At 44.0% G+C, this 243,793-nt stretch overlaps 1 protein-coding gene across 1 annotated transcript; it reads right to left on the minus strand.

The window, feature by feature from the left end:
* Window positions 1-116,716: 116,716 nt before the first annotated feature.
* On the minus strand, window positions 116,717-236,973 carry LOC147711367 (cysteine-rich motor neuron 1 protein-like). Its single transcript, XM_086922081.1, has 5 exons — window positions 236,490-236,973; window positions 185,253-185,411; window positions 178,420-178,557; window positions 176,797-177,036; window positions 116,717-118,612 (listed from the first exon to the last, which is right to left on the minus strand). The coding sequence occupies exons 1-5, from the start codon at window positions 236,911-236,913 to the stop codon at window positions 118,497-118,499; spliced, it is 1,077 nt and encodes a 358-aa protein (XP_086778207.1). The 5' UTR covers window positions 236,914-236,973; the 3' UTR covers window positions 116,717-118,496.
* Between the last annotated feature and the right edge of the window lie 6,820 nt (window positions 236,974-243,793).

A 243,793-nucleotide genomic window follows, 5' to 3' on the forward strand; every position in this document is an offset into this window, starting at 1 on the left:
CCACATATGTTCGGTAAACATTATGTGAAGAATATACTTTTTAAAGAGTAAGGGATATGAAATGTAAGGGAGCAGTGAACAGAATAATCCTGATAATCTCGAGTTTAAAAGTGCAAATCTTTTTGCAATTGTTTGTGTTTCATTTCTCCCCACAATTAAAAGAACACTAATATTTTTGGGAAAAATTGGTAATTTCTGACATTCCAAACTCAAAGTGTCAGACATAATACTTTGAAATGTCACACATAAAACCTATAAATATCACCCATAAACAAACTGGAACCTTGGCAGCTATGGCTATGATCATGCGCGATTTGGCGCGCTGGAGCCACAACCTTGAATGCACAATTGGCTCTAAATCCCACAGCACAGGAGATGTAGCGCTTGCCACCTTAGGCACAACCATACAAGCATCAGAATTGTGGTCAAGAGGATTTTTTTTATAAGATGTCTGTGCATGGCGTTATTCAAGGCATCTAAAACGAGAGCAGTGTTTTATTTTATTTTTTTTTAAATCCATTTGAAACACTTTTTTAATTTATTCAATAAGTTGAAGCAGAGCTGCACAGGCATCTTTTACTTTTAAATAATGTACCTTGCACGTTGTTCCTGGCCACAAAATGAAACCAAGAACATAATTTTGCATGTGTTTTCATTACTGTTTAATGAAATAATGTGAGAATTGTAAAATTAAGTTCCTGGCTCCGGATGGTGCCCAGAGAAAACTTCCAAGAGGTGCTTTATTTGAAAAACAAATATCTGTAAACCTATGCTTTTCTTTCTGATATCATGGGAGAAATTTCAAATGAAGTGTTCATTTTATGGTACAATGAACATAAGGCTTAACATGTCACTTATAGTGCTTACAACCCTTATGTGGTGCACTGAAGCACTTACATGGTCAGCAAGCTAATCCTGAGCGGTTGGAACGGTGTTGTTTTTTTTTTTGAGTTTCTATGTGGGAAGTCTTTCCATGGTGTGCATTATCACCACCAACGTGCAATTAAAGAGTTATGGAACATAGTAGTGTGGCGGATGAAAGGCTGTGAGACACAGATGTGCAGTTTATGGTTTTTAGTATGCTGACCAGTTTGAACAGCACTGCAGGTCTGTATGATTTGTTATGATAGTAGCCTTCTTAGCTGGTAACTACAGAGGTCAGGAGCACGCAATTTGTTGAAGAGGGAAGCCAGTACTAATACCAGGCTCTCTGGTTTTGTATTAAGCATGCAGACACCAAACGGGTATCTCTTTATCCCTGGTCAATGAAGTAGGGCTTGGGGAATAATGTGCAAGTTGTATGAAGATGCGGATGCCCAGGTATTGCTCAAAGAAGCCAGCATCCAGTTACAGAGAAAATTTAACTTCCACACCACGACAATCCAGATTCCACATTGAGAACTACTCGGAGGATATGAAAGACTGCTCTAAATGTCGAGACCCCTCTGACTGAAGACTCCCTGTTCGCCCTTAGCAAAGAGGCTCACTTGATGGACCTGTGCAACACAGCTGTGTGTGGGTACAAGTCAGATAGAGGTGCAGGAGGCCTTTTGACAAAAAAAGGTTGTTGTTACACTGATGCTAGCTTTCTGACTCCTGCCTTCACTTCAATATAACATCCAATAGTTGTCACCAACCTCCCCTGTCATGCCCCATTTAAGCTTCTACCTCTCAAGCTGGTCCATTCTGAGCCTGTGCTGACTGAACCAAAGGTGGGCTGGACCACAATGTGCCTTTTCACTGGCCTCTGTGCGATCTTCAGGGACACAGGCAGCTCTGGCTTCCCAGCTCTGGCCTCTCCATGGTGAGGCCTTGACTTTTCCATGGTGTTGTGTGGCCACTCAGGATGTTATGTATGGTTGTTTTGTGGTCTGTTTGTGTGACGATTTTATTGGTTGGTGGTCTGTGCCCATGCTTGTCTGTGGGTTTTTGGCGATTTGTGTGCCGATTTTATTGGCTGGTGGGCTGCTTTTTATTGTTAATTTTTCTGATAGTACCAAACATTGCCTGCTGCAAGCACAAATAGCCAAGTAGTCTTCCATACCTTGAAAAACACCGTCCTACAACATGTCTAAGTTTTACTTATTTTGCAAATGTGGTTCACTTTTTTTTAGCTATTTGATTTGCCTGCCCTATATTTATTAACATAGGTTCAGGGAATGGAAACTGTTATTTTGCTAATTCTTCATGTTTCTGAGCTTACTTTGAAATGTCAGTTCTAATAATAATTTCCTTAATAAAATGCTGCTAATCTATTTGCTTATGAAATAAAGATTTTTAAACATAAAATGCTTTTTCTTTATGAAATAAAATAAATAAAATTAGATTCGAAAAGACAAGCTGGTCTTGTTTATTCATTGTCTAGTTTCCATTAGTTGATCCATCAACCATTAGTGGTTTGATTTCTGGTTAATAATTAATTCAAAATCATGACAATTGAGAATAAAACTGCAGTTGTATATATTAGTGTAAATAATATGTGAATAGATTTAAAATCATATCACTTGATTTAGTTGCTCAAAAATTGTCTCATTGGTGTTATGGGCCTGTAAAAGAGTTTAAAGGTATTTGGTGAGTATTGAGGTGATAAATAGCGTTTGTGAGACAGTTTTTCAATTGGAGCACTGGATCACGTGCAAGCCCACTATGCTCACTTCTGGTTCCACACCCCCAGACACTGGCTATCTGATCCATACCGCTTGAAGGCTCCGTACTGACTGTCACTACACCGCGAATGGGGAACTCATCACCGATCACTTGCAGAGTGAAGGCATGGCAAGTCATTGTCACATGCACCCAGGTCCCTATGCTGTACTCACCACTGCTTCCTCTAGTTTATCACCCGAAAATGCCTGTTCTACAGGAGGGCGTTTTCAAAAAAAGCAAAGCTAAATACTGGATCACATCCTGGGGGGATCTGTATCTCAACAGCAAGCTTCGCACATCACAACAACTCTTTTCCAAACAACCGCCCTCTCCTATGGACATTTTTCTTTATGCCCGGCTGAGACAGGGCTTCAAGGAACACATACCCACATAACCTCTAGAGCCCCCAGAGATCACCCCATTGTGCATGATACTGCATAGAGATGCTGCACCACATCTAGTCTCCTCACTCTACCATAGCTTCTACACTGCCTTGGACCCAACACAAAGTGAAGCTCGAGATAAATGGGCCGCCGAGATGGGACATGTCAATACAGATGAACAATGGACTACTGTTGCACACAGACGGAACAGAGCTTGTCCAGTAGCCGTCCGCGCATCCTCCACTACAAATTCCTACATCGCACTTATTATACCCCAGCCAAAATGCACCAGTACGAACTACGTGATAGCGACAAGTGTGATTGCTGTGGTGTTGTGGGGGCAGATTAACTAGATCTAGCTTGGGATTGTGGTGTTGTACAAAAGTACTGGCACCAGGTCCTCACAACCCCAGAATAAATTACATCATTGCAACTCCTGCATTCCCCTCTGCTTGCCCTGTTGGGATACACTGAGAAGCTGGCTGTGTCACACAGAAAATGCGTCTCCTTCAGCCTCCTATTGGCTAAACACCGCATAGCATGCAGATGGGGACAGGGCAGGGCACCTAAATTCAAGGGGCCTTATTTATGAAGGTCTTGCGCGACTTTTACGTGACTTTTAAAATGGGAAAAAGACACGCACCGGTGGCGCAAGGCCTTCATAAATAAGGCCCTGGGAATGGATTAAGGACATGGTATTCTGGCAGGGGCAAACATATACATTTGCGTCCTAGCGATATCTGGTGTCCCCTTACGGCATACTTACTCTCTCATCCGATTGACGACGCCAACAATACCCAGAATGTCAACACCACAGATAGCTGAATCATGCTCGCCCACTCATCTTTCTTGATTGCACCTTATTAGCACCGACTGAAGTCTGCCAGTATCGCCGGGGTAATAGGGACCTGAAGTGACTGGACCTTAACACAATATTCACTGTATTGTATATTCATTCACATGCTGCTCTGTACATCTCTGTTATTGTTTCGTCCTTAAATTTCATCTTTTTTCATTTTGACCATCCGTTTCTGCCTGTAAATTGTATATGCTATACTGATTGTACCTGTACTTGGGAAATTTCAATAAATAAAATAAAAACTAAATTAAAAAAAACATTACAAGTAGTATAATAGTGTGCAGTGGTAAAAGTAAGGGAAGTAATAATAATAATAAATAATAGGACATACAGGGCTGAGCGGAGCCCTCAGCAGTGGCACTGGTGGTCAGCGCTTCCTCCCCAGCTTGTCCAAAACCTGTGTCTGCACTACCATTCTACTTGCCCTTGGGTGCTGATGTAAGAAATAAACAAGATTAAAAAAAATAGATTAGTGGTACAGTTAATCTTCACAAAATTATTATGACAGGCAAATACAGTAACATTGTACTTTTACTCTAAATCAGATCACCTAAAGTCCCTATTCCAAATTTCCTTAACAAAAACTACCTTTGGAACTAATGCATTGCAATGAATGATCTTTGATACTATTCTCATTTCCCAACCCCCTTGACGGACAAGCTCAGTCTCCCTTTTTTGCGATGCATAGATGCATACTAGTACTACACATCACTGTGGAATTGCTTTAGGCTGTATGGGCTATATAAAGAAATTCACAGAGAATGCTAACTCACTGATGTCACTAATTCATTATAGGAACAGAAGGACAGAAGAGTCTGCAATGGCTTCTTAAATATCCAGCCAAAGTGAGCGCTGACGAGTACCATTCGGTAGCACCGAGCACCTGCCTAGCACAAACTGGATCACATAATATTATTCTTAATGTAAACTAAATCTAACTTACCCCTGGGTGTGAGCAGCAAGCAATTCGGAATTGTTTTTTAGCATTGTAGAACACAAACACAACAAATATTTATTACTCACCAGGCCCTGCAATCCAGAAGCCTAGCAGTTCGAGCAGATCCTGCTGCTGGCCTAGGATACCTGCCCAGCGGTGTGTCAGCTGCTGAGTGGTGTTGTGGACTTAGAAGGTCTGCCGCACATACTGGTGCACCCTCCCCCAACACAGCTGATGCTTCCGCAGGGGATACCCACTGCCAGGACTGCCTCCTGCTACCAGTAGGGAGGGGAGGGGGTAATGCATGTAAAAAACAGTGCTGCCACGTCCACTTTACATAAGATTGCTGAGGGCTGCACCCCCTGGCAGCACAGCCATCTGCAATGTAGGCAGCTGCTTCTTGCTGTTCAAGGGGCCTTGTGCCGCCGTTCCTCTGGTTAACCTGCTCTGCCATGGTGCTAGGTGGGGTAAAGGAAAGAAAAAGGAAAGGGAAGGAAGACTGGAAGAAAGAATAAAAGAAAGTAAATGGAAAAATAAGCAAAAATACAAAAAGTAAAAAACAAAATACAAACAAGCATGACAAAAATTGCAAAGACAAAGACACAAAAACATGCCAAAACAATCAAATAAAATAAGGGGTCGATTAATTATGAGGGCGGAGGATTGAAATTATTAAGAAGGGATTAAAAATAGGCCCAGCATCATGAACACCTCTTTGAACCACATGGTGCCGTTCGTGTGCGATTTTGAACGCAAGGACGTAGTCCACATTGCTTTTGGTATAAATATGCACAGCGAACCGGCATGCTGGGAATGCCTCCCGCCTGCAGAATCCTATGTAACGCAGCAGAGTTTTTTAATCACTAATGGAAATTTTGCCTACCGAGACACTGCGAACTCTGTCCAGGCCTATTCCAAAGATCAATTACCTTTTTATAACAACTATGGGCATAGTGCTATGTAAAGTGTTTACCTAGTGCTTGTTAAGAATTAGACTCATGTAATTTATCTAATCAAAACGTGTCCTCGTGTCTTTACCCTGGAAAAAGCATATCCAACTTCAAGGTCATTTCTAGGACATCAAGACACACAGCGTACCCTAATGTTTCTCCTGAGTGCTTTGCAAGAAATTGTATTCAGTCAGCACAATTTGACTCCCCATAGTCTACAGCTCTAATTTTTACTCCACAGCACTCTTCTGCCATCTACCTCAGAGGTGTTAGGAGGGAAATAGAGGAAAATGCTATTGTTTTAGATATGAGAAGTTCCAATTCTGACACCCAGGTTCATGTACGAAGTGGTCCCACATTAGTGAATACAGGGGCATATTACCAAGGGCCATTATCGCTGCCTTAGCGGGACTTTTTTATCGCCCTATTACCTAGCTGTCACTAACACCAGTTAGCGACAGCTACTATGAGATAGCGATCATCTTGGGGCCCACTTTGCATGTCAGCGATATTTATCGCTAATGGCATGCAAAGTGGGCGTGCCAAGATGTTAGCGACTGGAAACAGTCGCTAATATCGCTATCTCCAATTCTCAACAAAGCCTTACTTTTGGAAATATTCGCGCTAAGCGCGAATATCTCCGAAAGTTAACGCCTGGCCAGAGCAGTTCTTAGCCATGTCATCCAATGGAAGGTGGATAACATGGCTAAGAGTATTGTCACGATAATGCATGAATATTGCTGAATTTTCAGCGATATTCATGCATTTCGCAGGATTTTTACCGCTTTTGAGATAAACCTTGATAATATCAAGGTATCTCAGCGGTAAAAATCGTCGGAGCGCGGCGATATAATTTTAGCCGCTAACCATGCATAGCTATGATTATCGCTATTGCTTGGTAATATGCCCCACAGTTTTAAAGTGCCAAAATGAATGAAGCTACTTGCTGATAGCATGTTCACATACATCACAGGAAAGTTTATCAAAAAATAACTAAACGTAATTGTAATGACTGTAACAAAAGATTATGGCAACTATTTCGGAAAGCTGTCAAGAGGCTTTTTGAAAGTAACATGGCAGACACCAGGGTCCAAATAAAGGTCAAACTCATTGCAGCTATAATTCCCACACAACCATTTATTGTCTAAATACACAAGTGGTATTACAGCACGAGAACAGTGGTGTAAGAATAACCCCCGCAGCCACCATGGTGCCTAAGGGCCCTGAGCTCGAGGGGGCCACACCGGCACTGTTGACAGGTGGTGGCTGAGAGATCCTGACTGGGTTTGGAACGTGAGGGGCCCTCAAGTTTCATTACACCACTGCATGTGAAGGATTAAACTGCTGGAAAAAAATGAGGAAGTATATGTCAATACATAATTAGGCTCAATACTCTTGTCACCCCTCAGATTAGTCAGAGACCACCATCTTCAGCAGCCAGTGTTTAATTTGAGATGGTGTTTGGCAGTGCCCAGCACCAGCACACATTTTATAGAGACAGATTTCTGCTGAGTCCACTTTGCAGTGTTTTGCTGCTTTGTCCTCTTGCTGGAGGTGAGAGACTAATTTATGCAGTTTTCTTTAATGTATGTTTTTAAATCTTCCCCAACACAGCAATTCTTTTGAGTGTAGAGTGCCTAGGGTGACCACCTCACTCCAAGTTCAAACTCTTCACCTTCAAATCATTGTTCTCACATCTGATTAGGCTAATGGAAGCAAAACAAGGACATAATTCCTAGAATTATTACACAACCACATATAAAACTAGGACTAGAAACGGTGTGGAAATTGAACTTAAGGGGTGTGGTCAATCTAAGGGTGAAATGTAGCTCTCCCGCCTAGGGAGAGGGCGACCCTGCGCACTACTTCAAAAGGACCAAAGGTCTAGTTCAATAAACAGTTAATCAACGATTTGTTGTCCATGTCGGAAAGTATTCAAATTTCCAATTTTATTCAAGTTCAATGATGAGGTATCATTGTTAGCAATGCATATCAGCAATTGTAATCCATATCAAATGTGCAAAAAGTTCAGGTGTGTTATCTCATCACACAACCCAATGCATTTCGGGCATGGCCCATCGTCAGGGGGATTACTCTACGAACAAAAAACAAAAAAGCCAGCTGTAATCTCAATAATAAGCTTTACCCGAAGTATCATGCAGAGACCATCTGTGGTGAGAGCGTGCTGAAAACGGAATGAAAAACGGTGCAGAAAACGTGACAATAGTAAAGAGCCCAAGTGTTGCTGTAAAAACAAAGCTGAGCGTGGTGCCCAAATACTTCTGATATAGAAAAAGAAAAAGAAAAAGACGTGGATGGTAAAAAGACGTGATAGCGAGTGACAGTCTGGATAAGGAACGGGAGGGTGAAACATACGGTGTTTGCCAAGAGTAAGACGGTTATAACCGCCGATAGTGCAAAGCATAGCGGAGTCCCTGGAGAGGGTACTTACATATGTGATGATTACGCTAGGACTCCGCGGAGTTCCGTGAGGGTGAACAACCGGTAGGCGGCAAGTAAGGAAGAAAATACAGAACCTAGACATAGACGTAGGACTAAACGACCCGGTGGCAAAAAAAAGAGAGTGAGCGCCATCTTGGAAGGTGCAAAGATCGGGAAACCGACAATGAAAACAAACAAATAAACAGTCATAACATTGAGGTATAAACAGCCAGGAAGAGGTAAACAGATCATAAATAACACAAAAATTCTATGCGGTCATTGAGTCCCGAGGGGGCCATCGTGGATAGGTAGCGGATCCAGAAATTCTCCCTTTTAAGTAGATAGTTCTTATTGTTCACTGTAATGGGAACTTGTTCAAGTACTTGAAATTTGAGCTGAACCACTGAGTGTCTATTTTCCAAAAAATGAGTAGCCACACTCGATTTCAGATTTTCAGTGCGAATGTTGCTCTTATGTTCTAAGATTCTAGTGCGAATCTTCCTCTCTGTATGTCCGACATAGCATTTACCACATGGACATTTTAAGGCGTAGATCACGTTCTTAGTGTTACATGTGGCGTTCACTTTCAATTTGATGGGGTAGCCTTTCATGGGATGGTTAATCAAATTACCCTGAATGCTATTGTTGCAATTGCTGCAGTTGTGACAAGGTTTAAAACCACTGTAAATTACTTTGGTCTTGGGGCCACTGGTGTTGCTCAGGATCTCTTTTAGGTTCTTACCCCTGGTAAATGCAAAGATGGGGGGTTCTGTAAACAAGCCTTTGAAATCAGGTTCCAATGTCAAGATGGACCAGTGTTTACGAATAATCTTTTGAAATTGTGTGGATGCTCTAGAAAACTTTGAAACTACCACCATGCGGTCGGAGGGTGTCTTCTGGCTGGGTTGTAATAGAGAGGCTCTGGTGCGTTTTTCACTTCTCTGAATCGCCATGTCTAGTATAGGGGTAGGGTATCCACGTGCTCGTAAACGTTCTAATACAGTTTTGATCTGTGATCTGCTCTCATCTGCTTTGGAAACTATTCTTTTCACCCTTAGTATCTGGGCGTATGGTAAGTTGTTCTTGAGTCCCATACGGTGGAAACTTTGATAATGCAGGGTGGAGTTCCTGTCAGTGGGCTTTCGAAAGATAGTGGTTGACCAATCTCCCAATTCTCTTAGTATTTTGACGTCCAAATAATGGACGCATGATGTACTGTAGTCCCATGTGAATTGAATCCGTTGAGTGACTTGATTCCAGGTGTTAAGGAAGGTGGTGAGTGTTTCAATGGTACCTGCCCACGCTCACATCATGAATTTCGAATCGGTCTCAGGCATGACCGACCAAAAAGCCAGTACCTTCGCTTACACTACAGATGATGCAGATAAGATCTACGGTATGATACAGGATGATATCACCGCCACTGGCAATACCCGCAGTGTAGGTATGAAAAGAACTAGATTAGCAAACAGTAAAATACATACTGCCCTAATATAATCTACATATCATTTGCACTTGAAGTGATTAACTTTCAAAATAAGCCACATAATGGATAGCAAGGAATATTGATAAAGTGTTTATTTTTATTTATAGAGTAGAAAAGTTGTTATTTAATTCATAGATTTTTTCTTCTTTTTCTTTTCTTATTTCATAAAAGATTTTTTCATAAAAAACTTTATCAACATACATAATTATTACAATGACAGAGAAAAAAATTAATACATAGAAAGACATATACAAAACGCAATTTAGGTCGATGTTTTCACAGATGCAGGCAATATGGTGTTGAACAACGCGCGTTTCGGCCTGTGGCCTTCATCAGGTAACCTGTCCTACATATATGACACAAACTTATACAGGACAAAAAATGACATAAATATCTGAAAAGAGAATACCAAAAAACAAAGAAATTATATAAGTTATTTGATAACCGTGATTTAAAGCAATAATTGCTATATCTAAATTAGTGCAAATGTAGAAAAATAGGGTCAGGACACACTCAAAATATTCATTTATAACAGCTTCTCACTTCTCATTAATCCAGATATTATTTATATAAAAAGCTTTTTAGAAAAAATGTCTACTGTGTTATTCTTATCTATAGATAGACATGTATTAATCAAAAACATTATATGTATCTTTCTCTCATTAGATTTCCATTTTATCATTCTGGACAGAATTCAGTTTAAATTTAAACATATGAAGCGACATTTATTGTGAAACCTTATATTTATAGGTTTATCATAAAAGCATACAGATTAACTTGATTAATGAGCCTATTGGTCAATGTATCACATGTAAGGGACAAAAAGTGTAAAATAACATTTCCTTCGAACAATCAAAAGTCAAAAGGATTGTGAATAATAAGAATTCAGTAAAGGAGAAAGAGCGGGGAAACGTGTGAAAATATGAAAAACGAATACAATTAAAAATCTAGCTATTAGTCTCATCTAGCTCTTGAAACAAAGATCCTACACTCATAGGGAGGAGATTCTAATAGTGAAATATCACTTACTTATAACTGTGTCTCTACGAATGAATCATACACAGGTTTTCAAATCTGTTTTAGCGCCTTCTTTGATGATATTTAAAGAGGGACTAGAGGTTCTGATTGCATTCTGTGAAAAAATAGAGGAGAGACGCCGCCTATTTTTTAATGAAATATACATACATCCTTCAATTGAAATGGCAAAAAGTTGAAACTAGGTACTATATATCCTAGATAGGTTTAGTTGGAATTGATATTATGCTCTTCTTTGAAGAAGTCTTCTTAGAAATGAGGACACAATTAAGAACAAGATTAGACTTCTATAGTTATCATAAATAGTCTCACATGTATATCAATAACTAACAGTGTTAAAATACCTTGATTGCAATTGAATGTACTCGGTCTTGGGGGGTTCTATTTTAGCCAAGTTTGTAGTGATGATTTGCAGCAACGAAAAAGCCAGAGGCTTACTGTTTCTTTTATAGTGGCAGTCCTGATTTAATTATTAATCTAGGAGAGAGGAGAGCACACGCAAAACAATGCTTTAGATAAAGAAGCGCAACCATTATAACCGAGATTAATCTCTTTAAAGCTCTGACAAACCGCTATACTCATACCTATCTTAGATGATGCATCGCCTCAATGGGGTGCTTGTGCCGGCAATCGTTGTAGTCCTGATCTAATTATTAGTCTAGGAAGGAAGAGCAAATGCAAGGCAATGCTTTAGTTAAAGGAGCGCTAGAATTATAACGGGGGTTAATCTCTTTGTGGCTCTAGCAGACCGTTATGTTCATACCTTTCTTGGATGATGCATCGCCGCAATGGGATTTCTATGTCGGCAATCGTTGCAGTCCTGGTCTAATTATTACTCTAGGGAAGGAGAGCACACGCAAAGCAATGTTTTAGTAAAAGGAGCGCTAGAATTATAACGGAGATTATTTTCTAAAAGGCTCTGACAGACCGCTGTACTCGTACCTGTCTTGGGTGATGAATCGCCGTATAGGGGTGTCTTTGCCGGCTAGTCACGACTGCCCGACGGTGTAGCAAAAATGAATGACTCGATCTTTCCTTAAATAACGATAATGTCCCGCTAAAAATCTCAAGAATGGTTTCAGCTGGACAGAAGTTCCCTGACGCTTTGGTGTATACGTCATATGAAAGGGACTGGTATGGTCAACAGAACTGAAGATGGACTAAGGCGGTCACCCGAAATAGAAACTAGCCAGTCTCTGCTTGTTTTGTTAAAAGGGACCTAACATTAAAGACGGACCAACTAATAGATACGTTAGTGTAAATGTATTATATTATAAACAAACCTTTATATCTATTTTACAGGTATTGGTTTTATATCGCGATCGTCTAATGTTAAGGTGAATTTTATACCTTCTATCCATAATGTAAATAATCAGCAGTATATAGTTGATGGATTAGGCTTATAAGTAACAATTAGAGGACAGATTATTTATAAATTATTACAGTATATTTTAGCCATGATTATCTTACCTTATTTATAAATCTGTCCATTTTGCTCAAAACGCGAAAATATTACTCTACTCTGTGTACAATGGAATGAAAGAGATCTGTGTTGGTTAATTAATACGGGGCTATATAATGGCTTGTTCCCAAGGGATTTCTAAATTAAGTTCCGATATTGTTGCCTCTAACGAAAAAATCCAAAAGACTTCTCGTTTGCGTCTGATCTTGTCGGGACATACACCTGTTTTCGGAATAATTTTTTCCAAAATTATCCACTGGATATCTTCTGGTTTGTGGTCTGCTTCAACACAATGGGCCACTATTGGTGCATGTATTTTTCTTGTTCTTATGGCCGATTTGTGCTCCGTTAATCTTGTGTACATAGATCTAGATGATTCTCCTACATATCCCTTATTGCAGGGGCATCGCAATAGGTATATGATGTTTTTAGTTTTACAGTTTGTCATGTAGCTATTCTTTATTGTGATTCCATTAAATGAGAAGTTAGCTGTTTCAATGGTTTGTGGACAGATTTTGCAATTCCCACATTTAAAGTTACCAATTACCGGAGCCCCGGTAATTGCATTTCTGTATAAGCTCTCACTAGTAGGCCTCATACGTGATCTTACTACTAAGTCTTTAACATTTTTATTTTTGCGATATGCAAATACAGGCTTAGGTATCTGTTCTTGTTTTGTTTTATTTACATTCAGTATGTGCCAGTGAGAATAGAAGATCTGTTGCACTTGGTTGTTAAGTTGAGAATGTCTGGTAACAAATACTAGACTAGCGTCTTTTTTAGGTTTGGTATTATTGATTAGATGTTGTCTATCATAATACCTGGCTCTTTTATATGACTCTCTGATCAACCTATGGGGGTAACCACGTTCTTTGAACTTGTCCTTCATTACAGCAGCTCTTTTATCAAAGTCTATAAGACGTGTACAGTTTCTTCTGAGTCTTAAAAATTGACTAAAGGGTATGCTGTTTTTTTGTGTCAAAGGGTGGAAGCTGCTGTAATGAAGGAGAGTATTACGAGCACTAGGTTTTACAAAGAGATCCGTAAACAGGATGCCTTCATCATGTTTTATAGTCAAATCGAGAAATTCTAATTCTGTTTTACTTTTTTTATCGGTAAACCTTAAGTTGGGGTCACAGACATTTAGCCATAGCATAAATTCCTGAAATAGCTCTTCTTCATCATTCCAAATAAATACGATGTCGTCAATATATCTTGACCAGTAAAATATTGACTCAAAGAATGGTGCAACCTCATTGAATATATGTTTCATTTCAAAATGAGCTACATAGATATTAGCAATCGTCGGGGCGCAAGATGCGCCCATGCTAACTCCCTTAGTTTGCCTGTACATATTACCACGGAATTCGAAAATATTGTCAAACAGAATGATCTTTAAACATTCTAGAATAAATTCCATGTTGCAGTCTATTTTATATACCCGCAGTGTAGAAAGCAATCTCCGTCAATTACTCTACCTACTTAAAAAACAATCGAACCAAAAACTTAACGCCAGTACCCTGATCCGGTACCATCGTGTCCAACGGATCCCCCGTGGCCTACGGGTCCCTCTAAAACCACTCCTTTGTAAAAACAATACCAAATTTGTGGAACGCTGGTACTCTATTTTAAATAAATGTTCCCTTGATCTTATTTTATTGATCGTGGAGGAGCTAGCCAAGACCTTGGATGAACTCACACAAGAAATCTCTAACGTTAGAAAGGAACTAGACGATGCCCTGACTGAAGAAGAACTGAAGAAAATGTTGGAGGATATCAACATACAATTAGACAAACATATACGCGAAACACAGGAGAGAAAACTGAGAAAATTTAAAAGAGACACTATAGACTATAAACTCGGCGAGGTCTATACCTGGGCTGAGGTATACGCCCGCCGACGTCCCAACAAACCGTACAACCCGTTCTCTGCCAACGAAACCTCATCCTCGGAAGATGATCAAAGAGCAAGACCTGCACAGACTAGAGCAGACACGGATGCTCAGACTCCAAGCACCTCAACTAACACTGCGGTTCCTTTTTTAGAGCCAGGTTCCAATCAACAAAAAGACCCCGGGGGGGAAAAACCCGCCGAGGAATCAGAAAAAACACCACCGGCGAAAAGCAAAAAACCGAAAGGAAGACGTTGAACACCGATGAGAATCTGGTTATTAACATTTCCTCCACCACTTTGTCTGACGAAGAAACGCACATCTTACAGAAAGGGCAATCTTTCGTACCTACCACCGGCACCAACACACTGGAACTCGAAGTGAGCACTTTCAAACTGATACGCAATATGCGTCTGAAACATTACTTCCTAAACATCTGCCCCATTAGTACCCAGGACGAAGACATGCTTAGAGGTCTAAGACCCCACAGTACATTTGTGGCACCACAAAGCCACAAAATCATTGATGCATTTGAAAACCTAGTCAGACAAGAAATTCTGAAACTTCCTTTCTTACAACCAGCTACGCGTGGGAACCTCACCCGCAAGGAAAGAAACGTACTCCAAAAAATCGCTGACAATCCCAACATCACCTGTCAGAATGCCGATAAAGGAGGTGCCCTGGTCATCATGGACACCAACCTCTACGAAGAAAAGGTCACAGCTCACATTAGGGATACTAACACCTATGACATCCTCCCTGGGGATCCCACCAGGGAATATACCAATGACTTGATCACAATAATTAATACGGCCTTTGACAACGGCACTATTAATGACAGAACAAAAAGATACCTGACACCGAACAACCCAAAACCTCCGGTACTATACATGTTACCTAAATTACATAAACACCCAACCAATCCTCCATTTAGACCAATAGTGTCGACAAGAAACAGCATCCACGAAAACGTGGGAAAATTCTTGGACAAATACCTCCAACCATTCGTCACTACAGCAGACTCCTTTGTCAAAGATACCACCGATTTTCTACTGAAACTGGAACCAGTCATGAATCTACAGAAAGATTCTAGTCTCATCATGTGTACTGTGGACGTCAGTTCCCTTTACACCTCAATCCCCCATGACGGAGGGATTGATGCCATTGAAAAAACCTTGGCACAATCAGACATTGATCATGACTTGAAAGTATTCCTTATGGAACTCACTATATTCACACTATACCACAGTTATTTCACCGTCTTTGATAAATGGTATTTACAACTCAACGGTACGGCCATGGGAAATTCGGCTGCTCCTTGCTACGCCAATATTTTCATGCGTAATTTTGAAGAAACTCACATCCTCTCTCAAGATAACTGGCAAGAACATGGTCGGTTATATCTTCGTTACATTGACGACATCTTCCTGCTATGGGCAGGTACCATTGAAACACTCACCACCTTCCTTAACACCTGGAATCAAGTCACTCAACGGATTCAATTCACATGGGACTACAGTACATCATGCGTCCATTATTTGGACGTCAAAATACTAAGAGAATTGGGAGATTGGTCAACCACTATCTTTCGAAAGCCCACTGACAGGAACTCCACCCTGCATTATCAAAGTTTCCACCGTATGGGACTCAAGAACAACTTACCATACGCCCAGATACTAAGGGTGAAAAGAATAGTTTCCAAAGCAGATGGGAGCAGATCACAGATCAAAACTGTATTAGAACGTTTACGAGCACGTGGATACCCTACCCCTATACTAGACATGGCGATTCAGAGAAGTGAAAAACGCACCAGAGCCTCTCTATTACAACCCAGCCAGAAGACACCCTCCGACCGCATGGTGGTAGTTTCAAAGTTTTCTAGAGCATCCACACAATTTCAAAAGATTATTCGTAAACACTGGTCCATCTTGACATTGGAACCTGATTTCAAAGGCTTGTTTACAGAACCCCCCATCTTTGCATTTACCAGGGGTAAGAACCTAAAGGAGATCCTGAGCAACACCAGTGGCCCCAAGACCAAAGTAATTTACAGTGGTTTTAAACCTTGTCACAACTGCAGCAATTGCAACAATAGCATTCAGGGTAGTTTGATTAACCATCCCATGAAAGGCTACCCCATCAAATTGAAAGTGAACGCCACATGTAACACTAAGAACGTGATCTACGCCTTAAAATGTCCATGTGGTAAATGCTATGTCGGACATACAGAGAGGAAGATTCGCACTAGAATCTTAGAACATAAGAGCAACATTCGCACTGAAAATCTGAAATCGAGTGTGGCTACTCATTTTTTGGAAAATAGACACTCAGTGGTTCAGCTCAAATTTCAAGTACTTGAACAAGTTCCCATTACAGTGAACAATAAGAACTATCTACTTAAAAGGGAGAATTTCTGGATCCGCTACCTATCCACGATGGCCCCCTCGGGACTCAATGACCGCATAGAATTTTTGTGTTATTTATGATCTGTTTACCTCTTCCTGGCTGTTTATACCTCAATGTTATGACTGTTTATTTGTTTGTTTTCATTGTCGGTTTCCCGATCTTTGCACCTTCCAAGATGGCGCTCACTCTCTTTTTTTTGCCACCGGGTCGTTTAGTCCTACGTCTATGTCTAGGTTCTGTATTTTCTTCCTTACTTGCCGCCTACCGGTTGTTCACCCTCACGGAACTCCGCGGAGTCCTAGCGTAATCATCACATATGTAAGTACCCTCTCCAGGGACTCCGCTATGCTTTGCACTATCGGCGGTTATAACCGTCTTACTCTTGGCAAACACCATATGTTTCACCCTCCCGTTCCTTATCCAGACTGTCACTCGCTATCACGTCTTTTTACCATCCACGTCTTTTTCTTTTTCTTTTTCTATATCAGAAGTATTTGGGCACCACGCTCAGCTTTGTTTTTACAGAAACACTTGGGCTCTTTACTATTGTCACGTTTTCTGCACCGTTTTTCATTCCGTTTTCAGCACGCTCTCACCACAGATGGTCTCTGCATGATACTTCGGGTAAAGCTTATTATTGAGATTACAGCTGGCTTTTTTGTTTTTTGTTCGTAGAGTAATCCCCCCGATGGGCCATGCCCGAAATGCATTGGGTTGTGTGATGAGATAACACACCTGAACTTTTTGCACATTTGATATGGATTACAATTGCTGATATGCATTGCTAACAATGATACCTCATCATTGAACTTGAATAAAATTGGAATTTTGAATACTTTCCGACATGGACAACAAATCGTTGATTAACTGTTTATTGAACTAGACCTTTGGTCCTTTTGAAGTAGTGCGCAGGGTCGCCCTCTCCCTAGGCGGGAGAGCTACATTTCAGTTATTAACTTCACACTGCCTGGTCAGACAGTGTTTCCTACCCTGCTGCACACGAAAATCCATTACAACTTCTACTTCTGGTTTACCATAGCTGTGCGAGCTCCACTACATTTGTACGTCAATCTAAGGGTGCCATTGTAACAGGGCCAGTCAGACACTTTAAGAGGCAGTTGGCAGATGCCTGCTCTATTTGTATTTGTCTGTCTCACTCTTAATCAGGAGTGCAGTGGTGCAGGGACAGCCCAGCACTTTCATCGGGCTCATTTTAAAAGTTTTCTTTTGGGCGATGAGTTGTCTGGTGATGTACTGCTCCTTAAGCACCATAAATCTGAAAGCAACAGAATTACTTTTAAAATCACTGACTGTTGCTACTCACATTGTTAACTGCCCCCCCCCCCTTTACTCTGAACTTGCAGGGCCGGACTGGGAACCAAAACCAGCCCTGGCAAAGTGCTCGGCTGCCCTGGGGGAGGGGGGGGGGGGGGGAGAGTGGGATGCCGCCGAGCTCTTGGCCAGGGCCGGTTTTCGGCCGATTTTGTTCCAGGGCCGACTTTGAAGCTATGCTGCAAAAACAGCCCTGTAACAAAAACGGCCCCCAAGGGCCCAAAACCATGGGGATTGCCCGGTGCCCGCTACGGCCAGTCCGGCCCTGCTCTGAAGTGAGTTAGAAAATGTGCAGGCCACTAGGCTGACTTGTAATGTCAGACTGAGCCATAAAGTAAGCATGGGCACCGAAATAATAGTGGCCTCCATTTGTGAATTAGATTGCAAAAAAGTGGTCCATGTTTGCAAATAGGGCCAGTTTTGAAAATGTATAGACTCAAATCCATGTAGGTATCGAAGACTAAAAGGGTTTGAGTTTGTTGCAGGCAATGTTTCTTTTATTATTAAGAAACCTTAACAGTAAACACTGGCTCACCAGACCATAAAACAGGCCCACAAACAGCTAAATAAAACGGCCCACACACTGACGTTTCAGCCCAGCCCATCGGGCACTGCTTGATTGCCATATAGTCGAGTCCAATCCTGCCAACATATTCTGCCGGACATCTGTGGGCAGACTCATGATGGTTAGTTGTGAAGAGAGACAGGAACAGATTTATAAGAAATATGTGCATTACAGTAACCAAATGTACGCTGCATTGGGATGGGGGTTGAGGCAGCAGCGCAGAACAATATTTACTAAATATTGGCTGCTAATGCTCTCTTCCATTCCGCAGGTGTTCATTAAAGCTGCCTAGGACCATGTGCTCTTCTTTGCACCATAGTGAAAGATTTTGTATGTGCTGTCTAGTATATGCTTTGTACTAGAAGTTTACCCTTCCAGAACAGTAACCTATCCCTGGGCAATTTTAAGACATTTCCTACATTGGATTTGTTCTGTTCAGTGCACCACATATGCAATATGGGAAATGTAAGAGGAAATTAAAACATTTCTCTTACTTTGTGCCTGCCTCATGGAGAAGTTATTTATTGACATAAAGCCAGGTCTAAAAATGTTAGTAGATAGAGCTCATTAGCAAAAATGATGAGTGGCTGCCCTTAAATGCCGAATTCCCTCTTGAGACAAAGTAGTGCAACACAGGGCAAAGCACTATTTGCACTACACAAAGGGTACTTTTCCAACGTGAAATAAGTTGTGCTCTGAAAAGTAAATACCATATCAAGACTTTGTGTCAATATGGGACAGCACATAGTCTTAGTAGATCTTCCTGTCTAATGCCATGTGTTTGAGCAGGAACACACTCAAAACCGGACGAACAGTGAAGTGTGTGATTGGCACTAAGAGTTGATCCACCCATATGTTGTTCACCATTAAACAGGTGATGCACGTTGTGTAGCAATTAAGAAAACAAGCATGGGGTATGCGTTCGGGCTTTGCATCTTTTTTTAGAAGCATTTCTCATGAAACCGTGCCCAACCGTGCAGGGTCTAGCTAGTTGGGGATGGAGACAAAGGTAGCACAGTGTCCCAGATACTTACAGAAATTTCAGAAATCAATAAAAGATCTTTCCTAGGCACTTGTTTTAACAGCAGTTTGTTTTTCTCCAGTAACTGATTCTTCATTCGCACTCACATTTCTTTCCCTCTCCCTTGTGTTCCACATTAAGTCTGGGAAAGGTAAAGATAAATAATAAATTCCAAAACATGCAGTATTAGGTTTGGAAAGCACCAATTTCACATATTATTCCTCATTTTAAGGAAAAAAGCCCAAACATCAGTTATTTGACTCACTAGGTAAATACCGCAATCTGGGGTATCAGTATTTACAGAGTGAGGTAAATACCTCACCATTTCCCCACTAACGTGTTATCAAGATCTGAATGGTGAATGGAGGGAGCCCAAAAACCCCACAGAACTTCAGTCCTATGTGTTTGCATCTCAAGTAAGAATAGAGAAGGAGTATGAGTGTGGCATACTGTACTCTAAAACATGAAGTCATAATGCTTGACAACTTCTAAGCATCAAAGGCCTGGAATATTTCACTCAAACTATAAAATTCAACAGAGGTGGAATCTTTTTCAAATGCCGATAGAATAGCAGTATGTCTCTGAATCTTTGTAGTCAGTTGCTGTGCTTTGTTCCCCATAAGAAAACCCAGGAAAAATGATCCTTGGTCCTCACCCTGAAGCTATAAAAGATATGCAGCACCGGCAAAATCTATTCCCACTACAGTTAGAAGAAAACTTTAATAAGGTACCAAAACTATGGCCAGATTAAGTACTGGCAGAATGTAGTTACTGAGCCCAAAAAATGTCAAAGGTAGAGCTAAATATAAGGAAGTCAGGAGTTTTTGCAGGGTCATGTTGTTAAATTCAAGTGGGAAACCAAATGACAAGAACCAAAAAGATAATGAAGGAAAAGAAAAAACATGGTGGGTCCAGAATCTGGCACTTTATAAGTTATGTCAGCAGTCTTGTCATTAATCAATATGGGCAGGCTGTCAGAAAGAAATAACAATCTACTGTGGATCCAATGGGAGCTATGTAATTTTCCATCACTCATTGCCTCCACACCAATGAGAGCACATGCAACGAGAATGTTAGGGATCAGTGGTAGAAATGGGAAAAGGAGAATGGGATAAGAGAGAAAACATGGACATCGGACACCACCACTCTAACTCGTTACTGCTGTTGGGCAATAATGTCTGCAGGTCCAAGTGAATATCTGAATTTAAGAGAAGGTATTTTAGTACTCTGCCATGACTGTTGAGCCTGGTTCCTGGGAAGCAATGCACTCAAGATGTTCTCCTTCTGGCAGCACTGACTTATATTTCACCTGAGTATCCATGTGGCGAAAGCCAGGGGGAAGGGAAGTTAGGGTGCATACTGCACAGAAGGAGACATGGAAGGAAAAAGATTAGTCAACAATTCTCAGTTCTATTTTCACAAAGAATTTACATTTGACACACAAAAATACTGGGTGATTCCAATAAGGGAGTAAAGTCCAGAATTACAGTTCCCTATGATAAATGAAACAACGTTCTTGATATTTCTGATTCAAAAGCTGTAACAGTTCTTTTCAAAGTTCATTTCGAGTTCCCAAAACAAGCATATATATCCAAAGACAAATATCAACAGACTGGGAGAAGACAAATATCAACTGACTGGGAGCTAGGTTTTAGTCCCTAATTTGTCTCTTGCGCTATGGTTGGTTGATCTCCCTTCACCAACCAATAGTGCCGACCTAAACAAGTCAACTAACTCGCCACATTACTGGAATGTAGTTTTTCCCACTTTGCTAGAAGAATTTTCTGCTTGAGCGCCAGATGGCGTTACCTCATCCGAATGTCTGAAGAAGGTGAGCAGGGACAGAAAGCATCCAGTTAGAGAGTGCAGAGTCAGGAAACAAGTGCAGTCTTGAGCTGTTGGAAGACAGGAACAGCTAGCTGAAATCGAGAAAACCTCTTGAGTGTATGGATCCTCGATGTGGCAAGCATAGCTGAAAGGACACAATCTCTTTAAATAAAGGTGCTGTATCAGAAGGTGGTGCCCTCAAGCATATTCCAGAACTTACACCTGCTGTCAAGGGGAAACAACCATGAAGTCATTCGAGTCAGCACAAACAGATAAGTCATCAGGGTCAGCAGGTCATTTGAGCATGTTCCAGAACGTACACCTGCTGTCAAAGGCAAACAACACTTAAGTGACCAGAGTCAGAACAAAGAAATGTGTCATCAGGGTGAACAGGTCATCTGAGCAGGTTCCAGAATTGACACCTGCTGCCAAGGGAAAACAACAAATGAGTCATCAGAGTCAGCACAAACAAATGAGTCATATAGTGAATCCCATTACAGGCATAGCTAAGGCACACAAACAATAACAATAACAAGAAAGACATTACAGTAATACAACATATCTTGGTGCTTAAACATTGGAACATTATTGGTACAAACATGAGGATGAGATTAACTTTTAACTCTTGTTTTAATACTTGAACCAGGTAGTTTGTGACATCAACAGTCCTGCATCTAACTGTAATAATAAACAGAGTCTACCTTAAACGCATCTCTGAACAAACAACTTTTTGTGATCTGACATGAAGCTTGATAATCCTGATAATGAAACATAACATAGCATGGTACAAACAAGCTAATGAGACAGACTTTTTGTACTTGTTTTAATACTTGCAGCTAGGAGTTTGTGACATCAATAGTCCTGAACACACCTACAAAAGAGAGGAACGTTTACCTTAACTGTACCTCTGTACAACCAACTTTGTGTTTTCTGACATGAGGATTGTTATTCCTGAAAATGAAAAAAACCAGTGATGAGTATTTTAATACAGGTTCACCAACACCTACCACATTTTGGCAATGTAACTACCACAAACTTTGCAACTGTGCCCTCTATGTCGAAAGAAAGCTTTATTTCGCCATGACTCGTGTGCCAGTAGAAAAGTAATGCAGCATTATTAATTCTGTGGTTACTTAACATGGCAGTTCATATGTCACTTGGTAATCATATATACATATCATGTGTAACATTCTCTTCGCGGAATAATTCTTCCTGCTCTGTCACAAGTTCAAGCAAAAAGTGTAAAGGCATCTATTTCTAAAGTATTTAGCAATGCTTAAAGTCAGATATTCACAATGAGTCATATTCATTTTCTCAACACAACTTGATTTACAGAATACTTCTCTCTATCCACAACTGTCCTCCAATAAACCTTTAATGAAGCAACTGTTCTTTGCAAAACCAAAAGCTGAATCCAGGTAGCAAAGTCCTGGTTGCAACAACATAGTAACATGACTGCTTTACAAGGACGCAGTGAAAGACAAGGAAAGTTATACCGAATAATCCAAGATGGTCACTGCTGTCTTCATAAAACTTGAGAGTTCAGGGACTGTTGGGAAATGTAGTTCTTTGTTGGAGTGCCATTTATTAGTGCATGCTTGACAAATGCGAACCTCACATCAGGCAACGATGATGCTCCATGAATGCCACTATACTTTCCTTCTCTGAAATGGATTTGGCATGAGTGGATTTGGAGTAGAGAGCCCGACAGTCATTGTGCTGTAAACAGTAAGTCATGCTCCTGTCACAAGCTGTCTTTTAAACTATAAATTTAAGTTGCAACACCATCTCGAAGCCTTGATAAAGTGTGAGGACTAGAAAATACAAGCCCCAGTGTTCCACCCACCCCCACATTCTGATGGACCTAAACAAGTGACAGTGTCCTGCATTCTGTCCATCAATTGTTGTTTTTGCATTTGTCACCCCAAGTGGGTCGGGTATGCTCAGACGTGAGTCCCGTGCTCTCCATGCCACTGGAATCAAGCTATCCTGGCTGAAGAGGGCTGAAAGACCAATAATTATAGTGTTATCTTAATTTAATATAGCTACCCCCTTATCATACTGGTCTGTCCAGAGGTAGCAACTAATGTAAAGCCCAGATCTTTTAACACCCCTCTTTTTGACCATGGGATATGTGTTTCCTGTATGCACACTATGTCAGGTTGGATATATTTCAATTCTGCGGCTATTTTCTGTCTTTTTATCGGATTATTCAGCCCAGACACATTCATTGAACAAATTCTTAATCCTTTATTCGCCATTGTAATTGTACTTGTACTTGCAAGCCCAAAGCTGCCACAATCTGTCTATCACCCTCCCATCCAAAACCGCAAGAAAAAACAATAATAAATGCTGCGCTGCCATTCTTTTCTTTTAGACATTTAACCATATATTCACCATGTATCTTGCTGTGGACTCTTTTTTTCCCACTTTTTTACACCCCCCGTGTCCCCTTACCCCACCCAACCCCCCTCTTCAGACTCACCCACCCTCTCCCACCCTGCCCTTCTCCCTTAATAGAGGCTTTAGGACTTATGGTCCTGTGATGCGAGTTTGCCCCCAAACCCCCTGCCGTCCCCCCGCAGAATTTTATCTACTTAGTTCTCACCATGCTTAATCCCCCCTATTCCGGTGAAACCTCCAGAGCAAGCTTAAACATATAGAAAAACTAACAACTTCATTGCTCTCACTAAGAGAAACTCAATTAAACTTGCCGCAATTCATATTCAATATATCAATATATCTCTGCATTTACAAAGTCATCAAAAATTCCTTAGCTGCAATGTCAGACAAAATAAATCTTGTGCGTTACTTGTGTATGACCTTAAGTTTAGCAGGAAACATTAAGTATGCCTGCGCTCCTTTTTTCTTGAAATTTCGAAATAAGCTGTCTTAGCTGACATCGTACTTCGAGAGATTGCTTGCAGAGATCTGGTCTTACAAAAAATTCACACCTGAGAGCCTTACATTTTTTATCAGGGCGAGCTCTCAAAAATAATTCCTCGCTCTCTTGGAAACTGTTAAAGGCCACCAATATAGCTCTGGGTTTCTGATCCCATGAGTTAACTCTGAAAGGAAATCTATGGGCCCTTTCCACCTCCCGATCCCAATCTCATTTGTTAACCTCTAGCTTTGCTTCTTTCAAAAGTGATACTATGAAACCTCGAGTGTCAGACCCCTCTTTCCCCTCCGCAATCTGCAAAAATCTCAAATTGTTTCTTCGGGATCGATTTTCAATGTCAACCAGTTTCCAATTAACGTCTTCCTTCGTAGCCATATGCGCTTCTATAGTTTTTTTATGTCGAGCTACCTCATCTTCTAGCGAAGAAATCTGTGATTCTGCCTCCGTAGCCCTGGTCAAAAATTCTGAATGCGATTTCACCAACCGCCTCACAGAGTTCTGCAACTTTTTGCAAGAATTCTGCACTCTCAAGCTATTCTCTTGTGTCTCCTCCCTATGCTGCATCATGGTTTGATAGATCAAACCCAGGGATATATCCTGCATTTCTAAGTCGGTTGCCACAGCATCTGTGTTTAAAGTCTCTTCTGGTTTCTCTTTGTCTCTTATATCTAATCGCAGCCTCCGAACAGTTCCAGGCTCTATCCCATCTTTCTCCATTAAATCATTCAAACTGCTGTGGCCACATTCTTCCTCCAAGCACCCATCCTCCATACTCATACGAGTAGCATAGAGCTCTGCTAAGTCCTCAGAGGATGACATAGATTGTTCTGACATGGGAAAAAAGTCCGCTGAATCAGTCTCACCCCCAATAGGTATCACTAATTCCTCGCTATTTTGGAGATCTGACCTGATATCTAATGGGGTAACCACGTCATCTCCCCTCTCCGTAGTGGTAGAGATAGTCAAAGCATTAGTATCAGAGCAAGTGCGGCTACTAGAACTAGGTGAAGCCAAAATTATAGTTTCTGGGGTGAGGGTGCTGCTCAAAGTCTCTGCGCTTGCCCTCTCAGCGATAATCGCTGCCTCCTTATTCACAGAGCGTCCTGAATCAGGAGCAGGAACAGGAGCGGGAGCAGGGGTTAATGTTATAATCACTTGAGCAGGCACTGTCTTCTGCGCTCCCTCTGCTCCTGTCCCCTCTATATGTTTTTTAGGCTTTATCTTCCCAGTATCCTTAGATTTAAAATGGGCGTTGGGCTATTGTAGAGTGTAAGAGAGGGGGCATGCTGCTAACGTTAGCTACTGTATATGGAGCCAATTTGGACGACCCCGATCCTTTGGATGAAATGAACTTGGAGCTAGTTAATTTTCCACAACCAATAGTGATATGTGGGGATATGAATATACATTTGTCGAATATTGCAATACAAGGGGGGTATGGTAATTATACAGGTCGAAAACCAAGAGTGTATAAATCCCTTGTTAATTTATTACATGATCAAGGTTTGATTGATGTATGAGGAAAGCTTCGTGGGGGGATAATGGGTTTACTTTTTATTCATATCCCCATACAAAATTAGTTAGATTAGATTATTTTTTTGCCCCAGAAATTTTGTTGGAAGGTGCTAAAATTAGAACTTACCCCAGGATCACTTCTGATCATTCTCCGATAATGATTGAAATTCAGAGTCGAGAGAAGAGACCAACATCCTCTACTTTTTCTTATGATCGAACATTGGGATTGAATGATGAATTTATTACATATTTGAAAAGTTGGATTCAATCTTTCTTTAGTAATAATCAGGGTACGGCTAATATAGGTATAGTGTGGGACACTTTCAAAGCAGGGTTCCGGGGAGAGTGCATTAGTTTCTCATCTTGGCAGCAAAAGAAATTTAAAAAAGAACTTGATAAACTATATGAATTGTTGGTAAATGCAGAGATCCTTTTAACTAGGGAAGTTGTTCAGGGTAGGAAACAGCTTTGGGAGGTTGAGAATGGGGTTGTAAAGGCTAGAGCTAATATTCTTGGTTTTTGGGATACAGAAATTGCAAGGAGATTTCTAACCTCTAAAATGCAAAGCTATGAATTTGGGGAAAAAATTGGTAAAAGACTAGCGGTAAGACGGCGAATGAAGCAGTCTGCTCGGAACATCAACTCAATGAAGGATTCTCAAGGTGTATCTCACTCAGAGCTGGAACACATTCTTAGTATATTTCAAAATTTTTATGCTGAACTTTATTCGAAGGATGAAAGCTCAGATGCAGCATCTCAATAGAGTGCCAGATTGGACACAGGGTTGAAAGTTTTAGACCCTCTAGTTGCAGATGAACTGGATTTACCAATAACGATGGTAGAGCTAGAAATGGCAGTAAAGAGCTTAGCAGTTGGTAAAGCAGCTGGCCCAGACAGAATACCTGCGGAAGTATATAAACAATTTTTTAAATATTTTAAAAGATGAATTGCTGTATGTTATGCTGGAAGCACAGCAGGGAAACCCACCCAACACGTGGTCTGACGCGACTATTGCTGTTTTTTGTAAAAAGGGTAAACCTGCAGATAATGTGGGATCCTATCGACCAATATCTTTATTGAACATTGATAATAAGATTTATTCAAAGATTTTGGCCAATCGATTATCTAAGGTTGTAACATCTCTAGTTTCTTGACAACAGCATGTTTTTATACCGAAGAGAGGAACGGTGGATCGCATAAATAAAGTTATTACGTTGTTTGATTTTGCCGCAGTAAATAATCAGAAATTAGCGCTTTTTCTGTTAGACGCAGAAAAAGCGTTCGATCGTGTGTGCTGGGATTATTTATGGGGATTAATGACCAAAATGGGATTTGGTCAGAAATACATTAAGGCAATTAAATCTTTATATTCTAAATCAACAGATAAAATCTCTGTTTTAGGGGCTCTGTCTAAGTCTTTAAACATTACCAGAGGGACTCGCCAAGGTTGTCCCTGTTCCCCGTTATTATTTGCGTTATATATTAATCCATTTATTGAACAAATAAATCAAAATACTTTAATACCCCCCTTTATAATATCTGATTTTGCTTTTTCTGTCTTCGCTTACGCGGATGATATTGCGGTGGTTACTGTCAAGCCAGATACTGCCATTTTAGAGATTGAGAGACTTGCAAAGGATTTTGGAAATACAACAGGCTATAAGCTTGATGAATCAAAAACTCAGATTCTATGTTCGGAAGCCCTAATTTGGGAAGATGAGAAGATGGTGGAGGAGGTTATGTACCTCGGGATATTGATTAAGAACAATATGACAGATCTGATTGACTCTAATTGGAACTCAGTATATGATAAAATTAAGATTTCACTTGAGAGATGGGAACGATTATTTTTAACTATTATTAGACGCACTAACATTATAAAGATGAATGTTTTACCTAAAGTGCTATATCTGTTTAGGTCAATACCTTTAGAATTTCCAAAGTTTAAAATACAGGCCTTGCAATCTTTATGTGGGAAATTTATCTGGAGCCCCGGGAAACCAAGACGGGCTATGAAGTATATGATGCTACCAACTGAAAGGGGAGGGTTAGGGTTAGGGGTACCAGATTTTTTTCTGTATTATATAGTTTGTTTAAATGAGAATTTTGATTACAGGAGAGTCAACTGAGTATATGTATAACCACCCATCAATTTTTGAAATCTTGCTGGGGTCCTATGTGAAGCAGAGTTTTTTTATTGAAATTGATGGCAGTTACTATAAGCGAACACGATTTAAGGTATTAATAGGAGCTTACAAGACGTGGAGATGGTTAACTCGAACAATTGCAATTGGGAAGCTTTCGTATTATACTCCTTTCTGTGCATCAAGATTACTGCCTAGTATATTTTTGGATGGAATGGCCTTAAAATGGCAAAAAAAGGGGTTAAAAGGCTGGGTGACATGTGCATGGTGGACAGCAAGTGCAAATCTTTTTTTGGAATTATCTGATCAGTTTGACTTACCCAGAAGCTATTTCTTTAAATTTCTACAAATTTGGGAATTTTTCAACAGACAAAAGTTAATGATACATAAGCACCAAGTTATCGAGGGGATTGGTGGACAGGTGAAAATTGGTATTTTGTATAAAATGCTTGTAAATGAGAAGGTGGATGATCTTGAGAAATTTAGGGTAAAATGGGTCAACAGTCTAGGGGATACAGAAGTGGTTGTGGAAGATCTTATTTTGTTGTCTAAAGAAGCTTTAATGTCGGCTAACTTAAAAGCACAATTCTTCAAAACTTTGTTTGATCTATATTATACACCTGAACGTATGTCCAAATGGGGGGAGGGTTTTGATGGAAAATGTTTTCGGTGTAAAACTGATCATGCAGATAGTTTACAAATTTTTTTTCCTGCCCTAGACTGGCTGGATTCTTAGAAGATATTGAAAAATGTATGTCCTTAGTGCTTAATTTTCGCCTGACGATCACCCCTTCGATGTTGGTGTTGAGGAAAATACCTAATGATAACCCTGCTGACAGATTGTATAGTTTTCGCCACTTTATTTTTTTTACTATGACTGTTGCACGATTGTGCATTGCTACAGAGTGGCTACAGGAAAAGCCACCGTTATTTCAATAATGACGAGCACGAATGTATAGCTTATATAAATTGGAGTGGGGTCTTTTTTCAGTTTCTGGGTCTAGGAGAAAGAAAAAAATGGGTGTGAAAATCTGGGTGGCCTTCTCAGATTACTATGAAGATTAAGTATGTTATGTTATGAAATTTGAAAGGTATTTATATATATTGTAATTTTTTTTCCGTGCACATGTATAACTGAGTTTATGGCCTTGTTGTTTTGGATGTATTTAGCCATTCTTCATTCATATATATTAGTTGAATTATTTTTTCTTTTGTATTTTCTGTCTTCTCTTCATTTGTATTGTGGTACTATTTCATTTAATTCTGATTTCGTATTCATGATGTGTATTTATGCTCTGAACCAATACATATAATAAAAAAAAGAAGAGGGCTGAAAGCCCAAAACCAGTCGTAGGAGGCTTGTTTCCAGTTCAGGGAGGACCTAGCGTGGCAGTTCGGGCTGGACTGTTCCCATGGGGCACAGGGCCAAGACTGATTTGCATATGGCTGGGTTCAAACTGGAATATCATGGTGAGCAAAAAAACGATGGATTTAGGCCCAGATCTCTGTACTGGGGTGAATGTATGACAGTGTTCTGCATTCTGTCCATCAATTGTTGTTTTTGCATTTGTCACAACGAGTGGGACGGGTATGCTCAGACGTGAGTCCCGTGCTCTCCATGCCACTGGAATCAAGCTATCCTGGCTGAAGAGGGCTGAAAGCCCGAAAATGGTCCTAGGATGCTTGTTTCCAGTTCAGGGAGGACCTGGCTTGGCAGTTCGGGCTGGACTGTTCCCATGGGGCACAGGGTCAAGACTGATTTGCATATGGCTGTGTTCAGACTGGAATGGCACGATGAGCAAAAAAACGATGTATTTAGGCCCAGATATCTGTACTGGGGTGAATGTATGACAGTGTTCTGCATTCTGTCCATCCTTTGTTGTTTTTGAACAAGTAAGTAAGGCAGGATGAAAGTGGTTTTATTGTTATATTATATCCTTCTTCCCTCTTTTGTTTCCCTCAAAATCAGAGCTTGTTCTGTAGATGGTTTATTCTCTTGTGTGAATAAACATCTGGTACTCTGAATTAAAAACTAAATGTATGACCTTCCACTGTACTTTGAGCTTTCCTTAAAATAAGCCCATTTGTAGGGCAGTTTGGTGCTATCAGTCCAGAACTAACGTGAGTGGGCTTTTACACCAGTGGGCATGGCTAGTATTGGAAATGTGTCATGCCAGTATTGCTGATAGGGGTGGGCCTCCTAAGAAAAACGTTGGGTTGTGGGACTTTAGCACAGCTGACAGTAATGTGTCCAGCATAGGCAACAGTGTGGGTTTGGTGTTTATTGGCATGAGGAGACCAGCGACCAGGAGCATGGATGGTTAATTTGCTGCTACTCGCTGCTACCCGGCCTCCCTGTGCCCCGTTCCACCCGGCTTGTTGGTGCCGATTGCTGTGGAGGGCCAGGTTGGGCGCCATCTTTGGTGAGTCCCGGACCCCTGCTAGACTCGAGTTAGCGGTCCAGCTGGGGGAGGGGCTTGGGCCGTAAATAGCGATGCACTTTAGAACGCGAAGCGGCCGCGCCGTCTGCGCGCCGAAGGAGCACCAAAGGAGGGCCTGTCTGTGCCCGTGCGTGCTCCGGACGTGCCCAGTGCCAGTCCCCCTGTCTGTTCACACATGAAGCCGTACTCCACCAAATTACAGTACTCCCGCGATTTCCTTACTTCATTGAATGTTAGGAACTGCGGAAGTGATAACCCTTGGAGGGTGGCCGATAATTTATCCCGGGAGTGTTCTGGGTGTAGCTTCCGCTTTCAGCCCACTTTAAGCTACCTTGCTCGAGATTATGTCAACCCCTCCACGATCAAAGCTGGCTTGATTAATGCTAGGTCACTGGTTAAACATGCCGCGGATATTTCTGATTTGTTGGAGGAGAAACAATTTGACCTATTTTTCATAACTGAAACCTGGTTGAATGACACGTGCGCCCCAGTGGTGGAGCTTGCTATTCCTCGGGGCTTTAAAATCTCGAGGGTGGACCGTCCACTTGGTAGAGGGGGCGGCGTCACCGCGGTTTATAGGGATCAATGGGCCTTTTCCTGCGAGCCCCAGGATCAGCTGGCGGACGCGGAGGTGCTCCATTTTGCCCTTGCATTTAATTCACATTTTTCTGTAGGTGGCACTTTGGTGTACTGGCCTCCGGGATACGTTGGGAACTTTGTGGGGATGCTGGAAGAAGTTATAACTCTGCAGGCTCTAAGATATTCAAGGTATCTCCTTTTGGGGGACTTTAACATTTATGTTGATGTCTTGGACTCGGCGGAGGCTATCCGCTTAGGCGAAGCCCTCTCTCTAGCCCACCTCAAACAGTGGGTTGGTGCACCCACTCATGTGGGGGGACATCTTTTAGATCTGGTATGTTCTAACTTTGACATTGTCATGGCTCTGCCTAAGAATGTAACCTGGTCGGACCACAAGCTGATCAGGCTCTCCAGGTCGTTGGAGGCCATCTCAGAGAGTGGTCCTCCACTTGCTCACTCACAGAAGATCAATCTATACACCTTGTCTGACCTTTTATCCTTAACCCGTCCACTACTACCTTTGGAGATGGAAGCGGCGGTCAGTACTTTTAACGTTTGGGTGGAACACGGGCCGCCGTGTCCATCAACAAAGGTTGTATTCGCGGGTTGCGATCTACTCCCTCTAAACCCTGGTTCTCACACACTTTTCGAGAACTGAAATTGGGATGTAAGAAACTTGAACGGGTGTGGAGACAAGCCTATAGGCCCGAGGCTAAGAGAGTTTTGAGGACGGCGCAAAAAACTATTATGCGGCCATTAGATCTGCCAAAAGCAGTTATTACGCAGTGCGAATCAACAAAGCAAATAACAACAGCAAGGAAATTTTCTCAATAGTAAAAAGCTTCCTATCACCATGTGCTGCACAACCAGTGTTGCCTTCATCTGAGCAATGGTGTGAAGAGCTCTCTACGTTCTTTGTTGACAAAATTGACAAAATTCAGGATGACCTGCTTGCAGTCTGCGACGGCTTCCGGTCCTCCCCTGCATCTCCTTCCTCTACTATGCCGAAGCCAGGCGAACAATTTGCTAATTTTGCCCTGTCTACTGATTCTGATATTCTTACTGTCCTTGCGGCCTTGAAGTCAGGGTCTCCTTCGGACCCTTGCCCTGCTAGAGTCCTTGGGGGGATAGCGGAAATAGTTGTTAAAGAGGTCACCCAGATTATTAATCTTTCTTTTCTTTCTGCCACTGTTCCACTCTGTTGGAAACAAGTTAATTGCTGCCACTTTTGAAAAAGACTGGGCTGGATCCTGCTGTGCCTTCCAACTATCGGCCAATATCATTACTGCCAGCCTTAGCAAAAGTTTGCGGGAAGATCGCTTTCAAACAGTTGGACAACTTTGTTGAAACATACCAGGCACTTCACCCAGCCCGGTCTGGATTTAGGGCTGCGTTTAGCACTGAAACAGCCCTAGTTGAAATGTCGGAGGCTATCCGGGAGTGTCTGGACGGAGGTGGCAGAGCGGTTCTGATTTTATTAGACCTCTCTGCCGCCTTCGACACGGTGCCCCACTCCCTTCTTCTTACTAGATTAGACTCCACAGGCGTTACTGGCAAGGCACTCGACTGGTTGACATCCTTTTTAGATAACAGGACGCAACAAGTCTGGATGCCCCCATTTGCTTCCTCTCCAAAGAAACTTTCCACTGGGGTGCCCCAGGGGTCGACTTTGAGCCCCCTGCTTTTTAATATCTACCTGACCCCTTTGGTCTATTTGGCAGAACAGCTAGGGGTTAAAATGATGGCCTACGCCGACAATACCCAACTTTTGTTTACTTGGCCTAAAGACAATTTGGATATGTCGGCGGTTCAACTTTGTCTCTCTTCTGTCTTTCGTTGGTTAGCATGTGCCCAACTTAAATGCAACGAAGGCAAGTCCGAGGTTCTTTTTTATGGCTCCTTCCCCGATAATTTTAGCAATCTTATATGGCCCGGTGATCTGCCCTGTCCAAAATCCATTGGTGGTCCTGCAAAAAACCTAGGAGTTTGGTTTGGGCAGGACCTCAAGTTTGAGGTCCACATTAAAAAACTTATGGGGGTCTGTTTTTCTACCCTTAAAGCCCTACGTAGGTTTTTTCCGCTTCTCCCGAGAGAGGCCAAAGAGACAGTTTCCCGTGCACTAATACTTTCCAGGTTGGATTATGCGAATGGTTTGTTCTGCGGCCTACCGGCCTATCTGATCCAACGCCTTCAGGTCATACAAAATGCAGCCGCAAGGCTTTTGTTTAACGTTCCTAAGAGATACAGTGTCCGTTCTTATCTCCGCAGCCTGCATTGGCTCCCTGTTGCCCACAGGATCATGTTCAAAAGTCTTGTCCTTTCTTTTCGTGCTGTCCATCAGACTGGCCCTACCTACTTGAGAAAAAGGTTTAATTTGTACATCCCTAATCGATCCCTCCGGTCGGCCAATTTGTGCCAAATGACCGTGCCTAAATGTAAGTACGCCCGTCTAGGTGGTCAGTCTGTCTCGGTCCGAGCTGCATGGGCCTGAAATGCTCTTCCCCTGCACTTAAAGACTGCTCCGACCATTACGGCCTTGAAGGAGGGGCTGAAAACTCACCTGTTTAACACCACTCTGTAAACTATTTCTCTTTCCCTTGTGCCCTCTGAATCGTCCTTACCTTTCTGCGCCAGGATACTATTTTAGTAATAGAGCGCGTTATAAAAGTTTTTATATCATATCATATATCATTTGTCATAATCAATACAAACAATAGGAATTACTTGAATAATGTTATTCTAGTTTTTAAGTGTCCTGGTGTTAGACCTGTCTTCACCCAAATTTTTCTGCCTTCTTACCTCTATTTTTCTGATGGAATTCATTTTCTGTAAGCCCTAGGTCTCTATGCACTTTACAGCTGTTTTACCATTGGTAAATGTAATGTGCTTAATCCCCTTAACATGGTTTTATTGGCTTTCACCTGATTGGCATAGGTAGTTTACGTGTAAGCCCCTTGTAGAGTGGTATATCATATGCCCGGGGCCTGCACATTTAATGCTACTAGTGGGCCTGCAATGCTTATTGTGCCACCCACTTAAGTAGAATTTTAAAACATGTCCCAAGCCTGTCATTGCAGCTTAAGTGCAGTAGCCTTAACCCCCCCCCCTTTTATTACATATAAATTACCCCTAAAGTAGGCCCTAGGTAGCCAATAGGGCAGAGTGCATTGTAATGAAAAGTTTGAACATGTATTTTTAAGTTTCACATCCTGGTAGTGAAAAACTCCTAAGTTCGTTTTCAAGACTGTCAGGCCTACCTGTACCATAAGATAACATTGGGTTTAATAAGTGGCAAACTTTGATTGAGACCAGGAATCCATTTCATGTTTGGTATCTATGAAAATGTAATGAAAAATCCTCTTTAGTGGTAAAGTTGAATTATTTATTACAATTACGAAAATGCCACTTTGTATAAAGTGGCCAATTTCCTGCCCTTAGCCGCTTTGTGCCTTTAGCCTGTCTTGGGTCACATGGCTGGGTGTATCTGACAGTTAAACTTTGTGAATTCCTCCCACACAGTCACACAGGGCCATCTGCTGTCAGGATGGGTGCCTGGAGCTGAGCACTGCCCTACTTGCAACTGAATAGGGTATGCTCTGCCTTAACACAAAGGACCTATAATCTCCAAATTGTCACTGCAGCCAGCTTGAAACCAGTTCAGCGGAGTCAGGAAATTCGATGTACTTAAAAAAAACTCTTCTAGAAGCTTCTCCCACCAGCCAGTGGAAGAGCACCAGGGTATAAAAATAGGACCTTCAGGCCCACTCTTCATTTCACTCCTGGACCAACAAAGGACTCTCAGAGGACTGCCTGCTGCTGTGATCTGGTGTTCACTATGCAGGACAGTTTTGCTGTAGTTAGAAGGACTGTTTTGCTGCATAGAGCCTACCTCGAACCCTCAGAGACCTGCCCTGCTGTAGATCCCTGCATGTTCGGGCTGGACTGTTCCCATGAGGCACAGAGTCAAGGCTGATTTGCATATGGCCATGTCTGAACTGGGGTGGTGTGGAGTGAAAAACACGATGGATTTAGGACAAGATCTCTGTACTGGGGTGAATGTATGACATTGTTCTGCATTCTGTCCATCAACTATTGCTTTTGCATTTGTCACCTGAGTGGGATGGGTATGCTTAGATGTGAGTCCCATGCTCTCCACACCACTGGAGTCAAGCTATCCTGGCTGAAGACGGCTGATAGACAGAAACCGGTCCTAGGATGCTTGATTCCGGTCCAGGAAAGACATGGCTTGGCAGTTTGGGCTGGACTGTTCCCATGAGGCACAGGGTCAAGGCTGATTTGCATATGGCCATGTCTGAACTGGGTTGGTGTGGAGTGCAAAAAAACGATGGATTTAGGCCCAGATCTCTGTACTGGGGTAAATGTATGACATTGTTCTGCATTCTGTCCATCAACTGTTATTTTTGCATTTGTGATCCCTGCATCTTCACCTGCACCCATGAGTACCAGAGTGACTCCAAGAGCTAGTTTGCTGCCCTCCTGTTTGGAGCCACAGGCACACACTAGGCTATCTACAGCTTGAACCCATACCTGGACCCATCCTAAGTGAGTCGTGAACTCCCAAGTGGTGTCCTACCAGTCCTGGACCCTTGTTTGTGGCGTTAAATGTTCCCAGATGCGCAAATCCCAAAACTGAAGACTTAGAAATGTTTTGGCCAAAAACAGCTCTGAAAACCTGCAAGAGACCAATACCAACCTGCTCACCTATCCGCCTAGGTGCACCACTGGTTGGATTGACTTTGTGACATCTCCCGCAATGTTCTTCTCTCCAGCAGCATATTCTTTTCAGTGGTCTTTCACCAAAGGGGTATCCACCCTCATGGAACTGTCTTCGGCTACAGCCCCCTGCCTCGTCCCACTGGAGATCTTTGACTTCCATTTCACAAGCTACATTAAAATGTAGAAATCTTCACTGCTGCTTCGATCCAAGGCTATGCAACGATGACACTCCTTCCACGCACTCCACCTTCAGCCTTCCTCTACATCAGGGGTCTTCAAACTGTGGGGCGCGACCCCCAGGGGGGCCGTGGACCGATTCAAAGGGGGTCGCGCCTTCCCAGTCATACTTCTAAAGGCCCAAGGGCTTCAGCCCTCCCTCTTTCCCCGTCCTTTGTCTCAGCCCGGGCTGTTGCACTCAGCCAAAGGTGTAACACATGCCCCCCGCAGCTCCGTGTTGCTGGGGGAGGGGCAAGTTCAAGGGGGGCCCTCAGCACAGTCCAGTGAGTGCCCGGCCACCAGAAACCCAAGGCTGCATTCTCATGCTAATGCCGGGCGCCTCGGGTGGGGGCTAATGGCTGAGTACTGGGCGAGGTGAAAGTCTGCATGTGCTGCTTCTCCATCCTGATAAACAAATGCAGCACTTGACCTCCCCCTCGACCTCCTCAGGCTGAACAGGACACCCCACCGTCCCTAAAGCCGTATTCGATGCAACAAGTCAAATCAGGATTCTTTTATTTCTCAAATCCCCTACCAGTATTACAAAGAGGAACATGCAGTAACTGAAACAAAAAAGTCAAAAAGTAAAATTCCTAATTGTAATGTTAAAACGGATCACGGACTACCCTTTAAATATAAAGAAACCCTTTTGATTAAAAATATAAAGCTTCCAGTTGTGGTAAATAAAATTTACCGGACTATTTTTCTATACATTAAATGACAATAAAGGATAGCTCAAAAAAATGAGAGGCAGAGTCCGTGGTATCTGAGTCATACGGGCTTTAATTAAGCAACTCGAGTAGCTGGACATCTAGTTCCATCACCACGAAGGTTCAGGAAGGGATATTCAACATTTTATTAACATCACACATTATATATAGTAAAACAGTATAATTGCATTGAATACAGTAGGCGTGACAAGTGAAAAGAAGAAGATAAGAACATATGGGCGTAAAAGAAGGCGTGTAATAGGCGTACACGGAGGTGTGTGCTAGAAACGTCACAAGAAGTGTCATAAGTGGGTGGATGCATAGGAGGATTCTGCAGGGTCAGCAGAAACCTTTATTCTATGTGCGCGCGCAACTGGCATGACGTGGTAAAGACGTGTAACTGGGGAGAACTGGGGGACTTGACTTTAGCTCTAGTAGAAGAGTCTTGGTGTCTGGGATGTCAGAACGACCTGCAACTATAGCCTATCTGATATCTCATGTTTGGAGGATGTGTTGTCTGAAGTAAAAGGTCTCTCGGGCAGGGGCCATACATCACTGAATGCTAGGGAGTGCATACGTGTCTTGGTACAATGCGCAGGGGCCATGGGCCTACCATAGTAACGGGTGCTGTAAATCGCTTGCAAGGAGACAGAAAGGCCGGGCCCTTTACTCTGCAGCAGGGAATATGTTTACCTATTTCACTAGACTGGAATGTGTTTTCGAGGAGGCTGAGCAGATAACTGTAGGCAAAATACTGTCTTGGCAGGCAGGCCAGGCCGAGCCAGGCACCGCTTCGCTGGGCAGGATGTAAGGCAGAGGTCAGGGATGCATACCTAAACGGCAGCTTTCAGAGACAGAAGAGACTTCGGAGCCTCAATACAGGGCCTAGCTCGGGAGAGCCAGGAAAACGTGGCTTCGCTTTAAAAGTGCACCATGTAAAGACGTTGGCAACATGGGTTTAGAAACCAAATTAATGTTGCTTTCTTGGAGGACTTGGTAGATAACATGTTAACGTTGGACGCAAATGGAGGCCATGGAGGGAAAATGCATGGAGGTCATGCACATACATGGGACGTTGGGGTACACGATAGGGGACATACCTGGTCATATAAAATTCGATTTTCCTCATTCCCTCCTTGTCCCCTACGTTCCCTTCAGGATATATCTATGTTAATGAGACCATCTATCTGTTCGTATAACATCATTTGCTAGTCCTTTCTTATTCGAGCACGGGATCGTGGGCGTGGACGGGGAATACAAGCTGTGGCGCACAAGCCGCAAATCGCTGGCCCACATTGTAAACAAAGACAACAACTGAATACTATAAGGAGTATTATTCCTAGGAATGACAGTACTTTCCGTCCCCAGGCGGATATCACACTCCAGAACCAACCGGACCAAGTCCAGGTGCCTGGATTCTGGTGCATCTGGTGAGCTATCTCATGAAGCCTTGTGATGGCTTTGTATACTGACGGTGTATTATTAGGAATGAAAATGCAACAACTAGATCCGATCACTCTACAAGCCCCGCCCCTATCGGCCAGGATGACGTCAAGGACAAGGCGATTTTGAGGAACAACAAGTCTCATAGCAGACTGCTCTTCGGTCAAGTTACCTAGGGCAAAAGTAGTCTCATTCACTACTGCTTCAAGGGTTCTGGTCAATTTGCGTATCAGTTTACTGTTTTGGACGGGACCTACAAAGAAAAAGAATCCTTTATTGAAATCTGTGTATTGCTCCCAGGTTGTCTCAGTCTGATCGACAATTGGGGTCTTGATCTCCCTTTTATGTCTTATATGTACAAGACGTGAATTTTGGTGATAATCAGGTGGGGCTAGAAAAACAGGTGGCAGTAGGAATGCAATGTAACATGTTCCATCCCAATCTAAGGGCAGACGTACATAAGCTGTTGACCCACAAATGAAATAGGAATGGCGGGAAGCTTTGAAAGTAGACTTTCCTTTATCACTGAATTCGACCACAGTACTACAATCACTGTGTCCTAGATGTACTGAACCATTCTTTCTAACGCATAATTCACCTTTCACTGGTAAAACTGTTATAGATGGCAAGTCCACATTAGTCTCGGACTGGACGGTCAGAATCATGAGATTAAGTGTAAAATTCCCTAATCCATACACTTCATTTTCTAGATCAGTTCCTGTCCTTTGGGGAAGACCTTCCTTGTCTGGGAAACATGCTCTATTCATAACTGTATTCAGATCTCCCCATATCCAATTGCCTTGGGAAACTTTGGACTCGCTGTCTAATGAGGACATTAAAGTAAACCATGCTCCGCACGAACCATTGTGTGAAAACGGATAAGGAAAGAGAGGCAGAGCTCCCTTGTATTTCTGATAGGGAGGGAGTCGGCCACTTTCCCAACAATTGGTAACATTGCTGGTCTGGTGAGAATGGTGTAACATACTGATAAAAGTGTTGTTGCGCAGTGCAAGTCGCTAGGAAAGTTCGTGTGGGGGCAGGTCACTGAAAGTGTGCTCTACGGTATCATTGAAAGAAGTATCTACATGTGAACCATGAGGAGGAAAGAAAACATGTAATGTCCAGCTTATACCAATAATCGTAAGACTCAGAAAAAACATAAAAAGTAACATGATAATGCATCTGCTGTGCAGATTCTTACAATATTTCATTTTCTTGACTTTCTGTCTATCTCTCTCACTATGTGGGTCTATCTCATACATGTCAGAAACCTGTCTAACCGCTTCACCCAGGGGGGACTTAAACAATTAAACGCTGTCTGACTTACTAGACCTCAACTTAGTTCTGTACTCCTGTTGCGGAGTTTTTTCTAACAGGGGGAGTTTAGAGTCTGTATCAGGGCAGTCTTTGAAAAAAGTTTTTGGACACAGTCCACGAAATCTCTTCACATGGCTGGAGTGGAGCCACCCCTTCCTTCCTTCGATCTTCACAGCAGTCCGCGTGGTCATCAACATCAGTTTGGGTTCCTTCCACCTGGGCTCCAGGGGGCTTGAGCGATCGAAATTGCGCACGCAGACCAGATCGCCTGGAACGATTTCATGCGGTTTCACCTGGGTGTTGTCCGGGAAGGCAGCCGCGACCTGTGAACGACAAGAGTGTAGTGCAGACATCAAGGAAGCTAGGTAATCTGTCAGCATGTTACTGTCAACATCTGTGATTTTGCGGGGCATAGGCGTATCCCACATGTTTGGGGGACGACCGAAAATGATTTCATAGGGGGGCAAACCAGTTTTAGAATGGGCTACCATACGCATGTAAAAGAGGGCAACCGGCAGGGCTACCATCCAATCTACGCCTTTTTCTGCACAGACCTTCGCTAAACGTGTTTTCAGAGTCTGATTGTGTCTCTCTACGAGGCCAGCTGCCTCGGGATGTCGTACACAGTGGAATTTCCACTGGTATCCTAACAGGAGTGATACCTGTTTCATAAGCTCGGACGAGAATGGCTGTCCATTATCTGAATACACGACACGGGGCAAACCATATCGCAGGAAAAATTCACGAACCAACTGCTTGGCAATGGTTACGGCAGTGTAATCTGGAACTGGATATGCTTCTGTCCATCTGGAAAGGGTACAAACAACTACGAGGACGTACTTGAATCCGCGACATCTGTCCATCTGGATATAATCCATCTGGAGGACTTCAAAAGGATGGTCAGGAGGATGAAATCCACCTTGTTCCACGGGAATGCCTTTGCCTGAATTGAACTGGCAACAGATCATACAGGTACGTACTTTCTGTTTCGCTGCTGCACGTAAATGCTTGTTGAACCATATATTCTGGATGCTGTCTAACATGGCTTTTTCTCCTAAGTGTGCTGGACTATGTGCTGTATTGATGATAACTTGAACCATAGAGTCGGGGAGAAACCATGTGGCCTTTCCCTTCGTCAACCATCCCTGATCTGTCTGGACCCCTCCTTGTTCAGACCATTTCTTGATTTCGTCTGGAGTGGCATGTGTCTGTATGTCAATTACATCTTGTGTGGGATCCCTAACTGTCATGCAATGTGTCAGTGATGGTACTTCTGTCTTTGTCGTGTCTGTATGAGTCTGAGCTGTAAGCTTGGCTGTTCGATCTGCCAGGTCGTTACCCTGGGAAATAAAATCAGTGACTTTCGTATGTGCTTTGCACTTCATGATGGCTATGGCTGTAGGCAAGTGTATTGCTTCTAACAGAGTTTGAATGAGGGGACCATGCTGTATCTTGGCACCGTGGGAGGTCAGAAAACCTCTCTCTTGCCAGAGGATGCCGAAGTCGTGTACGACTCCGAATGCGTATTGTGAATTCGTGTATATGTTTACTTTCAGGTTCTTGGCTCGTATGCAGGCTTGGGTCAGAGCGATGAGCTCTGCTGCTTGAGCAGACAGTGTGTCAATACGATGTGTTTCTATGACTTCAGTTTCAGTGGTCACTGCATATGCGGCTACTAGCTCTCCTGTACTTGTTCTCATGCATGAACCATCCACGTAAAGTGTCAGGTCGGGGTCAGTCAATGCAATGTCAGTCAAGTCTTGTCTGGGCTTTGTTACGGTATTAATGACTTCCACACAGTCATGTGGTACGGGATCTGCTGTAACTGAGGGTAACAGTGTAGCTGGGTTCAGTATGTTGCAACGTCTAATTTCTATGTGTGGCTGAAACAGTGTCAGTTCATATCCTGTCAGTCGTGCTATGGTCAAGTGTTGAGTCTGTGTTCTGTTTAAAAGAACTTCCACGGAGTGTGGAACCTGTACTGTCAGGGGATGTCCTAATACTATGGAATCGCTTTGTCTGATAGCTAGAGCTGTTGCTGCAACTGATTTCAAGCACGCAGGCAGAGCCTGGGCTACTGGATCCAATGTACTAGAAAAATAAGCACAGGGCTTGTGTTTTCCTGCTTGATCTTGTGTGAGGACAGACAATGCTGTGCCGTCGCGTTCAGTGACAAAAAGTGTAAAAGGTTTGCTGTAACATGGTGTCGCTAAAACAGGTGCTTGACATAGGGCTTTCTTCAATTCGTCAAAAGCAAGTGTATGTTCCTGAGTCCAAGGGAGGACAGTCGATGTCGCTGCCTCCTGTGTTGTCAACTGTATGAGTGGCTTGGCTAGATATGCATACTGGGGAATCCATTGTCTACAGTAAGAAGTGAGGCCAATAAAGGCCCGTACTTCCTTTTGTGTCTTGGGTTGTGGCAAATGTGCAATTAACTGGATGCGTTCAGGTGTCAGCTGTCTCCCCCTCTTGGACAGCAAGTGTCCTAAGTAAACCACTTGCTGGGCACAGAATTGGAGCTTCGAAGGGGATACTTTATGCCCCTTTTCGGCTAGAAAATACAAGACTGTCAGTGATGCACGTTCACAGTCACGTTCTGTACGGGCCGTGATCAATAGATCATCGACGTACTGGAGCAGGGCAGTGTCAGTTGGCATGTGATTACTGTCTAGTTGTCGTTTCAGTGCTTGACTGTAAATACTAGGACTTTCTGTGAACCCTTGAGGTGCATGTGCAAATTTGAAGCTACGGCCCTTTAAACAGAATCCGAAAAGGTACTGGCTTTCCGGATGAATGGGGACACTAAAGAAGGCGTTCTTGAGGTCAATTACAGTAAAGAACGCTGCTTCGGAATCAATGGCGGTCAATAGGGAAGAGATGTCTGGGACTACCGGATACTGGGGTATGATGCATTTATTTAATTCTCGAAGGTCGATCACCAGTCTGTAGACTGGAGGTGCCTTTGGGTCAGTTCGTTTAAGAATCGGGATGATTGGAGAATTACATACATTGGAGTCAGTTTCTACAACCACTCCTTGAGCAATGAGCTCGTCAATAATTTTCAATAAGGCTGCTACAGCCTCAGGTGGCAACTTGTATTGTCGGATTAGGGGTAGTACAACACCTTGCTTGAGAGTAACACGATATGGTGTAATATGCATGCAACCTACATCAGTCGGACCTTGTGCCCATAAATGTTGTGGTACATTCTGCAATCGTGGATCAAAATCTCTTAACACATAATGACCTTTAAAATCACGTAAAAACAATCTCACTCCTTCAGGAGAACAACAAATCACTGCTCCCAGTGCTTTCAATGTTTTAATACCAAGCAAGTTTTCTGGACATGATTTCGTAAGTAACAAGTCTGTAGTACGGGATAACGGACCAACTTCTAGGGAAACTGGCTTTGACACTTCGTTAACAATAGGCTTTCCTGAAAATCCCAGGGAAACATTCTGTGAGCCTGAGAGGGGTACCCCTGGAACCTCGCCATGACTGATGGTAGTTCTGCTCGCCCCTGTGTCAATCAAAAATTTTCTGTCTTTCCCTAATACCTGACTATGTACATAGGGACCCTCTTGATCTACAGGAACCTCGATAAGAGGCAAGCCAACCTCCCTCTCTAGGCTATTTCATGAGTACTGTTGATGTTCTGGATAGTCTGACTGTGCGTACTGGTACATTTGTTGCGTGACATGTTGTTTCATGAGTACTGCTGATAATCGGGATAATCTGACTGAGCATACTGGTACATTTGCTGTGTAACATGTTGAGTGGCAGCTATGGGCTGGGTTTGGGGTACCGCTACTGTCTGTTGTGTGTTCTGAGGAGATCGCGTATTCTGTGGAATATTTTGCGGAACTTGTTCTTGTCTAGGAGGACGCGGTCTTTCTTTCGTCCTACCTGTAGCAATATTGTATTTCAAAACGGTACATTCATTTATATAGTGACCTGGCTGCTTACAATAGTTGCAATTCCCTTTAACGGGAGCTGCAGAATGACTGGTCTGTGTAGTACCCCTCTTCTGGCTGTCACTTGGAACGGACTGGGCAACTAGTACTTTCATTTTCGTATCTTTAATACGTCTCTGTTCATGTTCGGGTTCTTCTCTGATTCGATTCTGGTGATACTGTAACATTTGTAACATTTGGGAAGGAGTATTAGCTTGCCATGTACTCTCGACTTTCAGAACTCTATTTTTAACTTGTGGTAAGGAATTCTTTACTAATTTGGTCACGAAAGATGTGGATAGGATTCACTACTTGTTTTCAGGCCGCTATTAATAATGAAACATTTATTTATTTATTTATTTATTTATGTAGTTTGTAGAGCGCACAGCTACCCCCGAGGGGGTGTCCCGGCGCTAGAACCTGAACCTCCAGGTGAGAAGAGAGGAGCATGGAGGGAAAACAGCAGAATAAAAATCAGAGTCCAGAAAAGAGCCAAGTTTTGAGTCTGGCCCGGAAGATGGATTCAGAAGGACAGAATCTAAGATCGATTGGCAGAGCGTTCCACAATTTTGCCGCGATAACACTGAACCCTCTGCCACCCATTCTAGAGAGTCTGAAACGGGGAGAGATCAGAAGGCGGAGGTCATTGGATCTCAAGGATCTGATGGAACGGGATATTGAGACACGTTTTTTCAAGTAGTTGGGTCCGAGGTCGTTGATGGCTCGGTAGGCAAGGGTAAGGATCTTGAACTGGATACGGCTGGCCACCGGTAGCCAGTGAAGTTCCTTACGATAAGCGGAGACTGATTGACGGTAGGGAATATTACCAATCAATCTGGCCGCCGCATTCTGGACAATCTGAAGCCGGTCTATCAGATATTGGGGAGCACCAGCATAAAGGCTGTTAGCATAGTCCAGGTGAGACGTGATGAGGGCATGGGTAACTGTACGGCGGGAATCCAGAGGGAGATAGGGAAGTATCTTTTTGATCATGCGCAACTTCAGGAAGCAGGCAGAGGTCACTTTATTGACCTGAGTTTTGCATGAGAGGGAGTCGTCAAACTGAAATCCCAGGTTACGAGCAGAGTGAACGGGAGAGGGAGCGGGATCAAGTGCCGTGGGCCACCACCAAGAGGAAGGGATGGGATTTTTCTGGTTAAAAAACAGCACCTCTGTCTTGTCTGCATTGAGTCTAAGGTGGTTATCAGTCATCCAGACACTGATGTTGTTGAGACACTGGCGGAAGTTGGTGAACGCGGAGTCCGAGTGGTCTCTGAAGGAAAACATCAGCTGAGTATCGTCAGCATAGGAGACCACCCTGACTCCGTAGGACTCCACAACGTCGGCCAGTGGGGCAAGATAGATGTTAAAAAATAGAGGGCTGAGGGCAGAGCCCTGTGGCACACCGCATGACAAGGGTTTATCCTCCGATTTAAAAGGCCGCACCAGCACCCTCTGACTTCTTCCTGAAAGGAAGGACTCGATCCAGCTAAAGGCAGTGCCGCCAATGCTTATCTGTTTGAGTCGGTCAAGGAGGATGAGGTGGGAGACCGTATCAAATGCAGCGGACAGGTCGAGGAGGACCAGCATAGCCTTCTCGCCCCTGTCCACGCATTCCCGAATTGTTTCCGATACTTCCAGCAATGCCGCCTCTGTGCTGAATCCCGCCCGAAATCCGGATTGTGAGTCGTGCAGTAGAGAGTTGCTTTCCAAATACTCCATGAGTTGCAGCTGCACGGCTTTTTCCAGGACCTTTGCAGGTTTGGGGAGAAGGGAAATGGGGCGGTAGTTGGCGAAGACAGTGGGATCAGCATCAGCCTTTTTTAGGATGGGAATCACCAAGGCCTCCTTCCAAGTGGTAGGGAAAAAGCCATGGTGAAGGGAGGCGTTCCAGATGGAGAGGAAGGAGCAGGCTAACGAGGGAGCCAGCTCTCCCATAAGTTTAGCAGGGACAGGGTCAGAGGGAGCGCCAGATTTGCATTGGGTGAGTAACCTAATAGCACCGTCCCGGGTGAGTTTATTGAAGGAGAGGAAGGACGGAGAAGCTGGGGGACTAGTGGAGGGAGGCAGGGAGACTAGCCCTTTAGGGAAGGAGATACAGAGTTTGTTTATTTTTTCAAGGAAGTAATCAGAGAGTCCTTCGCACAGGGCCTGACTCGCAGAGTTCTGAGTGGCCCTAGCCGGAGGATTAATGAAGTCTTTGACAATGGTGAAGAGGGTTTTTGACGAGTTTTTGGCATTAGCAATTTGAAGAGAGAAATGGTCTTTCATAGTGATTTTGTTTTGTTTGAGGAATTTTTTCAAAGCAGATTTGTAAGTAAGTTTAGCTTCAGGGTCATAGTTTAGTCTCCACTTACGTTCGAGTGCTTTGCATCTGCTTTTTTCCTCACGGAGGGAGGTGGAGAACCAGGGGGCGGAGGGGCGAGATCTAGTGGAGGCAATGATTTTCTGGGGAGCAATGGTGTCAATAGCATTGATATGGGCAGTATTTAGCCTAGAGACATTTCCGTCAATATCAGAGGAGAGGTATTCCGTCTGGAAGTGGAATACCGGGTCCAAGGTGGCACATGTGACCTTATGCCACTTTCTTCCCAACTCCTTCCTGGGGGCCAGGGGGACAGATTTCCGGCCTAGGGCAAGAGAGAAGGGGATAAGATAGTGGTCGGACCAAGTAAGGGGGAGGGGGGGGAGGACAGTGATAGTCGAAAAATTGGCGAAAATAAGGTCCAAGGTGTGACCAGCCACATGAGTGGGACCGGTGACTAATTGTGTGAGGTTCAGACTATCCATGGTTTCCAACAGATTGTTCGCCTTCACGCAGAGAGGGTTGTCTACGTGGAGGTTAAAGTCACCTAGGACTAGAAAATATTGGTGTTTAAGGGATAGATCAGCCAGCTGGTGGGTAAGTGCAGTAAGAGAAGGGGAGGCGGCGGTTGGGGGTTGTAAACTAAGGTGCCAGCCAGTATAACTGCCGCGGAGTCAGATACAGAGAAGTACATGGCTTCAATTATACCGATATTGGTAAGTTTGGTAATGGTCAGCTGAAGATGGGATTTGAGGATGACGGCTAGTCCGCCTCCAGATTTTCCTCCAGCCCGGTTGATGCATTTTATGTCGTAGCCTGGGGGGGATGGCCAGATAGATATCCGGAGAGGAGGAATCAGTGATCCAGGACTCAGTGAGAAATAAAATATCCCACTCGTCAGAGGAAATTGACATCCAGATATCGTTGGCATGACGGGGGAGTGACCGGCAGTTGACCAAGCCTGCTTTCTGCAACATTTCTCGAATCTGGAATAAAAATCACTAGTGTCTTCGTCTTGTTTCTGTTTGCAGGCTGAGATTGCATCCCAGTCTTCCTTTTTAGTTGCTAGTAATCTTGGCAAAACCTGTACTAATAACTCGGGCAATGCTTTGGCAAGGGTACCGAGACCAGTACCAGGGACTCGTGTATTTTCTTCGTTTTCTAATGCTGCCCAATCAATCTTTTTCTCTCCCACCTCCCATTCTTTCTCTTTCAGTTTCTCGTAAATGCCAGCAGGCAACAGTACTTTTAACATTTTAAGTATATTGGGATACGTATACTCTCCCATGCGGAGCATGTCTTTTAATTCGCGGTGAAACCCTGCAGGGTCTTTATCATGGCACGGTACTAATTTTTTCATTTCCAATAATTCCATTTTCGTTATGGGGGTGTAAACAAATAGTCGTTGAAGCGTACCCCCCGTTGTCTGAACAGGATGAACTTCTCGTAAAGGATTCTGTCTGTCTATGTAAAATGTTTTCCTTACTGGGGGTGGAACGGGAACGAAATGTGGAGTCAGGAAAGTTCTATACTTGTGTCTCTGTTCTAGAATGACATTAATTAAATCGGTACCTAGGCCTCTCCATCTTTTTAGGAGTAACTCTTCCAATACATTATGTAGGGGACCTGGATCAGAATGCTGACTTTCATACAGTGTAATGAGGTGCTGGATCATGTACATACCAGCTAGTCGCTGTTCGTCTGGGGAAAGATTCAAAAATGTTTGGGCTACTACGTCATCTTGATATACACTAGAATTGCCGGCCCATTGTGCTGCTGACCGGGCTAGTTCTTGTTCACGCATGGTACTAAGTTCACTGTAACCTATTCGATGTTTCAAAACTTTATCGGTGGCTTGGAATAAATGCTCAAGAGAACATTGTTCTGGTATGGGAGGAAGAAAACGTTTCTTGCATTCTGGACGTATGGGTCTGTCAAAGGGGTTCGCCCTACCTACATATGCTATTCTGTCTGGATCCTCAGCTTCTATATCACTGTCTTCTGAGACTTCACCATCGGCTTTCTCGGCTTCTCTTGCTTCTTTTTCCCTTGCGTGTATTTCTATAATTTCTTTACGGATTTTTCTGTACATAGATTCTATACAACCTTGTTTACTATGTTTACCATCGGCTATGTTATCACTCCATTTTATCAGAGTTTTCATCTCGTTTTTATCTTTACCTGGCTGGTCTTGTTCCCTTATCAAGCAATTTATCAAAAACTGTAAGATCATAGTTAGAATCTCCACTTTCCTGTGCGCCATGGCTTCGTGAATACTTTCTGGTTTCTCTCCTGTTCTAATAAAAGGATATATGTTGTCTAGATGTTGCTTCATGTCTGGAAAAAGAGTCAAATAATTCGTAACACGTCGCATACGTATTGAATGTAATATCATCTGGTCTTCGCCTGGTATCGGATCATATATGCAATCAGTAAGGAACTGTTTAAGGGCTGCGTATGTAGTTACTTTCGGTATACGTTGTAATGCTGCTTCTCTGAGTGTGGTCGTTTAACTTGAGGCGGGGTGGTAGGGAGACCTCCTACTGCCCCTCCTGATGCTTGATCGTCGACTAATACTGGGTGTACTGGTGGTAACGTAACTGGTGGTGGGACTGGAAAAATAGGTGTAGGTAATGTCGGTTGGCCCTGGGTTGCAGGTGCGTTAAAAGGATTGACAGGACCAATGGCAGGACCAGTGACAGGAGAAACAGTGGGCGCAACCGTGTCTTGAACAGGGATGTGAGGATTAACATTCGGGGTTCTGATTGCATAGTCTGGGACATTATCATCTAAGTAAGATGAAAGGAAGATATCAGCTGCGGTCTGTTTATGACGGAGTTTAGTTGGAACCAGTGGTGGCGGTAAATTACTCGGCACTTCCGGGGTCGCCTTGGGCAGGCCCTCGGCGAGAAGAGGATACATGCCTTGAATAAGGGCATTTCTTTGTCGGTCTAATTGTTCTGCTCTAACTCATTCACCTTCTTCTAGTAGTTCCTTTTCTCCGGCCTTTTCTGATTCTTCTCTACTTTTCTCTGCTTTCCTAATTTCTTTCTCTGTTCTTCTATGCGCTTCTTTACGCCATAATTCTATAGCATCTTTCTGGGATTGTCTGGCTTTCTTTTTCCATAGTGCTTCCTCTACTCTCATGATGCATTCAGCATCCCATGTCCCTGAAACAGGCCATCTATATTTCTCTTCCAGATCTTTAGTATATTCGACCCATAAGTCTAAGTACAGTATGGCATCTAAGCCATGCTTATGGTACATAAAATGTCCGGGAGTGTCCCTAGGCAGGACGGGAACTGCTTCTTCGAGTATCCCTTTCCTAGTTCCTATCAGACGTAATTTCGAGAACAGTGGCATCTTGGCACTTACTTGAATGTAAACACAATAAACACAGTATGGAATTGCAAACAATCATTCATACCACGACATAAAACCACATTAAAACATTTCGAACAGATACTACCTGGTACATAAAATACAATACTGAAAATCTCGAGAAAAACAACACTAGAATTCTGGATCACTAGATGCACTGCTAAAACAGTACAGACATACCGGTCCCATAAAGAGACACGGCATACCGCATCCACCTAAGTGGACATGTCTGGACCGAGTCTGTGTACCCAGACCCGTCTTGACCGGGCACAAATTAATGAACCCGTCTAGATGCGTTCCCAACAACGGTACTCACCGGGAAGCAAAACTGAAGGCCTCGGAAACTTGATACTGGACTGGACTGGACTGCTACGACATCTGGCTGCTACTATGCACTACCACGCATGCGCTTCGGAACAGGTGGGCCTCTGGATACCTCGGACCTTGCTCTCTCGGCTCGGGCTCTGGTCGGGACTCTCCGCATTCCTCACCGCCTCGTCTGGATGCTGGACCGCAGTCTCCGTCTCCTCCGTGGGCCTGAGGGAGTTTGCAGGAAAACCCGCAGGTGTGCACAGGATCCGTCACAGCTGTAGAAGGGGTCAGGCCTGCGTTACATCGCCAGCGCGTGGGGAAGGGGAGGGGTCCCTGTTCGGGCGCCAGATTATGTGGTAAATAAAATTTACCGGACTATTTTTCTATACATTAAATGACAATAAAGGATAGCTCAATAAAATGAGAGGCAGAGTCCGTGGTATCTGAGTCATACGGGCTTTAATTAAGCAACTCGAGTAGCTGGACATCTAGTTCCATCCCCACGAAGGTTCAGGAAGGGATATTCAACATTTTATTAACATCACGCTTTATATATAGTAAAACAGTATAATTGCATTGAATACAGTAGGCGTGACAAATGAAAAGAAGAAGATAAGAACATATGGACGTAAAAGAAGGCGTGTAATAGGCGTACACGGAGGTGTGTGCTAGAAACGTCACAAAAAGTGTCATAAGTGGGTGGATGCATAGGAGGATTCTGCAGGGTCAGCAGAAACCTTTATTCTATATGCGCGCGCAACTGGCATGACGTGGTAAAGACGTGTAACTGGGGAGAACTGGGGGACTTGACTTTAGCTCTAGTAGAAGAGTCTTGGTGTCTGGGATGTCAGAACGACCTGCACCTATAGCCTATCTGATATCTCATGTTTGGAGGATGTGTTGTCTGAAGTAAAAGGTCTCTCGGGCAGGGGCCATACATCACTGAATGCTAGGGAGTGCATACGTGTCTTGGTACAATGCGCGGGGGCCATGGGCCTACCATAGTAACGGGTGCTGTAAATCGCTTGCAAGGAGACAGAAAGGCCGGGCCCTTTACTTTGCAGCCGGGAATATGTTTACCTATTTCACTAGACTGGAATGTGTTTTCGAGGAGGCTGAGCAGATAACTGTAGGCAAAATACTGTCTTGGCAGGCAGGCCAGGCCGAGCCGGGCACCGCTTCGCTGGGCAGGATGTAAGGCAGAGGTCAGGGATGCATACCTAAACGGCAGCTTTCAGAGACAGAAGAGACTTCGGAGCCTCAATTCAGGGCCTAGCTCGGCAGAGCCAGGAAAACGTGGCTTCGCTTTAAAAGTGCACCATGTAAAAACGTTGGCAACATGGTTTAGAAACCAAATTAATGTTGCTTTCTTGGAGGACTTGGTAGATAACATGTTAACGTTGGACGCAAATGCATTTGCGTCTTCATTTTCGACCATGGAGGGAAAATGCATGGAGGTCATGCACATACATGGGACGTTGGGGTACACGATAGGGGACTTACCTGGTCATATAAAATTCGATTTTCCTCACAGTGCGTAATTTGAACTTAAAAATGTGCTTCTTTGAAGGCAAAATGCACATTTTCAAAGCCGTGAATTGTATTTTGAAACAATGCGTGTGCATTCCCCAATGGAAAAGGCGCATTTTCAAGAGAAACTGGCATTTCTACAGTAGAAAGGTGTGTTTTTGTGCGTGGCTTGCTTGCGCAAGGACGAAAGGTGTGTTTTGAGGCGATGTTGCAGTGCAAGGATGAAAGGTGTGTTTTGGGCAGTGCTTGCAGTGCAAGGATCATGGGAGTGTTTTATGCGATGCTTGCAGTGCAAGGATGAAAGGTGTGTTTTGGGTGATGCTTGCAGTGCAAGGATGAAAGGTGTGTTTTGGGCGGTGCTTGCAGTACAAGGATCAAGGGTGTGTTTTGTGCGATGCTTGCAGTGCAAGGATGAAAGGTGTGTTTTGGGTGCTGCTTGCAGTGCAAGGATGAAAGGTGTGTTTTGGGTGATGCTTGCAGTGCAAGGATGAAAGGTGTGTTTTGGGCGGTGCTTGCAGTTCAAGGATGAAAGGTGTGTTTTGTGCGATGCTTGCAGTGCAAGGATGAAAGGTGTGTTTTGGGTGCTGCTTGCAGTGCAAGGATGAAAGGTGTGTTTTAGGCGGTGCTTGCAGTGCAAGGATCACGGGAGTGTTTTGTGTGATGCTTGCAGTGCAAGGATGAAAGGTGTGTTTTGGGTGATGCTTGCAGTGCAAAGATGAAAGGTGTGTTTTGGGCGGTGCTTGCAGTGCAAGGATCAAGGGTGTGTTTTGTGCGATGCTTGCAGTGCAAGGATGAAAGGTGTGTTTTGGGTGCTGCTTGCAGTGCAAGGATGAAAGGTGTGTTTTTGGTGATGCTTGCAGTGCAAGGATGAAAGGTGTGTTTTGGGGTGGTGCTTGCAGTTCAAGGATGAAAGGTGTGTTTTCAAAGTTGAAACTTGTCATTTCAAGGCAGAAGTGCCTTCTTTGTAAGGAGAAGTGCGCATTTCTTTTGCACAATAAACATCAATAAATAGATAAAATGTGGATTTATGTCACTTCCTAGGTTTGCTTTCCTACGGAGCGTCTGCCTTCAGAGGCGCTCAGAGACACAGGGTGACCCTGTGGATCTGGTCTCGCGGCCTGCTGCCAGAGAGATCCTCTGGTCCGGACAGGGAGGAGCTTGCAAGAGAGTGCTTACAAACTCCTTCTCTAGGGCAGGGGAGCTAGGCCAGGGAGGGTAGCTGGTCGCCCCTCCCTATCACCCCCATACACCTTACAGACCAGGGCAGCTTTAAGATTAAACCTAAGGTGCGTGCGGTGATGCTGGTGGATACGGGGGCAGTGGACCCTGGAGAGTGTGTGGAATCTTATTTTCAGCTGGTATTCCAGCGACTAAATGTGTTTGTTCCATGCATGGGGAGTAACTATGCGGACCAACGAGTCCCAGACAAAAAAACAATATGTTTTCCTTGATTTGGGGGACTGCTACACTGACATTTCCAACTGCTCTCAGTAGTGAGAGGTTGAATGGGGAGATTTCAGAAGTTGTAAAAAGGGTGAAAGTAAATGGCCTGCAAAGTGAGAGAGCGATCCGGGGTTGGGAGAGGAGAGAGGGATGGAAGGGAGGGGGTGAGAGGAAAGCTGCTTGGGTAAACTGCTTAACTTTGCACAAAACCGGCAAGGTTTCAAGAGACCCCTGCTTCTCCCGGCCATGGCCAGGCGAGCTTCTAATGTGGCAGCACGTATTCCTGCGGAGTGGAAGGCCCTGCACAAAGGTTGACTAGAAATCTTTTTGATGTTAATTTCTGTGTTTTGGTTATAAACTGGTACTGATGGGGTGAAATCTTTCCTCCGTGTTACTGTGTGTAAAAATTTTCAAAATAATGAAGCAATGCTATCCTAAAATATGATACAGAAAAGGGGGTGGTGATGAACAGAGTGTCTGAATTAAGCAGACCACTCTTACCCAGTCCAAAGATCAGGGCTTGATCCATCACCGTTATTTATCTAACTGCACCATCCCAGCTCAGAACCTGGCTATATGCAAATCAGTCTGTCCCTGGCCCAGTGCATCATGGGAACAGGGCAGACTAAACTACCAAGCCAATTCTTCACCAGAAAGGAGACAAGCTACCGGGGACCGGTTTCTGGCATTTCAGCCGTCTTCGGCCCGGCTTGCTTGAATCCTGATGGTGCAGTGAGAAAGGGACTCATGTCTGAGTATACCCTGCCACACCTATAGTGGCCAAAAACGATACAGAAAAGGGGGTGGTGGAAGGGTATTCTCAGATGTGAGACCCTTGCTCATTGCACCATCAGGATTCAAGCAAACCGGGCCGAAGACGGCTGTAATGCCAGAAACCGGTCCCCGGGAGCTTGTTTCCTTCCCAGTGTAAGAATTGGCTTTTGTAGTTTGGTTTGCCCTGTTCCCATCATGCACTGGGACAGGAACAGACTAATTTGCATACAGCCAGGTTCTGAAACTGGGATGGTGCAGTGAGCTAAAAAACGGTGTTGGATCTAGCCCTGATCTCTTGACTGGGTGAGAGCTTTCTGCTTAATTCAGAGACTCTGTCCCTCACCACCCCTTGTTGTAAATATCCTAAAATATGTGGCATCACATAACATCTTTTACATTTTCTACCCACACAATTTAGTCAAGCCTGTTGCGTAATTTGGTCCTACCCGCCTCAATTCCAGCAGCCCTGCCTACAGGTTTAGACATTTTTGTCAGGAGGGGGTCCTTACATCTCAAAATGTTGACAGGGGGGTCTCGGCATCCAAAGGTTTGAAGACCTCTGCTCTACATAATCTTGTGTTTTCAGCCATTTTTCTCAAAATTTCTTCCAAGTCCGAAGGTAAGCGCTGGCCATGCTACATCAGGGACTGCACTATTTTCAGACTTTGATCTGGTCTCTCGCAACTAGATGTCGGCAGTTGGCGCTTTGAATTTTTAGCACTAGTTTTTACTAGCAACTTTTAAAAATCATGACTCCAGTTCTACTGATTGGATTTTTTGTCATTTTGGTGTCCAATATTTATTCAAATATACTCTAGTTTTCTAAATTGGTGTAAGATTTTTCTTGTGTTGTGTTTTCACTTACATACTGTTTGTGTTCTGCATTAGGCCTGGGCGGTGAACTTCGCTCCGTTCACAGAGTTTGCGGAGTTTTCTGCACTCCGCATTCTGCGTAGCTCGCGCAGTGCAGAAAACAGTGGAGTTCTTTCCTGCTCACGATCGCGAACGTTAAGTTTGTGAGCGCGAGCTTCCGCTCTGGTAGAATTTCTACCCGAGCTGCAGGAATACCAGCACAAACTGTAGTTCGCGCTGCACTCTGCCACTCGAGGAGCTTCGCTGAGTTTTTTTGTAACTTCGCAGAGTTTTGTGTAGCAAAACTCAGCGAACTACGCCCAGGCCTAATCTACATAAATACTTTAATTAGCTAAGCGTGACTTTTTTTTGTGCTAAGCTACCAGTGTCAAATGCAGGTTAATTTAATGACTTTCTGTGGTGCACCCTGCAAGGGATTGTGGCTGTTGCTTGAACAGGGCTCACAACCCAGTCAACCAACAACCCAATTTCTTATACCTGACACATGTTAAGGTTAGGTGATCTGATAGTGGAATAGTAGGGCTAATGGACCACAGTAGTTACTGTGTTTTGGTATGTCCACTCTGAGAAAAAACAGAGATAACGTTTTTGACAAGAACCGGCCATTTTATCTGCCTAATTCTATATATTGATGCATCACTTACTTCAGAGTAAACTTGAAGTACTCAATTTCCACCATTTCACTTTCAATTTCTATGGCCTCATACTAGCTATGTGCTGGAGGCTGCATACCTTTTTCTTTCTCACCTCAGTGTTCCACGATAAAATGTTGTTCCTTTTTATTACAATCTTATGTAACATGGCACATATTGTAACTTTTTAACAACAAGAACCTGGTTACCAATGCAAGGCTCCACCAGATTTGTGGGGACATAGGAATTCTGTTTTTAATATGAAGGCTGTGTACTCCACCATCCGCTTTTCCTGTTTTGTGTTGTGTTTTAGTTCTGCTCTATTTATTCTGATTTCAGTAAGTATTTGAGATTCCACATTGGAATGCCATGTGCACTGTCATCAGATCACACACTGAACTGACAGCCAGATTGCTCTAGAGGCCAGTCAAGCCTGCATGGATGGCCATAGTTTGGTGCACTAGAACTTCTAAAGGTTTCTTCATCATTCATGAGTTTTCATAAATATCATTACCCTCTTCGTCCTATACTAGCCCAGGGAATTCTGTGCTATCACAATTTACATTTGCCTCACTGATCTACTCAATTCGGATATTTTGTCAGTATTGGGCATCTTGACCTTCTTTTATGCTTGGCCACCTAAGCCTATGAAGGGTTTTGCATGTTTGTGTATATCATTATTGATAATGCTGTACCTGCACTCTCTGCACGGTCACCCCCAAACCTTTTCCCTTCACCCCTCCTGGTTCTGATCCCATCGGTGTTGGCTTTTTTGACTATGTGCACTTTATGACTGCTAACCAGTGCTAATGTGCCTATGCTTTATCTTTTAAACATGGTAAAATTGGCTTACACCTAATTGACAGATGTCCCCCCCTAGGCTATGCCCTAACCAGCTCCTAGGTTAGTGTGCAGTTTATTTAAAAAGCTGGAGAAGTATTTTTTTTAATTAGTTTACATGTGCTGGTAATTTTTTACTATTGCAAGACCTATCACTCCCATAGGATAACATTGGGTTACCTTATTACATATAATAAGGGCTGAATTTTGTTTGGAGCAGGTAGGAATGCTGCGTTTGGTGTCTGAGGAATTGTAATTTAAAGGTCTCTTTAATGGTAAAGTTGAATTTGAAGTGACATATCTGAAAATACAGTTTTTAAAAAGTTACTAAAAACACAACAACTTGCTAGTACTGGCGTATGATCACAAGCCATACAAATATTCGCAAGACCACTCTTTTCAATACTAGTGACCTCTATTTGTTTCTTTCTAATTAAATTTACCTAACATTTTTTTTAGAATTGACACACACAGAAGGAACAATATTAAAATCAAACTTCAATAATACACATTGTACCACCCACCCTATATACAAAACATCATTACATTCAAATTAGACTGATCACATGAAGGACATTTGTACAATTCACATATATGCATAAGACAATAATCAACATAAATATTAAACAGATCTGAATTAACCAATCCCAAGATGAGGATCAACAATAATTTGCAGCAACTCAATCTAGATTCCATCGATCCTGTAACCAATGGGCACAGCAACCTAACAATGCTCTACTAGTGCCACCACAAGAGTCCATCAAAACTTTACCTATTTGACCGTGGTGGCATTGTAGTCCAATAATGTTTCAAACCCGTATTTCTCTTTGTGAGTTCTCATCAGGACTCAGCACTGAAAAGGAAACGAAAATCACAATGGATACCTGTGCATCACAAGATGCAGTAGTGGTTGTATATTGTGCGGCTCCATCACATCAATTAAAAATGATTGTACCTTAATACAACTCAGCATATCATAAGGGGACAATGAATAACATGGGACAGAATCCATAGTCATCTTTCCTTCTTATGCCTAAAGAATATATATACAGAGTCTGCTATATTTATTCTGGAGACTGAACTCCTGTCAGTTATATACTTCTAGCCATAATCCAAACTCACACTGATTCCTTGGAACACCTCCACTGACCTCAATGCAAACCGCCCATCAAGACATTTCCTAGGGACTGGTGCCTGGAACTTGTTACCAAAAATACAGAGTTATGGTATTGTATTGACCTATAAACCTCACAATCTTACCCCCTTGAACAACTTGACACATATAAGTAACTTAATGCCGCGGATGAAACACCCTTATATGCGTGTCCCCCTTGTAACGTGCAAGAAGCATATATTCAGTGCAGTCCGAAATGACTATATTGAGGTAGCCATGCATCACGTCATATTTCAATTATAAATGGAATGCGGTGCTGGGTAATGTTTGAGTATCCTCATGATGGTCAGGAGAGCCACCTTACTAAGTACTTGCGCACAATACCCAAGTAAGCCTAAACAATCCTTTCTAGCAGTATCTAGTGCTCATGCCTGGTCAAACAATTGGCTTTGAATTGATTTACTTATTTTCGTGAGAATGATTCCCACCGATGTAGCTGGGCCGGGGCTTTGGCCGTGTTCTCAGGCTCCAAAATGCAACCAATGCATAGTGCGGGTTTGTCGAGGGCATGTTCCATATAGATGGTAATGCGCAGAGTGTGGTTACGTCCTTCCTGTTTCCAGTTGTGAGGACAAGGGGATGGTGGGAATTGTGGTTCCAAGGCCTAAGGTAGGATGAATAGCACAGGAATATATTCTGATTATACCCCTACAAGGCAATGAACTGTGCAACTATCCAGTACTCATATGGTACATTTCGGTCATTTCATTCAGATCATCAGTCATGACATTAAAATACAAAATTAAATACACCTTTTTCTTAATCTTGCCTAAGCATCTCCTCCTCGAGAATCAGTTGTAATTGGAGCTAAGACTGTCCAGTGTAACTCAGCTTCTGTATGCTTTTTTTCCAATCCAATGGATGCTGTGGCTACCCTTTTTATATTCTGGACTTATGTTGCATGTTCCTTAAATGAATCTTCCGATTCATTTAAAAAATGTAGAGTTGTTCACAAGGGCATTTAACTTTGTTTTTTTATGTTGGAACAATGAGTCCTTTGTGGTTTTCTCGCAACACACACATGTGCCACACTTGAACTGTTGAACTGTTGGTGAAGTAGTGTGGCTCACTAGTTAGAGGCGGCAGACCCGAGAGCAGAGGACGGCCCGGGACCAGGGTTTGAATCCCGGCGCGGCAGGTTTCTGGACCAGGGTCAGCGGACTCGATAATTCTCTCGCCTTGGTGCCCACTCTGATCAGCGATCACACTCGGCAACTCTGGGCATTAGCTTGCCTCATCATCACTAACGGCCCCACCAGACCGCCGGGGATGCCTGGTCTCACCCTGGAGATACCCATTAAGGGACCATCTCTCAGGGAAGCCAGGAAGGGTTTCGCAGCGGTCGAAGCGCCTTGGGACCCTCCGGGTAAGTAGTGCGCTATATAAATGCCTATACATTTACATTTACATTTACATTTGCACTGGAGCTGCCTAGAACTGCAACTGGACCTGCCTGAGCCCGGCTTTTCTCTGCTGGTGTGAGTTCCCGATCCCCAAGAGGTGCCTCCCAGGCCAGTGACTCTTGGTGAGGCATCAGTGCAGCTACACCTAGAAGTAAAGGAGCAATATTGACATTTTGGGCTCTTCTGGTCTGTGAACGGGTCTGTTTGTACCAAGATCCTGGCACCTTGCACTTGCCTCTAATGCAGAGCTCTGGTGAACTCAACTCTTGCCACTACAGAGACCGCCAGCGAGGACTGATAACGCAGGATCTGCACTTCGCGCTACAGCATCGACATCCAATTCCAGCAATGACCATCCCTGACACCATACAGAACTTTCACCCCATTGCGACGCCCATCTGCGACGCTCACCCTGCTACTCACAGCATCCCCCACCATGAATAGAGCTCTTTGAGCTTGACTTCAGAAGTTAACTCTTTCAGAAGGACTAACATGGTCCCTGTATCCATCACAGGCTCCATTGCGATCAGCATGAACCTGTGACTTGGTGAGGGATTATTCTTGTGCTGTGTTTTCAAATTTCAAAATTCAAATTCAAAAAGCTTTATTTCGATATTCAAAGTAATATAATAAAAGCAGCATTGTTAAGAAAAATATAAATCACAAAGTGCCAATTGCGTTTCCATCATGGGTACACCATGTTTTTTAAAACAGGGATATAATCACAAAGTGCCAAGTGCAATAAAAAACTAAAGAAAAAAATAACAATAAAACTACAGACAAAAGAAGTCATGTACATTAAAATCTAATTGGTTAAAAAAGTCTAAGATACATAAATACTTATCATATATTACATCAAGTTCCTAAACTTTACCAAAAGTTTCAAAAATTTAGCTAGGGTGTGGACCACATCCATATTTTCTAGCCTTTGCAGTCTAAGAAAAGCGTTTCTACAAGACCGAAGGCCCCACTCCTTAAAAATTGGTTTAAGTAGGACCTTTCTTGGAACCTCATAAAATTTACAAAATAAAATACAGTGCATATTAGTTTGGGGGGCGAGATCATCACAGGGGCAGGGCAGTAAATCTCTCGACCAGTCATTACAGGCTGGGAAAGTAATTAAGCGATAAAAAGATCCCAGTCTAAACCTTGAGAGAAGCATTCTAATATAACAATTAAGATCACTTGCAAGGTACAATTGGAGTCCCGGTTCTATGGTAATTTGCTGATAAGCTAATACAGATTTTTTAAGTTTTTCCGTGGACAATCTTTTATTCGCTAGATGGTCCATTGCCAATTTACGCAGGGCTTTCCTAGGCATCGTTTCCATATTAGATGGGTTCTTAAAAAACTCGGGATGACCAATCTCGGTGAAAATTGTTTCCACATAAGACAGCCATTTGATTTGCCTTATACCATCAAGTTTTGAACAGTCAGAAATGATGTTGCGATTAAAAGCTGTCTCGGGAGTAACCCACAACTTATGCCACAGCAGGATAGGCTCAGTCATTATAGTATCGGAAATATAAGGGAGACCCAATTTTAAATGTGCAAAATAACTAGGTAAGGATTTAGGGACCTCCAGGAGATATCTGAGAAAACAATTTTCAGATTGCTGAATTGAAATTGAAGTTCAATCTCCCAGATACCAGAGCCATAAATGGCTGTGGATACACATTTAGCCTTATATATTAAAATCAACTCCTTGACGGGTCTACCACCAATTTTTGCTGCAAAATTCTGCAAAGCTCCAATTGCCCTAGAGAATGCTAATTTTCTAGCTTTAATTGCTGTATGCCCGGAACACTTCTTGTCAAAAGAAATCCCAAGGTAGGGGAATTGGTCTGTTGTCTCTACCCTTCTACCCTCGAGGAAAATGGGACAAGGTGCTTTCTTGGTTCCACGGCCACAGGACATGGAAAAGGTTTTTGATATGTTAACCTTAAGTCCCTTTTCCCTCATAAAAAGTGTAAACTTTGATACAGCCCTCTGTAAGCCCAGCCTGGTCTGCGACATGATGGCAGCGTCGTCCGCATACAAAAGGATGGGGACGGAGTGACCCCGGACTGAGGGGTAATCTTACTGAGAACCCTTAAGGTGGTCGCCAATAGAGTTAATATAGAGGGAGAAGAGTAGGGGCGCTAAGATGCACCCCTGTCTCACCCCCCTCTTGATGGAAAATCTTGACGAGCACTCCCCTCGTTGTCCAAAGCGCACCCTCGCCCCAGCATCCCTGTATAGTTCCTTAATGAAGTTAAGAATTGGAGGTTCCATACCCAGGTCCTCAAGTGTGGACCATAACTGATTATGATCAACACAGTCGAAGGCTGAACTCAAATCAATAAAAGTAATAAAAAGGTTCCCTTTCTTAGCTTGAGTATACTTGGAAATTAAAAAGTACAAATTTATACTCTGCTCAACCGTTCCCATACCAGAGCGAAAGCCATACTGAAAGATGGATAAAAAGTTGCCTTCCGCAGTCCATTGTTGCACACACTTTAAAATAATGTGGCCAGCTACCTTCATTAAGGCGTCAAGGAGGGAAATCGGGCGATAGCAAGATGGATCATGCCTGTCCCCCTTTTTAAATATAGGGACAACTATCGCTTCTGACCACGTTGCGATAAGTCCATGGGTGTTGGCACAGTTCATCACAATGGTTAATAATGGGGCCCAGAGATCAATTTCAACTTTAAAAACATCAATAGATATCGCATCCGGGCCCGGAGCCTTGCCTGGTGGGCTGTCCCTTATAGCTAAAGAGACCTCCTCACAAGTAAAAACAATGTCCAAGGGGAGGGTTCCCATGTAAGATCTACTATTATCGCAAGGCGTGATAAGAGCCGGGGAAGATAAATGGGTGGAGAGTGGATTGTCATACAGATTTTGGAAATTAGCCACCCAAGTATCCCCATTTATAGCTATATCTATCGGCTCAGAATTTTTATTCCGGGCAGAGGGGGCATTTACAGCCTTCCAAAAGGCAGTTGGATCCCTATTTTCAGAGGCAGATATTAGTGCTTGCCAGGCCTCATGCTTCAGGGTTTTCTCCCTAGTCTTAATTGCACAGCGATATAAGTGTCTGGCCTGTCGGACCTCGCGTGGGGATCTAGGTGTGGCGTGTAAGACCTTTTTTAGGGATTTTAGCGCAGATGTGCAGTTCTTATCAAACCACCCTTTAGGTTTGATAGGGCCTGACCTGAACTGACGGCAGAGTAGCTGTTTTAAAGATGCTTGTATCCTTGAAAAAGAATCCAAAATGTTTAAGGGATCTTCCAAGGGGGATAAACAGGTGTCAATCTCTTCCTTTCTTGACATAAATAATTTATCAAGAAGCCCAACGGGGTTAACCTTATCCAATTTAAGGGTGTAACCGAGGGAAATAGGTTGTTGATAGGTGGGGCAGTTGTCCCTAGCTACCTGCTTATGTAGAGGCTTGTTAATAGTAAATGAGATTGCATAATGGTCGCCATAGATATCATCTAAAGTTTTCCACGATGACAGTAAATAGGCGTGTGTATTGGTGAAGACTGTAAAATCTATCACAGAGTTGCAACCCCTCCCATGAAACGTTGGCTGAAATGGTACGGGTGGTGAGCATAAGTTGTTAATAAATGACAAATTAAAATAAAAAAGAAAATTGTTTAAAATGTCCCCCGTTTTAGAGTGAGTGAAATGATTCTGAGTATAATCCAAGAGGGACCCAAGGCCACAAATTCCCTTCAGGCCATGCTGGAAGATATTGCAATTAAAATCACCCAACCAAACAGGATGCAATCGCCATATCTCAAATTCTTTTAAAGTGATAATCGTGTGGCTCAAGTCATCTATAATTCGTGATAATTTTCTAAGGGCACATTGTTATAAAAATGTATTAGAATCAAATTAACTGAGTTGCCCCATCTGATCATGACAATCTGATAGAATTCAGTGGGAATATGTTTCAACACAGTGAGTCCACTAGAGATACTAACATATACACATAAACCACCCCTATTTCTTCCCTGGTTACTTGCTAAGGCTGGTGAGTGGAAGGTCTGAAACCTAAGGAGATGGACATGATTTAATGCCCATGTTTCCTGGAAACAAAGGATGGTGTAGTTACTCACTAATTCAAACCATGGTTGAAAGCCAGTTTTAATAGCAAGGCCTGCCACGTTCCAATTAAGAACTAAGTGGGGGGAGGATTCAGGTATTTGTGTAGTTTTCATGGAAACAACCCCTTTTTTTTCTCCCTTACTGATAGAACATGATTTTGCAAGGAAGAGAGTATGGTGTTTCCTAACCTTCTCTGCTAAATTAATTTCTACTTTCTGTGAAAACCGGGTAGGGGATTTTCCAAGGGTAGGCTCACCAAATGTAGTCGAGATAACAGATCTGTTAGGTGCTAAGTTACACCTTACGGCACAATGATTTTTTGCATAATAGGAACATAAATTCAACACAGTATTTCCCATTTTAGCAGGCTTCACGGGCTCAGGGGGGGCCCCTAAACTAGAAGACAAATCTGGTTGTAATAGAACATTATCCCCCGATGTAACTTGTAAGGGCTCACATGCTCTAATAGTGGGAATTAGTGTAGGAGTAGTGTACTTCATTGATTATTTTACAATTACTCGGTTGATCATGGATACATCTTAGTTGGTAATCAGGTAGCGTCAGTCATTCATTTTCATCTAGGCCAGAGAGGGGGGATCAAATGGGTTATATAATGGAATATTCCAATGCCCGTTAGAATTTGTGTAGTGGTATGTGCTAACAGAAGGAAGAAAGGACCCATTAGAACGTTGGGGTGGGAAAAAAGAGGGAACATTGTTGGCTCCGTATCTTAACGCTGTGAAATGAGAATTACAATAGGGAATTTGCGGAGGATTGAATCTACTCCGGGTTGGTGGAAAGTTTAGAGGGGTCATCAGAGCTTTGGGATAGAAGTAGCTCAGATTACGAGATGAGACACTGCCATCAGCTCTTCCTGGGAACCAATCACTAATGTGCGTTGTAACTCTATGATCCCTAAAATTAATTATCACAACATCCCCCTCAATATCTTTTGGTCGTGGACCCACCCAGTTACATCGTCTCTATTTAAGTGTGGGGGAAGAGGTCTGTTATTACGTAGCCAATAAATGACTTTGTTTTTAAGGCTGGCGTAGGTTTCTATACTTCCTTCTACCACTACCGGGACTCCGGTCAGAATGATGATGTAGTTGGATGCCTCTGGGGGTAGGTTTACATAGTTTCTGCTATTAGGTTTTGCCCTATACATTTTTGGTGCCTTAGTTGGAGCTGTACTTTTTGCAGTGGCGGGTTTCGAGGAGCCTAATTTAGTTTTCTCTATGTATTGCTGTTGAGACGGCTCCTATCTAGAAGGAGCGGTCTGAGGAATCACTGGTTTGGGTATGGGGTGGTCCACTTGGGGCCTGGTTGTTCTCTGTATTGGACATTTAGTTAATGGGCGATTTGCCAGGGAGTTAATTTGCTTTGAGACCTCTTCGTTGGAATTGGAGACTTAAATAAACGATTCATTTGTTCACCCAGCCTTTTAACTCTCTCTATGAGCGGTAGCAAGAGGGATTTTAAGAGGCATTCCATAGCCTCCATTATCCCTTTTAAGGACAGGCCTTCTGAGAGTAAACTTGTTATGGGGCCTGATAATACGTCCCTCACTGGATCTATTGGTACCTCTCTCGTTAAATCCGCTGATGGTAAAGGTTTTTTTAATCATTTACCCACTTTTCTATCCCCTCCCTTCTACCTTCTTTTTTTTGGAGGTGATCGTTGGGCTCCTTGTTGCCTTTTACTATGTATGTTTTCTTTCTGGACATTAGCTACTACCGGGGAATGCGTCTCTGAGACTACTTCCACCTCTACTAGTGAGGTAGATAAGGGAGGTGAAATATTTATATTGGACTCTGAAGCTGCTTCCAACTCTATTAATGAGTTAGATAAGGAAGGTGGGTAATTTATATTGGTATCGTTGATTATATCGTTGGTAGATGTTGTGAGGGATCTATCTTGGAAAATTAGAGGGATGCTCTCAGTGCTAGGTAGCTCTCAGTTCACGTTTACTGGTGGATTATTGTTTTGTGGTGAGGTAGCTACGTACGTTTGACCCAGGGATGAGGACTTGTGTTTGAGAAGTTCGATGGATAACCGACGCTCTGCACGTCGCTCAGCCAGCGCGATTTCTCTATCTATCTCTAGGGTAGCCCTGGAGAAATATTTATCTAGGGGTCCTAATATTGAAACCCCTACAGTGGAGGGTAAAACTTTTGGTGTGCACGTGGTCATACTGAAGCCAGGTATCACTAGAAATTAAAACTAAGTCACAGTAGTCTACTACGTGAAGGTAAAAAAGGTATAATGGTCAATTAGGATCAGCTGTCAATAAAGTCAGTAATGAAGTTAAGTTGACAGGAAACGGCTTACTGTGACAAAGTCAGAAAAGGTCCAGGCCAAAAATGTAAGAGGGCAGGCCCAGCCCAGTCTCCTGCAGTCCCTGACGGCCACAAAAGCTGGTAGTACGCGCTTTTAGTAGCGCCTCCGGGGCCGGGAGATGACGTTGGCAGCTCCTGCCGCTATGCCCCCAGGGAAATGTAGTCCTCCACTCGGCGGCCGCTGGTGTGGGGAGCGGCGGCGGGAGGACTACAGGTGGAAATCGGTGTTTGGCTGGTGGTGGCTTGCACGACGATCTCCAGGTTTTTAGGCAGGATCTGTCCCAAAGGGTCTAAGGCGATTACGCCCGCTCCGCCGGTAGTATGCGCTTTTAGTAGCGCCTCCGGGGCCCGGAGATGACGTTGGCGGCTCCTGCAGCTATGCCCCCAGGGAAATGTAGTCCTCCACTCGGCGGCCGCTGGTGTGGGGAGCAGCGGCGGGAGGACTACAGATGGAAATCTGTGTTTGCCTGGTGGCGGCTTGCACGACGATCTCCAGGTTTTTAGGCAGGGTCTGTCCCAAAGTGTCTAAGGCGATTACGCCCGCTCCGCCGGTAGTACGTGCTTTTAGTAGCGCCTCCGGGGCCGGGAGAGGACATTGGCTGCTCCTGCTGCTATGCCCCCAGGGAAATGTAGTCCTCCACTCGGCGGCCGCTGGTGTGGGGAGCGGCGGCGGCGGGAGGACTACAGGTGGAAATCGGTGTTTGGCGGGTGGCGGCTTGCACGACGATCTCCAGGTTTTTAGGCAGGGTCTGTCCCAAAGTGTCTAAGGCGATTACCAAGAGGTATTAAAGAAAGGGACCTTCAGTACACGCCTGAACCTGTGGGTACTGCAGAAGAAGGACTGTCCTGATGTCTGAGAAGGAAGACTGGACCTGCCCCCTTCATCCCAGGCTCAAGTGACTACAAGGGCCATCCGACTTACCTCCTATTCTGAGCTACAGGAACATAGGCTACACAGGCTTCTATGCAACTGCCCAGCTGACCTGCTGCACTGGAGCTGCCTAGAACTGCAACTGGACCTGCCTGAGCCCTGCTTTTCTCTGCTGACGTGAGTTCCCAATCCCCAAGAGGTGCCTCTCAGGCCAGAGACTTTTGGTGAGGCATCAGTGCAGCTACACCTAGAAGAAAAGGAGCAATATTGACATGTTGGGCTCTTCTGGTCTGTGAACGGGTCTGTTTGTGCCAAGATCCTGGCACCTTGCACTTGCCTCTAATGCAGAGCTCTGGTGAACCCAACTCTTGCCACTACAGAGACCGCCAGTGAGGGCTGATAACGCAGGATCTGCACTTCGCGCTACAGTATCGACATCCAATTCCAGCAATGACCATCCCTGACACCATACAGAACTTTCACCCCATTGTGACGACCATCTGCGACGCTCACCCTGCTTCTCACAGCATCCCCCACCATGAATAGAGCTCGTTGAGCTTGACTTCAGAAGTTAACTCTTTCAGCAGGACTAACATGGTCCCTTTATCCATCACAGGCTCCATTGCGATCAGCATGAACCTGTGACTTGGTGAGGGATTATTCTTGTGTTGTGTTTTCACTTTATTGCTGTTTGTGAACTGAATGAACACCTTACACCTTGACTCTAATTCAAACCTGACTACTTTTGTGCCACCCTACCAGAGTATTAAGCACAGGTTAATGTAGTGGCTCCTAGTATAACACCCTGACCAGGATTGTGCTGTTGCTTGAGAAGGGCTCATACCCCCCCTAAACCAACAACCCAGTTTTTCACAATTCACAAACTCAATAAACACATTTTGAATAATTGAATCACAACTTTGCATTCTCACGTTCGCTAAATAACTTTGTCAGGTGCCAAGGTTTTCACTTCACAAAAAATGCTATAATATCTTTGGTCTGCAAATAGCTCTTTTCACTGCAGTTGAACGTTGGAAAATGGTTTCAATTAATATGCTCCTCTTAGATATTACTGTTCGCAGCGAGTAGACACGTATAGCTCGCAGTTTGAATACGTCAACGCACTTGACCGTCCATATTATAAGAAGCCCCTTGCATTTTGAAAAGGTAAGAACATTAGGGCCCACATGCATCAAGCATTTTTGTAGTCGCAAACGGTGCGATTTCTTAAAATCGGCCGTTTGCGCATGCAAAAGTGCTTTTTGGGATGCATGAAGCAATTTTAGAATTCGTAACATGTTTGCGAATTCTAAAATTGCGGGTGCTTTTAAGAAGTCGCAGATGTGCGATTTCTTAAAAGCAATGCATCATTATTTTAAAAAGTGAAAATTCGCAAATAGGGTGCCAAATTTACCGAGTGGTTGAACCACTCGGTAAATTTGGAAAAAGTGTTTAAAATGTTGAAAATGCTTTTTTTTCAACATTCATGTTACGGACACACATGTCCTTAGGACATGTGTGTGTGCAACATGATGCGAATAATACATTTCAGGAGTGCATGGGGGGGTCCTTTGGACCCCCCCTGCACCCATGAAATTTTCTAAGTGCTACTCGCAATTTGCATTGACTCCTATGGGCCTTTTGGCCCATAGGAATCAATGGGAATTGCGAAAATTAACTTAAGAATTCGGTATTTCTTTGGGATTCGGTAAAAATTGCGATTTTTACCGAATCACAAAGAAATACCGAAAAAAATGATGCATAGCATTTTGCACTTCTTAATTTGCGATTCCTTATTTTTCGCAAATTAAGAAATGCAAAATGACACAATGATGCATGTGGGCCAATGTGAATGATTGCAGCAAGAATGTTGTTTTGTAAAATACGTGGCAAAGTTTAAAAATGTCAGAGAAAATACTTGTATCTCTTAAAACAGTGTAAGTGATCCATATGGAGTGGCCCATTTTATGAACAGGCCTCTTTCTTTCTATGCTGAGGAACACCCGAGACTTTATGATGTAATGTTTACACTGATGAAAAAATGGTGCTAATGCTTTTTTCATCACTTAGGCAGCTTGAGTATTAGAGTGTGGCGTAAACAGGGATTGGTCCTGTCGCTTCAGCGGGAAGATATTTACAATATGGTAAAAACTGAGGAAATAGAACTTGCTCTATGCTTGATGTCTTAACATAATAATAACGAAAGTAATATTTGTATCCACGTATGCAGTTCGAATCTAAGAGATAAAATGCTCTTGCTCTTTCTTTTTACGAAAGCTGCATAAATGATGACAAATCAGTTTGCTATGAAAATCTTACAAAGTTCGCACGTGAATGTGTTTTTTTGTCAAAATCTGTATTGCACTAGAAAGATCATTTACACGCATTAAATGTTTCCGATATGTGTAATAGTTTCTCTGTCCTTATTTTTCAACTCTTTGTGCAATAGAAGTGAGCCCTGTCTCTTTAATTCCTTCCTACACAAGTAGCAAATTTGCCAAAAAGTTCATTTGCTCAAGTTTTTGCACACTTAAAAACGTTTTCCTAAACTTATTCCCTACTTGCCAAAACCATGGCAGAATCGTGTAGTCGGATTTTTCTAATTTAAAAACACCCTTGCATAATCATGTTGTAACTGGCAATATATCACACAGCCTTTGGACCAATAACCATCACAGGAAACTACATCATCTAAGCTATTTCATACTGATTTAAAAGTGTGACCAGAAAATGACATTTGCATCTCTATGGCAAGTGCTATTACCACAAGACCTATCTTAATAGTGTTATATCCAGAGACTGGAAGGAGATACATAAATCTCAGCAGGCGGTGCCATAACTCCCTAAATTATCTTAAACTGAAATATTTCACATTTCACAGTAGCTGTGCTATATTATATCTCCCTGTCAATTTCTTTAAGAGCATACTTCATAAAAAATGAATACAGTGTTCTGGCATAAAAATTTTATTATCTCCCGTTTTACTTTGCCATTCATATCCACTATAGGTTTCAGGCAAGGGAGTAGCAAGAAAAATAAAATACCCCCCACTTAGAACGGTATCTCGAATGGCTCTGGGAGAGGGAGAAAAGCAGGCATGCAAAGCAAGTTATTCCAACATTTCCTATGATAACATCTTACATTGCTTCTGCCTTCCTTCTTTGTCTCACATTCTGCTTCTTATTTGCCCCCATTTCATTTTTGTTTCAATCGTTCTTTCATTTTTTCACTTTACTTAACTCTTTCAATGTTTGTTACCATCTTTATTTCTCTATGTATTTAATTCTTTCTTTCCATTTGTGTTGTTTATTTCTTGGTTTCTTTTTTCCCACTTTTTACTTCCTTTCATATTTATTTCTCTCTTTCATCTGTCCATTTTTTCTTTCCCCATTTTCCCTTCATTCTTAGTTTTTATCTTTCTTTGTAGAGCTCTTTTATTCTCTCTGCACTTTCCCTTTCTCCTTCTATGTCCCTCCTTTTTCAGTGTTACATTTCATCATTCTGTCCTCCTTTGTTAACTTCTGTGTTTCCTTCACTTTCTCTCTTTCACTCACGGTCTTTTTTTCTTTTCTGCACCTCTCGTTTCTCTTTTCCCTCCAATCTTTATTATTTCATTGTCTTTCTCGCTTTGACATTGTCTGTCTGTATGGAACACATAGGCCTCCGCCATTCAGCACTGCAGTGCTTTTTCTCCAGCACAATCTTTATAGGCTTCTAAACTTGTAGTCTCGGATCAAAGTTGAGGAGGCACAAAAAGAACAATTAAATACTTTACTATGACAGGGCGGAATACCTGGCAAGTGGTCTGCCTGACCACTCAACTCTATGCAGTGCTTAATTTGTAAAATATTAAGTGCAGGTGCTCACATTTTGTAGGAGGCCACACTCACTTCCCCCAGCTCCACCCACTTCCTCACTGGCTACACCCACTTACTCTATTGGCTCCACCCACATCCTCAACTGGCACTGCTGAAAGCCAGATGTAATACCTGGTCTGAATTCCTACCTTGGTAATATAATGGTTGACTTGAAACGTGTTGGTTTTCCACGCTCCTTGTGAAGGAAATCTTTAATAAAATCAAGGCAAAACCGCAAAAGAGACTGGATGTTATGACTTTTGGAACCGAAGATAATGAACTTTTTTTGACCGTGAAAGCCCCGACTCTAAAGTAACACTGAAATGACTACTTCTACTTCTGTTGCATTTTGTGTCTCCCGAGGCTTGATTTTCGAATAACATTCTAAACTGCTAAACTATTTGTAAAAGACAGTGCACACCTCACACACTTCTCAATTATTTGTTCTCAGAACTTGGGGAATTCGACCACTGATATATGTACATTTTGTTGCCAAAGGATATATGACACTGTAGAGCTCAGTGGTACAAGGCCACTATGAAGACATCTATCACATTTAGAATATATTGGACTCTGCTAGATGCACAATATGCACCTCTCTGGCATATGCACAACCTGTAACTGATTTATGCACATCATTCAGACATGTAATATGCCCAATGTGGACATCTGAAACCTCTTAATATATTCATATATAAGACCTCCAAAATGTGCATATATAATAGGCTCTTGTAAAATGCAGTGTCACAGGTATGCCTATAGTATACAATGCAAACCCTTTGTATATGCACTGTATGTAATATTGTTGTAACTGAAAATTACACTGTTCAAATGTGCAGATGACTTCAGCTTTACAGGGAATATAATGTAGGTTTGCAAACTTTACAGACCCAAGTTAGAAATGTCCACCCGTGCAGATTTCTGTTTGGACCACTCAACCTGCCCTCATACAGGCATATATCTCTCCCTGCACTCATTCAGTCATGCTGCTCACCCTGCACTCATGCAGGCACACTTCTCACCCTGCATTCATACAGACACACTGCTCACCCTGCACTCATATAGGAACACTGCTCACCCCACACTCATACAGGAACACCGCTCACCCTGCACTCATACAGGAACACTTCTCACCCTACATTTATACAGGCACACCGCTCACCCTGCACTTATACAGGCAAAGTGCTCACCCTGCTGTCATACAGGCGCACCGCTCACCTTGCACTCGTACAGGCACATTGCTCACCCTGCAGTCATACAGGCACACCGCTCACCCTGCACTCATACAGGCACACTGCTCACCGTGCACTTGTACAGGCACAGTGCTCACCCTGCAGTCATACAGGCACACCGCTCACCCTGCAGTCAAATAGGCACACTGCTCACCCTGCACTCACACAGGAACACTGCTCACCCTACACTCATACAGGTACACCGCTCAGCCTCCTCATGTATAGGGATGGAGAAGAAGATGGAACCATGGACAACTATTCTAAACCATTGGGCATTTGCGGGGATACCTGAAAGGATGGCGGCAGGATTTGGGACCACAGGGAAGCATTGGATAAGCACCCTATTAATAGCCTTCAGGTCCTATACGAATTTGTAGAATTTGGCTTTCCCCATCTTGTATAGTGCAAGAAACAGAGGATTGCATCTACTAACAACATGTACTAAAACCCTTGCCTAATAACATGTTGCAGGGCAGATTCCTTCCTCTACTTCAGGGTTTTATTGGGCATTGGAGTATTCTGAGTAGCTTTAGCTGTGGGATGGCTGTCACCTTTACAGGTTTACTGCCCTGCATCAAAAGGATATGGCAGGAATGCATCCGATTTATGATATACAACACATCCTGTCCTTTCCCACTGCAGTGGCGCCCTTTTGGCTGCCTTGCCCCATCACAGTCACCCTTGTACTATGGTGCAAGGGTGTCTGTGTTGCAAGAATGATTGTTTTTGTGCCGGAAGGGACACCTTCCTTCACGAAAACAATCAAGGGAGGCGTTTTCCTCTATGTGTGCTGCGGAATGTAGCACACATAGAAAGAGGAAAAAATGAGGAGAAATGAAGACGTTTCTCCTCGTTACGCATGCTCTGGGGAGGCGTAAGGGTTTGGGCCTGCCCCAGGTTTAGGTGATTTTGTAAAAAGCATCAAAATCTATGGGTGCCCATGAAACACCTCTTTGATGCAGAGTAAGGTAAGGTAGCGCATTGCGCTGCCTTGCCTTACTCCATAGCTATGAGACCATGCAAAACCACGCAGAGTGGCTTGGCGTCACTTCATAGATATGACTGACAGGCATGCACTACCGGAACATCAAAGACAACTATGCTCCTGTGGCTCAGGCCTCTTGTAAATAAGGCCCTGGGTTCGGAAAGATGCCGGTATTCAGCCAAGAGTTTCTTAAAGACAGTGTAGTCCTCTTTAAGTTGAGATATCTAAAATCTCATCCCCTGTATTCCATGGCACTCTTTTCCCTAGCTTGTTTTGTTTGTCAAATGTATAGGGGCTTCGCTTTTAAATTTTCTATATACAGGAGTAGGGCTATGACTGAGATGGTCCCTAACATCTCTGTTCAGCACAACTCACTCTGACTAATTTTCTACTTTCAAACACATTTGCAGTTTGCGGCAGAATGACAAGGTTAGGTTTGCTACTATAGTGATCCACGAATTTAGGTAAATTTTTTCTCTGATTGCTTGTACCATCTGGGATGTAGGACGGGCTATTAGGTGTTTAAGACTATTACCCTCCACTTTGTCTAGTCTTGCCTCGAACCTAGACTCATGATCGCTGTGCCATATAGCAGCTGTGGTAGGACCTTAACGTTTTCACCAGAGTTATGGAGGGGCCACCAAAATCCTTTAAAAACTTTTTTAGGCCCCCCAAGGATGTTAGTTCTCTGGTATTTATAAGACTGGGCTTCTTCTATAACCATATCCCTGAAAGAACATTTGAAGGCTTGCTTTTTCCTTGCACCAATATATTTGTTTTTCTTCTAATAATTGTTAAATCATTTGCTTTAAAAGAACTGTTAATAGCATGCAATAACAAGATCCTCTGCATATACCCATTATTAAGGGAAAAAGAGTTCTTATTCTGTAACAATTTTGGGAAGTCAGCTAGATAAAGCACAAAAAGAATGAGAGCAAGTACACATCATTGTTCCAAACCATTTTTAATTGGGATTTTCCTTGAAAGAGCACCATTTATATCTAACTCAACAATGACCCAATTCCCTTGATGAAGTTCCTTTCAAACAGCCACTAAGCTGCCTGGGATTATTATACCATTTACATATTCCTATAAAACCCTCCTGTTAATGAGATCGAGCATCAATTAAAAATAGCCAAACCAACATAAGAAGTTCCCTTGCGTTTCTATTGCGTAACATCCCACCTCTTCACATCCTAAAGCAATGATCAATCATTGAGCGCTACTCTTTAAAACCCCCTCTCTCCAGTGGATATTCACAAACTCATCTTGATCCAGTCCTTCAAATACTGGATGATGCATTTTGACAATAGTTTAGCCTACACATCAATTGAACTAATCTAGCAATAGTTTTTAGGATCCGATGGATCATATTTTAAATATATTGGATCGGATAATTGGTGCTTTCCAACTTACGGAAAAGTTTTCAGAGTTCATAAATGCATTAAAAGCTAAATAAAAGAAACTGGCCCACCAATCTATCTTAGTTTTAACAATAAACGTGGGTAAATTATCAGGCCTGCCGTCTTTGGTTAATTGATGCTATAGTCTTTCTTATTGCTGGTTTGGACAAGTAGGATAAGAGTTCCTCATCAGAACATGTCCAATCGCCAGGATATAATGGGTTTTTGATTGTATATAATTCTAATAGGAATCTAACCCATATGTCTTCTGAGATCATAAAGCTTGGGGCCCTTCCATCCCTATTTGGCCCTTTCTAACCCTGTTTCCAAACTTTGTTGGTGTCCTTAGAAGCTAACACCATTATCATTTCTTCCAAATTCACTTTATATCATGCTATCTTTTCTTCCCCAATTAGGGCAATATATTCTTGTTAGACCCGTCATCCTTGGTGTGGTTTTCCCTCTTAATTCTTTTCCTTCAACACCCCTGTTTGCTGACTTTCGTAGTTGCTGGCTTTAGGACTCCTTACACTTTATCACTGCTAACCAGTTCTAACGTGTTTGTGCTCTATATTTAACACCATCATTGCTGCAGCAATTCCCCTGCTGTGCTGAAGAACTCAGAAAACAATGCAATCATGACGAGCTCATCTCGTCATGAGCGTACGAGAGGTGTACCTCATGACGAGCTGAGCTCATCATGAGCATCGAAGGTGTTAAAACATATTAGAATAGGCTTATACCCAACTGGCAATTTTAATTTAATAGTCCCTAGTAAATGGGCACTAACTGTGCACAGGGCATGTCAATTAAATGCTACTAGTTGTGCCACCTACTTAATTAGCACTTCAAACCTGTCTCAGGTCTGCCATTGCAGCCTGTGTGTGCAGTTTCTAAATTGCTATGTCGACCTGGCAAAATAATCCTTGTGCCAGGCCCAAACCTTCCTTTTTGAGACACGCAAGTCACCCGCAGGGTAGGCAGCGGACAGTTGCTCGAGCAGGGTATAGTGTATTTAAAAGAGGGACATGTACTTTTTAGTTTTACCTGTCTTGGTGAAAAACTCTACTGAAAGACTCACCTCTCCCATTGGCTAATATAGAAGTTACCTTATTACATCCAATAAGTGATTATTTCCATATGGGAGCAGGTAACCAATTTATGTTTGGTGTCTTTGGAATTGTGGTGGAAAATCCTATCTTTTGGTGAAGTCCGATTTTAAATTACATTTTTGAAAATGCCACTTTACAAAGTTGCACAAAGACCAATTGATGAACAGAATGCTGAACAATTTCATACAGTCATACTTGATTCCGGTCCAGAGAAGACCTTCCTTGGCAGGTAGGGCTGGACTGTTCCCATGAGAAACCGGGTCAAGACTGATTTGCATATGGCTGGGTCTGAAATGGGATGGGGAATTGAGCTAAAGAACGATGATAGACTCAACCCAGATCTGTGACTAGGGGTGAGTGTCTGAAAAGTTTCAGCACTCTGTCCATCATCTCCTTGTGTTTACTTTTAGAAAGTTGGCATTTTCCTGCATTAGCCATTTAGTGCATGCAGTCTGTCTCTCAGCCACATAAATGGGTGTAGCTGATAGCTTTGTGCGTTTCTCCTAGACATCCACACACAGTAGAGAACTTCTATGTACCTTGATCGCTCATCACTGGCAGGATGGGAGGGTAGATCTAGGCAAAACCCTACTTACACTAGAATTAGCTATGTCCTGCCTCCAAACAAAGGGATTCATACTCCTTGTTGTTAATCTAGCGCCAGGACAGGGAAGGCAGGATGCCTAGGGACCTCTATGGGAAAAGAAGGAAAAGTCTATAAAGATGGCAATTTTGGTCGTTGTGAGGCCTTAAAAAGTGGTTATTCAACATGAGGCATGATACAATTGACATTTTGAATAATTTTTTGTACAGTCCAAACAATCAATTTTCGATGAACTTTATCCGAATGGTCAGTAGTGGTGATTTTTTGAATGTTTAATATTTTGACTATAAATGACTATTGGATGTAAATCATCACTTTTGGAACTAAAATACGTGTTTTTAGAGTCATTTTCATGCTCAAATTTAGGCAAAATACAAGCTTCTGAGTAAGCCTTAAAAGTGGTGATTAAAAATGAGGTGTGATACAATTGACATTTTGGGTCAATTTTTGTACAGTTCAAAAAATCAATTTTCTGATGAAAAACAATGACCCCAAACCTGAGGAACCTTCTTCAAATGGTCAGGAATAGTGATGTTTTTAATGTTTAATCTTTTGACTGTAAATGATAGTTGGATTTGAATTTTCACTTTTGGATCAAAAATAAGTGTGTTTAGACTTATTTTCATGCTCAAAATTGGGCAAAATACAGGCTTCTGAGTGGGAGGAAAAGTCTTTAGAAATGGACATTTTGGTCACTGTGAGACCTTAAAAAGTGGTTATTTAACATGAGGCATGGTACAATTGACATTTTGAATCATTTTTTGTGCAGTGCATAAAATCAATTTCCTGATGAAAAATGATGATCCTGGACCTGAAGAATTTACTCTGAATGGTTAGTAATGATGATTTTTTAAATGCATAATCTTTTGACTGTAAATGACTGTCGGATGTGAATCATCACTATTGGAACTGAAATAAGTGTGTTTACAGTCATGTTCATGCTCGAAATAGGGAAAAATACAAGATTCTTAGTAGGATGAAAAGTCTATAAAAATTTCAATTTTGGTCACTAGGGCCTTAAAAAGTTGTTATTCAACATGAGGCTGGATACATTTGACATTTTGAATCAGTCCAAAAAATCAATTTTCTCATGAAAAATTATGACCTCAGACCGGAGGACCTTTCTCCTAATGGTCAGTAATAGTGATTTTTTGACTGTTTAATCCTTTGACTGTAAATGAGTTTTGGATCTGATTCATCACTTTTGGAACTAAAATAAGTGTGTTTAGAGTCATTTTCATGCTCGAAATTGAGCAAAAGACAAGCTTCTGAGTAGGAGGTAAAGTCTAGAAAAATAGCAATTTTGGTCACTGTGAAAGTGGTTGTTCAACATGAGGTATGATACAATTGAGATTTTCAATCATTTTTTGTACGTTCCCAAAAATCTATTTTCTGATGAAAAAAAGTGACCCTGAAATTGAGAAACTTTCTCCAAATGGTCAGTAATGGTGATTTATTTGAATTTGTAATCTTTTGGCAATAAATGACTGATAGGTGTAAATCATCACTTATGGAACTAAAATAAGTGTTTAGACTCATTTTCATGCTCAAAATTGGGCAAAACAAAGCTTCAGTGTAGCAGGAAAAGCCTATAAAAATGGCAATTCTGGTCACTTTGAGGCCTTATCAAGTGGTTATTCAACATAAGGCGTGATACAATTGAAATTTTGAATAATTTATTGTACTGTCCCAAAAATGTGTTTTCTGATGAAAAATGATGACCTGTGGAATCTTCTCCAAATGGCCTGTAATAGTTATTATTCAAATGTGTAATCGTTTGACTGTAAATGACCGTTGGATGTGAATCATCACTTTTAGAACTAAAATAAGTGCGTTTAGAATAATTTTCATGTTAGAAATCGGGCAAAATTCAATCTTCTGAGTTGGAGGAAAAGTCTATAAAAATGGCAATGTTGATCACCGTAAGGCCGTAAAAAGTGATTCTTCAACTTGAGGCGTGTTATAAATGCCATTTTGAATAATTTTTCGCATAGTACAAAATATCAATATTCTGATGAAAAACAACAACGTGAGGAACCTTCTCCGAATGCTCAGTAATGGTGATTTTTGGAATGTTTAATCTTTTTGCTGTCAATGACTGTCGGATGTGAATCATGACTTTTGGAACTAAAATAAGTGTGTTTACAGACATTTTCATGCTTGAAATCAGGCAAAATACAAGCTTCTGAGTAGGAGGAAAAGTCTAGAAAAATTTTAATTTTGGTCGCTGGAAGGCCTTAAAAAGTGGTTAATTCAACATGAGGCGCAATACAATTGACATTTAGAATAATTTTTAGTACAGTTAAAAAAATAAATTTTCTGATGAAAAACGATGACGACTAAGTATGGGCGAATTTTGCAAATTCGCGGTACGCAAATTCACGTGAAAGTGTACTCGTGCCCTGCAAAATCTGCGAACTTTCGTTCGATTGCGCATTTTTACATTTTTGCAAGTTCGCAGGATTTTTTTCACTGTGGCTACCGTGAACTTACCCATGCAGTCTTCTAGGGGCGCAGCCATCTTGTTCGCGTTGTGTATTACCATTTCCAGTCGCCAGTTACATGCTCGCGTTGTGCATTTCCAGTTCGGGGGCAAAAATACGTGTTCGCGTCCGTTTTTGCGTGCTCACGAGGGAAATATTGCGCAAACTTACCCAAGTGGTTGCAATGGGGGCGGCCATCTTGTTTTTCATTCATTGCTATGTTTCTGGGCATGCCTTTTCTATCCTGTTTCAATCTTTGTAATCCTTTGTTTCTTTGAACTTTTTTTTCTTTTTACCCATTATCTATCTCTCTATTTTTCTACATCTATATTTTGTGTTTTTTTCTACTTTTGTTACTTTAATAACTACTTTTTTTTAGCTCTCTCTTTTCTTTTATTTACTTTTTTTCCCTATTCTTTCCTATTTTTCCTTTCTTTCACCCAGGACCATGGCAAAGGGAGCCGGCAAGTCCAAGGGGAAGAGTCCCGCACCCCGAAGTTTAAGGGGGGAGTCTGTAAGTCCTAGGGAGATCTTTAGCATGGTGGAGGTGGCCGCATTGGTCTTCTTTGTGCAGCGCCACCTCCCCCAGACCGTCGCAGCAGGTGACAGGCGGCAGGTGGCAGGTGGTAGGCCCGGTACCGGGTACAGCCTCAGTGAGCGTTGCCAACTATGGGGTAAGGTGTGCCAGGCCATGTATCAGGAGTCAGGGGTCCGGTGCACCTACAACCAGGTGATGCACCATGGTCCAACATACTGGACCGGGAACAAGACCTGCTCAACCTGCTTGGCGTCGAGATCCCTGGGCTTGATGAGTACTAGTAGCTATTTAATAACTACTTTGTTTTCTTCTGCTATGTGTTATATTGCAAATATATGTTTTTTCCAAAGAGCAAGAATGCTGCCGATTACATTGCAGGTAAATTATGTTTCAAAAGCTTCTGTGATTGCAGGTGCTCGCCTGCTCAGTGGTGGTGCTACTATGCTTACTTGGGTTCAATTTTGTGCTCATTTGGCCTGAGTGATTATGTATGAGTGTACTTTACAGAACTGCGTAATGCTAGAGAGACTAGAGACTCAAATCCAGTCCTACCGTTGAACTCCTGCCAGTAAGAAGAGATAGTGCTGGTAGATTGATAGGTTGAGTATATTATGACTTGTTATTTAGTAGGAAATTTTTTAGTGGTCTGCAATCATGACGGACTGTGTCTGTCACTTCGCGTGCTGCTGAGTGCTGCCAGTCCTAGTAGAACCTTTTTGTAGTTGGTTTAGTGAGTTACATAACTTTCCAAGTAGACGGTCCGCGAATCCAGCAATACTATGATATCCTAGTAGACCACATCAGATAGGTCAATACATTTAGTGCAATTGTTGTTTATTTCCCCGAAATAATTTGTTATTGTTTTTTTGAAATGTTTGATTTCGTTGACAACAATCATCCATGTTTGTATCTTTCTTTCATGTACATCAGCTCCTCCCAGGGGCAAGAGGACAGAGGTGGCGGTGGCGGCGCTGGCGGAGCAGGAAGGCCAGGATTGGTCCACAGAGGGCTCTTCTGCTGGCCCTAGTAAGTTTTCCTGTTAATATTGATAATTATATTTCCCTAACTTTTACAGCACCTATTTATTCCAAACGTTCATCATAATTCGATTTTTTTCCTAAATCGTCTTTGATCTTCTTGTAGACTGTTTCTAAATTCTTATCCTGCCTCTACTATGACTCTCTGCGCTACTACTATTTTATTAGTCTGCCTGTATAGCTAGCTAAGCTTGCACAGTTGGCAAAAGGTGTTAAACAAAACTCCTACTCAGCAATAGCTCTAGGCACTGAGTGCAGTCCTCTGGGTTGTCCAAAATTTCTATTGAAGTTTTCTTAATGTTTATGCTTTGACAAATCCCAACAATAAAATGTCAATGGCTACCAAGAATAATATACTAGTTTACTTTATTGATTGGAAATGAGGACATACTACTACTGTTGCAGGGACTATTCTGCACCCAGAGAACTATGGACAAGAATTAGGGCATTGGTGATAATAGGTGCAGTTAGACTTTCCATATACCTCAGTCAGAACGGAAGTTGAACACACAATATCCTTACTGACTAGCTAGTGTGTCAGAGTCATTATTTAGCTCCCAAATACAGCAATGATCCCCAATGATTATACAACCCAGAACATAAGACTACGGATTCAGAGTCCCGACCTCTCAGAGTCACAGAATCATGCTTGCAAATGGCAAACCCTTTCGCTCACTCACTCATGACCAAAAACCACAGAGTCTATGTAAGTTTTAAAGCTTTATTAAAAGTAAAACAACTAGCTCTGTGTGTACTCTGTATATTAAATTTCAATTGTGCATTATATAAAAACATTTATTAAAATCAACTTCATATAAGATCAACGGTGAACTCTTGAAAACTGAACTGTGGCTGATTTTACACATTATTTAATTGTGGGAGAGCCCTCCCCTAGTTGGAACTTAAAGTCTTGGTGGTGATTATGACGACTCCAAGTAACATATTGCTCTTGTTCGTAGAAGGGAAGCTTCTGTCTGTTATGAGAAAAATAAGTGAGAAGTGTGGCTCAATGATTAGAGCGGCAGACCCTGATGCAGAGATCTAGCCCGGGACCAGGGTTCAATTCCCCGCCTCGGCGGGTCTTGGGCTCAACAATTCCACGGACCTGATAATTCTCGCCTCAGTACCTATTCCTATCATGGAGTCCCACTCTGCAACTCTGGGCAATAGCTTGCTTAATCTCCACAACGGCCCCCACAACGCTAAGGATGCCTGGCCTCCACCTTGAGGGTGCCCAGGAGTGGATGCCTCACAGGGAAAGCCAGGATCGGTTCCACAGCGGTATTCATACAAGCGCCTGGAGACCCTTGCGGGTGAGTAGTGCGCTATACAAGTATCAATTTACAAAAATGGTGCGTGTTAAAAAGCAAGCATTTATCAGTTGTGCTAAAAAGTGTAGCATGTTATGGCTAAGCATAAATAAAAACACCCTCCCCTTTCCGAAAGGGGAATTTTTAGTTTAGACTAGAGTGTCACAAATAATTACATTTGTTTATGTAGTACCATTTTTTCATTCCTAGACAAACTAGGGAGTGGTGCATATGGCATCTAAAAATATGAAATGTATTTTCTAGGCGGAACACCATCGGCACAGCCTACCACCAGTGCAGGGGCCAGCGCGGAGGTGGTCACTCCAGGGGCGGATGCGGTGCCAGCAGGAACTGCTGTGGGGGATGCCACGGTAGTGGCGGGCAGTGGTAAGCTCTTATATTCCTTTCTTTTTGAGAATGCAGAGTAGGCTCGCTGCCAGGGTCAATATGTTGTACAGTACAAGTACACTCTGCTGTTAAGAAGACTTACAAATTTAGAACTAAGTTTTTGCCAACCAGGTAGAAGACAGTCACCCTTGACTTTGCATTAGCATTAGCGGCAGGAGTTGACGAGTAACCAATGCCTCCTCTAAATTTGACTTCAACTCAGCTATGAAATTTTTATCGAGAAGCCAAGTCAGATCAGAGATGAACTTGATGGATGGGATGAACGAAAAGGGAAAGAAGGGTGTAAGGAACGACGAGCAAGTTAAATTAATGACTGGCAAAGAATGATACGTGCTTTTGAATGCAGACACAGGTGGCTGGGAATCTGATGCAAGGCCGGTTGAAGGCTGAAGCAAGGATGGGTGGAAGGAGAAAGAAAAGAGGACTGCCTGGGTGGGTGAAACTGAAACTGTATGTGTGCGTAATATATCCTTTGGGTCAAATTCAAATGCAAGTCAAGCACGGGTGCATGGCTGGCGGTTTACAAAATAAAATAAAAAGGGTGTTTTTTGGTAAGAAAAAGTAAGGTTTGTCCAGTTGAGACATTAAGAATGATTGGCATTTACTTTGAATGGATGGATGCCTGGATGGTATCTTCCTCGTAGATAGCATAGGTGTATGTAGAGTAGACAGAGTAGACGGTCACTGGATGAAGAGTGTTACTTTGAAGAGCATGTAACACCGCACGTCCGTGCCAGAGTAGCAAAGCCGAGGAAAGTAGAAGTTGTAATTTTTCAGAATACTCCCTTGACTAACAGTAGTTTGCAAGCACAGCATATATTGTGTATCTATATTGTATAGATCACATTATCGAGTCAAGTCACAAGTGCCTTCCTCCGGCGATTAAGGGGACCACTCCCTACCTCTGGTATTCATTTTTTTTAACTCTGTCATTCATGTGTGGCCTATCGGTGTTCACTCAATGAATAAAAACAAAGCACCTAAAGTCATCCCTTATATAAGCAAATATTCTGTGAAGGGATAGATGATCATATTATCTTCTTAATTTTCCTTTTGTAGTAGTCAGGGGCAGGGTGAAAGTTAAATTAATTGAGCAGTAGCCCTTGTAACAGAGTATGGCCAGTGCCACCCATAATAGAAAAGTAAGAGCTTCCCCACCTGCATGTACTGGACTGGTAACAGTAACGCGAGTCTGCGTCATCATGGCTTGCGTCTGTTTTTCTGGGGTGCAAGCTGACTGCGCTGGCATTATGCCGGCTTCCACAAGTTTACATACTAATTTTGCTACACAAGAGAGAAGAAGAAGACTGGTGTACTGTCTGAATCTAATGTAGTGAGTCCATATAGTGCCAGTAGAATTTCTGAAACTCCCACTAATGTTAGAGCAGAGGCCGATGGAGTGGGAGGTTAGATAGATACATGCCACAAATGTTTTGTACTGTGCTTGCAAGTTGCTAGTGCTACACAACTTTCTGTTGAGTTATTTTGTGTTAATCTTAAAGAGTATTGGTTACAGAGTATAGATACTCCTAAACTATCAAGGAAGGAGTTGGCTATTTGGGCCAGGCAAAGGAAGCTGGAGGCAATTGTCGCCGAATATCAGTGGCTGGTGGCTCAAGAGGATGAGGATGATGAACAGTCAACCTCAACAACAGCTACATCCTCCTCCGCTGCCCCTGGGTCATACAGCCAGCGCAATCCTCCAGCGGTACGGTGCCGTGGTCCGGAAGCCACCCGCCACCGCCGAGCAGCGAAACCAACAGCTGCCCCCCACAGTACCTGCAAGGCTCGTATGCATCGACTAACCCTGCGAGTGGCCTACCTTGAGCAGGAGGTGGAGAGAAAGAAAGCCCTGCTCAAGGCCCTCCGGAGAGAGCTGCGTGACCACCTGGCCACAGGACACCACCGGCCAAAGTAGAGAGACTGTCCTTTGCCCCTTTTTTAAAGACTTTTGGGGGGATGGGAATAGGGCGTTGGGGTTTTGGAACTTTTCGGGACATTTTATGGGCATTGGTTGGGGTTAGGGAGGGGCTGGGTCCGGTCTTGTGGGATAGTTTATTTTTGTTAGGGTCAAAATAATGATTTATTTTCCACTTAAACATAGCATACGCATATTTACTGTTTTGTGGGGGAGGCAGGGGGGGTTAACTGTAGGTTTGTTTTCCTGAAACTTAACTGGCTGGTTGATTCAAATTGTCTAAGTAATCGCCCAAATTTGTACAAAACTACCACTGACAAAGTTAATGAATTCAATTGTCCTACTACTTTCCTAGTACTACCGTCAGTCTCTCCTCAGTCCTCTCCTCCTACTCCATTATTCTTCCTCCCCCAAAATGCTTATCTTACCTGTGATTCGTGTTTGAGAATAGGGCTAGGCACAGGTCTGGCTGCATAGCAAATGGCGATTAAATTTGGCTATGGAATCCGGTACGGGGAAATGGCAACGTTGTGGTGGTAGTAGTAGTGGTACACACTGGCAGTAGCAGCATATGAAAAAAAAGGAAATGAGACATTGAGTGGCCTGAGGAGCATTAGAACAGTACAACAGTACATAGTACAGTACACAAGAACAGTGCCATAAATTGTAGACTAAGCAATGCTAAAGTATTCAATCAAAAGTTAACTACTAGTTGCGTGGATTATGGCTACTACAAGAACTAGTACTGAAGGACACAGCAGCATAAGCTGTCGTCACGTGTAGGAGGATGTTGTTGATGAATCCACTCAATGGCAGACATGAAACTCTGAATTAATTTGCAAATACTCTTGGGTGTGTGTCAAACAGAATAAGAATATATATCCTCGGATTCCTTGACCTGCCTTGAAATTGATTTTCTGTTGCTTTTGACCTTATCCTCCCCAGAGAGTGTGTGGATTATTGGTGTAATTTAGTCACACCTCAATGAAAACCACACAGCCTGGGGGAAAAGGGTTAGGGTTTGAAAAATAGATGGGAATGGGGGGTTTTGGGAACATTTTTTGGAGAGAGAAAAAAAACACAGCATGCACAAACAACAAATGAAGAAAAACAAATCTTTGGATACGAACATATCCATAAATCGTTTAAGGGTCATAAAGGAAGTGCATGCATGAAGTTGTTTGCTAAATGGATGGTTAGGTTACTGAAAAGTAGTACTTATACTACAACTTACTAACTAGTACTAAACAATTAGACAGTACAGGGCTGCAGTAATTACGCAATTTCACTTGCCTATCTGCCCTCAGAGAGAATAAACACTTAGTAGTAAATTACATTAGTTTTCAAAATAGCAAAGAAACTTATCAAATAGCTGTAGGGAGGAATTTGAAGCAGAGAGCAAATGCACAGAGTCGCACTCATAGAAGTTCACAACAATAACATCATTTAAAAGATATGGACAAGTGAAGTGGATACTGTAACTGTACGTTGTAGTTGTCCTGGTCAATTTGGGAAGTTGCATGCATCCAGCCATTCCTCTTATTCACGGTACTCCTCCATTCCATTGGGCGCTCCGTCGATCAATCTTGCTGACCACACTGTCCACTGCCTGCCTGGCGGATGCGAAATTGTGGATTGCTATGGTAAGCCTGAGTTAATGTTTTTCCCATCGCACAGGGTAAGTGACGGCCTGTAATTGTCGATATAAAAACAGAAAGGGATATTAAAACACCCCGGAGAAAAAATATAAGGTACGGTGTGTAGTGCAAAAATAAGACTTTCACTTTCAGAGGCGACAGTATTACATACATGCATCATTTCTAAAGTGCCAACTCTGAGTCTCTGTTTCCAGGATAATAATTAGCACACAGCAGCCCAGGGCCATGCAGACGGTTAAGGCAGGCACCACTGAGTGAACCAACCTCCATGTAGCATACCTCTTTGACACAGACAGACAAAGCAGATCTAATTTAATACAGCAAGCCACATAGCCGCAATTTTACATGAACCGCTGTTTGGACTGAGTCTGGCATATTACTACACTGGATCGACCACTTCATACCACGACTAGACAGATGTGTAGTTCTGCTGTGGTTGTTGTTGACTTGTTTACCTGTTTGCCACTCACGAAATGGCCATAGTTCTTCTGTAAATCGACGATGATGATCCATCCATCCGTGTGAGTGACTGTGAAGATATTATGTAACTTTGGTTATCATGACTCATCATCATCATGGTGTTGGCAAACTCAATGTTGTTCATGCAGTCAAAGTCTACAGTACACACAGTGAGTCCAAGGACATTTTCCATATTAAAAAATGCAACGTAGTTGCCCCTGCAGTAGAAGTACAATTTGCATTAAACAAAGTAAACAGAGTAGACTTGAGTTACATTTAGTGTGTAAAAGATTAAATAATAACATAACACATAGGATTCATTTAATGCACAACAAACAAACAGCAATTGCTTTCATCAGAGCCAGACAGCCAGTGTTGTCCACTGCATGCCATCTCATCATTCATTATCTGTTCCACTTTTTGTCAGCATCTTATTCTTAAGTGAAGGGCCACGGGGCATCCTCTCGTGTCAATTTCAGAAGTAACAGTCAGCCATTCCAGTCCCACTTCTTTTGAGGGAACTCGTCTACGAAGCAACCGTTTCTTGATTCTTTGTAATCTGGCCATCTGCCTTGAGGGAAATGGATAGGGGGAGTCTGGAGGAGGAGGAAGAGGAGCATGACTGAGCTGTGATTGTGAACTTGTGAACTTCAGGAATGCAGACAGCGGCACCTTCAATATGGAAATAAGACAAAGATAGTGCTGCTGATGGATTTGTTGTGATTTGTGATTAAAGTTTTGTTGTGCTAAAAGTTGCAAATCAAAGAAAGACACACAGAAATAAAAGTGAATAAGGACGGAAAAAAAGTAACTGTTTCAAGCCTAGGTGTCAGGGAAGTAGAGCTCATCCTCAAACTCTGTGAATTGAACCGGGAGTAGGTCAGCTAACAGAGAAGAACTTCCATCACCTAAGTCGGTGTCCTCTTCTTCCTGCGTGGATTCACGTATTTTGTAATCTGGTGGTATGAAATGCTGATTCAACTTGATCATTGTTAACCTCTCCACATTTTTGGGCGAGAGGCGGGTCCTTTTTGAAGTTATAATGGCACCAGCAGCACTGAAAACATGTTCAGAAGACAAGCTTGCGAGTGGGCAAGCCAAATAATTTATAGCCAGCTTGGTGATCAGTGGCCACTGAGGCCTTTTCCCGTACCAATACTCCAATGGGTTATGATCAAAGAAGACCTCTGTTGGGCCATCCAGATAGGCCTACACCATCCAGTCAAGGTCCTCTAGGGGTGCTCCACTTTGCGTACCATCTGTTGCCTTTGCATCAACACTGGAATAAGCAAACACTTGATGAGTTATCCAATCCGCTTCCGACAATATTATGGCTGAGGGAAAGTGACTGCCTTCGGCCACAGAGGTGGACCTTGACGCCGGATGGCCTGCTGCTTCAGTAGTACTTGTGGTGGTTCCTTCAATTTCCTGCCGCTCTTTTTCTAACCGAGTGGCTGACAGAGCTAGCCAATGTTTGTACTTGGAAACATCTTCTTCATAAAAAGGAATGAATGTATTGCTTGCCAGTGAATTTTTGTACCGTGGATCCAGAATAGTGGCACAAATGTAATGTTGTTCTGAATGTATTACTTTAAGCCTTGCATTATCAACTAGGTGGCTTAATAAGCTCTCCGCCAACCGATATGCGTCTTGTTTTTCAGCATCAACTCGGAACGTTGAAGACACCGCCTTCAGTTGGTGCTCTAGCATGCACAACAATGGGATAGCTTTGCCCAAAGTGCAGTCCTCCCTGCTGACTTCACGGGTGAAGACCTCAAAAGGATAAAGCATGTCTGTCAGGCTTTTAACTAGTTCCCATTCCTCCACCTCTAGCCTCATGTCTTTCATAGAAGCAGCCCATGCGTGAAAGACATACTCATTGCTTACCAAGTACTGGTCAAACAGACGCTCAAGCATGTAGAAGGTTGAGTTCCAACGTGTTGCCACCTCCTGGATGAGTCCTCTGACTGGTACTCTATGGTCACGTTGAATGATCCTCAGCTGCTTCCGGGCCTTAAAAGAATGGCTGAAATGTGTGCAGATTCTTCGGCAGGTGGACAGTAACTTGCTGACTGTTTTCTTTTTTCAAGAAATCTTGAACAATAATGTTAATGCTGTGCGCCAAACACGGCACTCTGAAATAGCCACCATCAGCCATGACCTTAACTATATTATTGCCATTATCGTTGGAAACATAACCAATCATGCGCTTTCTTGGATGCAGCCATTGAAAAACCTTACTGTTAAACTCCTCCAAAATGTTAACTGCAGTATGAGATTTCTCCATGGCAAACATGGCTACTGTCGCATGTTTCCGAGTAGCTTGAAAAATTGTGACACTGTCAACACCTGCAGCTATCTTCTCTCTAACCCCCACAAAATAGACCCAGTGTGCTGTGATGCACATGTAATCAACGGCTTGGCAACTGGTCCACATGTCTGTTGTCAGGTGAATAGTGTGAATAGCACTCTTCTGCAAAGCTGCCCCAATCACGTCCAGCACATCTTCATGTAGTGCTGGAACCGCAACTCTGGCAAAATAGGACCGGCTAGGAACCTTTCATTTAGGGCAGACTGTTGCTACAATTTCTAGAAAATCCACCCCTTCCACGAAGGAAAAAGGGAGACGGTCCAGCGCTAACATTTTAGCCATCATTGCATTACACAGACGTGCCGTTGGGTAGTTGCGTTCAAATGGCGCCTCCAACCTAAACATGCTTTTAATGGTGGTCTGGACCGTTTTTATATGTGATGATGATCCAGACTTCTTCAACCCAGTTAGGCTCATTGATGTAATTTTTCGCATTGGTGTCTCTAGCAGACTCTTACTGTGCCTCTTAGATGTTGCTGGGGTAGAGGGTGTGGGCGCTACCACTGCAGTGCTGCTGCCAGGGGTACTGTGTGTACCAGAAAAAATGTCTTTCGCTTCTTTACCTTCCCCTGCACGATCAGCTCCTCGTCATCACATGCAATATCAATGGCTACATTTGGATTTGGATTTTTGGCTTTCCGGATGTTACTTAGGTGCGCCTCCCACTGGATAATGTGGTGTTTTTGGAGATGACCTCTCTGGCCTCCGGTACCATAGTTTGTACCAAGCTTACCCCTACTAACTACTAGTTTACAAACCGAACAAATAACTAGGTTTTCCGCCTTTTTGCTAATACTAAAGAAGTCCCAAACTGGGGAGTTGAGATTTCTGGTGGTGGTGGAGGTGCCACTTTCAATGCCAGATGAAGTGAAGGATGGCGTGGCGGAATTCGACTCTGTTATGCACTTACAGCACCACTACTTGAGGTAATGGAGGTCGAGCTGGATGGGGGTCCCCGTCGGCCCTTCTGAAGAGAAAATATGGAAGCTGTAGGTCGTGTTGGTGCAGTAGTTACCTGTGTTTGTTGTGGTACCAGTGCCACGCCGCCCACATTCCGCGCAGCATTTCGGGATAGGGTAAAAATGTCTGTCTGCTGCATGCCCTGCTGGGGCTGGAGTGACGACTGTGATGACTGGGTCGTCGTCAGACTCTTCATCAGCAGCAGAATACACCACTTCTACTTCTTCATCGTCATCACCCATAAGTGAAAGCCTTGCGGGAACCTTCCTTTTACCTAGCTTTGTCGGCTCATGGCGTGCCTCCCTCTCAGACTGAATCAGTGGGTGCCAATCAAGATCTAGATCATCAGATGGAAGGGGGCTTGAAGAAGAACTTGTACTAGCCCTCCTTTTCCTTTGCTGGGGATCTGGAAGATAATGGATCATTAGGAGTGGCTTGCTCGGCTGATACCTCCGCATGAATCTTGATTTCCTGATGTGCCGCTACTTCTGGAGGACCAAGCATTGTAGGCAGTTGTGCCTCTCCTTGCGCCTCCCCTTGTTGCACCTATGGTTGTCATTGCAGCTGTGGTTGAACACTCGTCAGATGAGTTACACCCTGCGTTGATTGGATGCTACTTTGCGATGAGTCAACGCCAACATCACTGGTCGATGGTGAAAGAGCAATTAAAGTGGCTGCCTCTGCGGCACTCATGGGCTTGGGCCTAACTTGGGGTGGTGGCACTGAGACCAATGAAGGAGAGGTGCTGCTCCCAGCTTGGTCCCTGGCAGACACCGCTGCTGCAGGCATAGTTTATTTTTCTAAATAAGTGTGGGTCGGCACACCAGTCTCCTTGGTAAGTGGCGCCACTTGCTTCTTCTTCTCCTTCTTACTGGCAGTGGCACTGGCAACTTTCTTGGTAGAGGAGCTATGACCACCTTTCTTTGGGCCCATCTTCTTCAGATGTCAGAACAGCAGGACGCAGTGTCGCGAGTTGCAGAGTTGTCTGTGGCCACACGTGACGTCACGTGACGTTGAGCACACACCGCAGCAGGACTTCTTCCTGGCACTACAACAAGTGATGATGATGAGGATGATTCCTGGTTCTCAGTCTTTGTGCACCTAAAAGCAAAGAAGCCAGAGGAACATCAGTTAAATAAATGTTGCATATGATGTGCTTCAATTAATACTAATGCAACTAGGAATACAACACACCCACAAACGGAAAGACCCAAATTAAAAATTGCAATTCTAATCAAAAATGGATGTTTAAATTAATAGAAGAGAGACCACACAGAGAGTTGTTTCATGCATCCATTCATAACCCTGGGCCTACTGTCCAGCAAGCTTGCCAGCCTATGGAAAAAACTGCCTGGCTTCAATATGCCCCCCACCCAAATGGCCAGGCCCTGGACCAGGCAACAACAATAACACCCAAAAAATCAGAATACACACAAAAATCACCTCAATCCAATGCCATCCATGTCCTAAATGATGTTTAAATTCAAGAGACCCCACAGAAAGACTTGGTTCATGCACCACTGACTACCCCTGGGCCTACTGGCTAGTGTGGCTTTAACATGCACCCCAAAATTAAAAAAAAACTTCCACATATAACAGTGAGCTACTCAATAACATGCCATTAATGCTGTAAATGATATTTAAGTTCAACAAAACTCACAGAAACAGTTTATCATGAACCCATGACTAACCCTGGGCCTACTGGATACTGTGGCTACCCACAATATATTTTTTTTAAAGTTGTGAAAAAGTTTATAAATTGCAGTTGCAGCAACGGCAATGCCCCCAAACAAACAACACCAACTTTCTTGTAAAATCTCAAATCCAAAAGTGATCCAAAAAAAGTCCTCAAATACAAATATCCAGCTGCAGCCACAAAGAGTAATCCTTCCAGCTCCAGATCCAAATGAAAAGTGACCAGGACATGGACAAAGCACTGGGAGGAGCCTGCTGGACAGGAACAGGAAGTTGGAGACTGTGGGGCACTTCCTTCCTCCCACCCCCCCAAAAATTGACTCCTTGCACAAAAAAGTGCAGCCAAATGTCAATCTGAGGAGTTATCCAGATCCAAATATTCATTTTCAGAAGGTTTGCTGCCAGCAATAGATTTCTTGTGCAGATTTGCAATTTTTGCAATTTCGGGAAAGCGAGCTGTTCAAATCTCCCGCCGGATGTCAGCTGCTCGTCGCATCTACGTATTCGCTATTGTTTACTCTTGCGATGCGTGATCGCGGGCACTTATGACGTATTCGCGTTCTCAAAGTCTCGCAGTGCAAGATGGCGGGACGCTATGACGTACTCGCGGTCGAAAAGTCTCGCGCGATCACGCAGCCAGATCCAAAATGGCGCAGCACACGCAATCTGGGAGGAAAACAACTCGGCAAACTCAGATTCACGGTTAGTCAACCCCGCGCGCACAAGATTGTATTTTTGAAGCGCGACCAAGCAAAAAAAAATCAACAACTCGCAAATTGTTTGGCAATTTTGCGTGATTCGCTGATCGCGAAATTGACAAAAATCCACGAGCAGAACAAATTTTACACCCATGCTTACCTTGGACCTGAGGAATTCTCTCTCAATGGTCAGTTATGGTGATTTTTTGAATGTTTAATCTTTTGACTGTAAACGACTATCGGACGTGACTCATCACTTTTGGAAATAAAATAAGTGTATTTAGAGTCATTTTCATGCTCGAAATCAGACAAAACAAAAGCTTGTGAGTAGCAGGAAAAGGTTTTAAAAATGGACATTTTGGTTTCTGGAAGGACTTTTAAAGTGGTTATTTAGCATGAGGCACGACACAATTTAGATTTTGAATCATTTTTTGTACAGACAAAAAATCCATTTTCTATGGAAAAACGTTGACCCTGTCCGAAGGAACCTACACCAAATAATTAGTAATGGTTACTTTTTGAATGCCTAATCTTTTGACTGTAAATGGCTGTCGGATGTGAATCATCACTTTTGGAGCTAAAATAAGTGTGTTTAGAGTCATTTTCATGCTCGAATTTGGGCAAAATACAAGCTTCTGACTAGGCCTTAAAATTTGGTTATTCAACATGAGGGGCGATACAATTGACATTTGAATCATTTTTTGTACAGACCAAGAAATCCATTTATGATGGAAAACGATGAACTTGGATCTGAGGAACATTCTCAAAATGGTCAGTAATGGAGATTTTTTTGAATGCTTAATCTTTTGACTGTAAATGACTAGTGGATGTGAATCCTCACTTTTGGAATACAAATACGTGTGTTTAGACATATTTTCATGCTCGAAATTGGGCAAATACAAGCTTCTGAGTGGGAGGAAAATTCTATATAAATGGCAATTTTGGTCATTGTGAGGCCTTAAAAAGTGGTTCTTCAACATGAGGCATGATACAATTGACATTTTGAATCATTATTTGTACAGTTAAAAAAATCAACTTTCTGATGAAAAATGATGCCCCTGGACCAAAGGAATTTTCTCTGAATGGTCAGTAATGATGATTTCATAAATGTTTAATCTTTTGACTGTCGGATTTAAATCATCTTTTTTGGAGCTAAAATAAGTGTGTTTAGAGTCATTTACATGCTCAAAATTGTCAAAGTACCAGCGTCTGAGCAGAATGAAAAGGCTATAAAATGGCAATTTTGGTCACTAGGAGGCCTTAAATAGTTGCTATTCAAAATGAGGCTCGAAACAATAGAATTTTTGAATCAGTGCAAAAATTCAATTATCTGATGAAAAACGTGGACCTCAGACCTGAGAGACTTTCTCCGAATGGTCAGTAATGGTGAGTTTTTTGAATGATTAATCCCTTGACTGTAAAGGACTGTTGGATGTGAATCATTACTTTTGGAAATAAAATAACTGTGTTTAGAGATGTTTTCATGTGCGAAATTCAGCAAAATACAAGCTTCTGAGTAGGAGGAAACGTCTATAAAAAGGAATATTTTGGTCGCTGAGATGTGATTATTCAACATGAGGCGGGATACAAATGGCATTTGGAATAATTTTTTGAACAGTCCGAAAAATCCAATTTCTAATGAAAAGCAATGACCCTGGTCCTGTAGAACTTTCTCCTAATGCTAAGAAATTGTGATTTTTTAATGTTTAATATTTCGATTGTAAATGACTGTCTGATGTGAATCACCACTTTTGGAACTGAAAACTGGGGTTAGATTCATTTTCATACACAAAATCAGGCTAAATGAAGTTTTTGAGTAGGAGGAAAAATGTATAACAATGGTAATTTTGTTTCTGTTGCAGGCCATAAAAAGTGGTTATTCAACATGAGGCACCATACAATTGACATTCTTAATAATTTTTTCAACAGTCCAAGAAATCAAATTTCTGATAAAAAAACGATGACCCCAGTCATGTGGAACTTTCTCAGAATGGTCAGAAATGGTAATTTTTTTATGTTTAATCTTTTGAATGTAAATGACAGTCCGATGTGAATCATCACTGTTGGATCTAAAATAAGTGTGTTTAAAGTAATTTTCGTGCTCGAAATCAGGCAAAATCAAGTTCCTGAGTTGGCAGAAAAGTTTATAAAAATTGCAATTTTGGTCACTGGCAAGCCTATTCAACATAGGCAAGATACAATTGACCTTTTGAATCATTTTTTGAACACTCCAAAAAATCCAATTAATGATTCAAAACGATGACCCTGGACCTATGAAATCTTCTCCAAATTGTTAGAAATGGTGATTTTTTATTGTTTAATCTTTCGATGGTATATGATTGTCAGATGTGAATGATCACTTTTGAAACTAAAATTAGTGTGTTTAGAGTCATTGTCATGCTCGAAATCGGGCAAAATCAAGGATCTAAGAGGAGAAGTTTATAAAAATGGCAATTTTGGTCACGGGAGGCCATTAAAAGGGGCTATTCAACATGAGGCATGGCACAATTCACATTTGTTATAATTTTTTGGACAGTCCAAAAAATCAATTTCTGATTAAAAAACGATGACCCCCAAACCTGTGTAACTTTCTCTGAATGGTCAGAAATCGTGATTTTTTAATGTGAAATCTTTCGACTGTAAATGACTGCTGGATGTAAATCATCAGTTTTGGAACTAAAATAAGTATGTTTAAAGTTATTTTCATGCTTGAAATTTAGAAAATACAAGCTTATGATTAGGAGAAAGTCTAAAATAATTACAATTTTTAAAAGTGGTTATACAACATGAGGCATGATACAATTGACATTGTAAATAATTTTTGGTACATTAAAAAAAATCCAATTTCTGATGAAAGCCAATGACACCGGACCTGTGGAACGTTCTCCGAATGGTCAGAAATGTTTATTTTTTTAACGTTTAATCCTTTGACTGTAAATGACCGTCATATGTGATTCATTACTTTTGGAACTAAAATAAGTGTGTTTAGAGTCATTTCATGCTCCAAAACGGGCAAAATACAAGCTCTAAGTAGGAGGAAAAGTCAATAAAAATAACAATTTGGTTACATGGAGGCGTTAAAAAGTGGTTATTCAACTTGAGACTTGATACAATTGGCAATTTGAATAATTATTTGTACATTCTAAAAAAAAAATGTCTGATGAAAAAAATGACCCTGTACCTGTAGGACATTCTCCGAATGGTCAGAAGTGATAATTTTTAATGTTTAATCTTTCAATTGTAAAAGACTGTTGGATGTGATTCATCATTTTTCAAACTAAAATTAGTGTTTAGATTCATTTTCATGCTCGTAATGGGGCAAAATACAAGCTTCTGAGTAGGATGAAAAGTCGAAAAAAATGGCAATTTTTGTCACTGGTATCATTTGTTGTACAATTTAAAAAAAAAAACAATTTCTGATGAAAAAGAATGACCCCGGACCAGAAAATGCAATGTTTAACACCTTGGCTGCTAAGGCAATTCCCATCCTGTGCTGGAAATTGCTGTTCTTCTCTATTCATGACGAGCTCAGCTCGTCATAAGCACAGCTCCAGTGTGCCTCATGACGAGCTGAGCTCGTCATGAGCAGGGAAGGGGTTAATATTTTGACTGTAAGTCACTGTTGGATGTGAATCATCACTTTTGGTACTAAAAAAGGTGTGTATAGAGTCATTTTCATTCTTAAAATCAGGCATAATCAAGGTTCTGAATAGGAGGAAGTCTATAAATATGGAAATTTTGGTCACTGGCTGGCCATAATAGTGATTATTCAACTTGAGACAATATACAATAGACATTTTAAATAATTTTTTGTACAGTCCAATAAATCCAATTTCTGATGAAAAACAATGACCCCGGACCTGTCAAACTTATTCTAAATGGTCAGAAATTGAGATTTTGTTAAAGTATATTCTTTTGCCAGTAAATGACAGTCATATGTGAATCATCACTTTTGGAACTAAAATAAGTATATTTAGAGTCATTTTCATGCTTGAAATCAGGCAAAATACAAGCTTCTGAGTAGGAGGAAAAGTCTATAGAAATGGCAGTATTCGCCACTGGAAGGCCTAAAAATGTTGTTATTCAACATGATGCGCAATACAATTGACATATTGAATACATTTTTTGTACAGTCCAAAAACTCCGGTTTCCTATGAAAAACAATGACCCCGGACATGTGAAACCTGTTCCGAATGGTCAGAAATGGTGATTTTGTTAAAGTTTAATCTTTTGACTGTAAATGACTGTCGGTGTGAATCATTACTTTTGGATCTAAAATAAGTATGTTTAAAGTAATTTTCATGCTCAAAATCTGGCAAAATACAAGTTTCTGAGTAGGAGCAAAAGTCCATAAAAATGGCAATTTTGGTCACTTGGAGGACTTAAAAAGTGGTATTCAACTTGAGATGTGATACAATTGGCCTTTTAAATCATTTTTTGTAAGGTCCAATAAATACAATTTCTGATGAAAAACGATGACCTCGGACATGTGGAACCTTCTCCAAATTGTTATAAATGGTGAATTTTTAATGTTTAATCTTTCGATTTTAAATGACTGTCATATGTGAATCATCACTTTGGGAACTAAAATGAGTGTGCATAGAGTCATTGTCATGCTCGAAATCAGGAAAAATCGATGTTCTGAGTAGGTAAAAAGTCTATGAAAATGGCAATTTCGGTCAGTGGGATGCCTTATAAATGGTTATTCAACATGAGGTGTGATACTATTGACATTTAGAATCATTTTTTGAACAGTCCAAAAAATCAAATTTCTGATGAAAAACTATGACCCCGTACCTGTGGAACTTTCTCCGAATGTTCAGAAATGGTGATTTTTCAATGTTTAATCTTTTGACTGTAAATGAATGTCATATGTGAATCATCACTTTTGGAACTGAACTAAGTGAGTTTAGAGTCATTTTTGTGCTCAAAATCAGACAAATTATGAGTAGGAGGAAATGTCTATAAAAATGGCAATTTTGGACACTGGGAGGCCTTAAAAAGTGGTTATTCAACATGAGGCATGAAACAATTGACTTTTTAAATATTTTTTGTAATGTCCAAAAAATCCAATTTCTGATAAAAACCTATTACCCTTATTAATCTTTCAACTGTAAATGACTGTCTGATGTGAATCGTCACTTTTGGAACATAATTTAGTGTGTTTAGAGTCATTTTCATGCTTGAAATCGGGCAAAATACAAGCTTCTGATTCGGAGTAAAAGTCTATAAAAATGACAGTTTTGTCACTAGGAAGCCTTAAAAAGTGGTTGTGCAGCATGAGGCATGATACAATTGACATTGTAAATCATTTTTTGTACCATTTAAAAAATCCAATTTCTGATGAAAAATGATGATCCCGGACATGAGAAACTTTGTTTGCATGGTCAGTAATGGTGATTTTTTTTAATGTTTAATCTTTCAACTGTAAATGACTGTTGGATGTGAATTATTGCTTTTGGAACTAAAATAAATGTGTTTAGGGGGCGTGGCTTCGAGGGCGAAGATGGCGGACGCGGCTCTGTAGAGCTCCTGCCGGCCCGATATTTATCCGCTTAATTATCCTGGCCCTGAACCCTTTACTCCATCTGCTGTTGTGGAGGTGGCTGCTGGAGACCGGGGGTGCCCGTTGGTTTGGTCGCTGGGGCCCCGGACCGCGTTTGGAACGGCATTTGGTGGCGGTGCCTGCTGGGCCTACTCGCCGCGCGGTGAGCCGGGACCTCCATTTTTGTCCCGCCCGCCGGCCGGCTCTGGACGACGGGCGGACTGCAGGCGGCTGAGCCCGTGTGGCTGAAGCTGGGTCGCCGAAAGAGAGGAGACGGTGCACCCTGCCCTGATACATCCTGCGGAGTAGCGACCTTGCGAGACGACGGCACGAATCCGGAGGTCGCCCAGTATCTACTTGTCTGCCGGGGGCGAGGTGCTTGCGGAGTCGACGGCGCCCCGCCGGCTGGAGTGGGCGGACAGGCTGGGCCGCATCGGCGGCCTTGACTCTGGCCCCGAGATTGGCAACAACTGCGCCTTGGCGGAGCGGCGCTGCCCGGGTGCCTGCTTGTAACTTGGCGTGCTGGTGGCAGGTGGGTGCCACGCGGCCTGGTGTGATCCGAACACCCCGGCCTGGGCCCGAGTGGTGGACATTCTAGCTGTGCGAACCCCTGTACGGGTGTGTGTCGCCTTACTGCCTCTGCCGGAGCCATGACTAGAGGCGGGGGTGGCACGACCGCCACCAAGCAGGGGACCATCGATAAGTTCAATGGCCCTGGAGGAGGTGCCGGGACAGCCGGAGGAGGCCAGAGCGCCGGGTCGGACAACGCAGCATTGATGGCGGCCATTACGCAGTCCCGCGACATGTTGGATGCAAAGATTGGCGCGGTCGGTGCCGATGTATGCTGCTGCGTCAAGATCTCCGCAAAGCGGTCGCCTGCATCACCGAAACAGAGACCAGGGTCAAAGAAGTGGAAGGAGATGTTGGCGCCCTTAAGAAGAAAGTTGCGGACATGGAGAGGATTCAGAAGGGCCTGGCGCTTCGCGTGGAAGATGCAGAGGGGCGGGCGCGACGGAATAATCTGCGTTTTGTCGGCTTTCCGGAGGATTGTGAGAAAGGGCCCATGGATGCATTCCTGACACGATGGTTGGAGGGCTGGCTTTCCCGAACAACCTGTCACGCTGCTTTGTAGTGGAGCGCGCACACAGAGCCCTGATGCAGAAACCACCGGCTGGGGAGCGGCCTCGCCCGATCATCGCCAAAATCCTGAACTTCCACAACAGGGACGCCATACTCCGGGAAGCGCGGCTCAAAGACACCTTGCTGTACGACAACCATAAGATTATGATCTTCCCGGTCTATACCAAGCTGGTCCAGCAGCAGCGACACTCATTCCTAGCGGCGAAGGCCAAGCTGCGTGGCCTAAAAATCCAGTGTTCGCTGCTTTACCCGGCACGCCTCCGGGTGATCTTCAATTCCAAGACTCATTTTTTCGACTCGCCAGAGGCCGTCTTCAGGTGGACCGACGAGACGGTCAGGCTCCGACCAAACGTCCAGCCGGGGTTGCATTCCGGGCCCTCGCGCAGCTCGTCTCAAGACCGGAGCGACCCGCCCGGTAAAGGAAAACGTCATCGCAAGTCCCGCTCGCGACGGAGGTCCTTGTCCCGAGACCCCCTTTTGGGGGACACACAGCCCGACACGGACCAATCTGGCAAGGAATCCTGATCATCGTACGATATGGACGTCTATTGATTGCCTTTGATCTGTGGCTGTACATTGCGGCCGCCAGAACTTGGATGGTGGAACAGACACTGACTGGTGCAGTATAGACTTATGTTTTGGCAAGTGTATGAGGCCCTCGCGGGCTAGTATATATATATATATGGTGCCTTGCTTATGGACCTGATGCTTGTGGGATGGGGGTTCGGGGCACGATTTATGGGCTGCCTCCTCATTTTGGGGTTGGGGGTGGTTCTAGGGGCGCGCCCTGTTGGTTAGTGGGGGGACTAGTTGGGATTCATTGGTATGGCTGGCTTTGGGCGCTATGTTTTGGGCCTGAAGCACCGCATGCCGCAACAGATACTTCACTGTTCTCTGAGGTATAGGGGTGGGGGGGGCCTGGGGTGTTTGGTTGTTTGGGGGTTGGGGCTGGTCGAGGGGGGTGGTAGGGGTCAGGGCTGTTTTATGTGGGGTGCACGTGGTTCGTATGATAATTGCAATTGGGGTGTTGGGGACCTGGGTCGGGTTCCGGGGGTCGCAGAGACTTGCCCATCGTGACAATGGCTGATGCCCCATGACCGGTACTTCCTAGTACCTCTATGCGGATTCTGAGCTGGAATGCCCGGGGGCTCCTGGACAAGATCAAACGGGGGGCTGTGCTTCGCTGGACAAAAAGGGATTAGGTGGATGTGCTCCTCCTTCAGGAAACACACATGTTGGGTACTAAAGCATTGAGCCTGCAGCGATTTGGCTTCCACCAAGTGTTTCATGCCGGGTTTACAAGGGGCTCGAGGGGGGTGGCCATTCTTGTCCACAGGCGGTTGTCTTATACTCATGAGCCTCACTGGCTCGATCCTCAGGGTCGGTTTGTATTTGTGCAGGGGAGGATTGGCGTGGAGCCGGTGGTGTTTGGCAGTGTTTATGCCCCTCCCCCGCTGCAGTGGTCCCTAGCGGAGAAACTGTTTGCCTTGTGGTCTGAGCTTCCCCATTCCCTGGCGGTGATTGGAGGTGACTGGAATGATGTGGTAGACATGAATTTGGACAGGCAGAGGGGGCAAAGGGTCACGGCTGTGGCCTCGCCTACATAGTTGAATGCCATGATTGATGGACTGGGATGGGTGGACGTGTGGAGGCATCTGCATGCTGGGAAGCGGGAGTACACGTATGTTTCTGCAGTGCATGGCTCCCTCTCACGCTTGGATTGTGTGTTCATGCCGGGGGCCTTCCTTGACAGGGTGAAGGGGGCAGCGATCCGGCCTCGCGGGCTGTCCGATCACTCCCCTGTAGCAGTTCAGATTGACCTATGTAAGGCACGCCAACCGTTCCGGTGGCGGATGTCCTCGTGGCATCTACAGCGACCGGCCTACTCCCAACATATGCGCAGTGCGATTGCCCACTACTGGCAGGACAACCTCACGGAGGGGGTGGATGCGGTGACGGTTTGGAAGGCTATGAAGCCCGCCTTGAGGAGTGTTGACATTGCCTGGTGCGCTTCTGCTCGCCGGACTCGGCAGGAAAATATTGTTACGGCGGCGGAGCGGGTGGAGGTGCTGGAGACGCGATACAGGGCAGTGGGTGATGACAGGACACTTTATCTGCTCCTACAAGCACAGCAGTCTTATTCCTCGACCTTGCAGGATGAGGCTCGCCAGGCGTGGTTGGCCGCGCGTAGTAGGGTGTACCAGTGGGGAGACAAGTCCTGCACCATGCTCCACAGGCTTTGTCAGCAGACTCTGCAGCCGATCACCTTGCCAGGGCTTACAGACGAAGTAGGAGCGGTGATAACAGACCCTGCGATCCTCGCGGCGAGCTTTGCGCGCTATTACGCGAAACAGTACGCCTCTCGGGAGAGCCTTTCCCCCGAAGACATTGAGGGGTTCCTCGCGGATGTCCCTCCCCATGCAGTCTCAGATGAGGTACGAGATGCCTTAGATCTCCCCCTAACGGCTGAGGAACTAGGTGACGCGCTGGGTCAACTTAATGTGGGTAAGGCACCAGGGCCGAGCGGATTCCCCAGCGAATTCTATAGGAAATTCCACTTGCAACTTGGGCCACATTACAGGCGGGCATTGGAACTGGCGCGGGAGCGTGGCAGCCTGCCCCCAGACTGGCGTCAAGCTGAAATTGTGGTCTTTCAAAAGCCGGGCAGACCCCCCGACCGTCACGAGTCCTATCGTCCCATATCCCTCATCAATTTTGAAGCCAAGCTCCTGGCCAAAGCGCTGGCGAACCGCCTACTTCCACATATCGCGGACCTTGTCCACCCGGACCAGGCGGGCTGTATGCCGCACCGGGCGACGAGACACAACATTCGGCGCGCGCAGGCCGCGATAGACGCAGTGGGGGCGACCGGGGATCGGGCTGCGCTGTTGCTTGCTGACATTGATAGTGCGTTTGATTCGGTTAGCTGGACCTATCTCTTTGCCCTTCTGCCGCTTCTCAATCTGGGGCCGGTGTTCATCTCCTATGTGAAATTGCTTTATACAGACATAACTGCATCGGTGCGTGTCTCTGGGGCGATTTCCGAGCGGTTCCCCATTGCCAGGGGCACTCGTCAGGGGTGTCCCCTCTCCCCGTACCTTTTTGCGCTGGCCATGGAGCCCCTGGCCGCCCGAGTGCGCCGGGATGCACTTTATCGGGGCTTTATATGGGGGGCGGACCACTCGGATCGCATAGCCTTGTATGCGGACGATGTCCTCTTCTTTATGTCTGATTTGCATTGCACGGGCCCTCGCATACTAGATATGATGCGGGAGTTTGGTGAAGCGTCGGGGCTTTTTCTTAATCCACGCAAGTCGAACCTGTGGGTGTTGGGGGGTGAATTGGTGAAGTGCCCGTGGGCCGCGACGCTTCAGGTGGCAGTCGATGGCATGAAATATTTGGGCGTCTTCCTCTCGGCCTCGGCTACGGTGGCGTGGGACCGAAACGTACAGCCAGTGTGGGATAGAGTTCAGATGGATGTCAAGACTTGGACGCGCATGCCCCTCAATATCTATGGCAGATCGGCCATATTCAAGATGGTTGCCCTGCCACGGCTTCTCTATCAACTGCAGAATCATCCATGTAGAATAGACCCGCAGTGGTTCCGACGTGTCAATTCAGTGCTGGGCCGGTTTTTGTGGGCAGGGGGTGCCTCCAGGGTGGCACTGCGTACATGCTTTCTCTCTACATACTGCGGCAGCTTGGCGTCCACGGATCTTCTGTCCTATTACCAGGCCTCCCACCTTCTGGTGCTCAACGAGTGGTGGTATGGAGACCGTAGCGATCCGGCTTATGCATTGGAGCACTCTCTAATGGGGGTGCCACGCTCCATACCTTACTGTACTCGACCAGACGGAGGAGGACGCTGCCGAGGGTCACCCAAGTAGTCTTCGCGATCTGGCGGCAAGCCGTATGGGTTGGAGGGGCAGGCTGACCGCTGAGACTCCGTTATGGCATAATAGTCTGCTTCCGGCGCTGGCGTCCCTGTCCGGGTTTGGCGGCTGGGACGCGATCGGGATTTCGTCCCTTGGTCATGTCCTCACTGGAACTACACTTAAGTCCTTTCAGGACCTTAGCTCTGAATTCAATGTGCCTAAGTCCCAATTCTTCCGGTACCTCCAGTTCCGCCATGCCCTCGGCCCTAGCCTGGTAGGGTTAGATCGACTCCCTGACTTTAGTCCCATTGAAGCGAAACTCTTTATGGGGGACCTCGGCGACAAGAAGGTCTCTCAGATATACCGCTCCCTGGTTACGCACTGCTCCCCTTCCCTCTTAACATTGAAGGCCTACTGGGAGACGGATGTTGGCCCCTTGGATGAGGATGACTGGTGTGAGGCCCTTGAATCCCCCCGTGGGGCTGCTATAGCCGCCCGTCTTAGATTTATTCAATTCAAATACCTCCACAGGGCATACTATACTAGGGAACGATTGTGGCGGGCGGGCCTTATAGCCGCTCCGGAGTGCCTGAGGTGTGGAACTGAAAGGGGGACGCTCTTCCACACAGTGTGGTCTTGTGGGAGATTGACCAGATTCTGGGCTGGGGTTTGGGACTGCCTATCGGAGGTGTTGGGGTGGGACCTTCCCCGTACCCCTAGACTGGGCCTCCTCCATGTCCTGGAGAATGTTGGGGGCAACATATACAAGCGACATCTTTTGCTATTGGGGCTAGTGGTGGCCAAGCGAGATCTGGCTCAGGCCTGGAAAAGTGAACGTGCCCCCCCACTTGGCGCATGGAAGGCGGGATTGGACTTTCTCATGGGGCTGGAACTGCCTGTCTTTGAAGCCAGGGGGTGTCCCCGAAAGCACTACAAAATTTGGAAACGGTGGGCGGACTACAGGGGGCTTACCCTTGACCCCCCGATTGACATTGATGATGTACTGCCTCCTGATGTGGACCCTGTACCTTAGGTTGTTGGCCGACACCTACATTGCTTTCCATCTAATGTTGCTACTCTGTGAACACGTGCACTGGGCTAGGGTGGGATAAGGGGTGGGTAGTTGGGGAAGGGTGTTGGGGGGTATTTTTGGGGATGGGTGGGGCAGGGGTGGGATGGGGTTTGTTTCCTAAAACTCTGGGTTCATTGTCATGCCATTACCTGCATACTGTTGACAGTATCCTCCTGATTGTGGAGAGCTGTATTGATACTTGCTTGAACTCTCAATAAATATGGTTTTGAAAAAAAAAATGTGTTTAAAGTCCGATTCATGAGTGAATTCGGGCAAAATCAATGTTCTGAGTAGAAGGAAGAGTCTAAAAAATGTCAATTTTGGTTACTGGGAAGCCTTAAAAATGGTTATTCAACATGAGGCATGATACAATTGACATTTTAAATCGTAATTTGTACAGTCAAATAAATACAATTTCTAATGAAAAACGATGACCCCGGACATGAGGAACTTTTTCCGGATGTTCAGTAATGGTGTTTTTTTTTATTTTTCGACTGTAAATGACTGTCGGATGTGAATCATCCCTTTTGGATCTAAAATAAGTGTGTTTGGAGTTCTTTTCTTGATCAAAATAGGGCAAAATACAAGCTTCTGAGTGGGAGGAAAGTCCATAGAAATGGCACTTAGGGTCACTTGGAGGCCTTAAAATGCGGTTATTCAACTTGATGTGCGATACAATTGACAAATGGAATAATTTTTTGTAAGGTCCAATAAATACAATTTCTGATGAAAAACGATGACCTCGGACATGTGGAACCTTCTCCAAATTGTTATAAATGGTGATTTTTTAATGTTTAATCTTTCAACTGTAAATGACTGTCAGATGTGAATCATTACTTTTGGAACTAAAATGTGTGTGCTTAGACTCATTGTCATGCTCAAAATCGAGGCTCTGAGTTGGTAAAGAGCCTATAAAAATGGCAATTTTGATCAATGGGATGCCTTAAAAGTGGTTATTCAACATGAGGTGTGCTACTATTGACATTTGGAATCATTTTTAGAACAGTCCAAAAAATCCATTTTCTGATGAAAAACTGTTACACCCGACCTATGGCACTTTCTCCGAATGTTCAGAAATGGGGATTTTTTAATGTTTAATCTTTTGACTGTAAAGGAATGTCATATGTGAATCATCACTTTTGGAACTGAACTAAGTGAGTGTAGAGTCATTTTTGTGCTCGAAATCAGGCAAATTACAAGCTTCTGAGTAGGAGGAAATGTCCACAAAAATGGCAATTTTGGTCACTGGGAGGCCTTAAAAAGTGGTTATTCAACGTAAAGCATGAAACAATTGACTTTTTAAATATTTTTTTCGTAATGTCCAAAAAATCCAATTTCTGATGAAAACATATTACCCTGGACCTGAGGAAATTTCTCTAAATGGTCAGAAATGTTGATTTTTAAATTTTTCCTCTTTCAACTGTAAATGAGTCAGATGTGAATCGTCACTTTTGGAACATAATTTAGTGTGTTTAGAGTCATTTTCATGTTTGAAATCGGCCAAAAGACAAGCTTCTGATTCTGAGTAAAAGTCTATAAAAATTACAGTTTTGTCACTAGGAAGCCTTAAAAAGTGGTTGTGCAACATGAGGCATGATACAATTGACATTGTAAATCATTTTTTGTACCATTAAAAAAATTCAATTTCTGATGAAAAATGATGACCCCGGACCTGAGAAACTTTGTTCGCATGGTCAGTAAAGGTGATTTTTTTTAATGTTTATTCTTTCGACTGTAGAGGACTGTGGGATGTTAATCGTCGCTTTTGGAACTAAAATAAATGTGTTTAGAGTCATATTCATGCGTGTATTCGGGCAAAATCAATGTTCTGAGTAGAAGGGAGAGTCTAAAAAATGTCAATTTTGGTTACTGGGAAGCCATAAAAAGTGGTTATTCAATATGAGGCATGATACAATTGACAATTTAAATCATAATTTGTACAGTCCAATAAATACAATTTCTGGTGAAAAACGATGACCCCAGACATGAGGAACTTTCTCCGGATGGTCAGTAAAGGTTTTTTTTTTAATGTTTAATTTTTCGACTGTAAATGACTGTCGGATGTGAATCATCCCTTTTGGATCTAAAATAGGTGTGTTTGGAGTTCTTTTCATGATCGAAATAGGGCAAAATACAAGCTTCTGAGTATGAGGAAAATTCCATAGAAATGGCACTTTGGGTCCTTTGGAGGCCTTAGAAATGCGGTTATTCAACTTGATGTGCGATACAATCAACAAATTGAATAATTTTTTTGTACAGTCCAAAAAATCCAATTTCCTATGAAAACCAATGACCCCAGACCTGTGAAACTTATGCTGAATGGTCAGAAATGGTGATTATGTTAAAGTTTAATATTTTGACTGTAAATGACAGTCAGGTCTGAATCATCTCTTTTGGAACTAAAATAACTGTGTTTAGAGTTATTTCATGCTCAAAATTGGGCAAAATACAATCTTTTGATTAGGAGAAAAAAAGCCTATAAAAATGTCAATTTTGATCACTGGAAAGCCGTAAGAAGTGGTTAGTCAACTTGAGGCACAATACTATTGACATTTTAAATCATCATTTGTATAGCCTAAAAAATCACTTTTCTGATTAAAAACAATGACCTCGACCTTGGGAAAGGTCAATAAAAATGGACAGTAATTGTGATTTTTTTTTTATGTTTTATCTTTTCACTGCAAATTATTGCTGGAGGTGAATCGTCACAAGTGAACAAAAATAGGTGTTTTTAAAGTAATGTTTTATGCTCGAAATCAGGCAAAATGAACGTTTCTGAGTAGGAGGAGAACTCTCTAAAACTGACTATTAGGTCTTAAAAAGTGGGTATTCAACATGAGGTGCTATACAATTGACATTTTGAAGCATTTTTGTACCGTTGGAAAATGATGACCCCAGACCATAAGAACTTTCTCCAAATATTCAGTAATTGTGAGTTTTTAAATGTTTACACTTTTGATTGTAAATGACTGTTGGATGTGAATCATCACTTTTTTAACTAAAATAAGATTTCCTAGAGTCATTATCATGCTTTAAATCTGGCAAAACAAAAGCTTTTAGCGGGAGGAAAAGTCTAAAAAAAATGGTATATTTGGACTCTGTGAGGTCTTAAAAAGAGGGTATTCAACATGAGGTGCCTTACACATGACATTTGGAAAATAAATGTGTACATTCCAAAAAATCTATTTGTTTAATGAGAAACGATGACCCTGGACCTTAAGACATTTCTTGAAATAGTCAGACATTAAGTTTTTTTAATGTTTAATCTTTTGACTATATGTGACTGTTGGATGTGAATCATTACTTTTGGAACATAAATAAGTGCCTTTGGGTAATTTTCACGCTTGGTCATTGTGAAGCCCTAAAAAGTGATAATTCAAAATGAGGAACAATACAAATAATGCTTCAAATATTTTTTTGTACATTCCAAATAATCATTTTTTGTCAGAATTCAATGACCCCGGACCTTAAGAAAATTCTCAAAAAGGCCAAAAATTGTGATTTTTCTTATGTGAAATCTTGTGGCTAGCTATGACTGTTGGATGTGAATCATATCTTTTGGAACTAAAAGAAGTGTGTGTAGAGTCATTTTCATGCTTGAAATTGGGTAGAAAAGTGGTCTAAGGCTTACAAGAATTTCTGAAATAAAAGATGGTGCTGTGAGTTGTCGTCCTGAAATATGTCTTCTCGTGTCTTTAAAATGATAGTGAAACATTTCATTTAGACCCATAGCTTTAATTGTGATCTGATGTCCTTGATAAAGACTAAATCAAGTGTTTTTTTAACTCCAATATCTTTGATTTAGCTCCGCAAAAATATTTAACAGATACAAGGGGGTCATTAGGATGACAGGCGAACTTAGTCCGCCCGCCATCCCATCGGAGGAAAGGACCGCCTGCCATAAGGGCGGGGGTCCCGCGGGGGGGTATTAGGATGCGCCCGCCATAGTGGCAGGTGCATCATGCATGTTTAACATTGCGGCGGGCGGTGTTTACACCTGCACCCGCCGCAATGTTAAAAATGCTGGTTATGCATTTGCATACACAAAGCGGCAGGCACCGCGCGGTGCCTGCCGCATTGTGTATGCAAATGCAGGAGGGTCCCCAATGGGCACCCTCCACCTAGTCTTCACCATGGGGACCTGCACTGGGCCCCCAAAGTGTAGACCGCATGCTTTTCCGTAGCGGCATTGCTGCCATTGAAAGGCATCTGACGAAGCCCATCCTGATTTGGTTGGCCGTGTCTGATAGACACCGCCACCATTTAAACCCTTTTCTTGAGACCGGGGAGGAAAAGCGGCGGACGGTCTTTCCGTCCGCCGCTGACCCCCCAGCCATGTTAATATGGCGAGTGGTCATTTCAGCAAGACCTGGCGTGGAATCCCACATAACTTTCTGTGGCCGTTACTCAGTCCGAGTTTTTCTCTGTTAAAAAAAAGTTTTGGTTGATAAATGAATTGTATGCAAGTGTATGAATGAATAGTTGGTGAGTGTGATTTAGGTGGTGGTATCAGGGTGGTTTTTATAATTCTTGTGTATAAAAATTTGAAAAAAGTGCTTAGATGATGAATTATGTTTTTATATTTGTCTATATTGTTTAAGAAAAGTAAAATGAATTTGTAAGAAAGAAATGCTATAAAAAAAGTACCCAAAAAAGTTTTTGATATACATATATCCAAAAAAAAGAAATAAAATTTGGTAAATATAAATCCAAAAAAAAGTGTTATTGGCATATCTTGAAGGACATGCAATATTGATGTGAACCAGGTCATAATGTACAAAATATGTGAGCCACAAGGGAAATCTCTTCTTGATGTGTTTATATTCTCCCCTCTTTTCCCTGGCTCTAAGTAAATTAAGAGGGGGTTCCCATTTTCATGCTATTGCATCATGCATGTCTAATATTGCTGCAGGCGGTGTTTACACCAGCACCCGCCGCTATGTTAAAAATGCTGGTTATGCATTTGCATACAAAAGCGGCAGGCACCGCCGGTGCCTGCCACATTGTGTATGCTAATTCAGGGGGGTTACCACAGGTACCCCCCATGTGCACCCTCCACCTCGTCTTCACAATGGGGGCCTGCACTGGGCCCCCAAAGTGTAGACCACATGCTTTTCCATAGCGGCATTGCTGCCACGGAAAGGCATCTGACGAAGCCCATCTTAATATGGCTGGCAGTGTCTGATAGACACCGCCACCATATAAACCCTTTTCTTGCGACCGGGGAGGAAAATCGGCGGACGGTCTTTCCGTCCGCTGCGGACCCCCCAGCCATGTTCATGTGGCGAGTGGTCATTGCAGCAAGGATCGCCCCCGACAGGCTGGCGGTGGCACATTTACAGATAAATATCGCTACTCCTTGCTAATATGCCCCCAGGTTCCTTATTAGAGAATGAATTCCTAGTGCGAGGACACTCAGACTAGATTAATCATGCACTTTATATATCATTTACTGCTACTACCATCGTGAAGCCAGGATTACAGCCTAGATCTGCAGCTTCCAAGGTGAGAATGAATATATTTGAAGATCGCAATGAAAACGCTGTTTTTCAAATTGAGCTATTAGACAAAGTACCCTGTATATTACCAGTTCCAATGCTCTACTCTCCTGCAATAGAAAAAGGGACATTCCATTATTAAGCAGAATGGATTGTAAGTTACCAAACGTACGTCTTAAAGTCACGATTGTCTTGCTAATGAATGACAGCTGAGATATATATAAATAGAAATATTGAGTGTTTCAAGTGCATTTCCTACTTCACCCAATATAAGCGTAAATGTAGGAGGAGGGAGGTACTTTAGTCCCTGTACACTAGGGCATCTATAGTGTCCATTCTCGCCTATAAAAAGCATTCCCTTATCAAGAGACAGAAGCATTGCCCATTTCTCTCTGAGTGGGACACTTATAAAATATGGAGCGCCTTTTCCATGAAGCAAGTCTAGTCAGTGTGCATCATGCAGGACAGAATATTTAGGAAGATCTTCACATTTGTGCTAGCTATGGAGATTGAGCTGTATGACCTGCCGCAATTCTCTGTGTCCTTCCCAGGCTTAAGTATGAGGGAAAGTTGAGTTTCAGCCATGGTGGGCTTAAGCCTGGCCCTAGATGTGAAAATGTATGAATTATAGCCAAAAGCTCATGTAGAGAAGGACTATAACCCCTAACGAATGTGCAAAACCATCCCGAACCCTAAAAGAGTGCAGGGACTTAATGTCCCTCATAAACGGCTACTTGGAAATTGATTCATCTAGTGGTTTTGCATTAAAATGGTCAAATGAGCTGCCCTCAACACACTCCTAAACCATTTTAATTTGAGTAGTATTGACTGTGTACAGTAGAATAACCAGAATTGTAGTATTTTATCCCTGTTCTCTCATTTTCATGGTTTTATTGTTCATTTGTCACAATTCTCTGTGATCTTTGATGGTCTCTACAAAAAGACATCTGATGGCCTTTCAGTTTTGAAGCCAAGAATTGGCCTGCTTTGTTTCCTTTCTCATAGTGGTAGCGGTCTCCACCAAGAACTTCACTTTGGAAACCTTCTGCCCTACCATGCACGGCCCACACAACAGAGCCTTAAAAACTCCTAGGCAAATGAGCTTCAGCAACAACACCTCCTGGTCCTCCTGATACCTAGTCAGTGTTGCTTTGGTTGCTCATCCCTAGCCAGCAGAACAGAGTCTTACCTATCCGGTGTCATATGGCCAAGTTTCCTGTGAAGGTAATTTGGGGGGTCAGTGACAATGGCACAACTAGCTTGTTGCTAACTTCTAGCTCAATTTTTAACAGGCTCACTGTAAAGAAGTCCGTCCTCCTAGCCAATTTAGTGTTTCAAACCACTACCTCATTCATCTGTTCCTAGAAACCCTTTTGAAATACTCAACGTATGATTTGTAGAATTCTTCCTAAGTAGGTCTTTCAGTAGCTAACAACCCCTGCAGCTCTGACAGTGACCCAGAGTCCTACATCTGGTCTGTTTCAAATGTCTCATTATCCTCTCCCTTAGAGTAGGGGCAAAGTATGCCATGGCCTGCACATTCTCAGCGTATGCAATGATCTGCTTACTATCTAGTTCTGGTCTAGGCAAATCAGTGGTGGTCCCGGTCTCTTCCCAAGACTGTAAGCAGCCTATTTTCTGATCAACATAGATGAAGTGGTTCAAGCCATGTAGGCTTATGGTCCTCATACTAAACAAGGAGCAATCAAATCATTGCCCAAAAGACATCCAGCATCTTGCTTATCTCTCATCCATCCATCCATTAACCATTGCTGAATTGCCATATTGCCATTGAATTCAACCTCAACTCAAGCAATCAGATACTCTCATCTTCCCCACTGCTGGCTACCAAATATGTGCCATTGGCACCAGGAAGAAACCCCTTTATGCCTAAGAGAAGGAACCTTCCTCCCACTGTTCTTCGTGGTATTTCAATGGATGTTCTTAGGAGCATCTGGGCCCCATATTGCCTATTGCTACTTGGGTTCCTTCATCCACAGTCAACGCACTCACTATCTTAGGCACAGAGTCTTTCACCCGACGGTCACACTTGAAAAACACCTCCTTGTGATACCTACAGCAAGTATCACTTTGGACTTGGTAGAACCTTCTGATCCTCCCTTCTCTTTATGTTCCCAACTTGGGACCCGATTCCCTTTCTGATATGTCTTCCTTTGGACCCAGGAGACTTGCCCTGTCCCTTACCCTCCAGATTGTAAACAATGTTTTAAGAGTTCCTCTCTCCCTTAGGCTTAGAGCGGCGGTACTCAAAGTACGGCCCGCGGGCCAGTTGCGGCCCGCCAGGTCACACCATGCGGCCCCCGTGGGAAATAGCAGGCACGACTCCACACCATTTTCTCACCCGGAGCCCCCGCCCTCACCTGCCTCTCTGACGTCACTTGCTCACCCTGCCTTTGATGAGTCAGCTTCCCGAGCGCACACAGCCGCACCGCACCGAGCACTTCACAGGTTTTTTAAAGACCTTTTGTTTGGTAGTGAGGCTTATGTCCCGCCCCCGCCCCCTGATTAAAGCCCCTGCAGCTTCACTTTGCCTTTTTCCTGAAGAATCAGCCCCCCCCCCGTAATATAACTCTAGTTGCGCCTCTGTGCCTGTGCATGCTGCTCACAGTGTGGCCTCTTTAATGTCTCAATTGGTGCTGCTAAATCAGCTGTCTCTGTAAGTAAAATGTATGTTTTTGTGGCCCCGAGTTAGGTTTCAGCCAAGCCCGGCCTTTCCTTGCTCAGGCTTTCAATGCCCGCATGTGGTGTGAACAAAATAAATAAAACGAGGATCAAGCAATGTCCTAATGTCGATCCCTGGGCTGTGCCTAGCCTTTTGTTTTATGGCATGGCTTTTCATGAGATACCTACAGGCTCACCGTTGACAACAGTGGTGCTAGGAAAAGTTTGCAGGTGGAATTGGGGATAGGGGGATGCAGTTCATACACAACGTTATATGCCTCAGAAGCAGCCGGATAGTTATGTATAAATCCCAGCTTCCCCACATTTCTTGCAGGCTATTCAACTTGCTTTGTGCATTACTCAAGAAAGTGTTGAGAAGCGCAGTGAGGAGGTATGGAAAGGTTAGGGTTTAACAGAAGAGAGCGAGGGAGTAGGAGCAATGTGAAATATGAGCGCAGAATAAGGGTATTGCCGGGTATGAGGAGTGTAAGGGGGCAGGAGCAGAGAAAGGACAGGCAGAATGGGCTGCTTTACACTTAAGGACTATACTGAGCGATATATGCTAAGTCAGGGACATGGGCAAGGAAATAGTGAGGGGTACAACAACAATGGAACCAACAGCTATGAGATAGAAGCAGAGTGAAGGGAAGAAGTGGAGTGAAGGTGTAGAGCAAAACTGTAGGAAGAACAAGGAACTGTCTTGTCAATAGGGTGAACCTTCAGTAGAGTGAAGGTGTACAGACACAATGAGTGGGTAGGCGCTGAGTGACGCAATAGGGCACAATGAGAGGGTAGGCGCAGAGTGGTGCATCAGCGTGCAATGCAAGGTTAGGCTTTTACTTAAGGTGTTAGGGGCAGACTTAGAGGGTAGGCAGTTTGATAGCTTATGAGAAGAGTGAGAGAAATAATGCTAAAAAAAGTAGACAAATGTGGCACCATAAGAGTGTCACCAGATAGGGGTAGACTGTGATGGAGGGAGAGCAGGAGCAGCATTAAACTTCAAGGTGACAGGCTGTGAGCATAATGAAATAGAAGGACCAGGAAATGAGTAGAAGCAGAGTGAAGAGCAGTGTAATCATGAGGTGGAGAGTCAGACAGAGGAAGCTTATGAGCTTAGCAAAGAGGTACTGGGGGCAGATTGTGATGATGGTAATGGAAAGTGGGGGTAGGGACAGTGTGAGGGGCATTTATTAGATAAGGAAATAACCATGGATAAGAGGAGAGGCATAACAAGTGGTGTACATTAAGGGTAAAACAATAGAGGTGTAAAGTTGTGACAGAGTGCCAGGCTGCAGGACGGCTCAGGAAATTATTAAGGCCAAAGTGGTGGGATGAGGATGTAGAGTAGAGGAATAAGGCAATCATGAAACAGTCATAAAGTAGGGTCAGAGTCAGAGTGCAGGGACAGAGTGAAAACCAAGGATCACAGCAGACCCTAAGAGCAGAGTAATTGAGTGTGGGGCTCAGGGAAGAATAGCAGTAGACGTGCTGCCTGATACATGCATTATTATTAAATGATATGCACCTACCTGAGATGATAGTCATTTTGTAGATGACACTACAATACCTCTGCTGTATTGTTGGACAAGCTCATTGGCTAGGAGAAGGTAGCGTGACACACGGCACGTCTCTTGCCCATTATGCTGGACATTGTGCCATTCTAAATGTGCATTACAGCCCAAGTACATGAATGCATGTATTGTGTGGGCCCAAGCATGCACATTACAGCATGGGGCCATTTATGCATGTACTTTCTCGGTCCATTAAGAATATGGCTGCCTGCTGTCACTGATGCTTGTATTGCCTGTGGTTACATTCATGTGGTAAGTTTCATGAGCTGGGGTGTGCACAGAGGGCTGGACAGAGGACAGAAAACCTACCTCTATCAATGGACTTTGCTTTTACGCTTCTGAGTTTTGCTGGATGATCTTGGGGCTTGGTACTGCAAACACTCAACAGACCCATTGAGGGTTGTTCGTAGCGACTTTAAGAGGCATAGGGGTATGAGTTGTGTCTTCTGAGAGACAAATGAAGGGTGTGTCCAAGTATCTGCGCAACTGAGAGCCAAAGAGCAGGGAACTGGGTTTTTGTCAAAACAAGGCAAAGATGGAAAACTATGGTCAGAAACACACAGACGCCAATAAAAAATAATAATATTGATAGCATTTATTCGGGTTAAATACACACATATATCGCATTTCGAAATACAGCACTGTCTAGTCATGTTTTGAAAAGGGGCTGGTTTTATTTTCACCCCAGTAGCTCTGCCCCTACTGAAACCGCCTCTCCCGCCTCCATCACGCAGGCCCATCTGTGTGGCCCTCGGCCACAAGCCAAACTGTAATTTTGGCACCCGAGAAAAAGTTTGTGAGTACCCATGGCTTAGAGTCATGATGCTTCAGTCCTTCGGTAACCCTGTGAGCCAACAGTCAGTCAGTCAACACTATACATTTCTCTGAATCCTTTTCTGGCCAGTCTGACAGGTATTGCCTAGGTAGGCAAGAACACTCCTCCTTGAGTTGCTCTTTCATCATCACCTGGTTAAGGGCATGGAAATCATTGGCCTTCATCTCATTCATTCCAATCATGCAACACTTCATGGATTGGTGAGATGACAGGAGAAAGTGATGTAAGTATTAATGATGCTAACAACTCATAATTGCTTTATCATAGGGTGTTAACATTGCCCAACATAGTGGTTCTCAATTTTGTCACCTTGTAAGGAAAAACAACTGAGTCAGCCCTGAGTGGAGTTGAACCTGTGAAATAAGCTCTGCACACTGCTTTCAGTAGGGAGTTCTTAAGCCATGGAGAAATCACAGTTGCTTGAAAGAACTGTATTCTGGGTAAAATTGAAAGTGCCACGTGGATCAGTACTATAGCCTGTCCTATTAAATTCCTTTAATTTCAGCACAATGAGGGAACTGTAATGAAATCCTTATTTGCATATGGCGCTTTGGGTCAGAGTTGGTGCATGGGGTCCTTTGTCACAAACATGGCGGAATTTCCCGTCCACCATATTATAAGTTCATTATAGCCTATGGCACTTGTAGTATGGTGGATGGGCTATCCATTGCACTTCGAGTTCTGTTTGCCAAACTCTCAGAAAGGTCTTATGATCAATGGCATAGCTGATAATGTAAGAAAAGTGGAAAAAATATATTTTAGAAAAAATGGTCAGAAAGGTGGCAGGTAGGACTCAATGCAGCTAGTACAATTTGAAGCATTTGCAACAGAGAAACCCTGGTAAACCATACAAGATTGCGAGAGGACATACTAATCCATCACAATGGAGGGGGAATTTGGGATTATTCTTTTGACTACTTTTATAGACAGTATAAAAAAATGGTGCAGTATTAAATGGAATGCTCATCGTGTTGAGAGAAACTTTCTAAGGAAAAAAAAGAATGCTATTTTACCACACTCTACGTAACTGATAATGGATTACCTGGAGTATTCCGCCCTGCTTTAGAGACAGTAGTCCCAGAAAAAGAGACAGATACTTAGTAGAAACAACCGATATACCATCAGAAACTGTGGTCATGAGTGGTGCCAGTGTGGAGGGGTGACTCGACAGAGACATTGAAGTACTTTGAGAATCACTGGCATATGCTCATCTCTAATGTATTGTTGCAAAATAGGGGCGGTGAGCATGTTTCAGCTGAGGTGGTGGGAGATTACAACTAGCTATGGAGAAGCTCAGGAGTAATAAACGGAAATCTTACATCAAAGAAGAAACAATGGTCAATGCATGGTGCCGAGTAATAGAATGTAAGCAACTTTAAATAAATGCTAAATGTTAGCAGGACTCTGCGGCTATCAATATGAGCAGCCAAGTGTTTGGATTGATATTTATAAGACTTGTGAAATCTGACTTCTCATGTCTGAAAATGATCACACAATTACACATTTGTCTTCGGTAACTGAGACTAAAAACGGATTTTCATGCTTATGTCGCAATTTATTTGGCATTTTTCACCCTGAAAATGTCAATAGATTCAGAAGTAAACTGTTAGACCCCAAACTACTAATTGTGACATGTGGTAAGAGGAATTAATGCAGATATCACAATTAACAGTCTGCTTGTAATCAGGTTAAACCCCTTGTAAAGACTGGCTTTTTGCAGGGTTCACCCTCACCTTTGCCCCACTTTTTGGTATCTTTGGACTGATGTTGCTGACAAACAGGCCACAATGCCAATGCTCTGACCTTTTGAAAAAGTATATGTCTAATTGGCTCATCCCAAATTTACATGTTAACTTACTTATATGTCCCTAGTGTATGTTACTAGGGGTACCCTGGGCCTGTAAGTTAAGTGCCCTTGCGGACTGCAGCACCGGTTGTGCCACCACAAGTGTGACATGGTACAACATGACACCCAGACATCGTCTAAACCGCTAACTCGACATTGCCATTTAAAGTAATGGCAAATTTCTTTTTAATAGTGCTGTATATTAAAAAGTAGGCATGCGTTTTTTACTATCCTGACAGGAAAAGTCCCACATTGTTTTTTTGCTGTAGAAAGGCTAGTAGCTCCGGTGAGGAGTACAGGGTTACATGCTGACAACTCGGCAGTGCTAACTTCTAAATGAGACTTCCAAATATGGATGTCAAGGTATCAAAACAATCGCTGCACTAAAACGAATTGTTGTTCAAGTCAAATTTAATGTAACATTAGCACTAATGGCAACTTGTTGTAACTTTGCTGCACAAACGTTTGCAGTGAACATTTTTGGTTGCACACAAGCTGCTACCTACTGCCTTTCTGAGAAGAAGTGTGATGGACTCTCAGGAAATAATACAAAGGGCCTGCGTGGAATGAGGGAAGAGGTGTGACCTCCTCCTGACATGATGGCCAAATAGGATGTGAGCCCAAAAGGAGAGCCTCAAAGGGGAATTGGTCTTTGAAGGGCAAGTGGTAGTGACACACAAGCGAGGCTGCTCTTTTATTTTAGCAGACAAACTGGTATCTCAGGCGGGGAGGGGAAAGTTTTACCAAAATGTGTTTTCTACGGGCATGTAGCCCCCATGTAGCCACACCTCTGGGATGGACTAGGAAGCATCACTCATCAAGAGAACTGTTCTGCCATGTTGAGAATGGGCAGAAGAGTGTACCCTGGGATGGCTAGATGCCATACTTCACAAGAAGCTGTAATCAGGTGGGAGTGACCTGGTAGCCAAATTGGCAAAGTAGCCACCCCATCCCCTTAGCTTGTAATGGGTATAAAAGTGGCACCCAGACCTCAGATCATGTCAGTACTGGAGAGAGGGCCAAAGGTCTGCCTTGCTGTTCTCTGACCCAGAAATGAGAAGCTGCAACAAAGACTGGACTACACCTGCTGCTCCTTGGGCTAGCTATAAGGAGACTGTGACTGGGGTGTCTTGCTTGAGGAAAAAGCTGTTCCTGAGCCACAGACAGAGAAGATGGCTCCAAGACTTAGTTGGCTGTCTCTCTGTTACAGCGACTAGGCCATAAAAGCTGAAGAAGCCTGCCCGGGATAGTTGAGAGTCAAGAACATCTGATCACCACTCACCGCTGATGTGCAGCCTGGGAGATTGTGTCCCTACCTTCCACAGCTGCACCCAAGTCTGCTGAACACAGTAGAGTTGGAGTGCATTTTGGTCATCTAGCACAGACAATACTGTAAATTAAAGGGAACCGCTGATTTTGCTGTAACTGGAGACCAATAAACCAATGGCAACTGATTTTTGGCTGTACTTCCTTCAGACTTAGAGGGAAATTACTCCCTGAGGCAAAGTCACCCCACCAAGTTTGTGGACCGAGCGGTGGCACCAAGAAGAACCCCAGACACCGGCTTAGCCTTTTTGAGCATCTTCAGCATCCTGCATCCCTTGCATCGGAACCACTCCATTGATTCCTAGGGTGGGTTGCCCATGGAGCCTGGAACTGCACTGGAGACTGCTTCCCTGTTCTGCTGGACCTTATTGGTCCCAGAAACGTGCTGGAGTTGCTTGCCACAAGAGTGCCCTCATAGCCATTTTCAAGTTACATGGTGTAGCTAACCATAACCTGCGAGTTACTGTGGATTACACCGATTTATTGTGCTAAGTGAAATCTGTGATTTATTGTTCCTTTCAAGATTTATATCTTGAAATCCCTCTGGTGAATTTTTATATATTGAGGTGTCCATTTAAAGATACAAATACAACCTCGTTTGCGAAATGCATGTTGGATGTTGTTTCTTTGATTAAGCTCTGAGCCCCAGCTACCCAGGACTGAGCTAAGATTTTACAAACTAACCTGACACACAATTGTGTCTTTGTCTTTATTAAATGGCAAGCTCGCACAGCCACCCTCTAAAATAAACTACTTTCCTTACACAAATCATTTCGCACATGGTGGCAAACATGTCAAGTAAATGCAGTCATATTTAAAGGCTCTGCCGTACAGATGAATAACTTATGACTTACTCAGCACTGGTCAATATTACAGCTATACAAATGTGTTTTATGTATGCTTTTAACTGGGAACGTTACTAATAATTATTAAATCCGTTCATGGTGAATACTGCCATTGCGTAAATTCAGTGGACTGAGAAAATGTCCTGTAGCCCAAGTCATTCATTTTTATCATTTTCTCTGGTTCAGATTCTGAATAAAGGTCTAACATTATATGTCACACGAGAGACTAGAATTCTTGCATCTCATCATCACTGTGAATCTTATTTCCCATCTGTACCTAGTCTTCTTGAAAATGTATAGAATATCCCCTTTAGTATTGTATCCCTGGTATTTATCCAACAGTCGAACAGCTTTAAAATGATCAACCTTTAACTTAGGGTGGAATGTTCAGATCACACCACCATTGTCCAGCTCTAAGCTTCAAAATCTGAAACCATGTAATAATTATCACAAGATATTTTCACATGCACAGCATATTTGTTTTTGAATATACATGGATATACTAGAGGAAATGTAGCATTTCTCTCTTAAGACCTGAATTTGTAAACTGTCCTCTTTTTGTATTCACTCTAGACACAATCAAAAACAAAATAGGGGCCCTGAACATACATTTATGTATGGAGACGATCCCAGGGAAGAATACTAGCAACAAAACTGAACATAAACGTCTCCAATTAACTTAATTTAGGAAAAATACGTTTACAATATTAAGGACTATAAATCAGATCAGTGTAATTCATTTTTCATCAAAACAGATATTTTTTTACATATGAAAATATTTGTTTTATATCAAAAATATATACGTAGATTTTTTGTGAGCTCCACATAAATTCAAAACATGTATAAACAAAAACAAGACAAAGAACATAACTACATAGCATACTTGGAGGAACAATCACACTCAATCACACTCTACAAAACAAATATGTCAAAACATTAGACACAAGACAAAATTATTATTTCATATTGTGATTGGACTTGTCGTACAGTTTAGAAGTTTCAAGTGTTCTAATTTATAAAACAAGAAATAAATAGATGGGGGTTGCACCAACACACGTTTCGGTAGTTAAAGGCTAGTTGAAGAAGTTAGTGCAACCTTCATCAAGGAGCGGTCTGTATTCAGTAATCAACAGCAGCTGCCATCCAGACTGAATTTATTCAAGCACTAATTCAAGCATGAGGGGCTCACAATGGATAACAAGTACTTGTTTATAAATGTATAAAATTGTTATAGCCATCTTGATTCCATAGTGGGTATCGTCTAGTGAATATTTGAACTGAAGAGTTTCCCACCAACAACAGGGGGTGATGTACCCATCTCAAAGGAGATTACGAGGAAAACCAAGGGGCGCTGCTGGAAATCTCAGATCAAAGTAGGTGATCAAAGTGAAATAGGGGTGCCCTTATTTTCATAGATTATAGCATAATCCTGGTAATAAAATATAATGCAGGAAAAACTTGCGGAGTGCAGAGTCGAGTTCCGTCGGTGACCAAGATTTATGTATTTTTTTAATTTATATGGCGCTCACAAAATCTAGGAATATATTTTTGATATAAAATAAAGATATTCTAATGCACAAAACAAATATCTATTTTGGTGAAAAATAAATTATGAATTACACTGGTCTGATTTATGGTCCTTAATATTGTAAACGTATAGTTCGTATATAAGGTTAATTGGAGACATTCATGTTCAGTTTTGTTGCTATTTCACTTCAGACACATACATGTTCAAAACGTTTGAAGCATCAAGCTGAGAAAACAGCAGGAAATTGAGGTTTTGTATTTAAGACTCCAGTAAGAACCAACGTTCCACCCTAGAATTTACACATCAATCTCATATTTAGCTTCAGAGGGAACCAAGGCTCCAGCAATACAAATTATTTACAAGGGAGCTTAATAACATTTCCCACTGCCTCATTGCCAATATACATTCACAGAGTCCTCAGGCAGGAAGCAAAAACCTCAGCATGCATCTCAGTGTGGGCATCGAGAGGCAATCCTCCCCATGCAATCCAGAAAACTGTACTAATGTAGTACACAAAACAGTTCCACAGTGGCCATTCATTGAGGAGAAATCCCTGGGATCCAACTGCAACAAATACCCTGATGCAGTTTCATGATCTCAAAACAAATCCCAACTGCTAAATCAGCAGTCAAAGTGGAAAGAATCTTTTCAAGACAACTTATGTAATAGGAAATATTACTATTCTTCAAGCATTTGTGAGTTGATGAACCATTTTCTCTTGTCATTTCAAGGGATGATTAAATAAATTACAGCATTGTGTGAAGGTCATTATGAAGAATTTGCTGTCCGAACTCTTAAGTGCATTGTCTCTTTCAATTTCCAATTGTCCTTCAGCTTCTTGACTCCTTGACTCCTGCTCGGTTGGTTTTCTCCAAGTGGGAAAAGAAAGGGTGCAGTCTTCTTCTCCGCACTATGTTGTTTTCCCTGCCTCTTCCATTCTGGACATCTTTGGAAAAAGAAAAATCAAGAGGAAAATGTTGAAAGGATAGCAATAGGTGAACATACTGCAGCAAAAGCCAGTACAAGACAATATACAAAATATTGCCACAGATCAGGTTTGCATACACTGGCTCCTCTGCATGACTTACTGAATATGGCGCGGCAGCTTTACTTAATGACACTGATCTCTGCATATTGATTGGATAGTACCTTTTAGAGGCACAGTCTCTGCTACAAAACTGACATCATATTACAGCTTATTTGTGATTCTCCATGTTTTAATCAGTTCACCCACTTCTGTTGGTACAGACAGTTCTCCGGATACAAATTTACACTGGGTAGATAGAACAAATAAAGTTTCCAGCAAATATTTCAGTCATGCACTCTCTTTAACCCTCATGTTTGAAGATTAAAAAAATTGCAACTTACCCTCCAGCTCTCCCCTCAAGTGTATACACATTACCAGATCTGACAAAGAAGAAGTGTGGCCAGACATAAGTAATCAGCATGAGAATGGATACTAGCAAGCGGCTTCCAATGTTTTGAGTATTCTCCTACCACCTCTTCTTTACTTTCTCTCTCACTTCTCTTCTCTATTATTTGCTCACTAATTTGCCATTTTTTTTCCACTCTCTTCCCTCTCCTTAATTTCTCTTTGCCCCTCTCTTTTCTTGGTCGCTTGTCTCCTTTTATCTCTGCTTTCTGTCTCTGTCACTTCACTATAATTTCTAACTTTGTCTCTCAATCTCTCTCGCCCTTCTTTCTCTCCTAATTCCCTCAATCCTGCATTTTATCGATTTTTCCTTTTCCCTATAATTTCTTTGTTTGCCACCCTTTTATCTCCTTGCAAAAGACATTCTCTTCTCCTCTCTTCTACCTCTTTTCAAGTTCTCCTTTCTAACTATTCACTGATGTTGGCTGCAGCCTGCACCCCCAGATTACATCAGTGCCCCACCCGTATATCCAGGCAGAAGGACAGTGTGCTATGACCAGCCATGTAAACGAAAGGTAACTGAGGGCTGCTTGCCACAGTCCAAGATTGGCCAGCTACTGAAGCATAAATGGCAAGAAACAGGCACTTCTGATGACAATTCACAGTCAGGCCGCCAGGCCAACAGTGCTTAATTTATGCTGGGTTGGGCACTGGCCCTCATTTTTTGTAACCAAGTCTTATTATTCATTGGGAGTCTGTAACCCAGAGCAAAGGAGAGAAAAGGCCAAAAGTGAGATAGGAGGAAGAGAAACAGAAAAAAGCAGTAACGGAAGAAAACAGGGATAAAATAGGGCCTACACAATGTATATGAAGAGACAGAAGTGCAGAGTGGTGGAAGACAGTGGTTTTAGATAGAACCAAAATTAGAAATTATTGGTATTCACCAACTCAGGCATTTGACAGCATCAGTGCTGGGTTCCTAAGTAAAATGGAAAAATAGGACTCATGTAATTGCTTTTTGGCATATTAACTACTTTAGGCCAAGCAGTGCACATGAAAGAAAATCAGACTGGTGGGTGGTGTTTGCATGGCTGTCACAGTCACTGAGCATCTGTAGTTTACCAACTGTATTGATGCACATACGGAACATCTAGGGGAGATTATATTAGAATATCATAAAAAGGACAGTCTTTCTGCCCACCCCACCCAGGGAGCCAATCGGGGTTATTACCTCGATCTGCCCACCAGGGGTGGCAGAAAGCCCATTAGACACCAGGGATTTTTTTTTATAAAAGAGAGGTAGGGGCTACCCAGAATGGGCAAATACCCCTCTCCTCCATAAAAAATGGGCACAGACGTTCTGCCCTCCAGGGGCAGATGTGGTTAATATTACAGAAAGCCCACTAAGCACCAGGTATATGTTTATGGGCATGTCAGGGAGCGGCCCCGTGATCAAAGGTCGCATTGCTTTTTTTTAGGCACATATTGAGCCATTTATGCCCCAACAGCGATATGTTTAGGCTTAACTGTCCCGAAGGACGGTAAAAAAAACTAGATATCAGGGAAAGTGTGTGTGTGTGTGTTTGTGTGTGCGTGTGAGAGAGAGAGAGAGAGAGAGAGAGAGAGAGAGAACTGGAGTTCGGTGGACGGTCTGCATTTGCTGGTATTTCACTGGCTGTGTGTGTATTGGCATTTTGCTGGTGGTGTGTGTGTGTGTGTGTGTGTGTGTGGACTAGCACTTGGTAGCGGTGTGTTGACAAGTGCTTGCCTGGCAGTGTGTGTCAACTGGTGCTTGGCTGGCGGTGTACGTTGGATGGTGCTTGGTTGACGATGTGATTCAGAAAAGGGGGTGGTGATGGACAGAGTATCTGAATTAAGCAGAACACTCCTACCCAGTCAACAGATCCGGGCTTGATCCATCACCGTTTTCTAGCTCACTGCACCATCCCAGCTCAGAACCTGGCTACATGCAAATTAGTCTGTCCCTGGCCCAGTGCATCATGGGAACAGGGCAGACCAAACTACCAAGCCAATTCTTTTACTGGAAAGGAAACTAGCTTCCGGGGACCGGTTTCTGGCATTACAGCCGTCTTCGGCCCGGCTTGCTTGAATCCTGATGGTGCAGTGAGCAAGGGACTCATGTCTGAGCATACCCTTCCACGCTTATGGTGGACAAAACGATTCAGAAAAGGGGGTGGTGATGGACAGAGTATCTGAATTTAGCAGAACACTCCTACCCAGTCAACAGATCCGGGCTTGATCCATCACCGTTTTTTAGCTCACTGCACCATCCCAGCTCAGAACCTGGCTACATGCAAATTAGCCTGTCCCTGGCCCAGTGCATCATGGGAACAGGGCAGACCAAACTACCAAGCCAATTCTTTTACTGGAAAGGAAACAAGCTTCCGGGGACCGGTTTCTGGCATTACAGCCGTCTTCGGCCCGGCTTGCTTGAATCCTGATGGTGCAGTGAGCAAGGAACTCATGTCTGAGCATACCCTTCCACCCTTATGGTGGACAAAATGATTCAGAAAAGCGGGTGGTGATGGACAGAGTATCTGAATTAAGCAGAACACTCCTACCCAGTCAACAGATCCGGGCTTGATCCATCACCGTTTTTGAGCTCACTGCAGCATTTTCTGAATCGTTTTGTCCACCATAAGCGTGGAAGGGTATGCTCAGATGTGAGTCCCTTGCTCACTGCACCATCAGGATTCAAGCAAGCCGGGCCGAAGAAGGCTATAATGCCAGAAACCGGTCCCGGGAAGCTTGTTTCCTTTCCAGTAAAAGAATTGGCTTGGTAGTTTGGTCTGCCCTGTTCCCATGATGCACTGGGCCAGGGACAGACTAATTTGCATGTAGCCAGGTTCTGAGCCGGAATGGTGCAGTGAGCTAAAAAACGGTGATGGATCAAGCCCTGATCTGTTGACTGGGTAGGAGTGTTCTGCTTAATTCAGATACTCTGTCCATCACCACCCCCCTTTTCTGAATAGTTTTGTCCACCATAAGCGTGGAAGGGTATGCTCAGATGTGAGTCCCTTGCTCACTGCACCATCAGGATTCAAGCAAGCTGGGCCGAAGACGGCTGTAATGCCAGAAACCGGTCCCCGGAAGCTTGTTTCCTTTCCAGTAAAAGAATTGGCTTGGTAGTTTGGTCTGCCCTGTTCCCATGATGCACTGGGCCAGGGACAAACTAATTTGCATGTAGCCAGGTTCTGAGCTAGGATGGTGCAGTGAGCTAAAAAACGGTGATGGATCAAGCCCTGATCTGTTGACTGGGTAGGAGTGTTCTGCTTAATTCAGATACTCTGTCCATCACCACCCCCCTTTTCTGAATCGGTTGACGATGTGGGCAAACTGCCGCTTTGTTGGCGGTGTGGCTAGCATGGATCCCCAGTATTTTATCACCCACCACTTAACGATTCCCTCGATCATCTGATAGAAAGGATACCTTACTTGTGTGGGTGCCCAAAGCAGAGTCAGCCTAGAAACGTATTAAAAAACCTGCTCTTATGGACACACTTTTGTTCCTCCTCAGTTTTTCATTTTATACATTATTAAAGCTGGCTCTGCTTTGGCCACCCACACAAGTGAGGTATCATTTTTATTGGAAAACTGAGGGGAATACTGGGTGGTAGGAAATTTGTGACTGCACGCTGACATCACACAGGAATGGAGAAAAAATGTGTTTTTAAGCAAAATTTGAGGTTTGCACAGGATTCTGGTTAACAAAACGTTGCGGGATCCATGCATGCCATATCCACCTGGACTCCCCCGTTGTCTAGTTTTCAGAAATTTCTGGGTTTTCTAGGTTTACCTAGATGGCTGCCAGGTCCCTGAACAAAACCCATGTGACTCCCTTTGTATCATTAAACAACCTGTTTTTGAAAGGAGTCTCCTCCATTTTAGGCCCAGGCTCAGCGGCCATCCAGGGAAACCTACTTAAGCCAGACATTTCTGAAAACTAGACACCCAGGGGAGTCCAGGGAGGTGTGGCTTGCGTGGATCACCCAACGTTTTCTTTTATTAAAAAAATCCCTGGTGTCTAGTGGGCTTTGTTTCCCCTGGAGAGCTGATCATGGTAATAACCCCCATCTGCTCTTTGGGGGTTAGAAATATTGTCCCTTTTTTTTGATTGGGGCTTTGGCATGCCCATTGAGGGCAACCCCCACCCCTCTTTTATAAAAAATAAAATAATCCCTGGTGCCTAGTGGGCTTTCTGCCCCCACGGGAGGGCTGATTGAGGGTAATAACCCCCATATGCTCCGGGGGGGGGGGGAGGGGCAGAAAAACTGCTAATATTAGGGTCTGGGAAGTGGGGCCATTGGCATGCCCATTGTGGGCAGCCGCCACCCCTTTTTTACAATAAAATAAACAATACTCCCTGGTACCTAGTGGGCTTTCTGCCCCCCATGCCAGATCAGGAGTAATTGGCCCACTACCCCTGGGGCAAAAAGACTAACTTTTCCCAAAAACATTAGGGAGGAGCAAAAGCCCTTGCCCAAGGGGCCAGTCCTTCCTCCCTGGTGTCTTGTGGTCAATCCCTGCTTGGCGATCGCCCTTCTGCAGCAATCCCTAAGCAAGGAACAACTAAGAATTCTCCACTTTCCAAGGATACCTCTTCCATCTGCCTAGGTGATTGGGGGCTGAGATAGCCCCGCAAGCACGTAGACCGGGAAAGAGAAATGAGCTGATTGGCTCATTTCACTGTCAGTGTAATGATGTGGCCTCCCCGGATGCTCAATTAAGCTGGGTTCAAAGGGCCATAATATTTTGGGGGAACTGAAACTGTTCGATATCCACAGCATTGTAGGTCTCTCCTAATTAAAATCGACCCAAAGTTGGGGGAACTCTCCACTTCTGTGGCGGGGCCTGTAGCAGAGGGTAATCTACTTGGTGATCCATCCTTAAAAGAATTAGTCAAATTTGTGAACACATTGAATTCTCTAGATAAAGCCCAGACTTCTATTAAACACATTTTTATACCCCATGTTTTTGCCGGAGCCGATCATGGAAGGGGGCGCTCGACTGGCCATGCTTTTCACTAATCCTTCTTCAAAGGTGCAGAATCTTGTAGAGGGGAGTGGCAAGATCGGCCAAATACAGCCATTTTAACCCCACCAGATCCTATCCCCGTTGATGGGGTGCAAGAGGAAGGGGAAACAGCTCATACAGTGCAAGGTGAGTGTACAGAGCTCCGTAGGGATCAAACTTGGGGACAAACTGTATCTTTTTTCCCCACAACAGGGCGACTCTGACCACAGACGTGTGGGTTCTTCAAATGATCAGAGGTTTCCAAATAGAGTTTTGCGACTCCCCCACCAAGCAACTTGTCCCAGACTCCTAGTTTTTCCTACTGACCAATTGGCGCTAGTGGATAGCAAGATCATCCATCTTATGGCGAAAGGTGCAATTGTGACAACAACCAACACATCAATGGATTCCTCAACATTCTCACTCAGGGAAAAAAGGGACTACGGCCATCGCCCCATCATCAATTTGAGGGAATTTAACGAGTTTCTGGTGTATCGCCACTTCAGGATGGAGGGTATCAATCTTCTCAGGTATTTGCTACAAGCTCAATACTGGATGGTCCGATTGGACCTCAACGATGCCAACCTTGTGATTCCCAATCTTCCTCCTCACAGAAGATTTCTACAATTTCAATGGAGGTCTCAGATATTTGAGTCCACCTCCCTCCCTTTTGGTCTGTCTTCCGCTCTGTGGTGCTTAACCTAAGTGATGAAACTTGTGGTCGAACACATGAGAGCCCAAGGTTTCAGGTTGATAGTCTACCTGAACGACATTCTAATCTTGAATCTATGTCCAGAGGCGTCTGTCATCTCATCTGCAGAAGATCATCAATCTGTTGGAATCTCTCTGCTTTGTAGTCAACAAGAAGAAATCATTCCTAACGCCTTCTCAGACTATTCAATTCCTGGGATTTGCAGTGGATTCAATCAAAGCTACCGTGAGCCTTCCCTCTCGCAAACTTTCCAAAACAAAACACAAACTCAAGAGAACTCTGACTGTACGAACGATTTCCCTAAGGCACTTAGCCTGGGTAGTAGACCTCCATTCATAGTCAAAACAGGCCATTTTTCCAGGCCCCTTGCGTTACGACGCACTACAGTGCCTCAGAATCTTTCACTTGCAACGGGGTCTCCCAATTCATTCCCCTTTTGGAAGAAGCAAAAACAGAACTTCACTGTTGGATCTCCCATATGGAGGCATGGAATGGTTTGTACATCTTTGGCTCCCAACCCAATCTGGTGATGGAATAAGAAGCCAGTGGTTTGGGTTGAGGAGCATGCTGCAGGGAATTCTCCAAGGGAAGAAAATTGCCATCCGCAGAGCAGGCTCTTCATAAAAACTGCTTGAAAGTAATGGCATGCTCTTTTGCGGTGAAATGTTGGACCAAATAGAGCCCAATGCTGTATGCTTCTCAAGATGGACAATGTCGAGGAAGTCTGCTACGTCAACCATCTAGGCAGGAGAAGGTTGCAGGCTCTTTCAGGTCATGCCTGTTCACTTTGGGAATAGTGTTTGATTAACCAAATTTTGATCTTGGCAGAACATCTTCTAGGAGCCTCCATTCAGGTGGCAGACTGGCATTCTCATCATTGGCAGGATGCCAGTCTCTGGAACCTGCACCCAAGGGGGTTTCAAGAACGTCAGAACAGTTGGGGCCCATTCACACTCAATCTCTTTGCCTCATGACTGGATCATCAGTTGGAGAGGTATTGCAGCTGGCGACTGGATCCCAGGGGAGCCTTCATGAGATGCTTTCCGCACTAGGCAATCCTCTAAGACATCCAGGGGAAAAAGGGACACTAGTATGATGGTGCATCTTCATTTATTTTTGACACAATGCAGAGGATTTTCTTTCTAATTAATTACTTAATTCCATAAATCATAGAGTGGTACATGCCTCAAAATAACCTAAATGTATTTTTGACCTATCTGGTCCTTCATCAGGGATTGCCCTACAAATAAATATAGCATTTATCTTACATCATGACTGGAATTAAATTAAATGAAATAAAATAAGACTAAACAGCACATCAAAAAAAGACAACTCTGGTAAATATAGTAACTGATACCAATCAATACTGAAGCCATAACACTTAATATACTTAGATATAGGGTAACAGCCATGCTAGTACCAGAGAAAATTTGTAAACAAGTGATATAGAAAACACTGCCCTAAACCCAGAAACCGGACATATCTATAAGTCAAATGATTTGTTTAACCGGGACATTGTTGACACTAAAAGGTAGTGTAACATGGATGAACACCAGGAGCAATATATTCAAAAGATTATGAACAAAAACATCACTGCACTAAAAGAGTGTCTGAATACTCCCCAGATGTAAACATACAAGATTTAGTCACTGAGCCATAACTCGCTATCTGAAAATTGGAAACACAGAGGAAGTAACCACAATTGACAGCCTAACGTCAGAACAAGGTGAAAATGGCCCTAACTGGATCCACATACATTGAGTAAATACCTTCTTTGACCCAAGCAACACATGCATGAACTTAAAGATAGTGCCCATGTAGCAAAGCAGATTATTTCCTAAATAGTCCTATCTTTTTTCAACAGTAACAACATTATCACAATTCCCTGAACAGGATGTACAAGTTCACTTTTTGCCCTTCATATAAATGTCATCTCTATCTTCATCCACGGGGCGACAGCGCTATCTACATATCCATAAAATCACTAATCTATTCACACATCGCAAGGCTGCTATCGATTATAAAACATGAGCATCCCGATAGATTAGCAGAGGAGGCACTTCCGCGGATACCAGAGGTCCTTGCATGCTGAGAATGCACCACGCAGTGGTCTGACATCTCGTGAGGGGAGTCCACCTTGTGACCAAGACGGCCCCTTCATTCTCTCCCACCAGGTAATTGGTCGGATCATCCCTTGGGGGGGGATTCTTGGCCCTACACCTACACACACTCTAGGTACACTTAGAGTAGGGTTTGCTTAGGAGGCGTACATTTGATTACTGCCTTGTTTTATATGCCTGCATATATACATTGTCTTGGCACCATGGTAGAACTTTATCTACTATCCTCGCTTTCGGTGCTTGTAATCACTTTTATCCCATTCTGTTTATTACTCATTGCAGCACATGTATTCTATACAAGAACAATGTTGGTTCAATAAATATCTTCCTCCATGCAAAGACTACTCTGACACAGAATTGAGCTTCCGGATCACGGGTGGAGCGCTTCCGGCAGGTCGCGGAGGCTGTAAACAGCAGACCGAGCCCCCTGAGAGACGGCGGAGTCCGAGAACTGAAACAGAGCGGGTTCAGTACCCAGAGAAAGAAGGACAGGAGGCGGCAGGGCAGAGAAATTTGACTACAGCAACGGCAATGGAACGGAGGTGAGGCAGGGAGATTAAGCGGGCCTCGATATTGGTCCCGGTACTGCTGCCTGCTTGCCGCTCACTCCTCACCCCTACCCTTCTGTCCCGCTTCCACCTTGTTCCCACCTTGCCTCCGGTTTTACTCCTGCCTGTCCCAGCCTGACTGGCCCAGCCACCCTGCCGCCCCCGCCATTCATACCTGATTGAGGCGAGGGCAGGGAGGTAGCAAGAGCTGAGGAGCCCAGAGGACTTAGAGGGCACTAGAAAGAGGAAGGCATAACTTAGGGGTTGGTCCTGCCCTTTCTTTCTGCCTTTACTTCATGCCCTGCTTCGCGGCGCAAGCCCCCTTCCTACCGGGCCTGGGGTCTTCTCCTGCCTTTATTTGGATTTGTCGGCAATAGGAGCAATAGGAGGCAAGAGGAATTTATTTATTTATGAGGATCACTGAGGGCCATGAATGTGAATGGCAACAACAGCAAAGAGGAGCCAACGGCCTACCACCAGCATAGCGCCTCTTTCTCCTGCGCCAACCTCATCAGCCGCCTTTTCACCAAAGAGGCCCAACTGAGAAGAAGACCCGCTTGGTGAGTGCAGCTGCCAGTAGTCGGCAGCTGCAGAGTGTGGGCCACAAACAGGTTGCAGCGACAGGGCCTGACAAGGTTGGGTGCGGTTTGTGGCCTTCTAGTGACCCCTACACGATGTGGGTTAGCCGTGCGTTTGGTGGTCATAGTGGACTACACAGAGAAGGCCGATGCTACCAAAGGAAAAGCTGATGCAGGAAATTAAAGTAGAAAAAAAAAAAGAAAACAACAAAGGGCCTTGACTCGGACCCAGTAAGACTGAGTCAAATATAACGAAGGAACAGAACAAATGCCAATACTGGACTGGACTTTCTACGTACTTACTATAAAGGCCTTCATGAATAAAACATAACGGTCTGTTTTTTGAATTACGTCACTAGATGATTTATTTTAATCATTCATTTTTTGCAAAAGCGAAACCTTTCTTGTGCATACCAAAATATTGAATACAATAATGGCAACTTTATAAACAATACAATACCATAATATACATATTCACCACACATCCACATTCATTTTTGGCTATCACATTCAAACCTCATATACCCTCATACCTCATTCACTCAACAACAACAATATCCCAAAGGGAGTAAACAAGGAGCCCCAGAGTCAAAATTAAACAAACAATGAATGTAAATAATCTTCTGATTACACTAGATTTCTTAGATTATGTATCCTCTTAAACAGAACCTAAAATTCATCACACTATTTGTGCATGTTTTCTGTCTGACAATAGGGCAAGGTCGACGAGTTTCGATGCATGTACTCTATTCAGTACCAACCGGTTGCCACTTCCCTACCTTGAAACGTCAGGAAATGGAAGCTCTTTTGTTTCCTCTTGTGTGTGGTAATTAAACACTCTAGGGAGGCTAATAAGCTATTGCTTTAAAAAATGTACAACGCAGTAGTTAGTCCCCCAGAAGTATGCAATATCGAACGGCTGGGTTTTTGTCTGGGAAACATGACTCAGAGTAAGCAGTTTTGTTTGAATGTTCTCATTGAAGGGGAATTTAATGTCCACTTATGTGGGGACCCTAGGTCTGAGGGGATCAAAGATATGGGGTGTGCATGCCATGCTGATCTGCATATGGAACACACCCATCAGGGCTCCATACCTAACGACATCCTGAATGAGTCTGCCTTGTTCTCTGCTATGAACAAGTTGCCCCCGGACAAAAAGGATGGTGTTCCCACTTTCACTGGGAGAGGTTCTAAGTCTTTAATTGATTTCATTTTTGTTTTGACACCGTTTTTTTCTAATACTTTGAATTTTATTACAAAGGAGTGTGTGTACAGTGCCCATAACCAAGTGTGTGTCTTGACTGGATGGCCCCAGGCAGAAACATTAGCCAATAATGGAGCAAGGGGGCACTGACAGCCGTGGACGGGGGAGGAGAATGAAGTGGGTACAGATTATACCAGATCAGTTTCATGTGTCCCAGCTCACACAGTGTTCCAAGGAGTTTGCCATTTGCTCAGACAGGGCGGCAAAACCTTCAGACATTCTGGAGACTTTTGGAAGTATTGCAGGAGCTGTACTCAACCTATTGAGGGCCTCAGGCATGTGCCTCTCTTATAAAGGTCCAAGATGCTTTGACTCTGAGTGCTCATGTGCCTCCAGAAGATTGAACGAAACTTTGAGCACCACACCAATAAATTCTCTGGCTGTCAAGAGGTACTGAAGACAATATAAGGCCACCTTGGCAAAGCATAAAACAGCCCTGAAAGAGGAGGCATGGTTAGACCTGGTAGAGGCCAGCACTGTGCACAATACATCTAAATTCTGGAGCATCATCAATAGCCCGTTTTAGCAGTAGATAGAGCTAATACACTGGATGCCAATATTTCCGAGGATGATTGGATAAGTCACTTTGAGGGCATGTTCCAGCCTGAATCCTCTTTGAGGGTTGTCATGGACATTGGTGAGGGTAAATCCAGGATCCTATTTAGCGCACAGGAGGTTAGAGCAGGTATAATGGATCTAACTAAAAATAAGGCCACAGGCCCTGATGGGATTCCACCAGACCTTTATGTTTCTAACCTGAACATATGGGTACCCGTACTCATTGCAACTATTAATGCTGCGGGCATAATTGGCCGCCCAGATGCTGGGGCATTATCTACCATCATCCCAGTTTTTAAAAAGGGAGATCAGGACAGCACTTACTGTTATAGGCCCATCTCCCTTTTGGATTCTGTTGTAAAGGTGGTCGGCCGCATGGTCCTTTATAGGCTCGCTAGCTGGGAAGATGACAATAATATTCTGACCAAGGTCCAATAAGGGTTGTTCAACGGTGGGCCAGAGTTTAAATTTGTATATGCTCTTGAATAAGTATACAGTCACCTGTACTGCCACCATCTACTTAGCTTTCATGGATCTGTCATCTGTATTAGATCGCGTTAAAAAATCCAAGCTCTGGCAGTTAATGCTCTCTATTGGCATCGATGAAGACACTGTCCTGTTTTTAAGGGTTCTCCATAGCAGTAGTACGCTATTCTACGGATTTTAAAGTATCCAGTGACTTTGTATACAGAGAGGGGTCTGGCAAGGGTGTATCCTGGCCCCTTTTCTTTTTAATGTGTATAATAATAACTTGGAGAAGACCGCTTTGAAATTAAAAAGGGACTCCCCTCAGGTAGGCAAGCAAAGTTTGGTGGGGGCTACACCGGTCCCAAAGACTGATGTCTTTTCATATCATGGGGTGGTGCTTGATGCACCCCTGACTTGGCGCCTCTTGATAAGTCGAAAGAAAAGGGAGTTTGCAAGGGTTATTGAGTCCATCCTTAATTTTGCTCCAGACTAGGAAGTAGACCGATCTTGGCACTTTTGCAGATTTACAAAGCTAAATGTATATCAAAGTTTACCTATGGGATTGAGATTTGGGGTCATATCGAGCTAGATGTATTGCAATCTCTTAAAAAACTTTTCTGAGAAGGATTCTCTGCTTACCCCAGTGTATTCAATTGTTTATAGCCCACAAAGAACTTGGGATGGCCTTCCTCTCAGATGTGTTGGCCTATCGTCCATTGTCATTATGGATGAAAATCTAGTTGAAGAAGGGAGCCGACCTAGGTATAGAAATTGTAAGGAATTGTCTTTCCCTTGATTATTCTAACCGTATCTGCTGGTTAAGGTATATCAGAGAAAGATTTTCCAGCATGGGAAGAGCTGATCTATTTGAGAATCCAAAAGAAATATGTAGAAAGGATATGTATTGTGTAAAGGAAAACTTCTTCAAAATGCAAACAAGGGCCAGGGAAGAAGAGGAGTTGAAGCCCAGTGTTCATAGGTATTCCCTGTTGAAGACGGTTCCATTCACTGAGCCCTATCTCTTATGGTTCAAAAGTGCCCACGACTGATTTTTACTGACTCGGTTTAGTTTGGACCTTTTGCATTATCTGTTAGTTCATCCCCGTGGTGCATATAGAGGGCAGTGTCTCTTACCCTGTGGCTGCGACAGAAAGTCTCCACAGGACAGGATTCACTTTTTAATGTTTTGTCGATTTTCTGAGGTCCCAAGAAAGTCTTATCATTCCTAACCTTAAGAAGGCCAATTTTAGACAGGTTAACCCGGCTTTTATCTTTTTACAACTGCTTTCAAGCAACTCTGTATTATACACTCTTAGCTTTTTAATTGCTGCAATTAAGCTTAGGTCCAGCTGCAATAAATTTTTATGGTTAATCCGGGTTACCTTGGTAATATGAAATTTATGGATCCATCAAAAGTGTTTTACTATTTAACTCTGTATTCTGTATTGTTTGTATTACATTATTTGATGGAGTGTTTTTTTAAGGTATTGTTTGATTTTTATGGTTTTCTTGTAAAAACTGAATAAAGTTGATGATGATGACAACAATCCATTTTAGAATTTTTTCATTTTGGCAGGACATACAATTTGGATTAAGAAGAAAGTGTGAAACCTTTCTACAACTTAATTAGACCTACTTTTTTAGTACATCATTGGACACAGGAACATACAGATATACTACATTCCGGCCAAGCTGACATGATAGCTTCCAAACATTTACACAAGTGTTAACACAATGAACCTGGTGATCCGTGTAGTCACTAGACCAATCAGGTACACCTTCATCACTTTCCTTGAAGGTGATACAGTCCCTATTGCATACAAATCACATTTGTACAGAAACCCTGAAATGTATTTTCCACCAACTGAGAAGATACTCAAAGCAGTACAGCCTGTAATTAGAGAGCGCAGGGGAAACGCATAATTGTCGTTACCCCAGTACCGGCCATGGAGGCCATTACAAAAGCAAGCATCCCAAATGCTGAAGCATTAAATCCATGATGGATTCAATCAGCTAACTCCATTACTGCAACAGATGTACATTACAGATTTGACTCTACATTACAAATGCAAACATTCTTGCAGTACGAACACGAACATCCTCTGTTGAATTTAATTATGCCTCTAGATCGATATGAATGTTTCATTTATACCAATGGTTCTGCCCAGCCAGCCGTAGGAATGAAACAGCAATATTCCATGGCATGCAAATTATAAAAGGACTCATGCATGATGGAAAGTTCTGTCCTATGAAAACACACACTCAGTCCCTATGGGACTGTACGGCACAGCTGGTAGAACTAAAAGCTTAGTTACTGGCACTACAAAATATGGATCATGAATTCCCCACACTAATTGTGTGCGATTCATTTTACGGTGGCTAGTCCTATAACAAATATTCTCATTATTGGGGACAGAATGGATTTAGGGATTCCAGAGGTTGCACAGTAAAGCACTAGTAAAGCTGAAAGAAGGCCTGCCACAGGCTCATGTCATTCATACATTGAGTCATCAATGCGTTGGTGCTCACTTTGAATGGAATTTGATGGCTGATGAAACCGCCAAGGCAACAGTTTGTACTGCTGCTGCAATAAATCACTCAAGTACGAGGATAGACAGAACAACTATGATGGCAGTTAATGCCAAATGCAACAGAACAGCATGCCAAAAGCCTTTCCACTCAAATACTCCTACAAGTTAGACGCACAAAACATTTTATAAGCTCAGTTTCCAGGAGTGGGGGATAGAGTTATACCACATACTGATCTCAGATTAGGACTAATACTAGCTGCACATGAAGGACTGGGTTCTGTTCACAGAGGGATTACTGCTACAGTTTCATTGCTGAAGCACCGCTATTAGTGGCCAGGTCTATCAAACCGGACCAAGTACTTTGACCTTAAATGCAACATCTGCCAGCAGATGAAAGGCTCCATGTAACACGTTAGCTCAGACACCTCTACTGATCTCAGACAAGCCTTTTCTTTGTGTTTGTTTGGACCACTGAAGCCCCTTACAATCAGATGGGGCTTACAAGTATATCTTGGTGGCAGAGGATTCATGCACCAGATTCCTGTGGGTTTGGCCACAGCGCTCAGCGGGTGCTCGAACTGTCATAAAATATTTGCAAGTTTTTATCGGGATATACGCAATTGGCACACTACATTACGACCAGGGTCCAGCGCTTGGGTTTCAAAGAAGCCATGGGAGGTTTGGGTGTGGCCTTGTGGTACTCCACCCCATACCACCCCAAGGGGAATTTGGTCATTGAGAGGAAAAACCGTGACTTAAAGCAAACCTTGACAGTAAGGGTATTCGGATTGGGTGGCAGTTGGGTCAATCACCCATATGGGGTTGAGAAGGCACTTAACAACATGCCACGAAAATCCCTAGGGTGCCGTACACCTTATAAACTCCTGTTTGATGTGAGAATGTGGCTACCAGACCTCGATAGTGTCAGCACAGTGGTGGCGGAAACACCATGTGACATCAATGAACGTTTAGCTGCTTTACAAAACTCAATTAATCCCGGCCTTTACAAAGCAATGTGCAAGTAAAACGCACCGCCACTAGGGAAGTGAAAGTTGTCCCGGTAAGATCTGCCTGGTTCCCGAAGATTGGGGGACTGGTCATAGAAAAGATAGTGGACAAAAATGAATTTGGCCATCATACAGAATGCCTGTACCTGTCCTGGCTATTGAAGGTACCAAAAATGTACATCTTCCGCCCCTTGCAGGCCACCGAGACAAAAGGTTTGTGCAATTGATGTGATCAAACCACACTATGAGGCCAATTCTCAACAGTAGGTGACGGGGCTCCCAGGTAGACACCACGCTCCTCTCACTACTGTGCAGGAAGTTCAGATGGAAGCTTTAATAATGAATGAAGACTCCACTCTCCAAAGAGAAGCTGTAAACGACAATGAAATGATACTTCTCCCTGTTTAAACAACTACAACTGTACAATCAACAATCACAGAAACTGCAATTTGAAAAATCGACGATGTCTATGTGAACATGCCACAGATTAATTCCTCTCCCAGTTCTACAAAACCTGCTGAGCTGCCAAGAATAGATTGGATGGCATGTGGCTACTTTGTTTATTACGATGAACCTGAACTGCCAACACCACCTCTCTCTTTCAAACTAGGAATGTATGCTTTCTTTCACTAGCTGAAAAATACTTACTTTGTTGTCCCCTGGATATATCTCTGGATTACAATTGGCTTACATTTCCTGGTACTCTGGATTGGTTAAGTGACAGTCTTTTGCCTGCTTCTAAATGGGCACTTTGTCCCAGAACATGCCATATTACAACTAGTAAATTTGTTTTTTAAACCACATGCATCATCCCAGCATGAACTGAGGGGACTGTCTCTGGTGAACATTACAACAGTTCCAGTTCCTGGAGGAATTGTTTGGGACAGGGTATAGTATGATGTATATGGTCCGACCGAATTGTTGCAAATTCCTTGTTTGTTTAAAATTTCCTTAAATTATATCATCACCTTTAGTACTTTTTCTGAAGATTGGGACATTGAAACTGTGCATAATTTGCTTGCAGATCTAGAACAATCAGGTGCATTTTCTAACGTTAAATTGTATGATGGTACAAGTAATTATGGAGACATGTTCTTTTGCCAACATTATGGTCACCATTTTTTACACAAAGCAAGTATTTCACATGCGGTTTATATTTACACACAATGGGAACACAACCCAACAATGTTGAAACGTAGTTCAAAGACCTTTGTATAAAAACTTGCTTAAGTATCAGGTTTTGAAAAATCTGACCTAGTCTCGTATTATTATAGGGTAGCACCTACAAAGAAAAATATGCTAACAAACACGAAGCTGATATACTGTGCTTCCTTTATTTTCAAACTGCCTATACATGGTTTCGACTTTAGGAAAGACACCATAGACACAAAATCTATCTGGGGACAAAATATTGGCAGCTTTAGGGAACAGAAGCCTTATTTAGAGCATGTCTCATACCACACCAAATGATTTTCATGAATAAAACAGTGCAGCAAACATCTTGGTATAGCAGAAATAAAGGAACACACCACATATCTCACGCTTTGAGAATTGGCAGCACTTTACATGCTTCAGGGAGGACACACTAGAATCCATGATATGTAAGGGTTCAGATCCCAATTGGGAGGGTAGGTTGGAATGGTCTGTGGACACAAATGGGGGTGTCAATCTGAATTCCTGGGTAACATTGAAGAGTTTAGGATCAATAGGCCTGATCAGTGATATGTACAAACAGAACATTCAGGGATGGTGACGTTATATAATGTTGGGAAGTTATGCCCAGATTGGCTTAAGACCTCAACACTTTCCCAGGTGAAGAAACACTTGTCCCTTCTTTCTGATGACATGAATCTCCGTTTCTTTTTAATTAGGTCCCCAGAACCACGTCAAAAGCCCTTTTTACGATCACCTGAGAGAACATGGAGGCCAGGAGAAGCCTAGGTCGCGAGCTCCGCGATTGAGGTGCATGTTGTGAGGTGACTCTCGGCTCCTGTGCTGATATTTTTCGTTGAAGCGGCAAGCGGCAGTGGCATATTTCCACAAAGCATAAAAGGAAAAGGGAAAGCACAAGAACAGAAGATTTCAGCAGAGAAGCAGAGAAGTGTACAGACCTTCGAGGCGGCAACGGTGCTGGCTCGATTCTTTTCGGCGTCTGCGCTTCTCTTCAGTGGCTGGGAGTGAGAGGGCTCGAAGGGCTAGAGAGGGCAGAGGGTGGAGTTTGGAGCGTGTGCAGCGAGCTGGTGCCAGTAGCAGGGGTAGAGGCTGACGGAGGCGAACGCTTTCTTTTACCAGCACGTTCCCCCCCCCCCCCCCCGGGAGTGAAAGTCACAAGAGGCGGCTTGAAAAATCGACGGAAAGACGGAAAACAGTGAGAGGAGGCGATAAGGCTGACGAGGTGACAAGGTGAGGGAGTGCTCCTTGCTTGAGGTGGAGGCGGGATTGCAGTAGCATTAAGACATTTAGGCTGCATTTAGGCTGTAAAACACAAGGCAGGAAACAAACAAACAAACAAAGGTGGCGTACGAGACAAAGCAGGAGAGGTCTCTAGACTGCCTGAACTGGGAACAGCAGCTAGGGGCCATGCAGAGACCAGACAACATAAGGAGGAATTATGTGGGAGGATTAGTAAGTCCCTGGGGAGTGGCGGTCGCTGAATTTCAGAAGCAGCAGCGAGTTGTCCAGAGGGTCCGTTTTAGAGGACCGGTCTGTGGCTTATTGATTCTTTCACCTACCCTTTGCCATCATACAGTGAATGTAGACACATACAGGGAAGATAAGAGCGCTGCTTACTCTCAAAAGGGGGTTAGTAAGGGAAACCCCAAGTTGCAAGGAGGTCTCTCTTTTAAACCTTGCAAGAATAGGGAGGTTTGGAGAGTTTGGAAAGGCAGCCTAGGCGCAACTGAATATTGTACCATTTGTATGAATTCCACTAAGAAAGAGGACAGGGGGAGGCGCAGGGATGCCCCTGCTTCAATTACAGCCTTGGGGGAGTCCTCACAAGTTGAGTTAGTTCCAACTGTTCCAACTGTTCTATAGCCCCCATTTCCTCACGCCCGCACTGACTCTGGGGCTAAGTTATGTGAGTCCAACACCGCTGAATCTAAGGAATCTAAGGAATCTGTGCATGACTTATGAAGCAGGCGCTCGAATAAGAGCTCGAACAAAGGTTCTGTTCCATCAGGCATTTTAACTAGCACTGAGCTCCCAATAGAAATCCTATCAGAGCAGGATCAAGGGGTAGCACAACCAAAAGGGGAGCATTTCCTGAAAGAGGCTGAAGCCGGTGGCAGAGGTAAACTTCTAAATAAGAAACAAAGAGGCCAGAAAAATAAAGGGAAATCTTCAGCAGTGATATCAACAAGAGCAGCTAAGACGGACAAAAAAGAGCAGTTAAAGAGAGGATTACATTTGAAAGTTACTCCTTCACTACGCTCATTCTTTAAGATCCAGGACATTTCAGCCTCTAGACACAATACAAGATATGAGGCGCCCACGCCAAAGCCCGAAAAAGAGCCACAAAGACATATGGAAAACGAAGATATCATTGAAGGAACCGTACAAGTAAGCGGGCCCTCTCAAATATATCCAACATCCGCATTACCAGCGATACCGGGAATAATGGAATCACCTAATAGATATCAGTCTGTTGCTAGTTTAGATACAGGGTTAGCTGCAAGACTCAATGAGGAAAACTACATCGGGATCACTGAAGTTGAAGAGACGCCTGAAAGACCCGGAAATCAGTTACCACTAAAGTTTACAAATTATAAGGTGCAAGAAGATCTTCCTCTTGAGACCTCATCGGAGGCAGGGGTTAGCAACCTAGTGGGCTCATTGTTCAAGGAGATGAAGCATAGCTTTGCAAAATCAGAAAGGAATCGAAGGTTAAGGCTTTAGCTGTTAGAGTTGTGGCAGTTGAGACCGCCTTGGCGTACTCGAGGGAGGAAGTGAATCACTGTCAGATCGGGGTGGACAACCTGTCACGAGCTGAAAGGGAACTAAGGGATAAAATCAAGACTTTAGAAAATAATCCCGAAGAAATAATCTGCGCCTGTTGAATATCCCGGAAGGTCAAGATATAAGGGCATTCAAAGTTAGCCTATTAAATGAGTTTACCTCCGAAATGGATGGGAAAGCACTGGACGATGACATACAACGGGTACATAGAGATCCCTTTAGACTCAATAAGGACAGGAAAAACCCACGGAGAGTCCTTGTCAATTTCAAATCTTATATCTTAAAAGAGCATATCTTGAATAAGGCTTTAAAATCGGGCACTCTCTCAAAAGATGGATTTATTTACAAGATCCGTTCAGATATTTCTAAGGTCACAGCCGATAGGCAATGGGCCCTGGGCAAGTACATCCAGGATTTAAGGACGGAGGGTGCCATTGTTCAATTAAAATTCCCAGCCCTGCTGAGAATTATGTGGAACAACAAAACATACAATATTAGAGAGCCTGCCGAAGTAGAGCCACTTCTAGAGCAAATGAGGGCATATAATAAAAAGTAGTTAAAAAAATTATACATTTTAGAGCCTTGAGTCAAGAGGGATAATGTTTAAGTAAATAATCCTCAATCACGAACCTAGAATGGGGCAATCATTCTTGCGCAAATGGTGCTAGGGAGGGTTCTCCAGGGGGGAGGGGAGGGGTTAGGCTCTGGGGTGATGGGAGGGGATCCAGGATTTTTATTTTAATTTTGTGCACATTAAACACGATTTCGGGGGGGGGGGGGGGGGGCATCAGGAAAAAAAACATTAAAAAATAATCCGATAAATAAATTAACGACAATCAGGGTCAAGGCAAATAGCGCTGTGACACATATTTGGCTTAATGAGTAATTTAAAACTACTAAAATGGAATGTGAACGGGTTAAGGTTTAAGAGCGAGGAGACAAAACATTTTTAAATGTCTAAAGCTAAAAAATGATGATATTATTATACTACAAGAAACACAACTTATTAAAGAAGAATGGTCTGAAATCATAAAAAGAGAGAAATGGGTTGGCAAGAGTGTCTGCACAAATCAAGTTTGTAATACTAAAGGAGTAGCCATTAATATAAAAAAATCTGCGAATATAACATTACTAGGGGAGAGTGTAGACCTGGGGGGTAGATGGGCCATAACCAACATAAGATTGGGCGATATCTCGCTATCGATTGTTGGGTACTATGGTTCCAACACAGATGACCCAGCACCCCTTCAATCTCTTTATGATAAATTATTAACGCTATCTCCTCCAATCATAGTAGGTGGGGATTTTAATATTCTATTAGATCTCAGAAAGGATAGGCATCCCCCTGTAAGGCCCCAAATCTTCTTAAAATGAGGAAATGCCTAAATAGACTTAAAGATGATTTGGGATTAGTGGATATTTGGAGAGCCAAAGGTGACATGATAAATAACTTCACCTATAGGAACTACAAATATGGTCACGCATCGAGAATCGATTTTTTCCTAATCGATAAGACTTTGAGTTTTAATGTTAAAAAGGTGTCTCATACCCCAGCACATCTTTCAGATCATTCACAAGTATATCTTGAATTATCTATTAAGGACGCAGTGGGTGAGAAAAGGTGGACTTTAGATCGCACCATCTTATTGGACCCAGAAACAATAGATAAGCTAAAAAACACCATACTAATTTAGTTTTTAGATAACAGAGAGAGGGAACTCTCTAAGATCTTAATTTGGTATGCATTTAAACGAGTCCTTAGAGGAGCCTTAATTAGCCTTGCAGTATTTAAGAATAAAGAGAAAAAAATAAACTAGCACAGTTAGAAACTGATATACTAGAGAAGCAAGGGCGGTTGGAAATAGTTTTTGAAAAAGATGAGCAAAATAAGGAAGATATATTAGAAAAGAAACAAGAATTAGCTTCATATCTGGAAGATAGGATGCAGGAGAGATGGCAGGTCAGCTCCCTATCAAACTATGAATTTGGAGAAAATAGTGGTAAACTGTTAGCATGGAAGTTGAAAACAGAGTCCAATAGAAATAAGATCTTGGCAGTTTATAAGCCCAATGGAAACCAAAAGGTAGAAGAAAGGATGGATATAGAAGAGGTTTTTGTTGACTTTTTTAAGCTTTTATTTGAAGAAGATCTCTCCCCTCCACCCTTCCTGATTGACACATATTTGAAGAAATCACAACTTTCGAAACTGGATGCTGATTCTAGAGAATTCATAAAGGCAGCTATTACAGCTGAAGAAGTCCTCCAGGTAATTAAGAGCTCGAAAAGAGGGAAGGCGCCCGGACCGAACGCAATTCCCATTGAAATATACTCAGCCTTGAAAGAACAGTTGGCCCCAAAATTAGTAGACCTTTTTAACTCAATTTATCTTAATGGTTCTCAGATCCCCAATACTTGGAATGAAGCAACTACTTGCTTAATATTAAAACCCGGGAAAGAACCCTATAAATGTGAGTCATATAGGCCCATCTCACTCCTCAATAATGATTATAAAATATTCACCCAAATTCTGGCACGAAGACTTGAGTCTATTTCCAATGACTTAATCCATCAAGACCAGAAGGGTTTTATGATGGGGGAGACAGCTAAGTGATCTGACTCTCCAACTGATTGGTGCCATAGATATTGCAGCTCAGGAAAAAGTCCCCCTTGCGGTGTTTACATTTGATGCAGCAAAAGCCTTTGACAGTGTTAATTGGTCATATCTTCAGAAGGTTATCCACCATTTTGATCTAGGGGGGAATTTTTCAAGGGTTATTACAAATATATATTCAGCACCGATAGGGAAAATGCTCGTAAATGAAAGAGTCTCAAGAGCCTTTCTGATCAGAAGAGGTACAAGGCAGGGTTGCCCACTTTCGCCACACCTGTTTAATCTTTACATTGAACCCTTAGCTAATACAATAAGATCTACTGAAGAAATTGTTCCTTTTTATTTTAAGGGCTGGGTTCTGAAAGTGGCGTTATGCGCTGATGATTTAATGATCTATACGAGTAGTTTGAACAATTCGCTGGCTAGCATAAATTGCTTATTATCCAATTTTGGGAAGTTATCCGATTATCAAATTAACCATAAAAAAAAACGAAATTACCCATTGGAATATAACGCTACCCCAGACTGGATCTAAAAACAGAATTAAATATTTGGGGATTGAAGTTCCAAGAAGCATTGAAGAGGTGGCACAAGTTAATCTTGATCTTAAAACTAAAGAAATGAGGCAACTGTTAAAATCATGGAGTTGTTTACAACTCACATTCTTGGGGAGATCAAACATTATTAAAATGGCCATTTTACCAAAGTTCTCATTCCTATTCAATGCAATCCCTTTGGAGTTTAATTCTCTGCATATACAAAAGATACAGAGTGAAATCAACTCTTTTATTTGGGCATCTAAAGGGGTAAGAATTGCCTGGAGAAAGATCTGCCAAAAGAGTAGGGGGGGATTGCCAGTCCAGACTTAGCCATGTATTATAAAACTTTTCATTTGAAAAACATTAGAATTTTACTTCTAGCCCGAGAGTCCTACCCCGCCTATTGGAAAGCCGTAACTGATCAAGATCATTGTCTTTATAAATTCGGTCAACCCAAATATTTTAAAAAGATTAGACTGAAGGTATTAAGATCAGCATATAAAATGTGGTCAGAGATAAGGAAAGTTTGGAGGTTTTCGTATTATAGCCCTCTGGTCCCAATATGGAACTCGCCGGGTACTCCAGAATGCCTGAAAGATGCCCTAGCATGTCCTTTGAAAAAAGCAGGATTAGAGAGGTGGGGGGATCTTCTGGAAAAAGTGATCCTTAAACACTGGGACATCTTAGTGGAAAGAACCAATAATGAACTATCAAGATTTAAATATTAGCAAATGGCCTGTTGGACCAGAGACCGAGTAATAATACCGGACTCGGGCAGTACATTAGAGGGGAACCTACATAAAAGACCAATTCGAAAGGAAGTTTCCCTCTGGTACTGGCACTTGATCGAGGGAAACATGGCCAATTTTGATACACTGGAAGACATTTGGAAGAAAATCTTTCCGGATTAAGACGTGCAACATTATTGGCAAGTATCTTGCACCTTTTTATGGCACATTATTGTTTCTGCACCTCTCAGGAGAAACCATCTTTTTACTTTGCACAGGTCGTATTGGACACCCGAAAAATTGTTCAAAGTGAACACACAGATGCTGAAAAAATGTCCTAAATGTGGAGAAATGAAGGCTAACGACATACACATGTTTTTAACATGCACTCTTCTTGACGTTTACTGGCATGCAGTCGGTAAGATTGTTGATAAAGCTCTAGATTTCAACGTCAAGGTAAGCTCTTTCACTATCATTTTTGGCATTTTAGATACTGCTGAATTTAATATTCATTTAAGTAAAAAACATAATAACGTATTATTTATGTCTATGTTATTGGCTAGAAGAGAGGTGTGCAAAAACTGGATTCTTTCATCACCTCCTCAAGTAGACGATTGGGTTAGGGTAATGAACAAATTCAGAAAGCTGGATAAAATGAGAGGGAATGGAAAATGTACGAACTATTGGGAATTATGGGACAAGGTTAGGTGGTAGCGCAGGGAGGGAAGTCCAATGATTTAAATAAACACGATCGAACAAGTTCTTTCTATGGTGGCATGTCGCTCGTACAAATTAGTTGGAACTTGCTGGTATTTATGACCTGGCTAATTTTTGCCTCTCTTGTATTCCCCCGTGCATGATACAGAGGTGACCCTATTGCCAATTGCATAAAGATCGTACAAATGAGGACAAAACAAAAAAAGCATTTTTCATATGGTATATACAACGAGCTGTGTAAAAGTTCTCAACAGGAGGCTACCTAGTGATTGCACAAAATCGATATGGTTAACTTAGAAAAGGCTTTGGCTGTGGTTGACAACGATATGATCACATTATCATACAGAATGTATTCACTGGGAAACATAGTGTCTTCGCAATTGAAATAATGCAACAAGACATGTCTATTTTACAAGATGGGCAGTCACAATTATGGTCAATGGTGATACAAAGCTGGACGTTACCAATGTTACGTCCTGGCCACATGCTGTGGTGAAAAATAAACCGTACAAGGCTGTTTTCGGCATAAGATCTAGCAGAAAGACAAAGAATAATGACACACAGAGATGTAAAATATACCATGTTGCACATTGACAAATTAGACTAATATCATTTCACCATGGGTGAGACGCTATCCACTGACTGGATAATCCATGGTTACATCACACTACCGGTCACGATGTTCCAATTCCAATACTGTCTCCAATACCAACAGGTAGGCATATATGACGCAATAAGGGAAGGTTATATGCACGAGTATTGCGAATTACCATTCAGGTTTAGATGCAGGAATGGGGACACAGATGTTTTCCTTAGCGGTTCCGATTTTGAGGATGCGTTAAGCGGTTCCTTAGTCTGCAAGGACATTTCTCTCCACGGGCATGCAATGCTTCAGTAGCAAACTTGTCTTGTTATCTGAAGGGTTCTCCAGGTGCCATGATTCATCAGGTGTTCAAGCTGCTCTCAAATGGGAGCTATTTGATGCTGAATGATCAAGGTTGCTGCGGAATGGAATGGGGCATTGCTAATCTAGTGACAGTTAATTCCAAATTGACTTGTTGCACACAAGTACTGCTTTCACCTGCCCACACTGTTAGGGAGGCAGTGCTATGGCCTTCAATAAATGTTTTCGACATACAGTTTGATTCTTTGAGCAAACTGAAAGCCATGATTTTTCAGAAGGATGTGGCCTTAACTTGAGCCAAGGAGATATTTGATCTCCAAGTTGCAAGGTCCTTGTCTGAGATTCAGACACTACTCCACACTAACTTGGAGCTGCATTTAGGTAGCTGGTCTACTGTATCATAAACATGTCTGATACGAAGGGGAAAGTGCCCTTTTTTAGATGTATTGGCCATAGTCTGGTTAGCACCTTACATGTGATTTTCAGAGTTATATCATATTTTATGCACTCTGTGTTAGGAAGTGTTTTTGGCGGGCTCTACTGGTGGTGGGAATCCTTATTTTGATTTTTCTGCTCTGCAGTGGACGTCCCTGTTTAACACAGAATGGAGACAGCAGTGCTTGTGCTGTGTCGTTGTGAGCACATGGTAAACTTATACGGCACACCTTGGCTTCAAGAACTGAACGAGCATTGTTTCTTATCCTCCTGACTTGTCTGGCTTGACTGCATACAACCTGTCTTCCGATGTCTGCTTTGCAGCCACGAATGAGTCCTGCATATATATGCCTCGGATCCAAATTGGTTGCGCCCCCAGACATTAAAGTACTGATGAACCCCTTATAGGCCCATGTGTATTGTTGTTTCCAGCATATTCCATAGATGATTAATGCATTATTAGAGCCCCCGTGGGATGCTTCAGCGCCTAGTGATGTAAGTGGGTAACAACGTCTCCCTCAGCGGCTGCGGTGGGAATTGGATGGAATCACCTTTGCTTCATAGACCTGCTTCGAGGTGTGCCTCTGGGATCATCGTCTGTGGTTGTGGGCAACACCAATGTTTCGTCTACCACTCAGAACACAGACATTTGGCTTTTTACGTATAGGAACAAATTGGTCCTGTTTTTTAAACAAAATGAACCAAAATAGCGTTTGCTTTCCTTTTCTAAGCACCATGGCTTTCTGAGTGTTTGGGATCTAAAATGGTATAAAGGCTTTTAAATGAAAGTTTTAGAGGAAAGCCTGCTATTAGATGCTGATAAGAGTAGTTTTTAAACGTTCTTAAAATTATCTACGGGCTTTTTAGATAACTTTTAGATGATGGCCCTTACTGAGGAGTGGCTGTTATAATCCCAAGTTAGGCCCATGTAGCGAAGCAGCTTATTTCGAACATTGTCCTATTTCTCAGCAGTAACCTTTTGCACATATTTACGTGCACGACAATGTTGGATTAGTTTCTCTGAAACAAACCTAGCTTGCACAACATTATCACAAAACCCTGAACATCATGTACAAGGTCTCTTTTCAGACTATGTACAAATGTTATCTCTATCTTCATCCACGGTGGGACAGGGCTTTCAACATATCCATAACATCAGTAATCTATACGCACATCGCAAGGCTGCTCTGTATTATAAAACATGAGCATCCCAATAGAATTGCAGATGAGGCACTTCTGCTGACACAAGAGGTCCCTTGCGTGCTGAGAATTCACCAAGCACCGGTCTGACATTACATGAGAGGTGTCCAGTTTGTGATCAAGACGTGGCCCTTCATTCTCTCCCATAAGGTAATGGGGTTGGAATATCCCTTGGGGGAATTCTTGGCTCTACACCTACACACACTCTAGGTATACTTAAAATAGGGTTCGCATAGTAGGACTATGTTTGATTATGCCTGCATATATACACTGTCTGGCACCATGGAAGAACTAAATCTACTATTCATGCTTTTGGTGCTTGTAATAAATGTTATCTGCTTCTGTCTATTAATCATTGAAGCACATGTGCTCTATACAAGAATAAGGTTGGTTCAATATATATATTTAAAACGTCCCACTGTGTATTCTTTGTATACTTCTCTGAGAATAAGTGAGCACGAGTGACTGAGCGAAAGGATCTGTACTGTTTCCACGATCCCCGAGTGGTCAGAGTTGTCATGTTCAGTGGTTGCTAGAAAACATTCACTTGTAGGTTAGGGAGCTTACGGTGGCACTGTGAGTTGGCTGGTCTATAGGCCAACATATCCTGCAGGGGTGTGTCGGGAATCAGTATTGGCACCGAGCCCTTAGTTTATGTTGTCCAAACAATGCACAGATCCCATGGATTAGTAGGAATTACACAGCAATAGTCATTCATCACATGAGCTCTGCAGACACGAGCACCATTTTTGAGTGGATCAAGTGAAATCAAGTGTGGTTTATTATCCCTACCAATTCACAGTAAGAGGGCCGAGGTAGACTTAACCTCTTTGATGCGTTGGACGGCGCCCCCGGCCGTCCGGCGTCACAGTGCTCGTGTGTGTCCGAACTGTGCACACGTCAAATTCCGCCGCACCGCAAGGGAATTTGCACCGCATCCAAGAGGTTAAAGACCAGCAGGGTTGGTCTCCCCAATGGGTCTGTAGTGAAAGAGATGTAAACAGCTGATGCTTCATCATCGGGAACCTCCTCAAACTGTGATGCCTAGTCACGGCATGGACTACAACCCCCTCACTGACCTTCCTTGCGGACCCAGAAGTCAGGTTTACTCCCACATTTGTGCTTGTTATTGCTCTGCTGTCCTCACTACACCATGCTCAATAGAGGGTATTTACTGCCCCTAAAAAACATCTGCAGAGCTTCTCCGTCTCAGTGATGGAGTTGTAGCCCACACTGTGACTAAGCATCATCGTGTGAGGAGGTTCCCGACAATGAAACATGCCACCTATGGCGAGTGAGGGAAATCATCCTTTAAAAGAAATATTTCACCCGAGCTAGTCTTTTTTTTCCTTCTCTTAGCATGGATTTGTTTGTTATCCCTATCTATGTGTTACGTACTCACTAAAGTCAAACTAATGTGTGAATTAAAGTCCCTGTCCTGCATGGAAACACATTCTATGTCATCATTAACAAGAGTGCCCAGGGAATTAACTTTAAGGTGTGGTTCAAACACGAGCGCCATTTTGAAGTGGAGTGATTAGAGTTAATGCATGCTTGAGTCACTGTGTTATTCACGGTTTCATTTTTGCGTTGTTCTCTCACTTGAATCAACCTATTTGCATACAATATTATTACTAAATGTTGGACTTGGCCCTTTTTGCAGGGTCATCCCTAAACTTTTTGCGTTTCTCCTAGCCTTTTTTCTAACCTGTTGTTGGTGGTTTTAGGACTCTGGGCACTTTAGCACTGCTGTCCAGTGTAAAGTGTTTGTGCTCTCTGTGTTACATATGGTAAGATTGGTCTACACCTGTTTGTCATATTTAATTTACTGTCAGTCCCTTGTAAAGTGGTATCTCATATACCCAGGGCTGGTAACTTAAATGCTACTGGTGGGCTTGCAGCGCTGATTGCGCCACCCACCAAAGTAACCACTCAAACCTATCTCAGGCCTCTGCCAATGCGGGGCCTGCGCGCGCAGTGCGACTGCCGCTGTGACGTGGCACCAAGTGTGTGCCATGTCCGTGACCCCCTTTTTAGGTCGAGCAGACCTAACCCTCAATGCGTGAGCATTGGGGTGTCTGCTTCAGACCTATTGTGGCCCGTTAGTGAGAATGCTGAAAAACGGTACACCAATCTGTTACGAGCTCGCAGTTTTCACCGCGGGAGCGCGCGTCAGATCCGCGCATGCGCTGAGTCCCCGCGCATGCGCAGAGTAACTCACAGCCCTTGCACGCAGGCAGGCAGCCCCCACCCCTCTGCATGCATGCACACACAGGCGAGCGCATACACACGCAGGCACACAGACACTCGCTCACACACACCCCCCTCCCCCACAGTCACACGCACGCACACAAAGCCCGCCCGCCCGCACTCGCGCGCGCACATGCTTTCCCCCGCCTCCCCCCTCCGCCCTTGCACGCAGGCAGGCAGCCCCCACCCCTCTGCATGCATGCACACACAGGCGAGCGCATACACACGCAGGCACACAGACACTCGCTCACACACACATACACACACCCCCCTCCCCCACAGTCACACGCACGCACACAAAGCCCGCCCGCACTCGCGCGCGCACATGCTTTCCCCCGCCTCCCCCCTCCCCCGCTCAGCAACCCACTCACCGGCTTCCTTCGTGCGGCGGCTCTCCTCAGCTGCAGGGCCCGGCAGCAGGACTCTTCTTCCCTCCTTCGGCACCGGGGCGCAGGGTAGGCTCCTGCCTGCTCCGGTGCTCCAAACACGGCGGCTCCATCCAATCGCGGCTCTTCCGTGGGAGGCGGGGTAGGCTCCCGCCCTCCTACTTCCTGTTTCCTGTTGTCGCGCCGGCCTGCCTGACTTCCTGGTCGCAGGCCGGCAGAGTGACGGAAGGCGGTGACTTGCGGTATTTATTTACCGTACTGGATGCAGGGTTGTCTGAGAAATGTTGCCTCAAAGCACGTCTTGTTTAATCTATAGGAGTGCATATATAGTAAAATGACGGCCACAGTGGACATGTATGGGGTTTGATTTTAAGCGAAGTACGTGAAGGGGAATTTACGTTGACCATGTCAATGCCTTAGTGCTAAAATAAATTGCGGCGGGAATGTTCAAATGTGCTTTATTTTTTCCTGCCTGTAATGTTTTACATCTCAGCTATGCAAACAGATAATCTTTCCATCTTTTCTCTATACTTCTCCCTTCTAGTCTTTTCTCTCCGATGTTTACCTATGCCCTCTTCACCATCCTTTGTCTACCGTGTCTCCTCACTCCTTTTTGCTGCATTTTGTGATGTTACTTGCTGGTTTGCTGCTGTTCTCCTGTTACGTGCATTTCTTGAGACGCTGTTTTTCCCTTGTTAAATGTGTTTCTCCAGACTAGGGTTTCTCGGTTTGCTTATTTAGTGCTCTGACATCCCCTTGGGTAGAGTAGCACTATAAAAATGTTTAAAAAACGTAGAAATCTAGCCACAATGTGTAGTTGGAGCGAGATGTAGTCTTTACATGGTAGTTTATGGAACCAGCAGGTGTGTTTGTGTGAACAGCATGGCTAGAGTGACAGTGAGTGCAGAGTGACAGTGAGTGCAGAGTGACAGTGAGTGCAGAGTGACAGTGAGTGCAGAGTGACAGTGAGTGCAGAGTGACAGTGAGTGCAGAGTGACAGTGAGTGCAGAGTGACAGTGAGTGCAGAGTGACAGTGAGTGCAGAGTGACAGTGAGTGCAGAGTGCGTGCAGAAACAGTGAGTGCAGAGTGACAGTGAGTGCAGAGTGAGTGCAGTGACAGTGAGTGCAGAGTGACAGTGAGTGCAGAGTGACAGTGAGTGCAGAGTGACAGTGAGTGCAGAGTGACAGTGAGTGCAGAGTGACAGTGCGTGCAGAGTGACAGTGCGTGCAGAGTGCGTGCAGAGTGACAGTAAGTGCAGAGTGCGTGCAGAGTGACAGTGAGTGCACAGTGAGTGCAGAGTGACAGTGAGTGCAGAGTGAGTGCAGTGACAGTGAGTGCAGAGTGACAGTGAGTGCAGAGTGACAGTGAGTGCAGAGTGACAGTGAGTGCAGAGTGACAGTGAGTGCAGAGTGACAGTGAGTGCAGAGTGACAGTGCGTGCAGAGTGACAGTGCGTGCAGAGTGACAGTGAGTGCAGAGTGCGTGCAGAGTGACAGTAAGTGCAGAGTGACAGTGAGTGCAGAGTGCGTGCAGAGTGACAGTGCGTGCAGAGTGACAGTGCGTGCAGAGTGACAGTGCGTGCAGAGTGACAGTGCGTGCAGAGTGACAGTGCGTGCAGAGTGACAGTGCGTGCAGAGTGACAGTGAGTGCAGAGTGCGTGCAGAAACAGTGAGTGCAGAGTCAGAGTGAGTGCAGAGTGACAGTGAGTACAGAGTGAATTCAGTGACAGTGCGTGCAGAGTGACAGTGCGTGCAGAGTGACAGTAAGTGCAGAGTGACAGTGAGTGCAGAGTGACAGTGAGTGCAGAGTGACAGTGAGTGCAGAGTGCGTGCAGAGTGACAGTGCGTGCAGAGTGACAGTGCGTGCAGAGTGACAGTGAGTGCAGAGTGACAGTGAGTGCAGAGTGACAGTGAGTGCAGAGTGCGTGCAGAGTGACAGTGAGTGCAGAGTGCGTGCAGAGTGACAGTGAGTGCAGAGTGCGTGCATAGTGACAGTGAGTGCAGAGTGCGTGCATAGTGACAGTGAGTGCAGAGTGCGTGCATAGTGACAGTGAGTGCAGAGTGAGTGCAGAGTGACAGTGAGTGCAGAATGACAGTGAGTGCAGAGTGACAGTGAGTGCAGAGTGCGTGCAGAGTGACAGTGAGTGCAGGGTGAGTGCAGAGTGAGTGCAGAGTGACAGTGAGTGCAGAGTGACAGTGAGTGCAGAGTGACAGTGAGTGCAGAGTGACAGTGAGTGCAGAGTGACAGTGAGTGCAGAGTGCGTGCAGAAACAGTGAGTGCAGAGTGCATGCAGAGTGACAGTGAGTGCAGGGTGAGTGCAGAGTGAGTGCAGTGACAGTGAGTGCAGTGACAGTGAGTGCAGAGTGACAGTGCGTGCAGAATGACAGTGAGTGCAGAGTGACAGTGCGTGCAGAGTGCGTGCAGAGTGACAGTGCGTGCAGAGTGACAGTGAGTGCAGAGTGCGTGCAGAGTGACAGTGCGTGCAGAGTGACAGTGCGTGCAGAAACAGTGAGTGCAGAGTGCGTGCAGAGTCAGAGTGCAGAGTGACAGTGAGTGCAGAGTGACAGTGAGTGCAGAGTGACAGTGAGTGCAGAGTGACAGTGAGTGCAGAGTGACAGTGAGTGCAGAGTGACAGTGAGTGCAGAGTGACAGTGCGTGCAGAGTGACAGTGCGTGCAGAGTGACAGTGAGTGCAGAGTGACAGTGAGTGCAGAGTGACAGTGAGTGCAGAGTGACAGTGAGTGCAGAGTGACAGTGAGTGCAGAGTGACAGTGCGTGCAGAGTGACAGTGCGTGCAGAGTGACAGTGAGTGCAGAGTGACAGTGTGTGCAGAGTGAGTGCAGAGTGACAGTGAGTGCAGAGTGACAGTGAGTGCAGAGTGACAGTGCGTGCAGAGTGACAGTGCGTGCAGAGTGCGTGCAGAGTGCGTGCAGAGTGACAGTGCGTGCAGAGTGCAGTGCGTGCAGAGTGACAGTGCGTGCAGAGTGACAGTGAGTGCAGAGTGACAGTGAGTGCAGAGTGACAGTGAGTGCAGAGTGACAGTGAGTGCAGAGTGACAGTGAGTGCAGAGTGACAGTGAGTACAGTCACTCAGCACCACCACATTATCACTCAGAACCACCACAGCACAAATATGTTCTCTCAATGTTTCAAGCTTTATTACAAATGTCACAAAAAGATGTTCATATTTCACTTCTGTTCTTGGATTTCGTTACAATAAAATACACTGAACATAATCTTCACAAAAGTTATTTACAAAAGTTTAAGCTATTGCCATTATAAATTACAATCACTTTTATTAAGTATTAAAAAAAATTAAAAGCCATTGTTATTTGTAATATCAATACATCTAAGTCACGTAAATACAAATGTTGCATTACAAATGCTATAGGTGTCACATTTGCGAAAGTTATAACTATTGGCATTGTAAATGACAAAGCTATTAATTTAGCTATTTTCAAAACCAACACATAAATGAACATTTGGTGAATTTCCATTAAAATATTTGACTTTTTTACTAAGATATTATTATACTTTTTTTATGCAAAGAAAATGTAGATACTGCATAAATAACTTTAATAAAAGATATTTTATATGTAGCTTTTTATGTAAAAACATAACTATAGCATAAAGCAAAAAACAATTGCCATTTACAATGCTAATAGCTCAAACTTAAATAATGCGAGACCTATTGCATTGCAAATGCTTGTTCTACATGTGAGTCACCCCTAAGGTAGGCCCTAGCTAGCCCTATGGGCAGGGTGCATTGTAGGTAAAAGATAAGACATGTACCTTAAGTGTGTGAGATGTCCTGGTAGTGACAAACAGCCATTTCGGTTTCTCACTATTGTGGGGCTGCCCTCCCATAGGAATGTATTGGGGATTCCCTGAGAAATGCTTCAGTGGTAACTTCTGATATAGGGGGCGCAGCGTGATCTAGTTTGGTATATTTGGAATGGTGATAGTAAATGCTGTGCAATGGTGTGAGCAGATTCATTGTAACTATTCTAGAAATGCCACTTTCAGAAGTTGGCATTTCTGTGTGCTATGTGTCTGCCTGTCTGGCTGTTTAGTGACAGGAGCCGGGGAGGTGTGTGTGGCTCCAGTAGGGGCAGGGTGAGTCAGCGCAGGCTGAATGGGACATCTGCGTTTGGAGTAGTGGGAGGAGAAGTCCCGGGTCCCTGAATAGACCTGTGCCTGCCTATGTGAATGCAGGCTCAACCCCCTCTGGTGTGTCTGATGCAGGGCCCCATCCCACAAAGGAAGGTGAGGGCACTGTACACAAAGTGCTCCACACCCCCCAGAACCAGTTGCAACTGGTTTGCCCAGCCCTGTGCTAGGGCAGAAAAAAAGAGGATCTTGATATAAATATAGGGGCTGTGACCCCATGAAGTGGTTGTCCCTATGCTTGGGGGGCTTGCTGCTGTTGGGCCTCAGGAGTAACCACTACAAAGGATTGCCTCCCTGCTGGAGGGCCCTGTGCGCTGGCCTGCCTGGGCCCAGCTTTGCCCCCTTTCCCTATAAGGACTTTATCTCTGGACTATAGCGCCAGGAGAGCGCTCTGGTCGTGTTCCTGCCCAAGGAGAGCGTGGGCGTCGCAGCACGGATCTTCCGCACGGAGAGGGAATCACGACATGGAGATCCCACCGCATTTGGCAAGCCGAGCGGGTGCCCACCCCGCTTTGTGAGTTATTTTTAGGGGCAGGTGCCCACCCCACATTGCGGTGCCTTTTGTCGGTGCCCACCACACATTGTGCTTTATTCTTAAGGCGGGTGCTCCCCCCCCGCACTGCGGCTCCAAGAAAGAAAATCACCGCCGGGACCCGGTTTGGCCCGACCCGGAAGTCAGGCAGCCTTGCCTGACCGGGGGCGGGGCCTGGGAGGCAGCGAGAAGAGTGGGGCCGGAAATAGGACGGGAGCCCCCCCTGCCTCTGCGAGATGCCGCCACGTTGCCCCCGCATCCAGCCTAAGACTGGAGAAGTTCCGGTCCCACAGGGGGACCAAGCGAAGAGAGGCAAGGAGCAGTCCTGAGCCCTATGAGAGGGCCCAGGTGAAGTGTGAGGAGTCCAGTGACAGAGGAGACTGCCGGAGTCCCCAGACACCAGCGGAGTCCCAGAGCAGCCCGAGCAGGGACCTTGGAAGTCACATTCCCTGTTATGGCGCCCAGCGGAGAAGAGCCTGCAGAGCCCCTGTGAGTGGGGGCTCTAGGTGGTGTATTAAGGGCCCTTTCGAGGCCCATTTCCGGTGCCTGCTGTCCTGAGCAGACCAGCAAGAGAGCGGGCCGCTCCAACGTGAGGCACCTTGATCTTAGGGCCCCAGTGGGGGTCCAGAGGGCACAGCGGTGCCCGTGCCTCTGTATTTCAAATACAACATTGGCCACATTCTTGTTGAAGAGTCCCCGAAGGGGACTCAGGCCATTTTCACAGTTGCGCCGCCGTAGAGGACAACTGCAATGTGGGGGCACCTTTGTTTTAGTTAGTCTGAGTTGGACTCCAGAGGGCACACTGGGTGCCCGTGCTAATTCCTTTTGGGAGCATTGCAGTGCGCCGGCAGTCCAAGGGCATAGTGGTGGCGATCGGGGCACATAGTCGGTGCTCATTTGCACCCATTTGTTGTGAAAAGTCCCAGTGGGGACTGCAGAGGGTACAGTGAGCCAGCGGCTACAGAATCTACACAGCTGTGTCGCAATTAGCAGCAGCTGCAACATTTAGGCCAGTCCAGTGCAAAGAGTCCCAGTGTGGCCCCACGAGGCACAGGGGTGCCAGCGCAGTTGCGCGCTTCTGATTCTGCTGCTTTGGCAGCCAGCCCTGACATTTGGGACATAGGGCATTTGAGCCCTCTGAGAAGGCCAGTTGGCCAGGGGGACAGTGTGAGGTTGGTAGGGTGCCAGGCCCTCCTGTGATTTATGTGTTTCTGCATAATGTGATTTATGTGTTTCCGCATAATGTGATTTATGTGTTTCTGCATAAGGTGATTTATGTGAGGTTATTGTCTAATGCATTTAGATTCATGAGGCTATGGCATAATGTGTTTATGCTGATGAGGTTATGGCATACTGTGGGTATGCATATTAGGTTGGCGCAGGATGGGTTTCACGACTAATGTGATGCTGATTGCAGAATAGGATTTATGTGGCAGGATATGATGCTGAGTACAGTGTTTGGCCAGTAGTTACTGGTTATGTTCTACATTTATTATTTGTGCTTGTGATGGTTCGGACGGTGGCCCAATTGGCACTGTCATGTGCATATAATCCCTGTGAATGTTGCCTGGTGCCAGTTGGCATAGTGTAAATGTGTGATTACATTTCTAATGTGTTTATGATAATACATAGGCTATTTTTGGCATAAGCTTGTGTGGAGTTTCTTTTGTGGTGTGCCTAGTTTGTTGCTGCTGTGTGTGTGTTGCGCAAACACTTTACACATTGCCTCTGGGATAAGCCTGACTGCTCGTGGCAAGCTACCAAGGGGGTGAGCAGGGGTTATCTTCAGCTTATAACTCCATTGCCCTGACTAGAGTGGGGGTTTCTGCCTGGCTTTGGCTCAAGCCTTAGCCGACCAGAAATCCCATTTCTAACACTAATCTTATAAAATTCTAATATCCATGAATCGGAAAATACAATTTACAATGACACAACTTATATAAGGTGCACATCCTATATAAGGATGTTCACCCAATGAGAGTAATCATGACAATAAACACGTGGTTTATTGGAGTTGACATCAACAATGTTCATCAAGTTAAATAAATGTATGAGTTCTTGCCAACATACCCATTGAAAACAGCTCAAAGGATGGTATACATGGATATTAACTCAAAACAACTGAAAATTTCCTGCAGTAAAAAATGAAGTTAAAAATTGAAGTCGATCTAAGAATTTTATACAGATATTTATTTTTAAAAAAGCACATTTGAAGTCTGTCTTTCAACCCCATCGGTTAGAGGTATTCACATGTTTGATCCATGATCTCTCTCTTTGTAACAGTCTTTTGTTGTGGTCAACTTCTAGAGATGCAGCACTACCTCTAAAATGTGAAATCTGAATTGTCTGATGTTTTTACACTCATGTCAGTGCATGGCCATGCTAGACTTCTTGTGATTTCCTAAGCTGCTTTTGTGTTATGAAATCCTAATTAAAAAATATATATATATTTACAATGTAGAAGAATACAGAGTGCCTCTTCACGGATTGAGTGGTTATCTGAAAAGTTACTGTGCAGGAATCAGCTTGCAGGAATGTGTGCCTAGATGGTTTGGAACCTGGGGACATCGACATCAGTTTACAAACAGGAATGTAACTGAAAGAAACTATTTCTTTAACTTCAGAAGTAATTAAAGGCAGCTCAAGGGCCCCTTTTCTGGGCTCTCACAGGACTTGATCATGCAGCTAGGTTTGAGAGAGTAAAGAGTGGACCCGGGCCTCACTTCTGGACAATGGGTGCGGGACTCAGGGAACAGAGGCCCCTCCCATGGGTCTTGGAACGCTGGACCATGGCAGGGTGACCTCAATGACAAGAATGCTCTCCTGACCCTACCATCAGCATCGGATTGGTAACGCGGGCACTCGGGCAATGCCTGAGGGGCCGGTGTCCAGTTTCAGCTGTGGGCTGCTTTTTTGAGCAGTCTGGGGAAGATTTGGCGGTTTCTGCGTTGTTGGATGCCGCCAGCAGCCTGTGGGTGCATGAGTGACCTTTCTGGAGGCAGATGGGCCTCAATTACCTCCCTTTTATCAGAGGGCAGAGGTGTCATTCCCTTTCTCTCGCTGGGGCCGGCTCATTAACATATGCATATTGAGCGGGGGCAGGGTGCCAGAGCAAAAGTGGCCTCACTTGTATTCAGGTGTGTTTCACCAGTGTAAACTAGTCCGTGCCTTTTTTTTACCTCCCACCCGTTTTTTAAATATAACTTTGCGGAAGCAGTGTTTTGCAAAGGCAATATGCAATTGTGGGCCACTTTTTTTTTTAGAGTGCCCGGGCCGATTTCTAATCCCAATCCAACCCTGCCTACCATCGATTAGTTCTAAAAGTGAAAAACAGGCTCAAACCTCATAATTATCACCCCCGGTACAGCCCCCACTTTTCAACTGTCACTTACCCGGTAATTAGCACACCTGTGTTTTTAGCAAGAAAACGCTAATATGGGATTAGCAAAAATTGTGGAGTTAATTTTTGGGGATTCCATGCCACAACAACCTATCCTAAATGAGGCCCCTAATCTCTTTAAATCAATGAAAATATGGCATTGTGGGAATGTTATTAGGTCTGAAACAAACAGTCCTGCATTGCATTCTTGGTTCTCCTACTTGACAAAATTGTATGATGTTGCCCAAATATTATTCTGCTTGGAACTTAATCCTTTATCTGCCATTAGTTGATGGGCTCACTCACCATCAATGTAAAGGTGCTACTTCATTCTTAGTTTTTACACTCCTCCTTTTCATAGTTCTACAGGTAAACATTTTAATGAAGTGGCCTGTGTGATCACGCCCAGTGCTATAAACCCTCCAGTGCAATTATCTTGTAAACAAAGGTGGTGGACCGACTTCTGCAAAGTGGTTGTTTGGATTCCTGCTCTGCTGGGAAATTTGCTGCTTCTTAGCTGACCTGGTTGTTTGACATACCTTTCTTGTTGCCTGCACCAGTTCTTTGGTGAGAAAAAGCTGGACATTTGGCATCCCCATGAGCTCACTGCAGGATGCCGGATAACATCTAAAATGTAGGACAGTTCTACAATCTGCTACCCTTCTTTGTTGAGTCAAGTAGCACAAGTCCATGGATGTGAAGCCCTGGGTACAGGCCTCCTCTCCAAGGCCTCACAGGACTGAATCATGACTGTGTTGTCCAGGGGCAAGGGAACCATCTCCTCCCCCCTCAATCTATCAATCAGAGTTTTGTATAGCACGCTAATCATTCAAAGGGGCATCCAGGCGCTATCCCCTGCAGTGCTGGACCATGGCTCCGAGGTCCAGCAATCGTGTCAGGAGCCCTGGTGAAAGCAATCTAAATTTCAGGCTAAACTGCAAAATACAGCCAGAATTTGAGTACATTTGGTAGCTACTACTTGAGTAGCGTGGTACTCCTGCACAAGCTGCACTATTGAAAGCAGCACCCTTGAGAGGTTCTGCTCACTGTAGCCATGGGAATGGGCCTCCCTCGCCTGGGTTTCGCAGAGCAAAACTATGGCTGCGAGGACCCTGGAGTGAGGCTAGTGGCATAGCAATGGTGCTTTGGCCTCAGTTTTAGCAAGCCTAATTGCCCCACCCACAGACACATCTACTGGCTAGAGAATAAAATACAGTGACAATATGGGTGCATTGGCCCCTTCTACTCCAGGGCACTCGTGCCACTGCGCCTACTGCATAACTGATGACTATGTCCCTCATAGGAACTAATTACCCTCGACCTTGCAACCCCTGTCTACTGGCTGGATAGGAAAAACAGCTATAAGTTGATGCCTTGGATCTTCAACATTCCTGGTCTCCTGTGCCATTACACCTGATACACTATTGATAGCTATGACTTCAAAAGGGCCCTCATCCCCTAGTCCCACAATCAGGGTATAGGGCTGTGAAGGCCAGGAAAGGGGTCCTTCCCTGGATACTTGCAGGGCTGAATCATGGCTAGGAGTACTTGGAAGGGGTTAGGGGGACAGTGGCATGGAATATGGCTGTAGGTCCGGGCGCAAAGTAAATTGCTCCTGGGCATGCACCGGCTGGACAGTAAAACACAACCAAAATATGGGTCCATTAGGCCCCTAAGACCACAGGGCTTGTTGTCACTGCATGTGCTGAACTAGTGATAGTTATGCCCCTGAGAGGGCCATGTCCTCTGGGCATCGCGGCCATGGTTCAGTGCTCAGTGTTGCAGGGGATGGAGACCCCTCCCTTGGGCCGCCCACTGTTGGACCATGTTTGCGAACCCCCAGAAAGGGAGACCCTTCACCTGGGTCTCACAGCGGTGGATGTTAGCTGTGATGGCAAGACGAGAGGTACTTCTGTTAGGCCTTGCAGCACTGGACAATGGATGCGAGCCCATGAGAGAGTGGAGTGACCCATCCCCTGTACTTCACAGCCCTCTCTGGAATCCTATCACACCTTTCTGAAATAGAGTGTGGGTGGGACAGGATTAGTGTAGAGGAAGGCCCAGGAGCCCCATGGTGGTAGCTAGTGCGGGGCCCTGGGCAGGTGCCCAAGTCGAACAACAGCTCTGATTGCAGCAGGCCCAGGACTGATTTGTATATGGATTCACAAAAGGGGGTGGTGATGAACAGAGTGTCTGAATTGAGCAGACCACTCTTACCCAGTCCAAAGATCAGGGCTTGATCCATCACCGTTATTTATCTCACTGCCCCATCCCAGCTCAGAACCTGGCTATATGCAAATCAGTCTGTCCCTGGCCCAGTGCATCATGGGAACAGGGCAGACTAAACTACCAAGCCAATTCTTCACCAGAAAGGAGACAAGCTACCGGGGACCGGTTTCTGGCATTTCAGCCGTCTTCGGCCCGGCTTGCTTGAATCCTGATGGAGCAGTGAGAAAGGGACTCATGTCTGAGTATACCCTGCCACACCTATAGTGGCCAAAATCGATTCACAAAAGGGGGTGGTGATGAACAGAGTGTCTGAATTGAGCAGACCACTCTTACCCAGTCCAAAGATCAGGGCTTGATCCATCACCGTTATTTATCTCACTACCCCATCCCAGCTCAGAACCTGGCTATATGCAAATCAGTCTGTCCCTGGCCCAGTGCATCATGGGAACAGGGCAGACTAAACTACCAAGCCAATTCTTCACCAGAAAGGAGACAAGCTACCGGGGACCGGTTTCTGGCATTTCAGCCGTCTTCGGCCCGGCTTGCTTGAATCCTGATGGAGCAGTGAGAAAGGGACTCATGTCTGAGTATACCCTGCCACACCTATAGTGGCCAAAATCGATTCACAAAAGGGGGTGGTGATGAACAGTGTAAGAATTGGCTTTTGTAGTTTGGTTTGCCCTGTTCCCATCATGCACTGGGACAGGAACAGACTAATTTGCATACAGCCAGGTTCTGAAACTGGGATGGTGCAGTGAGCTAAAAAACGGTGTTGGATCTAGCCCTGATCTCTTGACTGCGTGAGAGCTTTCTGCTTAATTCAGAGACTCTGTCCCTCACCACCCCTTGTTGTAAATATGATTTGTATATGGTTACTCCCTGTCTTGAGTGGCACAGAGACTGGAAAACAGTACGAGTGATTGCCATTTGTTGGGACTTTTGTAGGCATTCCCACCATCAACTTTGTTTATAACATGAATACCCTTGACTGGGGTCATATTAACAGATTTTTGTCACAGCTACATATCAACAGGATTTTGCCACTAAGCACCATTTAAAAGGAGCCTCTTTTGAAATGAACTCTCTTACATCAATAAAGCATGGTTGCTTGCTCATTGTTCGACTGATTGAATTGTTAGTGCTTGCAATATAAATGTCACTCTGCACAAAAAAGTAACTTAACTGAATATAGTTTTTGAAATGGGTGACACTTTATGCTTCTCATGAATCTGATATTGCTGAACATCTCAGCTGCCTTCGACATATCTGACCATCCTACTCTCAAATGCATCCTGGAGTTCCAAATGAGATTCACTGGCAATACCTTTTACTGGTTCGCCTCCTACATTTAGAACTGACAATAGTTTGTTCAAATGGGCATCCCCAGGTCCCAAAAACATCCCCAGCACCTGAGGAGTACCCCTGGGTTCCATACTGTCACCTGTTATCTTCAACCTTTACATGGTGCTCTTTTCATAGATAACGAAAAAACGGAGTCTGGTCCTGGGACGGGGGGCAGCTGGACCCAAATTATCAATGAACAGAAAAGATTGCTGGCCCTCCCACTTGTTTAGTCTCTCTATGCTTATGAGACAACAAACAAAAACAAGTCAATTTGTTTGTATGGGTAATTTTATTGAACCCTTTTACTCATTATTTTTGGTAGGATTTATCTTTTTCATGGGCAAGGAGAACACTTTATATACACCTATGTACAATACAAAAACATTTATACATATTTACAACTACTGTACAAATAACACATAAACAATGAATCAAACAGTTATCCACAAACTTCTTTTCTGAAAAATTTGTATAGCAATTCTATATCCACAAATAATTAATCTTTGCGAGATAATCAAACCACTATTAGACCCATAAGGTGAGAAAAAAGGGCGACAGAAATCAAATTTAATTCACAATCAATTCCAACGAAATAAATGCACCCATCAAGGGCAGATATTTTGTAGTGTCTGTCTGCCGTTTGCCGACGCGTTTCGAATCTGTTACAAATCACAGATTCTCCTCAGGGCTCTTTTATTGTGTTCAATCTTTGTAAAGAATGCGGTGGGCTCTCGTGGTCCAATTATACACGAGGGGCTGGACGCGGCAGAAAGTCAGTAAAACAGAAGATTTATTCTCTGTCGAGTGTGGCAGTGGATGCTGTGTTAGTTCCTCTAGTTTCTCAATAAAACATTTCCATGCGACCTATCGTTCTGATAAAGGGCGCGAGGCGCCGGTCGTCATGCCGTTTGCTCCTAATCTTAGTCAGAACAGACACTACAAAATATCTGCCCTTGATGGGTGCATTTATTTTGTTGGAATTGATTGTGAATTAAATTTGATTTCTGTCGCCCGTTTTTCTCACCTTATGGGTCTAATAGTGGTTTGATTATCTCGCAAAGATTAATTATTTGTGGATATAGAATTGCTATACATATTTTTCAGAAAAGAAGTTTGATTCATTGTTTATGTGTTATTTGTACAGTAGTTGTAAATATGTATAAATGTTTTTGTATTGTACATAGGTGTATATAAAGTGTTCTCCTTGCCCATGAAAAAGATAAATCCTACCAAAAATAATGAGTAAAAGGGTTAAATAAAATTACCCATACAAACAAATTGACTTGTTTTTGTTTGTTGTCTCATAAGCATAGAGAGACTAAACAAGTGGGAGGGCCAGCAATCTTTTCTGTTCATTGACTTTTCATAGATAACAGCATTAAGAACCACCAATGATGATGGTACACAACTGTACCTGCAAGTCTCGTCCAATGCCTCAAACACTGTCTGCACATCATGCAGACTTGGGTGATTAGCACTTAACTAAAGCTCAACCCATCCAAGACCGAATGTGGGTATTTTGCCAAGAACAAACCGGAATAAGTACACACCAGGTTCAATGAAATAAGCTTTGATGGTGTAAAACCCAAAATTTACTGAATGCCAGGTCACTTGGATTCACCCTGGACATCAAATTGATTCTGAAGGAACACACTGCAAAGAAGAGATGACCTAGTGCCAGATCCCTCCTAAAGAGAAAGCTAAACTGTTTCTTCCAGAAAGTGTCTTATGAACTGCTGTTCAAGCCCACATACTCTCGCATCTTGATGGTGGTAAGGCCTTGCTCTATAGCCTCCCAGGCTTTACATTGGCACGCATTAAAGACATCCTACACACTGTCCCAGCACGTCTCATATGGGGACTGAAGAAAACAAGACAGCAGGCTTTTTCCATCTTTGACCAGGATCTGGAAAATCATCCACTTATCCATTAGAAACACCCCAATGCTGCACCAATTTAGGGCAAAGATGAAGATGCACCCCTTTAAGGAATATTACATAATGAAGCATTGACTGTCCACACACTATCTGCTCTATCATTCATTGACTTTATGCTGAACATTGACCAATTAAGGCGCTCCTCTGCATTTGACTAGGTTCACGCAATAGAGGTACAACATACATTTATAAAAAAAATTTAAGCAGGGTTTCCTTTTCGGTCATATCGTTTTTTCGGATTAAGTCTTAACTTTAATTGGATGGCACTGGTTTCTACAGTACTTGCACACAGCCTGCTACACTCCAGCACACAACCGTACATTTCTAACACAACACCAGGGGTGGAGCAACCAGTGCAACAATGCCAGGATCAGAAGTACATGGGGCCCAGATTAACCTGTGCGAATTGTAATTATGTTTTTAACAGGGCAACTGCCTCAGTGCTGAGAATTTCCTTGAACGGAGCCTCACTGTAGCCTGCCTTGTGTTTACTCTTCAAACGATACCAAAGGGGATGATAGACGGAGCGCTTGAGCAAATCAAACACTCACCCCTAGTCAACTGATCTGTGTTTAATCCATCTTCATTCTTTAGCTCACTCCACCACCCCAGTTCAGACATGGCCATATGCAAATCAGTCTGACCCTGTGCCTCATGGGAATAGTCCAGCCTAAACTGCCAAGCCATGTCTTCCCTGGACCGGAAACCAGCATCCTGGGACCGGTTTCTGGTTAATCAGCCGTCATCAGCCAGGCTAGCTTGAATCCAGTGGCACAGTGAGCAAGGGACCCACGTCTGGGCATACCCTGCCAACTTAGATGAAAAAAGCAATACAAAAGGGGATGATGGATGGAGCGCTTGAGCAAATAAAACACTCACCCCCAGTCAACTAATCGGGGTTTAATCCATCATTCTTTAGCTCACTCCACCACCCCAGTTCAGACATGGCCATATGTAAATCAGTCTGACCCTGTGCCTCATGAGAACAGTCCAGCCCGAACTGCCAAGCCATGTCTTTCCTGGACCGGAAACAAGCATCCTGGAACCAGTTTCTGGCTAATCAGCCGTCATCACCAGGCTAGCTTGAATCCAGTGGCAAAGTGAGAAAGGGACATATGTCTGGGCATACCCTACCACCAGAAGGAGTGCGGGGAGAGTAATGGAGAGTGAAGAGGGGACATTGTAATACAGTGAGAGAAGAGTGGGTAGAAAGGGAGAGGGCAGCGAAAAGCAGTAAGAACATGTGATAAGGAGGAGAGATAAAAAGGGAAGAAATAACAAGGAGAATAACATAGAAGAAAGATTAAAAAGGGTAGCTAGCAAGAAGAAAAAAAGAAAAAGATGGCAAGGCGATACAGGTTAGTGGAAATGGATAAGGGGCAAAAGGAAGAGAAAAAATATGCATAAATAAGGATGTCAGGGGAAATAGGTGAAGGGAGACAGAAAAAGCGAGAGAGAGTGGAAGAAAGATATATATGGGAAAGGGAGGTAAAAAGATTGAGAGGACTGCGAAAAAGAGGGGAAGTTGGTGAAAGAGAAATGGAGGACAGAAAACAGCAGAAAAAGATGTAGACGTGGAGGTATTAGGAGGGGTTGAAGGAAAAGTATTTAGGAAAAGAACAGTTAGGAAGAGAAGGAACAGAGAAGGGTGAGCTAGAGAGTAGGAAAGAGACTGAAGTGGAAGAGGAAGGAATAGAAAGAAAGAATAAGCAAACACAGGGATGGAGATAGAGAATAAAGAACAGTGAGAAGTGGTCTAGCTATTAATGAACCAGAATCCAGGGATTAGACGAATCCTCTGCATTCCCATTAGGAATATTTTTGTGCTTGTATTTTGAGATACTTGTAAAGCGCATTATACCTGAGGGTGTCAAAGGGCTAGCTAACGGGGAGCCACTTGTAATGTCCTCCAGCGCAGGTTAGCGGTGCAGTCTACCCGCGCCGGAGAGGTCACGTTAGCTCTGGCACGTGTCGTCACACGCCAGCTACAAATAAAGGAGGCGTGGCCCGGCGAGTCAGTCAGAGCTACAGAGAAATCACAGAAAGGTGTCCCGAGTAATTATTACTGCCGCGGTGCTGTTGCCACATGCGCTAGCGGCCCAACCCCCACTACACCACTATTGGAGAGACAACCATATCTAGCATTACAGAAAAAGTGCCAGGTTTTCAGCTACTTGTGGAAGGCGGCATGGTTGGAAAAACTAGGAATATGGATGAGAAGTATGTTCCATAGCTTGGCAACAGCGACCAGAAAGGATCACACGCTTCCTTTCATGCAGCTAGTGCAGGGAGCGAATGGCCTCTCTGACTGACAAGCGTTGGTGAGTATCCAGGACAAACCGAGCAGCCGCATTTTTGATAGTCTAAAGTTTGTTTTAATATCGATCCAGGAGATAAATAGGGAAATGGTTGCCTGTTGTTCTTGCTTGCATTAGGGCCTATGCTTCGCTTGATACGAACACGCACACAAACAACACCAACCAAAGTACAGGCAGGCTATTTCAATAACACAAACAAGTATGATCAAATCACCACGCCAGCACTAAATGACTGCATCGCACTCATCACACAGGCACAAACACACACCGTGACCTAGCGCGGTCATAAACGCACAAAGGCATATTATGCCCTGTGAGTTCGTCATACACACACTCGCACACACTCATACAAAACCATATTCACACATTGAGCGTAGCGTGCATTGTAGAAGTCAGTGCTATTATTGTACTACGATTGCAAAGGCTACATATACACACTCACAATACCCGTATAGAAACTGTCCCTGCACCAGTATCATTACTGTGCCGAGGATGCGAGAAAAGTTTTGACTGCTGCTTAGCGTCCAGTATCTGAGCTTTATGCACGAAGAAGCCAAAACCAAAGTGTATATTCAAAGTATTCAAGAGCGAACACTGACCTCTAGTGGCACTTATGGGTACTGCTATTGCGGCGTGACCAATTTAAAATCATTTTTCTCCACCTTGTAAGCTTATTGTGTCCCAGTTTCACAACTTTTTCTTCACCCCTGGTAAACAAACGCTTGGTCATAGTTTTTTTTTTGCCTGTGCTCAGTTACCAACACACTATAAACAAAACGTATGATGAGTGCCTAGAAATAAACTTCACTATCTTTTAGTAATTGAGCGCGCTATAAAAGCCTTTATAATAATAATAATAATAATAATAATAATAATAATAATAATAATAATTTATTGTTTTACTGTTGTACAATAGCTGAGCTGGGTACTGGAGGATTGCAAAGGGCTGGAGTCCTAGAAACCACTATTCAGGATAGATTTTTCACAGTTAAAATAAATATTCAGTGCAGATACTTTTCAGATGGAATATGGATGGAGAAAACGTACTTTGTGGTGTTCTATTTTGGAGGTAGGTCCATACAAACTACCGGAACAGAACGCAAAGCGAAGGCAAGGAAATTGAGGTCTACTGTGCTACACGTGAGTCGTGTCAATGTCCATGCATACTAGAAAAGTATAAGACTGGAACAAGGGGCATCATATATCTCTTCCCCTGAAATCTACAGTGCTGATCTCTGCTTCTCAAAACCAAAGGGGATGATGGAGGTAGCGTTGAACATTGCAAGCATTCACCCCCAGTCAACTGATCTGGGTTTAATCCATCATCATTCTTTAGCTCACTCCGCCACCCCAGTTCAGACATGGCCATATGCAAATCCGTCTGACCCTGTGCCTCATGGGAACAGTCCAGCCCGAACTGCCAAGCCATGTCTTCCCTGGACCAGAAACAAGCATCCTGGGACCGGTTCTGGCTTATCAGCCGTCATCAGCCAGGCTAGCTTGAATCCAATGGCAAAGTGAGCAAGGGACCCACTTCTGGGCATACCCTGACAACTTCGGGCAAACAAAGCAAAACCAAAGGGGATGATGGACGGTGTATTGAACATTGCAAGCACTCACCCCCAGTCAACTGATCTGGGTTTAATCAATCATCATTATTATGCTCACTCCGCCACCCCAGTTCAGACATGGCCATATGCAAATCAGTCTGCTTGTTTCCGTTCCAGGGAGGACCTGGCTCTTCCTGGATTAGTAAATATCACTGAGCCTTTGCATTGCGTCAGCTTGTGTTATGTAAGGGCAATATAAGGGCATAATATATCTACCCCCCACTGTATTGTTATTCTTCCATTTTGCCTCACCAACTACATGCTCGTAAACTTGCATTGGGTTTTCCATCCTTTAGGACTGGAGATAATTCCCAGAAGGCAATTTTTTGTTGAAACGACTACCACGTCCAGACTCTCTACACTATGTCCCTTCAGTAAACCCCTAATTTCCTGCAACCCCAGTTTATGTGCGAGAAACTCACCTCCATCTCGCCACACCACATGGAACCAGAGGACTTATTTAGACAAATTCTGGCTAATCTCTGCGGGGTTGTGCAAGATTGTGGAACTGTGTACGTTTAAACGTACTGTTTCTAGCTACTTCCTGATCTAAGCACACACTTTCCCACTAATCTTTCAAAGGCCCAATAGTTCCTCCTAGGCACCCCTGCAAGGCTGGTTCCATTCAGTCTGTATTCACTTCCCAGCAGAGTCGTGAAACTAATGGGTCCACTACCCGACTTCACTAACTCCTCTAGGGTAGGAAAGCCTGCTAGGCCAGAAGGGAAACTCATCCACATCTCTTTTGCTGTGTTTGCGAGTTCAGCAAATTGAAAAGACAGTCCAACCCCCTACTCCAACTGTCGCTTCCTAAAATGTAATGAATGTTTCTCCCGGGAGGAGGTCTCCCAGGATCTAACACCCTCTTTCTCCATTGAGCTATATCTCTGCTGATTCACATAAGGAGCTGCATTGACCTAGTGAAGGGGAGCTTTTCAGCACCCTACGGACAGCTATTTCCCATGTAGCGCTAACTATCACATTACATCTGGGTATTCCTCCGGTAATGCTTTCCCTCTCATCAGGTACACCGATAGTTCCTCACCCCTAGTAACCCTCAGTAAATTTCCTTCTTCCAGTTGTCCTTCTCCGGACACCAGTGCTCAGCATATTGCAACTGGGATACCACATAATAAAGCTCCAAATCTGGCCGGCTCAGTGCACCTTCATAGATGTACCTCTTTAATGCGTTGAGACGAACTCTACTACTTTTACTGCTCATACTAAGAAGACCAGGGGGCAGTCGAGCTCCCTCTTCCGATTGGACAAAAGATGCTTTGTAGAGTATATAGGCAGAGCCCTAATGGAGACTGAAGCTTACTTTAAAAAGGGATTGAGGCCCTCAGTCCTTGAAGGGTCCGCCCCAAACTGAATCAATATTGTTTCTCAGGTGTAGATGCTACTTGTACTCCAAAGTATCTGAGTTTCCAGGTTTACCATTTCTAACCGATTTCGAGTAGCTTCTCTAGGCTCCTGCTGACCCCAGTTCGTTGCTCCAGATCTGTGATCCTTCATCGCCTTTTGTGTATTTTTGATATGTGATATGTGCCTGGAACATGGCAAGTTGGAAGTGTTTGGTGTATGTGTGTCTGTCTTTGTATGCATATTAGGAGTCAAGACATTGTGTGTTCTCTGACCAGACTAACAGAGGAACCAGTTAATGGGTTCCTCTTCAGGGTTTTACCATAATGGTGCATGTGACAGTCTGCATGTAGCTTCCCTCGTAAATTAGGTATCCTTTTGGAAGCTCTCTCGCTGCAGCAAAGGACTGATTAAAACCAGTGTGGTCATGTGGTCAGCTTGACCACAATACTGCCCAATAACAGCTAAACTACTCATGTGGCTTTTATAACTTCTTGTACTCTTCTCAATGTTGGAGCAGCCGGGAAACAGCATTTACAAAGCAATCATTACACTGCAGTACTATTACAACGCAATGCATTTACATCGCAAGTCATTACAACGACTTGCAGTAGGGGGCGATGAGGTTTTGGAAATAAATTCCAACACCTTCCCTATTGTCGAGCAAACTGGAGTACAAATAGTAAATAATACGATTCCTAAGTCCAGCGTGCCCCCTACTGCAAGCCGTAAATGCATTGTGTACTAACAACACAGTTGTTGTAACGACTGCGTTGTAAAAGCATGCAATGTACTACATTGCGTTGTGATGTATTATATTCGGAGCAGCCATACTGCCACTCCATTCCTCGAAGGACAGCTATGGGATGAGCAGATGAACTCATCACAAGCACAAAAACAAGGCTTAGGTGACTGAAACCTGGGTGGGAGATGACTTAAAGATAAGAGCCTTTCAGGAGCTTTTATGATCTACAGCCCAGACAACCAGGAATAAAAATGAAAAGAGATAACCACATAAATCATCTTTGGGTCGAAGACATAACAAGACATAACAAGGTATTAAAAGGCAGTTGTTTATTGGTGATTGTATTTGCTCTTCGGCCTTCACACTACAGGGGTAGCCAGTACTGCCCATTAGTGAGGTCGAGGGGGACGAATAATAATATTAATAAAATTCACTTTTTAAAAAAAATATTGCACTTCTTACTGAATAATCAAACACACAAGTGACAAGGAGGAATTATTGCAAATAGTCTAAATCCCTGTCAAAAGCTCCAACTACTATTCCATCCCACTGTTTTTCCCCCATGTGCCTCTCTAGACAGAGGCATGCCTTATGCAAATTAGTACTGACCATGCCCCTCATAGGAAAGGTCCACCTGAAACGGTTAGGGAACACAGGAACAAAATCAATCCCAGACGGAATCTGGCCTCGTCAGTCAAGTATAGCTTGGGTACAGTTGCACAGTGAGTAGAGAACCAATGAGAAGCAGGGTCAGTATTGATCTGCATCAGGTGACCCTCTGTTTAGAGTGGAATGGTGGGCACAACATGATGGACTGGAATGCAGCCCTGAGTGATTGCCAGCGGCTGAGATTAATTTAAGCATTCCATCTATCACTTTGTTATTGGTGGCAGTTAACAACCTTCTTGCTTTGGGTATGCTGGGGCTTGTGCCCCATGTTCATTGTGCGACAGGATTCACGCGGCACCCCACTGACGAAGCCCATATAGGCTGCAACGGGCAGTTCTGGTTAGGCTTCGTATGGTTGCTCAGAATGACCTTTTCTGATGAGGGGCGGGGCCAGGACTGATTTGCATGAGGAGGATCTCGGTCTAGAGTTATGTTGTAACTGAAAAAAAAGATGAAGTGTATCCTAGCAATTCCAATTGGCTGAAATTAACTAAAGTATTACATTCCCCACCGTGTTGTTTGTTGCATTTTGACTTCTTACCACATGCCTACTATTTCTAAGCCCACCACATAACAGGTGTTTATAATAGTCAAATTACCAACCTAGAACAGATGGAAAATGATATGGCCATGTGGGGTTTGAACTCATAATTGCAAGCCACAGCAATTGTCTGAAATGAGCATTCAATCCACATAGACATTGAGTTGACTTTTTCTGCTTTAAACATGACCCTGTCCTTTGAGCACACTGTAATAGAGTGTATCAAATTTTGGGGAATATTTGAATTACTCTTTGCGCAAGAAAAGCCTTGCCACTGCTCTTTTCCTTCCTCTCTTGCTATATAAGGTATGCAGCATTGAGGACCCTGAGTAAACCGATCAAGAATCTGGTAAGAGTCCCACAATGAGTGTAAGGCGGGACAGAGATAAAGGAGCGGAAGATCTATTTAAAAATGTTAATGCAGGTGTGGCCATCAACAAAGCGGTCATGCAGGGGAGTACTAAGGTTAAAGAGGGGTTGAAGCAAAAATGTATACGCCTAGAAAGATTGAAGAAATTGGAAACATCTAAGTGGTGGGACGGGGCCATGTTGAGACAATATCAGAGATTAGAGAGGGTGCCTCGTGGACTCCGCTCACAACTGTTCCCTACTTATGATGATCTGGAGCCAGATCTTCTGATGCAATGGGAAAAAGAATTAAACAGTAATTCTAATAACTTGATGAATATTCTCATAGAAAATGCCAGCAGGAAGGTGGAGAAACTGTCTGTAGAAATTGATGCATTAGAGAAAGAAATAGTTGATCTCAAATTGGATGAGGCGACTAAAAAGAATTATGAGATCCTGGAAGCAATCCTCAGTAAACACGAGGACGATATCAAACAGCGTAAAGCCTGTAAATTGAAAAGAGATGAGGCGGATTATCTGGGAGGCAGAGTCTTTACGTTTGCGAAACGTTTTGACTATTTAGTTAACCAGGACAGTGTTTCAGGTACTAGTAGAGCTTCCTCTATTAGGGGTAAGAGCGTAACATCAACGAGTAGTGTAGATGAGGACCCAGGTGAAGGAACCTCAAATCAGTCTACTTCTTTTTTAAAGGAAGTGTGGTGGATAAGAATGGGGAACAAAGAGCAAAATACAAGGCCGAAAGGAGGAGAAAGCACAAAACTAGGAGAGGGTGCAGAGGGGGGCAGTGCAATAGGAGAAAAGAAAGGCATGCAGACCAGGTCATGGAACAAACAGAAGTAGATTGTGAAGCGGATTTTGAGATGAAGGTTATCAATTTATCGGACAATGATCTATCAGAAGAAATTATTTCAATCCTGGGGAAAGGCATGAGTTTTTGTCCAGTGAAAATGTATGATATTGTTGATACCAAGATTGACCTGTATAGGTTTATTAGTCAGTTGAAATTTAGGAAATATTTTGCAAACAGAGATCGCCCGAGTATGTATGCTGCATGTGACAACCAACAGGTATCTGGTACTATAGCGGATATTAAGAACACTGCCCTTTTGTTGTCAATTACAGAGAATGAGGATGATCCTGTAACAATTTATAAATTATTGCAAGATCTAGAGTTACAATATGACCACAGCGATGACAGTGGCCTTAAGGTGAAATTGTGGTGGATTCCTCAGCTGTCCAGTGACAATAGTATTGACATATTTTATAAAGCTGTTTTGTCTGATATTGACAAGTGGAGGGATAATAAGAGCATGTATTGGGATTATCGCTTTAAAGATAACCTGACCAAACATGAAAGGGAAGCCATGTACGATCTGGCACATGACCAGAATATTATTGTTCGTGAGGCGGACAAAGGTGGATGTATGGTTGTCATGTACAGAACAGATTATGAGAAAGAGATCCTTGAACAACTGGGTGATACCAAGTGCTATATCAAACTGTCCTATAGTCCTATATTTGGAATTACACACATTAATAATGATCAGTTAAAGAACTGGCATGAGCAAGGATTGATAAATGATGATGAATATAAGTTCTTACTAGTAGAGAGACCAAGGTTCCCCTTTCCAGTACACTTTGCCAAAGGTGCACAAGCAATTGCAATTTTCCCCTGGTAGACCAATTATATCGGGGATAGGGGGGCCGACAGAGAAACTCTTCCAGTTTGTTGATGTGTATCTACGACTATATGTTTCTAATCTACCATCCTTAGTACGGGACACAAAACATCTATTGAATATGTTGTGTGACGTCAAATGGGATCCAGGTATGACCTTGATCTCTTTTGATGTTGTATCACTTTATACAAACATAGAGCACGAGAAGGGTTTGTATGCACTTGAGTATTTTTTGGATAACCGGTCAGTTGAATACATTTCTCATACCAACATGTCATTGGAAATGTCAAAGATAATACTTAACAATAACACCGTCCTTTTCAATGATGTATGGTACAAACAACAATTGTGTAGTACCGCAATGGGTTCCATATTTGCACCGTCTTTTGCCAACCTGTTCATGGGTTGGTTTGGGACGGTGTACATCTGGGGCCAGCGTGGTCAGGAATGGGTAGAAGATTTACACTACTGGGGTCGATTTATCGACGATTGTGTAATAATATGGTCGGGCTTGTCACTGAAAATTGACTCCTTTTTCGAGTTTTTAAATACTAATGACCACAATATGAGGTTCACAATGACCAAGAGTAGGACAGAGTTGCTATTCCTGGATGTTGAGCTATATATTGAGGGTGAAAAAATTCAAAGTCGTATGCACCGCAAACCAACCTCCTGTAGCTCAGTGTTACATGCAGGGAGTGCGCATCCTAAGAGCCAAATTAATTCAATTCCGTATGGCGAGATGCTACAGGCTCGCAGAAACTGCAGCCAAGAAGATACTTTTGACCGTAACCTACAAGATATTAAGAAACGTTTCTTTAAACAGAGGGTATGATAAGGATGTTGTGACTAAGGCTGAGACTAGAGCAAGGAACTTGAAGCATAGTGAGACTCTCAAAGAAAGATCTGTGGTAAATAAAAAAGATGCTACTGTACGACTGATCACCAACTATCATCCCCATTCACACAAATTGTACAACGTACTGAAGAAACACTGGCCATTGTTGAAGATGGATAGGGATCTACGTGACTGTGTTAAAGAATACCCGAGTATCACATATAAGAGAGGCACATCGATTCGAGGAATTATCAGTCCTAGCTACCCCCCAACAGTTAAGTCTGAAACTTGGCTACATACTCTGAGTAATTGTTAATTCAAATGTGGAAGGTGTAGCATATGTAAACTAGCCATAGATGGTGTCAAAGAATTTCATTACAATGGTTCAAACGTATTTAAAATCAGGAGTCACATTGATTCTATGACCAAATATGTGGTATATGTTTTGATTTGCAATTGTAAAATGATCTATGTGGGAAGTACCATCCGACCAATGTGGGAAAGGATTATTGAACACTTTAGAGCTGTGAAACAGAAAGATATGAGATACCCATTGGCTCAACACATGAGTGTCTGTAATTCTCAGAGTAAACATTTGCAATTTAAATGTCATGGTTTACAAACAACCCCTATTAGTAGAAGAGGGGGTAATAGGGAGCTGAGACTACTACAGAATGAGGCACGATGGATCATGACTTTGGACACAGTAAAACAGGGATTGAACTTGGATCATGAAATTCAATATTTCCTGGGTACTTAAAGCATGGTGGGTTACTAACATAACTGATAACCGCAATGTGGAGATTGGCATGTCTGAACCTTATATCCTTGTGCCATAACCAGATAAATATGGAACCCATTGTTTGTACTTGGTTGAGGAGAGGTTCATTTCCTGAAAAGATGCCGATTGTTACAACAGGGCATCTGAAGTAATTTGTATTGATGAGAATGTGTATTTTTCTTTTTACAAATCAATATGGTTTGTCCTGTAATTAATTTGATTTGCTGTTTTGGCATCGTGTATGGACGATATATGAGAAAAACATATACTGGGATTTTAATGTAGTGGCTTTTAACAAGCATGTTAGCTGCCTCCCCTAAGATTTGTTTTGGGTCAGATTTCACTGTTTTCTTCTAGCCATATAGAGAATTATGTTAGTCACGTGTTTTGTGACTATAAGAAATGAAATACCTGCTGATGCTCCGGGTGGACGAGTCCACAAATAGTTCTTTGTTGTTGCATGAGATTTTTGAATCATTTGGTTATTTAGATTACCTCTTGAATTAAGCAGGTCTAATTTATGTTCAAGTGGGTACTTGTGAATTGAAAATCAAGAGGTCTCTATGGGTGTGGCCTCTTATAAATTTTAAGGGACTAATGATCATCGAGGCAGTTACCTAAATGCAGTGAAGTGATTTTTCATGTATTTTACTCTTTCTTAATTATTTTAGCTGTGGAGCAAACAACAATGTCGATAGAAAGTGTTTGCTCTTAGTGGTGTGAACGAGTAATAAAGTTTCACTGTGTTGAACAAAATGACGTAGTATCCGGGAAACACGTGACATGTTAGGATATGAAGTAGTCAGCGGCCATATTGGTTAAGGCAATAAACGTGCGTTTCGCTTGAAGATGTGACTTGCTTCATGTACAAATTGTTTGCATCTATTTAGCGATACCCCTGACAGTCTTGAATGAGTATTTGTATTGATGTATGTACGGGCTTTCTGAACAATGTGGGGGATATCTTCCAAAATGATATAAAAGGGGAACGCACGATGGTGCCGGAGCACAACGCCATTTTCCTCGAGTGGTGAGCACTCTGCGATACTCGGTGAGTTTCGTTATGCTTACTACCAGACTGGATATGATTGCTAAACTGTTTGAAGGAATAAACAGATATATGTAAAGTTAGAGCGAGACAGGGCTAAGTATGAACTACGTGATATAAACGGTCTATACGGGGTACCTTTTATCCATGCCTGTCGAGGAAGGGCAATGGAGAAATTAGCTATGTAAGCAGTGTAAGAGTTAGAGCGGGTAGTGAGGGTATATTAAATATGTGGCATCGCTGATGGTTGCATGTGAGACATGTTTATAAAACACAATAAGACTGTAGCTGTTTATTGATATCGGTTTGTTAACTATGGAATGAGACTGAAGTTGCCTCCTCTTTTTATATAACACCTGCAGGTAAAAGACTATACACGCTTCTAATTTAATACCCCGGATGGGGATTGCAGAACGAATTGTCGGTGAGGATGTGATATACAATTTATGCAACCCAAGATATTAAGTGTTTTATTGGGCAGAATAGATGAGTTAGATATATTCCTCTTTTTTATTGTATTTTATTGTATTTTACTTGACTGTGACGCTTCGAAACAAGTATTCTTCAGCAACATGTCTACTGCATTTAAACTAGCTGAGATCAATGTTAACCTGTTGCTCACGTGGACTCCGTCACAACTGAAACTCTTTTTAAAATGTTTCACCCCCAGACTCAGTTATGATCTTGATTTTTCACACTGTGCCAAATTGACTCTGTACAAAAGTTTCACGGAAACAATCGCACCAATATACTTCAATCTCTCGCACAGAGCTAGGAGAACAATCATCCTGTTACGGCTCGGCATTTTACCAGTGCTAACCACAACATCAAGATGGCACCCAAATGGATCTTCATTATGTAACCTCTGCCACGGAGGGGAGCAGGATGTAGAACATCTTTTATTTATATGCCCTAACCCAAAAGTCGTGGCAGCTAGGACAAAACACCTGTATCCTATATACATTAACTGCCGTATCACCACCGTAAAGGACTTGATCACAGTATGCAAATTTCCTCCTAATGAACTAGTTTGTTATAACTTTTATACATTTTTAAAACCTTTTTTCGCTTTGTATTAATATGAAATTCTAAAAGTATATGTAACTGAATTTTATCGTATAAAATTTGTGGTCCTCAGCAGAGTACCAAAACAAATAAAATAAACTTGAACTTGTATTTTAGTGGAATATTTGTGTATTAACGAATTTTGGAACCAGAACTACTGTGAATATTAGAATTGGACAGTGGATGCATTTTTGACTAGGTGAGCTTGTCTTCTATGGAGCATCAGCACGGGGATTTTCATAATTTTAAATTGATCTTGGGATTAAAGGTCTGACACATATGTGAAGAGTACAGTGTTCACACACTGTTCACTGGTTGTTATTATTCACTTTTTCTGTTTGTTGTTTTAACTTTTGCCCCTCTGTTAAATAAAAAACTCTGGATGATGAAGTACACTAAGGTTTTTTTAGCATAATGTGTTTGAATAACTTGAGACTCACCATGTGATCACCTTTGAGCACATGGGTGTTGTGGTGAAGGTGATCCTGTGTGAATTTGCATGGCATGACTTAGAAATTTTGTGTCAATTTATTTTTTTGCCCTGATGAAGTCAGAGATGCGGAGGCATCGGAACTGACGAAACACGTGTTGGCTATATGTGATCTGAAGAGAACCAATTGTGAATAACAGAAGATGTTATTGAACAACAAGAATAAAATCATCATGGATGAAGAAGATTGACTGGACTTCTTTATAGTACATGTGGAGTTGTGCTAAGGACTGTTTGCTATCTTTTCTGTGGGACTAGGTGACTGGTCCAATACTAGGGATATGAGTGGCTGTCCATGTCCTTTGAGCACACTGTAATAGCAGATTGCATCAAATTTTGGGGAATATTTGAATTACTCTTTGCGCAAGAAAAGCCTTGCCAATGCTCTTTTCTTTCTTCTCCTGACCCTGGGCTAGATGCTATTGGCAAAATAAAGCACATTCCAGGGAATCCAGAATATCATAAGTATTTCGAGGTGAGCATTACAGACATATCTGAACCTAAACAGAGAGTTATGCAGCATTGAGAAATTAGGGAGAGCATACGCTTCATATTTGAGGGAGATGAAGCCTATTGTCAACTTTGAAACCTTATGAATTGGAACCATCTATAATGGTAGCCACAATAACAAAAGGAATGAGGCACTAAACCAAACCTGGTTAGATAGGCATGCTCATACCTCAATGAAGAGATTTGCAGGAGATATATTTTCTGAAGTAAGGTCTAAGAGGGTGCTCTGTCATCCAGTTAAAATTTTTCCTGGGGCCTTGACAGATTAAAGATATCACATTCTTTGGGAACCTTCAGAGCTTGTCACCTGTGTACTCTTGGAAGGCTACACCTAAACCGTGCAGATGTTCACCAAACAGTTCATTAAACTAAAACAACTAGGGTCTAAGAAGAAATCCTGTGGTCCTCCATGAAGTAATGGGACAGAATTCGGAATTCAATTCTGTAAACTGATTTGTAAAACGTTGTTTGTCAGGTATGATGTGAACCAGTTGAGGACCTGCCCCACAATAGCTAGGTAAAACTTTAGAGTATCAAGGAGGATCAGTGGTCTAATATGAAATGGCGGAGGGCAAATTAAGGCAGGTCAAACAGCATGAAACAGAGTTTATACTGTGGCTCTCTCTATACCCCACCCAGTCCTGAAACTAAACTGGCTGGTAGTCATCAAGTGAGTTATTCTTAGTAAGGAAGTTTGACTTGGGGAGCCACACAAGTCTGTGTGACCCTGGCAGTGGCAGTAGGGTCTGTAGAGGACTATTAATTAACTCTCAAGATTGTGCCCCATTATCAGTTTTCAAAGTAGACTTAAGCAATACCTTAGTTGTTAGATCTGTTTTAACGTTATTAACTAATTATTCATTTAACATTTTATATTTGTGCTTTGGTTTATTATCGCTTTATAATGTTTGTTTATGGAGTGGATGCCCTTTAATTTATTTTTGGCATTGTGCACTAATAAAAATAAAATCAAAGATCATCCCTGAACATAAGTTAACCAAGTTGGACCAGAAAGGGCTAATGTACTGGTTAATTCCTTTAGGGAGGATGGATGGTAATGTATCAGAAACAATATGGTCTAAGGTGAAATATGAATTGACTGACTGAGAGACTAAATCAAATGTCAACAAATTAAACATACCTTTCCTGGAGATAAAAGGGAAATGCAGAGGAGATAAGGGGAGTGCAAGTTTGGTTTTATGGTTCATCCCTTTTCTACAAAAAGGTCAGCAAACTATTTAGAGTAGGAAGCCACAAACTCAGCAAACTATTTCAGAGTAGGAATTACAAATGGGGTAGTGGGAGGTGGGATGGAGGATTTTCAGAGAATATTATACAGTTGTTCGGGTCCATTATAGCCAACTCTAGCTTTGCTCTACAAAATGAGGTTTTGTCATCACAAACATACTTCAGAGGTTCTTCTCTCAGCCCGGTGGTTCGATAGTTGAGAACCATAGGGGTTATGGTGCCACCTCCGTATTAACCATCTCTGATTTGTATGTACGTAAGTGAAGTCAAAGGAAGCTGGTGTACTCTGCGCATGCTCGAAAGCAATTCACGTATTAATTTAAAAAAACGAGACAAAATGCATTCTTACCTTTTATACACTTAAACTGATCACAGCAATTCCCGGGGATCCCTGTCCCACTTTCAATCATTTCCTTTGATGCATTTTCTGAACATCCTCTTGGACAGTCATGAAAGTTGCAGGTGCAGAAGCTAGGGATGGTGGGGCAGCAGTGCCCTGCTGGAGTGTGTGTCATGGTGGCTATAGAATCCCAGGGACAAGTTGGATGAGTGATCTCGGGACAGGTGACGTTGGCACATTTCACTTTCACTGGAACACAGAAGCATGGACAAAAGCCATAGTAAAATGAATACTAAATCCTCGGACCTTGTTTACGCTAATATTAAAATAGATTTTTTACCATTCACATACAGATTACTAATTCAGTCTCTGAAAAGGATATTTTTTTGGTTATTGGTTTTAATATGGTGACAACATCAAATAAAACTGGAAACATTTTTTACTATAGCTAGTCAACTTTTGCCAGACATTAGTTCCCTAATTTAATAGTTTATTGGAGATGGTGTAGGGCTGGAATATTGAGTATGGAACATCTTGTTACGTTAATTTTGCAGCTAAAATATCAAAGACAAAAATATTGACAGGCAAATCTGTATTGATTTTCAATACTTAACTCCACATCTATACTTGTTGGAAATACTTTAAAGTATGTAGCTGTCAAGTCAAGAATAGTAAATCTATAACCCTCTCTGTGCACTTACCAGTCGATATTTTAGTCCTTGATATTTTGGTTATGATATTAAGGTAGCAGGATATTATGTTCTCTATATTCCGTGTCTTCACCCAAGCAAACAAATTAGCAGATCACAAGAATGAAATACTGCTAAGTCATTTGACTGATTTTGTACTTTATTTTTGGGCATATTCGTCCAGCTTCATTTTCTTATTGAAGCAAGGCACAGAAAATGAGGGGAACTCTTACCCATACTCGATGGTGGCAGTAATAATAGATTCATAATTTGATATGTATGACTTAGAGACAAGGATAGAGTTCGGCCTGCAATGCGGTCATGCAGATGGAAGGTAAAATACTGAATGAGCTCGGACCAGGTAATCAATGAATAGGACTGGAGAACATGATTTGTTATAAGGAGAACAAAATTTGGCGTTAATCACCAATATCAACACAACTCTGTCCAAAGTATTTTAATGTCAGGAAAGGGAATCTATAATCAATGGAACTTTCCAATGGTATGCACTCTTTTAGAATTCCAAGTATGGAGGGAATTACAAAAGCTGTAGTGAGTTTTACTCCATTTTAGTTTCCTTGAAGGATCATGGCTCAAGATGTTCTGGGTTAGGCTGCAAGACCCTCAAACTGAATTCAGTTGTAATTAGGCAGATTGTTCTGAGCTTGCTGGCTTTCACCCACCCCCTGTCTTGGGACAACCCAAGACATTTGGTTTTAACCCCTGTTCAAGATGAGGAAAATTAACGAGTGCCTGAAATAACGATGGCGTAAGCATTGAGGCAATAGAGTGCAGTAATTGTTTTAATACAACAACTTTGCTAATATAGTAAAAGTAAAACCCCCATTGCATTAGTCTACCTTACTGAGCAAGTGTCTACAACAACACATGCCAATTATGACAAATCGTTAGTTTCTTAGGGTTTCAATCATCTTAAACTCACCGAGTGCAGCATTACATTCGAGTTGGTCCCAAAACTGATATTTTACGCCACACGTTCGACTTCTGCAAACACACTGCCCTTCGATAATATTACAGCCTCTGTCCCAGCATTCGTTGTTGGTGTCAAACCGATCCTGTTCTGGAACAGGTAGATAAAATCTTTTTTAGCAGATACAAGAAACATTGAGCCATAGCACACAACAAGCATACGGAAAGTGATAGTTTCAATTAACATACTTTTGGGGTCATCGCAGGAGGGTACCGGTCAATTACCCATTCTGCCCACCACTATAACAGCCTCCACAGAACTGCTAGTTCCATATGGCATAGGAAGAACCGGCCTTATTTATGACACCAATCGGTAATACCACCATGCTGAGCTGAACGGCATTGCACCTGTGCTTTGTATCAAGGAAGCTTGCATAGCTGCTTCTGATATGTATCTTTGTTGGTATAAACATTTACACTACTACACAAAATCCAAAATAATTGGCACGGCCAGTGCTTCTTGTAAGATGGAAGTACTGTTCATGTAACAATTAACAAGGTTACAGTTACTCATTTATATTCTTGTAAAACTTTTACCCGCATGATGATGTCCCTAATGCAAACAGGCAAGATACTGGAAGTCCTGCGGCTTTGAAGGACTCAAAAGGCATGCATTACCCTCCAAGCATTTTCAGCGAGTCTCCATTTTTTCCTCATCCTGCATTCATTTTCTCAGCATTTCTAGGAACCAATCTCTTAATACACCTCTTAATACATTGGTTTGCAATTGTTCTTAAGGCACTGTTCATCTTTACAGGGCAAGTGTAATTGGCAGCCATCTTGTCCTTCAAATCAGTGAATAATACAGTATGCTTATTTACTTGTATAATATGGTCACCTTGCAGTTATGCCTTCATTGAATTTGTAGCTTTAGTCTGAAGCCCTTGTTCTCCATTTTAAGAACTATTTCATAATAGGAGTTAGCCAGTCACATATAAAGTCCATATTAGAGAATTTCAGAGATCCTAAGACAGCAAACGCTCAGAATGCCACAAAACACATTCACCTTTATCGCACGGCAACTTGATTTCAAACATCGAGCAATCTCAAACATGAAGTGCAGAAGCGACCATCTGAAACAACTCTTTCACCAAGACTGATGCATATAGTGAAAAACAAATATAGAAGGCAACCCAACGGGAAATGTTTACAAATCTCTGTGATAGACCGTCACTTCTACTACCCAATATAGTACAATTTCACTTACAGGTGTTCCCTGAATAGAGACAAGTGTACTTGTCTCTCCTGACAGATATGTGAGAGAGTTCACTGCATACCTCAATCTGACCGTAGCAGAGGAAGACTATTTCAGCCCCCTTCTAGGGCAGCTGTAAACCTAACAGAGAGAGAGAACCTCATTGGTGGGAGAAGCAGCAGAGCAAAAATATAAATATGAACTTCCCTACAAATATCAATGTGAAAAGAAAGATTACTGCATCTGAACAAGGGCATAAGAAGAAAACTTTCAAACTAGACATCTGCTCCTGATGGAAGGAGGAGCCCACCTTAAGAAGGACCTACCTCGAGCTGCAGCCGGTCTAAAATAAATCTATCAAACAACTACCTATCAAACAACTACAAGAAAAATGTCAAAGACAGAAACATCTTAGTTAGCTCCTCAATGGACTTAATCAGATGAAGGACTATATAGGCCAGTTCAATAGCAGATCACATGTAGAAAAAAAAAATTCTATTCAGAATACAGTTTGGAGGAACCCTTGAGAAGTCATAAAACGAAGGGCTGATGTTCCCCCATTCATCGTCTTAGGATCATTATAAGCCTATTAAATTCGAATTCAGAGACAGCCAGCCCTAAATTAAATCCTGTTGAGGAAATTAAGTATAAACAAATCTATCTAGACAGTATACGAGACAAATTCCCTTTAACATTACGTCTCAAAGAAGCCCCAGTGGTCGGGGGGGGGAAGACAGAGAGAGAGTATGCAAGTGTGAGTGATTGAGTATGGGTGTGCGCATTTAGAGGATAAAACCTCTACCCCAGACTACCCTAATCTCTTAAACCGAGCATAATCAATCAAAAATCTGAGAGTTTAAGCTGAAGAACTGTTAGCAACACCAGGACCAGGTTCAGTAGAAGGATGAAGAAGATGATAGAAAAGACTCCTGGTTCAATGACAACTGATGGAGCTAGGGATTTCAGACACTTCTGTTTGAGAATATGTCGACTAAAATGAGCTTCATGTGAAGGCTGAATAGAAATCTAGGAACTAGAGGAGGATATAATAATGAATAGAGAAGACAAGATAGACATGGAGCTACAACGGTAGCTATCTTGTGAATTCCTTCCACCCACAACCAGGACAAATAATTGGAAATAGGGGTGTTATTGTGGCTGGCAAAGGGCTTTTCTCTTGAGATTCCGAATTGGTTTGATGTCCAGATTCTGGTATGGGGTAAAACCCCATTAATGATCTTCCCAATTGGTGTTTGTAGCCATGAAGCATACAGCCACAAGGCAGTAGAGATTAAATTCTGCTCAGGATCCTAACTGGTATGTTTGGATGGGCAAAAAGAACAAAAGTTGGTCCTGCTTATGGCTTTATGGTGGGTTTGGTCACAGTGCAGCTTCTCCTGACCACAACTGTGTGACCCAGAAAGTTTGGCGTAAGAGCTCTCATGATCTAGGCATGTTCCTTCGAGTTTAAACACTGAACTATTTTCAATTCTACCCAAAAAGACCAAGTCGGACGCACCCACACTACTATCATTGCAATCAGTGATAACAACCACAGTTTCCTCTGGAGGAAGCAGCCAAAACTTGAAGGCATCTTTTTATATGCTGAAGACTAGAACTAGCCTTTAAATGTCCTTTGACCTGAAATCCTAGTGCTTCAGCAGGTGGTGAACCAAGAGTCCTGTGTACAGCTTGGCCCAAGGACACTCAGTAGAGAGAAGTTCTGAAATGAGTCATCATTAGACTTGGAATAATGTTTCCACAATTGCCTGACAAGAGGCAAAATCTCTAGCTCGGACAGTGGTCAGCTGGGACTTCAAAACAGAACTCTTTTACTTTACAGAGTTCCTAGGAGTTATATGGAATCAGTCCCAAATATATTCTAGATACTACATGGCTGGAGATAGGATTTCTTGATCACCAGAAGGAAAAATTGTTTTGGATCCAGTATTGGACGGACAGTCTCTGAATCCTTTTGTGCCAGTAGTCATCTGAACTGGCAAAATCCTACAGTGAAGTATTCCTACCAAAGGTAGACCTTTGTGAACATTCTAGGATAGGTCTTGAAGGTAAAGGCACAGATTGAACTGTCAGTATGATTCCTGGATTCAAAACCTGTGAAACCTTTGAGATTGCTAAATGGGTATATGGAAGTGCACATCCTGAAAGTTAAAAGATGTTATCAAGTCACAGGGTGGGCCATCTATATGATGTATTTATTTCAAAAGGATTTTGTATCATGTTAGACATGTCACCTTGCAGCCAATTCAAAGTGTTATTTAGCATGAGATGTGAACATTGAGGGTCCCTTCCAATTCAATGATCCTCATAAATGGCAATACATTTGTTTGAGATAGGTTAGGAGCCCACTAAGGATTGACTCAAGTGACTGGGGAGCCAAACAGACCAGATTCTTCCCAAGCTCAAAATATCAAATTTATTCAGGTCCTTGTTTAGATCTGGATGGTTGGCCTATACCTAGGCCGTCTAATGGGGAGTGAAAGAATTGTATGCTAAAATCACTCTTAAAAAAAAGAATGTTTTTTGTAAACTAAAACATGGTATAGTTGATTTCTCGGAGCTGGTTCCATTTGTTCCAAGGATGATGGTCCGTCGTTTTAAGGATTCATCCTTTTTATTTTATTAATTTAAGTGTGTTTTGGATTAGTTGGACAATGTTCTTGTATCTGAGAATCCTTGTGGGCACCTAAGAAGAGCCCACATTTCACAGAGAGAGTGGAACTCCATGAAAAATGCTTCATGCATGGTACATAGCATCTTTAACTAGATACTTCGATGAGGCAGGGCTCAATGGAGTGATTTCAGAGAGGAAGTGATGTACCAACGCTTTTTGAGATTTGAACACATGCTGGCCACCTAATTTTTTAATTGTTACGATGTTTCGATCCATTACTTGGGTAAGCCAGCATTAATAATCTCCCAGTAGTCCAACTTCAATAGTATCTAGAGTCTTAGATTGAAAACATAGTTGACGTAGCAGAGGGCCAACTTGTTTCGGTATGTAAAGTTAATAGTTTAAACTTTGACTACTGAGTTTTCTATAGCATGAAAGACAACTCGTCATTGAATAAAATTCCTAGATATTTTCTTTTGTGTAGGAGTTTGGGCTTGGCACAACAGAGTAGGTCATGTAAAAGGCATTAGATACAAAACAGGGATACTATTTACAATCTAAATTAAACCAAGGTCCACCAAAGAGTAACCTCCAAGTTTAGATTATGTGACCCTGCTATTAGAACTACAATCACTAACTAGATTTACAATGTGGCTAATATCCTATTGCCCTTTGGTCACACAACCAGGATGTGCAGAAGCTAAAAATTGCAAATGGAATACAGAGACTCAACACGCCTCATATCGGATAATATCGATCGGGTACTCTCGTTTGCTTAAAACTGGCCTAACATTTGGTTGCTGATTCACACAGTCAACTATGGTACACATCACTAAAGCAAAACATTCTGCTAATTCTGAGGGGTTTGTATTATTTTGTGAGCCTGCAAGTGTTCCTACCACTACAGCATTTCAAGGAGCTCGATACTCTTCTTACACAACCTTGCTGGGGCAAACACCAAAGGAGAATAGACCTGTGTAAACCAATGAGACATTTAGATAGTGGGGAACAGGTGTCCCCGAGTTATCAAGCCGATTATTATGCCTAACCAATTGCAATGCTTGAGAAGATGGTTATCACCAGGGTTAAGTGTTGAACACTCTGAGCTTTTACTCGCATTGGAGCCTGTATCATTGTAGGAGTTGGTCCTCGGAAATGTTCCTCTCCCTCCTCACTGTCTTCAGGCCATGCACGTAGACTGACAGTATTGGTAAAGACTATGGAAGCGACTACAGTCTTGTAAGCGCTACCACTCTGGCTTGTCCGGGAATTTAAGGCGCTGGCTGGCTTGCTTGTGGTTGGAGATTTATATTCCAATTGCACATTGCATAAATGACACCCTTGTGGATCACTGGGAAATGGGAATGGGTTAATTTCTTACACTTGGCGCCCTGATAACAGCAGCTAAGAACACCTGGGGACAAGCTGATGTAGAGCCAACTACAAATACATCCTTTAGGTGATGTTGACAAACAGACATGCAAACTAGCCATATCGTGCCTCTATGACACTATTCCCATCACAATGTGTGGTGAGTTGACAGATATCAGGACAGAAAGGAAGGGGACACTAGGTAAGGAACTTTTGGATAAAGAGTGAGACAACATATTGCTGTACACCAAGGCAGTCTCTAGGAATTACAGGTCCAAATATATTGAACTGAACAACTAACATCAGACATATTTGACCCCAAAAAGAATTGCACATAGATAATCAGGTGCCATAGATAGTTGCCAGAGGTGTCAGAGAGGGAGCGCGGGGGGGGGGGGGGGGGGGAATTAATTGTGCATCAATTGGCGAAATTTGGCCAGAACTCCGTGTTACAAGAGAAATGAGGAGTCACCTATTCCACAAGCAGAATAAAACACTCCACCCACCCCCAGTGAAAATGTAATATTTTGTTCCAACAGAAGCTATCCATGGGTCTAAAACTTGTTTTTCACTATTATGTTATTTTTGTTTAAAATCATTCCGTAACACTGTAAAGATGGGGTCTATTGAGTGTAGATATCACTTGACGATTGTTGTACAACCTCACCCAAGTTAAGCTTTATCCTACTCATTTTTCACTTTTTAGAAAACTGTAAATAAGATTACTATGTATATACACACTTTACTGGGAAAAAAAGTCAATTCAATTTTTTTTAAAAACTACATTTCTTGTAGACTGCTACATATTGCTAAGGAAAATAGGATGGTATATTGGAATTTCTTCAGCAGTAATTTAAAGATTGGGAGCAGGACGAGGGTGTAATGGTCTATGGAAATACAAAAATCTAAGAATACTTACAAGCTTATATGTATGTAAAACCTGTTACATAGCATTTCCTACTACAAAAACTTAAACCGACTTAAAGGCAGAAGCAAGTGCGTCTGGGATGAAAAATATTATACACTCAGAGAAAAAAGGTTTTTGGGGGCAAATGCTCAAATGTGCTCCGCATACTTATCTGCAGATGCAGATACTCCACCCTGCAGACAGTGGTCATGAGTAAGCACATGTGAGGGGAATGAACAGGAATGTACTTTGTGTAGCTTTCTGGGCATTACTTGGGGATTTTTGTGACTATTCAGAAAGTTAGGTAATCTGCAACCTGAGGACTCATGGGAGAAATAACCTAGGAAGTGTCTATATTTGTGAATATCTCAATTAAATCTAGTCAGTTTGAAGTACTGAATCTTTGACTCTTATAAAAATGTAAGAAGAATTTGGAGACGTTTCTGATGTGGGAAGAGAAAGAATTTCATAGCCGCAAGTGGGTTTGGGGTATCAGGGATCTCAAATTTGTGGCAATCTAGTTTGTGCTTTGGAAAAGCGAATACCATTGCTGCACTCGCTGATTTGAGACATCTAGCACCCTATCGTGCCATGTGACTAGATGTTAAGATGCACCATAAACTGAGCTGACATCGGAACACAGAGTACATATCTGCAACCTCAGGTGGGTGAACTTACCATATATCGTGTGCTTTCTGCATATGCTTAGGTTAGGGTAACTGAAAACATGAAAGCAGCTTCGAAGCCGGCCGCAGACACAGACGCTCATCCTGATGTTACATCCGGTCACCTCAGGACAGTGGTCATCTTCTTCCATTCGTAGGTATGCTGGTAATCCTAATTGAAAATAGGAAACAAATACTCAATCAGAGTTAAATATGACATTTTGTTCACAGTCAGGATAGATAGATAGATGGTGTGTGTTTGATGTATCCATGCCACTGTGACACCATGTTTCCAGTACAGGGCCTTGAGGCAACACACTAATGAATGCTGGAAGTTGTAGCTATGGTTCACTTTGGACAATTGCCCTAAATCAACTGGGTATGAGCTTTAGGCCTTGTAAGCACTATGGAAAGCACTATATAAATACCAATACATCACAAACACAAAATCTTGACAGAAATAGTCCCTGTTCAGAGTAGGACGCCAGACACCAGAAACAACCCCATGTCACTGCTGATGGGACAACCTGAGATCTTTATTGAACTTGGCTTCCGCGGCCCGTGCAGGTAACAGCTGTGGACGTAGGGCCGGGTGAGGAGGGATTTCGATGGGCAATGACGAGGGGAAATTAATTAATTATTTATTTAATTTCTCCTCGTCATCGTCCTTAGAAATCCCCCCTCACCTGGCCCCACCGATCTTACCTGCACAGGCCGCGGCTGGAAATTGGACAATTTATGGACACAATAAATGTATGTCTTGCCTCTTGAGATAGGTTCCTGGTCACATTTTCACACCCTAAACAAGATGGTCACTAAATTATCATAAAACAGAAATCTGGAGTGGGTGTGTATAAGTTGCTGTAGTTAAGCTATACAATTTTTAGGTCTCAGCCTGATCCAGCGCATGTGCTGACCTGGCCGAGACATTTAGTAGCTGCTTTGAAAAGTGCTACTTTCCCAGCAACCAGCTTAGTATCACCCGCACAAGCGTGTGCATGACGTGCACAGCTGCCATCTGGCTTGCTGTGCATGCACGTCGCGTGCGCTTGTGCGCCTAATCGCAAGCTGGTGGCCCGCAACTCACATATGTAATCGTATTTACGTGCATGCCTTTTTTAAATTATGCACGGCACCCGTGTGCCACACAGCAGCGTGCAACTTGCATTTTTATTTTCAAAATCGGCTCCGTGTGCGAGGCAGCCGATGGTGCCACAGCTAACCCCTCTGCATTTCAGGAGCCCCAGCTCCAAGACCACGAGCTCTGTGTGTACGGCTCACCAACGGCTCACCAAAGGCCGGATCGGCGGTTCCCATCTCATGTACTGAGTGCTACCCACTGTGCTGAATTCTCTAGTAACACAGAAGCACGTATTTGCTAGTTGCCCGCACCACCATCCCTCCCAGGCTGCTGCTTGAACACCTCCCCCTGCATCGCTGCTCACCTCCTGCTCTCCTCTCTCTCACGCGCGCACCACTTGCGGGCTTTGTTGTATTTATAGCCAGCGCCACTCTGTTTTCCTTAACCCTCCCTGCCTTCTTCTCTCTCCCAACATTTAAGAGTCCCTCCTTCCTCCGCACAGCCTCTCTTCGCACCCCCCTCCTTTTCACCTTCTCTCTTTCGCCTCTTTTACTTTCCTTCGACAATGTGTGCTCCCCGCCCGCCTTTCCGCTCTTGTTTTCAACCCATTGCCTCTCCCCCTCTCTAGCTACTGCCTCCTTATGTCTGGTAGTTTCACGTGTTCTCTTCTTACCCCCTGTTTTTCTGATTCACTTAAAGGGAACAACACTGCGTTTGACGCACTGGATGGATACATTTAATATTTGTATTCCCGCATTTTGCTCCCACCCCCAATCCCTTGTCCCCTTCTATATTCTTTCCTTGGCACTGCCCCATCTCTCCCCCAAACCCCGCCCCTATCCCATCAATACATTCTTCCGTTTCTCCTTTTTTCTCTATCCCCAGTCATACTCTGTCACTTCATTCATTCGCTCATTCTCTCTCCTACGCTTCACCACCCTTACTTCATCCCCTGTCTCTCTCCTCATCTTTCCAATATGCCGCTCCCTCTCTCCTCGTCCGTGGCTCCTCGCACTCTTTCTGCCCTTGCTCCTTTCTCCTATCATGTTTCACTTCTGCTCTCTTGCCTTTCACTGGTATTCATATGAGAACACACCCCACAAAAAGGTGTTTGTGTGTAGTAGATCACACTGAGGTAGGAGGGGGCGAAGCCGCTCTCCAAAGTTTACAGTAAATATCGCCCTTATGAGGTGAACGCATTATGGATTGGAAAAAGCTTGGCGCCCCTCCGAGGCTCGTGAACCCGGACTGCAGTCTCCAGGAGACATTGTGCTTGGCACCGCTGCCCGCTCTTGGTTATTTATTTTCTTTTTATAGGCTTGGTCAGTCCCACATGCTGTATTGACTCTTTCTTCCTTCGACACTCACAAACACCTCTCCTTATCTCACAGCCCTTCCCTACCCCTACTTCCCCACACCTGTATCTGGCCGGTATTCCCGGGGTTAAACTCTCCTGACTCAGTAATCACCTTTGATATAATCTTCCATCAGAGAGGTGCTGTACTGCACCATGTTGCATCAGCTGGCCCCTCCCGGACCCAACCCTAAGCAGTTTGGAAAAGCAAATTGTCTTATCAATCTAATGGTTCATGGGCAGGATGCATGTGAGAGTGGTGGGGTCGCCTACTATACGACAGGTTACAAAGAGCAATGTTAGACGGCTTGCATGTGTGTGTGTCAGGCTCGTACACCCTTTGGACTTAAAGGGATTCAGCCCTCCCTGTGGTGCGTAGCAGCCCGGGATGAGACAGCTTCCCGGGCACACACACAGATGCACCCAAGCACTTCACAGGTCTTTAAAATACCATTTGCATGTTATTGAGGCATTGTTGTTGTTTCACCCTTCTAAGAGCCCCTGGTGTGTGTTGTGTAACTGTGTATTTACATCTCTGTACAGCTGTTGGTAACGTGACTAGCCTGTCTAAATCTGTAGCCTGTCTAAATGTGTGGTGTGTGGTGGCACATGTGCATGTGTTTTTACCATCGGAATTAAAGCAGTTATAATAGGATAGCTGTGTGCCCAACTGTATCTGTTGTGGCACCCATGTAGGTGCCTTTCCCTGTGCATACATATGTCTGTGTCCAACTATGTGCCCATAAGTATGTCTTCCTGTCTAACTATTTGTGTGTGCGTTTATGTATAACTTGCTATCTTCGAGAGCGTTTGTATTAAGGTATTTGTGTTTTGGTTGGTTTACCTCCGTAGATGTGTGTTTGTTGTTCGCGTTTTTGTTTAGGCTGTGATATGTGACGGTATGTGTGTTTGAGTTCTTGTGCTTTTCAACCTTTCTTCGTACCTAGCCTATTTGAGTTGTGGTGCGTGATGAAACTTTGCCTTCTCTTGCCACAAAATGTACTTAGCCCTGCTGTATAATTCCAGTGGCCCTGGTCTTAGCCTAAGTACGTTATTGTGTGAATAAGCATTGGCATAGCCAATAGGTCTCGCCTTTGGGGCCTTATAAGTGTTTGGTTATTCAGTACAATATCCTTGGTGCAACAACATCAAGTGTTGCATGGCTAAACACTTATAAGGTCCTAAAGGCAAGACCTATTGGCTATGCCAATGCTTGTTTTCTTTGCATTGTACTTAAAATTAGCAAAGGAAAACAAACATTTTAAACATCAAAATTCAAATAAAAGCGGGACTCAATAAACTACAATTCAATGGCATTTAACATTTTTTTTTTATTTTAACTTTTTGAACACGTACATAAGCCACAAGAACAATTATGCTTATCTGTTTGAAGAACACCACTTCGGCAAGCCGCATCCAGCGCCTTGAGACGCTCATGGGTGAGTAGAGCCCTTCCCAAATTCCTGATTGATTGATTGACATCAAAGACAGCCCAACTTCTATTAACTACTATCCATTATAAAGTTCCTAGGTCATAGAGTTCCTAGCTCAGAGTTAAAAAAGGATAGGTTTCCAACATTCTCTTGACCAATTCCCTTACTAATGAATGTGTAGAGTCCTTCCAAAATCAAGCCACATTAATTCACATAGAACTCAGGGGCATATTTACAATGACACTGCTGCAAGTTTACGCCGCTGGAGTGTCACTTTTGTGATGCTTTGGAGGCGCAGTGGGCCGGCCCATATTTACAAGACCACGTAAAGCCAACCTGCGTGGCTTTTCATGGCCTAGTAAATATGGGTACCTTTCATGCATTGCTCTGCATGAAAGGGTAGTTCCATGGTTGTTGCAGAGGGTGTTCCCAAGCAACACCCATGGAATCGCACACATTCCCAGATTTACAAGGTTTCGTAAACCTGGGAATGAGTCCGATTTTAATGCCTCCCCAGGGAAAGCATTAAAGTGGCACAACGAGGAGAAATACCTTTATTTCTCCTCCTTTTTTGCTCATTCTATATGTGCTGCAGAACGCAGCGCACATAGAAGGAGGATAACGCCATCAAGGATTGCTTTTCTGCAGATAGGAGTCTTTTCGTGCACAAAATCTATCAGCCCTGCAAATCAGGCACCCTTGCATCATGGTGCAAGGGTGCCTGCGTTAGAGCTAGGCAGCTAATTGTGCACCAGTGCAGAGGATAGCACATGGATACGTTGTATTGTTGTAAATACAACACATCCCTGCATTTTTCTATTGACGCAAATCAGCACAGTAAGATAGCTTGCAGCACTGCGCTGCCTCGTTTTCTAGTAATTAAGCTGTTTAGTGTAAAAAACATTTTTTTTTAAATAATAAAAAAAACAGGGTTCTAAGTTTCCGGTGTTTTTTTTAGGAACATGCAGTACTACTAAAAGTCCAGGCTGCCAAATACCAACGATGACTAGTTCTTCCTTCCACCATCCTACGCTTCCTGGGATAGATAACTGTTAGACCTGGCATCCATGGTGTGGTGTTCCGTGACTTTTTGCCTCTACCTCCTGTGTTTTTGATGCTGTGCTGGATTTCGTTTTTGCTGGCTTAGATGCTTTGGGCACTTTGCCACTGCTGATCAGTACCAAAGTGTAAGTGCTTCCTGCATACATTGGTATTGTGATTGGTTCTCCCTGATTGGCACATTTGTTTTACCAGTAGGTCCCTAGTAAAGTGCACTGAGTGTGCCAGGGCTGGTAAATCAAATGCTACCAGTGGTCCTGCAGCACTGATGGTGCAACCCACATGAGTAGCCCTGAAAATTGTCTCAGGCCTGCCACTGCAGTGCCTGTGCGCAGTTTGTTAACTGCCATATCAACTTGGCAAGTGCGCCCACTTGCAAGGCCCAACTCTTCCTTTTTAGTACACATAGCACACCCCTATGGTAGGCCCAAGGTACCTATCTGGGCAGGGTGCAGTGTATGTGAAAGGTAGGACATGCACTGCTGTGTGTAACATGACCTGAAAGTGAAATAATGCCAATTTTGTTTTTCACTATTGAAAGGCTATATTGCCCCATAGGACAGCATGGGGAATACTTTGTGACCTCTGACAAGCATATCTTCCCATAGGGGCAAAATTGAAAGTGGAGTTTGGGATCCCCGAACTCAGAATTTAATAACACATCTTTTAGTAAAGATGTTTTTTAAATTGTGTGTTTAAAAATAGCACTTTTAGAAAGTGGCTATTTTCCTGTCCAACTACCCTCTGCGCCTCTGCCTGTTTGTGGGTTGACTGTCTGGTTTCCGTGTGACAGAGACAGAGGATGTGCATTCCCTGTAGACAGCCTCTGGGGGGGTCAGGTGTGCCTGGCCCTTCCTGGATGACCTAGTCCTGAGCTGAATAGACACTGGCTGCATATAGAGTGGTGGGAGGAGATTTACCTCTCACCTGAATGGAGTCAGTCTCCCATGCACAATGCTGCAGAACTGGTTTGGACTGGATTCAGGAACCCTTGCTACAAAGACAAAGACATTTTGGGGTATAGGCATGTGCCCTAAACCCTCAGTAAAGTAGACTACTTCATGAATCAAGAGGAACCTTTGCCAAGGAGAAGAGCTGGAGAGACTGGAGGAGAAGCGCTGACTCTTTGCTACATGCTGTCTGGGGTTGTCCTGCAGTAGCGGATTCTGACAAGGAAATGAAAAGGACTTTGCTGTATGCTATGTCCACCCCCTGCTTGAGAGACATCTCCACGGGCCTGTGTGTTGGCCTCCTGTTGTCGGAAACTCAGGGACATCAAAGTTTCCAAGTCTTTTCCTTCTCTTCCAACTGCACTGTGCGTGTGTGCCCTCACACAGCTCTTCCTGCACCGCAATCTTTGTGGAGTCTACAGCACGCCTCGCTTTCCCTGTGCATTCCTGTGAGCCGCAACACGCTCCCCCCCCCCCCCCCCAGAAGAGGAAACTGCCTAAAAACCTTTTGCCCAATCACCAACTCTGGCCCGAGTCAGGGGCCAAGGTTCCTCATAATATAGAAAAGGGCAGGGCTGCAGCTTAGATGCTGTGAGGCGTTGCCTAGCAACCGGGATCTCTCAGCAAGGAGAAGCCGTTGTCGACTTAGCCCCGCCCAGCAGGACGTCAGCTCCAGCTGCCGGGTAGTGAGGATGTGCTCTCCATTCAGGAAGGAGCTGCCCCGCTTCCCCGCGCAGTGTCATCGAGGATTTCACCGCCCCAGCCCGGAAACCGAGGAAGCCTTGGGCCTGTGCTTTCCTCATCTTCTTTTGGCCGCTCAGAGCCCCTGCCGGAGTGCTGTCCATGGCCTGGGCAGTCATGAGAAGGAGTGACGCTGAGGAGTAGAGCGGCCCCCGCAGGTAGTGGTGGTGTCCCCCCTAGCCACGGCCCCCTCGCATAGCTGAGAAGCCGAGAGGTGCGCGAAGGACAGAGCATCAATCAGGTAACGCTCAGTCCTGAAGTCTGAGCCACAGTTCGCTGTATTTCCAATGAGCAGGTTAGGGGCATAAGTGAAACTGCTTTTATGATCAACAGCAACTGGGGCACCTTCCTGTTAGTATGAAGAACCTGTGCTTTCACTAAAGGGATCGGTGGCAACGGGGGCACCTATAACACTTGATGGGGGCATGTTCTCTTTGTTGAAATGATTACGGGGCATCTTTTCCTCATGCAAGTAACTACTGGAAGTAGACATCGTATGGGGGCATGATTCCTTTGTGAATGTGATTACTGGAGCCTGAAACTTTGGTGAGACACAAACTAGCTTCTCAGTGGCAGTTAAGATCTTTTTGAGGATACCAGGGCATTTGTACCCAGTGGGATTCAGGACAAAGATTGCATTCCGGCTACCTAACACCCAGCGCTTGCCCTTACTTAGGTGACCCATGAAAGTTGTTACATCTCTGGCCTTCAGTATAAGGAACATGTCCTGGCTAATGTGATTTATGGAACTACTGCATTCTTTTTTAAAGTAACATAAAGGATATATATTTTCATATACCTCAGTGTGGAGTGTCCTTTGTGGTGTGTCTAGTGTGGCATTGGTGCGTTGGTGAGTGTGTGGTGCGCAAACGCTCTACACATTGCCTCAGGGATAAGCCTGACTGCTCGTGCCAAGCTACCAAGGGGGGGAGCAGGGGTTATCTTCAGTGTGTAACTCCCTTGCCCTGACTAGAGAGGTGGTTTCTGCCTGCCTTAGGCGTATGCCCTAGTCAATCAGAAACCCCATTTCTAACAATCACCCAAAGTGTGCACTGGGAGAAGCAAGTCAAGTCACAGTCTCTGCCACAGTTTTGGGCTGAGAGGTGTCTTAAATAGTTGAAGAGCTGGAGCAGTGCTATTTTACCACCCAAGGCAGTGGTAATGCCGCTTGTAGCAGGATCTTTCAAAGCTTGTGCTTCTTTTCGCCGATAAAAATATCAGCATTTGTTGACATTTAAAGTAAACAACTGAACATAACAATACCATACACAGAGCAACATAATTAAAACATAACAGGGTACATAATAACTAAACAATCAAAAACGAATGTGACACAACAACCTCAATACAACAAAACAAAATCACAAAACAATAATGCCGCACAAATACAGAGCTGCACAAATGCACAGCAGAACACCTCACCACCATAATAACATTCCACAAGAAAAATATCCACAAACATTATTGTCACACATTACCACCTCAAGAATCCTGTTTTCAGTGTATAGTGATAAAAGGTGTTTGAAGCAAGCACCGCCTTAACTTATCACTAAGGACATGTAATAGAGCCAGTTAAAAATAGCCGACATCAAGCACTCGCCTCTATCTTGCAGGTTCTTTAGGTCTCTCGCCGCGAGGACCTATACTCACCAGCTCTGCTTACAACGAGGCAAGAGGAGACAAGAGATGTGCACGCGCAGCCTGCCGTAATCGGATCAGGACGCGCGCGCGTTCACCATCTCCCGTCTCCTTTAGCCTCCAACACACACACAGCCTCCAATGGTTACTGTGCAGGGTTTGGCGTGACAGGCTGTTGGCGCTCAAACAGGTAGCTATGAAGGGTAACTAAATACTGGAAGTAGTCAGAGGGTATGGTGCTGCCAGGAAAGGGGAAAAAACAGCCTCCAACTCCCCCTTCTTTCGCTCACGCATGCGCACACACAGAGACACACACACGAGCGCACCTACACGCACGCACACACACAAGCGCACACATACAGAGACACACACCACACCTCCCCCCCCGCCGCCGTCCCCACACACACAGGAGCGCTCACATACAGAGAAACCCCCCCGCCGCTGAACACGCACACATACAGAGACACCCCCCGCCGCCGCCCCCGCCCCCACGCACACATACAGAGACTACCCCCTACAACTAACCCCACTCACCGCATCGGCGCCACTCCGGACTCTGCAGCCTCCGCGGGGCTCTCCCTCGGGCATGGGAGCCCCGTGTCACCACTGCTCCTCTGTGGGCCAGTCACTCCGTGGGCGCGGGCTTCAGAAGACAGAAGTCCCGCCCCACAACAGGTTTCGGTTTCGCTCACATCTTGTTCTTTTTGTTAATGCTTGATGGCAGCACAAAAGGAATACTATCAGTAGAGCATCAGGATGCGAGGAAAAGAGGCGAGGGTTGTGTTTCAGGGGCGCTTCTGCATCTCCAGGAATAGGGTAAGGGTAACATGTAGAGTCGGCAGCCAGCAGTTGCTTCGTTAATTTTACTGCAGATTACTCCTATGGTTTATTTAGGTTTTAATAGCTTCGTAAAAGCGACGTGATTGGCAGTTGGGTTGTTATTGGATTGTCGCCTCGCAGTTACTTCGTTAATTTTACTGCAGATTGCTCCTATGGTTTATTTAGGTTTTAATAGCTTCGTAAAAGCGACGTGATTGGCAGTTGGGTTGTTATTGGATTGTCCCCTCGCGAGTGCGCATTGGAAGTAACTGCTTTGTCCTCCACCTCATCAACAACATTCAGATTGCGCATTTAAGGCCACTTGACATTTTCAGTTAATTGCCTTCCGTTGCTTTCCCTTTGTGTCTCCCCCGTCGGTGTGCCACTCCGTACAGATTATCCTTGACCCAGCCCTGAGGCGGAAGCCGGGAGCTGGAGGTACTCTGCAAATTGCCTATTTGTTCATTTTTAAAACTTTAGTGTGGTGTCACTCATTTGCGCACTGTGTAAACTTGCTGATTTTAATAGCAGATTTCGTCAATTGCACGCAGCCGACTTTAACGCTGTCGCGCACTTCATCTCCCTTTAGCCGCCGCCATTAGCCCTGGCCTGCACGCTAAACCACGCCCACCTCTCAGGCCACGCCCATCTGACCGCCTACAAATACGCTGAGAAACAAGCGTTCCTCATTAATCCTTGACCCAGCCCTGAGGCGGAAGCCGGGAGCTGGAGGTACTCTGCAAATTGCTTATTTGTTCATTTTTAAAACTTTAGTGTGGTGTCACTCATTTGCGCACTGTGTAAACTTGCTGATTTTAATAGCAGATTTCGTCAATTGCACGCAGCCGATTTTAACGCTGTTCCGCACTTCATCTCCCTTTAGCCGCCGCCATTAGCCCTGGCGTGCACGCTAAACCACGCCCACCTCTCAGGTCACGCCCTTTCCTCCTCGGTTAGAAATGTGTATGCACAGGAAGCGCAGCGGACGAGCGCAGCGGGAGCGCCGTTTGCGCGCCGAAGGCGCGCCTGAGGCAAGCCCGTCTGCGCCCGTCCGTGCCAAGACCGCGACAGGCGCAGGAAACTCTGCCCTAATCGCCTCACCTATCAGGTACCCCTCTGACGATCTCCATCTTCTACGAGGTAAACATGACTGCTCTTGTAAACTTGACCTATCAAAGGTATCAGGCTCGGCTTGCTGCATTCAATGCCGCTGGTCACTCACCATCGTCCCAGCCCATTCTTCCCCCCCTCCCCCTCCCCAAGGACCCCCAACCACCCTTCAAAGGTGGTTTGATAAACGCTCAGTCTATGTGTAAACATAGCCAAGATATTCACGACCTCATCATAGACTCCGATCTGGACTGTCTCCTGATTACAGAAACCTGGCTCACAGAAGACAGCAACCCAGATATAGCCATTGCCCTCCCCCAGGGTTATTCCTTTCATAGACAAGATAGACCGAAAGGAAGAGGCGGAGGCGTTGCAATTATTCTGAAAAGCACCTTCAACTGTCATACGTTCAGTTTAGACCCCCTAACTGACACAGAAGGTATGGGCTTCTCCATCAAACTCAGCCAACCCCTTTCCTTCTCAGGTGGTCTGATCTATCGCCCACCCGGTAATGCTTCCAAATTTCTTGACTCCCTTAGCGACTCTCTGGGACACTTCCTACTTTGTTATCCACATTTCACTCTTCTAGGAGACTTCAATCTGCACCTTGAGTCCTCATCTGACTCACAAACTAATAACTTTCTACAGACACTTGAAATCTTCCATCTCCAACAAAGTGTCAATTTTCCCACCCATTTACTTGGACACACTCTCGATGGTGTCTGCACTAATCTCTCTTCTCTCACCACCCTGCCCCCTCTCCCCCAGGTATGGACAGATCATAGCCTGATCCCATTCCACATCACAAATAGCCACCCTCAAACTATCATTAAAACTAATCCTCATCGTGACAACTCTGTCAACTGGAAAACTGTCCAGGAAAACTTTACTCTTAATCCAATCCTTCAATCCCAGTTCCCTGCTCTATCTGGTAACATAGAAAAGGATGCTGACCTCTTCCACAACTGGATTACACAAGAAATTAAGAACCGGAACCCCACTAACCGACCCGGCAGAACTCATAAGACAACAAAATACAACGTCCCCTGGTTCACCCCTGATTTAGCTACCGCTCACCTACTATGCAGGAAAGCGGAGCGCAAATGGCGCCGAACGTACGACAATGACGACCGTCTTGCATATATCCAACAGAGGAAAAATTACCTCTCTAACATTAAATTGGCCAAGAGAATCTTCTACGTAAAAGCCATCAATGAAGCTAGTCAGAAACAAAAAACCTTGTTCTCTATAGTAAAAACTTTTACTCAGCCCAAGGCTCTCCAACCCGAAATCCCCCCATCCCAAGATCTATGCGACAAGATCTCAGATTACTTCGACGAAAAAATCGCCTCCATCCAAAGGAATTTTCCCCCTCCGCAAACCCCTCAAGGGCCTCCTAGTCCTGACCAACTTGATTCTCCAGTTGGTAGTCTCAAAAATTTCACCCCTGTCACCCTGGCTCAAACCAGAGAAGCTATTCTATCTTGCAAATCCGGTTCCCCTTCCGACCCCTGCCCCCCCAAGATTCTCCATCAAATCATAGATGTGGTAAACCCTACCATCAATGACATAGTCAACTTGTCACTCAGCTCCGGATCTGTCCCTCGCATATGGAAAAAGGGTGTTGTCAAACCACTCATGAAGAAGATTAACAAATCCCCAGTGGACCTGACCAATCTCCACCCAATCACCCTTCTCCCTGCTTTGGGAAAAATAACTGAACAGTTAGTTTATAAACAACTCAAAATCTACCTGGAAACCCATAATATACTTCACCCTCAACAATCTGGCTTCCGCCCTAAACACTCAACTGAAACAGCTCTGATTGAACTGACTGACACCATCAAAACGCTTCAAGATCAGAGGAAGAAAGCCATTCTGATACTCCTCGACCTCACGGCAGCTTTCGACACCATATCCCACTCTATCTTGATCAACAGATTGATGGATATAGGGATCTCAGACACAGCCCTATCATGGATTAGATCATTCCTCAGCGACAGGTCTCAAACTGTCGCCCTTGGCCCTTTTCAATCTAAGTAGAAAAAGGTCTCCTCTGGAGTCCCCCAAAGGTCCATCCTGAGTCCCCTCCTTTTTAATATTTCCCTCATTCCACTCCTTGCCTTGATTGAATCATTCGGCATACCTGTCACCTCGTATGCCGATGATACTCAGTTGATCGTACCACTAGAGGACAACTCAAACAAAGCTGAGCTCAATCTTAAAAACTGCTTAACTGCGGTCTTCCAGTGGATGGACACTAACCATCTTCGCTGCAACTCCAGCAAAACAGAGATCCTCCCTATCGGAAAGAACACCTCCTTCTGCCCAGCCCTCTGGTGGCCAGATAACTCCGTTGCCCCTCCCCAGACCGTCAAAACAGCCAGAAACCTTGGTGTATTATTTGACGCAGACCTATCATTCGACCTACACGCCAGGACTGTTGCCGGCAGATGCTTCGGCATAATTAAATCTCTCAGAAAGTTCTTCGACTTTCTCCCTCTTGAGGCCAGGAAAACTGTAACAGTGGCCCTCATAATCTCGCGCGTTGACTACTGTAATGCCCTCCTGGCTGGGACTAAAAAATCCACTCTGACCAAACTACAAAGCGTCCTCCACACTGCTGCCCGCTTGGTCCTAAAATTACCCCGCAAATCCTCAATCTCTGCAGCCCTAAAAACCCTGCATTGGCTACCCCTACATAAAAGAATACTTTTCAAAATACTTACTGTTGCCTTTCGGGCTTTTAACAACACTGGTCCTAAATACTTAACCAGACGCTTCCCACACTACTACCCAAGTCGCTCCCTTCGTTCTTCCCAAGATAATCTCATGTCCGCCGCCAGGTACTACTTGAAGTCAAAAGGCGGAAAAACTTCAAGCTCCCTGGCCATCAAGGCTTGGAACAGCATGCCTAAACACCTGAGACAACAGACCTCAGAGAAGCCTTTCAGAAAACTTCTTAAAACTTGGATTTTTAACCTCCCCGACGACTGGACCAGAGCCGCCATCTAGCCTCCCTCGCGCCTCCGCTTAACCGGGCATTCAGGATTTTCAGCGCCATGATGCTCCCTCCGGAGCGAACGCTGCGCTTTAGAAATGCCCCCTCAAAATATCAAAATATCAAATTATAGGTGTGTACGTGTTTAAAAGGCATAGGCAGTATGTTTGGTAAGTTAGTATCTTGGTAAACCTCCCTCGGTAGTTTATATCCAGGTTTCTTACCTACACGCAGTTTTTAGACCACGGCTAGACAATTATCCCACGTGACCGGTTATTAGGAATTTCTGCCACCTTGGTGGAGGACATGGGAGCATTTTGGAAGTTGTTCCCATAAATTACCATTGCTGTGCTGACGCATCCCTGCCCAGGGCCACGGCCACTCGCTCGAATACCGCCTGAACATAATCTGGTTCCCTTCGCAGCTCACAGGTACAGCTCAACTCGAAGAGATGTGCTCTTCTACCAAATGCTACATCACATGCCTATTGCTATATTTATTTCATATGTGAAAATAAACCACATTGCCCTTAGCCAAGTTCGCGCCGCACTAAACAAAAAACATAAACACATCTTGCAGGGAGGAAGGTTGACGCTACAATATGGACACTTTAACCCCTTCAATGCTGATGACTGCCCCCGTCCGTCATGCACCGCGGTGGGCGTGTGCTGATGACGGCTGGGGGCCGTCATGAACCCACCCACTCATTAAAAGCGCAGCACAGGCGCAGAATCGCGGCCGCGCCCAAGTGGTTAAACATTGTCGGGAGAGTGAAGATGGGAGGGGCATGTCTGACAGTGGGAGCCTAGCGGCTATGCTTTTGTGATCTCACAGAGAGTCAGTACATGTGCTTCTTTCAGAAGAACAGATGGAGCCTTTTTTGTTAACAAAGGAGGCTGCGCGCGAGACGGGGGAAGAAAGAGCAGCGCAAACAGCACATCGCAGCACCAGACAAAGGTGTGCAGACGCGGGGACGCTACTCAGCCGCACTCATTCATTCTCAGATAAGGGCGGCTGCGCAGCGCGCGGCCTTGGCGTTGCTTGGCTTGTTTCTAATTATGTATTGTACAAACACCAGCTCTTTATTGTGCGGTTAAAGGCTGCTTTATCAGTCTCGATAGTTGAAATAATTTAATTGCATTCAGATACTCTCAGATTAGGCGAGATCCGCACACATTCCGTGCTTTCCCCTGGTCTCCCTCTGGCGAGGCAGGTTTATTGCCAGGTATCTGTGACTCCGCTGTCAGGTTTAATCGCACATTTAATGCCGTAGTCATTGCACTCTGTCAGATAAAGAGTAATTTACACTCGTGAGCTGGCGCATTTACACGTTTTTTTTTTTTTTTTATCCTAGGTTGAGGTAAACTTATTTGTTATTTTGTGTGAACGTCTGTCACCTTCTGGCGGGGGTGACAAGCTGTCAAAGAGCGGTGAACTTACAAAACGGTGTGCAATTGAAGATTAATCGGTGCACATAGCCAGGGCCCACTGTAATTATGCGATTCTGCGCATGGTACATTTTCTGCATAGTTATGGATTTGCAACAATGCCCCCCTCTCCTACTCATATAATACCCTGCTGCATAATCTTTAGATTTTAATATAAACAAAAGTTGATTCTAGCTCACTTTGATCAAGCGGTACTATACACGCGGCTACGGGGCTTTCCGCACAGTGAAAGGACCTTTCTTAAGGTTGACTGGTCATCTTTCTGTTGTTTATTGCTGTATTTTATTGTTAAACTTGTACTAATGGCAAACGGGGACAGCGTACCTGTGGTTGACACTGTGCAGGGAATCGAGGCTCTCGACCGAGGCTTGCCCTTTCCCCCTTCCTAGGGGATACCGCTGCCTACCATCACCGCTCACCGCACCCGCTTCGCGGGTGCCGCTTCGCGGGTGCCGCTTCGCGGGTGCCGCTTCGCGTGGTCAGCGAGGGGCTACTCGGGTCTTCTGTACTGCGAGGAGGTGCTGCAATCGACAATCAACGAGGAGCTCAAGGGAGGCGGAGTAAGCGGAGCAAGCGTCAGAGACTACACTGACCAGGAGGCTCCGCGCATCACCAGCAATTGACGCCGCGCACCCTGGACACCACGCCTCCCGCCCGCAACGTCCCCTTATCAAGGACTAATTGCCGCGTAGCGGGACGCGAGCGGGACGCCGAGCGAAGCCCGGGCAAAGGGCGGGCAGTCTGTGGCAGTCCGGGACTGTCAGCGGCTGGGCTGGGCCACTCCCCTATCATCTGAAACCCCAGGTCCCAAAGGTGACTAAATACTGGCTGAGGGTCCTGTTACTCCGATGTCTACTCGATCGGGAAAAATTCTGAGGGGAGGGGGTTCGTGGGAGCTCAACAATAGGTACAATGGACAAATTCATCACTAGAGTAGCTGCTGTAATAGAGAAAGAGATTGTGATGACGGAGCAACGTCTCTCACAGGATCTCCTACCAGCCAAACGCTCTTCGCTTGGTGCAATAGCACAGGTCCAGTCGCCCCCCATTATCCCCGCTCCTTCTCCTCTCCTCTCGGCCACCATTGAGGAACCACGGGTGGCTGCCATAAGAGCAAGCATTGATAGGCTGGAAAGATTGGAAGCTCAATCACCACCTCTCATTGGCAGTCCTGTGGGCTTGGGTCCATGTACCCCTGATCCCCTGTGCCTCACAATTGGTCAAGATCTGCCTCTGCCATACCAAGGCCCCCCTCAGGCTCTGCCTCTGCAGTGCTTAGTCCACGACCCCGCAGCTCGCAGAAAAAGGAAAAGGAAAAGGGTTGTGAGCTCGCGTAAGGGTACCCTTACCACACTGCACAAGCGTCCAAGGAAGCAAGTTTCAAGGGGTTTACACTCTAAGTTATTCAACGGCTCAGCCCCAACGAACCCTGAGATGGGAGGAGTGTATGTTTCTTTGGGTACCACACCAGAGGATGAGCAGTCACATTTAAACTCCCCTGATAAATTAGCAATACAGCATGACCCTGTATCTCTTGAACAAATAGAGGTCCTGGTCAATTCCCTATTAGCCCCACTCGTTGACCAGGTTAAGGGCCTAGGGGAAAGGTTGGACAGGTTTGAGCAGACTACACTAGATAACTTTTTCTCGATGAAAACCCTTATCAAACTCCAGTCAAGAGCCAGGGAGGACAGCATGGGCGGGAATATGGGTAAGCGTGTGCCCGTTGATGTAGTACAGGCTGTACCTACTACAACGACTACACCGACTGTTGCAGTCTGCAGGGACTTAACCACTGCTTCTACAGCTCCCACTGTGCCCAAATCGGGGACCAGCATCCATACTGTACAGGTTCACTCAAGCTCCCTCGAGACACCAAAAACTCTAAATACGAAATCCGGCCATGCAAAGTTGCCAGTTGGCGGGGATGTGGCCAAGTCCAAAAGATCGGTTCATGGAGCGGCTAAAAGCAGGGGTGCCGACCAAGCTCCCCAGGCTAAAAACGCTGTGAACCGTATGGGAGCACGCTCTGCAGCAACTATATCGCTGAAAGCGACTCCCAAGAGCCCACCAGTAAATCTCCCCCCAGAGTGCCATCCATATGTTGCCGTTCTTGTCAAAGTCCCTCCCCTGAAGGACGTTGATTTTGAAAGCCACCAGGCTTTAAAGAACAAAACTATGTATTGGCTAAAATCCAACAAACCGCTACCTAGGGGCATGGATGGGTTGATACTTGGAGTGCGTAGGGTAGGCTGGATAGGACAGGGTAAGAAACGTCTAGAAGGAGATTGTGTGGTAGTAAACTTTAAAGACAACAGAGTTGCACACACAATCTGTAACCATAATCAAGTAGCGGGCGGCTCAGGCATTGATGTGGTGGATCTAACTTATTTCTACCCGCGGCCTGTTATGAACCGCCCCGGCCCTCCCTATGCTGCGACACAACATGGCAATAATGGCTGTGTAGAGTACCCGGCGGCACCACAGTTCCACCCTCAGGCAGTTTGGTCAGGTCTGAATTGGGGCTCTTCAGGTCATTGACTTGATGACGTCTGTGGGGTGGCTCCGGGGGTTTATGAAGCGGGCGGGGTTGCCCATCCTACTGCACCGTTGACCAGCCCATCCACCTCTATAGCAAATCATATAGCCCCATCTGTCACCCGGGAGTCTGGCGGGGGGCAGGGTAACAATGGAGAGGGCAGTGGATCCCTTGTTCTGGTCGGAGGGGGAGTCTGCCGCAATGTCGTGCCCGGCCGCGTCCCAGCTGTAACGGATCCAGGCCTTAGGATTTTCAGCTGGAACGTGGCTGGAATTGACAGGAAGCTGGCCCTGCCGGACTGGAATGCCCTTGTGGAAGAGTACTCCATTTGTATCTTCCAGGAGACATGGAGCAGGGAGCCCACCCACAAGGCGGGCTACTCCTCCTACTCTATCCCTGCTGTCTACCCGGCATCAGGGAGGGGTCGTCCCTCGGGTGGCCTCCTCATCTGGCTGGCAACTTCTTTAAACTGTAGAGTAGAGGAACACCAGACCAATTGCCCGGACCTCCTTAACATCACTCTAAAAGATGCCCGGGGTCGTGCCATTGTGAACATCTATAACATCTACGCTCGGGACACAAAGGGAGGTAGACAGTCGCCCACCATTGCTCTCCTAGAGGGCTTGCTAAGGTCATCTCCATTTAAATCATGTACCCTGGTTGCGGGCGATTTAAACTGTACGTTCGAGCCCTTGGGCTCGGACGACACTTTGGATCTGGAGGAGGGGGATCGAAGGAGGGGGATTCCGACATTAGAGCTAACCCCGATTAAGAGGTGGACTGAAGTTGCAATCCAGATAAACACACTTAGCATGGAATTCGACGTGAGGGCCCTTAATGGGAGGTCAAGCTCTGACAAGGCGGGAGCCCACACATACAACAGGCCCAATCACACGTCAATAATTGATTACATCTTGCTTGACTTGTGCTTATGGAGTGCGGTGAGGGATATGGAAGTCATTACATCCGTTGAGAGCGACCACAACCTGCTCTCTCTCTCGCTTTGACTCCTTGGTGGCAAGAGGGTAAGGAGAGCCCTTGGTCCTGTACCATTGCCAAACAGGGGGAAACAACTGTCTCGAATTGTGGCAGGCGGCTGAAGTGGGCAAAGCTCACCCTATCTGAGGAAAAGGTTGTAGCCCTATCACTACTTCTGGCCACAGCCCAGGGCACTTTGGACTCTCCTGAGGGTGGGCCTGAGGAGGTGTTTGTGACCTTTTGTGACTTGATCACGGCCATAAGCAACCTGTTTATTGTCCCAACTAGACATACTGGGGTTAAGACACGGGTCCGCCCATTGAAAAGACAAGGCTGTTATACCCATAAATGTGGGGCAAGTAAGAAAGCGCTGGTGGAAGCAGTAAAACTAAAATCCCAAACTAGGATCAGGTCGGCTAGGAAGATTTACACCCAAACCCTAAAAATAGCGAAAAAGGAGTGGGGGGAAAAATTCTGGGCGGACCTCCTGGTTGCTAGTCAAGCAAAGGACGCTAGGGGTTTTTGGAATTTGGTGGGATCCAGGAACAGACCGGACGATACGTTGAGGACTTGCACTATCCCGGCCCAGACCTGGTTTAACCATTTTAGGGCCTTATACTCACCGGTAGAAGGGTCCCTCAATGAGCCATTTTCCCCTGCACTTTCGGGAGAGGACAGCATTCCGGATCCCTTCACTCCACGGGAGGTTGTAAATGTAATCAAGTCCTTGGTACCTCTGAAGGCAGCGGGTCCTGAGGGCCTTCCAGGGGACTTACTCCGGGCCTACCCGATTGAATGGGGTAAACTGGTAACCGCCCTTCTGAATGCCATCTTGGAGGTAGGACCTGTTCCTGAATCCTGGAAAGGGGCAGAGGTTGTCCCCATATTTAAAAAGGGCTGTCGGAAATATACGGGGAACTATAGGCCGATAAGCCTGATTGACTCGACACAAAAGGTGGCGGGGAAGGCGATCCTGGGGAGGATCCTCCAATGGGTGGACGAAAACCACATTCTGTCAGACTTTCAAGCGGGATTCCGCTCAGGAACGGGGACTATCGAACAGGTTTTCAGACTGATGTTATTGCGTTGGAAGGTGGTGGAGCTGGGCAAAGGCAGTCTTTATCTGGCCTTCATTGACTTGAAGACTGCCTTTGACCTGGTTCCTAGGGAGGAACTCTGGAGGGTTCTGCAGGGTCTTGGGCTGCCCCCTTACATTCTGTCGCTCCTGATCAAACTCCATACAGATAACTGCGCCCAGGTGCGTTGGGGCCAGAATGGGGAAAAGACTGATAGGATCCCGGTCTGCAGGGGCGTCCGACAGGGATGTGTACTAGCTCCCACACTATTTTCCTTGTACGTAAATGGTGTGGTAGAGCACCTGCTTCAAGAACCAGCAGACGCACCCTCCCTGGGGGGCGTACGGATCCCCACCCTGATGTTTGCAGAAAACACCCTCCTCATTGCCAAGACTCCCCAGGGTCTTCAGAAGCTTCTGAATCATTTCCAGGAATTTTGCTCAGTAAGGGGCTTGGTGATCAACGTGGAAAAGACAAAATACTTGATCATGCACCCACCACGGAAACTAGGACGCGCTCCAGCCCTGAACTCTGTCCCCCTTGAGAAAGTCTCCGAATTTGACTATTTGGGAATACGGATGAGCGATTCTATGAGCTGGACATCCCACATTAACAAGATGATACTTAGTCACAAAAGGGTGGGGGGTGCGCTACTAAGGGAGTATCGCGCCTCATCTAAACAGGTCGTGGCACCCGTAATTGACATCTATAGAGCAAGAGGAGTCACAGCAGCGCTGTATGGGGCAAAGCTTTGGGGCCTCTGCAATCTGGAGGCTCTATCCAAGTCAGAGAGCAAATTTTTGAAAGACCTTCTGGCTCTCCCCTTGAGCACCCCTACAGTTCCGGTGCTCTTGGATGTGGGCTGCAAATCGATTAAAGACCAGGCTCGCCTCCGGCCGTTGCTTTTATGGGCCCGCTTATGGAGGGTTCCAGAACTGAAATCATATGCCGATGTGTCGTAATTGGCCCGCTTGGATTAGCGACTAGCTGAACCTACACGTTGTCCTCCTTAACTTGGCTATATACGATAAACGCCATTTTGAATGTTGCAGCGGCCATCTTAGACCATGAGCGGCCTCGTGGCCGACGTGCCCTTTAGTCCTTTGTCCGTTCCACTGACCACTCTCTTTGCCCAGCAACAGGCTATTTTTAGTACTGGTCAAGCCACACATGCGCAGTTCTTACTGACCCGTAAACCCTTAGGAATGTGCCGCTAACTGACCAACGGGTTTGAAACCCACCAATGAGCTGGCAGTGTTCCAAAACATGACCATATATGTCTCTAAAACTGTGTCTTAACTTATGCCGCCTATCTTTTATTGCCCCAAAATTGTATATAAACGGGGTCACACCGGTGTTCGGTGTGATACCTCTTGCATTACCGAAGGGTGCTGTTTGAGTGTACCACCACCCCATGGGGTCTTAATAAACTTGTTCTTTGCATTTTACAGTTTCCGTGCCAACAGTTCTTGTGTGTAAGTGGGTAATCTCTGGAGCGTGTAGGCCTTGGGAACCCCGAAATACTTCAATTGGCGACCACGAAGGGACTCATCGGCGACTCGGATGCCCGAAGGAGAGGTCGTGACGAAGGCTTGGAAATCCGCCATGGGCGCGCGCTGCCACGAGTGATCCGAGTCTTGGCTGCCACGGTGTCTTTTCCTTTCCTTCCGATCTGACCTTCCAGGTGGCGCCGGTCTCCGACTGAGTTTTCGAAGTGTCCGCATCACTGAGAGAGTGCCGTTTGGCTGATTTGGCTTACAAGACCTTGGCAGTTGGAACCTGGACAGTTGAGTATTTGGTAAGCTTTGTGTTCGGTAAGGTAGTCTTCGGACGCTTACTGAAGTCCTACGAATTGTGTTCGGTAAGGTAGTCTTCGGACGCTTACTGAAGTCCTACGAATTGTGTTCGGTAAGGTAGTCTTCGGACGCTTACTGAAAATCTGTGCTTTGTGATCGGTGAGGACGCTTGCCGAATTCTATGAACTTTGATTTGAGTTAGCTAACATTTTGAATTTGTGATCTTTGAACTTATATGTGTAGTGCACTTCACATAGGCAGGTATGTAGAGATGTTTCTCTAACTTTGTTTTTTTCCTTTGAGCGGCACAATCGTGAGAAGAACTGTAAGTGCCATTTGGTCCGGTGTCACGCTTTCGTGATACTCTTTGAACATGCCTGTTTTTAGCACACTCCGGGGAATGTGTTGTTTAGGAGATGGTACCTCAATTAGGTTAGCGGAATCACAGCCGGCTCCCCCAGAGGGAACACCAAATAGGGAGATGTATATTAAGTTTGGCCTCCCCCCTATTATGTACGGTAAATTATGGCATAAGTACACTAAGGCCGATCCCGAATTGCAATGGCCCCTACACGGGTCGTACGATTTGAGTAAAATCCAATTTGTAGAGCAATGTATGTTTCAACGCAGGTCTAGACAAAACATGTTTGATTGTGTGCGAATGTGGGAGAAAGCGGCGCGTGAACGAATGAAGCGTGAGGTTGCCTTGGCGGACAAAGAGCAGCGCAAGGCTGCTCGGGATAAGGCTTTACAGCTGGAGGAGAAGGAGGCTCAGGAGAAGAAAGAAAGGGAGGAACGGGAGCGTAAATTGCTAATGACTGGTCAATTTCCTATTCGCCGACCACTTTATCCTGTCCTTAATAACGAAATTGATGATTTCTCTTTGTTAGATCGGTCACCGCCTCCGTACGTTACGCCGACGGCTCCAGCTGTGGATTCTGATGATGACGCAATGGATAAGTTGGGCAAGAAGGGTGTATCGGCTCTCAGGTTTACCGCGGAGAGGTCCGCTCATTTACGTAGTTGGGCTCGCAAAGTGAATAAGCATAGTGTTACTCAGGATCAATTGATATCAGAGAAAACGGGGTGGTCGGATCTTGAATTAATGTATTTTTTGTCCAGCCTAGCGGATGAAGTTGTAAGCGCATATCGTGAGTTTTCTGATACGTTAGAGCCTAAAGTTTTGTCGGTGTATCGTGAGAATTTAGCTAAAGGTGATTTTGATCTTACAGATGTTGATGACCTGTTCAAGCATTTGATCGCGCTGCGGGATGAGACAACCCATTTGCGACAGGAACGGAAACGGAGGCAAAAGGAGTCTGAGCCGGGAAATGATGAGGCGGTTAAGGAGTGTTCTCTTCGTGGTTCAGATAAGAGCTCTGCGTTGCATGTTATGCCTATGCGTGAAGCGGCGCCTTTGTATGTTCCACCAAAAGGGGAAGGTACGGATGATGATAAGTTGTCGAAGGATGCGAAAGGGTATTTTGTGTACAATTGGGTATATACGCCATGGAATAGGGCAGATGTTATGGCACTGAAAAATTCTTTACCTGATCTCCGAAAGAACCCAGCGGCATTCTATGAGGGGGTAGAGGGGGCTATATCGTCTTGTGTGATGACTCTTGTAGATATAGATTTGTTTTTTGGGCTAATTTTACCACCTGATATGTGGAGGCAAATTCGTAAAACTAATGACGAAACGATTTTGGGGGGGACCTGGAAAGAGATAAATGCTGCAGATTTAGATAGAGAACCAGCATGTAAGCCTTGTCAGCTAATTCTAGATCTTCCGGCAGCTATTTTGCATAAATTGAAAACGCTCGTTCCTGCCAAAAAGATAGATTGGACCATGTTAACGTCGTGCAAGCAGAAACCAGATGAAACAGTCTCAGATTTCTTTACACGTTTCGAGGAGGCATTTCATGATTACAGTGGTCAATCTTTAACTGACGATACGGGTCGGCATTTGTTTGTAGATAAGTATGTGGCTAATCTCCTACCAGAGATTGCTAAGCGATTAAAATTGAGTGAAAGTTCCTGGGCCACGGCGACCCCTGCGTCCTTGTTAACTATGGCTCAGTATTATGAGCGGCAGGAGGTGGAGGCTAAAGAAAGTGTAGAGAAAAAGACGAAGGAATTGAAAACGAAGGTGATGTTGGCGCAGGTTCGGGGAACACAGGGTAGAGGGAATGAGAGAGGTAGACGAGGTGGAGGTAACGCATCGTATGGTCGTACGGACATTGCGGAGGATCAGTGTGCTTATTGTAAGGAGTTTGGGCATTGGGCCGACGATTGTCCGGTACTTCGTGAACAGCGTAGCCAGCGTGGGCGAGGTAGTGGAAGGTCAAGAGGAGGTTATACTGGAATGAGAGGTGGAGGAGGTGATCGTAGACAGGTTGAGGAGAGGGGCCGTGGCCAGGACGAACGAAATACGTTTGATAGACGGAATCAATATCAGATTTTGGAAGGAGAGAATGTGGAACATCAGGATTATGTGCATGCATAGGATTGCGTAGGATGGGGTAAGGAATCAGTTGAAGTGCCAGTAGATCAGCAAGGTCCATATGTAACAGCGGGTATTTTGGGTTCTACTGATCAGTTTCTAGTCGACACAGGAGCTACTCGTAGCGCTCTGTCGAAAAACTTGGTTCCGAGGGCTCCCCTGTCTGGCGAAATGATTACGTGTGTAGGGTTTGATGGCACACCCTCCCCCAGCCCATTGTCCAAGCCCCTTGCACTATGCATTGACAAGTACTTTAGTTTTGGCCAATTTTTGTTATCGCCCCATACCCCAGATAATATCTTGGGCATTGACTTGCTTAAATATTTTCGAGCAACAATACGCTGCGCTCCAGAGGGAGTGCGGGTTATTCTGAATGATAACTACCCTGACCCTGATGATTGCCCTGAACATGACAGATTTTGTGTCATTTTAGATGCTCCCGCTTTGGCCTCTCTGCCGCACACGTTGTGGGCGACATCAGATACGGATGTGGGAGAGATGCGTATTCCACCAATACACATTACCGTTACGGAGGGGGCCCCCCTACCACGAGTGCCACAGTATAAGATCTCGAAGGAAGGCGAAATTGCACTAACACACATTGTCCAGGATTTGATTTCTGCAGGGGTAGTGGAGGAGGTCCCTTATAATGTCTGTAACAGCCCTATTCTACCAATTCTTAAGAGAGACTCAGATGGCAAGATCTATCGATTTATTATTGATTTGCGTGAAATAAATAAAATTGTCATTCCCCAATACCCAGTGGTGTCCGATATTACGACCTTGCTTACATTGGTTCCTCCGACGGCCACCATTTTCACTGTTATCGACCTAAAGAATGCGTTCTTTTCTATCCCTGTCCATCCAGATAGTAGATATCTGTTTGGTTTTACGCTCAATAATAAATCATATAGATTTTGTCGAGTTCCCCAAGGATATACTGAGAGCCCTAGCATCTACAGCCAGGCTTTGAAACGACAACTCGATTCCTTCGAATTGCAGTCTGGCGTTGCGCTCATCCAGTACGTGGATGACCTTCTGCTTGCCGCCGACTCCTATGCACAATGTGAACAGAGTACGCTTGCGTTGCTTTCCTTTTTGGCACAAAACAATCACAAGGTCTCCAAGAAAAAGCTTCAATACTGTAGACCCCAGGTGACCTACCTCGGTCATCTGTTGTCTAAGGAGGGGAGGGCATTAACATCTGATCGAATTCAAGCAATTTTAGACACACCAGTCCCCCGCACGCAGAGAGATGTGCGTGCTTTTATAGGGTTGACATCTTTTTGTAGACAATGGATTATGGGTTTCTCACATATCATAAAACCTCTGCTAGCATTATTGTCCAAAACTACACCGATGCCTCTTGAGTGGACAGACGAATGTCAGAAAGCCTTTGAACAGTTGAGACAGGCCCTTTGTTCTGCACCCGTGTTAGGAACACCAGACTACACGAAACTTTTCACATTGTACGTGCATGAGAATGATGGGTGCGCGTTGTCAGTGTTAGTGCAGTTACACGGGGATAAGCAGAGACCATGTGCATACTTCTCTGCCATTTTGGATCCTGTAGCACGAGGGTTGCCTGGGTGTTTTCGAGCGGTAGCGGCAACAGCAGTAGCCATACGACAGAGTGAGGGCATAGTGTTATCGCACAAACTGTTGGTGTTAGTTCCTCACGCAGTAGATGCCCTGTTAAACCAAACAAAGACCCAATACCTCACGAGTGCACGACTCACAGGATATGAGCTGACACTTTTAGCGCCACACATAACATTGAAAAGATGCGCTACTTTGAACCCCGCGACTTTATTGCCCTATCCGGCCGAGGAGGGTCAGGAAGAAAAACATCATGATTGTGTTTTCCTGACTGAGGAACAGACAAAGGGTCGTGTTGACTTACAGGATGTGCCACTTCCAGATGTGGATGGGGAACTGTGGGTTGATGGATCGTGTTTGAGGCTGCCAGATGGTACGACTTCCGCAGCATGTGCGATCACGACTCTTAAGACGGTGGTTGAAACAGCTAGAATACCACAAAAATCGGCTCAGGCAGCAGAGCTGATAGCTTTAACAAGAGCCTGCGAATTGAGTGCTGGCCTATGTGTGAACATATACACAGACAGCCGGTATGCCTTTGGAGTGGCCCATGACTTCGGACTTCTCTGGAGGGAACGAGGGTTTCTGACATCACACGGAGAGCACATTATGCACGGAGAGTTAGTGCGTGATCTCCTAAACGCGTTGCTCTGCCCCAAGAAAGTAGCGATAGTGAAGTGCAGTGCCCATAAAAAGATCACGGATAAAGTGGGTCAAGGAAATGCCTTTGCAGACAGCATAGCAAGGCAGACGGCTATGTCCCGAACTAGCTCCCCTATGTACGTGGTACAATCACAGGCCGAGAGATGGAGTGATGCTAGAGCAGAGATACGGGATATTCAAAAATCAGCTACAGAATCTGAGCTTGCGGCTTGGGCAGCAGAGGGGGTGCTAGATGATGAAGGTTGTTGGAGAAGCAAAGACATGGAGAAGTGGAAATTGCCTGCGGCTTATTTACAGGCGATGGTCCAGATGACTCATGGACTGGTCCATGTCGGAGCTCTTGCAATCACCCGGCTTTTAACACGAGTTTGGGAACATTCTGAGATTGCGAATACTGCAAAGAGAGTAGTGCAGACCTGCCTGGTATGCTTGCAACACAATCCTGGGAAGGGGACCCATACTCCGAAAGGAGGGTTCGTTCCACCTTCAGCACCGTTTGAAGTGCTTCAAATGGATTACATCCAACTCGAGCGCTGCAACAACCTGAAGTACGTCCTAGTGGTGGTGTGTGCTTTTAGCAAATGGGTTGAGGCCTACCCCACGAAAGACAATACAGCTTTGACAACAGCTAAGGTGTTGCTTAAGGAGTTCTTTCCTCGCTTTGGAGTTTGCAAATTTCTGTGGAGCGATAATGGGCCCCATTTTGTTGGAAAGATTGTGGAATATGTACTGAAGGGGTTAGGGATTCAGCAAAAGTTCCACGCTGTATTCCACCCTCAGTCAGCGGGTTTGGTCGAGCGGTACAATGCCACCTTGAAGCTTAAGCTGGCCAAAATCGTGGCGTCTACATCGTTGAAGTGGCCAGATGCATTGCCGCTAGCACTGCTCTCTCTTAGATCAGTACCCCACTCACGAACTGGCCTTACGCCCTATGAGGTGGTGTTTGGCCGCCCCATGAATATCTGGGGGGTGCCCAAGCCGCGATTAATACATGATATGCCTTGTGTTATGATGAATGATTATTTGGCACGATTAACAAATGATTTGCTCTCTATTCACCAACAGGTTCGAGAAGCGCTCCCTGACAACTCTGCTGGAGAGGGCCACGATCTTCGTCCTGGGGATCATGTGATGATCCGTTCGTTTGAAAGAGCAAGCAGTCTGGAGCCCAGGTGGAAGGGCCCCGAGCAGGTCCTTCTGGTGACCCGCACCGCCGTACGAGTGACCAACAGGAAGCGGTGGGTGCATTCGACACATTGTCGCCGAGTCTCTCCGGATCTGGTGACTCCTGTTGTGCTGACTGATTATAAGGAGATCTTGGAGAAAGAAAAGAGCCCAGCTGTGACGTCGGCCGAAGTGGAGGGAGCCTTCCCGGACCAATCTGCTACCGGAAGAGAGCGCTACAATCTACGTCCGCGATAAGAAGTTTTTTTTGTCCTTTTTTATGACTGGTTGGTAACCGCTCCAGGTTTGTGAAACGGAAACCGGGAATTCCAAGGGGGGGGGATCAGTTCTGCCAGAGTAGCGACACCCGTCTTGGCCCGGAGAAGAAAACAACGGCTACCTCGGAGTTCAGCACCGCATTTTTCTTTTTTAGGTATACACGTACGTGTATCTGAGACTATTTGTGAAAACTTGTGAACAATTTGTGTCATTTGAGACTTTGCACAGACTTTCTTGAACTATGGCATCAACTGCATCTCGTGACAAGAAACTGTTGGGTGCCTTTCTTTTTCTTCTAACCATTGTGGTGATAGCTGTTATAGCCTGGGTAGTCGAACTTGTGGTGCCTGTGCGTGAACATTTGCTGCCGACTACCCCGGCACCGTCTGAACATTTCCATTTTACATTGCCCTTCCATGAAGAACGCCATCGCCAAACGTATTTAAATAACAGCTTCATTCAGATTCTTCACCACACGCATAACATGACCAATACCTCTAACTGCTGGGTGTGTGGAATGTTGCCTGGGCACCAGAAGAGAGGGGGCACCCCACTTATTCCACTCCCGTTTTCGCACAATGGGTCTTGCAATGCCTGGTACACTCTCCTCTTTACTTTGAGATGGCCAACAAAAGGGGGGGTGCTTTTTCGCCTAAATAAAGAATGTCCCCATGACAAGGATGGGTTTCCACGGGCAGAGGGTACACGTTTTGAATGGGAAGAATACAGGCCTGATAATGTGTCTGCCCCACGAATATATAGCAATCAGCGAAACGTGAATGTATCCAGTGCTCATGTTATAAATGTCATTGCCACCAAAGCCGATTTATGCATCAGAAACAAGGGCACGATTGCAGTGGGGAAAAGTGAATGTAATATTACTCTCACGTTTGATAGCCCGAATGGCATTTCATTTGTTGCATCTCGAAACACCTACTTCATCTGTGGAACGAAGGGGTACCATCAGCTTCCGGTGGGATGGTTGGGCACATGCTATGTATCGTTTGTGCTACCTCCTGTATTCATTGCCCCTCCGATGTATCATAACGACTATACTCTGTACCACGATTTTGTTTTGAACAGAGTTAAGCGAACTGTTGCTTTAGAGGACATTGATCAAACGGACACTGCATTACAACAGTATGTGGATTTCAATCTGGGACTATTCTCCTTTGTGGGGGCTGCATTGAACAGCCGGAAAATCAGACGGCTGACTCGCGTTGTCGAGGCTGTTGCGAATGACACTGCTATTGCCCTGGGGAATATTACTGAAGAAATGCAGATTTCCAGAATTGTCACCCTCCAAAACAGGATGGTGCTGGATGTTGTTTTGGCTGATCGTGGGGGGGCATGTAGAATCATCGGAAGCAGCTGTTGTGTTTACGTGCCTGATAATTCTCCATCTGTGTATGATGCGATTTCCAAGCTGCATAAGATAGCTGCCGAAATACACCCGGACAATGGAACTTGGACACTTTCTGGATGGTTCTGGTCCATGATTGCAACTTGGGGCTGGAAACTGTTGACAATTCTCTGCATACTTGTGGGAGCAATGTTCTTTATATGCTTGTGTATCCAATGTGGCCCTACCTTATGTTCAATGTGTCTATCAGCTTGCTTACCATCGAGGCGAGCTCTTGCCCATGACAAAATAATGCTACACAAAGAGGTGACACAAATTATGTTAATAGACATCGAGGACGAACATCCAGAGTATGTTCATTATGAGGTAGATTCAGCTAAACGCTAAAAGGGTCGTCTGTCGTAATTGGCCCGCTTGGATTAGCGACTAGCTGAACCTACACGTTGTCCTCCTTAACTTGGCTATATACGATAAACGCCATTTTGAATGTTGCAGCGGCCATCTTAGACCATGAGCGGCCTCGTGGCCGACGTGCCCTTTAGTCCTTTGTCCGTTCCACTGACCACTCTCTTTGCCCAGCAACAGGCTATTTTTAGTACTGGTCAAGCCACACATGCGCAGTTCTTACTGACCCGTAAACCCTTAGGAATGTGCCGCTAACTGACCAACGGGTTTGAAACCCACCAATGAGCTGGCAGTGTTCCAAAACATGACCATATATGTCTCTAAAACTGTGTCTTAACTTATGCCGCCTATCTTTTATTGCCCCAAAATTGTATATAAACGGGGTCACACCGGTGTTCGGTGTGATACCTCTTGCATTACCGAAGGGTGCTGTTTGAGTGTACCACCACCCCATGGGGTCTTAATAAACTTGTTCTTTGCATTTTACAGTTTCCGTGCCAACAGTTCTTGTGTGTAAGTGGGTAATCTCTGGAGCGTGTAGGCCTTGGGAACCCCGAAATACTTCAGATGGGCTGTCTGAGGTGATGGGAATGGGGGGCTGGTATAAGATCCAATGGCTAAGGGACGTTAAAAACCTTTTGGGGGAATTGGGTTCGGGGGCCTATTGGGCAAGTAAATCTGCACCACCTAAAGCTATCTTGAAAAAACTTTACTGGGAATGGGTCTCCTCTAAACTGTTCGGTAATCCCCATCACTGTAACTCCACCGCAGCCTTTTTAAGAATCAAGGACATGGTGGCCTACGAACCCTATCTGGATTTGATCACCATGCCAATCGATAGGGCTCTGTATTTTAAGTTCAGATTGGGCACTCTTCCGACAGGGGATCTTCTTTCCAGATGGAACATGCCTATGCAGTTGTCGCCTTTCTGTGCCCTTTGCCCCACAAGGCCCGAGACGGTGGCGCATATTCTTTTCGAGTGCCCTGATTATTCCCAACCAAGGAGGTGCTGGCTTAAACCTGTATTCAGACTATTAGGGACACGCCAGCATATGGAGGCAATACGCATTCTACAAACTGACACCTCCCCCCCTATAGTTTGTGGTGTCTCAAAATTTTTAAAATGGCCATGGTTGATTCGCTCCAAAAGACTGACTATATCAATTTAATTCATTTTTAACTAATTTATTGTATCCATTGATGGTATTTCTTTACTGTTTTAATCCTTGAATGTATTTTTAAATTGATGATCTGCAGTTTTATATTTGTATGTAATGCTTTTAAGATACATCTGCATATCGAAATAAAGCTATCAACCAACTAATGGCAAACTAACAAAACTATCATATCACAAAATGTGCTTCATTGCAATTTCTTTCCACATAATTTAGTCAATCCTGCCACATAATTTGGTCTTACCCTGCCGCATAATTACAGTGGCTGTGAACATAGCCTATTCCCATCACATATGTACCCTGATCCAATTCATTTTTCTGTATCGCCATCACTCGAACTATCTATCTCTCTATTGCCCTCACTCTATCTGTCTATCTATCGCCCTCACTGTATCTATCGCCCTCCCTCTATCTATCGCCCTCCCTCTATCTATCGCCCTCCCTCCATCTATCGCCCTCCCTCCATCTATCGCCCTCCCTCCATCTATCGCCCTCCCTCCATCTATCGCCCTCCCTCCATCTATCGCCCTCCCTCCCTCTATCACCCTTCCTCCCTCTATCGCCCTCCCTCCCTCTATCACCCTCCCTCCCTCTATCGCCCTTACTGTAATAAAGCACATACTAGTAATTGTATGGTATAAGTAGGAAGTCTTTATTAATCAACCTCATCCAGCATCTAACAGGAGTAACTGACAAAGCTGGAACCTTCCCAAGATTCACATAGACGACATTCCACTGACTTGGTTCCAAACAGGAACACTCCCATGGAACCAAGTCACGTCATCACACTCCTTCCTCTCTACATTTCACAAGATCAAACTTAAAGATGATGAAGAAGTACAGAGATCATAACTAAATAGAATAATGACACAAAACTACACATAGTTCTAGCTGACATACAACACACACTTCCCTTACAATAAATTTTAAAACCTTTGAGAATTTCCTGCACAAAGAGAGTTGTTATACATAGTCATTCAAATAAGCAGGAGCTCTAGTAACTCTGCTAGAGCTGCGAGAGTCATTAACTCTTGTGACAGATTCAGAGTATTTTTTTTTATGAGAAGCAGATGGTAACAAAACATCACTTGAATCACTAATAGGCACATGTGCAACCCTATTAAGGTTCCAAATACTCCCATCATCTGTTTTCACTGCATTTTTTAACAATTTTACAATTTTCTTTGCATCAGTAAACTTAGACCAGCTCTTACAACCCACAGGAACTCTAATTTTTACCATGTCACCAAGTTTGAAATTGGGAACCAAAACATTTTTATTCTCATCATAGTATATTTTCCTTTTCCTCTGTTGCTGGACTTCTCTGTCTCTCCATTGTCCAATAATGTTATCTTTCAAACCTTTGTCCAGATCCATCCAACCTGGACACAAATTTGTATTAGATGATCTACCCCTAAACAACTCGAAAGGAGTCTTGCCAGTTGTGAAGTGAGGAGTGAAACGATAAGCAGAAACTCTATTCTGCAATTCGACCCTCCAATCTATTGAATTAACTCTAGCTAACTGAATTCCTTCTTTCAAAGTTTTGTTTACCCTTTGCAGGGAACCATTGGATTCTGGATGATATTACGAAATCCATTTGTGAACAATACCACATTTTGTCAAATAATCCTCAAACTCAACTGAACAAAATTGAGGCCCATTATCCGAAAGTAAGGACTTAGGAAAAATTTCTCTTTTAAATAATGTTTCTAGAAAATTTATCACACAGACATCACGTACAGCACTAACTTCCACCCAGCGAGAGAATAAGTCCATCAACACCAACAAATAAGGAGTATTCTGCTCTGCATGTAATAGACCGACAATGTCTATTGCAACTTCATAATCGGGGCACAACGGCAAAACTCTGCACACCATAGGTGTACACCTTGGTTTGAGTACTTTGTCACTTACACAGCACGCCACACAGTCGCGAACAGCCCTTTCCACCATCAAATCAAGACCAGGCCACCAAAAATTCTGTCTAATACGCTCCTTTGTCTTGGAAATTCCCAAAAGACCAACATGGGCCATATTGATAATGTTGTTTCTCAAAGTTACAGGAGGAATTAATCTAGTCCCCCTTGCTAGAACCCCATTCACCACAGCTAATTCATGAGAAACTAACGACCAAGGTTTTGACAATTTCCCATTAAGATTTTTAGATACACAATTCATGACTTCAACCAGTTCACCATCCTTAGATAATTCTTCCTTCCATTCGTCCTCTTTTATGGCACCAGACATAATTTCACAAACCCTGACTTCACTTTCCTCCTCTCCTTCATCATGCACGTCCTTCTCCAAGTCGTCTACACAATCCACTAAACGTGACAAACAATCAGCGGAGAGATATCAATATAGGACTAGCTATGTTGTGTTAGAGGAAACTCAGAAGGTATATCTGTGGGCAAACCCTTAGGTTTGGTCATGAAGCCCTCACACACCAACCTAGTTGGTGTCATGCTTCATCATCGGGCCCACCACAGTGACACCGAATGTGTCCCGGGTGTGCTGCGACTCCAGATTACTGAGGAGCTGGTATTCTTACTGAGTGTGCAGTGTTGGTGAGAATGAAGGTGAAAGGTTTTAAAAGCTATACAGGTGGTCCCAGTTCCCGAGGGTAAGAGGTAAATTTAATACCTGGGCCCCTGTTAGCAAGATAAAAAGGCTGTGGACGATGTGGAGTATATTAGGGCTCCTACGTCCTTGTGGTCTACATGTTTCAGCCAGGCCTTTTGATTAAAACTGGCTTTCCTCAGGACCAAATGAGTATGTGTGGGTGAAAATAAACTATATTAAGTGAAAGTGTGTGGTAAAAAAGTGTTGCACTCGCTCCAGCTCCGAATGACTCATTCGGGACACTGGAGCAGGACGATAGGTCGCAGGAACCGCTGATCGGAAATACCGATCTTCTTTCCCTCCCTGCCAAGTGACCCATGAGGCTTTAACAGCAAGTAGCAAGTTAAAGCAGAGGGAATCCCCCTCTTACACGTACGGCACCTTAGCGAGTGCAACACTTTTTTACCACACACTTTCACTTAATATAGTTTATTTTCACCCACACATACTCATTTGGTCCTGAGGAAAGCCAGTTTTAATCAAAAGGCCTGGCTGAAACATGTAGACCACAAGGACGTAGGAGCCCTAATATACTCCACATCGTCCACAGCCTTTTTATCTTGCTAACAGGGGCCCAGGTATTAAATTTACCTCTTACCCTCGGGAACTGGGACCACCTGTATAGCTTTTAAAACCTTTCACCTTCATTCTCACCAACACTGCACACTCAGTAAGAATACCAGCTCCTCAGTAATCTGGAGTCGCAGCACACCCGGGACACATTCGGTGTCACTGTGGTGGGCCCGATGATGAAGCATGACACCAACTAGGTTGGTGTGTGAGGGCTTCATGACCAAACCTAAGGGTTTGCCCACAGATATACCTTCTGAGTTTCCTCTAACACAACATAGCTAGTCCTATATTGATATCTCTACATATAACCAGGGGACCCGGACTGGCTTACCTAGTCCTCTCTCTCCCTTTTGATTTGCCAAACAATCAGCGGAAACATTAGTGCTACCAGGAATATATTCAAATTTAAAATCAAATTCCTGAAGAGCGATTACCCATCTCCTAATCCTTGCAGAAACAGCATCAAGACCCTTTTTCCCCAAAATCTCTCTTAAAGGTTTGTGATCTGACCTCACAACAAAAGGACAACCCCAAACAAATTTCCTGAACTTATTAATAGCCCAAAAAAGAGCAAGAGCCTCTTTCTCTATCACAGAGTAATTTAACTCTGCACCTTTCAAACACCTAGATGCACAAGCGATGAGATTTTCTCCCCCATTCCTAACCTGAAACAACAAAGCTCTGAGTCCTTTACAACTTGCATCTGTAACAATGAAAGTAGGCTCACCTGGTCTAAATGTTTGTAGATTCGGTGCACATTTGAGCTCCTTCTTAATTTGTATAAATTCCTTATTGCACTCATCACTCCAGACAAACTCACATTTTCTACACATCATACTTCTTAGATTCACTGTTTTGTCTGCAAAATTCTTAATGAATTTATTGTAAAATTCCGCCATTCCCAAGAACGACGAAAGTTCTTCCTTTGAACAAGGTTCCTTAAGCTCTTCAATCGTTTTTACCAAATCTTCTTTTGGCCTCACACCAAATCCAGAAATATGATGACCTAAATAATCTAGTTCAGTCACACCAATCTTACATTTGTCACGTCTAAGAGAAAGACCAGCTTTTAACATCTTCCCAAGTACACACCTTAATCTACAATCATGTTCTTCCTTAGTACTTCCACATATCAACACATCATCCTGATAACATTTCACGCCACCAACATCCTATCATAAATCATTCATTATCCGCTGAAACACTGACGCCGCAGAAATTAGACCAAACAGCATTCTTTTAAATTTGTAGGATCCGAAAGGGGTTATGAAAGCCGTCAACTCTTGTGATTCAGAGGACAGAGGAACTTGATGATAAGCCGAAGCCATATCTAAGGTCGTAAAATAGCACACACCATCCAATGTTGCAACAAGTTCTTCAATGTTGGGAAGAGGAAATGTATCTACTATCACCTCTTTGTTCAAAGCACGATGATCTACACAGACGAATCTCATTATTGGGTTTTCTCGCAACGACAATGGGGGCCAACCATTCTGTCGCTTCCACAGCTTCAATCACACCAGTTTTTAATAACCTCTCAATTTCTTCCTTCACAGCATCCTGCATACAGATTGGAACACGTCTAACTTTTGCAGCAACAGGCATGGCACCAGTTTTCAACTTGATTTTGTGTTTGTAATCTTTCAGACATCCAAGTTTCTCAATGAACAATTCTTTAAAATTTCCTATTACCGCTTCACTATCATCATTTACAGACTGTACTTGAATTGAAGGATTTGCATTCGGATTGAGCACCACACCCAAATTAGCTTGATGTGACCAGCTTATTAAGCAACATAAATTTTCCCAACAACATATCTCTCATTATATTCTATCATTTCTGTGAAGAACCCTAACATATTGATTGTGTTTTTTCCATAACCAGTTGGTCTCACATCAGATCTTTTTAATACAAACTTCCCTTTAAAATGTTTTAAATAATCTTCTTTTGAAATAAAAGTTAAATGTGAGCAAGAATCAAACTTCATCTTAATCTTAACTCCTCCTACATTAACCCAATCAGAAGGATGTTCTAAGATGCCGTCATTCATTTCGAAGGTTACTTCTTTAGTTTCAACTCTAGTGTCTCTTCTAAATCTTAGTCGACAATTTTTACCCAAATGGCCTTTCTTCCCACACACATTGCATACAACTTTCAAAATTGGGCAGTTTTTATCATTGGCCATATGTCCCAATCTTCCACATCTGTAGCAATTTCCTTGAAAATGATTCCCAGTTCTCTTTTCTACTGTTGCCTTGCTAGCCTGGCCATCACTAATGCCACTTTTAACATCAACTGGATCTTTTTTCTTTTTCTCTTCTTGACACTTCACCTCCTGAACTTGTACTTCCTCAATCTTTTCATTGAAGCACGTATTCTTCCCAGTTTTGCTCAACTCACCCACACACTTAACCATGTGTTCTACCCGCTTGGCAATAACCATCACTTCATCTAAAGGTGGTTCATCCTTCATCCACAGTTCCTCCCTTATTTTGTCATTTGTACATCTTAATACAAATTGAGCTCGTATTCTTTCTTCAGTTAACTCACCAAATTTGCAGCTTGAAGCTAATTTTCTTAACATCTTAACAAACTGTTCTACCGTTTCATCCTTTCCTTGTTCTCTATAAACCAAAGTAATATCTCTCCATTATGGTACTTACTTTAGGCAGATAATGTAAGTCCAATTGTTTTATACAAATTTCATATTCATTAAGTCCCCTTTGTTCTGCTTGACTTAAAACAGGTAAATTCTCTAAAAGATCCTGTCCTTCCCCACCAATGCAATGCATCAAGAGAGCATATTTCCTTTCTGTGCTTAAATTTGCGCCACAGACCCTAGCGTAATTTTCAAAAAAAAAATCCACTTTTTCCATCTAATAGGTGGATCGCCTGGATCAGAAAGAAAAAATGGTGGCGAAGTTACATTCTGCATTTTCACACACGCTTCTTTTTACTTTTCTAGAAGTCTAAGTACATTTTCCCTTTTTTTTTAAACTTAGGTAAACTACCAAGAGTATGTTCTTTCTGGTTTCACTTATCACTGTTGCTAACAATGTATCGCTTTACTTTACTTTTCCCACAAGAAACAGATTGTCATAGATTAAACACGTTAAAAACAAAAATTAACATTTTTTTTAAATTAAAAAAAAAAAATTGGTGTGCTCATCACCGTAAGCACAAACTCTGCTTCTTTTCTTTAACTTCCAACTGTTTTCTTTCTAAATATTGATCCAAGGATAATTCACGATCAATAAACTCGTTTCTACTTGCTTCCAAATCAGCGTTACATTTCCCAAAAAACTGTTTCTTCTTTTTGTTCTTCTTCCACTTTCAAAACGCTCTCCTCTCACAACGAATTGCCTTTAACAGACATTTTCTTTGTATTGTTTCACTCTTCTGATGTTCAAAACAGAAAAGATACCAAACACGATGAAATCCTGTTATCTCGACTAATTTTATACACTTAAGATGGCCGCCGCGTGACGTCACTAACAAACAATCGGTTTTGTTTCTTTAGTCAATTGGGCACATCTTCTAGTAATCCATTACAGTACGGACTTCCCACACCTAAGATGGCCGCCACGTGACGTCACAAACAATTAGTTCTTTTTCTTTTGGCAATTGAGCTTGTTTCCCATCATTTCCAAAATTTTCTACAGCAAGTGTAGCTTGTTTTCTTTTACTCACGGCAGTGAAACGCAGTCGAGGATTATGTGTGTCACCTCGGAGTAGAGCCGACCGATCACTCCAGATGTCGTTTCTCTTCCTCACCGATCTGCCAATCAGCTCGCCAGTGCCACGCTTCTTCCTCCGCTCTTCGCCGTGTTTGTTACACTCGAACTCGGTTTTCTCCTCGAGGTAACTTTTCTTATCCTTTTCTTTTTCTTGTTGTTGAGGTTGATGACTTTAACGTGGATACTTTACACCACCTAACGTCGCCAGTGTAATAAAGCACATACTAGTAATTGTATGGTATAAGTAGGAAGTCTTTATTAATCAACCTCATCCAGCATCTAACAGGAGTAACTGACAAAGCTGGAACCTTCCCAAGATTCACATAGACGACATTCCACTGACTTGGTTCCAAACAGGAACACTCCCATGGAACCAAGTCACGTCATCACACTTACTCTATCTATCTATCGCCCTCCCTCCCTCTATCTATCGCCCTCCCTCCCTCTATCTATCCCCCTCCCTCCCTCTATCGCCCTCACTCTATCTATCGCACTCGCTCGATCGCACTAACTCTATCTATCTATTGCATCACCACAGCATCACTCAGCACCACCACAACATCAGTATGCGTTACCACAGCATCACTGAACGCCACAGCATCACTCGTCGCCACCAGAACATCACTCAGCGCCACCACAGCATCAATCTGTGCAACCATTTAACAACAACTGATTCAAATATGTTCTCTCAATGTTTCAAGCTTTATTACAAATGTCACAAAAAGATGTTATTATTTCACTTCTGTTCTTGGATTTTCTTCACAATAAAATACACTGAACATAATCTTCACAAAAGTTATTTACAAAAGTTTAAGCTATTGCCATTATAAATTACAATTACTTTTATTTAAGTATTAATTATTTTAAAAAATTAAAAGCCATTGTTATTTGTAATATCAGTACATCTAAGTCACGTAGATACAACACATATTGTATTACAAAGGCTATAGGTGTCACATTTGCAAAAGTTATAACTATTGACATTGTAAATGACAAAGCTATTCATTTCGCCATCTTCAAAACCAACACATAAATAAAAAAAGTGTCATTTACAATACCAATAGCTCAAACTTTCCTAATGCGAGACCTATTGCATTGCAAATGCATGTTTTCATAATGTCCTCGCTTTTTCCCTATTGGTCCTCCTTTTCTCTCACTTTCTTTTTGTCTTACGAAACGAAAGAAAATCTTAGAATAAAGACACCATAAGAACTAGTCCCCCAAAAAAGAACGACGGTGTCCATCACCTGCACAAATTAAGCACTGTCACTAGCCTATGAACACTTCATGATCAACCAAAAAGAAATTGCACGACCAACTGCTTCTAATGACAACCCCATCCATCTATCGTCATTTTTTGTGCAGTTTTATATGCAACGAACTTTGCCCAAAGACACCAGGGCGCTTAACACGAGGACCACATTACACAAGATCAGATGACTTACCTGGCCACGGGTCGTTTCAGTGATGAGCCCAGAATGTCAGGGTGTCGAGCCGACGCCGAGACTCCAACAACCTGGTTCCCCAGATGGCAGCTCAGGCCTATCGGCCACACTTCATTACAATTAAGAGAGCAGTGCGAATTCTTAAAAAGCGGTAAGTCACATCGTAGGTAAAAGTCTACCTATGCACATTCTGTGTGGCTTTAGTTTACTTGTGTGCCCCGCTCGCACTCTCATGTTCGACGAATGCCTGTAAATAAGAAAACAAGCATTGCTAAAAGCAATGCTTTAGGCCGAGACCTAAACAGGGGGGGGGACAAAGCCTCTCGCAGCCCGAGCACCCCCAGACCTTTGAAGCCGTGTGTACAAAGAACGCCTGGAGGGGTGGCGTCGTGGAGGGGTCATTTGAAGCTCTATTTTCCCCACTTGGCCCTGCTCTTTGAAGAGTAGAAAGAAGAATGGTGTGAGGGGCACGAGGGCCTCATGGCGAGGGTTGATTGTAACATCTGAACCCGGAGCGCATTCATTATCTTTGCTGGTCTCTTTCATTTGGCAGCTGGAGCTTTGTGCACCCGCGGTTTTTGTTGCTCATTTGCACTTTAAGTCCACCCAATGCAATACGTCGACTCGGCTTTGTAATGGCAAAACCCAGGGCATGGGTGTACGCTTTGAGGCTACATCAATGCAATGACGCAGATGATGCAAAAAAGTGCTTCCGGGTATATTTAAACGGCTGCTCGAGGGCCGGGTGCAATACGGCTGTAGTTTTGTTTAATAAACAGGGGACCCAGGGACAGAAAACGTGCTAGCTGTGTCCTTAGTCTCCAACACGGACATTTATCAGCTCCTACAACCAGATGAACTGGGTGATCCTCGGCAAACCCCCCAATTCGGCTGCAAAGTGAGGCTGGTTAAAAGGTTTGGTGAACTGCATAGAAATTAGCGCAGGGGATGGCAGAAAGAAAGCTGCATATTTTCTGTTGACAAAAGATTTTATCACGTAACCAGGATTCTGTCATACTTGTCCGCTCTAAAAGAGAAGTTTGGTTTAACAATAGATTTTTTTTAATACATGTTATTTGTAGCTAACTAAATGGTACACATTCATCAATCACGAACGGGTGAGACGGCAGGGGGGAGTCCCACTGGCATTTAAACATGTGACCTTCAGTTTACATATAGACAGTTATCAGCACGTTTCTAGGATGGTCTTTATGGATAGACACATAACCCATGTTAATTGCTGAATATTCCATAATAACCCATTCATTTAAAGAAGCCTCTTTAGCAGCTATGTGCAATAGCCAAGAAACGCTCTTAAGACTGCACAGTACTCTAGAGGTACAAAGCTCGGGAGGGACTTTGTCCTAAACACTTACAAATACTATTTCACATCAACAGACCTAATTTTAGGGTAGTGTGATGGTTATAGATGTTATGATAGACAGATAGTCCCACACTGGACGTTCCCAGTCATAACTTGAGATCAGGCAGAATTAAAAAACAGAAAACAAGAATGTGATGGGTTGAATGCTTGAAGTAAGACCGCATTCCAGTCCATATTTTTTCCCCACTATATCCCGATCCACGAAGGCACCAGTCATATGATTCAGCTTTGGTCCTGCTCCTGGTTCATTTTTGTTAGGCGCACAAGTAACTTTAAACTCGTTTTCCCTTTGTTGGCCCTCATTAGTGAAATGTAACTTGAATCCTATGGAAAAATGGGTACATCACGTAAGAGCAAGCTAAGATGGCTGGACAGGCCAAATGCAATCACAAGAAATGTGAGGGATGATCGATCTGGGTGTTGGTTGGGTGGTGAACCCCAGAGCACACTGGGTACAGACTTGACAACTCTTCTTAACCTGATTGTGTCCAAGAAGAAAAAAAACGTAAAACCTGTCCACTCAAAGAGGTGTTCTCATCCCTTCTTAAAGCTTCCAGAACCACCCATCTTCTCTCCCCAAAATTTGGGTTATTAATTTCTCAGAGGTGTGACCAAGGGGGCTGATCGTTGCCAACTTAATAAACACAATATGGTTGGGTCAAAATACAGTTCTGGGAGAAGTTTCGCTCAAACCCTTATAGTTGTGATAGAAGGCAATCCTCAGAGAGGTGTATGTTATGTTCAGGCAGCACCCATAATTTTACAGTAAAGAACACAACAAAATAAAAGTTACGAACCATTTTAGAAAAATGGAGAAAAAGTTAGACAAAAAGAAACAGATTAAAATAGGATCATTGGTACTGGGAATATGACATGTTATAGCTTTAAGACAAAAAGCACCTAGAAAAGGTAAAGCGCTGTTGAAATTGAATAGTTTGCTACAGACCAGGGCCCTGGGCATTATTTCAGACTGACTGTGATGGAGCAGAGGTTAGATACACAAGGGAGATCATCCTAGTCAAAGTGTTTTGCTTCAGACCAGTCTCTGAAATGAAAGTCAAAATCTCCCAGAGGGACAAAGTTCAAGGCTGCGGCTGTCGAGGGTTCTTCAACGACAGATATGTCATCATCAAGATCCTGTGGAAGCCATTGGTTTTGGTGCCAAAAGGGTCCTTTGACTGAATAAGAGAAACACTCCCTGGCATCTCTTAGACAAAAGAGCAGGCGCTAGGGATATTCTTTGTTCTGTTAGCTCTTCCTGTCCCCTCCTAGTTTGCGAAACTGTGCCAAGTGTTCAGCAGTTAACATCACCTTGCCATCCTGGGCTTAGTGGCTTAGTGGCAGGCCGATGTCTTTCAAACCAGGGCTATTAACACTAAGTGCCAATGATGTACATCCCAGCTCTCAATGTGTGAAGAGTGGCAGAAGTCGTTTTAGGCCAGTTCTGTTTCAGGCAGCATAAAGTACAACTTTATAAAGTTCCCTTTTCACTCAAATTAACAAAAATCTGACTTTAAATTAATCAGATTTTGAATGTTGAACAGAAATAACTTTGAGGGACTTTTCTAGCAGTGTCCAGAAGGATATACAGAAGTAAATGTTGTCCGTCAATGTGTCCAGAAGGATATACAGAAGTAAATGTTGTCCGTGAATGTGTGCTCGCGGCTGTGTGAGTGAATGTGCACAAGAGAATATGAGTATTGGGCCCAAAGCAAATAAATAATAATCAAGTTCACTGGAATTATACGGCAGGAGAGGGGCAAATTATGGGGCATGGTTGATTAAGTTATGCAGCAAGAAAAGGCAACTTATGCAGTGTAATGTAGAACACTTTCTGATGGTATTACTTCATTATTTTGTTATTTTTACACTTGTTAACATTGTCTGGGCACAGGTTGAACTTCAGTTTAACAATTAAATATAGTAATAAGCAACAGAAAGGTGAGAAGTTAGCCTTTGCAAAGGACCATCCACTGCGCAACAGCACGTGTTGCTATGATTTTACTAACTTTTGAACTGTCTGAGGTAGAAACACATATTTTTGGTAAAAACTGCAGCTTATGCAGCCGATGAAGGAATATGTAGCAAATGCAGAAGATCCGTAATGTATGTAAAATGGAATCGCATAACGTAATTTCCCTGATAATAAAAGTGTGGCATCAAGAAACTACACTGGAAAAACAAGTATTGGCAAAGCCATTAGGTGTGACATTGGTCAAGCAGGTGCATCGTTAATTCAAAAAAAGAATATTGCATTAATAATCCACAAAAAGAGAAAACTTGCCTCCTATGTGATACTAAGCATGCAGAAATAAATTGAAATAAAAAAAGATTTTCAGTTGAATATATATTAAACAGTATTGGTGCACCCTATCAGACAGGTGACTTAGAATTGGCTTAAAGCCACGTTTTAGTTTTAATACACATCAAATGAAAGTATGATTCTTATTGATGCAAGGAAAATCTACTATTGGCCCTTAACCCCTTCGATGCTGATGACGAGCTGAGCTCGTCATCAGCCATGGGGGGCGTGTGCGGATGATGAGCTGAGCTCGTCATCTTACGCGGCTTTTAGAAAAAAGCCGCGTAGGGGAAAAATAACCGCCGCAGCTATGCGGTTAATTACTGTGACCTGAAGACCTATTTAAAAAAAAAACACTGACTAAAATAAAATGGATAAAAAGTGGAAAGAATAAAAGCATTGCTAAAGTAATGGCCCACCAGTCTGGCACTGAAATGCTCTTTTTAAGGCAAATTTGCCCATGTGATCAAGAAAAATGCAATCACTCTCAGTGCAAGCTGGCCAGTGGTCTTCATGGGCTGGCCCTTTACCCCATGTTATTTCTTGTGGTAAGCAGAACGTGAATGACAGCTGAGCAGACCCGTGGATGAAGAGGGTGGAGTACAATCCCCTCTACATATTTATGTATTTTTTTTATTTATGGATGTATCCAAGCGTAAAAATAACAAGCATTTGCAATGCAATAGGTCTCGTATTTACGTGAGTTTAAGCTATTGGCATTGTAAATGACAATGCCTTCTATTTATGTTTTTAAAACGAAAACAAAAATAAAAGGCATTGTTATTTGCAATGTCAATAGCTCAAATTTGCGTGAAAGTGAGACCTATTGCATTGCAAATGCTTGTTCTGCTGGGCACTGACATCTGCAGGTCGAAGTGGCTCTCTAAAGAAAATATGAGATAGTTCAATTTATCTGTCCGTAAAGTGTTGCACCCAACCTTAGGAGTGGGAAGGATACAATTTAGCTACTTACTCTAAATTTAGAGCCTGTGGGTCTGTGTAACCTGTGGGTTAGTTTGGATCTAAGAGACTTAGTGAATTGGAGGGTGGGGACGATAAGGTGTGAAGAGGGTTTCATTGGTAAGGGAGTCTACTGGCATTTACTGTAACAAACAACACGTCTTAAAGGAGATGGGTAGGCCTCTAGCTCATCGTGATACAGGACTCAGGCTGTACCTCACTGACGAAACTGGTTTTGGGTTGCTTGTATTCCAATTCAGAAAGGATCTTAATTAGCTGTTCAGGCTGAACTGTTATTGCTGGAGCAGGAACAAGGTTGTATTGCAGATGTCTAATCTCAATCTAAAATAGCATAATGTGCGAAAAACGATGAACTGAAATCCTGTGCGATTAAATGTCTTAAATCTATCTCTAGTATTGCAGACGTGTGTCCTGTAGGACATGACTCCCTATCTTATGTGTAGATTGCTAGCACAACATCTATTCTTATTCTGGTACTAGTATCTTTCTCGCAGACTAGGTACACTCTTTAGCCAATTCGAAGTCTCATATAAGATATTTGGATTGCTTTTCTTTTTGAAAGGCCCCAAAACATCCTCTTGTATCACATGCAGCTGTGTGACTGTACTTGGCTGAAGCAGTTTCTAAATTCCTGTCAAGAAGGACAAGTAGAACCAATACAAATAAATTAATTCTGAGAAGGAATAGATCGGATGAATTGTAACTGCTCGCACAATGACTCAACAGGTTAACCGTTAAGCGTCACATGACACCTTTACAAATTGCATAAAGTGCATTTGTAAAAGAATTCGCAAATTACCACCAACTACAAGTTGGTGGTAATTTGCGATTTCTTAGCCAAAATTCACTAAAATGTAATGTTTCATACATAGCATTTAAGAAATCGCAATTTGCGATTTCTTAAATGCTTGCGCAATGTTAAGGAATCGCAAAATTTGTGATTACTTAATATTGCTAACTTTTTGCATAATAAATCTCATTTCCTGTTTTTCTTGTCACAAACGCTGCTATTTTGTGAATCGCAGCGTTTGCGACAAGAAAAAAGCTTGATACATCTACCCCTTTATGACTCGTTTATGTACGATTTGGGAAAGAGGTGCACCAAACAAGCCATTGTTCCACCTAATTTTCTGACTGCAGTTGTGAACAATTAAAATGGTGGCACAACCATAAGAGAGCCACAGGGTCACCATGGCGAAGCCCCTCCGTGTTTAAAGTGTGGATGTAGAACCTGTGTTTTATTATGATGGGCCCCCATGCAAGATACCCTGCAGGGAAGACAAATAGTTGACAATACACAGAAAGAAATCTTCTGGTGTGTCAAGTCAAATCAAATCAAATCAAATCAAATCAAAAACATTTATATAGCGCACTACTCACCCGGAGGGTCTCAAGGCGCTTGGGGAGGGGGGTCCGCTACTGCTCGAACAGCCAGGTCTTGAGCTGCTTCCTGAAGGCGAGGTGGTCTTGGGTCAGGTGGAGGTGGGTCGGTAGGGAGTTCCAAGACTTGGCGGCCAGGTAGGAGAAGGACCTTCCTCCTGTTGTGGCTCTTCAGATGCGGGGGACGGCGGCGAGGGCGTGGCTGGTCGGTCGAAGCTGGCGTGTGGGAGTGTAGAAGTTGAGGCGGCTGTTGAGGTATCTTGGGCCTTGGTTGTGTAGGGCTTTGTGTGCGTGGGTGAGAAGACGGAAGGTGATTCTCTTGTTGACCGGGAGCCAGTGCAGGTCTCTCAGGTGTCCGGAGATGTGGCTGTGTTGGGGGATGTCGAGGATGAGTCTCGCTGAGGCGTTCTGGATCCGCTGGAGTCTCTTCTGTAGTAGAGGGCGTTGCCGTAGTCCAGTCGGCTGGTGACGAGGGACTGGGTGACCGTCTTCCTGGTCTCGTTGGGGATCTACCGGAAGATCTTATGTAGCATGCGCAGGATATTGAAGCAAGACGAGGAGACGGCGTTGACTTGTCTGGTCATGGAGAGGGAGGAGTCCAGGATGAAGCCCAGGTTGCGTGCGTGGTCTGTCGGTTTGGGTGCGCTGCCCAGGGCGGGGGGCCACCAGGAGTCGTCCCAGGCGGAGGGCGAGGAGCCCAGGATGAGAACTTCCGTCTTGTCTGAGTTCAGTTTCAGGCGGCTGGTCATCATCCACTCGGAAACGTCTGTCATCCCTTCGTGTAGGTTGGCTCTGGCGGTGGTGGGGTCGTTGGTGAGGGAGAGGATCAGCTGGGTGTCGTAGGCGTAGGAGATGATGTTGAGGTTGTGTTTGCGTGCGATGGCCGCAAGGGGGCTCATGTAGACATTGAAGAGGGTGGGACTGAGAGAGGAGCCCTGAGGCACGCCGCAGATGACTTCAGTGGCTTCTGATCTGAACGGGGGTAGGCGGACTCTCTGTGTCCTTCCGGCGAGGAAGGAGATGATCCACTCCAGAGCCTTCTCTTGGATTCCAACGTTGCTGAGGCGCTGCACTAGGGTGCGGTGGCAGACAGTGTCGAACGCCGCGGAGAGGTCCAGGAGGATGAGGGCCGCTGTTTCTCCGTTGTCGAGCAGGGCTCGGATGTCATCGGTGGCTGCGATGAGGGCGGTCTCGGTGCTGTGGTTGGCCCGGAAGCCAGACTGTGAGAGGTTGAGGGATCCATTAGTCTCGAGGAAGGCGGCCAGCTGTTTGTTGACGGTCTTCTCGATGACTTTGGCTGGAAACGGGAGGAGCAAGATGGGACGGTAGTTTTTGAGTTTGGTGGGGTCCGCTGATGGTTTCTTCAGTAGGGTGCTGAGTTTGACGTGCTTCCAGCTCTCCGGGAAGGTAGTGGTGTCGAAGGAGGTGTTGATGATGTCCCGCAGATGGGGTGTGATGACAGCGTCGGCCTTGTTGAAGACGTGGTGAGGGCAGGGGTCGGTTGGAGATCCGGAGTGGATGGAGTTCATCGTGCGGATGGTGTCTTCGGTGCTGATCGGGGTCCAGGCGCGGAGGGTGGTGGTGGGGGGCATTGGTGCGGTCGTGGGGAGCGTTGGTTGTGTGCTGAAGCTGTTGTGTGTGTCAGCGATCTTGTTGTGGAAGTAGGAGGCGAGGGAGTTGCAGAGGTCTTGAGATGGAGTAATGTCGTTGTTTCCGGCGTTGGGGTTGGAGAGCTCTTTCACGATGTTGAAGAGTTCCTTGCTCTTGTGTGCGTTGTTGTCCAGTCATTCCTTGAATGCGGTTTTCTTGGTGGCGTGGATCAGTTGATGGTGTTTTCGGGTGGCGAGCTTGAGGGTGGTCATGTTGTCTGGTGTTGGGTCTCTACGCCAGGCTCTCTCGAGGGCTCAGCAGTTCTTCTTGGAGCTCTTGAGTTCGTTGGTGAACCAAGGTGCTTTCTTACTGCCGGGTGTGCTGGGCGGGGTCCTCAGTGGGGCGAGGTCGTCTGCGCAGTTGTTGATCCACTTCATGAGGTTGTCGGTGGCCTGGCTGGGGTTTGCTGAGCTGGTGGGAGGGCGCTGGCTCAGGGATGCGGCAAGCAGGTCGGCTGTGATCTTGTTCCAGCTTCTTCGTGCAGCCTGTTGCTGGTGGTGGTGAATTGTTGTTCTTCTGAAGCTGAAGTGGACGCAGCTGTGGTCCGTCCAGTGGAGTCCGGTGGCGTGGCTGAAGACGATGTCCTTGCTGGATGAGAAGACGGGGTCGAGTGTGTGTCCAGCGAGGTGGGTGGGTGTGGTCACCAGCTGCTTGAGACCGAGGTTGGCGAGGTTGTCCAGCAGGGTCGTGGTGTTGCGGTCGTTGTTGTTCTCCAGGTGGAAGTTGAGGTCCCCGAGGAGGATGTAGTCAGCGGAGGGGAGGGCGTGCGGGCTGATGAAGTCGGCGATATCTTCGCTGAATTGTGTGCCTGGTCCCGGGGGTCTGTAGATGAGGGTTCCTCTGAGGGTGGTCTTGGGGTCGGTGTGGATCTGGAAGTGCAGGTGTTCGGCGGTTGTCAGGGTGTCGTCGGTGTTGGTCGTGATGTGGATGGTGTTCCTGTGGATGAAGGACATTCATTTTAAGTTTAAGAGAAACAAATCTCCAATTATGAGGGTGTTGTTTCTGAGTGAGAAGCAAATCTCCATTTTTGAGGGTGTTGTTTCTGCGTGAGAAGCAAATCTCCATTTTTGAGGGTGTTGTTTCTGAGAAACCAAAAAATGACAACACGCTAGGCATTCATTTAGCCGAAAGTGCATATGCCACACTGGCATCACTAATTGCGGCAAAATTATCCTCACTAACATAACTGAGATCTCTAATGTCACTCTTAAGTCAGCAGGGTTATACATAGGCAGGTGGGAGGAGGAATAAGTTTTCCAAACCTGAATATTTTTCATCAATGCCTGTCAGAAAATCTCTCTTCAACTTTCTTTTCTTTGTCTTAGCTCTGTGCCAAGAGTTTTTGTTGTCTCTCTTTACTTACTTTAAATATTTTTATCTTCCTCATAGCACAATTGTTATCTTTCATATATTTTGGTAAATATGTTGCTCTGGTCTAGACCGCAATGTTTTCTCTGGCAAATTACTCGTAAATCTTATGAATACTATGGCTACTACCGGTAGTTTGCAAAGCTTTCTGTATGGGGTTTTGGGAATTTTTCCCCCTCTCAAAGTTAAATCGCAAACCCATTTTCAGCACCTACTTGTACTCACAAGGACATATATCATGTTGCATGGAATGGGAGCCTACCCCATCTTGCAGCCACCGTATTAAGGAAATCACCGCCGCAGCCCGGCTCCGACAGGAAGCCAGGCAACCTGTGTGTAAAGAAGGGCGGGGCAGCAAGAAGACAGGAAGCAGACGGGAGCCTACCCCGCACTCCTGTGCCCATGAAGCCAGACGGAAAAAGAAAGCGTGTGAGCCAGCGGGGCTCCCGTGCTCGTGGAGAGCCCCGCCTGCTGCTGAGCCTGCCCCGCCGACGAGAGAAAGAACCCAGTGAGCACGGACTCCTCGAGAGCAGAGGGGGAGTCCTGAGTCAGCCCAGTGAGTGTGTGCCGCCCCGCCTTAAGAGAGAAAGGAGATTGGCATAGTGCGTAACTGCACGTGGTGAACGCACGCGTTCACATTTCCAGTCCGGCCTGCGCATGCCCATCTCTTGCCTCGCAAGAGAGGGAAGTCAGCAACAATAGGTATCGCTGGCGACAGGGCTTCGCGCTGCGTCGCCAGGCGAGAACTAAAAAGAGGTCAGCTGGGCTTCATTTTCATGCAGGAGCTGAAGATGGAGAGCTCTGTGATTTTTTTTTGCTACTATTATTGTCTTCTATTGCTTCAAGTTAAAGTGAGAGAGGACTGAGAGTTCTGTGTGTGTGTGTCTGTGTGTGTGTGTTGGGGGGTAGGGAGGGGAAGGGGACGGCCTTTAATAGAATCTGGCATGGCTGTATAAAATGCATTAAAGGTGTTCAGAAGTTTGTAAGGTAAGGATCCTCTGCTCTACATTATCATTGTACAGATGTATAAGATGGGGAATGGAGGAATAGGGTATACTTTTCCAAGACATGTCCAGCAAGCAGAGAGACTTGCAAAATGTGGCCGTTGTACTCAGTGAGTTCTTTTCTTAGGCTGTCTTTCACTGTCCGCAACACACCCCTGTTCAGTCGCTAACTGGAAAAAAATGGATTGCATTTTGGGGGGTTGTGTGCTGCGATTCCTTCTGTGCCAGAAGACATCACAAGACAGTCAGCCTTGGTTATTTGAGGCCTCAAACATATTTCCATCTGTGTGTAGGATAGCTGGACCCAGGACCCTAGAAGATCGCTGGCTTCAAGCAGAGAGTGGCAGATGGTAAGTATTCTATAGTGTTGTGGCAGGAATGCATGACTAGTAATACTGTTCAAATAATGTGATGTCATCTTTAGGGATAACTGAAATAAGATATTGAGACGTGCATGGTGTTACAAAGAATCTACCCTAGAATATTTTCCTACTCGCCTCCTGATACCAACTAACGATGATGTAAGAAGACCAGGTGGGATGGAAGACACGACTACACATCTGCCTTCATGCTTGACTCTGCCACGCCAGGGCTGGTGTATTGATGGCTCATAAAGAGGGACATTTGAGATGTTTGACATCCTCTCCAAGATCCTAAAAATGTTTGTCATTGACTAGTTTCCATAGTGCTTAAAACCATGAACTAACACAGGTCACACCCATCACTGCCTCTCCTCTGCTCCACCCACCCGTTTCAGACCCAATAGGACAGTGCTTGCCTTGTGTACAGCAATGACCCAAATGTACATACTAAACTACCAATACCCAATACCCCACAGCGCTCAGATCACATAATGCTGGCCTACAACACTATGCAGGCCTAACTTAACCCACAGTGATGACCAATGTGTACGGTTTTTAATTTGTCAAAGTTGTTTTGAAGATTCTTTCGCATGGTCTGATCTGGCCAGTCCAAATAAATAGAATAAGATGCTTAAATATGTCCATTGCGTATAAGGGAAAATTAGGATTAACCCTTTAAATGAGGATCTCTTGAAAACTATGTTGCTGAAGGAGGGAGCAGTGCCCAAGAGTGTACAAATACTTTTTGGTGTTACCTGGTTAAAAAGAAAAAAATGGTAAAGCAATAGTCTATGATGTGCCACAGCTTTTCCCTGCCATCTTTATTCATGTAGTAAATATAGGTGGACAGACCATGAGCACTTACATTACACACCCCATTGTATACATGGCAACATATTGGAAATATCCAAGAGTTAATATTAACGAAATGCATTTCAATTTTATTTTCTGTTAGCTTTCTTGAATATCCATGCCATTATGAACTAAGTGTTACTTTTTGTGAGCTCATCCAGATATTTTGTTTGTTTTCTCTGTGGGGGAACAACGCATCGTGCAAAGATCTGAAATTCCAGAGGCAGGGCCTGGTAGGGCTGAACAAGGACCCCACATCACAGGCACAAGATAGAACATTGGTGGCACACCGTTTTCAGATGGTGTGCACACATTTCTGACCAAAAACCACACAGCATAGGTCAAGATCCCTTTAAGTGCAATGGGCTGCATACATATTTTAGTGGGTCATAACAGCAAAGTGGATATTAATTTCTATGTATGTGTTATGTCACATGTGCTGAGGGAATCTGTACATATGGGAAATTTGAGATCACTAACAGGGACAATGCAAGTGCAAAACGAATACTCAGATGGAAGAAGTGTCATTGTATCATGTCCCACCTCAAGCCCTGCCCACTAACCACACCGGTAAGTCAATTAGAGAAGTACCTGCACTTATTTATTCCCATTTTAATTATTGATCTGATACAACAATAGCTACAGCTGCCAGAATACATGTGTTTGTTATATGAAATCCCACAACCAGAATCATAAACTAAAAACAGCAAGGAAAGAAACAATCCTGACTTTTCATTCAAGAACAATTTGCATGTTGGTACCTGAATGCCCATGTTTATCACGGGGAACGCAAATTTATAAAACAGAGAGCGGAAATCATTGCTGGAGAAAAACATTTGACTGGCAGAAAGTCTTTCACGTGCCTCCGGGCCACTCGGTGGGGAAAACCTGCTTACGTTTAACCAGCTACACACACGCACACACGTTTTGCATAAAAGACAGCTATCAAAACTCAATGGTTAGTAAATATGTGCAGGCGGCGACAGTGGAAATTATTTTGGGGACATCTAAGATGGGTCCCCAAAGTAGGTTCCACTGTCCACCGCCTGCACATTTTTCTGCTTATTTTTCTTTCGCTCCGAGTCAAAGTCTTATGATGCAAAATAAGATGGGCCATCTTATTTTGCATCATTACAACTTTTGACTCGGAGCGAATGAAAAAAAGCAGAAAGGGAGGAAGGAGAAAATCAATACCAGAGTGAGGAGCAGGGATAAAAAATAACCTTTAAGCATGAGATAAAAAAATATAGGAAAATTAGGACGGAGGAGAAAAGAGGCATGGCACGGTATGCAACCTTGGTATTCGACAGACCGAGATTTGGCAGTTCTACTCCTATGAACCGAAGGGACCCGCAGTTAAGTTTTCCAAACTAAGCACTGGCCCGAGCTAAAGTAAGTAAACGATAACTTACGCTTGCAGACGCCGACGTCCGGTATCTGCACCAGCTGTGTTCCATTCAGAGCCGCACACCTGAGCCGGTGGTCGCAGTAGCCCAGCTCCCAGTTCTCCCCGCCGCACGGTTGCCACTCGTCCTTAGCGCAGTGCCTGCAGCAGCCGCACGGGTCGGTCGCGTACTTCCCGCTGCAGGAGAGAGGGTTTGGGGGGCACTTCTTCCTGTCACAGGCAGTGCAGTTGGAAGCCATGGCATCTTGAAAGAGGCAGGGTAGAAAGAAACAGAGAAACACTCGGGGATTCATTGTGAACCAGAGCAATGGTCCGAGGTATCTGGGTGGGTTTGTCCCTGGCTCTGTTCCGTGTTTCAATGATGAACGCGTGCTGCTGAGCCGCACTGCCTCCCCTCTGCCAGTATTTAAGGAGGGAAGCTGAGAAAACATTGACCCTTTGTTCCAAGAAGGAAGTCCTTCGGCTCAGGCTTGAAAGGAGAGAGGTTCTCATGTTACCTCTTCTTCCATTTAGGAATGAGAAACGGCTCAACAGCGCCACCTTCTGATGCTTTGAACAAACCGTCGTATGTTAACGACAATGGGCCTAATCGTTGGTTATTATAAGTGACCCGGGAAACGTCCTGGAGTGAAGAGCAGACCGGATCACTCATTTCCACACGTGGTGTAGGGAAATTAGATACATTTCATTGAAATAATTTTCACCAAAGGAAAAAAAAACAATACGAATATATATTTTTAAAATATCTACTTTCCCAGAGGTACCGTAGTTTGAGTGCAGAAAACACAGTAAAGTGGAGCTAGTACCCCCATTTTCACAAAAAGCATAAAGAAATAGTTTTCATGGGAATAAATGATTCTAATTTTCGAAACTTATGCAGTAATGTAATTGGCATGCATTAATGTAATTGGCGTGAGTATGGAAAAGTGAAAATCTGTCCAGGCAAAGATTTATAGATAATGTAAAATCAATTAACTATCTGAGGGTGAAAGGCACACACTTGAATATAAAGGAGTAATATGTAACAACAAAAAAATACAGAAACACAACATCATGGGAATAGAAAACACACTTAAGGAATGCAAAATTTGGTAAAACATGTAAAATATAAAAAGGACCATAACGGCTGATATGGATTACCTTAATTATTCTTACATTCACTCTTCTGAAATCAATCAGTGTTTTTGAGGCCAAGAAAGTTAAGGACTTGAATATAGAGCCCAAAAGGGGGCCATTTCAATGTCTGTTTTTATTAATTACTATCATGTCAAAGGCCCGGAGGATCCCGGCCCAATTAAAGCACTGATTTGGATACAAATGGCTGATACATCAGTAAAAAAGGATAAAAACAAAAACAGTCTCACACTACATATTTAGAAGATAGAACATCAATGCTGCTATTGACTGTAGGTGTCACATATGCAGTCCTGCTTTTAATTTGTGCACTCTCATACTTGCCGTTTTGAGTAAAGATACTAAGCTACACGTCCAACAATAATTTAAAAAAATGGAACATGATCATCAAATTACACCTAACACGGAACAACCACATATTGCAATAAATTCTACCACAAAAGCAACAACAATAGTTCTTTCGGGGTAACTTAGAGTAAAACAGATTTTTTTTAGGTGCAACCAATGTGATCCTGATCAGAGAGATGAAACAACTTACTGTGCTTCTTGGTAAATCAATAAATTAAATTCTGAAATACAACTATTCCTTAGTGAAATGGATTATGGTGGTATGAAAAGTAAAAATCAAATGCATAAATGGTATTTTTATATCTAGTATACAAAAATCAATAACTCATTGCAATAGCATATTAAGGTTCTACAATGGTTTAGTCGTGCTGGCAAAGTGCTTTGGGGAAAAAAGTGTAAATGTTGAGTACACATATGTTAAACACCAGCAACAAAAATAGTTTTTCCTGTCAATATTATGGCTGGCCCAATTGATACAATGATTCACAGTGAATCTCTCTGGTTTTCAAGCAAAACAATGTAAACAGTCCAAAACTTCTTAGCATGTCCACCTAGGTTTTGACCACCAAGCAGAACGAATTAGAGGGTGTCTTCATCAGGAGATAGGATTATCATCACCAGGGTTTGTAACCCTAATATCAAGGGACAATTCTCAACAGAGCACGACGGTAAACTAACTATGGGTGTAGAATTGTTAGTTGGAAATTGTGGGAGAGAATAATCTCTTTGCTCATATATGATGGACGTGATGCTTTATACAGGGTCACCATGAGATTTCTTCCTTCCACTGCCATTATTTGCTGAACCTGTTATTGTTTGCTTTTAGGACTCTGTGCACTTTCCCCTGCTAATCAGTGGTGAAGTGTTTGTGTTCTTTCAATAAATCATTGTAGAATTCGGACTACACCTAATTTGCACATTTCATTTACATGTAAGCCCCTGGTAAATGGCACTCCCTGTATCCATAGCCTGTAAATTAGATGCTACTAGTGGGAAGAAGCACTCATTGTGCCACACACTAAAGTAGCACTGTAAATCAGGTCTCATGCCAGCCACTGCAGACCATGTGTGCAGTTTTAAATATGCCATTTCGACCTGGCAAAATCCAGACTGGAACCTACCTTTTTAATACTCTTAAGTCACCTCTAAGGTAGGCCCTAAAGGTTCATAGGGAAAGGTGCATTGTATTTAAAAAGCAGGATATCGGTATGTTTTACATGTGCTGTCAGCGAAAAAATCCTAGAGTTGTTTTTCACTGTTGTAAGGCCTATCTCTCCCATTGACTAATACTGGATTACCTTATTACATTTAATAAGTACTAACATCAGATTGAAAGCAGATAGAGATATGCTGTTGACATTCAAATGTGTTGTAATTTAAAATCCTGTTTAATGGTGAAGTCAGATTTTAATTTACAATTACAAAAATGCCACTTTTAGAAAATTGTCATTTTCTTGTCCGAACCAACTGTGCCTTCCTTCTAGCGTCCCTTGTCACATGACTGTGAATGGATCTGGTGTCGGGGTTTGTGTATTACCTCTAGACAATAAGAAAAAGGGGCTTAGGTGTGGACAGGATGGGCCATCTTGGCAAGATGACTGGGGAGAGGTTCTACTCAGTCCCACTTACACCTCAACGGGTTTTGCCTACAGCACATATGAAGGAACCTGACAAGAGTACTGCCCTTCCATTTGTCATCCAAGACAGTTTGGAGCCTTGACCATGTGGGAGGGAGAACTTTCCTAAACCAGTGTTGGGGGTAGGACAAGGAATACCCTCACACAAGGCAGGCAGCGACAATATATTGGACCTACAGAGCCACTCATTAGAACACTCCTGGACCTGTGGAAGATTCAGAAGAAGGTCTGCCGTGCTGCCAGAGGACTGCCCAGCTGCTTGAAGGAGTGCCTTGCCGTCTGAAGAAGGAAGACAGGATCTGCTTGCCTTGCTCCCAGGCTTCCATGAGTGGCTCATAAGGTCACTTGACTGACCTCCTATGTGAGCTAATTGGACACAACACGCTTCTGAGGTCTCCCTGCAACTGCCCAGCAGACCAGCTGCAACTGGACCTGCCTGGAATTGCCAGAGCCCTGCTGCTGGCCTCCTATGTAGTGAGTCCTGATCCCCAAGATTTACCCCCAGGTCCTGGACCCTTGGCTGGCATCAGTGGGAGCTCCTCCAAGAAAAGGTGAAAATCCTAAAGTTTGAGCTGCTAAAAACTGTGAAGGGGCCAGTTTGCACCCAAATTCTGATGCCTGCAACAACTGCTAATGCAGTGAGACCTGCTCTTCATTCTAACAGCAAACATCCATGACGATCAGCAAAGTGAAACCTACACTTCATGCTACAGCATCAGCAGCCTACAAAGGCCGGAAAACAAGAAGCTGGATCGCTTCACACTACAACAACTACTGTCTGCGAAGCTTGACCCGTTCTTTGCGCCCAATTTCTCCTCCTCGTGGAGTCTTCTAGCGGAAACTGAACTCTTGAAGCCAGACCTGAGAAGGTACATTTTCTGTAGCACTAACCTGGTCCCGGTATCTGACCTACGCTCCATCTCAGTTGGCATGAACTTGTGACTTTCCCCCAACTAGCGGGGCCACATGACAACGAGCAGCGTTTTGTGCTTTTAGGTGCTATTTTAATTGAAAACTTTAAAACTGAATACTCAAGTTCTACTGATTCGATTTTTGTATTTCTGATATTAGTTTAATTATTAAAATGTACTCTATTTTTCTAAATTGGTTTGACATTTTTTTGTATTATATTTTCACTTCATTACTGTTTGTATGCTGCATAAATACTTACATTGCCTCTAAATTAAGCCAGACTGCATTGCACCAAAATACCAGATGGTTAAGCACAGGTTATTTTAGTCTCTTTTGTGGTTCACCCAGACAAGGATTGTGGTTGTTGCATGAGTGGGGCTTGAACCCCCTCAACCAATAACCCAATTTCTCACAATATGGAAGCCAACAGTCCTTCAATTTTAAGAGAATTTTGAGGCAATGTCCGGGGATTGGAGACTGGCTTGGAGAGGAAAAATCCTCCGAAAGAAGATATGTGAATGCAGCCTCCTGGGAAGCATCTGCAGCAAGGAAAATTACCAGGCACCCACATTCAATCAAAAAGCACAAACCAGCACTGTTCAGACAGCTACACAATGCCCCATTGTCAGGGCCACTGAAATTATGAGATTTTTCTGCTCCTGTATTTACCATATACATTTTGATTTGACACATTTGCTACGCTATGCATCACCAACCTCATAATCTGCATATTTTAATAAAGATCTATCTCAAACAGGTAAAGAATTACTAAAAGAGCAGAACACATACTGAAGCACAGAGAAAGGCCCTTTGGTTATCTGTTCACCTTTCGTTTGCTTATTGCTATATATGAGAGTTGAACCAGTACTAATAAGGTAAACCCTATGGCCAGACACGGGTGTGCCACTTCCTTCTGAACCATTTCAATCCATTGCCGGTGCTCCATCGCAGTTGGGCAAACCGTCGCCAATTCTGTTTTTGCAACTTTTACTCTGTCTTTTAAATTCTTGTGGTCCTCAAGAAGGAACCCCACGTCGATCATTAAAGAGTGTAGTTCGGGTTCTAAGGAGTACTTAACACCATCACTGCTATTGATATTTTCCTCCGGTGCTGATTTTTTCGAAAGTCCATTGTTCATGACGAGCTGGGCTCGTCATCAGCGTGCGAGGAGGCTACGCCATGACGAGCCCAGCTCGTCATGAGCGTGGAAGGGGTTAAGATTATTGACCAACAGTTCTGCAAATTTCTCGGTGTGATCCTGCAGGTGTCGCTCTACAGTCGATCGATGCACCGGATGACTCGGGTCCACAGTGGCACGCACGTTGGGTCCGTTTCTTCCCTTTCCACCTTCACTTTAGACATGTTGGCACACTTCCACTAAGCGTATGCCTCCTGGGTACGGAGCAAGGGAAGATCCAATCAGTGGTCCAGTGGGGGATCTCAGCTCAGCCAATACGCAGATAAAGCACCATCCACAGGGAAGAGCCAGCCAATAACATGAAGCACGCATGGGTCACCACCCCAGGCAGAACCAGAGATGCCATACAGCATTGCCATCCTTCAAAAGTCCCCAGCAGCTATCACGTAGGACTGTAGTCCCGGAAACACCATCCATGAAGTTCACTGTGGAAGGGAATTCCAGTTAACCTCATCAGCGGCCATAGCAGGCTAAAGGATTGTGATGCTATGACCAATGGTTGGCTGATTCACCCCTGACAATGAGGCCCCCGCCAATCAAAATGACATGTAGGAGACCGAAACAGGAGGGAGGATGCACGGTGTGGTAATGTACAGGGAGCTGGGGTGCCTGCAGTGATGGAATTTCCTCTGGAAAACACTGATGCACATCCACGGGAGAGACGCCTCTTCAGAAGATGTGGCACCAGTAGTCAATGCACTGTGGTGGCAGGCGCTCAAGGCCTTTACCAGCTCGTGGGCCTCGCAGTGCAGAGGAGCGGCCTACCAAACCTCCAGCCGGTCTGGTCTAGTCCCCCAGTACATAAAACGGTGACTCCAGGAGCGGGAGGCGGTTGCCGAATGTAAAGTGTCTGCAATACTAGGGCATGGACGACAACAATCAGCGGGGGTCTCCATATATGCTGCAGCCTCCCGGTACTGGCTGTTGGGTGTGTTATTGGCTGTGAGCAAGCCGGGGGCTCTCATCGCCATGCCAGCATGAGGACCAGGGCTGCAAGGGTCACCCAGGTCTCTACACAAGCCCCCACATTTCGGGCCCAACAGTCTTACCACAATTAGAAGTGCGGCAGTCATCGCGGGAGTCCGGGGTCAGGGGCAGCTGGTGCGTCGTACGGTGTGGTAGGGCGCAGGGATAGATAATGGCCGTAGGTAAGGCCGGTCAGCTTCCTGGTGGCCCGTGACCATTCCAAGTGCACCGTGCAAAGAGACGGATCTCTGTGCCTGTGAGTGGTCAGGCACCTCCCAGTGGTGCAGCTGCGTGGGTAGCTCCCGTCCATTAGACCTCTTGGTGGGAGTCGGGGGAGCACGCTCACTTACTGTCGATTTGGAGCTGCAGCTTTTGTCCCGGAGCACCAGTACTGTAGGGGATTTAGGCAGATAAATGTGGCGACCGGCCAGAGCTCACATTCGGGCGACCGTCCAGTCCACCATCTTAACATGCTCCCAAAAATTGTCTGAAACATCTAAACAGAACATACATATAAGTATACTAAATCAAAGTAGTTGCATTTTGTTATGTCAATAACAAACGCGCAAAAGTTAAATACAATATATATTTATACTATTACACTACTTTCAGATACAATGACATATGTTTCCAAATGTATCACTTCACAGAAAGAAAAGCAGTCGCTAAATGACATGGGCTACACCTACAGCCAAGAAAGTGCATCATCAGAAATTACAAACTGGAATGGGAGGGCAACTACAAAAGATGATGTTGTAAATCATGTAAGAGAGTACAACCACACCCCAAATGTGACAGAAATAGAAGTAAGAAAAACATGGCAGGATATGAGAGGCAAGCACTAAGTTCCAGGACACCACAAGCAAAATCAGTAAAGATACTACCTAAAGTCCCAGAACCTAAACAGGGCTGAAAATCTCCTTGAGCAGCAGCAAAAAAGCACCTCCCCCTAGCATGCCGCGTGGTGCCTTTTGTGCTGATTTTGCAGCACAGAACAAGCTCCTGGCATTAAAAATCACATTGACATGCCACTTCCACCCACCCGCTGAACTCTGTTGAATGTCACAGAGTTTTTATGTAACTGTGAGAAATTCTACAAAGTGAAACTCCACAAGT

This window comes from Lissotriton vulgaris, chromosome 5 (genome assembly GCF_964263255.1).
Source record: "Lissotriton vulgaris chromosome 5, aLisVul1.2, whole genome shotgun sequence".
Taxonomy (NCBI): Eukaryota; Metazoa; Chordata; class Amphibia; order Caudata; family Salamandridae; genus Lissotriton; species Lissotriton vulgaris.

Excerpts from the sequence above, each read along its gene's own strand:
- LOC147711367 (XM_086922081.1), bottom strand. The coding sequence starts at position 236,913 with ATGTTTTCTCAGCTTCCCTCCTTAAATACTGGCAGAGGGGAGGCAGTG. Across the intron at positions 185,412-236,489 it reads GGACGTCGGCGTCTGCAAGC|GATTACCAGCATACCTACGA; the intron begins GTAAGTTATCGT and ends ATTTTCAATTAG. Across the intron at positions 177,037-178,419 it reads CGAATGTAATGCTGCACTCG|TGAAAGTGAAATGTGCCAAC; the intron begins GTGAGTTTAAGA and ends TCTGTGTTCCAG.